The following is a 244,209-nucleotide window of genomic DNA, read 5'->3' on the forward strand; positions in this document are numbered from 1 at the left end:
TCTCTCTCTGCCTCTGTCTCTGTCTCTCTCTCTCTGCCTCTGTCTCTCTCTCTCTCTGCCTCTGTCTGTCTCTCTCTCTCTCTCTGCCTCTCTCTCTGCCTCTGTCTGTCTGTGTGTCTCTCTCTCTCTCTGCCTGTCTCTATATCACTCTCTATCTCTCTCTCTGCCTCTGTCTCTACCCTCTCTCTCTGCCTTTGTCTCTCTCTCTCTGCCCCTCTCTCTGCCTCTGTCTCTGTCTCTCTCTCTCTCTCTCTCTCTGCCTTTGTCTCTCTCTCTCTGCCCCTCTCTCTGCCTCTGTCTCTGCCCTTGTCTCTCTCTGCCCTTGTCTCTCTCTGCCTCTGTCTCTCTCTGCCCTTGTCTCTCTCTGCCTTTGTCTCTCTCTCTCTGCCCCTCTCTCTGCCTCTGTCTCTGCCCTTGTCTCTCTCTGCCCTTGTCTCTCTCTGCCTCTGTCTCTCTCTGCCCTTGTCTCTCTCTGCCTTTGTCTCTCTCTCTCTGCCCCTCTCTCTGCCTCTGTCTCTGCCCTTGTCTCTCTCTGCCCTTGTGTCTCTCTCTGCCTCTGTCTCTCTCTGCCCTTGTCTCTCTCTGCCTTTGTCTCTCTCTGTCTCTCTCTGCCTCTGTCTGTCTCTCTCTCTCTGCCTCTCTCTCTGCCTCTCTCTCTCTCTCTGCCTCTCTCTCTCTCTCTCTGCCTCTGTCTGTCTGTCTCTCTCTCTCTCTCTTCCTTTCTCTCTCTGACTGTCTCTATATCACTCTCTATCTCTCTCTGCCCTTGTCTCTCTCTGCCTCTGTCTCTCTCTGCCCTTGTCTCTCTCTGCCCTTGTCTCTCTCTGCCTCTGTCTCTCTCTGCCCTTGTCTCTCTCTACCTCTGTCTCTCTCTGCCTCTGTCTGTCTCTCTCTCTGCCTCTCTCTCTCTCTCTGCCTCTCTCTCTCTCTGCCTCTGTCTGTCTGTCTCTCTCTCTCTCTCTTCCTTTCTCTCTCTGACTGTCTCTATATCACTCTCTATCTCTCTCTGCCTCTGTCTCTCTCTGCCTCTGTCTCTCTCTCTCTCTCCCGCTCTCTTCTCTTGCTCTCTGCCTCTCCCCAGTCCATGTTCATGTTCCTACTCACCTGCTTGTCCTGCATCAGTCCGGAGGAGGGAGAGGAGGAGGAGAAGATGGCGGCAGCTTTTCATTACTGTTCTGGCCGCCATGTACAGTGTCCGGCACACTGTGATTGGGGGTATGGGGGTCACATGCAGAGGCGGGACTTCAGCCCCACGCCGTACATGACCCCCATACCTCCAATCACAGGGCGCCGAACACTGCACATGGCGGCCGGAGCGCCTGGGACACAGGAAATTAAATTTAGGAGGAGGCAGCCAGTAGTGACACTACTGGCACAAAATTGCCTCTGTCTCTCTCTCTCTCTCTGCCTCTGTCTCTCTCTGCCTCTGTCTCTCTCTCTCTCTGCCTCTGTCTCTCTCTGCCTCTGTCTCTCTCTGCCTCTGTCTCTGTCTCTCTCTCTCTCTGCCTCTGTCTCTTTCTCTCTCTCTGCCTCTGTCTGTCTCTCTCTCTCTCTGCCTCTCTCTCTGCCTCTGTCTGTCTGTCTCTCTCTCTCTCTCTGCCTGTCTCTATATCACTCTCTATCTCTCTCTCTGCCTCTGTGTCTCTGCCTCTGTCTCTACCCTCTCTCTCTGCCTTTGTCTCTCTCTCTCTGCCCCTCTCTCTGCCTCTGTCTCTACCCTCTCTCTCTGCCTTTGTCTCTCTCTCTCTGCCCCTCTCTCTGCCTCTGTCTCTGCCCTTGTCTCTCTCTGCCCTTGTCTCTCTCTGCCTCTGTCTCTCTCTGCCCTTGTCTCTCTCTGCCTCTGTCTCTCTCTGCCCTTGTCTCTCTCTGCCTCTGTCTCTCTCTGTCTCTCTCTGCCTCTGTCTGTCTCTCTCTCTGCCTCTCTCTCTCTGTCTCTCTCTCTCTCTCTCTGCCTCTGTCTGTCTGTCTCTCTCTCTCTCTCTTCCTTTCTCTCTCTGACTGTCTCTATATCACTCTCTATCTCTCTCTGCCCTTGTCTCTCTCTGCCTCTGTCTCTCTCTGCCCTTGTCTCTCTCTGCCCTTGTCTCTCTCTGCCTCTGTCTCTCTCTGCCCTTGTCTCTCTCTACCTCTGTCTCTCTCTGTCTCTCTCTGCCTCTGTCTGTCTCTCTCTCTGCCTCTCTCTCTCTCTCTGCCTCTCTCTCTCTCTCTGCCTCTCTCTATCTCTCTGCCTCTCTCTATCTCTCTGCCTCTGTCTGTCTGTCTCTCTCTCTCTCTCTTCCTTTCTCTCTCTGACTGTCTCTATATCACTCTCTATCTCTCTCTGCCTCTGTCTCTCTCTGCCTCTGTCTCTCTCTCTCTCTCCCGCTCTCTTCTCTTGCTCTCTGCCTCTCCCCAGTCCATGTTCATGTTCCTACTCACCTGCTTGTCCTGCATCAGTCCGGAGGAGGGAGAGGAGGAGGAGAAGATGGCGGCAGCTTTTCATTACTGTTCTGGCCGCCATGTACAGTGTCCGGCACACTGTGATTGGGGGTATGGGGGTCACATGCAGAGGCGGGACTTCAGCCCCACGCCATACATGACCCCCATACCTCCAATCACAGGGCGCCGAACACTGCACATGGCGGCCGGAGCGCCTGGGACACAGGAAATTAAATTTAGGAGGAGGCAGCCAGTAGTGACACTACTGGCACAAAATTGCGCCCCCCTAAATGTCGCGTCCGGGGGCCACGGCACCCCCCGCACCTCCCACGCTACGCCACTGGGCGAAAGTGCCCGGTATTGATGTGGTTAATATTGTTTTTTATTTTATTCCATTTTTTTTCAAAATGACAGCCGGGAATTGTTTTGTCTTACACAGAAGGAGTGGCTGTCGCAATGGGTAAAATGAAACTTGTCTACATTACAAGTATCAGTGAGCAAATACAATGTAACAATGTATTGTGCTTTGTTGTATTTACTATGTCATTCATATGGAGGTCAGAGAGGTGACCTTCAATCTGCATATCTCACCAATGAAAGAATCTACAGAAAAAATAAACTGCATTTTAACCCCTTATTGACCCTTAACTAACCCTAATCGACACTAATTAACTTCCTTTTCCCCTTCACCCCTTAGTTCTGATTTTATTTATTTATTATTTGTAGAGCCTTTAATATGTTTTTTTCCCTTTTTTTTAATGACAGCCGGGAATTGCTTTGTATTACACAGAAGGAGTGGCTGTCGCAATGGGTAAAATGCCACTTGAAGACAGTCTACATTATGCCGCGTACACACGATCAAACAATCGGGTGGAAAAGTCCGGCAAACTCAAGTCCGGCGAGAAGACCCCCGAAGACGGAAGACCCCCGGAGCTGTGCAATAAACTATTTTAACCCTTGTGTGTTGTGTTTTATTTTTACTTTTTTCCACAGGTGAATGGGTAGGGGTACATTGTACCCCATACACATTCACATAGGGTGGGGGGGCCAGTATCCGGGAGCCCCCTTATTAAAGGGGGCTCCCGAAATTCCGATAAGCCCCCCGCCCACAGACCCTGACAACCAACGGCCAGGGTTGTCGGGAAGAGGCCCTTGTCCTCATCAACATGGGGACAAGGTGCTTTGGGGTGGGGGGCCGTGCGGCCCCCCCTTCCCCAAGGCACCCCCCCATGTTGAGGGCACGCTGCCTGGTACGGCTCAGGAGGGGGGGCGCTCGCTCGTCCCCCCCCTTTCCTGGCCGGCCGGGTAGCATGCTCAGACAAGGGTCTGATGTGGACCTGGGGGACCCCCACGCCGATTTTTTCGGCGTTGGGGTTCCCCTTTAAGTCCATACCAGGTGGCGGGGCCAGCGACGTCTCCTTCGCGGGCCCCGCCTACCTGGAGACGCGCTCAAAATTAGCAGACTTTCCTCCGCGTGTGTGGGCGAGTCCGTTCATTTCAAAAGTACGGCGGATAGTCCGGCGGACTTAGTACGCCGTATTAGTCCGCTGAAAAAGTGCCATGTGTGGGCAAGTAGCCCGTTCGGAAAGTCCGGCGGACAGTCCGGCGGGAAGCCCGTCAGACTAAGTCTGCCGGATAGTCCGCTACGTGTGTACGTGGCATTACAAGTATCAGCGAGTAAATACAAAGTAACAACGTTATGCTTTGTTGTATTTACTATGTCATTCATATGGAGGTCAGAGATGGGAACTTCGATCTGCATATCTCATCAATTAAAGAAACTTTACAGAAAAAAAAAAAACTATTTTTAACCCCTAATTGACCCTTAATTAACCCTTAATCGGCTCTATTTAGCGCCTTCTTTACCTTCTGCCCTTAGTTATAATTTTTTTTATTTAAAAAAAAAAAACAATATTAAAGAATAAAAGGAAAAACAATTTTAAAGGATCAAAAAAAAAAATTATAACTAAGGGGAGAAGGGAAAGAAGATGTTACATAATGCCGACTAGGGTTAATTAAGGGTCAATTAGGGGTTAAAAATTAATTTATTTATTTTTGTAAAGTTTCTTTAATTGATGAGATATGCAGATCGAAGTTCCCATCTCTGACCTCCATATGAATGACATAGTAAATAAAACAAAGCAATACGTTGTTACTTTGTATTTACTCACTGATACTTGTAGACCAGTGATGGCGATTCTTGGCACCCCAGGTCTACAAGTATCAATGAGTAAATACAAAGTAACAATGTATTGCTTTGTTTTATTTACTATGTCATTCAAATGAAGGTCAAAGATGGGAACTTTGATCTACATATCTCATCAATTAAAGAAAATTATTTTTATTTTTAACCCCTAATTGACCCTTAATGAACCCTCATCGGCATTATTTAACGTCTTCTTTCCCTTCTCCCCTGGTTATAATTTATTTATTTGATTCTTTAACTGGTTGCCGACCCCCAGCTGTCAAATGACGGCCAGGCGGCGCAGCTCTTGTGGCGGGAGGGCGTCATATGATATCCTTAAACAGGGAATGCGCGTGATAATGTGTGCGCATCCCTGCTCCTTTGGTGGCGGCGTGTCACGGAGACACCACTCGCCACCGAGGGGGTGAACAGCCATTGGGTATGGCTGTTTACCACGTGATCGGCTGTGATGAAGTCACGGCGATCACAGATGGTTCCACCCCCACTGTGCACGGCGCATGCATGTCGGTGGTGGCGTGTGCCCGGGAACACTGATCGTCACCGGCGCTGGTAAACAGCCATTGGCCGGCTGTTTACCCACGTGATCGGCTGTGATCCTTTCACAGCCGATCTTTAAATGTAAACAAACTGCGGTAACGAGATGTTACCGGGTTCTCCTCCTCACACCGATCGTGTGTGAGGAGGAGATTGTGGTAACATCTCGTTACCGCTTACAGTGTACACAAATCGCACTGATTACCCCCCAATAAAGAGGACCTGTCACCCCCATCAAAGTACCTGTCACTCACAGTCCATCAGAGTACCTGTCACAGTCCATCAGAGTACCCGAGTACCTGTCACAGTCCATCAGAGTACCCGAGTACCCGTCACAGTCCATATGAGTACCCGAGTACCTGTCACAGTCCATCAGAGTACCCGAGTACCTGTCACAGTCCATCAGAGTACCCGAGTACCTGTCACAGTCCATCAGAGTACCTGCCACGGTCCATATGAGTATCTGAGTACCTGTCACAGTCCATATGAGTACCTGTCACAGTCCATCAGAGTACCCGTCACAGTCCATATGAGTACCCGAGTACCTGTCACAGTCCATCAGAGTACCCGAGTACCTGTCACAGTCCATCAGAGTACCCGTCACAGTCCATATGAGTACCTGAGTACCTGTCACAGTCCATCAGAGTACCCGAGTACCTGTCACAGTCCATCAGAGTACCCGTCACAGTCCATATGAGTACCCGAGTACCTGTCACAGTCCATATGAGTACCCGAGTACCTGTCACAGTCCCTATGAGTACCTATCACCACCCTTCAGAGTAACCGAATACCAGTCACCAGGCCATCAGAGTACCCGTGTACCTTTCAAAGTCCATCTGAGTACCTGCCACAGTTCATCTGAGTACCTGTCAGCCCATCTGAGTACCCTTCACAATCCATATGAGTACCCGAGTACCTGTCACAGTCCCTATGAGTACCTATCACCACCCTTCAGAGTAACTGAATACCAGTCACCAGGCCATCAGAGTACCTGTCACCAGGCCATCAGAGTACCTGTCACCAGGCCATCGGAGTACCCGAGTACCTGTCACCAGCCCATCAGAGTACCCGAGTACCTGTCACCAGCCCATCAGAGTACCCGAGTACCTGTCACCAGGCCATCTGAGTACCTGAGTACCTGTCTGCCCATCTGAGTACCTGTCACAATCCATATGAGTACCTGAGTACCTATCATCGCCCTTCAGAGTACCCGAATACCAGTCACCAGGCCATCGGAGTACCTGTCACCAGGCCATCAGAGTACCTGTCACCAGGCCATCAGAGTACCCAAGTACCTGTCACCAGCCCATCAGAGTACCCGAGTACCTGTCACCAGCCCATCAGAGTACCCGAGTACCTATTTGCCTCATAGAATATACGTTGGGGTGTTTGCGTTCCAAAATGGGGTCATTTTGTGGGTAATTCCATTGTCCTTGTGCTCCTGGACCTTCAAAAGTGTGACCTAATAATATACACTAATTTGGGTTATCTTTACCAAAGATATGTAGCCGTATAAATTTTGGCCAAAATGTATGAAGAAAAATTACTAATTAGCAAAATTTTATGACACAAACAAAGAAAAAGGCATTTTTTTTTTCACAAATTTTACATTATTTTTTTATTTATAGCACAAAAAATAAAAAACCCACTAGTGATTAAATACGACTAAAAGAAAGCTCTATTTGTGTGGAAAAAAGGACGCAAGTTACATATGGGTACAGTGTTGCATGACTGAGTAATTGTCATTCAAACTGTGAGAGCGCTGAAAGCTGAAAATTGGTCTGGTCAGGAAGGAGCAAGTGCCCAGTATTGAGGTGGTTAAAATTGTTTTTTCTTTTATTCTTTAATATTGATATTTATTTTTTTTTTTTAAAGGATCAAAAAAAAAAATTAAAAAATTGTTACTAAGGGCAGAAGGTAAATAAGACACTAAATAGAGCCGATTAGGGTTAATTAAGGGTCAATAAGGGGTTAAAAATACAGTTTTTTTTTTTTTTTTTAACTTGTAAAGTTTCTATAATTGATGAAATATACAGATAAAAGGTCACATCTCTGACCTCCTATATGAATGACATGAAGCAACACATTGTTACATTGTATTTACTCACTGATACTTGTAGACTGTCGTCAAGTATTAAGCAATTCCCGGCTGTCTTTCTTTTTAATTCTTTATTTATTTATTTTTTTTTTTTTTTAAAGACAGCCGGGAATTGCTTTATAATACATAATTACATAATTCTAATATTACACAGAAGGGGTTGTTGTCACAATGCAGGCACTCCTGGGTAAAATGTCACTTGAAGATAGTCTACAAGTATCAGTGTGTAAATACAATGTAACAATGTGTTGCTTCATTGTATGTTCTATGTCATGTATATACAGGTCACAGATGTGACCTTTGATCTGCATATTTCATCAATTAACCACTTGCCGCCCGCTCATTGTCAAATGACGGCAGCAAAGTGGTTTCAAAAACCTGACTGGACGTCATAGACCGTCTTCAGGATTTTGAGCCGCTGCGCGCCACCGGGGCCATGCATTGCGGCGATCGTTGTTGTGGGATGTCAGTCTGACCCCCCCGCAACTACGATCTCGGTAAAGAGCCTCCGACGGAGACTCTTTACCACGTGATCAGCCGTGTCCAATCACGGCTGATCACAGTGTAAATAGAAAGAGACGGTGATCAGCTTTTCCTCACTCGCGTCTGTCAGATGCAAGTAGAGGAGAGCCAATCGGCTGCTCTTCTGACAAGGGTGGGTCTGTGCTGATTGATTATCAGCGCAGCCCCCCCCCCAAGGATGCCCACACTGGACCACCATGGATGCCACCAGACCGCCAGGGATGCCCAGCAACAGGTATGCCACCCTAGACCACCAGGGATGCCAGTCAGTGCCCACAATGGATGCCAATCTGTGCCCACAATGGGCATCACTGATTGACATGCATTATTGTTTGGCACTGATTGACATCCATCAGTACAATACAATGCTACCTATCAGTGCCCATCCATGCCAACTATCAGTGCCCATCCATGCCGCCTATCAGTGCCCATCCATGCCCATCTGTGCAACCTAGCCATGCCCATCTGTGCCGCCCATCCATGCCCAGTCATGCCGCCTATCCATGCCAATCCGTGCCAGCTATCAGTGCCAATTTGTGCCACCTATCATTGTCCATCCGTGTCGCCCATCAGTGCCACCTATCAGTAACCATCAGTGCCGCCTATCAGTTCCACATATCAGTGCCCATCAATGCCACCTCATCAGTGCCACTTCATTGGTGCCACCTCATCAGTGCCGCCTTATCAGTGCCTATCAGTGAAGGAGAAAACTTACTTATTTACAACGTTTTGAAACCGAAACAAAAAAAACATTTTTTTTCTCCAAAATTTTTGGTCTTTTTTTATTTGTTTAGCAAAAAATAAAAACCGTAGAGGTGATCAAATACCACCAAAAGAAAGCTCTATTTGTGGGAAAAAAATGGTAAAAATTTCATTTGGGTACAGTGTAGCATGACCGCGCAATTGTCATTCAAAATGCGACAGCGCTGAAAGCTCAAAATTGGTCTGGGCAGGAAGGTGTATAAGTGCCCCCCCCCCCCCCTATTAAAGTGGTTAAAGAATCTTTACAAGTTAAAAAAACAAAACAAACAAACTGTATTTTTAACCCCTTATTGACTCTTACTTAGCCCTGATCAGCCCTAATTAACATCTTCTTCCCCTTCTCCCATTAGTTATGATTTATTTATTTAGGCCTTTAAAACAAGCTTTTTTTAAATCCCTTATTGACCTTAATCATCTGTAATTAACTTCTTCCCTGTCTAACCTTAGTCATGATTTTTTTTTAACCTTTATTATTTTTTTTTTCTTTTTCTTTAGGGCCCAATTCACATCATGTCATTTGGAATCGCAGTAAAGCACGTGACGCGGGTTTGTGTGCCATTATTCTTAGGCCGCGTACACACGCGAGGACTGTTCGCCCAACCTTGTTCGTCAAACAGTTTCGGCAAACAGTCCGCTCAAAATTAGCATGGACGGACATGGCCACACACGACGAACGAACAGTTTGCTGAAACCGTGCGCGATGACGTGAACGGCACGTACGACGGGACGAAAAATACGACGTCCTATACACTGCATTATAACTTTCGGTGTGTAAATCCTTTCTGAGCATGCGCGCAACTTAGTTTGACGAACAAGCCTACACACGGGCGGACTGTTCGCTGAAACAAGGTTTCAGCGGACAGTTTTTCGGAAATTCCGTAAAACCTTGTTCGTCAAACTGTCCGCTGAAACTGTCCGCTGAAAGCCCACACACGAGCGGACTGTCCGCCCAAACACTGTTCAGCGGACAAAGTTGGGCGAACAGTCCGCCCGTGTGTACGCGGCCTTAATGGCATCCCAAACTTAGATGCGATTCTGTCGCGATTGCCAAGCAACAACCAATGGCGAAATGCACGTTTAAAGATCGTGTCACCCAAAAAAGGAGCAGGAAAATTTGGCAACAGTCGCTCATTGCGGTGAAAGGGATACGGGTCAATGCAAAAAAAAAGTTTTAAAATCTGACATTTTTTCGGAAGCAGTGATTTTAATAATGCTTAAAGTGAAACAATAAAAGTGTAATATTCCTTTAACCGCTTCCCGACCGGCGCACGACGATGTACGTCGGCAGAATGGCACGGACAGGAAAATTGGCGTACAGGTACGTCCATTTAAAATTGCCATCATGCCATCGCGTGCGTGCCGCCTCCGACACACATGCGCCGGTCGGGACCCCCGTGAATCTGGTCACGGGTCCCGCGGACTCGATTGCCGTGGGGATACCCACGATCATCTCACGGGGCGGCTGAACGGGGAGATGAGGACGTAAACAGCATCTCCCTGTTCTGCCTAGCAACAAGTGACACTGATCTCTGCTCCCTGTGATTGGAGCAGAGATCAGTGTTCACTAACACACAGCCACTCCCCCCCAAAGTTGGTAACGCCCCTAAGACACACTTAACCCCTACACTGCCACCCCCTGGTTAACCCCTTCACTGCCAGTATCATTTACACAGGAATCAGTGGATTTGTATAGCACTGATTGCTGTATAAATGAAAATGATCACAAAAATGTGTCAAAAATGTCCGATGTGTCCGCCATAATGTCGCAGTCAAAATAAAAATCGCTGATCGCCGCCATTACTAGTAAAATAAAAATGATTAATAAAAATGCCATAAAACTATCCCCTATTTTGTAAACACTATAAATTTTGCACAAGCCAATCAATAATCGCTTATTGTGTTTTTTTTTAACCAAAAACATGTAGAAGAATACGTATCGGCCTAAACTGGAAAAAATAATTTTTTGGATATATTTTTGGGGGATATTTATTATAGCAAAAAGTAAAAAATAATGTTTTTTTTTTTTCAAAATTGTCGCTCTTTTTTTGTTTATAGAGCAAAAAAAACGCAGAGGTGATCAAATACCACCAAAAGAAAGCTCTATTTGTGGGAAAAAAGGACGTCAATTTTGTTTGGGAGCCACGTCGCATGACCGCGCAATTGTCAGTTAAAGCGACGCAGTGCCCGAATCGCAAAAAGTGGTCTGGTCTTAAGCCAGCAAAATGGTCCGGGGCTGAAAGTGATTACATTACGTACCTGGGGGGTGTCTATAGTATGCCTGTAAAGGGGCGCATGTTTCCCGTGTTTAGAACAGTATGACAGCAAAATGAATACACACCCCCCGGTAGGAAATTTAAAGGAATATTACACTTTTATTGTTTCACTTTAAGCATTATTAAAATATTAAAATCACATGCATTGATACATGTACCCTGGGGCAGGACCCGGCAGGACCCGGGTCCCCAAACACTTTTTTATGACAATACCATGCATATAAGCCTTTAAAATTAGCACTTTTGATTTCTCCCACAAACTTTTAAAGGGTGTTCCGTGGCTTTCGAATTTGCAGCGAACAATTTTCAGCGAACTGGCGAACAGCCAATGTTATTCAAACTTTTTTGACTCGAACATAAAGCTCATCCCTGCTCAGGAGGGATTTTGTCCCACTCCTCCTTGCAGTTCCTCTCCAAGTCATTAAGGTTTCCAGGCTGACGTTTGGTAACTCGAACCTTCAGCTCCCTCCACATATTTTCTATGGGATCAAGATTTGGAGACTGGCTAGGGCCACTCCAGGACCTTAATGTTGTTCTTCTTGAGCCACTCCTTTGTTGCCTTGACGGTGTGTTTTGGGTCATTGTCATGTTGGAATACCCATCCACGATCCCATTTTCAATGCCCTGGCTGAGGAAAGGAGGTTCCCACCCAAGATTTGATGGTACATGGCCCCGTCCATTGTCCCTTTGATGCAGTGAAGTTGTCCTGTCCCCTTAGCAGAAAAACACCCCCAAAGAATAATGTTTCCACCTCCATGTATGGCGGTGGGGGATGGTGTTCTTGGGGTCATAGGCAACATTCCTCCTCCTCCTCCAAACACCGCGAGTTGAGTTGATGCCAAAGAACTCGATTTTGGTCTCCTCTGACCACAACACTTTCCCCCAGTTCTCCTCTGAATCATTTAGATGTTCATTTGCAAACTTCAGACAGACCTGTACATCTGATTTCTTGAGTAGGTGGATGTTGCGGGGGCTGCAGGATTTCAGTCCTTCATGGCGTAGTGCGTTACCAATTGTTGTCTTGGTGCCTATGGTCCCAGCTGAGATCATTGACAAGATTCTCCCGTGTAGTTCTGGGCTGCTACTGTTTTTTAGGGGTTAAAAATAAAAAAAATTCTGTAAAGTTTATTTATTTAATTGATGAGATATGCAGATCGATGTTCCCATCTCTGACCTCCATATGAATGACATAGTAAATAAAACAAAGCAATACGTTGTTACTTTGTATTTACTCACTGATACTTGTAGACCAGTGATGGTGAACCTTGGCACCCCAGGTCTACAAGTATCAGTAAGTAAATACAAAGTAACAACGTATTGCTTTGTTTTATTTACTTTAGTTGCAATAAAAAGTATGTGAACCCTTTTGGAATGATATGGGTTTCTGCACACATTGGTCATAAAATGTGATCTGATCTTCATCTAAGTCACAACAACAGACAAGCACAGTCTGCTTAAACTGATAACACACAAAGAATTAAATGTTACCATGTTTTTATTGAACACATCATGTAAACATTCACAGTGCAGGTGGAAAAAGTATGTGAACCCCTAGACTAATGAGATCTCCAAGAGCTAATTGGAGTGAGGTGTCAGCCAACTGGAGTCCAATCAATGAGATGAGATTGGAGGTGTTGGTTACAGCTGCCCTGCCCTATATAAAACACACACCAGTTCTGGGTTTGCTTTTCACAAGAAGCATTGCCTGATGTGAATGATGCCTCACACAAAAGAGCTCTCAGAAGACCTACGATTAAGAATTGTTGACTTGCATAAAGCTGGAAAGGGTTATAAAAGTATCTCCAAAAGCCTTGCTGTTCATCAGTCCACGGTAAGACAAATTGTCTATAAATGGAGAAAGTTCAGCACTGCTGCTACTCTCCCTAGGAGTGGGCGTCCTGTAAAGATAACTGCAAGAACACAGTGCAGACTGCTCAATGAGGTGAAGAAGAATCCTAGAGTGTCAGCTAAAGACTTACAAAATTCTCTGGCATATGCTAACATCTCTGTTAGCGAATCTACGATACGTAAAACACTAAACAAGAATGGATTTCATGGGAGGATACCACAGAGGAAGCCACTGCTGTCCAAAAAAAAACATTGCTGCACGTTTACAGTTCGCACAAGAGCACCTGGATGTTCCACAGCAGCACTGGCAAAATATTCTGTGGACAGATGAAACCAAAAGTTGAGTTGTTTGGAAGAAACACACAACACTATGTGTGGAGAAAAGGAGGCACAGCACACCAACATCAAAACCTCATCCCAACTGTGAAGTATGGTGGTGGGGGCATCATGGTTTGGGGCTGCTTTGCTGCATCAGGGCCTGAACGGATTGCTATGATCGAAGGAAAAATGAATTCCCAAGTTTATCAAGACATTTTGCAGGAGAACTTAAGGCCATCTGTCCACCAGCTGAAGCTCAACAGAAGATAAGACATATGCATCCTGTTTCGTTCCGAATCGAAATTCGGACGAATTTTCATTATTCGGACATTCAGATGCATGCGAATTACCGAATTACAATGCTAACGAAAAATGACTCGAATTTGGGGCCACGTATCTCGGGGCCACTTGTAGCTAGAAACCCCAAATTTGGTATGCAAACAAAGTAGAACTAGCACTACAACATCTCTAAATTTGGGGTTTCTAGCAACAAGTGACCCCGAGATACGTGGCCCCAAATTCGGGTCACAAAATGTCAAACACTTTTCTGCACCAGAGAATTACATTTTGCGACCCGACTTTGGGGCCACATATCTCGGGGTCACTTATAGCTAGAAACACCAAATTTGGTATGCAAACACAATATAATTAGCACTACAAGGTCTCCAAATTTCTAGCACCAAGTGACCCCGAGATACATGGCCCTAAAGTCGGGTCGCAAAATATTTTCGAATCCGGTTGAAATAGTTTTGAATGCGGTTGAAATAATTTCGAATCGCGTTGAAATCATTTCGAATCTGGTACAAATATTTTCGAATTTCGTTGAAATATTTTCGAATGCGACCGATTTTTCTAATTCAGTAGAAAATGAAACGAAATCCGAAAACTAATTTAACGAATTTAACGAATATAACTAAACGAAATTAATTAATTAACTAATTAAAACGAAACGAAATTAAACAATTTTTTTCCTTTTGCATATGTCTACAGAAGATGGGTGTTACAACAGGACAACGACCCAAAGCATAGAAGTAAATCAGCAACAGAATGGCTTAAACAGAAGAAAATATGCCTTCTGGAGTGGCCGTTGTGCACATCTGATCTGCAACTACACGAAACGTTTTGGTTGAAGTTATTGCTGCCAAAGGAGGTTCAACCAGTTATTAAATCCAAGGGTTCACATACTTTTTCCACCTTCACTGTGAATGTTTACATGGTGTGTTCAATAAAAACACAGTAACATTTATTTCTTTGTGTTATTCGTTTTAAGAAGACTGTGATTGTCTATTGTTGTGGCTTAGATGAAGATCAGATCACATTTTATGACCAATTTGTGCAGAAATCCATATCATTCCAAAAGGGTTCACATACTTTTTATTGCAACTGTATGTCATTCATATGGAGATCAGAGATGGGAACTTCGATCTGCATATCTCATCAATTAAAGAAACTTTACAGAAAATTATTTTTATTTTTAACCCTTAATTGACCCTTAATGAACCCTCAGCGGCATTATTTAACGTCTTCTTTCCCTTCTCTCCTTAGTTACAATTTATTTATTTATTTTTATCCTTTAAAATAGTTTTTTCCTTTTTATTCTTTAATATTGTTTTTTTTTTTTAAGGATCAAATAAATTATAAGTAAGGGCAGAAGTTAAATAAGGCGCTAAATAGAGCCGATTAGGGTTAATTAAGGGTCAATAAGGGGTTAAAAATTAAGTTTGTTATTTTTAAAGTTTCTATAATTGATGAAATATACAGATAAAAGGTCACATCTCTGACCTCCTATAGGAATGACATAGTACATAAGATGAAGCAACACATCGTTACATTGTATTTACTCACTGATACTTGTAGATTTTCGTCAAGTATGACGCAATTCCCGGCTGTCTTTCCTTTTTATTCTTTTTTTTTTTTTTCAAAGATAGCCAGGAATTGTTTTATAATACATAATTACATAATTTTAATATTACACAGAAGGAATGGTTGTCACATTGCAGGCACTCGTGGGTAAAATGTCACTTGAAGATAGTCTACAAGTATCAGTGAGTAAATACAATGTAACAATGGGGGTTATTTACGAAAGGAAAATCCACTTTGCACTGCAAGTGCACTTAGAAGTGCAGTCGCTCTAAATCTAAAGGGTAGATCTGATATGAGTGGAAGCTCTGCTGACTGTATCATCCAATCATGTGCAAGCTAAAATCCTGTTTTTTTATTTTCCTTGCATGTCCCCCCTCGGATCTGCAGCGACTTTAGTTCCAAGTGCACTTGCAGTGCAAAGTAGATTTTTTTTCCTTTCGTAAATAACCCCCAATGTGTTGCTTCATTGTATGTACTATGTCATTCATATGGAGGTCAGAGATGTGACCTTCGATCTGCATATTTCATCACTTATAGAAACTTTACAAGTTAAAAAAACCAAACTGTATTTTTAACCCCTTATTGGCTCTTACTTAGCCCCGATCAGCCCTAATTAACTTCTTCTTCCCCTTCTCCCCTTAGTTATTATTTTTTTATTATTATTTTTTTTTAATATTGTTTTTCCTTTTATTGTTTATTTTTATTTTTTTTTTTTTCAAAATGACAGCCTGGGATTGCTTCATATTACACAGATTATTGGAAAGCAGTTTTATAATTAACACTGTGGATGCACAGGTAGTAGTGAGCCAACGTCCCGATATTAGGTTTATAAAGAAGACTGGAGACTAAATAGTTGGACTTTGGAGGTACACTGGTAATTCATCAAAAAATGTTTAAATATATTAATTGGGTACATAGATAAACTGCATAATTACATGTAAACATATATAAACAATTAGTAGATTTAATACTAGTACACCCTAAATACACAGATTCTGACACCACAGTACACAACCACATCCAAGAGTAAATGAACCAACAAGTTCTTAAATGTCACTCTCTGAATCAGGGTGTGGGTATTCAAAGAGCTGTGGGTCAGGGTGTGCCCAAGATTTCCCTTATGTCCTCATGATGTGACAAAAATTTGGAAATAAGTTTCACTGTTGTTGATGTAGATGGCATCTTAGTTTTGAATAGTAGTTTATTGCGTGTTTGGCGCGGAGCTTTGCTATATGCCTTGCGTCAAAGTGATCTACTATATCCTCTCGCAAGTAGGTGTAGTTTAAAGTAGTTGTAAGCCTAGATTAAGGCTTACCTGTAGGTCCAAGAAATATCTCCTAAACCTACATGGTTTACGAGATATTTGCCGAAAGACAGGCACCGCTGTCTATGCGCATGTGCTGTAGACAGCAGCGCGCAGACGCACTGAGCGCGCCGCCATCAACGGCGATATGCTGTGAGTGTCGGCTCCCGTGTGCATGTGCGGGAGTGACGTCATCGCGGCTTTGCCGAATGACAGCGGCAGAGCAGCGAGACCCACCGAGAAGATGGATGCGCCGGACTACAGGGGACAGCGGTGACTTCGCTGGCTTCTGTGTCAGGTAAGTGACACATAATGGGCTACTATGTGATGCAATGCGATGCATAGTAGTCCATTATGCTTTACCTTTGCAGGGAATGAAAGAGGAAGTAAACTCAACAGGGTTTACTTCCTCTTTAAGTAGCCTACTACTAGCATGTGAGATATACATAGAAAAAAATAGCGTAAGAATAACAAAATTATTAGCATAAAAATAGAAATAACAATAAAGTTTATTACAGACATCCTATATAGACAAAGACCACTGTTGAGATCAATTGCCGGCAGGCAAACCACCCAACAACTGCTACGCCTCCGGGGGCAAAAAGCAGAGTCGTCTAGCTGGAGCATAAAAAAATTGTTGTATATATATATATATATATATATATATATATATATATATATATATATATATATATATATATATATATAATATTATATAAAAATAAATATATATTATATTATATAAAAAATAAATATATATATATACATATAAATAAATATATAAAAAAAAAAAAATATATATATATATATATATATATATATATATATATATATATATATATTTTATATATATATTTTATATATATATATATATATATATATATATATATATAAATATATATATATAAATATATATATATATATATATATAAATATATATATATATATATATATATATATATAAATATATATATATATATATATATAAATATATATATATATATATATATATATAAATATATATATATATATATATAAATATATATATAAATATATATATAAATATATAAATATATATATATATATATAAATATATATATATAAATATATAAATATATATATATAAATATATATATATAAATATATATATATATATATATATATATATATATATATATATATATATATATATATATATATATATATATCGTAATTTTTTGTGTTCTACAAATAAATTTCCAAACAACCTGATAGACATTTAGAATCAGGGGTAGAGCTAGATAACTGAAGAGCTGAGCGATTATCAATATACTAAACCAGCCCTAAAGAGAAAGGGGAATAAGATGTAAATATACTAATATGTTACCCATGATGGTCACTAGGTTAAACATGGCCAGCAATAAATACAATTTAGAACACACCTTTCTTCTCTATCTATTCCTATTATGATTTTGAAGCTCTTTCCTACTTCAGAAGCCAATTCCTCGAATAAACCATACCATTAATATGCGTTATTGTTACAGTAGTAATTATAGGTGAATATATCATTTACATTGTATTGAATATATAACTCTGAGCTTCGTTACTTCTGTTGTATATTACGTACTTTAACCTATTGTCGAATACTCTATTGTATCTTCAATAAAATCTTTTTGACAAGGAAAATAGAACACAAACATAGAGCATATTATTATCTTAAAATGAACTAAATGTTATATAGACTATGGCCAGGAGGGCAAATATTAGTATGTTTTCACTATGTAGATCAAACGTTTTTATCTGAAGTTCACCTGGCGGGCATACAAATCAATAAGCACTTACCATAACATGAATAAACAGCAGAAATAGCAGCGTGCTATAATGCCGGTAAGCATACAGAAGCACTATGTTAAGAGTCCAGAGGCAAGGAGGACACCAACACTAGGGTCACCACCTTTTCTTCAAGTCAAACCCCAACACTTTAGCGGCGCACAGCAATTCTTTTTTTAAATAGTATAAACTATACATATATTTTGCTATTAAATAACATTCATATGAAGTTAATAACAAGAGTCCCCTTTACATCAGAGTCCACAGAGTTCCCCTATTACATCTGAATCCACAGAGTTCCCCTTTAACTGTAAGGAGGGACTCTGCAGACTCTGATGTAAGGGAGAACTCTGGGGACTCTAACATAAGGGATGCTCTGGGAAACCCAGATTTAAGGGGTAACACTGAGAACTCTGCTGTACGGAGAGGACCCTGATGTAAGGGGGAACACTGAGAACTCTGCTGTACGGAGAGGACCCTGATGTAAGGGAGAACACTGAGAACTCTGCTGTACGGAGAGGACCCTGATGTAAGGGAGAACACTGAGAACTCTGCTGTACGGAGAGGACCCTTATGTAAGGGAGAACACTGAGAACTCTACTGTACGGAGAGGACCCTGATGTAAGGGAGAACACTGAGAACTCTGCTGTACGGAGAGGACCCTGATGTAAGGGAGAACACTGAGAACTCTGCTGAACGGAGAGGACCCTGATGTCAGGGGGAACACTGAGAACTCTGCTGTATGGAGAGGACCCTGATGTAAGGGAGAACACTGAGAACTCTGCTGTACGGAGAGGACCCTGATGTAAGGGAGAACACTGAGAACTCTGCTGTACGGAGAGGACCCTGATGTAAGGGGGAACACTGAGAACTCTGCTGTACGGAGAGGACCCTGATGTAAGGGAGAACACTGAGAACTCTGCTGTACGGAGAGGACCCTGATTTAAGGGAGAACATTGAGAACTCTGCTGTACGGAGAGGACCCTGATGTAAGGGAGAACACTGAGAACTCTGCTGTATGGAGAGGACCCTGATGTAAGGGAGAACACTGAGAACTCTGCTGTACGGAGAGGACCCTGATGTAAGGGAGAACACTGAGAACTCTGCTGTATGGAGAGGACCCTGATGTAAGGGAGAACACTGAGAACTCTGCTGTACGGAGAGGACCCTGATGTAAGGGAGAACACTGAGAACTCTGCTGTACGGAGAGGACCCTGATGTAAGGGAGAACACTGAGAACTCTGCTGTACGGAGAGGACCCTGATTTAAGGGGGAACACTGAGAACTCTGCTGTACGGAGAGGACCCTGATGTAAGGGAGAACACTGAGAACTCTACTGTACGGAGAGGACCCTGATGTAAGGGAGAACACTGAGAACTCTGCTGTACGGAGAGGACCCTGATGTAAGGGAGAACACTGAGAACTCTGCTGTACGGAGAGGACCCTGATGTAAGGGAGAACACTGAGAACTCTGCTGTACGGAGAGGACCCTGATGTAAGGGGGAACACTGAGAACTCTGATGTACGGAGAGGACCCTGATGTAAGGGAGAACACTGAGAACTCTGCTGTATGGAAAGGACCCTGATGTAAGGGAGAACACTGAGAACTCTGCTGTATGGAAAGGACCCTGATGTAAGGGAGAACACTGAGAACTCTGCTGTATGGAGAGGACCCTGATTTAAGGGGGAACACTGAGAACTCTGATGTACGGAGAGGACCCTGATGTAAGGGAGAACACTGAGAACTCTGCTGTATGGAGAGGACCCTGATTTAAGGGGGAGCACTGAGAACTCTGATGTACAGAGAGGACTTTGATGTAAGGGAGAACACTGGGGCCTCTGGTATAAAGGGGAACTCTGATGTAAGGGGTGCTCTGAGAACCCTGAATTACCTTAGTGTACTCACTAAGAGGCAGGAGAGAGGAGGGAGACTTCAGTCACAGACAGGGATGGATGGTGAGCTCACTCACCCATTGAAAGTCAGCACCTCTCATTCAGATGCATCTGGAAGCCATAGTCTGGTCTGAATAATGTGTCCGGGTTTCAGGCAGTCTGAAACCTGGACGCATGATTCCAAACCTGAACTGTCCGGGTGAATCCCGGACAGGTGGCAACCCTAACCAACACACGGCTGAGAACCAAGCAACTATTAGCGAAATGATACCAGTATGTGTACATCCGTACACCTTGCCTGTATGTTGTAGAGAAAACAGGGCCAGGGATTTCACAAGGGTAAAATACCCAGTGTAATAAAACACATAATGCAGCACAGAGTACCAAAAATAGGCTGCTAGAGGAATCATTACACATAATATTATACCTTAGGAGTATTATTAAAGTGGTGTTGCCACCAAAAAATTAAAAATTGTTTAAAATTCTTAAGAAAAAAAAAAAATAATTGGAAAAAACATTTTTTTTACGCACCTCTAAATACCTGTTGCTAGGGGGTCCCTCGTAGTCTGCCTTTTTCCTTGCCCGGGCTTGTGACATCACTTCCCCTCACGCCGCACAGTCACCTGGGACCTGTCACGTGTCCCAGGTGACTGCGCGGCGTATCACGGCGCCCTGAGCCGCTCGCGCATGCGCAGTGGTTGCCCGGCTGTGAAGCCCCAGCCGGGTGCCCACAGTACGAATGACGGCACCGCGAGCGGAACAGGGAACGAGGGGGGGGGGGGTCCGTTTCCCTGCATCGCTGGACCCTGGGACAGGTAAGTGTCCAATTATTAAAAGTCAGCAGCTGCAGTATTTGTAGCTGCTGACTTTAAATTATTTTTTTTTTTAGGGGGTACCCCACTTTAAGCCCCGGTGTGCGGCGTCGGTATGTCTCCTTAAGTGCCAATTTAGCAGCTGCTGCTACGAGACTAGTCAGTGGGTGTGTATTAAATATGCTCACTCGGTATAGGTCACGCATACCGGCCCAGCCGACGGCTACCGCGCATGCGCCGAATGACGCTGTGGTAGCGGCGGGGATCGGCCAATGCGCTGGTAGCAGAGGCGGGGAGTAGGGAGACTTGGACAGTCGCCCCATCTACCTGACAATCGCCGCACATCCGGTCAAGAGGAGGAGAACGGAGAACTTAAACTTGAAGTTTAAAAATGGCGCCACCGAGATACAGAGTCCTGTGTATCTCGATGACTCTCGGGTCCTCTTGTCGGCTCTCAGCGGCTCTCCGGTCCTCTTGGCGGCTCTCGGGTCCTCACGCCGACTTTCAGTGGCTCTCGGGTCCTCTTGTCGGCTCTTGGTGGCTCTAGGGTCCTCTCGGTGGCTCTCAGGTCCTCTCGGTGGGTCTCGGCAGCTCTCGGTGGCTCTCAGGTCCTCTTGTTGGCTCTCGGCAGCTCTCGGGTCCTTTCCGCGGCTCTCGGGTCCTCTTGTTGGCTCTCGGCGGCTCTTGGGTCCTCTCACAGTCCCAAGCAAGAGTAGCCGAGTGTACTCGGCTCGGCTCACAGTCACACCCAGTCCCTGTGTTATGTCCATCATAGGGTGGGACTGGGCGTGACTGTGAGCAGAGCGGAGCCGAGTAGACTCAGCTATGTATCTTGACATGGCCCGCAGGGCCCCCTATTGTGTGGGGCCCATGGGCTTGAGCCCAGTCAAGCCCAATGGTAAGTCCGGCCCTGGTGGTCCCCCTCACAAACACTTGTATATATGTCAGCCACCCCCCCCACACACACACACCTGTATATATGTCAAACCCCCCACACACACCTGTATATATGTCAGCCCCCCCACACACCTGTATATATGTCAGCCCCCCCACACACCTGTATATATGTCAGCCCCCCCACACACCTGTATATATGTCAGCCCCCCCACACACCTGTAGATATGTCAGCCCCCCACACACATCTGTATATATGTCAGCCCCCCCCCCCACACCTGTATATATGTCAGCCACCCTCCCACACACACCTGTAGATAGGTCAGCGCCCCCACACACACCTGTATATATTTGTCAGCCATCCTCCCTACACACACCTGTATATATTTCAGCACCCTCCCCCACACACACACCTGTATATATGTCAGCCACCCTCCCACACACACACCTGTATATATGTCAGCCCCCCCACACACCTGTATATATGTCAGCCCCCCCACACACCTGTATATATGTCAGCCCCCACACACACCTGTATATATTTGTCAGCCACCCTCCCCACACACACACCTGTATATATTTCAGCGCCCTCCCCCCCCACACACACCTGTATATATGTCAGCACACCCCACACACACACCTGTATATATGTCAGCCCCCCCACACACCTGTATATATGTCAGCCCCCCCACGCACCTGTATATATGTCAGCCCCCAACACACCTGTATATATGTCAGCCCCCCCACGCACCTGTATATATGTCAGCCCCCCCACACACCTGTATATAGTGCCCCCCACACACACCTGTATATATGTCAGCATCCCCCACACACACCTGCATATATGTCAGCGCCCCCACACACACCTGTATATATGTCAGCCCCCCCACACACCTGTATATATGTCAGCATCCCCCACACTCACCTGCATATATGTCAGCGCCCCCACACACACCTGTATATATGTCAGCCCCCCCACACACCTGTATATATGTCAGCATCCCCCACACTCACCTGCATATATGTCAGCGCCCCCACACACACCTGTATATATGTCAGCCCCCCCACACACCTGTATATATGTCAGCCCCCCCACACACCTGTATATATGTCAGCCCCCCACACACACCTGCATATATGTCAGCCCCCCCACACACCTGTATATATGTCAGCCCCCCCACACACCTGTATATATGTCAGCCCCCCACACACACCTGTATATATGTCAGCCCTCCACACACACACCTGTGTAAATGTGAGCCCCCCCACACACATCTGTATATATGTCAGCCCCCCCCCCACACCTGTATATATGTCAGCCACCCTCCCACACACACCTGTAGATAGGTCAGCGCCCCCACACACACCTGTATATATTTGTCAGCCATCCTCCCTACACACACCTGTATATATTTCAGCCCCCCCACACACACACCTGTATATATGTCAGCCACCCTCCCACACACACACCTGTATATATGTCAGCCCCCCCACACACCTGTATATATGTCAGCCCCCCACACACACCTGTATATATGTCAGCACACCCCACACACACACCTGTATATATGTCAGCACACCCCACACACACACACCTGTATATATGTCAGCACACCCCACACACACACCTGTATATATGTCAGCACACCCCACACACACACCTGTATATATGTCAGCACCCTTCCCCACACACACCTGTATGTATGTCAGCCACCCTCCCACACACACACCTGTATATATGTCAGCCCCCCACACACCTGTATATATGTCAGCCCCCCACACACCTGTATATATGTCAGCCCCCCCACACACCTGTATATATGTCAGTGCCCCCATACACCTGTATATATGTCAGCCCCCCACACACACCTGTATATATGTCAGCCACCCCCACACACACACCTGTATATATGTCAGCGCCCCCACACACACCTGTATATATGTCAGCACACCCCACACACACACCTATATATATGTCAGCACCCTTCCCCACACACACCTGTATATATGTCAGCCACCCTCCCACACACACCTGTATATATGTCAGCCCCCCCACACACCTGTATATATGTCAGCCCCCCCACACACCTGTATATATGTCAGCCCCCCCACACACCTGTATATATGTCAGTGCCCCCCACACACACCTGTATATATGTCAGCGCCCCCCGCACACACCTGTATATATGTCAGCGCCCCCCGCACATACCTGTATATATGTCAGCCCCCACACACACCTGTATATATGTCAGTGTCCCCCGCACACACACACCTGCATATATGTCAGCGCCCCCCACACACACACCTGTATATATGTCAGCCCCCCCCCACACACACCTGTATATATGTCAGCCCCCCCCACACACACCTGTGTATATGTTAGCCACCCTCCCACACCTGTATATATGTAAGTCACCCCCCCACAGACACCTGTATATATGTAAATCACCCCCCACACACACACACCTGTATATATGTCAGCGCCCCACACACACCTGTATATTTGGCAGCCCCACATACACAAATCTGTACACACACAAGCCCCTGGCCCCTCCCTGTACACAAACAGCCCCCCTCCTTTATCCTCACAGCCCCTACTTATAACTTCCTCTCTGGTCTCAGCTCGTTTTTACAAAGCTGACATGTTGCTGAGAAGCATAGTACAGGCAGATCACTGTCACACGAGCGGTGCACATGCACATAGTAGTCAAAGGTGGCAGTAATGAGCTTGATGTCTAAAATCAATGACACACAGGGCTGGTGCAAGGATCTTTGTCACCCTAGGCAAAACCTAATTTTGCCCCCCCGGCTGCGCCCCTGACTCCACTTTACCCTACCCTTGCTACACATGTGACCTATCTGACCCCTGCACTGACCCCCTGACACACCTACCTGACACATGCACTGACCTACCTGACACATACACTGATCCACCTGACTTCTACTCCCTGCACTACTCACATTACACTGACCCCTACACTGACCTACCTGACCCCTACACTGAACTACCTGATAATTACAATGACCTACCTGACACCTACACTAACCCACCTGACCATTACACTGACCTACCTGACACCTACACTAACCCACCTGACACCTACACTGACCCACCTGACCATTACACTGACCTACCTGATCCACCTGACCATTACACTGACCTACCTGACACCTACACTGACCCACCTGATCATTACTCTGACCTGCCTGACACCTATGTTAACCTACCTGACACATACACTGATCCACCTGACTCCTACTTCCTGCACTACTCACATTACACTGACCCTTACACTGACCTACGTGACCCCTACACTGACCTACCTGATCATTATACTAACCTATCTGACTCCTACACTGACCATTACACTGACCCACCTACCGTACACCTACACTGACCTACCTGACACATACACAGACCCACCTGACTCCTACTTCTTGCACTATTCTTCTTGCACACACAAACCCCCTCCCCCCTCCATACAGCTCAGTGTAGATCAGGGAGGATCCATCCTCTCCCGCCAGGCCAGTGCCGTCCACCCACTCCATGATTTCCCCACCAGGGCCAGGCCAGCACCGTCCACCCGCTCCATGATGTCCCCGCCGGGGCCAGGCCAGCGCCATCCACCCGCTCCATGATGTCCCCGCTGGGGCCAGGCCAGCGCCGTCCACCCGCTCCATGATGTCCCCGCCGGGGCCAGGCCAGCGCCGTCCACCCACTCCATGATGTCCCCGCTGGGGCCACGCCAGTGCCGTCCACCCGCTCCATGATGTCCCCGCTGGGGCCAGGCCAGCGGCGTCCACTCGCTCCATGATGTCCTTGCCGGGGCCACACCAGCGTCGTCCACCCGCTCCATGATGTTCCCGTGGGGACCACGCCAGCGCCGTCCACCCGCTCCATGATGTCCCTGCCTGGGCACCTGCATCATCATGTTCCCACCGGGGCCAGGCCAGCGCCATCCACCCGCTCCTTGATGTCCCTGCCGGGGCCAGGCCAACGCCATCCACCCACTCCATAATATCCCCGCCGGGGCCAGGCCAGCGCCGTCCACCTGCTGAGGAGATGTGACAGCGCAGCGGGGCGCTCAGTGAGACACATGGGGGATTGTTGGTGGCGCACAACGGATGTGTACTCGACATTGAATGGGATGAGCAATCAGGAGAGGAGAGCTGAGCTCACACAGGACAGAGGCCATGGTTGCGCCCTAGGCGGTAGTGTGCCCTAGGCGGCTGTCTACTTCACCTAGTGGTAGTGCCGGCCCTGATGACACAAGATCTGCAGAACCTGTGATGCCGCGTACACACGATCGGAATTCCGGGCCAGAAAAAGACTGATGAGAGCTTTTCATCGGAAAATGTGACCATGTGTATGTTCCATCGGAAATTTAGCTGTCCGAATTTCCACCAGCCAAAAATTTATAGCACGTTCTCAATTTTCCCGACGGAAAAACGTTCTATCAGAAATTCCGGTCGTGTGTATGCAATTCCGACACGCCAAAACTCACGCATGCTCAGATTCAACTACGAGATGGAAGCTATTGCCTACTGACTACTGAACTTCCTTTTTCTAGTCCCGTCGTACGCGTTGTACGTCACCACGTTCTAAACGATCGGAATTTGGTGTGACCGTGTGTAGGCAAGACAGCTTTAGCCGAATTCCATCTGGAAAACCATCAGAGCTTTCGCCGACGAGAATTTCCGATCGTGTGTACACGGCATCAGATTGTTTGATGGATCCCCTTCACCCGTCCTACCTTCTTCTGGCCCGAGCGGGCCCCTCCGGCACCCGGGCTCCTTGAAGTTGTAATGGCTGTACCCCCCGTTGATGGCAGCCCTGGGCATTGTATCTGGCCGTGCCATTCCAGCATAGGCCAATTGTTGGGGGGCATCAGACTGGCAAAAACAAGACATCTGCCCCCTCAAAGCACTGAAAGGACAGCAAATGTCCCTCAACCAGGTGACACAGCGCCCTGAGGACAACACTCGTCCTTTGTCAGGGGGGCAGAGCTCAGGCTTCGCTAAACAACGCCAGGATCCAAACATGCACACAGGGTCCTAGCTAATGATTCATCACTAGCTAGCGCCGGAGCCAGGCGTGCAGGACCTGACCCCACTCACCCACAGCCCCTGCAAAACCTTAATACTGGCTTCACCTCCTATAATCTGTTTATATCCACGTGAGAGGGTCACCGGAAAACCTCGGGGCATGAGCACGGCCGGGCAAAGGATGGCGGTCCTCATCGCCAGCCTCCTTACCTCCGTCACGTCGACAGGCGAGTTATTTATTTATTTATTACAGGTATTAATACAGCGTCCTCACTTTACATAGCACTTTCAACTCTGCACATTGATGTCAGTCCCCGCACTCAAGGAGCTTACAATCTAAAGTCCCTATCTCACCTACATACACACACATACATACCAGTACAGGGGCCAGTAAACCCACCAACATGTCTTTGGAGTGTTGAAGGAAACTGGAGTATTTGGAGGAAAGCCCATGCAAGCAAGATGCAAACTCCATGCAGACAGTGTCCTTGGTGGGATTCAAACCAAGGACCCCGGTGCTGCAAGGCAGAAGCGCCAAGCCCCTGTGCTGCCCGTATTTTACTAGATACGGCCCCCTTTTTACAGTTCCATATATATCCTAAACAGAAGCACTTTACAAATGACCCCTAATGCCCCGTACACGCGGTCGGACTTTCCGACGGAAAATGTGCGATCGGATTGCGCGTTGTGGGAAATTCCGATTCCGTGTGTGGGCTCCATCTGACTTTTTTTCCCCATCTGATTTTCTGACACACAAAGTTGTAGATCTGGATATAAAAACATTTTTTCCGACAACAAAATCCGATCGCGTAAATTCCGATCGCGTGTTGACAAATTCCGAACCGCACAAAGTGCCGCGCGTGCTCGGAATAAATTACGAGACGGAAGCTATCGGCTACTGAACTTCCTCTTTATAGTCCCGTCGTACGCGTGGTGCGTCAACCGCGTTCTTGGCGGTCGGAATTTCCGAAACCACTTTGTGCGACCGTGTGTATGCAAGACAAGTTTGAGCCGACAACCGTCGGGAAAAATCCGATGGATTTTTTTTGTTATCGGAATGCCATATCGTGTGTACGGGGCATAATAGTCGTGTGACTTCCCCCCGGGGACCGGGGGTACATAGTTAATGCATAAATAACAAAACTCAGGGGGGGTCTAGATAAGGTACGTTTGAGGATTTTGATGTTATGGGATATGCAATCAGTGGACCTCCAGCTGTTGCAGAACTACAAGTCCCATAAGGCATAGCAAGACTGAGAGCCACAAGCATGACACCCAGAGGCAGAGGCATGATGGGACTTGTAGTTTTGCAACAGCTGGAGGTCCGCTAATTGCATATCCCTATTATATAGTAATACTGGAAGCAGAATGGATGCACAGAGCTGGTTGGACCCAGCCTGGACTTGGAGGAAAGGCTGAACGGGCTCCAGCCTAGGGGCTGAAAGGTTTCCGGGGCATATTGACTAGAGCAAAGTGCAAAGGGCAGTAAACCCAGGCCCCAGGGCACTACAGTCAGATAAGTGCAAAAGCTACATGTTCAGTTCAGAAAGATTTAACGCCAGCCGAAGGCGCTCGGTTATCATACATGCGACTGTCGTTTTCAGATTTCATGGGATGCGACTGAAAATAACTGTCACTTTTGTGTTTTTGTTTTTTTCCAAAATAAGGAAAATGTATCCTGATGGGTTTGCTTTGTAAAAATTGGGACTCAGTTGAGGTCACTATACTCTTAAAGATTTGCTAAATTGAATAATGAATTGAACAGAATTGGGCGAATCGCGCCTTTTTCTTTTTTTTATTTTTTTTTTTTTTTGGAGAATTGCAAAATTTTCGATAACCAGTATATGTGCGCAAAGATTCATCTGACGTTATTCATAATTCAAGGCGACAACGGATCATTCATTGAGTACAGGAGATGGTCAGAGACTGCAGACATACAGTATCTCACAAAAGTAAGTACACCCTGCACGTTATGTAAATATTTATTTTTATTGTACCTTTTCATGAGACAACACTGAAGAAATTAAAAGTGAATAGTGTTGCGCTATCTTAAAAAAAAAAAAAAAAAAAAACCCTGCCTGTACAGCTAAAAAAAAAGGGGCTAAGTGGCAAAATCGCAAATTAAGTTTTAATATATTACTAAAAAAAAAAAAAAAAAAAAAAAAAAAGGAAAAAATACACCTCCAATTAATTATAACATGTGAAAGTACAGAGAGAAAACACTGCACTACCACAATGAAAACAGCAGCTACCACTCTAAACAAAGTTAAAAAAAGAATGTGAAAACAACACAGTGTAGCGCTAAAGTTATATAAACAATTCATGTGCATGAAAAAAGGTAAAAAAAATAAATACTGGAGGGACTATTGTGCAATATAGTGAAAATTAAGCTTTATATCATGAATGCCAGAAAAGGACTTCTAATCAGTTCTTCCAACAAAACACTGTCCTCTTATCGTGTTGAAAATAGAAGTAGGGAGAGAAATCTTCTCATAAGAAATCCCGAAATGTGAAGAGGGGAAAACCAGCAACAGCAATCAATTTGACTGAAGCGAAGTCTGTGAACAATCTCCTATAAAAATAAGATGGGTGCTCTTACCATTGGCGTTGGATCCTTATTTCATCATCCTAGACCTCCGATGCAGATAGGCACTCCCGACAATCTAAACAAAGTTAAAAAAAGAATGTGAAAACAACACAGTGTAGCGCTTAAGTTATATAAACAATTCATGTGCATGAAAAAAGGTAAAAAAAATAAAATACTGGAGGGATATATAGTCCCACGACTATTGTGCAATATAGTGAAAATTAAGCTTTATATCATGAATGCTAGAAAAGAACTTCTAATCAGTTCTTCCAACAAAACACTGTCCTCTTATCGTGTTGAATATAGAAGTAGGGAGAGAAATAAGAAATCATAAGAAATCCCGAAATGTGAAGAGGGGAAAACCAGCAACAGCAATCAATTTGACTGAAGCGACGTCTGTGAACAATCTCCTATAAATATAAGATGGGTACTCTTACCATTGGTGTTGGATCCTTATTTCATCGTCCTAGACCTCCGATGGACATAGGCACTCCCGACAATCTAAACAAAGTTAAAAAAAGAATGTGAAAACAACACAGTGTAGCGCTTAAGTTATATAAACAATTCATGTGCATGAAAAAAGGTAAAAAAAATAAAATACTGGAGGGATATATAGTCCCACGACTATTGTGCAATATAGTGAAAATTAAGCTTTGTATCATGAATGCCAAAAAATAACTTCTATCAGTTCTTCCAACAAAACACTGTCCTCTTATCGTGTTGAATATAGAAGTAGGAAGAGAAATCTTCTCATAAGAAATCCCGAAATGTGAAGAGGGGAAAACCAGCAACAGCAATCAATTTGACTGAAGCGATGTCTGTGAACAATCTCCTATAAAAATAAGATGGGTACTCTTACCAGTAGCGTTGGACCCACCTTTCATACTACAGTGGGTCAGTAAGGCTTGTATAACAGTGTAAATTAAGATGGGTACTCTTACCAGTAGCGTTGGACCCACCTTTCATACTACAGTGGGTCAGTAAGGCTTGTATAACAGTGTAAATTAAGATGGGTACTCTTACCAGTAGCGTTGGACCCACCTTTCATACTACAGTGGGTCAGTAAGGCTTGTATAACAGTGTAAATTTGCTGTCCCCTCAAAATAACTCAACACACAGCCATTAATGTCTAAACCGCTGGCAACAAAAGTGAGTACACCCCTAAGTGAAAATTTCCAAATTGGGCCCAATTAGCCATTTTCCCTCCCCCCGGTGTCATGTGACTTGTTAGTGTTACAAGGTCTCAGGTGTGAATGGGGAGCAGGTGTGTTAAATTTGGTGTTATCGCTCTCACTCTCTCATACTGGTCACTGGAAGTTCAACATGACACCTCAGGGCAAAGAACTCTCTGAGGATCTGAAACAAGAAGAATTGTCGCTTTATATAAAAGATGGTCTAGGCCAGTGATGGCGAACCTCGGCACCCCAGATGTTTTGAAACTACATTTCCCATGATTCTCATGTACTCTGCAGTGTAGTTGAGCATCATGGGAAATGTAGTTCCAAAACATCTGGGGTGCCAAGGTTCACCATCACTGGTCTAGGCTATAAGAAGATTGCCAAGACCCTGAAACTGAGCTGCAGCACGGTGGCAAAGACCATACAGTGGTATAACAGGACAGGTTCCCCTCAGAACAGGCCTCGCCATGGTCCACCAAAGAAGTTGAGGTCACGTGCTCAGCGTCATTTCCAGAGGTTTGGAAAGAAAAAAGGGGGGATATGACCGGAGGAACCTCACAGTACACGGCACCTCATCCCTATTAATTAAACAAAAATAAATAGCCAGGGATAAAGCAGGGGCGGACTGACAACTCATGGGGCCCCCGGGCAATAGAAGCTCATGGGGCCCCTTGGGTGCCACACTCAAGCCACACACACCTGTACAGGGAGACTTGGGGTGGAGAAAGCACACGGGGACACGGCGGGGGGGGGGGAGCACACAGGGGGAAACTGGAGGGAGAATGCACACACACACACACACACAGGCGGACACACATGCACACAGGGGGACACTCACACAGGGACACACATGCACAAAGGGGGCACTGACATGGGGACACACATGCACACAGGGGGACACTCACACGGGGGGACACACGCACACAGGGGGACACTCACACGGGGACACACATGCACACAGGGGGACACTCACATGGGGACACACACACACAGGGGGACACTCACACAGGGGAAGACACACACACGGGGACACACACACAGAGACACACACACACAGGGACACAGACAGGGGGACACTCACACAGGGGGAGAAACACACACACAGGGACACACACACACAGGGGGAGAAAAACATACACAGAGGGACACACACACAGGGGGCGACACACACACAGGGGGAGACACACACACACAGGGGGACACTCACCCAGGGGGAGACACACACACAGAGACATTCACAGAGGGGGGCACTGTGGGGTGGGGGGAACCGGGGCCCCATGCATCTGTACCGCCGCCCCCCCCAATCCCCATCCCCCCATTACTTATCACTTGTGGCAGGCCCAGGCTTCAATTATCGGATGCCGATAATACTTATAACGGCGCAGCTCCCAGCTAGCCCCTCCACTCTTCTGCTGTGCCCATATCACATGCCGCAATCATGGCGATTACAATACTGCTAACGGCGCGCTGCTCCCCGCCGGCCCCTCCTTCCCTCCCGTCCATCCCAGGTGATATTACAACACATACAGTACAAGCACCTGGAAAGGACGGGAGGGAAGGAGGGGCCGGCGGGGAGCAGTGCGCCGTTAGCAGTATTATAATCGGTATGATCACGGCATGTATAACAGGCACAGCCGCTTCAAGTGGCCGAGACCGGGCCCCTAATGGCCTCGGGCCCTCGGGCGGCGCCCGAATGACCGACTGGTCAGTCCGCCCCTGGGATAAAGAGAGGGGGGGGATTATAATGATGCCAAAGAGTACCAAATTTCATCTTTAGAAGAAGCTTCCTTCTGGACAAACCATCCCCCCTCTATTAGTACAGAACACCCCCCCTCCATTAGTACAAACCCCCCAGAAAAAACCAACCCCCCTCCATTAGTACAGACCACCCCGGGACAAACCACCCCCTCCATTAGTTTAGACCCCCCGGGACAAACCACCCCCCTCCATTAGTTTAGACCCCCCCGGGACAAATCACCCCCCTCCATTAGTATAGACCCCCAGGACAAACCACTCCCCACATTAGTATATAGGCCCAGGACAACCCCCCCTACATTAGTATAGACCCCCCAGGACAAACCCCCCTACATTAGTATAGACCCCCCAGGACAAACCACCCCCCACATTAGTATAGACGCCCAGGACAACCCCCCCTACATTAGTATAGACCCCCCAGGACAAACCCCCCTACATTAGTATAGACCCCCAGGACAACCCCCCTACATTAGTATAGACCCCCCCAGGACAAATCACCCCCCTACATTAGTATAGACCCCCAGGACAAACCACCCCCACATTAGTATAGACCCCCAGGACAACCCCCCCTACATTAGTATAGACCCCCAGGACAAACCCCCCTACATTAGTATAGACCCCCAGGACAACCCCCCCTACATTAGTATAGACCCCAGGACAAACCACCCCCACCCCACATTAGTATAGACCCCCCAGGACAAACCCCCCTACATTAGTATAGACCCCCAGGACAAGCCCCCTACATTAGTATAGACCCCTCAGGACAAACTCCCTCAACATTAGTATAGACCCCCCAGGACAAACCCCCCTACGTTAGTATAGACCCCCCAGGACAACCCACCCCCCATATTAGTACAGACCCCCAGGACAAACCCCCCTACATTAGTATAGACCCCAGGACAAACCACCCCCCCACATTAGTATAGACCCCCCAGGAAAAAAAACCCCTACATTAGTATAGACCCCTCAGGACAACCCCCCCCCAACATTATTATAGGCACCCCAGGACCAACTCCCCCTATATTAGTATAGACCCCCCAGGACAACCCACCCCCCCACATTAGTACAGACCCCCAGGACAAACCCCCCCACATTAGTATAGACCCCCCAGGACAAACCCCCCTACATTAGTATTGACCCCCCAGGACAAACCCCCCTACATTAGTATAGACCCCCCAGGACAACACCCCCCCCCCACATTAGTACAGACCCCCAGGACAAACCCCTCTACATTAGTATAGACCCCCAGCACAAACCACCTCCCACATTAGTATAGACCCCCCCCCAGGACAACCCCCCTACATTAGTATAGCCCCCAGGACAAACCACCCCCTACATTAGTATAGACCCCCAGGACAAACCACCCCCCCCCACATTAGTATAGACCCCCCAGGACAAACCCCTCTACATTAGTAAAGACCCCCAGGACAAGCCCCCCCCACATTAGCATAGACCCCTCAGGACAACCCCCCCCAACATTAGTATAGACCCCCCAGGACAAACTCCCCCTACATTAGTATAGACCCCCCAGGACATCCCACCCCCCCCCCCGCATTAGTACAGACCCCCAGGACAAACCCCCCTACATTAGTATAGACCCCAGGACAACCCCCCCTACATTAGTATAGACCCCCAGGACAAACCACCCCCCACATTAGTATAGAACCCCCCTACATTAGTATAGACCCTCCCCTACATTAGTACAGACCCCCAGGACAAACCACCCCCACATTAGTACAGACCCCCCAGGACAACCCCCCCTACATTAGTATAGACCCCTAGGACAAACCCCCCCTATATTAGTATAGACCCGCCAGGACAAACCCCCCTACATTAGTATAGACCCCAGGACAAACCACCCCCCCCACATTAGTATAGACCCCCCAGGACAAACCCCCTACATTAGTATAGACCCCCCAGGACCAACTCCCCCTACATTAGTATAGACCCCCCAGGACAACCCACCCCCCCACCCACATTAGTACAGACCCCCAGGACAACCCCCCCCCCCTACATTAGTATAGACCCCCTAGGACAAACCCCCCTACATTAGTATAGACCCCCCAGGACCAACTCCCCCTACATTAGTATAGACCCCCCAGGACAACCCACCCCCCCACATTAGTACAGACCCCCAGGACAACCCCCCCTACATTAGTATAGACCCCCAGGACAAACCCTACCTATGTTAGTATAGACCCCCCAGGACAACCCACCCCCCCACATTAGTACAGACCCCCAGGACAAACCCCCCTACATTAGTATAGACCCCAGGACAAACCCCCCTACATTAGTATAGACCCCCAGGACAAACCATCTCCCACATTAGTATAGACCCCCCGGGACAACCCCCCTAAATTAGTATAGACCCTCCCCTACATTAGTATAGACCCCAGGACAAACCACCCCCCACATTTGTACAGACCCCCCAGAACAACCCCCCCTACATTAGTATAGACCCCCAGGACAAACCCCCCCTACATTAGTATAGACCCCAGGACAAACCACCCCCCCACATTAGTATAGACCCCCAGGACAAGCCCCCCAACATTAGTATGGACCCCCCAGGACAAACTCCCCCTACATTAGTATAGACCCCCCAGGACAACCCACCCCCCTACATTAGTACAGACCCCCAGGACAAACCCCCCTACATTAGTATAGACCCCAGGACAAACCCCCTACATTAGTATAGACCCCCAGGACAAACCACCCCCCCCATTAGTATAGACCCCCCAGGACAACCCCCCTACATTAGTATAGACCCTCCCCTACATTAGTATAGACCCCAGGACAAACCACCCCCCACATTAGTACAGACCCCCCAGGACAACCCCCCCTACATTAGTATAGACCCCCAGGACAAACCCCCCCTACATTAGTATAGACCCCCCCAGGACAAACCCCCCTACATTAGTATAGACCCCAGGACAAACCACCCCCCCACATTAGTATAGACCCCCCAGGACAAACCCCCTACATTAGTATAGACCCCCCAGGACAAGCCCCACTACAGTAGTATAGACCCCTCAGGACAACCCCCCCCCCCAACATTAGTATAGACCCCCCAGGACCATCTCCCCCTACATTAGTATAGACCCCCCAGGACAACCCACCCCCCACCCACATTAGTACAGACCCCCAGGACAACCCCCCTACATTAGTATAGACCTCCCAGGACAAACCCCCCTACATTAGTATAGACCCCCCAGGACCAACTCCCCCTACATTAGTATAGACCCCCCAGGACAACCCACCCCCCCCACATTAGTACAGACCCCCAGGACAAACCCCTCTACATTAGTATAGACCCCAGGACAAACCCCCCTACATTAGTATAGACCCCCAGGACAAACCACCTCCCACATTAGTATAGACCCCCCAGGACAACCCCCCCTAAATTAGTATAGACCCTCCCCTACATTAGTATAGACCCCAGGACAAACCACCCCCCACATTTGTACAGACCCCCCAGGACAACCCCCCCTACATTAGTATAGACCCCCAGGACAAACCCCCCTACATTAGTATAGACCCCCCAGGACAAACCCCCTACATTAGTATAGACCCCAGGACAAACCACCCCCCCACATTAGTATAGACCCCCAGGACAAGCCCCCCAACATTAGTATGGACCCCCCCAGGACAAACTCCCCCTACATTAGTATAGACCCCACAGGACAACCCACCCCCCTACATTAGTACAGACCCCCAGGACAAACCCCCCTACATTAGTATAGACCCCAGGACAAACCCCCTACATTAGTATAGACCCCCAGGACAAACCACCCCCCACATTAGTACAGACCCCCCAGGACAACCCCCCCTACATTAGTATAGACCCCCCAGGACAAACCCCCTACATTAGTATAGACCCCAGGACAAACCACCCCCCCCCCCCCCGCACATTTGTATAGACCCCGCATGACAACCCCCTACATTAGTATAGACCCCCAGGACAAACCCCCCCACATTACTATAGAGCCCCAAGACAACTCCCCACATTAGTATAGACCCCCAGGACAAACCCCCCTACATTAGTATAGACCCCCCCAGGACAAACCACCCACCCACATTAGTATAGACCCCCAGGACAACCCCCTTTATTAGTATAGACCCCCCAGGACAAATCACCCCCCACATTAGTATAGACCCCCCAGGACAACCCCCCTACATTAGTATAGACCCCCAGGACAAACCTCCCCACATTAGTATAGACCCCCCAGGACTAACCTCCCACATTAGTATAGACCCCAGGACAAACCACCTACCTTAGTATAGACCCCCAGGACAAACCACCCCCCCCCCCCACATTAGTAAAGACCCGCAGGACAAACCCCCCACATTAGTATAGAACCCCAGGACAACCCCCCTACATCAGTATAGACCCCCCCAGGACAAACCAGCCTCCTCCATTAGGCTAATTAAAAACACCTGGGTTGGCAGCTGGAGAGGAGAGCACAGTGTGCATCTGCACCAACTGGGTGGAGAACAGAGCATGTGAGGCTTGTGCTGCTGGGCAGCAGGCAGTAGTTACACACAGGAGGAGAACTGGAACCAGGGGCGGACTGACCATTCGGCCACTCGGGCACTGCCCGAGGGTCCTGGGACACTAGGGGGCACAATCAGGGTTGCCAGCCTCAGTAAAACCAGCGACAGTATGTAAAAATCTGTGTTTTATTACATCTGACTCCGAAATGTTCCTTACCGACATCCTTTTGGTCAAAAAATCCTGAGATTATAGCTGCCCCACCTCTCCAGTACCTTCTCAGCCAATAGAAACATGTCTGTGTATACTGTGTGTACATGTATGTGTATACTGTGTGATTGTATTCTGTGTGTGTATACTGTGTGGCCCCATAATCTCTGATTGCCTGGGGGCCCCCATAATCACCTATTGCCCGGGGGCCCCATGAGTTGTCAGTCTGCCCCTGACTGGAACATGTCAGGCTCGGCCACGGACTGCCCCCCCCAGTGACGTCACTGCGCAGCCGCGGGTGGTCTCTCTGCACACAGAGACAGCCGCTCCGATCTCCAGCTGTTTCGCTCTCCTCCGCTGACAGGAGGAGGGGGGGAATGGGCTTGGGGAGAAAACACAGCGGCGCTGGTGACAGGCGGAGAGAGCTGCCTACAGACAAGGAGAGGAGGAGGAGGGAGGTAGGGGAGCAATCTGGCGCTTCAGCGCCCCCACCTCTGTGGCGCCCGGGTGCACTGCACCCTGAGCACCTGCCTGGGATCGGCCCTGATGGCTTCCAATACAGGGCAGAATGAATGTTGCCATCCAAATCAAGACTTATTTGAAGATCTAAAAAGTTAACTTGTGACTGACTACACTCCATGGTGAATTTTAGGTTGTAACTGTTATCGGCCAAAGAATCAACAAACAAGGTAAGTTCGTCTCGAGTGCCGGACCAGAAGAAAAGCACGTCATCTATATATCTGTACCAAGAGGTGACCTTGGGCAACAGATTGGATGGCCCAGAGCCTGCAAAAAGTCCCCTTTCCTACCTCCCCAGGTACAGGTTGGCATAGGAGGGGGCACATTTGGTCCCCATAGCCACACCCTGTACCTGGAGGAAGTGGGGATGGGCCAAACATAAAATGATTTCATGTTAGAATGAATTTCAGTAAATCCAAAACGAAACGACCATATGGGTCAAATTTAGGACCTTTTTCTTGAAGTTGTTTACCAATGACTTCAATGCCTTTTTGGTGTGGAATGGTATTATACAAACTCTCCACATCAAGAGCAACTAGCCATGCATCTTGAGGTAGATGTTTACCTTCTAGAATACGTAAAAGGTGCATAGTATCCTTAACATAAGAAGACAAGGAGGTAACATGAGGTGCCAAATATTTGTCAACCAGGGCACTGGCGTTTTCAATGAGGCATTGACATCCGGACACGATGGGCCGGCCATGCAGATTACTTAGAGATTTATGGAGTTTTGGTAAAGCATAATGTGACGGAACCGATCCCACACTCCGATTGAGTGCTTCCGTCTATATACCGCTTCCTAAGTCCTGGAACACAAGTCCAATGGATCTGGCTATAGGAACCCCCAAGAACTAGACGACACCAGTCTTAGAGGACATCAGGAATGACCTTTATTTGAGATCTCACACAAAATATATACAGTGGGGTGACTAAAACCTAACCTAATTAGCATGAGCTAATTATCTAAATCAACACTCAGACTGGTTGACTGAGGGATAAGACTTTTCGGCTCCTAGCTCACTACCAATTCAATTGCAGGTTAATTAGCACAAACAACAAAACAATAGGTGAAATACTCTTTAGAATCTGTGTCAAGCCAGACTAGACTCATTTACATTATACAAGACAGTCAGGATGGCTGGAGGGGATGCTATTAGCATCTAAGAGTTTGTGTCCCAATAGTGTGATTTAGTCTATTGCTAACATGGCCTTTACATATCCAGAGTCTGTGTGTCTTGGGGGGGGGGGGGGGGGCACAGACCCAAGTAACACCACCTCAGGAGTCCCCAGGCACACAGCTCACAAAGAGCATCGTTCCCCCAAATGCGAGGGCCCATAATCACAAGGCAAGAGGCTGGCATTCAGTCCCCTCCAAGAGCCTCAGTCCCAGCTAGGTCTGTCACACATAAAATGTGGGAGTTTTAGGCTCCTTAACATTCAGAAACTTCCAAGTTTTGCAATCGATGATCCCCAAGTTGATAAGCTGAAAATATTATTTGATAATACTCAGAAGTAACATTATCAATGAGGGACTGAGATATAGGCCTATACCAGTCCGTGTTGTCCAGGATGTCGCGGCACATGCATTCATATGCCGTGACGTCCATGACCACGTTTCCCCCCCTTGTCCGCTGGTTCGATAACCAGTTGGGGATGGTTCTGAAAAGATTTGAGAGCTTTGCTACGAGCAGCGGACAAATTGGAAGGCTGGGGACTATCGAGGTCCATGTTCTTAAAGAGGAAGTAAACCCTGATGGGTTTACTTCCTCTTTCATTCCCTGCAAAGGTAAAGCATAATGGACTACTATGCATCGCATCGCATCGCATAGTAGTCCATTATGTGTCACTTACCTGACACAGGAGCCAGCGATGTCACCGCTGTCCCCTGTAGTCCGGCGCATCCATCTTCTCGGTGGGTCTCGCTGCTCCGCCGCTGTCATTCGGCGAAGCCGCGATGACGTCACTCCCGCGCATGCGCACGGGAGCCGCCACTCGCGGCATATCGCCGTTGACCGCGGCGCGCTCAGTGCGGTAGACAGCGGTGCCTGTCTTTCGGCAAATATCTTTTATTTCTTGGACCTACAGGTAAGCCTTAATCTAGGCTTACCTGTAGGTCAAAGTGTGTTGTAATGGTTTACAACTACTTTAATTGCAGTACTGATTTGTTGGACAAAAGCCCAAATGTTCGGATTGGTAGAAAGAGTGGGAAAATTCCATGATTATGGTTTAAGAGAAGTAGGAGGGAGGAAGGAGACACCAGGGGGGGCGACAATGCCAGGCTCAGCAAGCTCTAACATCTCGTCGTCATCGATGGCTCCCTCCTCCAAAAGCTGCATAAGTTCCTCAATAGCCTGAATCTCTGCAAGTGTGGGAACCGCATTGGAAGAGGCGGGACCGACACTGGAGGACGCAGGAACAGATTTGTCATAAATTACTTTGTATAGTAATTTCCGTGCAAAAAAAGATGAATGTCTTTAATAAATTGAAAGTTATTGAAATCCATAGATGGGCAAAAGGTTAAACCTAATTGGAGAAGCTCAATTTCGTCATTGGTCAAGGATATTGAGGACAAATTAACTACATCAAGACCGGGGGTTCCTTGTTGTCTACCATGGTTGAAGGGTTCGAAGTGGGAGTCTGGGGAGTATCCAGTGTTTTTTTTGTTTGTTTGTTTGTTTTTTTGTTTTGTTTTTCCTTTCAGCCATGGCCAAAACAATCTGGGCTACCAAGTTTTGTTATGATATATATTTTTTTTAAATAAATAAATATTCGTGGTGTTTTTGGAGTATGACAATATTATTGGATAAAGAACAGAAGAACTCTGGATAGCCGCACTCCAGATCAGATAAAGTGAATTGTGCCTTAAGACCCCTTTCACACCACACTGCCGATAGCGTGGGCGGTAAAACGCCGCTATTTTTAGCGGTGTTTTACCGCCAGATTTGCGGCGCATTTCGGGCGCTAGCGGGGCGCTTTTACGAAAGGGTTAAAACCGCCGGTATTACAGCACTGCCCCATTGATTTCAATGGGGAGCAGCGGTGGAGGAGCGGTAAACACACCGCTCCTTCACCGCTCCAAAGAAGCTGCTGGCAGGACATTTTTCTGACGTCCTGCCAGGGCACCGCTGTAGTGTGAAAGCCCTCGGGGGCTTTCACACTACACACAATGGTGCAGCTTCTTTAGGGCGGTTTTGCAGGCGCTATTTTTAACGCTATAGCACCTGCAAAACACCCTGGTGTGAAAGGGGTCTTATTGTTTCCACTAAAAATCTTCACATACCACAAATCACAACAGCAAAGGGAAAAAGAATATAGAACAAAAAATGTTGATGCATTTCACGCTAAAATTAGCGCTTACTCATAGCTATGAATAAGCGCTAATTTTAGCGTGAAACGCGTCAGAGTTTTTTGTTCTATATTAATTTTCCCTTTGCTGTTGTGATTTGTGTTATGTGAAGATTTTTAGTGGAAACAATAAAGGCACAATTCACTTTATCTGATCCGGAGTGCGGCTATCCAGAGTTCTTCTGTTCTTTATCCATTTGGCTAGTGCAATTAGCCTGCACCTGGGACCCCTATCTGTTTGGAGGAAGAGTAATCAGTTTTCTGGCAGACCAGCCTGGAGCAGTGGATTCCCTTCTTTCCCATTGATGACAATATTATTGTTGTAATTTAACATATTGACATGTAATGTATTTTCCTATTCCTTTATGTGTTTTTCTTTTGATGTTAACGATGCTGTAACTTAAAATATTTCAGGCCAGCGTGCTGGAAATTTATCGTCCCCACCTACAAATCGCACACTGCTCAGCGCTTGAGGATTTAGTTTTAAAAGAAAAATGTAGCAATCTTTAGACTAATCCTTATGATTACTAAATGATTCAATCAAATAAAAAATAAAATAATAAAAAAATAGTAGCTGCTGCTTGTTAAAAATTGCACTTCATATAAAATATATACATAAAAAAATAGATAAAACTTCAAAGAGTCCACAATTTAAATATATATATATAGCAGCGCTCAATATACAAAATCTTATTCAGATGTTTGTTCATATGTGCTCTTGAAAGACTGGTGATAGAGTCCAATGCGTGAAGAGAAGAAAAGAGATCAAAACCACTTTCCACCTGGCGTTTTTCCACCTTATGTGCTCTCAAATACGAACCCCCCAAGGGGATGCACTCACCAGAAAATCAAGGATGCATGAGCCTTCAATATACCAAACCACTGAATTCTTTAGTCGTGGGAAATCAAAGATATAGGAGCCTTCAAAACTTTAAATTCAATGGTCGCTTGATGTCACCATAATAGGATGGTCCAAAGCTCATAAAGGAGACAAGATCATACTGACATAGCGTGATACTGTTTAAAAACCTTTATTATAGACCCCCCATACAAAATAAGCGTACCAAATATATTCAAACAAATCGCATAGGATAAGTGTACTGTGCCTGAGTTACTCGTGGTGAGCCCCTTCGGTTACCGCGAACGACCGCTCTGTACGTTCGGCTTACTTCCTGGTACCTTGGTTGGTTCACGAACGAGTCACTGGAACGCACACGAAACTTCCGGTGTGTGTTACGCCCTGACGCGTTTCGTCATTTCCGACTTCGTCTCGAGGGAGTAACACACCACGCCGGAAGATGATAAATATACACACCGGGAATCAATGAAAGCAGGTATTCACTGAGAGTGGCAAGTGCCAAAACCCGCCCAGACTAACCTATTGTGATCTGGATTTCTCGTCACTCTGCAGTCACCATAAAACACAATCACTGGACCCGATGTGTAACTAAATAACATACAATTAATACGATCTCACAAATGTATATGTGTACACGAAGATCATAGTAGAACCAAGTTAACAGGACCATGCCTATCAGCATGCCTATAGAATAACAAATAAAACCATAATCCGTTATATGTAAAAATTCCTTAACATATAAATATATAATTTCTTAACATATACATATATAAAAACCAATAAGTAAAAACATCAATGCTTAATACCTGTATCGCAATATGTCTTATACCTACATATATAGATATATGTGCCAATTAGTGTCCTCTATCTAGCTCATGAGATGATCTAATTTTATTCGATATGGGGCATGCTTAATCAATGAGGTAAAAATTAACAAAACGTGAAATGAATGAAAATAAAAATAAAAATAAAAATAAAATTAAAAATAAAAATAAAATAAACATAAAACTAAAACTAAAAATAAAAATAACAAAAAAAATAAAAAAAATAAATAAAAATAAAATGTAAAATAAGAATAAAAATAAAAATGAAATAAACATAAAAATAAACATAAAAATAAAAATAAAGATAAAAATAAAAAATAAATAAAAATAAAAATAAAAATAAAATAAAATAAAAATGAAAATAAATAAATAAAATTAAGATAAAGATAAAATAAAAAAGGAGAAAGAAAAAGAAAAAAGAATAAATGAAAAAATGAAAAAATGAATAAATGAATGAAAAATAAATGAATAATAATACATGAAACTAATAATATCTACAAGAGACATTCAGTTAGAAGCTTAAGTATCACTGATGAAACAGTTTATATCCAATTCAATGTTTAAACCCTTTGGATTTAAAACGTCCGTTAAAAATATCCAATGGGTTTCTTGTTTTGACAATTCGCGAACTCTATTAATTCCCCTCCAATAGGGTTTAACCTGTTCAATCCCCCAAAAACGCAATTCCGTTGGATCTCTATCATGATGGAGATCAAAATGCAGGGATACATTATGATCTTTGTAACCTATCTTAATGTTATGTATGTGTTCTGCTATCCTAACTTTTAATTTTCTCTTTGTTCTCCCAATGTACATTAGGCCGCATGGGCACATAAGGGCATACACAACATGAGTGCTATTACATGTGATGAATTGCTTCAGGGTGAATTCCATGTTATTCGAGGTAGAAGTAAATTTAACAAGGTTTCTGGTAGGGTTCCTAATTTCCCGACATGCTTTGCACTTACGACAGGCAAAGAAACCATTTTTTTCCCAGAATGTACGAGGAGGAGCCGGTGGATCTATAACTTTTTTTTATTATTTTGTCACCGAAACTCGTCGCTTTCCGATAAATAAATTGTGGTCGAATCGGCAGTGCTGGATTCAACTTTTTATCTAGTAAAAGAACAGGCCAATGTTTTTTAAAAATATTTTCCACTTCTTTGTATTGTATGTGGAAATTAGAGATAAAACCCCATTCTTTATTGTTTATAGGGTTTATTCTCTTATTATCTACTGTTGATGGCAACCCTAGATGTTGTTCTTGTAGACATTCTGTTCTTGGGATCTGCCCCACATCCTCAATAATTTTTTGCATGTCTTGGGGATTATACCCTCTGGTAATAAATTTATTACTCAGAACAGTGGCCTGAGATACATAATTATCGAAATTGGTACAATTCCTGCGGACCCTCATTATTTGGCCTTTAGGAATATTCCGTAGCCAATTTGGATGGTGTCCACTAGATATGGGCAGATAGCTGTTCCGGTCAGTTTTCTTAAAGAAAACTTTTGTTTCAAGCTTGTCTCCCTTACGATATACAGTCACATCTAGGAAATTGATCTAATTTTTATTGGAATCTGAGGACAAAACAATATTATGACTATTATTATTCAAATTACTGAGAAAACCATCTAATTGGGCTTGGTTACCATTCCAGATAAAGAACAGGTCATCTATGTACCGTTTGTAAAAAAGTAATTCCACGGGTCTATTATTAAAAATAACCTTATCCTCCCACTCTGACATGAAAAGGTTAGCTATGCTCGGTGCAAACTTTGCCCCCATAGCTACACCTCTTTTTTGTAGATAAAATTCTCCATTATACCAAAAGTAATTGTGATTTAGACAAAAGTCTAAAGCATCTCTCAAAAAAACAGATCCCAAGAACAGAATGTCTACAAGAACAACATCTAGGGTTGCCATCAACAGTAGATAATAAGAGAATAAACCCTATAAACAATAAAGAATGGGGTTTTATCTCTAATTTCCACATACAATACAAAGAAGTGGAAAATATTTTTAAAAAACATTGGCCTGTTCTTTTACTAGATAAAAAGTTGAATCCAGCACTGCCGATTCGACCACAATTTATTTATCGGAAAGCGACGAGTTTCGGTGACAAAATAATAAAAAAAGTTATAGATCCACCGGCTCCTCCTCGTACATTCTGGGAAAAAATGGTTTCTTTGCCTGTCGTAAGTGCAAAGCATGTCGGGAAATTAGGAACCCTACCAGAGACCTTGTTAAATTTACTTCTACCTCGAATAACATGGAATTCACCCTGAAGCAATTCATCACATGTAATAGCACTCATGTTGTGTATGCCCTTATGTGCCCATGCGGCCTAATGTACATTGGGAGAACAAAGAGAAAATTAAAAGTTAGGATAGCAGAACACATACATAACATTAAGATAGGTTACAAAGATCATAATGTATCCCTGCATTTTGATCTCCATCATGATGGAGATCCAACGGAATTGCGTTTTTGGGGGATTGAACAGGTTAAACCCTATTGGAGGGGAATTAATAGAGTTCGCGAATTGTCAAAACAAGAAACCCATTGGATATTTTTAACGGACGTTTTAAATCCAAAGGGTTTAAACATTGAATTGGATATAAACTGTTTCATCAGTGATACTTAAGCTTCTAACTGAATGTCTCTTGTAGATATTATTAGTTTCATGTATTATTATTCATTTATTTTTCATTAATTTATTCATTTTTTCATTTTTTCATTTATTCTTTTTTCTTTTTCTTTCTCCTTTTTTATTTTATCTTTATCTTAATTTTATTTATTTATTTTCATTTTTATTTTATTTTATTTTTATTTTTATTTTTATTTATTTTTTATTTTTATCTTTGTTTTTATTTTTATGTTTATTTTTATGTTTATTTCATTTTTATTTTTATTCTTATTTTACATTTTATTTTTATTTTTTTTATTTTATTTTTTTTGTTATTTTTATTTTTAGTTTTAGTTTTATGTTTATTTTATTTTTATTTTTATTTTTATTTTCATTTTCATTCATTTCACGTTTTGTTAATTTTTACCTCATTGATTAAGCATGCCCCATATCGAATAAAATTAGATCATCTCATGAGCTAGATAGAGGACACTAATTGGCACATATATCTATATATGTAGGTATAAGACATATTGCGATACAGGTATTAAGCATTGATGTTTTTACTTATTGGTTTTTATATATGTATATGTTAAGAAATTATATATTTATATGTTAAGGAATTTTTACATATAACGGATTATGGTTTTATTTGTTATTCTATAGGCATGCTGATAGGCATGGTCCTGTTAACTTGGTTCTACTATGATCTTCGTGTACACATATACATTTGTGAGATCGTATTAATTGTATGTTATTTAGTTACACATCGGGTCCAGTGATTGTGTTTTATGGTGACTGCAGAGTGACGAGAAATCCAGATCACAATAGGTTAGTCTGGGCGGGTTTTGGCCCTTGCCACTCTCAGTGAATACCTGCTTTCATTGGTTCCCGGTGTGTATATTTATCATCTTCCGGCGTGGTGTGTTACTCCCTCGAGACGAAGTCGGAAATGACGAAACGCGTCAGGGCGTAACACACACCGGAAGTTTCGTGTGCGTTCCAGTGACTCGTTCGTGAACCAACCAAGGTACCAGGAAGTAAGCCGAACGTACAGAGCGGTCGTTCGCGGTAACCGAAGGGGCTCACCACGAGTAACTCAGGCACAGTACACTTATCCTATGCGATTTGTTTGAATATATTTGGTACGCTTATTTTGTATGGGGGGTCTATAATAAAGGTTTTTAAACAGTATCACGCTATGTCAGTATGATCTTGTCTCCTTTATGAGCTTTGGACCATCCTATTATGGTGACATCAAGCGACCATTGAATTTAAAGTTTTGAAGGATCCTATATCTTTGATTTCCCACGACTAAAGAATTCAGTGGTTTGGTATATTGAAGGCTCATGCATCCTTGATTTTCTGGTGAGTGCATCCCCTTGGGGGGTTCGTATTTGAGAGCACATAAGGTGGAAAAACGCCAGGTGGAAAGTGGTTTTGATCTCTTTTCTTCTCTTCACGCATTGGACTCTATCACCAGTCTTTCAAGAGCACATATGAACAAACATCTGAATAAGATTTTGTATATTGAGCGCTGCTATATATATATATTTAAATTGTGGACTCTTTGAAGTTTTATCTATTTTTTTATGTATATATTTTATATGAAGATGCTGTAACTTAATTGTTCTATTATCCCCCCCCCCCCCCCCTGGATTTTGTTATTTTTTCGTTTCAGAGTGCCCGTCATGTTCAGAAATTGTGGCAATGTTGCGGAGCCGTGCCCTCACTCCCTTTTGGTACTAGGTTGATGTTGGGGGGGCTTTATATGGCCCTCATTTTGTTACGTGGTCGACCTTTCCCCTGTCTGGACCCTTGATGTGCCCTGTTGCTGGCCCCCAAGCCGTGCACCTGGTTGGGAAGGCGCGGGTCCCCGATTTCGCTCGCTGTCCTCCGTGCCGCTGTTTGCTGCATGGACCCTCAAGGGCTGACGCTGATTTATCAGTATCGGCCCCGCTTTTAGCTTCTGCCCCATTGCTTGATTCCCTTTTTATAATCTGATTGCTCGCCATTTATGACCTGGCAGTGCGGACCCCCTCCTAGCTGTCACATTAGGTCAGTGATGGCGAACCTTGCTACCCCAGATGTTTTGGAACTACATTTCCCATGATGCTTATGCACTCTGCAGTGTAGTTGAGCATCATGGGAAATGTAGTTCCAAAACATCTGGAGTGCAAAGGTTCGCCATCACTGCATTAGGTGATTGTTGGTTAGCTGCCTGTGTGTTCCATAGCTGTCAGTCATGTGACGCGAACGTTGTACGCGCTTTGCATTCTGGGGATTGTAGGCCCGCCGCCGTATATATTGATGCCGATCAGGTGTGGGGGGGGGGGGCCCATAAAGCCAGCCAGATCATTTAAGGCTCTGTTGGACTCAGGGGGCGCCGCTACTTGTTGCCGCTGTTGGCAGGGTACTTTTTAACTTTTGATTTCATGTCACACTAGTGAGCTTCTACGAAAATTCGTTATAATTGATAGTTTTTTGTGTTTTTTTTCCAGGTTTTTGTATCACATCTATCACGTAGCCTAAATATTTTGCTGCGGCATACTGACACCCTGATTGCATACAGCCTGCTTTTGATACCCCATATTGGGGGTTTTTGGTTGTTTGTCAGTCTGTAAAAACTAGGTGAGCTTTTTTTCATTTTTTTAGTCACTAGTTTTCTCTTCTGGTACACTCTGTATGTTTGCTGTTTGGTAACTAATTGGCTTTTCTTTATTTTTTTCTTTAGCTACATATTTTCACTAACTTGTGACAATTGCTGCTCTTAGCCAATCCTTATTTAGTAAATGTTCCCTCTCGGCGCCTCTGCTTCAGCACTCTGTTTTAATCTATAATCGTAAGTGATTGAGGCTATGTTATCCCCATATATTTGGGATTTCGTTTATCCCAATATTTCTATAATATTAATTGACACCTTTAAATTTTTTGATTGCTAGGTCCTTGTTCCCCCCCCCCCCCTGTAGCAATAGACGTGGTATTGAGCCAGTGGTGTGTTTTGGGGTCCCCTTCTCCCATTCTGGTGCTCATTTTCGGCTTGGGGGGTACGTATTTGTGGCGCATTTTTGGACCTACCGGCCATGTGGGGGGGTCTATGACCATGCCGTGCATTGTGAATTTACAATAAAAACAAAATAATAATTAAATATATACAAACTTGGAATTGCATTGTGACCTTATGTTGTCTTTTTGTGTTTTTTAGAATTTTCATCTTTAGTACAGGCAGATCTCATCCCCCTGAGGAAGCCAATGGTTTGGCGAAACATGTAGGAGTTGATATTCTGAACTACCGGCCTTTATATGACCTAGGCCTGCGTTTTCCCCTATGTTTACTAATTCAAATCCATTTGTAATGTACCCGTCTACATTATTGTATGTCAAACCTTTGAAGTTTTTGTATAATAAAGTATATTGTTATAATTTTTATATAATTGTTATTTGGTACTCTTTGGCACCGTTATATATTCAGAGGTTGTCTTTGGGAAATAGACGTATGAGTGCTGCCAGCATTGCTGCAGAGGTTGTAGGGGTGGGGGGATCAGCCTGTCAGTGCTCAGACCATACGCCGCACACTGTATCAAATTGGTCTGCATGGCTGTCGTCCCAGAAGGAAGCCTCTTCTAAAGATGATGCACAAGAAAACCCACAAACAGTTTGCTGAAGACAAGCAGACTAAGGACATGGATTACTGGAACCATCTCCTGTGGTCTGATAAGACCAAGATAAACGTATTTGGTGTCAGATGGTGTCAGGCGTGTGTGGGGGCAACCAGGTGAGGAGGACAAAGACAAGTGTGTCTTGTCTACAGTCAAGCATGGTGGTGGGAGTGTCATGGTCTGGGGCTGAATGAGTGCTGCCGGCACTGGGGGGGGCTACAGATCATTGAGGGGACCATGAATGCCAACATGTACTGTGACATACTGAAGCAGAGCATGATCCCCTCCCTTCAGAGACTGGGCCGCAGGGCAGTATTCCAACATGATAACCACCCCAAACACACCTCCAAGACCACCACTGCCTTGCTAAAGAAGCTGAGGGTAATGGTGATGGACTGGCCAAGCATGTCTCCAGACCTAAACCCTATTGATCATCTGTGGGACATCCTCAAACGGAAGGTGGAGGAGCGCAAGGTCTCCAACATCCACCAGCTCCGTGATGTCATCATGGAGGAGGGGAAGAGGACTCCAGTGACAACCTGTGAAGCTCTTGTGACCTCCATGCCCAAGAGGGTTAAGGCAGTGCTGGAAAATAATGGTGGCCACACAAAATATTGACACTTTGGGCCTGACTTGGACATTTTCACTTAAGGGTGTACTCACTTTTATTGCCAGCAGTTTAGAAATGAATGGCTGTGTGTTGAGTTATTTTGAGGGGACGGCAAATTTACACTGTTATACAAGCTGTACACTCACTACTTTACATTGTAGACAAGTGTCATTTCTTCAGTGTTGTCACATGAAAAGATAGAAGAAAAGATTTATAGAAATGTGAGGGGTGTACTTACTTTTGTGAGATACTGTAGTACAGAAGATGATCAGAGACTGCATACATAGTACAGAAGATGATCAGAGACTGCAGACATAGTACAGAAGATGATCAGAGACTGCAGACATAGTACAGGAGATGATCAGAGACTGCAGACATAGTACAGGAGATGATCAGAGACTGCAGACATACTACAGGAGATGATCAGAGACTGCAGACATAGTACACGAGATGGTCAGAGACTGCAGACATACTATAGAGATGATCAGAGACTGCAGACATAGTACAGGAGATGGTCAGAGACTGCAGACATGGTACAGGAAATGGTCAGAGACTGCAGACATAGTACAGGAGATGGTCAGAGACTGCAGACATAGTACAGGAGATGGTCAGATACTGCAGACATACTACACGAGATGATCAGAGACTGCAGACATACTATAGAGATGATCAGAGACTGCAGACATAGTACATGAGATGGTCAGAGACTGCAGCAGACATATTAAATGAAAAAAATCATTACTGTAACAGGGAAATAGGAAAACACAGATTAGTTTCTGTAGGCGCCCAAGGGCCCTACAATTAGTGCCAATAGGGCCACAGACTGGGAACCAGGGATTTAATGGGACACAACAGTATTGTTCCTTGTGGGAAAATTCCCGGAATTATCGCTGCTCTTCCAATGAATCTACTAGGTAACAGCAGGGGCCTAAACGACTAGGACATAAATGGATGAGGTGGACCATGACACTGCATTGTGGTTGGTCTCCCTGTCTGAGCTCGCTCTAAGTCTCCTTAAAGATGTATTGCAGTCATATGAAAAGTGATCATAATACTTCTCTTCTCAGTGTTGGCGCAGCAGGTGGAGCCTACCACCCCCGCTCCCTGTGGCACTTTCCAGATGTCAGGATCTTTCCAGGACCATGAACTTGAAGTCCAGTTCCTGCTTTACACCCCCCACAACCCCACCTGCGCACAGGTCATCCATATCAACCAATCTGGAAGCATCGAGAGCTCCACGTTCAACGCCTCTCTGGATACCAAAATCATCATACACGGATTCAGGTGAGACCAGAGATCGAGACTCTACGGGGGGTCTATGTATAAAAAAATTCACAGCAGGGATGTCTTAAAGGTCACACTCAGACAACAAAGTTAACAACCCCCCCCCCCCAGAAAAAATGGACAGACTCGATGGACTACTCTGTCTTTTTCTGCCATCACTTTTTCTATGTTTGTAAAAGGCCAGAAGGGTTTCTTTTCTAGCTTTCTAACCTTGAAGGACCAAGCCTTGACCAGTTGATAGATTTATATACAAGTCCAAAGGGACCACCACTGGTTTTCTGATGGATCTCTTTCTCATGCATAGTAGCCGATATTGTCGATTGGTTAACAGAGGAATTTCATCCCTGGGTTCTATTTGTACTTGCACTTGTTCCCTTGTTAGCTGTGGGGAGGAAAGAGATCCATCAGAAAATCGGTGGTTGGTCCCTTCTTACCAGTTTATGAATCTATCAGCCGGCCAAGGCTTGGTCCTTCAAGGATAAAAGGCCAGAGGGACTTCCTTTCTGGCTTTCTACCCTTGAAGGACCAAGTCTTGGTCAGTTGAAAGATTTCTAAATAAGTCCAAAGAGGCCACCATTGGTTTTCTGATAGATCTCTTTCTCATGAAGTAGAAAAGATGTAGCTGGATAGCCGCACTCCGAATTATTCAACTTTATTTAAAAAATGTATCTAAAATCATAGCATCTAGGCTGGTAAACAGACTAACTGCACAGCCGCTAGCGGCTGTGCAGTTAGTCTGTTTACCAGCCTAGATGCTATGATTTTAATTACATTTTTGAAAAAAAGTTTAATAATTCGGAGTGCGGCTATCCAGCTACATCTTTTCTACTTTAGTTCGTGTTGCAAACAGAGCCAGCACCCTGTGGGATTGTGGAGACAGCTGTTTTGGGAGAAGTCATTACCTTAGAGCGGTAATTATTTGTATTTAGATCTCTTTCTCATGCATAGTCCCCAATATTGCCAATGGCTAGCAGAGGAATTCCATGCCTAGGTTTTTTTGGTACTTGCGCTTGTTCCCTTGTCAGCTGTGGTGGAGAATGAGATGCACCAGAAAACCAATGGTTGGTCCCTTCTTTCTTACCTGTTTATAAATCCATCAGCCGGTCAAGGCTTGGTCTTTCAAAGATAAAAGGCCAAAGGGTTTTTTTTCTGGTGTTTTAGTCTTGGAGGACCAAGCCTTGGCCAGTTGAAAGATTCATAAATACCGTATATACTCGAGGATAAGCCGAGTTTTTCAGCACATTTTTTTGTGCTGAAAATGCCCCCTTCGGCTTATACTTGAGTCAAACACTTTTCTGCAGCAGAGAATGACATTTTCCGAACCGATCTGGAGGCTCGGTATCTCAGGGCCACTTGGTGCTAGGAACCCCAAATTTGGTGTGCACACCCAGGGGAACAAGCACTATAACAAATAACAATAACAATAACAATAACAAATAATATAAAAAGCTGAGGTTCCTAACACCAAGTGGTCCCAAGATACGGGGGCCCCAAAGTCGGTTTGCTAAATGTCATTCTCTGCTGCAGAAAAGTGCTTGAAATTTTCCGACCCGATTTTGGAGCCCCATATCCTGGGGCCACTTGGTGCTAGGAACCCCAGCTTTGGATATGTTGTAGTGCTAGTTCCCCTGGGTGTGCACACTAAATTTGGGGCACCAAGTGGCCCCTGAGATACAGGGCCCCAAAGTCAGTCAACTGTGTCCATCTGCAGCAATGTCATTTTGGGACCCTTTGAATCCAGAGACCCCAAATTTTGGCTGCAGCTAGGGGGCAACCCTTAAGGCTGCTTTCACACTGGGGCGGTGCGGGCGTCGGCGGTAAAGCGCCGCTATTTTTAGCGGCGCTTTACCGTCGTTTTAGCGGCGGTCTGCGGGCGCTAGCGGGGTGGTTTTATCCCCCGCTAGCGGCCGAAAAAGGGTTAAACCCGCCGGCAAAGCGCCGCTTGCGGCGCTTTGCCGGCAGTATTGCCGCGCTGTCCCATTGATTTCAATGGGTAGGAGCGGTTTAGGAGCGGTGAATACACCGCTCCTTCACCGCTCCAAAGATGCGGCTAGCAGGACTTTTTTCACTGTCCTGCCAGCACACCGCCCCAGTGTGAAAGCCCTCTGGCTTTCACACTGGAGTGAAAGGGGCCGTTTTTTTTCAGGCGCTATTTTTAGCGCTGTAACGCCTGAATACCGCCCCAGTGTGAAAGCAGCCTAACTACCGAGTCTGAAGTCTGGGGGACCTATGACTGCAAATGGGCACAGTGAGGCTGCAAATGGGCATTGTTGACCCTCTTTTCCACTTACAGTAGCTGCGCATTTCTCACCCTAGGCTTATACCCGAGTCAAGACGTTTTCCCAGTTTTTTGTGCTAAAATTAAGTGCCTCGGCTTATATTTGGGTCGGCTTATACTCGAGTATATACATTCAAAAAGACCACCATTGGTTTTCTGATGGATCTCTTTCTCTTCTATAGTAGCCGATATTGCCGATGTTTAGCAAAGGAATTTTATCCATGGGTTCTTTTGGTACTTATGCTTGTTCCTTTGTCAACTGTGGAAGAGAATGATATAAATCAGAAAATCAGAGGGTGGTCTCTTCTTACCGCTTTATGAATCTATAACCTGGGCAAGGATTGTTTTTTCAAAGATAAATGGCCAAAGGGTTTTCTTTTCTGGCCTTTTAAGCTTGAAGGACCAAGCTTTGACCAGTTGATAGACTCATAAATAAGTCCAAAGAGACCATCATTGGTTTTCTGATAGATCTCTTTCTCCTCCTTAGTAGCCAATATTGCTGTTGGGTTCTTTTGGTACTTGTGCTTCTTCCCTCAAGACTATAAAGGTTTAAAAGACAAGGACCTGCCCAGCTAGGAATTCCATCCACCAGGCTTTAGTAGCTAGGGAGTGAGACCTGCTGAGTTTGTCAGGGCTTGGTCCCTCAAATTCATAATTCCAATAATATAATTGTGTCCTGGCTGGTTAAGGTCCCGAGGAGTCAAAACCTGCCAGACCAAAAGACTTATGCTGCGTACACACGATCGGAAATTTGGCCAGCAAAAGGCCGATGAGAGCTTTTGGTTGGAAAACACGACCGTGTGTACGCGCCATTGGACATTTGCTGGCCGAATTCCCGCCAGCAAAAGATTGAGAGCAGGTTCTCTATTTTTTGGTCGGAAAAAGTTCCTATCCGAAAATGGGATCGTCCGTATGTAATTCCGACACGCAAAAAAAAAAAAATCGAACATGCTCAGATTCAAGTACGAGAAAGAAGCGCTCGGTCCGGTAAAACTACCGTTCGTAATGGAGGTTGCACATTCGACACACTGAAATTTTTTAAAAAGTTTAATGCAGCGCATTCTCTTCTTCTTTATAATGCTAGAAGAATGAAGTTGTTTTTCACAAACGTATTTCTTTATTATTTCTCGCGATCTCCTGAATAATCTTTTTTATTTTTAAAGCCAGATCTCCATAATAATGTTTAGAATTTTTTTTTTATAGTAATTTTTTTTTTTTTTATTAAGATCTCCTGTTGCTTTTTTTTTTATTATTTTATAGTGATCTCCATTATTTTATTTTTTTTTCTTTGTATGTCACGTTTCCACAACAAAATTATTATCTTGTATTTGTAAACCTCAAGGAGGTTGCTTGGTGTTGGTGTCCATTGTTAATTTGACATTGTATTTTTGAAACGTAGCTGCCTACTCACAAAAAAAACTGTCCTGTGAACAAAAGAGGTATAGCACAGATGAACCTTTAGCACCACATCCCTTCATATATGAAAAAAAAATACAAGGACAGGGATAGGGGATCTGGCCCCTGGGACTTTAAAGGTGCTGCTATATTGTAATAGAAATAGTAGCTCAAAAAGATATCATAAAAAAACACACAAATTTTTATTTCATAATAAGTGCAAAATCACAGACATACAGCCAGAAATGTAAAAAAATATTAATATTATAATTTTAAAAAATATTCTAATATTATAATTAAAAAATATTATAATATTATAATTTTAAAAAATATTATAATATTATAATATTATTATTGTTTTACAGATTAGACACAAACAAGGTTGTATGTTAAAAAATGCTCTTAGAGTATACCACTCGACATGTTTCGCTCCAAACGAGCTTCCTCAGGAGTAGTCGGTATATCTAGTAATTGAACTGTAAACAAATATCGATATAAATATACAGTGAAAATACAGCTAATATTGAATACATTCATAGAATAATATTGAAAATAGATAGATAGAGTGCCTAAATTGTATATCAAATCATTATCAAGAGTATCAAATATATCTACATTATATCATGCATGATTAAATTATCAATGTAGGTCCAAATATGATCTCACCTAAAGACCAATGCTATGCAGCTCGCACCGCAAGATTTTAAACTCATAGGATAAGAAGTGTAAGGTTAAACCAAAAAACCGAGTCCCAGATCTGGTATTTAGGTAGTCCAGAAAGGAGGTCACAGGAAAGCCGTCAACAATAGGACCTGAATTACTAGTAGTAGTAATAAATAAGTATAATAGTATAATAATAAATAAGTAGTAATTCAGGTCCTATTTTTAATGGCTTTCCTGTGACCTCCTTTCTGGACTACCTAAATACCAGATCTGGGACTCGGTTTTTTGGTTTTACCTTACACTTCTTACCCTATGAGTTTAAAATCTTGCGGTGTGAGCTGCATAGCATTGGTCTTTAGGTGAGATCCTATTTGGACCTACATTGATCATTTAATCATGCATGATATAATGTAGATATATACTCTTGATAATGATTTGATATACAATTTAGGCACTCTAGCTATCTATTTTCAATATTATTCTATGAATGTATTCAATATTATCTGTATTTTCACTGTATATTTATATCTATATTTGTTTACAGTTCAATTACTAGATATACCGACTACTCCTGAGGAAGCTCGTTTGGAGCGAAACATGTCGAGTGGTATACTCTAAGAGCATTTTTTAACATACAACCTTGGTTGTGTCTAATCTGTAAAACAATAATGTGGATAATATTTTTTAAAATTTCTGGCTGTGTGTCTGTGATTTTGCACTTATTATGAAATAAAAATGTGTGTGTTTTTTATGATATCTTTTTGAGCTACTATTTCTATTACAATATACCAGCACCTTTAAAGTCCCAGGGGCCAGATCCCCTATCCCTGTCCTTGTATTTTTTTTTTTTAAAACTGTCCCATTTGAAGAAAACACATAGGCAAGTATTTTCATAGCACAAAATATCCATTTATTCTGGCTCATAATAACAAAATATAGAGGGAAGGCAACGCTGGAGAAACAGCTGGAATTTGCAAAGCCTTTAGCCCCCCCCCCAGGGCAGACATCAACTCTGTGGATAAAAAAAATGATAGCTTGAGAAGCCCATATATAAGGGAACATAATCTGGTCCAGGACTCCCAGAGATCAGGAACAGCAGCAGATGACATATGTCCCCAGACTGTGGTACTACAACAGGCTGCGTCTTCTGTCAGACCAGATTGAACCCAGGTAATCACTTTCTTGTCTTCCGTGCAGCCTTCCCTCCACGCTTCCCTGCAGCCTTCCCTGCAGGCTGTGGCTCTGGAGGTGGACTTGTGGCAGGAGGAGGAGGAGGAGGATGGCCGAGCGCACAAGAGTGGACATTATTGGTCAAGTGCCCCCTCATCCCCTTGTGAATGGCCTCAAAAATAATTTTTTCCCAGTTGAGTCGTTGGCCCTCCTCCATTTTCTGCAAATTTGAGGCTATATAGTAGCCATGGGCCTCTCCAGCGTCAAGGTGGGCTTTCAGGGCCTCATTAGCCTCTTTAATGAGGGCAAGTGCTGCCTCATCCACGTTCCTCCCCTTCCTGGGCCTTTTGGGTGGAAGGCGGAGGTGAGGGAGCTGAGATTCCTCCTCCTGTCTGCCGCATTCCAGAACCTCGTCCTGGCTGAGGTCTTCCTGTGTATGAAAAAGAGACATAGTTTTCGTTTTTGGTTCATCGATCACACACAATTTTCAGGCATGACTGTTGCAAATTGAATGTTAATTCTTCAATCTCCAATTCTTAAATCTTTGCATTGGCTCCCGGTTTCTGCTAGGATTGAGTATAAGGTCTCTCTTCTTGCCCATCAATGCATATATGGCCATGCTCCACCTTATCTTAAAGCGGAGGTCCACCCTAAAGTGGACCTTCCGCTCATCGGAACCTTCCCCCCCTCCGGTGCCACAATCGGCACCTTTCAGGGGGGAGGGGGGTGCAGTTACCTGGATAATCCAGGTAACTGCACCCACTTCCGGGACAGCTCTCTGCGGAAAGGGGCGTAACTTACGCCCCTTTCCGCAAGTGCCTGCCCCTTCCCGCAAGTGCCCCGCTGCCTGCTGGGAAACACACAGCTCCCAGAGGCAGCGGGGAGCGTCCTTATTGCGCAGCGCAATTCGCGCATGCGCAGTAGGGAACCGGGAAATGAAGCCGAAAGGCTCCATTTCCTGATTCCCATACCCAAGATGGCGGCGGCAGGACCCGACAGACGACCTAGCGATCGGCTTCGGCTGCCGACATCGCGGGCGCGCTGGACAGGTAAGTGTCACTATTTTAAGGCTAGGTTCACACTATTGCGATGCGGGAACGCCGCGAATCCGCGGCGTTTTCCCGCATCGCTCACCTCCCGCCGGCAGTTCACACTGCCCTATGCGGACGGCTGGGGGTGTCAATGTTATGTTAATGACACCCCCAGATCCGTCGGCATATCGCAGTGCGATCTGCCGACTCGCACAGGAATCGGATCGCATGGTGTGAACCCCCATGCGATCCGATTCCGTTGCGGACCCAAAAAAGGGTCCCGTGCGAGTTTGCTGCGGGACCGCTGCGAGTTCAGCCATACTATCTGTATGGCTGAACTCGCAGCGCTACGGAGATCGGATGTGATTTGCTGTGCGAATCACATCCGGTTCTCCCCCCGCAGCGGTGTGAACCCAGCCTAAAAGTCAGCAGCTGCAGTATTTGTAGCTGCTGGCTTTTAAAAAAAAAAAAAAACGCGGAGTCCCGGCGGACTCCCGCTTTAAGGAACTTCTAAGATTACAAAATTTACCTCGTTCCCTACGCTCAATTAATTTGAATTGTCTAGAGATTCCAAAAACTAGATTAAAAACAATGGGAGATGGGGCTTTTTGTGTTGCTGCCCCACGTTTGTGGAATGCTTTGCCTGATAGTTTGAGGATTTTTCAGTCTACTGAAATTTTTAAAAAGGGATTGAAGACTTTTCATTTTAGCAAATGTTTTTGAATTAAGTTATTTGTCTGTTTTTTTTTTTTTTTTATTATAACTGTGTAGCACTTTGAGGTCTTTTGATGGAAAGTGCATTATAAATAAAATGTATTATTATAATTATTATTATTAATAAATAGAAAAGACTATCATTCTGACCCCAGCATTTTTCATTCTTGTCACAATCATTTTTGGCCCCTATTGTCTATTGATATGTCAAACACTTTTTGCTAAAGCATTCATTTGTTAGCAATAATAACATCTAGTTAACAGCAATAATTTTCCTACAAAAAAATGTTTACATTTTTTTTTTTTTTAAATACTATACCTGGCTCCAACTGGGCTCCTCGATTTCTTCCTGGATGGAAGCAAAAAATGTTTTATGCATGTGCACGGAGCAAAAGGTTTTATACTCAACAATGCGTGGCTTCTTCTTTCAATGATCAATACCAGTTTTTGCGTTAAGTTGGTGTTTACAGTGACAATGGGTGTTATTTAACCACTAGAGATCCGCGCTATAGCCAAATGACGGCTACAGCGCGGACCTCCTTTGCCGGGACTATGTCTATTGATGTCGTCCCATGCACGAGTGGCCTGTGTGCCCCCTGAGAGGCGCGCGCGGCGCGCTCTGTGATCGGCGAGTCTATGAGACTCGCCTGATCACGGATCCGAGCAAGGGGTCGATCCCGACCCCTTACCACGTGATCAGCTGTCAGCCAATGACAGCTGATCATGTGATACAACGAAGCCGGTAATCGGCTATTTTTCCTCCTCGCGCTGACAGTGCGAGGAGAAAAAAAAAAGAGCCGATCACCGGCGGCCGTGATCGGGACATCAGTCCTGATCACGCCCAGCTTACCAGTGCCCACCTGCCCCCTGCCAGTGCCACCTCAGGAATAAATAAGTGCCCCCCGTCAGTGCCACCCATCAGTGCCCATATTGCCACCCAGCAGTGCCCACAGTGCCACACATCAGTGCCCACAGTGCCACCCATCAATGCCCACAATCTGCCTCAACAATGGTGCTGCACCCCAGTGCCACATATCCGTGCCCATCAGTGTCATCTACCAGTGCCAATCAGTGCCCATAAGTGCTGCCCATCAGTGCCCAGCAGTGCCACCTATCAGTGCCACCTATCAGTGCCCATCAGTCCCATCTATCAGTGGTACCTATCAGTGCTCCTTAGTGCCACCCATCTGTGCCACCCATCCGTGCCACCTTATCTGTGCCCATCTTTGCCCATCAGTGCCGCCTTATCTGTGCCCATCAGTACTGCCTTATCTGTGCCTATCGGTGCCACCTTATCTGTGCCTATTAGTGCCGCCTTAACTATGCCTATCAGTGCCCACCAGTGCAGCCTATCAGCGCACTTCAATGAAGGAGAAAAATGACCTGTTTGCAGAATTTTATAACAAACTATTAAACATGATTTTTTTTTGCATCTTTTTTTTGTTTGTTTAGCAAAAAATAAAACTCCCAGTTGTAATTAAATACCACCAAAAGAAAGCTCTATTTGTGGGAAAAAAATGATAAAAATTTCATTTGGGTACAGTGTTGTATGACCGCGCAATTGTCATTCAAAGTGCATCAGCGCTGAAAGCTGAAAATTGGTCTGGGCAGGAGGGGGGTTTAAGTGCCCAGTAAGCAAGTGGTTAATAAGGGAAAGTGCGATACTTTGGCCAGCCTCTGCTTACTTTCACTATTGGCAGCCCACTGGACAGGTAAGAAGTGTCATAATCCAAAAATAAAAATACACACTGGTACAAATGGAAGCATTTTTACATTCTGCAATTTACTATCAATTTACTATCAAGATAATAGAAGATCAAGATAATAGAAGAACCAAACTTTAAACAGTACAATTTGAAAGTATCTAGGCAGGCCCTTGCACTACATGCTTTGGGGAATTCATCCATAAATTTGACCACAAAAAGGGTAGTATTGTAGTATAGTGTGTATTGGGTTTGGCAAAGTCAGCAGATAGAGGATTGGTATTGGTTGACTTAGCGGTTGGGGGAGGGAGGGTTCCTAAAAAAAAAAAAGCCTCTGGCACTCTGCCTGAATTTAAGGACAACAATAACATTTGAAGGGGGTGTTTAGGGTAAAGTACTACTAGGGAGCTGACAAAATACATTGTTAAGTGACTAGGCTATAGGTGTATGGGCCCAGGATAGCATGCTGGGGAGGTTAGTGAAGGGAAATATGCATGAAGGACAAAAAAGGAACTTTAAAAACTTCCAGCATGCATGAGGATAAAGGGGACATTCACAGCATATTACAATCATGGAAATTAGGGAATGATAAAAAGAAATACAATATATTAGCAAACATTAAATACATACAATGTGATGTTAAAGGATGAAACTTACCCTAATATAGTCCTTCTGATAAGAAATATGCAAAGAATTACAGGTGATATTGACATTTGCCTTGTTCCTTATATGTACTTTGTGTAGCTAAAAGGGCGCTGGCTTATTGTTTATGCTACTTTCTTAAGTCCTGACCAAGGCCTGGGGCAATACTTAAAGAACTAGCAGATGTTACCATAATAGGAAACCTTGTAAAGACACTCTGGATTTGGCAATAAAGCTGACAATGCACCGTGAGTCACCAGTGTGGCTTAGCCATTGGCAGGTTGCCAAATACTACTATAAAGTAACTGCTTACAGGTTTATGTGTGTGATTTTGCTGTGGAACTTCTTGCTGGAAGAGTCCATTACCTGTTTGTACTGGTACATTTGTAATAAATCTGTCTTCTAATCAACATGACCGGAGTTGACTGATTAGTAAGAGAATGGAATTTTACTGACACCTTCTGCAGGACCTGAATGATGGCAGAACAGGTCTCTGCAATAATGATCCCCAGAGCCTGGGGGAGAGATGCCTGTTGAGAACTTGAGGTGCTGAAGACTTCTCCCTGTCGCCAAGTACCGCAACGTGGCGACTAGCCTCTGCTCGGGAGTGATGGCTTGCCGCATACAGGTATCCTGCCTGCTAATATAAGTGACCCTGATGATAAATCATCAGGATTATTCTCCTGGATCTCCTGCAGCAAAGGCATGTGCGAGAATTGGTCACGCTGGAGCAACCAATTCTTTGTCCATGAACTCCTCCCCGCCCTGTTCATGGACTGGGCTTGTGTCAAAGCAAGAAGCCCAACTCCAAGACCCCCCCCCCCACAGCACGAACTCTATGATGAGTACGTACCCACAACATGGCTTCAAAGGGGCCTGCTGGTCAGAACAAACTAAACAGAAAGCACTGAAAAACAGCAAGGCCTGAAAGAACGAGCTGAAAATCAGAAACAAGCGGACAAGAACCCACCAAGAATCAAATACGGTACTATAAATAGCACACACTGACAAACAAATGCAAACCGACCACACACACTGAAAACCGTATACGAACCCACAAGCACAAACTGAAGAGAAGCAAAGATCTGAAAAGCACGAGGCTGAAAAGCGCAAATCGTCTCTCACCAAACTTCTACTAACACAAGATAAACACGAGATTGGCAGAAGGAGCATAAAGGGTGGCGCACTGGCTATTAAACTTCCCTATTGTAGTCCTGTAATACGTGTTGTACGTCACCGCGTTCTTGGAGATCGGAATTTGGTGTGACCGTGTGTATGCAAGACAAGCTTGAGCGGAATTCCATCGGAAAAACCATCCAAGGCTTTTCTACACTGCATTAGGTAATAATTCCCAAGGGATTGCCTCTTGGTCAGGCAAGGTACTCCAGAAAAGTGCTGTACTATGGGACTTAAATGCATTGGTCAGTTAGTATTGTAAGATCTGAGAGAGACATGGTAAGCCATTTGTTCAGTTTATGAATTGAGAGATGGAGAAGGGCCAGGGTGGAGCTGGGGAAGAGGGCTACAGGCCTGAGCTTGAGAGATACACTGGTGAGTCCACTAGGTGGACCTCAAGATGGAGTTTGAAGGAGAACTGAGACAAGAACAGAGATACAGAATGAGCGGTCAACATATTTCCGTTACTGCAGAGCAGAATCCTATTAGGAACATTTAGAGGGGGCCATAGAGAAGATCCCAGCAAAGCACACGCTATAATCTAATTGGTGGGTCTCGGTTATGGTAAAGCCCAAATTCAACCAAAAATGTTTTATATTTTCATCTTCGGACAGCAGGCATGTACTGGCCATTGGGACTACCGGGAGTTTCCCGGTGGGCCGATGGCTCAGTGGGACAGTTTGAGTGATAGCCTGTCAAAGTAATGGCTGTGTCCCCCTGTGTCCTCCAACCCCCACTGTGTCCCCCTGTGTCCTCCACCCCCCATGGTGTCCAACTGTGTCCCCCTCCCCCATGGTGTCCCCCTGTGTCCTCCACCGCCCACACTGCCCCTCTGTGTCCTCCACCCCCCCCCCCCACTGTGTCCCCCTGTGTCCTCCACCCCGCATGGTGTCCAACTGTGCCCCCCCCCCACTGTGTCCCCCTGTGTCCTCCACCGCCCACACTGCCCCTCTGTGTCCTCCACCCCCCACTGTGTCCCCCAGTGTCCTCCACCCTCCCCCCCAACAGTATATATACTGTTTTTGTGCGTGTTTGCAAAATTAAAGTGGGCCGGGCTGGATGAAGTCCAGGGCCAACTTTTTGTCCCAGTCCAGCCCTGTCGGACAGCAGAGGCAAAGCTTTCATTTTGTCTGTTTCTTTTTAATGTTCTGTAAAAAAACATATAAAATAACAAAATGCCTTGTTTTGGCACAATAACAGGCCCAGGATTGATGAAAAGAGCTTAGGTAACCTTAGGGGCCCATTTAAAAGCCTCTGCGCCCCTAAACTCCCTCCCTCGCCTTCCAATGCAGTTTGGCGAAAATGGCAAGATATCGCCCAAATCTTCCAATCTTCCATGAAATTTCCAAAAAATGGAAAACGTTCTATTTCGCTTGTTTGTAACATTAATATGAGTAATGTGACTTATTAGATTAGTGTGTGTATTCTGCAGCCCTCTATATCAAAACAGGATGTGTTGTTGTTTGCCAATTTTTTTTTTTTTTTTAACAGGGTTATGGGCACAAAGCCCTCCTGGACTGAAAACTTGGTGGAGGCGCTGCTGTACGCTGGAGAGGCGAACGTGGTGGCGACAGACTGGATGACCGTCTCTAAGTATAAGCAGGCCGTCAAGAATGTGCCAAAGCTCACCATGCGGTTAGCGGCGCTTATAAACCGCTTTTTGGTGAGTAAAACTTAAGATGATGATGATAAAGTCCCATTGGTTTGAAAATGTTCACAAAGATAGAATTGCGGTGGAAATTGATACAATATCTCCCAAAAGTGAGTACACCCCTCACATTTTTGTAAATCTTTTCATGTGACAACACTGAAGAAATGACACTTGTCTACAATGTAAAGTAGTGAGTGTACAGCTTGTATAACAGTGTAAATTTCCTGTCCCCTCAAAATAACTCAACACACAGCCATTAATGTCTAAACCGCTGGCAACAAAAGTGAGTACACCCCCTAAGTGAAAATGTCCAAATTGAGCCCAATTAGCCATTTTCTCTCCCCGGTGTCATGTGACTCCTTAGTGTTACAAGGTCTCAGGTGTGAATGGGGAGCAGGTGTGTTAAATTTGGTGTTATCGCTCTCACTCTATCATAGTGGTCACTGGAAGTTCAACATGTCACCTCATGGCAAAAAAAAACTCTCTGAAGATCTGAAAAAAAAAACTGTTGCTCTACATAAAGATGGTCTAGGCCAGTGATGGCGAACCTTGGCACCCCAGATGTTTTGGAACTACATTTCCCATGATGCTCCACTACACTGCAGAGGGCATGAGCATCATGGGAAATGTAGTTCCAAAACATCTGGAGTGCCAAGGTTCGCCATCACTGGTCTAGGCTATATGAAGATTGCCTGAAACGGAGCCAAAGCACAGGGGCCAAGACCATACAGCGGTTTAACAGGACAGGTTCCACTCAGAACAGGCCTCACCAGGGTTGACCAAAGAAGTTGAGGTCACGTGCTCAGCGTCATATCCAGAGGTTGTCTTTGGGAAATAGATGTATGAGTGCTGCCAGCATTGCTGCAGAGGTTGTAGGGGTGGGGGGGGTCAGCCTGTCAGTGCTCAGACCATACGCCGCACACTGCATCGAATTGGTTTGCTTGGCTGTCATCCCAGAAGGAAGCCTCTTCTAAAGATGATGCACAAGAAAGCCCGCAAACAGTTTGCTGAAGACAAGAAGACTAAGGACATGGATTACTGGAACCATGTCCTGTGGTCTGATGAGACCAAGATAAACGTATTTGGTGTCAGATGGTGACAAGCGTGTGTGGGGGCAACCAGGTGAGGAGGACAAAGACAAATGTGTCTTGTCTACAGTCAAGCATGGTGGTGGGAGTGTCATGGTCTGGGGCTGCATGAGTGCTGCCGGCACTGGGGGGCTACAGATCATTGAGGGAACCATGAATGCCAACATGTACTGTGACATACTGAAGCAGAGCATGATCCCCTCCCTTCAGAGACTGGACTGCAGGGCAGTATTCCAACATGATAACCACCCCAAACACACCTCTAAGACCACCACTGCCTTGTTAAAGAAGCTGAGGGTATAGGTGATGGACTGGCCAAGCATGTCTCCAGACCTAAACCCTATTGATCATCTGTGGGACATCCTCAAACAGAAGGTGGAGGAGCGCAAGGTCTCCAACATCCACCAGCTCAGTGATGTCATCATGGAGGAGGGGAAGAGGACTCCAGTGCCAACCTGTGAAGCTCTGGTGACCTCCATGCCCAAGAGGGTTAAGGCAGTGCTGGAAAATAATGGCGACCACACAAAATATTGATACTTTGGGCCCAATTTGGACATTTTCACTTAGGGGTGTACTGACTTTTGTTGCCAGCGGTTTAGACATGAATGGCTGTGTGTTGAGTTATTTTGAGGGGACAGGAAATTTACACTGTTATACAAGCTGTACACTCACTACTTTACATTGTAGACAAGTGTCATTTCTTCAGTGTTGTCACATGAAAAGATAGAAGAAAAGATTTACAAAAACGTGAGGGGTGTACTCACTTTTGTGAAATACTGTATTTACTCATAATATTCAGCATTTTGTGTTGCCTCTACCCCACCAGTAAAGGGACAGGTTTTTCTAGTGCCCAGGGTACAGATGCAGAACTGCACCCCCACTGTTAACGTATGCTATATAATGGGCTTACTGCCCTGTGTCCATTCTCTGCCCCCTTGCTCAGCTGTGCCCAAGGCAGCTGACCCTCCTGTCCACCCCTTGTCCTGCCTCTTGCCCACCAGCTTTCACCTAATTGTGGCACTGTGCCTGTTTTGTAGGAGCTCGGATCCACCTTGGAGTCTCTCCACCTGATCGGGGCGTCTCTGGGGGCCCATGTGGCTGGATACATCGGCAGTCACTTTGGTGGCCGCATTGGATGGATCACAGGTAGGATAATATATAAAGCAATTCTGTGGAAAAATATGGCAGGGCGAAGAACTCAAGACAGGATGTGTCTGTTAAAAAATGCAGTCACAAACTGAAGGTGAAAAATCATAAGGAGCTCCTGATGAGATGACTAGGATGCTCTATGACTAGCTCTGACTTTTCGTCAGCAAAGGTCAGACGGAACGAATCCGTCTGACAATTAAACCGTGTGTGGGCTTCATCGGACCTTTGCTGTGGAAAAATCAGATGGACTTTAGATTTAAAACATGTACTCGAGTCCGGTGGAAAAATCCATTTGTCTGTATGCTAGTCCGATGGACGAAAACCAACGCTAGGCTAGGGCAACTTTTTTGCTACTGGCTATGAATTTCCTTATTCTAGTCACGATGGTCGAATCCGTCGGACTTTGGTGTAATTGTGTGTGGCCAAGTCCGCCGAAAGTTCGTTGGGAAGACCGTCGGACCTAGTATGCCGGAAAGTCCGGTTGTGTGTACACGGCTTAAGGAAATGGCATCCAATCAGAAATGACTGGCAATATCCACATGACAACCTGTCCAACCAAAATGGTTGCCTGTCTCAGTCCTGTGGAAGGCTTCCAAGGCCTAAATGTGTCAATATGGCCACATGACTTGGTCACTATGACGACAAACCTACCATTACCATACACTAACCAAGGTCACACATTTACCATGGTCACACATTTACCATGACTGTACATCCACTATGGCCAGACAACCATCATGACCAAACACTTATCCTGACGACCATCATGACCAAACACTTATCCTGACTACACACCTGCCACGACCATATTCCTACCATGACTACACATCAACCATGACCACACACCTGCCATGCCCATACTCCTGCCATGACTAAACACCTATCATGACTACACACCAAGCATGACCAAACACCTATCATGACTACACACCAACCATGACCACATACCTGCCATGACCATACTCCTTCCATGACCATACACCTACCATGACTACACACCCAGCATGGTCACACATCTACCATGACCACACACCAGCCATGACCATACTCCTGCCATGACTAAACACCTATCATGACTACACACCAAGCATGACCAAACACCTATCATGACTACACACCAAGCATGACCAAACACCTATCATGACTACACACCAACCATGACCACATACCTGCCATGACCATACTCCTTCCATGACCACACACCTACCATGACTACACACCCAGCATGGTCACACATCTACCATGACCACACACCAGCCATGACCATACTCCTGCCATGACTAAACACCTATCATGACTACACACCAAGCATGACCAAACACCTATCATGACTACACACCAACCATGACCACATACCTGCCATGACCATACTCCTTCCATGACCATACACCTACCATGACTACACGCCCAGCATGGTCACACATCTACCATGACCACACACCAGCCATGACCACACTCCCACCATAACCATCATGGTATCCACCACGCTCTTAAACAACTGACTGCATGCAAAGATCCTAAAAGCATCTAAAAAGTAAGCAATGCACTACTACACTACACCACACTACGTTACACTTCACTACGCTGCTCTACACTACACTATGCTACGCTACACTACACTACACTTCACTACGCTACACTACGCTACACTACGCTACACTACACTATACTACACTACACTACACTACGCTACACTACACTATACTACGCTACGCTACCCTTCGCTACGCTACGCTACACTACACTTCACTACGCTACACTTCACTACGCTACACTACACTACACTACACTTCACTACGCTACACTTCACTACACTACGCTACACTACGCTACACTACACTACACTAAACTTTACTACGCTACACTTCACTACACTACGCTACACTACACTACACTACACTACACTTCACTACGCTACACTTCACTACACTACACTGCTCTACACTACACTACGCTACACTACACTGCTCTACACTACACTACGCTACACTACACTACACTGCTCTACACTACACTACTTGTTAAGTATAAAATTGTGTACTTTTTGTGTGGCATCTTCTTTAGTTGCTTCATAATGAAAATACCCCAAAGACTTCTTAGATTGATAGAATGTTTCTCTCTCAGGTCTGGACCCAGCAGCATACAAGTTCACAAATACCCACCCGGAGGACAGGCTGGACCCTGGAGATGCTCTGTTTGTGGATGCCGTTCACACCGATACAGACAGTAATTTTCCATTCATTCACCTTTACAAGGACATACATACAGCATGAGGGGAGGCAAGAGCGAGCTGCTTACACTTTACTTTAGGCTCGGTTCACACAGGGGCAACACGACTTTCAACACGACTTTTGGACGCGACTTGGACGCTACTTGGACGCGACTTGGACGCGACTTGGACAGACTTGGACACGACTTACAACACTACTTTAAGTCGCCCCAGGCCAGGCGACTTGCCGTGGCCAATCAGAGAATGAGCTCTCAGGGGGGAACTCCTTTTGAGAGCTGATAATTCTCTGAGAGTCGCCTCCGTATAGACGGAGATCCGACTTGGAGGCCACCTCCATTGAAATCAATGGGTACCAGTTGCCTACAAGTCAGATTGAAGTAGTACAGGAACCTTTTCTGAAGTTCTGAGCGACTTCAGTAGTGTGCATTAAGACAGCTCTCATTTACTTACATTGATTTCTACATGTTGTGCGACCTGAGGTGATTTGGGGCGACTTGAAGTCGGATCTGAGTCGCCCCTGTGTGACCCGGCTCTAAGGAAAAAGTAAATTGAAGGTTTAGATAGATCAAAATATAGATAGCCAAGGGAAATCCTCATGAAGGTCTCCTGGAGATATCTAACTGCCATTCCCTACCTTACCAATGCAAAATTGCTACAACATCTAACCAGCACTGACATGAACCATGTATGCCTAAAACAGCCCTTCTCTGGCTTAAAGAAATCCCAGAGTGTATCCTCAACTAAGGCCTCTTTCACACAATCGACCCGCCCGCATCCGCCTGTCCGTTTTTCAGGCAGGTCCGAGCGGGCCGGCCATTGACTTGCATGGGCAGGCGGTCCGCTGACACCCGCCTGCCATCCGATCCGACAGGACCCGCTCAAAACTGACGAATGACGATACGTTTGCCATCCATCCATTGGGTGAAAACGGACAGGCGGTCCGTTTTCATCTGATCTCCGCATAGAGGACAGCGGGGCTCTGACAGGTCCGTCCCGGCACAATGAGAGAAGACGGATCTGTCATCCGCCGGATCAGCGGGGATCAATGGAGCGATCTCCCGCTGGGCTAGCGGAGTCCACCGAGTGCAGCCGCCCCCCTGTCTGAAAGGGGCCCCAGGCTCGGTTCACACCGGTGGGATGCGGGAAACCCTTGCGATTCCTGTGCCGGTTCCCTCACCTGAATCGCAGAGAGTGTCAATGTAAAGTTAATGACATCCCCAAATCGGTTCGCAGATCGCAGTGCGAACTGTGAATTGGTACAGAAATTGGATCGCACGGGTTATAGAGCAGCTATGCGCCCGTCCTTGAATTACGTTTTCTCTGGGGTGTATTTTAAAATTTTGCAGAGCGTCCTGTGAAGCTGCGTGTACAGGAATTTTGTTAGAATGCGGGCAAAATCTAATTTTCTCTTCAAGTCAAATCTTATTCATTCTTTTAAAAAGAGTGGTTTGGGAAAATATCACTTTATGACCACTATATGGAACAAATAAGTCTTTATTTCCTATGATAATTAGCCCCATCTAGTGGCCACCATGCAGTATTTGACCTCCTCCCTTCATTATGTAGTAATCTCCTTCTTTGGCTTTCAAACAAACCGTTTTCCTGTTGATTCTTCTTTTTAGAATTTGGTATTCACACACCTGTGGGTCACATTGATTACTTCATTAATGGAGGCCGAGACCAGCCAGGCTGTCCACATATCATGTCTAACCGTGAGTACTCCTCTACTCATCTAATCTGTACATTTATTACAGTATCTCCAGGGGCCCCGTCTGCAATATGTCATGCACTTGTGCCTGATCACGGCCTTATGACCTTGGTTATGATAACAGCTGGGCATGCGCATGTTGGTGTGTGCTCTGTTTCAAATGCAGCTTTATACATTGACATACGTCCTTGGAACCAACATGTCTGGACAGTGTGGTCACCTGCTGACTTGACACCATCCACAGGTAGCTTAACTCTTCATAAGAAGGCAAGGATAGTCAATTTTACTTCCCACAAGTGTAGTAAGAAGGATGTTTTTCCAGTCTTTTAAAGTGAAAGAAGACAATGACTTTCCTGACCCCTGTCTCTGAGAGTCTATCTAGCACTGAACTAACTAGCAGTAAACAGGAGGGAAGGACAGATGGAGATACCAAAACACATAAATAAACAAGTGTCAGAAACCATGAAATGAGACCGAGACAGAAGTACAGTTAAATCACACGTGTTTAATAATAAACGTAAATAGAACAAACGTAGTCAAAACATAGCCAGAGTTCAGGAACCGGAACGGATAGTCAGACAAGCCAAACGTCAGGGAGCCAGAGATGAGCGTAGTAAAACAGCAGCTGGAGTCAGAAGGGATGGCAGCCAAGCAAGTCTTTTAACAGGAATGCAGGAGATAGTCGCTGTGATGTTGACCAAAGCAAAGACAGAGATCCTCTGGACTGGACGGCTTAAGTAGGCAGGACTGGCGAGCAGGATATCATCAACAGCTGAGTAACCGTGGAGAGATAGGAGCTGGCAATTAGCCGACAGCTGAGCGGTCAGCTCAGAGAAGGAAGGGCTGAGCCCAGCCCTGACTGCACCCCCCTCCTCAACGACCCCTCCCCCTCAGAGGACCACCAGACTTGAGGGGAAAATGTCTATGGTAATCATAGGGGGGGACAGGGGCATGTACATCCGAGGATGAGACCTAAGTGCGTTCCTCCAGACCATACCATTTCCAATGCACCAGGCACTGTATGCGCCCACGGAACATACCGGAGTCAACAATGGACTGTACTTCATACTCCTCATGGTTCTCAACCTGTACAGGGTGAGGACGTGGCACAGAGGTGGTAAAGCAGTTGCAGACCAAAGGTTTTAATAAGGAGACATGAAATACATTCGAAATAAGCATATTAGAAGGAAGGTCTAATGCGTAAACCAAGGTGTGAACTTCAGAGAGGGAACACGAAGTCGGAGGTTGCGAGATGACAGCCAGACCCTGTCCCCAACCTGGTAGGAAGGTGCAGGCAGGCGTCTGCGGTCAGCATGGAGTCTGTACCTATCATGACGCAAAGCCTCCTGGACTGGTTCCCAAGTGGAACGAAGACCACAGAGATGTTCCTCTAATGCAGGAATATTCTGAGGAACAAACAAGGTCAGGCAACATGGAAGGTTGGAAACCATAATTTGCCATAAATAAAAACAATCGGGAAGCAGAATTCAAGGCACACTTGTGAGCAAACTCTGCCCACGGTAATAGGTCTGACCAGTTGTTATGATGGTCATAAATATAGCAACGTAGGAATTGCTCCAAGGACTGGTTGGCTTGTTCTGCTGCTCCATTAGACTGAAGGGTGACATAGCAGAGGAGAAAGAAAGCTGGATTCCCAACTGTGCACAAAAGGCTCGCCAGAACCTGGAGACAAACTGGCTACCCCAGTCCGAGACAATCACCTTGGGTAGCCCATTTAAGATCTCCCCAGCAAAAATGGAAGCCAGTTCCTTAGAGGTGGGCAATTTCTTAAGTGGGATACAATGACACATCTTTGAGAACCAGTCAACCACAATAAGGATAACAGTGTTGCCCTGGGAGTTGGGTAACTCCACAATGAAATCCATAGACAGGTGGGTCCAGGGCCTCTCTCCATTGGGTATGGGTTGTAGGAGGCCCACTGGAAGGTGTCCTGAAGTCTTACTCTGAGCACACACGGGACAGGCAGCTACAAAGGCAGTAACATCAGCCCGTAGACTAGGCCACCAGAATTGTTGGGAAATGGCCCAAAAGAGTTGATTCTTCCCAGGGTGGCCAGCAGCCTTGGGAGAATAGTAAGTCTGGAGCACAGCAGTACGGAGACTCTCTGGGACAAAGCAGTGGTCACAAGTTTTCTCAGGAGGAGCATGGACCCGAGCAGCAAGAATTTCGTCACCCAAAGGAGAAGTGAGACTGGTGCAAACCCTAGCCAAGATACGATCAGGAGGAATCATAGGAACTGGAACCGACTCCAACTTGGAAGTGGAGGAAAAATGTCGTGACAAGGCATCAGCCCTTACATTCTTAGTACCGGGTAAGAATGAGACAATGTAATTGAAACTTGACAAGAAAAGTGCCCATCGCACCCTTATGGGAGAGAGGCATTTAGTAACTGTGGAGAGATAGGAGCTGCCAATTAGCCGACAGCTGAGCAGCCAGCACGGAGAAGGAAGGGCTGAGCCCAGTCCTTGTAGTGGCCCTAAACCACCACTAAATGTCAGTGTACAACAAACCAATAGTAACTTGATCAAGATCAAGAAAACAACAAGAAAAATACCTATAAGTGGGACAGAACAGTTTTTGCCACCATGTATAAGAGCTTACTCGTGTTTCAAGGGGCAGCCATTGTTCTGACTTCTTGAATGCTACCTTGTTGTGAGAGTGCTTACCCTGACTTCTGCCATTTCTGTTGCTGACCAAGATTTCCTGACTCTTCCTGTGTTTCCTGTTCTCGTTGCCAACCCTGCTAATTTCTGACTATCCTTATCTACTGCCTGCCTTGACCCTTGTCTAGAAACTTAACTATCCTTATCTACTGCCTGTCTTGACCCCTGCCTAGAAACTTAACTATCCTTATCTACTCCCTGCCTTGACCCCTGTCTAGAAACTTGGCTATCCTTGTCTACTGCCTGCCCTGACCCCTGCCTAGAAACTTGACTATGCTTATCTACTGCCTGCCTCGACCCCTGCCTAGAAACTTGACTATCCTTGTCTACTGCCTGCCTTGACCCCTGTCTAGAAACTTGACTATCCTTATCTACTGTCTGCCTTGTCCCCTGCCTAGAAACTTGACTATCCTTATCTACTGCCTGCCTTGACCCCTGTCTAGAAACCTGACTATCTTTGTCTACTGCCTGCCTTGACCCCTGCCTAGGAACTTGACTATCCATGTCTACTGCCTGCCTTGACCCCTGTCTAGAAACTTGACTATCCTTATCTACTGTCTGCCTTGACCCCTGTCTAGAAACCTGACTATCTTTGTCTACTGCCTGCCTTGACTGATACCTAGAAACTTGACTATCCTTATCTACTGCCTACCTTGACCCCTGTCTAGACACCTGACTATCTTTGTCTACTGCCTGCCTTGACCCCTTGCCTAGAAACTTGACTATCCTTGTCTACTGCCTACCTTGACCCCTGTCTAGAAACCTGACTGTCTTTGTCTACCGCCTGCCTTGACCTCTGCCTAGAAACTTGGCAATCCTTGTCTACTGCCTGCCTTGACCCCTGCCTATAAACCTGACTATCCTTGTCTATTGCCTGCCTTGACCTCTGCCTAACAACTTGACTATCCTTGTCTGCTACCTGCCTCAAACTTTGCCTGAAAACTAAGCTTATCTGCTGCTCGTCTCGACCTCCATCTGAACCTAGCCAATCTGATTGCTGCCATTACGTTGCCTCCTTGTAGGCTCCCTATTGGTGCTAGACATTGGTGGGGCAACCCTGATTGCTATGACCTAGTGGCATCTCACAGCAAAGTAGAGAGGTGGCCACTTGGTTTACCAGCCTCTTTCCCCTTACAGAGCGGTGAATACTGAGGCTTCATGATTTGGGTGGGCCTGTGTCATCTACGTAATGTAAAAAAGATGGCGCTAAAAATTGATCTGCGAGACACAGACCATTATGAATTAAACCAATGCGCTCGCAACTAGTAAACGGTTGAAGTGCAAAAGAAGTGATGGGTAAAAGAATATGTGAAACAACTCAAAAATGGAAAATAATCAGTGAGCAAATAAAGCAGATACAACTAATTAAATTCACCAAAAAAAAAAAAACAGCGCATCTGCAAGAAAAGATTATTAAAACCCAATCATGTGATAATGTGAGTGATAGCAAATACTGGTAAACATATGTGACAATATTGAAAAACAGTCAAACAAGTGACAACGTCCTTTGTAGTGACGAAACACGTAGGAAGGAGCTGCGTACTGACGTCACCGCACGCTGCACAAGTCCCGGAAGGAACGGGCTGCTATTACTCGATCGTCCTTTTTGCTGTTTTTATTCAACTCAAATGTAGGAGTCCATTCGCCCTTTATTTTAAATAAATATTGACAATGTATATGTGGCTTGTTCGCGGTGACATAAATCCCAGACACCCCAGAAAACTGTGAGGAAATAGGAAAGTGCCTCCACCTAAGCACACACCGCCGCTTACCAGAGCAATAAGGTCCCCAATTATAGGGGACCCAGAAGTGCAGCCTGGGGTCTCAATGGCGTGCACCAAACTCCTCACACTCAGCAGTGATAATCCTCATCCGAATGGAACACGATGGTTAAATCCCCATGGAATAAGAAAAAGGGCCTGCATAGTATAAAAACCTTCAATATTTATTTAAAATAAAGGGCGAATGGACTCTTACAGTTGAGTTGAACAAAAACAGCAAAAAGGACGATCGAGCAATAGCAGCCCGTTCCTTCCGGGACTTGCGCAGCGGCGCGGTGACGTCAGCACGCCGCTCCTTCCTACGCGTTTCGTCACTACAAAGGACGTCGTCACTTGTTTGACTGTTTTTCATTATTGTCACATATGTTTACCAGTATTTGCGATCACACATTATCACATGTTTGGGTTTTAATAATCTTTTCTTGCAGACGCTCTGTGTTTTTTTTTTTTTTTCTGTGAATTTAATTAGTTGCATCTGCTTTATTTGCTCTCTGATTATTTTCAATTTTTGGAGTTGTTTTACATGTTGTTATCCTGGTTTTTACTAGTTCTTTTACCCATGCACTTCAACCGTTTAGTAGTTGTGAGCGCATTGGTTTAGTCATAATGGTTTGTGTCTCGCAGATCAATTTTTGGCGCAGCTTCATCTTTTTTTTTTTTTACATTTCTGTCCGGCGTCGTATAACGCCCTGAGTTGCAGCTTGATTTTTCTAGTTAATAGCGCCGTTTTTTTTTTCTTACCACTTGTGTCATCTACCAATGGTTAACGCATGTCAATATTGTACATTTTTATATAAGTTGGAGATATTTCCTGTAGGGACCAATCAGAATCCAGCCGTGTGGTTGGGAAATAACATCTGACGACTGTTGGGGACACCACACTTCTCCAGTTTTTCTAAACTATCTATATTATCTTTATCAGCATACCAATATCTCCTCTGTGACCACTTGAGGGCGGTTGCCGTGTACATCAATGCGTTGCGTGGAAGGTGCGCCTTCATTGGTTTTCCATGCTCCACCTACAAGGAGTTCCAGGAAGGTCTTTGCGTGGATTGTGAGACCACAAAACTTTCATCTTGTCCCCGTTTAGGTACGTCATTCACACCGCTGTGCTTCTCTAACCTTGTACCCTTTGTGCTGAAGGAAATCTGGATTAATTTGTAGATGAATATGGCAAGGGATGGCTGGAATTAGGAGCCTTCGTTCTGCCAAAATTTCAGTGAGAATCAGAAAATTTTGGTAAAATTTGCTGCTCGGTCAAATATGGTGATTGTTGTTGGCTTTGATACTGAACCCCACAGCAAAATACAAACAGATGAAATACATACTGTATATGGGAGCTCCGTTACCTGTCAATGGATTTGGATTTCTGTCCCTCCAGTCCTGAGATTTACACAGCTCTGCCACACAGCAAAGCCCTGTTTGGAACAGGGCCTGATCTTTCTCTGCTGCAGTTGGGCATCACCTACAGGTGTTGTAAGTGACCCTGTGACTGGACAGTCAAAGCAGAAGGAGCAGACAGATGGGTTAGTTTCTTTATCACTCTGCTCTCTCCTCCTATCAGCATGTACCTTATTAGCACATGAGCACTGCAGCTTAACCGATTGGCTCCTTCTACTGTTGGGAGTTTAGCTTGAAATGGCCCCTGAGGGTTAAGGTTACCTTTTTTTTCCGCTTATCTTGGACTTGTCCTTGTACCAGAAAAGCAAACTCTTACGGTAACCCTAAGCATGGTCCTAACTAGTAGCGTCTGGAGCTCAATTTTCTTGGGGGGTGGTGCAGGCCGTGCCACCCCCCCCCCAGCCAGCCAACCACCCCCTCCCCGGCAGCCAACCACATAATACATCCACCCCCCCCCCCATGGCACTCGATCTCCGCTCCCCCACGTCACTTGATCTATTGCCAGTCGCTCGCCAGGCCCCCTACCAGCTCCTGCACTTACCCCATCCAACTGGCGGCTTCCTCCTTGCATTTCCTCCTGAATCCCAGCGGTTGCATCCCCTCCCGGCCAATTAGGAGTTAGGACTTGTGGCCAATTGGGTCTTAGGACTCCCGGCCAATCAGGACTCAGGACCCGCTTCCTGATTGGCCGGGAGGAGCGGTCCCAGCGGTTACATTGAGCTCCAGCTCTGCTGCTTGCCGCTACTGCTGCTGATCCCTCCTTTCTCGGGTAGATGCTGTAGGAAGGAGCTGGGCCGTTGCTTCTCCTCCCCGAAGCAAGGGAATCAATGCGTCCAGCGCCCTGCTTAGGGGGCGCCACTGGTCCTAACAGTAACCCTGAACCTTACCGGATCCTTTAGCCTTTCTTTATTAACAAAGTCGTGTGATCACCACATGGGTCATGGGGTCTGCTGTGGCTCTGTTTATCATTATGAGCCAATGCTGCACGCTGAAAATAAAGGTTCATTTTAAGGGAAATTTGGGGTAGGAAAAATTTTGTAATTTCACTATGAAATCAAGCTCATCCCTGAAGTGGGATTTTGTAATTCTGCAATAGACACAATAATGCAAAGAAAGTCAACACAATACAAGTCATACCCCATGACTTCCAATGAGTACCACTCATATCTGTGTGACTTTAAAGTAGACCCTGAACTTTGATGCGACTCGAGGTCCACAGACCTCCAGAATAGGCATTGCTTCAAGTCACAGCAAAGTTGCACAAGTATGAAAGGGGCCTTAATAACATTTTGCTATATTTTATCAGAACCAGTGGTGGCTGGTGTTTTTTTTTGGGGGGGGCAAACAGTGCAGCAACCCCCCTCCCACCCGGGCTGGTCAGTTTAGGGTCCAGAGCACTTACCCCATCTATGGCAGGCAGCACTTCATCTGGGCGACAAACAGCGGGCATCATGACGGCTTCCCCTTCCCCTGCACTCCACCGGCATCATGGCGGCTTCCCCTTCCCCTGCACTCTACAGGCATCATGGCGGCTTCCCCTTCCCCTGCTCTCCACAGGCATTATGGCGGCTTCCCCTTCCCCTGCACTCCACAGGCATCATGATGGCTCCCCCTTCCCCTGCTCTCCACCGGCATCATGGCGGCTGCCCCTTCCCCTGCACTCCACAGGCATTATGGCAGCTTCCCTTTTCCCTGCTCTCCACGGGCATTATGACGGCTTCCCCTTCCCCTGCTCTCCACCGGCATCATGGCGGCTTCCCCTTCCCCTGCACTCCACAGGCATCATGACGGCTTCCCCTTCCCCTGCTCTCCACAGGCATTATGGCGGCTTCCCCTTCCCCTGCACTCCACAGGCATCATGGCGGCTTCCCCTTCCCCTGCACTCCACAGGCATCATGACGGCTTCCCCTTCCCCTGCACTCCACGGGCATCATGGCGGCTTCCCCTTCCCCTGCACTCCACAGGCATCATGACAGCTTCCCCTTCCCCTGCACTCCACAGGCATCATGACGGCTTCCCCTTCCCCTGCTCTCCACGGGCATCATGGTGGCTTCCCCTTCCCCTGCTCTCCACGGGCATCATGACAGCTTCCCCTTCCCCTGCTCTCCACGGGCATCGCATTGGCTTGCCCTGCAATCTGCAGGCATCACAGCGGCTTCCCCTTCCCCTGCACTCCACAGGCATCATGGTGGCTTCCCTTTTCCCTGCTCTAGTCTCCATGAGCACCACGGCTGCTTCCCCCGCACTCTGCGGGCATCGCGGTGGCTTCCCCTGCACTCTGCGGGCATCATGGCAGCTTCCCCTGCACTCTGCGGGCATCACGGCGGCTTCCCCTTCCTCTGCTTTCCACGCACATCATGGTGGCTTCCCGTTTCCTCCCTCCACCTCGGCAGCCGATTGGAACACTTCTCCCTTTGGCCAATCAGGAAACGGATCTCAGACCCACTTCCTGATTGGCCGGGAGGAGGATCAGTGTTTCAATAGAGAATATTCGCTATTGTAACACACCTGGGTGGGCTTGTAGCGCAGTGCTCTGCGCCCCAGGCCCACCCTATTTTGAAGCCTATTAGAGCCTCTGGCCCTAATCAGGTGATTAAAAAAAAAAACACCCCCAACCTCGTTGGAATTCATGCATCCGGCGTCCTGCATGGGGGCCGGACGCATTGATGGGGGGAGCGTCTGGATACCCCTAATGGGTGGGCCACCACCAATCAGAACCATCATTTTGGTGACATTTTAAAAAAGAGCAAATAATGACATGAAATATATATTTTTTTTACAGTAAGACAATTTTTTTGTAAGCTAACCACTGAACAAAGTTGAAATAAAGTGTGTTTCTTATTAGTTTTAATTACATTTTTTGCCTATATATTGCCTAAAAAAATGAAATCATACTTGCCAGACAATGACTGCTGGACAGAGTGGGGCGGGATCAAAACACCTATTAGGTTTGTATTGCTGTCTGAGCCCCCATTAGGGAGATCCCCCCCTCTCTATTTCTCCTGTTTACCATTATCATTGAAAGTGAAAGTAAAAGGAAATCCCAAATTTTGGGTTGTCGCCAGATCAGAAATAGAGGGGAAATCTTCCAATGGGGATGCCAGTCCTGGAGACCTTGAGGACTCCCAAGGGTTTCCCCTAATTTGCAGGAATTTCTTCTCACTTCCTGTTTTGGCTATGGGACAGGAAGTGAAGGTAAATCTCCTTAATGGAACACAGATGGACAAAAAAAAAAATGGACAGGGGTTATAACCCCCCCTTACTATATCCAAAATGAAAAAAAAAAATGTTTTGCCTTTAGTTATCACCAAATAAACAGGCCCACAGCACAAGTGTAATAATTGTTCTCTAAGTTAATGCTTTGCCGCGTACACACGACCGGACTTTCCATCAGAAAAGGTCCGACGGTCTTCCCGACGGAGTTACGGACTTCCGAACGAATGGACTTGCCCACTAAAGTCTGTTCGAAAGTCCATTCGCTTTGAACGTGATGACGTACGACTAGAAAAGGAAGTTCAATAGCCAGTAGCTGCCATTGCGTCGTATTTGGTCCGTCAGACCAGCACACAGATGATCGGTTTTCCCGATAGGAATTGAGTCCATCGGACAGATTTGAAATGTGTTCTACTTCTAGGTCCCTCTGAATTTTTTTAAAGAAAAACGATCGGACTATTACACACACGATCGGACTATCCCACACACGATCGGACTATCCCACACAGTCACACGATCGGACTATCCCACACACGATCGGACCTAGTCTGCCGGAAAGCCCGGTCCTGTGTACGCCGCATTTGAGTATATTTTTCATGTCAGGATTTCTCAGTGAATGTGATGTTGATCCATCTTGATAAAGATATTTTTATTTTCCGGGTGTAGGGAGGAAGGACGCTCTAATTATTCCAGGAGAATTTGTAATTCACGACACGACATCTGAATCACAAAACGACACCAGTACAGTCAGCTACAAGACCCAGCAACCTCCCAAAGATATTCTGCTTTTCCTGCTCACCACCCCGGCGGAGCCATACTGCGGTAAGTGTCGGTGACTACCAAACCCCAGGCCCATAAATACCTGAAGGATTAGTAGAGGGACTACTATAATGAGGATTACCCTTGACTGTCTATCTATTCAATCTATTGTTCTGTCTGTTTTCTATAAAGTCAATATTGTTTTTACTTTTTACAAAATATATTCTGGGTGAAAAAATATTGTTTTTTACTTTTTATATTACATTCTGGGTTAATGTGGGCTGAGGACTGTATGGGGAGATTATTGAGCTGTGGATGAAGTATGTGACACATAAAAGTTCTGCTGTGGATTATAATGACACATGTCTGTGTTGTCCCCTCTCTGCGTTGTTTACTAAATTATTATTATTATTATTATTATTATTATTATTATTATTATTATTAATAATTAAAAAAAATGCAATATGCTTTATATATGCTTCTTTTATACCCTGAGCTGAGATCATGCCTTGTCTTCTATCTATACAATGGATTGAGATCATGCCTTGTCTTCTATCTATACAATGGATTGAGATCATGGCTTGTCTTCAATCTATACATTGAGCTGAGATTATGGCTTGTCTTTTATCTATATTTTGAGCTAAGATCATGGCTTGTCTTCTGCCTATACATTGAACTGATATCATGGCTTATCTTCTCTCCATACATTGAGCTGAGATCATGGCTTATCTTCTATTTATGCACTGAGCTGAGATCATGGCTTGTCTTCTATTTATGCACTGAGCTGAGATCATGGCTTGCCTTCTATATATACAATGAGCAGTGATCATGGTTTGCCTCCTATCTATACATTAAGCAGAGATCATGGCTTATCTTCTATCTATACATTGAGTAAAAATCTTGTCTTGTCTTCTCTCCATAGATTGAGCTGAGATCATGGCTTGTCCGCTCTATACATTGAGCTTGGACCATGGTTTGCTTGTGTCTATACATTGAGATGAGATCATGCCTTGTCTTGTATCTATAGATTGAGTAGAAATCATGGGTTGTCTTCTCTCCATACATTGAGCTGATATCATGGCTTGTCTTCAATCTATACATTGAGTTGAGATTATGGCTTGCCTTTTATCTATATTTTGAGCTAAGATCATGGCTTGTCTTCTGCCTATATATTGAGCTGAGATCATGACTTATCTTCTATTTATGCACTGAGCTGAGATCATGGCTTGCCTCCTATCTATACAGTAAGCAGAGATCATGGCTTGTCTTCTATCTATACTTTGAGTAAAAATCGTGGCTTGTCTTCTCTCCATACATTGAGCTGAGATCATGGCTTCTCTTCTATCTATTCATTAAGTAGAAATTGTGTCTTGTCTTCTCTCCATAGATTGAGCTGAGATCATGCCTTGTCTTCTGTCTATACAATGGATTGAGATCATGCCTTGTCCTCTCTATACATTGAGCTTGGACCATGGTTTGCTTGTGTCTATACATTGAGCTGAGATCATGCCTCATGTTCTAGCTATACAATGAGCTGAGATCATGGCTTATCTTCTATCTATAGATAGAGTAGAAATCATGCCTTGTCTTCTCTCCATACATTGAGATGAGATCATGTCTTCTATCTATACAATGAATTGAGATCGTGGCTTCTCTGTCTTTTTCTGACAGCTCATCATATCTTGCTGGCGTTCACCTTGTCGGAGCTGAAAGACATCAGCATCACCTTGGAGGTCTTCCTGAAGAGCGCCAATTCCAGCAGCACCAAAACCAAAATCACCATGTGAGCATTCCACCTTTCTTTCTTTTCCATTCTTTCCTCTCTTTTCTTTCCTTTCCTCTCCTTTATTTTCTTTACTTTCCTCTCCTTCTTTTCTCTCTCCATTTTTGCCCTGTACACCCCCCAGACTTCTTATATCATCGACTCACCTGATTCATCTTTCCTACCTCCAGTCCAAAGCAGACACCGGAGGGCCGAGTCCTGGTTGCCCACGGGACCCATCTTTGCCTCTTATACCAGGTTGAGATTCGAGTGACCGGCGGAAGACTTTGGAGAAGAGGGCCGGAATTTAGCGGGGCGCTGTGTATGACTGAACTGCCCGTGAACAGAAGGTAAGGAGATGACGGTAGACCACTGGGCCTAGGCCACGACAACCAATCAGTACGTCCGATGACTTTCATTGAAAGAGAACAGATGCTGAAATGGCTTATCTGAGCTGCCATGTGTGACTCAGGAAAGCTGAGCTGTGGCATTGGACAGAATGTAGCCCCCCCCCCCCCCCCCCCCCCAAATATCTCTCGCTCCTCTGAACATTTGAAAGTTAAATACATTTGTCCAACTGGATTATTCAAGGAAAATTTTTGCAATTTTTCAGCAGCCCCACTGCATGGAGGGATTTTTACTTTCCCAGGAGTTGGGATTTAAGGAATCCCCCCTCATCTCCGGTTCTGTCTTATGCCATAAAAAATGGGTAATGGGCAGGCCCCACCCAGTACAGGATGCCTGTAGAAAGCTACAGGAGGGGGCGGAGACAAGACCAGTTACTGAGCGGTCTTTACATTAAAAATCATGGGCAGGGCCGGGACAAGGGGGTGGGCAGGAGGGACGGCTGCCCTGGGCACTGTGGTATCATGTGAGGTGGGGGGCACCGCAAGGTGATTGGTTGGGGGAGGGAATTTGTGTTGTGAAGGGAAATTTAGGGAGGGGGGGGCGTAAGAATTGTTCAAGGAGGAAAAATTTGGGCACCCAGCAGTCACAAAAACATGTGTAGCCCTGACCCCCGAAGGAGCGGCTGGTTTTGTTTGGGCTTACCGTTACCTTCTCCACCTCGTGCTCATCTAGGGGGTTTCTCGAGGTTGATGGCCCAATAAACTGTAGAGACCGACACTTAAATAGCTTTAGGAATTTTTATTCGCAAAGAAAAAACGTTGAACAGAACACAGTCTCTCAGTAGGGAATAGAGGGTATGGGTTGTAAATCTCAGGTACACTTGGAACTGCTGACAATTGAAATGTCTCTCTCTAGGCGATCCAGGGAATAGTCATTCGCAACTGGATATTTCAACTATCGGATAAATCCCTTTTTAGTGAATTTAGCAGCCGACAAGGGATTTAAGTTTAGCAAAGTCTCTGCCACAGACTTGGTTGTAGAACTTTAGAATAGAACAGAAAGTCTCTCATAGAACTTAGTTGTAACTGAAGGATGAAATTAGGAACTCTCTTACAGTACCAGTATCCTACAGCCGGTCCGGCGATACCGTAAGAATGTGGATTCACTTGGTGTCCTTTCAGCCAGGGGGGTACCTAGAGCATTTGTCACCCGGGGCGGAACCTATATCTGACACCCCCCCACCTTAAAATGTAAAAACACCCCACTGTGCCCCCTGCATACCTCTGCATCCTTCAATATCTTTTTGTCACTACTGTGTACCCCCCCCCTCTCCACAACTGCACCTCTGGACCCCTTTAAATTACACAGCACCCTGCACCTCTGGACCCCTTTACATTACACAGCACCCTGCACCTCTGGACCCCTTTACATTACACAGCACCCTGCACCTCTGGACCCCTTTACATTACACAGCATCCTGTACCTCTGGACACCTTTACATTACACAGCCCTTGTACCTCTGGACCCCTTTACATAACACAGTACCCCGAACCTCCTGACCCCTTTACATTACACAGCCCTTGTACCTCTGGACCCCTTTACATTACACAGCTCCCTGCACCTCTGCACAATTTTACATTACACAGACCCTCACAGCTCTGGACCCCCTGCATGTTACATAGACCCGCTACAGTGCAGACCTCCCTACCGTACAGGCCCCCCATCTACAGTGTAGAACCCCCTACAGTACAGACCCCCCTACAGTACAGAATCCTCACCTACAGTGCAGACCCTCCTACAGTACAGACCCCTCCACCCTACAGCGCAGACCCCCCCTACAGCGCAGACCCCCCTACAGTACAGACTTCCCTACAGTACAGACCTCTCCCCCCTACAGTACAGAATCCTCCCCTACAGTAAGAACTCCCCTACAGTACAGACCCCCTTACAGTGCAGGCCCCTCCCCTGCAGTACAGACCCCCCCTACAGTGCAGAATCCTCCCCTACAGTACACACCCCTTCCCCCTACACTGCAGACCCCCCTACAGTGCAGGACTCCCCTACAGTGCAGGACCCCCCCACAGTGCAGACCCCCCCCTACAGTAAAGAACCCCCCTACAGTGCCAAATCTTCCCCTACTGTACAGACCCCTCCCCCTATAGTGCAGACCCCCCTATAGTACAGGACCCCCCTACAGTACAGGACCCCCCTACAGTGCAGGACCCCCCCCCCACAGTGCAGACCCCCCCCACAGTGCACAGACCCCCCCTACAGTGCAGACCCCCCCCCCACAGTGCAGACACCCCCACAGTGCTCAGACCCCCCTAGGAATACAGCCCCCCCCACAGGCCCATAATGTACCTGAACACACATGAAGAGCCCAAGGCAGTGACATTGCAGGGGGGAGGTGCGAACAGCACCCGAGTGGAGTGACACCTGACGGCTCAGTGATCCGGGACCTGGCGCAATAATCCCCTTCTCTCTGTGGTCTCGTGACTCACGTCGCGCCGTTCTGATCAGTCTCAGCAGCGGCTGTCACTCACAGCCGAGCAGAGTGAAGCCGCCTCCCCTTCCTCCTTTACGTCTACACAGTGCTGTGCATGGAGGAGGAGGTGGAGGCGGCTTCACTCTGCTCAGCTGTGAGTGACAGCCGCTGCCGAGACTGATCAGAATGGCGCGACTTGACCACAGAGAGAAGGGGATTGTTGCGCCGGGTCCCAGATCACTAAGACGACAGGTGTCACTCCACTCGGGTGCTGCTCGCACCTCCCCCCTGCAATGCCGCCCACTGCCAGTGCCTCGGGCTCTCTCTGTGTGGGCTGCGAACCCACGGCGCTGTCTCCTCTTCAGTTGCGGAGGGGGAGGGCGCTGGCCTGACACCCCCCCCAATGTGTGGCACCCGGGGCGGCCCGCCCCCCCACTTAGTCCGCCTCTTCTTTCAGCTTAGCTTCCAGGCTCTTACAGAGCAGCCAGCCTCGTGTGTGGCCCTCTTCTGAAGAGTCCTCCCCTGGTTGCATTTTCAGTTGCTGGGCCTCTCCAAACCCGAGACGGCACCGGACCACCTTGGAACCCTCCTTCCAGTTACTGCGCCTCGGACTAGCCAGCCCCGAGACTCGGAAATGGATGGATCCGCACCCAGGCCATGAGGGTCTCTGGGGGCTGGTCAGGAGGACCAGGAACATGGAGTCAGAACATACTTCTGGACCTCAACCCAGAACCACGTGATCTCAGCACCTTAAGTACCCTCTCCCGGAATATACAGCGAGACAACGCACTCCTGATTGGGTACCAATCTCTCTCTCAGAGCCAATGCGTCCAACCAGACTGCGTGCCAATGCCTGCCAAAGGTGACACCTACACCTATGACCAGGCAGAACATAGTACAGTCCAGCCAAACTGATGCCAAAACCATAATTTACTGAAATTAACCCTAAAACCCAACTATGGTCTTAGGAAAAACTAAATTTACATAAAAAAGCGCATGCTCTTCAGGAGCCCGGCGCTACACATGTAAAAAAAAGTTTTTTTGTTTTTTTTTTAATTTAAAAAAATGTTTTTTAAGTGTATTGTGTTCAAGCGCCGGACACAGTGCACTATGGGAAGCGCCACATCAGTGCAATCATGGGATTGCACTGAGATGAGGCGCTTCATTTGCAGGCTTTTGACCTGCTTTGCGGCACAATATAAAGTGCCGAGCAGCTTCCGCCCGTAGTATTACTATGGGCAGGAGCTTTGTTGTTCAAGTTAAGAGGTTACATAATTAGTAAGGTTGAATAAAGGCACCAATCCATCCAGTTCAGCCTGAATGAGTGTCTACAATTGTCCCTATCCCTGTACATTGCACACTCACATCAGTCCCTACCCTCAAGGAGCCCACAATCCAAGATCCCCATTCATATACTAGGGACAATTTTGGACAGAAGCCAATTAACCTACCAGCATGTCTTTGGAGTGTGGGAGGAAACCCACACAGGCACAGGGAGAACATGTAAACTCCAGGCAGGTAGTGTAATGGTTGGGATTCCAACCAGTGACCTTTTTACTGCTAGGCGAGAGTGCTACCCACTACACCACTGTGCCGCCCAGGGAAACCAGAAGTGATGTTGGCAGCTCCATGGAATGCACGGCCCGAGCAGAGCTGCCTGTAAGGTAAGTGAGGCTGCATTTGATGGGACACAGTGAGGCTGCATTTGATGGGACACAGTGAGGCTGCATATGATGGGGCACAGTGAAGCTGCATATGATGGGGCACGATGAGGCTTCATATGATGGACACAGTGGCTGGATTTGATGCTGCACAGTGGCTGCGTTTGATGGTACAGTGGTGGCAATTGATGGACACAGTGGCTGCGTTGGATGGCCCAGTGGCTGCATTTGATGGGCACAGTGGCTGCGTTGGATGGCCCAGTGGCTGCATTTGATGGGCACAGTGGCTGCAATTGATGGTAGAGTGAGGCTGCTATTGATGGGGTTTTTTTCAGAATTTTTTGGTTTGTTTGCCCTCCCCCCCAAACAATTTTGAGCACCAGCCGCCACTGGTGCTAAGAGTGGTGACTCTGGGAATTTTTGTCCGGAAGGGGAATGGGAGAAGAGGATATTAAGGTAATATGGTGGAGGGGACTTTTTTTTGGGAGGGGGTGGGGGGATTTTTGCTAGTAGGGATGATTTGGGGGTATTTGTACAAGGAGGGGAAATTGGATGGGGATCAGAAAATTTGTGCTGGAGGGGGTGGGGTGGATAGGATTTGTGCTTGGAGGGGGAACATTTTTTGGGGGAGGGTTTAGAGGGGGAGATTTACCTTTTGGGGGGGGGGATTTGTGCTGGGGGCATATGGGGAGAGAGAGGGTTTGAGCCGGGTGGTTATGGGGTGAGCATGCAGAATATTGCTCAATTTTATTTTGGGGGGGGGGGTTGCATTTTCACTGACACATAATGCTCATATATCTTGGGGGGGGGGGGGTTGCAATTTGGCATGTTCCCCCCAGGCTCTAGGGGACCTTGTCCTGGTACTGATCATGGGGCCCTGTACAGCTTACCTGACCTATAGCTATCTGGTCAGAAGGGTCAGCCGAGAGTGAAAGTGTTGAGCTAATATAGCGCACAATGCGAACTGAATTGAGCTACACTTCTGTCTTTTGCTTGCAGAATTGTTTTTGACTTTATTGTGATATGCTGACTCCCACAGGCAGAGGCATGATGGGACTTGTAGTTTCGCAACAGCTGGAGGGACGCTAGTTTGAGTCCCCTGTGCTAAACCATTCTGTGTGGTCAGTGTGGGGGTGGGTATCTGTGCCAGGGGTAGCTGGACAGTCAGCATTACTTAAAGGGCAGACATCTGCTTTCATAACAGGAGGTGACCCCCAATATATCTTAAGTCCAGCTCAGCTGAACAGGAGGAGACCAGTGCCGGACTGGCCTACCGGGATACCGGGAGATTTCCCGGCAGGCCGCCTGCCCTGAGGCCGGTTTTAGTTGCGGCTGCATACATTGGTCCCCTCTCTTCCCCCAGTGCTCTCCCCCCCCCCAGTGCTTCTCCCCCCAGTGCTCTCCCCCCCCCCCCCGGTTCTTTCTCACCCCCCAGTGCTCTCCAGCTCTCCCCATTCTCCTCACCCCAGTTCTTTCTGGCCCACTGGTGCTCTCAAGCTCCACCCATTGCTCTCCAGCCCCCTCCCCCCCGTGCTCTCCACCCCCGTTCTTTTTGGCTCCCCCCAGCACTCTCCACTCCCCACCCCTTTACTCTCAACTCCCCCCTGAATTTTGCCCCCACCCATGTGCTCTCCAACCCTGCCAGTGCTCTCCACCCCCCATAGTGCTCTCCAGTCCCCCGTGCTTTCCACTCCTGTTCTTTCTGGCCCCCACTGGTGCTCTCAAGCTCCCCCCCCCATTGCTCTCCACTCCCCCCTGCTCTTTGTAACCCCCCAGTACTCTCCAGCCCCCGTGCTCTCCACCCCTGTTTTTCTGCAACCCCCAGTGCTCTTCGCCACCCCACACTCTTAGCCCCCCCCCCCCCACTGCTCTCAGCCTACCATGCTCTCCATCCCTGTTTTTTTTGGCTCCCCCAGTGCTCTCAAGTTCCCCCCCAGAGCTCCTGCTCTTTGCCCCCACCCATGTGTTCTCCAACCCTGCCAGTACTCTCTGCTCCCCCTTCTCTCCAGCTCCCACCCAGTGCTCTCCACTTCCCCAGGACCAGAGGACAGGCTGACTGGGGCCGGAAAAAATTAGGATGGCTGAAGGTGTAGGTGGCCAGGGACCACTCCATCTCACAGCAAACAGATCCTCTGGAAGGAGCACCGCCCCCATCCAAAAAGAGAACAGACCCTGCCTGCTGCTGGCCGTCATGGATATCCTGCTGGCATGCAAGGTACCCTACCAAGCATCAACAACACACCTTCCCACAGACAGGGACTGCAGACTGGGACATGGGGCACAGTAGCCGCTGCAATGATGGGCACAGTGAGACTGCATTCACGGCACAGTAAAGCTGCATTTGATGGGCACAGTGAGGCTGCATTGGTGGGCACATTGAGGCTGCAATGGTGGGCATGGTGAGGCCGCATTTGTGGGCACAGTGAGACTACATTCATGGGCAGAGTAAAGCTGCATTTGGTGGGTAAAGTGAGGCTGAATTGGTGGGCACAGTGAGGCTGCATTGATGGGGACAGTGAGGCTGCATTTGATGGGCACTGGTGAGGTTGCATTGAGCCCAAGTCCAGGGGCGGACTGAGAATTCGAGCACTGCCCTAGGGCCCCATGCCACTAAGGGGCCCCATCAGGGTTGCCAGCCTCAATAAAACCAGGGACAGTATGTAAAAATATGTGTTTTTTTTTTTAAATCCCAAGATTATAGCTGCCCCGCCTCACACCTTTTCAGTGTGTGTATGTGTATTCTGTGTGTGTATATTGTGTGTATGTATGTGTGTGTGTATACTGTATGTGTGTATACTGTGTGGCCCCATAATCTATTGCCCGGGGGCCCCATAATCTTCTATTGTCCGGGGGCCCCATAATCTCATATTGCCCGGGGGCCCCATGAGTTGTCAGTCCGCCTCTGATCAAGTCTGCAGTCTCTGACCATCTCCTGTAGCAGGTCTGCAGTCTCTGAGGGAGTCTGGAGAGGAGTCAAGAGTGGGAGTGCCGCCAGGATGGGGGGTCATGGGAGAAGTCAGACTTGTGTGGACTGTGGAGAGGAGACTATAGGATAAAACCAGAGCCACCGAGCTGGAGCCGACTGACTGATCCCTGCACAGTGCACCTGAGAGGAGGTCAGTGAAACCACCGCCAGGCCAGTCTGAAGGGGGAGGGGATTGACTGATGTAAGGGGGGAGTTAATATGATAATGTAAGGGGGCACTGATATAAAGGGTTTCCCCCTTATATTAGTAACCCACCCCCCCTTACCTTAGTGTATTCTTTCTGCGGAAGGTGCCCCCCCCCCCCCCACGTTCTGAGTTCCTGGGGTCCACCCAGGATGGAGGAGACCTCAATACATCCTGCGACCTGCTCAATCAGAGGGACAACAGAAGGCATAATAAAAAAAATGAATTATTTTTGCCCTTCGCCACCTGTGGGCATGATGTTCAGGGCTGAGGTCAGTCACAGTACTGCTGTTCCTGAGCATTGATCACACCCCCAGCATCCCATTAGACATGCATGATCCTCCCTGATAGCTACTGGGTAGTTCAGACTTTAGCTGTGCAATCTGTGCATCAGTTGCTTTATTACAGTCTGTTAGAGTGATCACCAGATTGCACAACTAAAGTCTGCCGCACCCAATGGCCAGCGGGGAGGAGCATGCACATCTAAAGGGATGCCTGGGATTTGTTCTCTCACATGATATGGCAATGTGATGTGTACAGGAGCCTGCCATCCCCTCCCACCAAACTTGATCTTATAATGCATCAAACGCCAGCAGATGATGAGGTCACTGGGTCTCAAAAATGGAATTATTTTATTTAAAAAAATGTAACTGCATATTGATGGGGAATGGGGAGGGGGGATGGCCGAAAGGGTATTTTATGTGCACATTAAACTTCAGCTTTAACCCTTTGCTGACTCGTCCTCCTGCGTTCTCCTTGCAGAAAACCTATGGCCTGTTTGCCCCAAATCATCTCTTTCTCGGGCAACAACCGCCAGACCTTCAACATATCCGAGGACAGAAGCTTCGCCTGCCCCTAGGAGGACCCCAGACTCTGCATTATGTAGCCGGACAGTGGCAGTATATATTTATCATCCATTAAAGGGGATTGCAGAAACATGAGCGCATATTTCCGGGTGTGTCCACGCCGTCTGATCCTCACACATCCTTTGTGCCGCTACCACAAAACCACCAGCGCTGCAAGACTGTATTAGTATTTAAAGTGGAACTCTTCCCAGCATTGCTAGCATCTCTCATAGCCACATAACACAAAGTCATTCTCATTTGTACATTAAAAAAAAAATGCTTTTCTATTAAAAGGAAAATGCTTTCGGTGTGCTTTTGCCAGATACGTGTGCGCAAGTTTTAATTTTAGCCCCTGTGTGCGACCACGCCTCCTTCCAAGCATGTCATAGCTGGCTATCGCAATAGTCTTCCCTTTTGCTTGTTTTTTTTACGTCCGCGCATTCTATGGTCGTCGTGCACTTTTCCAACATGACAATGATCCAAAACACAACTCTAAGCCCTCGTACACGCGGTCCAGCGGAAAATGACCGATCGGACCACGTTGTCGGATAATCCAACCGTGTGTGTGGGCTCCATCGGACTTTTTCCGTCGGAAATGTCTGACCAACAAAGTTTGAGAGCTGGATATAAAATTTTCCCACAACATGATCCGATCGTTTGTAGAGAATTTCCGATCGGACAAATTTCCACGCATGCTCAGGTCAAATTACGAGACCAAAGCTATTGGCTACTAGCCTGAACGTAGTCCCGTCGTATCGAACGTCATCATGTTCCGAACGATCGGATTCTCTGACAACTCTGTCCGACCGTGTGTATGCAACACCAGTTTCGGACAAAATCCGTCAGAAAAAAATCAGACGGATTTTGTGGTCGGAATGTCCGACCCGTGTATACGGGGGCTAAGGCCCCTGTTGCCTTTCTGAAGAAGAACCGGGTGAAAGTGATTTCAGTGGCCAAGTATGTCTCCCGATCTGAACCCAATCGGGGATCACCTATGGTGAATTCTGAAGAGACGAGCATCACTCTCCATCCAGCATCCAGGCTCTAAAAGAGGTCCTTCTTGAAGAATGGAAAAAAAAGATAAAATGTTGCAATATGTTGCCAACAATTCCACGCCTAGAAGACTTGGTGCTGTCCTTACAAATCACGGAGGTCATACAAAATACTAGATGGAGGAGTTTTTGTTGCAGAGTGTATTTATTTTTTGCATCGTCTAATTTGAGTAAAACTGAAGATTTAGTAATCTAACTTGTATCATTAACCTTACTAAACAAATGTTCTATAAAACTCAGTTTTAGTCAAAATGTTGGAAATTGTTCTCGTGTTCATTGAGATATTGAGTAAAAACTTACTTTTCAAATAAAGGATGTACTCTTTTATGCTGAGCGCTGTATAAGTCATTTATATAACCTGTCAATTAATTCCCAGTTACAGCAGAGACCTTCTAGGATGCCCTTTGTGTGTCTTCCACCTCCTGGGTGGTGGTGGACCCCATGGGAGAGATTAACGGTTCTTTTAGTACATATGCATTTGATAATCCTCATGTAAATGGTATGATACTTGTTAGGTAGGTAACATGTGAAAGCTTTATATAAAAATGCAAATAGCCTAGAAGTTTGTATATTCCAGATATCCAGTCTATCCCCCTGAGGAAGACTTTATTGAAACACGTCGGCGTATCTGCAAGATTAACATCACATACTTTACAAGTATCCATCTGTTATAAACTATATATATACAGTGGTGTGAAAAAGTGTTTGCCCCCTTCCTCATTTCCTGTTCCTTTGCATGTTTGTCACACTTAAGTGTTTCGGAACATCAAACCAATTTAAACAATAGTCAAGGACAACACAAGTAAACACAAAATGCAATTTGTAAATGAAGGTGTTTATTATTAAAGGTGAAAAAAAATCCAAACCATCATGGCCCTGTGTGAAAAAGTGATTGCCCCCCTTGTTAAAACATACTATAACTGTGGTTGTCCACACCTGAGTTCAATTTCTCTAGCCACACCCAGGCCTGATTATTGCCACACCTGTTCACAATCAAGGCATCACTTAAATAGGAGCTGCTTGACACAGTAAGGTCCACCAGAAGATCCTTAAAAGCTACACATCATGCCGAGACCCAAAGAAATTCAGGAACAATTGAGAAAGAAAGTAATTGAGATCTATCAGTCTGGAAAGGGTTATAAAGCCATTTCCAAAGCTTTGGGAATCCAGCGAACCACAGTGAGAGCCATTATCCACAAATGGCGAAGACATGGAACAGTGGTGAACCTTCCCAGGAGTGGCCGGCCGCCCAAAATTACCCCAAGAGCGCAGCGACGACTCATCCAAGAGGTCACAAAAGACCCCACAACAACGTCCAAGGAACTGCAGGCCTCACTTGCCTCAGTTAAGGTCAGCGTTCATGCCTCCACCATCAGGAAAAGACTGGGCAAAAATGGCCTGCATGGCAGAGTTCCAAGGAGAAAACCACTGCTGAGCAAAAAGAACATCAAAGCTCGTCTCAATTTCTCCACAACACATCTTGATGATCCCCAAGACTTTTGGGACAACATTCTGTGGACCGATGAGACAAAAGTGGAACTCTTTGGAAGGTGTGTGTCCAAGTATATCTGGCGTAGAAGGAACACTGCATTTCATAAAAAGAACATTATACCAAGAGTAAAATATGGTGGTGGTAGTGTGATGGTCTGGGGCTGTTTTGCTGCTTCAGGACCTGGAAGACTTGCCGTGATAAAAGGAACTATGAATTCTGCTGTCTACCAAGAGATCCTGAAGGAGAATGTCCGACCATCTGTTCGTGTACTCAAGCTGAAACGAACTTGGGTTCTGCAGCAGGACAATGATCCTAAACACACCAGCAAGTCCACCACCGAATGGCTGAAGAAAAACAAAATGAAGACTTTGGAGTGGCCTAGCCAAAGTCCTGACCTGAATCCTATTGAGATGTTGTGGTATGACCTTAAAAAGGCCGTTCATGCTCGAAAACCCTCTAATGTAACTGAATTAGGACAATTCTGCAAAGATGAGTGGGCCAAAATTCCTCCAGGACGCTGTAAAAGCCTCATTGCACGTTATCACAAACGCTTGGTTGCAGTTGTTGCTGCTAAGGGTGGCCCAACCAGTTATTAGGTTTAGGGGGCAATCACTTTTTCACACAGGGCCATGATGGTTTGCATTTTTTTTCACCTTTAATAATAAACACCTTCATTTACAAATTGCATTTTGTGTTTACTTGTGTTGTCCTTGACTATTGTTTAAATTGGTTGGATGTTCCGAAACACTTAAGTGTGACAAACATGCAAAGGAACAGGAAATTAGGAAGGGGGCAAACACTTTTTCACACCACTGTATATATATATATATATATATATATATATATATATATATATATATATATATATATAATATCTCTATATCTCTATATCGCTCCAAAAAAAATTATATATATATATATTTTTTTGAGATTATATATATATATACATATATATATATAGATAGATATAGATAATATCTATATCTATCTATATCTCAACATATAATAGATAGAGATTATCTATATCTCTATATCTCTCTATCTCAACATATAATATAGCTCTCAACATATAATATGTATCTATTATATGTTGAGAGAGACATTATATATCTATATCTCTCTCTATGTGTGTATGTCCATGTATTTTATATATGGTGTTATATGGACACATATGCAACAACAACATATATATATATATATATATTACAATACCATCTTGTGGAATTTACAGTGTGGAAATATGTACTTACTTTGTATGAGGACCGAGCACCTTGTGTGGGCCTTCTGTGTTGGTTGTTTTGCATCATTTATAAATTTGTTGTATAATAAAAAGTTTGAATTATTTTAAGAAATTGTGCAGTAGTGTGTATGATTTTTTTTTTTTTGGAACAATTTGTTAATTCAGAAATATCCAAATTAAACGAAAACCCGCATTCCCTATATTCGGAATCCGGAAATAAGAGCGAAAATCCAAAAACGCAAAAAAAAAAAAAAAATCTGAAATAATAACTAACTAATAATAACTTAACTATTACTAACTGATAAATGATAGGTATTGGCATTTCCTTAAAAAATGTGACTGTTAGTGAACATAACAAATACGAATTCATCAGTAGTTAAGGATTATCCAAAAAAAATGAATGCAGCATCTAAACGAATGTAATAGAATAAATGAATAATAATAAATAGCAATAAAAATAAAAACTCTTATTATCTATTATTAATTCGTTCCGTTCCATTTGATTAGATGGGGCATGCATTATTTGGATAATTCATAACTTTGGATAAATTTGTATTTGTTACGTTCACTAACAGCCAAATTTGAAAGGGAATTCCAATACCTAGAATTTATCAGTTAGTTATTATTAATTAGCTATGATTTCGAATTTTCTTATTTTTGGAGTTTCAAATTTACGAATTTCAATCATAACGAATGACCCGAGAAACAAAAAACAAATATAAAACTAAAATGGACACATTTATTGACAGTGCACATGCCTACCTCACGATTGTGTCCCGGGATTGCAGCATCGCCAAAAAAAAAAAAAAAAAAATGTATATTATATATATATATATTTTTTTTATTTTTTTATAATAAATTATATATAAAAAATATATATATATATTTTATAATAATAATAAATGAAATTATATTCTATATATATATAATTTATAATTATTATTAAAAAAAAAATATATATATATATATATATATATATATATATATATATATATATATATATATATATATATATATATATATATATATATATATATATATAATTTATTATAAAAAAAGAAAAAAAATTATATATATATATATATATATATATATATATATATATATATATATATATATATTATTTTTTTTATTTTTTTATAATAAATATATATATATATATATATATATATATATATATATATATATATATATATATTATTTTTTTATAATAATAATAATAATAATAAAAAATTATATATATATATAGAATATAATTTAATTTATTATTATTATAAAATATATATATATATATATATATATATATATATATATATATATATATATATATATATATATATATATATATATATATATATATATATATTTTTTTTTTACATACAAGAAAGAAATTAACGATTTGGTTTGGGTGGTAAGTAAAGTGCCATCTCCCCGAACTGAATAAAAAAAAATATATTTTTCGCTTTAGTACATTTTCCCCAGAGTGGTGTCTTGTCCCCGCCCCCAATTTGACAATCTCTTGCCAATTGGTCATGGAAATTCGGCTCCCATTGACTTTAACGAGGTTTCGGAGTCAGTAATGTCCAGAAAGCACCCCTCAAAAATGTATGTTTTATATTGTGTTTTTTTTGCATTAAAATTCATTAAAGTGTAAAAAAAAAAAAATGGTTTGAAAAATCGCTGCACAAATTCCGTGTGACATAAAAAAAATTGCAACACCCACCATTTTAATCTCTAGGGTCTCTGCTTAAAAATATAGAGGGAAATTTCCATACATAATACACAGGATTTTATACTATTAGGAATCCCTTCAGTAAAATTTCTGAATATTTCGGAAATAAGACGCCATCCTCCATCATGAAGAACATTTTATATTAGAGTTTTCAGAAAAATAAAATAACATAAAGGGAAGACCTTTGTACACGCCATACGTTGTAACAATGTTTCATTATCAGGTTGCTGTGTGGATAAGATTCGTCCCGGGCCGTTTTGTAGAAAATGCCCTTTACACCAATGTGCCCTCTTGCCATTGGTTCGGTATAGTGGGACTGTCCGGGGACACGGATCACACCTTGTCTGTGGTTTCTGTCCCGGGGCCGGTGCTCACACACACCACACGTGTCCTTGTTAGTGACTTCACACTAGTGAGCTGTGCTCGGGGGGAGAGAAGGGGGGTTTTGTCATTGTTCCCTAAAGTTCGGGGGTCTGAGTGGGGGCCAGCGGGGCCCGTCCGTATGATTGGAGTCGGGGGTGACCCTTGTGCAAGACGGTGGAGGCTGCAAGACAAAAAGGACAGAAATCTCATTATTATTGCAAGCGCTGAGAAAAGAAAAAGGTCAGTACATCGTTTGGGAAAGGGGGGGTAGGGGCCGAAAGGGGGGGGGGGGTCGGGTGATACCTAAAACTTTAGGAAATTTACAATAGGGGGTAGTTATAAAAGAAAGGCAAAAAGATTTCTATTGACATCTAAAATGGCAAAAAGTAGACAGATTGGTGAAAAATTGCAAGTGTCAGTGAATAAATACAGTGTAACAACGTTCAGTTTCATTGTATGTACTATGTCATTCATATGGAGGTCAGAGATGGGACCTTCGATCTGCAGAATTGTCTTTTTAACTCCTTATAGACCCTTAATTAACCCTAATCGGCTCTATTTAACTTCTTCTTCCCCTTCTCCCCTTAAAGCGGAGGTCCACCCTAAAGTGGACCTTCCGCTCATTGGATTCCTCCCCCCCTCCGGCGCCACAATTGGCACCTTTCAGGGGGGAGGGGGGTGCAGGTACCTGTACAGTACAGGTATCTGCACCCACTTCCGGGATGGCTCTCTGCGGAAAGGGGCGTAGATTACGCCCCTTTCCGAAAGTCCCCCGCTGCCTGCTGGGAAACACAAAGATCCCAGAGACAGCGGGGTCCATCCTTATTGCGCAGCGCGACTCGCGCATGCGCAGTAGGGAACCGGGAAATGAAGCCGAAAGGCTCCACTTCCTGATTCCCATACCCAAGATGGCGGCGGCAGCACCCGAGAGACGATCGAGAGATCGGCTTCGGGTGACGAAATCGCGGGCGCGCTGGACAGGTAAGTGTCACTATTTTAAAAGTCAGCAGCTGCAGTATTTGTAGCTGCTGGCTTTTTAAAAAAAAAAAAAAAACGCGGAGTCCCGGCGGACTCCCTCTTTAATTATAGGTTTCTTTACTTATTATTTTATTGATCCTTTAATATTGTTTTTTCTTTTATTCAGTTTATTTATTTTTTTCTCAAAATGACAGCCGGGAATTGCTTTGTATTACACAGAAGGAACGGCTGTCACAATGGGTAAAATGCTACTTGATGACAGTCTACAAGTATCAGTGAGTAAATACAATGTAACAATGTATTGTGCTTCCTTGTATTTACTATGTCATTCATGCGGAGGTCAGAGATGAGACCTTCGATCTGCATATCTCACCAATGAAAGAAACTACAGAATTTTTAACCCCTTATTGACCCTTAACTAACTCTAATCGACCCTAATTAACTCCCTCTTCGCCCCCATCATGCCTTAAATAATAAATAAATAAATTGTATATCTATTTGTTGAGCCTTTAAATGATTTTTCCTTTTATTGTTTTTTTTTTTTTTTTTAAATGACAGCCGGGAATTGCTTTGTATTACACAGAAGGAGTGGCTGTCACAATGGGTAAAATGCCACTTGACAACAGCTTACACTACAAGAATCAGCGAGTAAATACAATGCAACAATGTATTGTGCCTTGCTGTATATACTATGCCATGCATATGGAGGTCAGAGATGTGACCTTCAATCTGCATATCTCATAAATTAAAGAAACTTTACAGAAATTTATTTTTTATTTTTAACCCCTGATTGATCCTTAATTAACCCTAATCGGCTCTATTTAGCGTCTTCTTTACCTTCTGTCCTTAGTTATAATTTTTTTTTTATCCTTTTTTTTTTTTTTTTTTTCAAAAAAAGAATATTAAAGAGTAAAAGCAAAAACTATTTTAAAGGATCAAAAAAAATAATAAATAAATAAATTATAACTAAGGGGAGAAGGGAAAGAAGACATTAAATAATGCCAATCAGGGTTAATTAAGGGTCAATTAAGGGTTAAAAATACTTTTTTTTTTTCTTGTAATGTTCCTTTAATTGATGAGATATGCAGATCGAAGTTCCCATCTCTGACCTCCATATGAATGACACAGTAAATAAAACAAAAGGAATACGTTGTTACTTTGTATTTACTCACTGATACTGGTAGACCAGTGATGGCGAACCCCTTGAGCACCCCAGATGTTTTAGAACTACATTTCCCATGATGCTCGCCTACTCTGCAGAGTGCATGAGCAATCATGGGGAATGTAGTTCCAAAACATCCGGGGTGCCGAGGTTTGCCATCGCTGTTGTAGACCGTCTTCAAGTGGCATTTTACCCATTGCAAAAGCCACTCCTTCTGTGTAATACAAAGCAATTCCCGGCTGTCATTTTGAAGAAAAAAAAAAAAACTGAATAAAAAGGAAAAAACATTTAAAGGCTCAACAAATAAATAATAAATAAATAAATCATATAACTAAGGGATGATGGGGGCGAAGAGGGAGTTAATTAGGGTCGATTAGAGTCAGTTAAGGGTCAATAAGGGGTTAAAAAATTCTGTAGTTTCTTTAATTGGTGAGATATGCAGATTGAGAGCCCATTCACACAGGGGCAACACGACTTGTAGGCGACTTGAGTCAGGCAACTTGGACACGACTTGAGTTAAGATCACAGCGCGACTTGGGACGACTTCAAAACGACTTGTGATGACTTCAAGCCCGACTTGGGACGACTTACAAGTCGCCCCAGGCCAGGCGACTTTTGCCGAGGCCAAGCAGAGAATGAGCTCAAGGGGGAACTCCACGGCAAATTTCTGAAAAAAATTTGGCGTGGGTTCCCCCTCCGAGAGCATACCAGGCCCTTAGGTCTGGTATGGATTCCAAGGGGAACCCCCTACGCCGAAAAAACGGCGTGGGGGTCCCCCCCAGATCCACACCAGACCCTTATCCGAGCACGCTACCTGGCCGGCCAGGAAAGGGGGTGGGGACGAGCGGGCGCCCCCCCCCTCCTGAGCCGTACCAGGCCACGTGCCCTCAACATGGGGGGGTGCCTTGGGGGAGGGGGGGCGTGCGGCCCCCCCACCCCAAAGCACCTTGTCCCCATGTCGATGAGGACAAGGGCCTCTTCCCGACAACCCTGGCCGTTGGTTGTCGGGGTCTGCGGGCGGGGGGCTTATCGGAATCCGGGAGCCCCCTTTAATAAGGGGGCCCCCGGATACCGGCCCCCCACCCTATGTGAATGAGTATGGGGTACAATGTACCCCTACCCATTCACCTGTGGAAAAAAAGTACAAAAAAAAAACACAACACAGGGAAAAAATATTTTATTGCACAGCTCCGGGGGTCTTCCGTCTTCGGGGGTCTTCTCGCCGGACTCCTCCGCTATCTTCTTGTAGCTCTTTTACTAGCGGAGGAGTCCGGCTTTCTTCCTCCCCACCGCCGGCCTCTTCTCCCGACTTCGGGGGTCTTGTCCCCCTCTTTGGTTCTTCTGCCGGGCCACCGCGCCTTCTTATAGCTCTTTTACAGGCGGTGGCCCGGTCTTCTGTCGTCGCCGCCGCCGCCGCCTTCCGTTCTTCTTCTTCTTCTTCTCCAGGAGATGTTGACACAACGCTCTCTCCGGCCGGAATGCCAGAGCCGCCCTGCGCTGCCACTTATATAGGGACAATGGGGCGGTGTCACATGGGTTGATGTCACATGGGTTGGTCACATGGGTTGATGTCACATGGTGACCCCGCCCCCTTACCATGTGACATCAACCCATGTGACCAACCCATGTGACATCAACCCATGTGACACCGCCCCATTGTCCCTATATAAGTGGCAGCGCAGGGCGGCTCTGGCCTTCCGGCCGGAGAGAGCGTCGTGTCAACATCTCCTGGCGAAGAAGAAGAACGGAAGGCGGCGGCGGCGGCGACGACAGAAGACCGGGCCACCGCCTGTAAAAGAGCTATAAGAAGGCGCGGTGGCCCGGCAGAAGAACCGAAGAGGGGAACAAGACCCCCGAAGTCGGGAGAAGAGGCCGGCGGCGGGGAGGAAGAAAGCCGGACTCCTCCGCTAGTAAAAGAGCTACAAGAAGATAGCGGAGGAGTCCGGCGAGAAGACCCCCGAAGACAGGAGACCCCCGGAGCTGTGCAATAAAATATTTTTTCCCTGTGTTGTGTTTTTTTTTTGTACTTTTTTTCCACAGGTGAATGGGTAGGGGTACATTGTACCCCATACTCATTCACATAGGGTGGGGGGCCGGTATCCGGGGGCCCCCTTATTAAAGGGGGCTCCCGGATTCCGATAAGCCCCCCGCCCGCAGACCCCGACAACCAACGGCCAGGGTTGTCGGGAAGAGGCCCTTGTCCTCATCGACATGGGGACAAGGTGCTTTGGGGTGGGGGGGCCGCACGCCCCCCCTCCCCCAAGGCACCCCCCCATGTTGAGGGCACGCGGCCTGGTACGGCTCAGGAGGGGGGGGGCGCCCGCTCGTCCCCACCCCCTTTCCTGGCCGGCCAGGTAGCGTGCTCGGATAAGGGTCTGGTGTGGATCTGGGGGGGACCCCCACGCCTTTTTTTCGGCGTAGGGGGTTCCCCTTGGAATCCATACCAGACCTAAGGGCCTGGTATGCTCTCGGAGGGGGAACCCACGCCAAATTTTTTTCAGAAATTTGCCGTGGAGTTCCCTCTTGAGAGCTGATAATTCTGTCAAAGTCGCCTCCGTATAAACGGAGATCCGACTTGGAGGCGATCTCCATTGAAATCAATGGGTACCAGTCGCCTACAAGTCGGATAGAAGTAGTACAGGAACCTTTTCTGAAGTCGGAGCGACTTCAGTAGTGTGCATTAAGACGGCTCTCATTTACTTACATTGCTTTTTAAATGTTGTCCGACCTGAGGCGACCTGAGGCGACTAGGGGCGACCTGAAGTCGGATCAGGAGTTGCCCCTGTGTGAATGGGCTCTGAAGGTCTCATCTCTGACCTCTGCATGAATGACATAGTAAATACAAGGAAGCACAATACATTGTTACATTGTATTTACTCACTGATACTTGTAGACTGTCATCAAGTAGCATTTTACCCATTGTGACAGCCGTTCCTTCTGTGTAATACAAAGCAATTCCCGGCTGTCATTTTGGGGGGAAAAAAAAACTGAATAAAAAGGAAAACCCATATTAAATGCTTAAAAAAATATATAATAAAAAAATCATAACTAAGGGAAGAAGGGGAAAAAATAAGTTAATTAGGGCTGATCAGTGCTAAGAAAGAGTCAACAAGGGGTTAAAAATACAGTTTGTTTTGACCTTGTAAAGTTTCTTTAATAGATGATGCAGATCAAAGGTCACATCTCTTGACCTCCACATGAATGACATACAATGAATAAACACATTGTTACATTGTATTTACTCACCGATACTTCTAGACCAGTGATGGCGAACCTTGGCACCCCAGATGTTTTGGAACTACATTTCCCATGATGCTCTTGCACTCAGCGGTGTAGTTGAGCATCATGGGAAATGTAGTTCCAAAACATCTGGGGTGCCAAGGTTCGCCATCACTGTTCTAGACTATCGTCAAGTGGCATTTTACCCAGGAGTACCTGCATTGTGACAACAACCCCTTCTGTGTAATATTAGAATTATGTAATTATGTGTTATGAAGCAATTCCCGGTGTTCTGGCGTATAGAGTCCGGGCATCACATAGTGTCCACTCCGTACTGCGCATGCGCAGTACGGAGCAGACGAAGCTTCGGAAAATCTCCGAAGCTGAACGGCGCCTGAGCCGTGAGTGGAGGTGGTAGCCCCACCATCCAAGCGGACATAGGGTTGTGAATTTTAGAGGGCCCCTCGCGGGCGAGCTTCGCTCGCCACGCTTTGGGCTCGGCCTCGCTGCGCTCGGCTCTTTTTTATTCCTACTCTATGTCCACTTGGATAGAACCTGGACTCACAGTGCAGGCGCCGTTCATCCTCGACAATTTTTGGAATCTGTGTTCCTGTGTACTGCGCATGCGCAGTACGCAGGGGACACTATCTGATGGAGGATGCTATTTGACAAGACACCGGCTGTCTTTTAAAAAAAAAAACAAAAAAAAAAAAAAGGAAAGACAGCCGGGAATTGCTTCATACTTGACGACAGTCTACAAGTAGTGAGTAAATACAATGTAACAATGTGTTGCTATGTCATTCATATGGAGGTCAGAGATGTGACCTTTGATCTGCATATTTCATCAAATATAGAAACTTTACAAGTAAAAAAAAAAAAAAAAAAAAAAAAAAAAAACTGTATTTGTAACCCCTTATTGACTCTTGCTTAGACCTGATCAGCCCTAATTAACTTTCTTCCCCTTCTCCCCTTAGGGCCGGTTCACACTGCGAGGCGAGGCGAGGCGACACGGCTCGCCTCGCCTCGCTCCCGCAAGTCGCCCCCATTCAGTACTATGGAACCGTTCTGAGAGGAGCGACTCGAGTCGCTCCGACTCAGAAAAAAGGTTCCTGTACTACTTCGGGGCGACTTCGGGGGCGACTTGCATTGACTTCTATACAGAAGTCCTCTGCAAGTCGCCGCTGAGCTCCCCGCAAGTCGCGGCGAGGTAAGTCGGAGACGCCTCGCTGCGGCTCGCTGTGTGAACCGGCCCTTAGTTATGATTTGTTTTTTGTTTTTTTTGTTTTTTTTTAGCATTTAATATTGTTTTTCCTTTTTTTATGTATTTATTTATTTAAATGACAGACTGGGATTGCTTCATATTACACAGACTGTCATAATGCAGGCACTCCTGGGTAAAATGCCACTTGAAGATAGTCTACAAGTATCAGTGAGTAAATACAATGTAACAATTGCTTTGGTGTATTTACTATTTCATTCATATGGAGGTCAGAGATGTGATCTTTGATCTGCATATCTCACCAATTAAAGAAACATTAAATAAAAAATAAAAAAAATAAAAAAAACTGGCATTTTTAACCCCTTATTGACTGTAATCAGCCCTAATTAATGTCTTCTCCCCTTAGTTATGATTTTTTTTTTTTGTATATTGTCATTATCAAATTATTAAGTTATATTAAGTGTCACGTATGAATTTGTATTTATTTATATGGTAATTTCATTAGTTTAATCATTTCCATTTATGAATTTATATTTATACATTTTCACTTATGAATTTATATTTATTTATTAGAAAAAAAATGTTTACACTTTATGATAGGGTCAATATTAATCAAACATTTTTTGATCACAAAATAAATTTTTGATCATAGCTTTACACTTAAATTTTTTTTAGAGCAGCTCCTTATACTTGTTGATGATTTTTTTTTATTATTTTTTTTTTTACCCTTTAATATTGTTTTTCCTTTCAATATTTTTATTTCACTTTTCAAAATGACAGTTGGGAATTGCTTTGTATTACACAGAAGGGGTTTGTTATCACAATGCAGGTAAAATTCAGCTTGAAAATAGTCTAAATAAATATTAAAAATAAATTATTATTTACTGTTTGTACCCTGTTTTTAAATTCAAAACCCTTTGTAACAAGAAAATAGTCTACAAGTGTCAGTGAGTAAATACAATGTAACAAATGTGTTGCTTCATTGTATTTACAATGTATTTATAAGTATTTGTCAAGCATATGCATGTCAGAGATGTGACCTTTGATCTGCATATCTCATCAATTAAATAATCTTTATAAGTAAAAAACAAAAAAAACAAAACAAACTGTACTTTTAACCCCTTATTGACTCTTACTTAGCCCTGATCAGTCCTAATTAACTTCTTCTTCCCCTTCTCCCCTTAGTTATAATTTATTTATTATTTTTTGAGCATTTAATACAAGTTATTTTATTTATTTTTTAAACCCCTTATTGACCTTAATCATCTGTAATTAACGTCTTCCCTATCTAACCTTAGTTATGATTTTTTTTTTTATTTATTTATTTTAACCTTTATTATTTGTTTCTTTTTTATTTTATTTTATTTTTTTTATTTTTTTAGGGCCCAACTGACATCATGTCATTTGGAATCGCCGTAAAGCACATGACGCGGGTTTGTGTGCCATTATTCTTAACAGCATCCGAAATGGAGGCGCGATTCTGTCGCGATTGTCAAGCAACAACCAATGGCGAAATGCACGGTTAAAGATCGTGTCACCCAAAAAAGGAGCAGGAAATTTGGCAACAGTCGCGCATTGCGGTGAAGGGGCGGTCCCCGTGTGTGACAAGCGGAAAACGCATAAAAATCAAGCAACAAAAATCGGGATCGATCCCGCTACGCAATATGTGAACGGGGCCTCAAAGTTCATTTTGTGTTATTATTTAACCCCTTCGTTACCCCCTGATCGACTATACAGTGAGTGGAAAAAAGTATTTGACCCCCCCCCCCCCCCCCCGTCTGATTTTGTACATTTGCCAGCTGACAAAGAAATTATCAATCTATCATTTTAATGGTCGGTTAATTATACCAGCGAGAGACAGAATAACAGCAAAAAAATCCAGAAAAACACATTTCAGTAAAAGTTCATAAAATTTATAAATTGATTTGCATTTTAAATGAGTGAAATAAATATTTGACCCCTTCACAAAACAGGACTTGGCACTTGGTGGCAAAACCCTTGTTGGCGATCACAGAGGTCAGACGTTTCTTGTAGTCGGCCACCAGGTTTGAACACATCTCAGGAGGGATTTTGTCCTCCTTGCAGATCCTCTCCGAGTCATTAAGGTTTCCAGGCTGACGTTTGGCAACTCCAACCTTCAGCTCCCTCCACATATTTTCTATGGGATTAAGGTCTGGAGCCTGGCTAGGTCACTGCAGGACCTTAAAGTGGCTGTAAACCCTTACAAACCACTTTGACCTAGATTAAGGCTTACCTGTAGGTCCAAGAAAGATCTCCTAAACCTACACGGTTTAGGAGATATTTACAAAAGGCTATGAGTAAGCACTGATCACGGTGCGAAACGCGTCAGTATTTCCTTGTACCCTGTTATTCTTTCGCTGTGGATTATTTGATTCTGTTTTAATGTGACCCACGTTGTTTTAATTAAAGATGGGATTTCAAGTCTTTCTCCAATGTTCGGCTATCCAGAGTTTTGATGCTTACTTGCTCATATTTACAAAAAGACAGGCGCCGCTGTCTACGGGCGCACTGAGCATGTCGCTGCTAACTGTGATATGCCATTAGTGGTGGCTCCCGTGGACATGAGCGGGAGTGACGTCATCGCTGGTGCGGCACTGTGAGTGGCCAGAGCAGAGATACTCGGAAGAAGATGGACGATTCGTGCTACAGGGGACAGCGGTGACTTCGCTGGCTCCTGTGTCAGGTAAGTGACACATAATGGGCTACTATGCGATGCGATGCATAGTAGTCCATTATGCTTTACCTTTGCAGGGAGACGAAGAGGAAGTAAACCCATCAGGGTTTACTTGCTCTGTAATTTTCTTCTTCTTGAGCCACTCCTTTGTTGCCTTTGCTGTGTATTTTGGGTCATTGTCATGCTGGAATACCCATCCACAGGGCCGGGACAAGGGGTGGGCAGGAGGGGGCGGCTGCCCCTGGCGCAATGGTTTATTGCAGGGGTAGGGGGCACACTGACCCTAACCCTAAGGGAAAGGGGGGCGCAGTTTGGCATCTTTGCCCTGGGCGCTGGATGACCTTGTCCCGGCATTGCCCATCCACCACCCATTTCCAATGCCCTGGCTGAGGGAAGGAGGTTCTCACCCAAGGTTTGATGGTACATGGCCCCGTCCATCGTCCCTTTGATGCAGTGAAGTTGTCCCGTCCCCTTAGCAGAAAAACACCCCCAAAGCATAATGTTTCCACCTCCATGTATGACGGTGGAGATGGAGTTCTTGGGGTCATAGGCAGCATTCCTCCTCCTCCTCCAAACACGGTGAGTTGAGTTGATGTCAAAGAGCTCGATTTTGGTCTCCTCCGACCACAACACTTTCCCCCAGTTCTCCTCTGAACCATTTAAATGTTCGTTGGCAATCTTCAGATGGACCTGTACATGTGATTTCTTGAGTAGGGGGGACCTTGCGGGGGCTGCAAGATTTTAGTCCTTTGCGGTGTAGTGTGTTACCAATTGTTCTCTTGGTGACTATGGGTCCCAACTGAGATCATTGAGAAGGTTCTCCCGTGTAGTTCTGGGCTGATTCCTCACCGTTCTCCTCATCATTGAAACTCCACGAAGTGAGATCTTCCATGGAGCCCCAGACCGAGGGAGACTGACCGATATTTTGTGTTTCTTCCATTTGTGAATAATCGCACCAACTGTTGTCACCTTCTCACCAAGCTGCTTGGCGATGGTCTTGTAGCCCATTCCAGCCTTGTGTAGGTCTACAATCTTGTCCCCGACATCCTTGGACAGCTCTTTGGACTTGGCCATGGTGGAGAGATTGGAATCTGATTGCTTCTGTGGACAGGTGTCTTTTCTACGGGTAACAAGCTGAGATTAGGAGTACTCCCTTTAAGAGAGAGAGAGTGCTCCTAATCTCAGCTCATTACCTGTATAGAAGACACCTGGATGCCAGAAACCTTGATGATTGATAGGAGATCAAATACTTATTTCACTCATAAAGGGTACGTTCACACTGAACGCAGGTTTGAAACCATGGGAGTTCAGCTAAACTCGCACAACTTCAAACCCGCATCTCAGTGCGAGTTCAGTGGCGATTTGAAAAGACATGAATGAATGAAATACTTGTATAGCGCACAATGCGAACTGAAATCGCCATCTGTGCGGGTTCATGGACAGAGGTCTATTGAAATCTCCCCCCCCCCCCTGAAGTCACCAAAAGTAATGCCAGAACTACTTTTGGACATCACAAAGTTGGCATCGCACTGATTAGGACATGGCCGTCGCTGGCAATAGGCTGCGATCTGGAATGCGATTTTGATATGTGAATGGGGGGGGGGGGGGGGGGGCTAAAATGCTAAATCAATTTATAACTTTAAAAAAGAAAAAAAAAAATTCTGAATATTTTTGTCGTTATTCTGTCTCTCACTGGTAAAATAAACCGGTCATTAAAATGATAAAGACTGACCATTTCTTTGTCAGCGGGCAAATGTACAAAATCAGCAGGGGGGTCAAATACTTTTTCTCCTCACTGTAATTAACTCATTTCTTTTAACTGTTATTTTTTTTTTTTTCAGTGTCACCTAAAAGAAAATGAGGCTAAAAATTAAAGAATATATATATAATTTTTTTTTCACAAAAAAGAAAAAAAAAATGAAAGAAAATTTAAATTTGCAAATAACTTTGCCATACTTTATACCAGAAACATTATTTTCATTGTATTTTTAACTGGACAACATATAGAATAAATGTGGATTTTTTTAAATTTATAGTAAAACTAGCACTGGTCAAAATATTAAAAAAAAAAGAAAAAGAAAAAAAACATTTTGGTTTTCATTTTGTTGAATTTTTTCCCTATAAATTACATAGAAAATAATAATTAAAAAAATAATAATAAAAATAAAATAAAAAAACACAGATATGTATTACTTTGCTATCCTAATTAAATGACAAAGTTTTTAATGAATAAACAGCCCCATAGCAGACATATGGAAATTGCTCTTCTCAATGGGGGAGGGGTGTACAGGATGAGAGATAAAACGGGTTAATTACAATGTATACGTTTTATTTTCTCCTTAACTCACACACACACACACACCAGTCCTACATTATATGACACTGGAGACCACCCCCCCCTCCCCTCCCCCACTGTTGGAATGGGTCACAACAAACATGCTGTATGAAGGGTTAATGCACAAAAACATCGTTATCCTCGACCCGGCTCCATTTCACTTCCTCTTAGAGGTTCGGCTCTCGGCTCTCGGCTGCTGCCGCCACCATTCTAGGTGAGGGAAATCAGGAAGTGAAGCCAATCGGCTTCACTTCCCGGTTCCCTAGTGCGCATGCGCGAGCCGCGCCGCGCAATAGGAAATCTCCACGCTGTCACTGGGACCCGTGTGCGTCCCAGCAGACAGCGCGGCAGGGCAGGAAATGGCGTAGACTCCCACGGGAGTCTATGCCCGGAAGTGGGTGAAAATACCTGTCTTTTACAGGTATCTCCACCCCCCTCCCCCCTGAAAGGTGTCAATTGTGACACCGGAGGGGGGGGAGGAGGGATCCGATCAGCGGAGGTTTCACTTTAGGGTGGAATCCCGCTTTAGGGAGGTCTCGGGGATGCAGTGAGTGCGCCCCAAGTGGACATTCAGCAGCTTTGACCCAGTGGCAGTACTGAGTTTTGTTTGCTGTCTGTGTCGTGTTTTGGGGAGATTTTTTTCCACTTCCTGTCTCAGAGAAAAAAAAAAAAAAAAAAAAGGAAAACGAGAGGAGAAATCCCTCCTAGACATGTGCAGTTAGTTTCCTTCCGAAACTAAATGCGGACCGATTTTTTCGTTATTAAAGCGGAGGTCCACCCTAAAATGGACCTTCCGCTCATCGGATTCCTCCCCCCCCTCCGGCGCCACAATTGGCACCTTTCAGGGGGGAGGGGGGTGCAGTTACCTGGATAATCCAGGTATTCTGCACCCACTTCCGGGCTAGCTCTCTGCGGAAAGGGGCGTACATTACGCCCCTTTCCGCAAGTGCCCGCCCCCTTCCGCAAGTGCCCCGCTGCCTGCTGGGAAACACACAGATCCCAGAGGCAGCGGGGACCGTCCTCATTGCGCAGCGCGGCTCGCGCATGCGCAGTAGGGAACCGGGAAATGAAGCCGAAAGGCTCCACTTCCTGATTCCCATACCCAAGATGGCGGCGGCATCACTCGAGTGTCGATCTAGAGATCGGCTTCGGGTGCCGACATCGCGGGCGCGCTGGGCGGGTAAGTGTCACTATTTTAAAAGTCAGCAGCTGCAGTATTTGTAGCTGCTGACTTTAAAAAAAAAAAAAAAAAAACGCGGAGTCCCGGCGGACTCCTGCTTTAAGAAATTCATTTGTTTCTGAATCTCCAAAATTGCAATGAATTCGAATGCGTCTGAAATAAGAAAACAAAAATTTTGTACGAAATTCGAATCGTTTTCTAAACGAATTTGAATGTTTTTCAAATTTCAGGAGAGGATCACATAGAATAGAAAATAATAGAATATAATAGAGTAAAACAAAAAAATTGAATAAAATTAGAGAAGAATAGAATATGAAAGAATATAATACAATAGAGTAAAACAGAACAGAATAAAAAAATATATAAAAAATAGAATAAAATATGAAAGAATATAATGTAGTAAAACAGAATACAAATAAAATAGAGAAGAATAGAATATAATAGAGTAAAACAAAAAAAAAAAGAATAAAATAGAGAAGAAGAGAATATGAAATAATATAATACAATAGAGTAAAACAGAATAGAATAAAAAATAAAAAGAATATAAAAAAAATAGAATAAAATAGAGAAGAATATAATAGAGTAAAACAGAACAGAATAAAAAAGAATATAAAAAAATTGAATAAAATAGAGAAGAATAGAATATGAAATAATATAATACAATAGAGTAAAACAGAACAGAATAAAAAAATAAAGAATATAAAAAAATAGAATAAAATAGAGAAGAATAGAATATGAAAGAATAGAATATCATAGAGTAAAACAGAATAGAAATAAAATAGAATAAAATAGAGACGAATAGAAAAGAATAGAATATAATAGAGTAAAACAGAACAAAAAAATAAAAAGAATATAAAAAAATAGAATAAAATATAATAGAGTAAAACAGAATAGAAATAAAATAGAATAAAATAGAGACGAATAGAAAAGAATAGAATATAATAGAGTAAAACAGAACAAAAAAATAAAAAGAATATAAAAAATAGAATAAAATATAATATAATAGAGTAAAACAGAATACAAATAAAATAGAATAAAATAGAGACGAATAGAAAAGAATAGAATATAATAGAGTAAAACAGAACAGAATAAAAAAATCAAAGAATAGAAATTTTTTTCAAAAAATTGAGAAGAATACATTAGAAAATAAAAGAATACTAAAAACAGAAGAGAATGAAAAAAATAAGAGAATAGAAAATAAAAGGGGTCTATTTGTTGCACTGTGAATGTCTCAAGCATTCGCTCCTATAATCCTGAATTTTGACTAAATTGTTTATTTCCTGTGATTGTGAGCTCCATCTAGTGGCCATTCTGTGGCGTTTTCCTGAAATATGTGAACCAGGAAACAATACCACAGTTAGCCACTGGGTGGGGCACTGTTATGCCCTCTCAGGAGCTGGGGGAACATATGCCGGTCGGGAAGCAATTTAAATCTGACCTGGGAATACAAAGCTAAAGGGTCCGATACGAAATGAAAAATGCTGTCAACTGGGAGGCCATACAATTAAAAAAAAAAGAAAAAAAGAAAAAAAAGAAATGAATAACGAAAAAAAATTGCAATAAAAAGAGAAATTCAGAAGTGACTGGTTCTCTTTCATATTGCCGCAAACACTAAGCACAAAGCCACGAGTGGCACAACCGACATCTGTAAGGAGGGGGTTAGACAAGCCGACACCGGCAAGCACAAGCACACACTCTACAAGGATTTGCAGGCAGGGTGGTACTTACGGGGCCTCACCAGCTGCCCGGCCCCCTCTCACTTCAAATACTCCCCCTCGCTCCCATAATCCATAAAGGAGCCAGGCAGCTCCGCAAAATCGTCTAGAATGAGGCTGCTCGAGTCCTCACCCAGGTTGCCACTCTCCGGCCGCAGACCTCGGCTGCTAGGGGGTGGCGCCTTCCTCGGGGGCGGGTCGTCCTGCTGAAGGCGGGAGGCCAGGGGATCGGCGATAGGTCGTATGTCGCCCGCCAACTCTGGGGTCGGCCCCACCACGTGGTAGAGGCTGGGCAGGCGGATGTCGAAGCGGAGGCCGAACTTGGTGAACAGCTTGTCGTTGAGGGCGTAGAGCTTCTGGGAGATGTCAAAGCCGAGGAGCGAGGAGAAGAGGCGAGCTATGTACTTCTCCCTGGCCAGGAGAAGGTAAAGCTTTTTCCGGGGCCAGCTGATGTAGGTGCTGTCCATCTCCGCCGTCAGTGTGACCTGAGAGATTACAGATACAAAGAAAAAGTACAAATTACTGCATTTCACTTTGTTCCCGTTTTATTTTGTTGCAAAGTTCAGATTGACTTTAAATGTGACCTTTTAGTGACTTTACAAGAATGTATTCATACAGACATGACCTCCCGTCAGTGACTTTGTCTAGGCTGAGGTTAGGTCACCAGTGATTGACCTTTCCTGGGCTGAGGTGAGGTCACCAGTCATTGACCTTGTCTAGGCTGAGGTGAGGTCACCAGTCATTGACCTTGTCTAGGCTGAGGTGAGGTCACCAGTCAGTGACTTTGTCTAGGCTGAGTTGAGGTCACCAGTGATTGACCTTTCCTGGGCTGAGGTGAGGTCACCAGTCAGTGACTTTGTCTAGGCCAGTGTTTCTCAATTCCAGTCCTCATGGCCCACTAACAGGTCATGTTTTCAGGCTTTCCATTATTTTGCACAGGTGATTTGATCAGTTTCACTGCCTTAGTAATTACCCCAGCTGTTTCATCTGAGGGAAATCCTGAAAACATGACCTGTTAGTGGGCCATGAGGACTGGAATTGAGAAACACTGGTCTAGGCTGAGGTGAGGTCACCAGTCATTGACCTTTCCTAGGCTGAGGTGAGGTCACCAGTCAGTGACTTTGTCTAGGCTGAGGTGAGGTCACCAGTCATTGGTCTTTCCTAGGCTGAGGTGAGGTCACCAATCAGTGACCTTGTCTAGGCTGAGTTGAGGTCAACAGCCATTGGCCTTTCCTAGGCTGAGGTGAGGTCACCAATCATTGGTCTTTCCTAGGCTGAGGTGAGGTCACTAGTCATTGGTCTTTCCTAGGCTGAGGTGAGGTCACCAGTCAGTGACCTTGTCTAGGCTGAGGTGAGGTCACCAGTCAGTGACCTTGTCTAGGCTGAGGTGAGGTCACCAATCAGTGACCTTTCCTAGGCTGAGAGGAGGTCACCAGTCATTGACCTTTCCTAGGCTGAGTTGAGGTCACTAGTCATTGACCTTGTCTATGCTGAGGTGAGGTCACCAGTCATTGACCTTGTCTAGGCTGAGGTGAGGTCACCAGTCAGTGGCCTTGTCTAGGCTGAGGTGAGGTCACCAATCAGTGACCTTTCCTAGGCTGAGGTGAGGTCACCAGTCATTGACCTTTCCTAGGCTGAGTTGAGGTCACCAGTCATTGACCTTGTCTATGCTGAGGTGAGGTCACCAGTCATTGACCTTGTCTAGGCTGAGGTGAGGTCACCAGTCAGTGACCTTGTCTAGGCTGAGGTGAGGTCACCAGTCAGTGACCTTGTCTAGGCTGAGGTGAGGTCACCAGTCAGTGACCTTGTCTAGGCTGAGGTGAGGTCACCAGTCAGTGACCTTGTCTAGGCTGAGGTGAGGTCACCAGTCATTGACCTTGCCTAGGCTGAGTTGAGGTCACCAGTCATTGACCTTGTCTATGCTGAGGTGAGGTCCCCAGTCATTGACCTTTCCTAGGCTGAGTTGAGGTCACCAGTCATTGACCTTGTCTATGCTGAGGTGAGGTCACCAGTCAGTGACCTTGTCTAGGCTGAGGTGAGGTCACCAGTCATTGACCTTGCCTAGGCTAGGGTGAGGTCACAAGTCAATGATCGTTCCTAGGCTGAGCGGAGGTCACCAGTCATTTACCGTCCCCTAGGCAGAAGCGTATGTATGTATGTATGTATGCATACATACATACATACATACATACACACATACACACATATATATACATACACATATATACACACACACACACAGTAGTGGTTTGCAAGTGGGTTTACCGGAGTTATGGCTGAAGATATCACCCATAACCCCGGTATCGTTTTTTTGCATCTGATGGCTGGCTTTCTCATGAAACCGTACCAAGTGGCTCATGGGCCTCTCGGAACGATTTCCGCAGTGGCAGGAGGGTATGACCCCTCCCATCACTCGCCTGTGTTTCTCGGGCTTATCGTTTCCGCTAGGTACACCCGAGAAACGCTCCGACAGTGCAGCTAGCTACTCCCATAGGCAATCAAAGACTAGTAAACTCTTTGGTGGCCTCTTTGGCCTTGGGAGGACTGGAGTGAGGTCACAATGTTGGCAAGCGGTTAAATACAGGGGGATCCCATTGCTGGTCTCCATAATGTTAATTTCCTGGACTTCTGAAAACGTTAGTCGTCATAGAGAAGTCAGAACTCCTAATCTGCATTATTTGCTCCAATCAATTGACTCGGAAATCCATTGGATCACTATGGAACCCTGGGATTCTAAAAAAAGGGAGGAGAAGGTCAGCAATGAAAACCTTCATGGACTTTTCAATGTGGATTCCTTTAAGGAAGAAGTCTGGGTGGTCTCCTCACCTGGAACGTCCCCTCCTCCGAGGGACGCAGCGATTCCCACTCTGGCGAGTCCAGGAACTGATAGGGGAAGATGTAGTGCAAGAACTGCCCATCCAGGCTGACCTTCACCCTGCGGAGGAAAAAACACAAAGAGCCGGGTCATGGAGGACTCCATCGCCACGTCTGGAGCCATGTTGGGTCATTTATAGAGATGGGAGCAATCCCGACACAATCCAGAGTCTTCCACTGTTCATAGAACGGTCGATAAAAGGGGGACCTTCTAGTGTTTTTGAATAATTTGAGGTGTATATAAGAATATGATCACCTAGTAGAAATTAGAGAGAAATTGAGCGTTTTCCATTTTGAGAAATTTTTGTGAAAATCCTGTAAATTTCTGTGAAGTTTTAGACGATTGAAAGGTTTCTTTAAAATTATTTTGTATGCTGTACATATGAACATGACCACCTAGTAGAAATGAGAGGAATTTAACGGGTTTTTTTTGCGGAATTTATGAGTGAAATAAGTATTTGATCCCCTATCAATCAGCAAGATTTCTGGCTCCCAGGTATCTTCTATACAGGTAACGAGCCGAGATTTGGAGCACTCTCTTAAAGGGAGTGCTCCTAATCTCAGCTTGTTACCTGTATAAAGGACACCTGTCCACAGAAGCAACCAATCAATCAGATTCCAATCTCTCCACCATGGCCAAGTCCAAAGAGCTGTCCAAGGATGTCGGGGACAAGATTGTAGACCTACACAAGGCTGGAATGGGCTACAAGACCATCGCCAAGCAGCTTGGTGAGAGGTGACAACAAAAAAAAACAAAATGACAACCAAATATCGGTCAGTCTCCCTCGGTCTGGGGCTCCATGGAAGATCTCACCTCGTGGAGGTCCAATGATGATGAGAACGGTGAGGAATCCGCCCAGAACTACACGGGAGAATCTTGTCAATGATCTCAGTTGGGACCCTAGTCACCAAGAGAACCATTGGTAACACACTACACCGTGAAGGACTGAAATCCTGCAGCCCCTACAAGGTCCCCCTACTCAAGAAATCACATGTACAGGTCCATCTGAATTTTGCTAATGAATATCTGAAGGATTCAGAGAACTGGGGGAAAGAGTTGTGGTCAGAAGAGACCAAAATCGAGCTCTTTGGCATCAACTCAACACGTCATGTTTGGAGGAGGAGGAGGAGGAATGCTGCCTATGACCCCAAGAACACCATCCCCCACCGTCATACATGGAGGTGGAAACATTATGCTTTGGGGGTGTTTTCTGCTAAGGGGACAGAACAACTTCACCGTATTACCCTTCCATATCCTCAATATACACGATTATATAATAATAATAATAATGTGCTGCCAATTTCCGCATCCCTCCAAAGTCCGCAGGTCCCCAAGGAGTATCATCTCTATGAGCAATTTCACACCCAGACACCATCTCTTCCCTCATCTCAGCAACCCCCCAACAGCGAGATGACATCATAGAAGGCAAATCAAATCTCCTAGGAATGATCCCATTTTTAAATGTTATGCTGGTCTCCCCCGTCACCTCATCAGCTACCTCACACATTCTCCCCAACATCTCACCCCTTCCACCTCAACAGTCTCCGGACTCAACGCCTCGCACCTTAACGACCCCTTTAAAATAAGCTCCAGGTCATAATGCACGTCTTAATACCCTCCACTCACCACTTCTGCACAAACTGCCCTCCACACTCCTCTCCTGTACATACCGCCCCATGTCATCCCTCCACACTCCCCTCCTGTACATACCGCCCCATGTCATCCCTCCACACTCCCCTCCTGTACATACCGCCCCATGTCATCCCTCCACACTCCTCTCCTGTACATACCGCCCTATGTCATCCCTCCACACTCCTCTCCTGTACATACCACCCCATGTCATCCCTCCACACTCCTCTCCTGTACATACCACCCCATGTCATCCCTCCACACTCCTCTCCTGTACATACCACCCCATGTCATCCCTCCACACTCCTCTCCTGTACATACCACCCCAAGTTATCCCCTCCACACTCCTCTCCTGTACATACTGCCCCATGTCATCACCTCCACACTCCTCTCCTGTACATACCGCCCCATGTCATCCCTCCACACTCCTCTCCTGTACATACCGCCCTATGTCATCCCTCCACACTCCTCTCCTGTACATACCACCCCATGTCATCCCTCCACACTCCTCTCCTGTACATACCGCCCCATGTCATCCCTCCACACTCCCCTCCTGTACATACCGCCCCATTTCATCCCTCCACACTCCTCTCCTGTACATACCGCCCTATGTCATCCCTCCACACTCCTCTCCTGTACATACCACCCCATGTCATCCCTCCACACTCCTCTCCTGTACATACCGCCCCATGTCATCCCTCCACACTCCCCTCCTGTACATACCGCCCCATGTCATCCCTCCACACTCCTCTCCTGTACATACCGCCCTATGTCATCCCTCCACACTCCTCTCCTGTACATACCACCCCATGTCATCCCTCCACACTCCTCTCCTGTACATACCACCCCATGTCATCCATCCACACTCCTCTCCTGTACATACCACCCCAAGTTATCCCCTCCACACTTCTCTCCTGTACATACTGCCCCATGTCATCCCCTCCACACTCCTCTCCTGTACATACTGCCCCATGTCATCACCTCCACACTCCTCTCCTGTACATACCGCCCCATGTCATCCCTCCACACTCCTCTCCTGTACATACCGCCCCATGTCATCCCTCCACACTCCTCTCCTGTACATACCGCCCCATGTCATCCCCTCCACACTCCTCTCCTGTACATACCACCCCAAGTTATCCCCTCCACACTCCTCTCCTGTACATACCGCCCCATGTCATCCATCCACACTCCTCTCCTATACATACCGCCCCAAGTTATCCCCTCCACACTCCTCTCCTGTACATACCGCCCCATGTCATCCCTCCACACTCCTCTCCTGTACATACCACCCCATGTCATCCATCCACACTCCTCTCCTGTACATACCACCCCATGTCATCCATCCACACTCCTCTCCTGTACATACCGCCCCATGTCATCCCTCCACACTCCTCTCCTGTACATACCGCCCCATGTCATCCCCTCCACACTCCTCTCCTGTACATACCACCCCATGTCATCCCCTTCACACTCCTCTCCTGTACATACCACCCCATGTCATCCCCTTCACACTCCTCTCCTGTACATACCACCCCATGTCATCCCCTTCACACTCCTCTCCTGTACATACCACCCCATGTCATCCCCTCCACACTCCACTCCTGTACATACCACTCCATGTCATCCCCTCCACACTCCTCTCCTGTACATACCACCCCATGTCATCCATCCACACTCCTCTCCTGTACATACCGCCCCATGTCATGCCTCCACACTCCTCTCCTGTACATACCGCCCCATGTCATCCCTCCACACTCCTCTCCTGTACATACCGCCCCATGTCATCCTTCCACACTCCTCTCCTGTACATACCGCCCCATGTCATCCCCTCCACACTCCTCTCCTGTACATACCGCCCCATGTCATCCCTCCACACTCCTCTCCTGTACATACCGCCCCATGTCATCCTTCCACACTCCTCTCCTGTACATACCGCCCTATGTCATCCCTCCACACTCCTCTCCTGTACATACTGCCCCATGTCATCCCTCCACACTCCTCTCCTGTACATACCGCCCCATGTCATCCCTCCACACTCCTCTCCTGTACATACTGCCCCATGTCATCCCTCTCCACACTCCTCTCCTGTACATACCACCCACTGTCATACTCTCCAAACTCCTCTCCTGTGCATTACCCCCCCCCCCCCCATGTCATCCCCTCCACACTCCTCTCCTCCTGTCCTGTACATACCACCCACTGTTATACCCTCCAAACTCCTCTCCTGTACATACTGCCCACTAACTTTCTCTCCACACTCCTCTCCTGTGCATTACCCCCCCCCCCCACACCCCCCCCCCATATCATCCCCTCCTTGGATAGGTAAAATAAAAGATGTTGAATACAGCGGTCTTCATCACCCACCTTCCAGAGATGAGAAGGGACAGGCGGTCAATAGGCGTCTTCCCCTCCAGGGCGTAACTCTGGTCGGCATTCAGGGAATGGACCTCCATCCCGCTACAGTGAGCGATCTCCTTGAAGACATTCAATGAGACATGCATGGGCTTGTACAGGGTTTGGTATAGAGTGTCATAGTCTTCTCCGTAGGACTCCCTGTGTAACCTGTACATCAGATGTCCAATTTGCACCACGCAGAGCGCCATCAGGATGGCGTTCCAGGTCACAATGTCCACGCCACAGATGAACAGGCCGCCCCACAGCGCCATTAAACAGAACGAAGCCCCCATTAACAGAAGGATGTAAATGCAGCCAAGGATTCCGCTGCCACCCATGGAAGCCAACAGGAAGACGAGGCAGGCCAGGTGATAGATCGACCACTCCATGTAGGTTTTCCATCCCACACAATTCGGAGCATGGAAGAGCTGCTCCGCCACTGTGCGGTTCGTCTCCATATTTCTGTCCCCTCCGCCTGCTACACCTGCAAGACAAGAAGACAACATGGTCACTGGAGCAACCAAGACACGGGCAACGGATATGTAGGGAAATGTAAAGCATTACTCTACTCAAAGGGGAAACAATTTACATTTCAAAAAAGTCTTCCCTGCAAAGCCGACAGCTAACATTTCCTGGTCCCTCCAACTGCCATTGATCTTCATTTCCTGGTCCCTCCAACTGCCATTGACCTTCATTTGCTGGTCCCTCCAACTGCCATTGACCTTCATTTGCTGGTCCCTCCAACTGCCATTGACCTTCATTTGCTGGTCCCTCCAACTGCCATTGACCTTCATTTGCTGGTCCCTCTAACTGCCATTGATCTTCGTGGTTTGAGAGAAGTGACCTGCCACAGTACCAAGTAGCAATGGCATGCTTCCATCCCAGGTAAATTGTATAAAGAAAAAAGTGGGCATGTGGGACTTTAAATGAAGCATGAATTGAGAATAAAAATAATGAATACATGTGAGTAGATAAAATGATTTAGATTTAATATATAATCAATAACCCCTAGGGGTAGTCCATGATCTGAATGCATACAATAGTAATACAGTAATATAAATACAGATATAAAATTTCATAATAATAATAATAATCCGAAAATCTGGAGTAGGGACGAGCTTGGTGTTCGAGTCGAACGTATGTTCGACTCGAACGTATGTTCGACTCGAACATTGGCTGTTCGCATGTTTGGCGAATACCGAAATTTGTGTGGCGCTCATGGCCCACAATGCACTGCGCCATATCGCAGGGCATTGCTGGCTCATGATTGGCCAAGCATGCACTGTGACCCCTTGTCTCAATGTCATCATCAGTCACTCCTTCCCTAGACCCACCACGTCCTCCTGAGGAGTCCCCTGAACTCTTTGAGCACAGTGTTGGGTACATGCTCCAGGAGGATACCCAGTGTTTTGTGGGCTCTGATGATGATACTCAGCTAGAGGAAGGCAGTAGCGTGAGCGCAGAGAGAGGGGATGCTCAAGAAGGACAGCAATCTGGCAGTCATGTTCCACCAGCTGCAGCATACTGCCAGGTTTGCTCCAGTGATGAAGAGGGAGGGGATGATGAGGTCACCGACTCCACGTGGGTGCCTGATAGGAGAGAGGAGGAGGAGCCACATCTCCAACGAGGCAGGATGCCCTCCGGGGGGCGGCTTAGGGGCAGCACACTGACTGAATCACACCGCAGAGCTCTGCCTGTGCAGGGCGCTGCCTCTGCGCATTATTACAAAAGTTCTTTGGTGTGGGCCTTTTTTGAGACGAGTGCATCAGATCGCACTGCTGATATTTGCAACATATGTCTCAAGCGTATCTCGCGTGGCCAAAACTTGACCAGACATATGTTGACCTGCCATGCAGCTCGTTGGCAAGCGTACCTTAAAGACCCACACCAAAGAACAAAGCGGACCTCTCCTTGCTCCTCATCAGCTGGCATCTCCAACCCCACTAGACCTTCAGTCCTCTCTGAAACCTGATCTGAGAGGAATGAAGGTGTAGAATTAGGTGCGTCACAGCCAAGTGCTTCCGGGCACTCTGCTAGCAGTACACCCATGTCTGATTGTAGCAGGCAAATGTCCCTGCCCCAGCTGCTGCACCGCTGAAAGAAGTTTGCTCCCAGCCATCCACATGCCCAGCGGTTGAATGCTAGCTTGGCTAAATTGCTAGCACTTCAACTGCTGCCTTTTCAGTTGGTAGACTCGGCCCCCTTCCGTGAGTTTGTGCAATGTGCGGTTCCTCAGTGGCAGGTCCCCAAACTCATGGTCCAGCAGGCATGGACAGGGACGTTTCCTGTCTTTCACGGCCCTTTGGGTCACTCTTCTGGCAGCTAGGAAGGATGCAGGACAAGGTGCAGTAGTGTTGGAGGTTGTTCCGCCACCACGCCTCCAACATGCTACTACTGGTTGTGACACACCTCTCTCCTCCACCCCCTCCTCTTCTTCCTCCATGGCCTCTTCCAGTGCTCTGTCCTTGGAACCAGCGGTGCTCCATAGGTGTTCAAGGGGCTACGCAAGTACGCAGGCAAAACGATGCCATGCCGTGCTTGCGCTGGCTTGTTTGGGGGTCAGAAGCCACACTGGGGTGAATATTTTGTCAGCTCTGCAGGGGCAGGCCGAGAGGTGGTTGACTCCACGCCAGCTTAAGCCAGGAATGGTGGTTTGCGACAATGGCACCAACCTCCTCTCCGCCCTCCGACAGGGACAACTGACCCATGTGCCCTGTGTAGCTCACGTCCTTAACCTGGTGGTGCAGTGGTTCTTGGGCAGGTACCCAGGCTTACAGGATGTCCTGAAGCAGGCCAGGAAAGTCTGTGTGCATTTCCGCCGATCATTTAATGCCTGTGCTTGGCTGGCTGAGCTCCAAAAGGAGTTGAACTTGCCCAAGAACTGCCTTATATGTGACATGCCCACCAGGTGGAACTCAACGTTGGCCATGCTGCAGCGGCTGCACACGCAGCAGAGGGCCATCAATGAGTACCTGTGCGACTACGGCACCAGGATAGGGTCAGGGGAGCTCGGTTTTTTCTCACCACGCCAGTGGGGCATGATCAGGGATGCATGCACTGTCCTGTCACCGTTTGAGGAGGCCACAAGGATGGTGAGCAGTGACAGTGCATGCATCAGTGACACTGTACCTCTTGTCCACCTGTTGGAGCATACGCTGCGTGGAATAATGGACAGGGCACTTGAGGCAGAACAGAAGCTGGAAGAGGGGGACTTCCTTGCCTCTCAAGACCCCCTTTATCCAGACAGTGTTCCCGCTGTGCCACCCACCACACAGGAAGAGGACGAGGAGGAGGAAGAGGAGGAGGAGGATGATTGTGTCAGCATGGAGGGGGAGCCTGACACTCAGCATCAGCAGTCTTTTAGGGATGATTTACAGTCCCAAGAAACCCGTGGACTTCTACGTGGCTGGGAGGAGGTGGCTGCGGATTATGTTGTCCTTAGTGACCCAGAGGACTCCGGACCGAATGCCTCAGCTAACCTACGCTGCATGGCCTCCCTGATCCTGCAAAGCCTGCGGAAGGATCCTCGTATTCTTGGGATCAAGGAGAGGGACCATTACTGGCTGGCCACTCTCCTTGATCCACGGTACAAGTGTAAGGTTGCGGACCTTATCTTGCTGTCGCGAGGAAGCAGAGGATGAGACATCTCCAGGAGGACTTGCAGAAAGGTCTGTGCAATGCGTTCCCAGAGACTGGGAGGTTACAAACTCCTGGTCCTGGACAACGTGTTGCTGAGGCTTCGGTCAGAAGGAGCGATGGAGAAGGTGGCCATCTGACCGATGTGTTCAGACAATTTTTTAGTCCGCAGCCCCAAGGTATGATCGGTTCCAGAAAACATTGCCAGCGTCTGATTTACATGGTGCAGGAATACCCAGGGGCAAGGTCAGACTTGGACACCTTTCCCATGAAAATCCTCTGGCTTACTGGGTCTTGAGGATGGATCACTGGCCAGAGCTTGCACAGTATGCAATTGAGCTACTGGCCTGTCCTGCATCCAGCGTTCATTCAGAACGCACCTTCAGTGCTGCTGGTGGCTTTGTAACCGATCACAGGGTGCGTCTGTCCACCGACTCAGTTGATCGACTGACCTTCATAAAGATGAATCAGTCTTGGATCACCACCAGCTACCAAGCACCTGAAGCTGATGTAACCGAATTATTTTTTTGGAAATGTCACATCCCTTCAAGACTGCCTATGCTGATGCTGAGTGACTGTCCTGTTATGTTGACTGACTATCCTCTTCCTCCTCAATGATCCTGCTGATATCTTGGAAGAACATTTTTGGTTCTGGGTGATGCCACCAGTCCAATTTTTCAGCCCGTTTAACAGGGGCATGTAATTACAATTTTTGATGCAATGCTTTGTAGCAGGGCTCATTCCTGCACTCCAACTAGAGTATATGGGAGAGGTTGCAGTGTCGTGGCACCAGCACCAGTGCCTAAGGCCCAATTTTTCAGCCTGCATGCCGGCATGCAATTACAATTCTTGATATAATATTTCACAGCAGGGCCCGTTCCTGTGCCCACCCAGAGTAACTGTGAGGACTTATAGTGTTGTGGCACCAGCACCACAACCACCAAAGGCCCAATTTTTCTACCACTGTTCAACAATGGCATGTAATTACAATTCTTGATATAATCGTTCACAGCAGGGCGCTCCAGCGCCCACCAAGAGTCACTTTGAGGGCTTACAATGTTGTGGCAAAACCAACACCTTGTTCCGCCATTTCTGCCGAGCATATAGGGCAGGCCCCTACTTTCAAACATCCGACTTACAAATGTCTCCTACTTGCAAACGGAAGGAGACAACAGCAAGTGAGATGAAAAAAGATGGACGACAAAACAAATTATACAGGGGTGATAACCCTTCCCTATGTTTTCCAAAAATCTTAAAAATAGATTTTTTGACTGGAGCTACACTTTAAAAATGTACCAGTTGAAAATTACAAACAGATTCAACTTAACACAACAAACCTACACAGTCCCTGTCTTGTTTGCACCGCCTGTATACTGCTGTTCTGAGTATATAGGGCCTGGGGGCCACACGCATTTCCTTTTTTTAATATGGGTACGGGGTTCCCCTTAATATGCGTACAAGACCCAAAGGGGCTGGTAATGGGCAGGGAGGGCTACCCATGCCATTTTTCTCAATGATTTTCATCCATATTGCAGGAACCAGATATAACATTAAAACTGCAAGCAGTTTTAAATGATTTTTTTTCCGTTAGATGTCATTTTGTGCAGGGACTGTTCTAAACACGGGAAACACGTGGCACTTCACAGGCATACTACAGACACCCCCCAGGCACCATATTTAAAGGAATATTTCACTTTTTTTTTTTCACTTTAATCGTCATTAAAATCAGTGCTCCCGCCAAAACGGTCGTTTTTAAAAACATTTTAGGCATTGACCCATGTCCCCTGGGGCAGGAGCCAGGTCCCCAAACCCTTTTTAGGACAGTATCTTGCATATTAGCCATTAAAATTAGCACTTTTATTTTCGAACGTTCGAGTCCCATAGACTTCAATGGGGTTCTAACGTTCGCAAAAATATTTGGTCCATTCGAAAGTACCGGGGGGTGTTCGGCTCATCCCTAATCTGGAGTACAGACAAATCAAAAAAAAATAGATGTGTGTGACATTTTTCAGTAATTAGCTATATCCATTTAACACGTTGAATCCAACACTCAGTGTTTTTTTTGTTTTGTTTTTTGTTTTTTTGTGACACATCACACTTCTCCTCTTTTTTTCTTTTTCACAGATTTGTTTTAATACATATACATTCTGTACCTAGTGGACTAGTGTGTTGGGGGCGTCTGGGTCGGTCGGCTTCTGTTCCCCAAGGGCCCCGCCCCCTGACATTGTTGGGGGGGGGGGGGGATGGTCGGAACCCCGCCTCAACCCCGGATGAGACGGTTATATCTCAGATTAGAACAGATCCCATTGCTGGAAGTTTTGCCCAATTTTTGGGCTATATTGTAAGTAATTTTTTTCAATTAAGTGGATCAATTTGATACTCTCTCTATATAACAGAGGTTCCACATATATTAATATTTGTCATATTCATTTGCTTTTTTAGTAAAAACATGCATCCCACCCCTGATGACTGGCATGAAGCCAAGAAACGCGTCGGGTTCTCAAACTAAGGATGCCCAATTAAGCTTATTTTAATCCTTGATAATATCAATTTTATCCGATAGAGTTTGTACTCGTTCATGCGATTTTATGATTTTGATTGGTAATTTATGTGTTTCTGATATGAACCGCATCCATGTATGTCCATTGATTGGTCTATACTCCAGATTCTCTGATTATTATTATGAATTGTTATATCTGTATTTATATGACTGTATTACCATTGTATGCATTCCGATCATGGATTACCCCTAGGGGGTTATTGATTATAAGTTAAATCTAAAATCATTTGATCTACACACATGTATTATTTATTTTTATTTTCAATTGACATGCTTCATTTAAAATCCCACATGCCCACTTTTTTCTTTAGGCCATTGATCTTCCTTTACTGGTCCCTCCAACAGCCTGGGGGGCTCTGATGGGGACAGTTGATGTAAGGGGGGACTGATGCAGACAGTTGACATAAGGGGGGACTGATGCAGACAGTTGACATAAGGGGGGACTGATGCAGACAGTTGATGTAAGGGGGGCTCCGATGGGGCAATTGATGTAAGGGGGCACTTTGGTAGGGGCAATTGATATGTAAGGGGGGCTCTGATGGGGACAGTTGATGTAAGGGGGGCTCTGATGGGGACAGTTGATGTAAAGGGGGACTGATGCAGACAGTTGATGTAAGGGGGGACTGATGCAGACAGTTGACGTAAGGGGGGACTGATGCAGACAGTTAATGTAAGGGGGCTCCGATGGGGCAATTGATGTAAGGGGGCACTTTGGTAGGGGCAATTGATATGTAAGGGGGGCTCTGATGGGGACAGTTGATGTAAGGGGGGCTCTGATGGGGACAGTTGATGTAAGGGGGCTCTGATGGGGCAATTGATGTAAGGGGGCACTTTGGTAGGGGCAATTGATTTCTAAGGGGGGTTCTGATGGGGACAGTTGATGTAAGGGGGCTCTGATGGGGACAGTTGATCTAAGGGGGGCTCTGATAAGGACAAGTGATGTAAGGGGGGCTCTGATGAGGCAATTGATGTAAGGGGGCACTTTGGTAGGGGCAATTGATATGCAAGGGGAGCTCTGATGGGAACAGTTGATATAAGGGGGGCTCTCATGGGGGCAATTGATGTAAGGGGATACTCTGGTGGGGGCAATTGATGTAAGGGGAACTCTGATAAGGACAGGTGATATAAGGGGGGCTCTGATGGGGCAATTGATGTAAGGGGGGCTCTGATAAGGACAGGTGATGTAAGGGGGGCTCTGATGGGGACAGTTGATCTCCTCTGTCACACCGCTGACATTATGCCCCCTGTACCGGCTCCTCTCCTGGACTGAAATGGCTTATTCGGATTTCACTGCACACTGTGAGCTTCTCACCATTTGCATTAGAAGCTGCTACAAATTAGAGAGAGCTTGTCACATTTCCTGGCTGGAGGACGTCCAGCATCATCTAGTGCTTCCCCCCCCCCCCCCCCCCAATTCATCCATCTTCTTCCCTTTACAGTTCCTGTTTTTTCTATAGAAAAAAAAAAACTATTTCTATAACACACATATTTGCTATGAAAGCCATTGTATGATGGAAAGCTGGATTCCTTTATACACCATTGGAATATACGTATGGAAATCTGACCAGGCCGACAACACACCCAGGAGGGAGACACCATTCCTCCGGTAGATTTAGAAATACTGTGGTGTCACCTCCCCCCTGCAGCAGCAGGAAAGCTTTACTTCAGAATCCCTAGCCAGCGATCAGCCACTCAGACTGTGCATTGTAACTTTCTAGCACATCGGTAGCAGAGGCTGATCTGTGTCACACAATGTGTAAACACAGCAGCTACAGAAATGAAATAACTGAGTCAACATCTTAGATCAGGACGCTGAGGGTGGATGACGCCCGCACAGTGGCAGCTTTCCAGGGAGAGGAGACGCCATTGTCGGGGGAGGGGTGTGATCATAGACAGGTAATAATAATACCTGCAAGCGTTACATTTTACTTACACCAACACTCAGCATTACAAAAATCTCCCCGCCGAGGCTGGCTGTGTGTCCAGAATGGATTTATATATGAGGAGATCCCGGCAAAGCCCAGATCTTGGGAATCCACACAGAAAACATCCCCAACAACTGCGAAACCAACTCAGGAAACGGAAAAAGGAATACTAATCTATTCCTTACTAGTCACAAGGGATAAAAATCCACTTTGTGTGCGGCAAATGCCTTTGAAAACCCAGATATTACCTTGTAAAATGGCAATGCATAGCTATGGGAGGGGCCAGTCAGGCTCCACCCACTATAGGCTGCCCGCAGGGCTGGTGTTAGACTATTCTGTGCCCTACCCCCCCCCCTTTTACATCCCCCCAACAGCAATATCTACTGCCCACATTTTACTCCCCACCCGATGATGGTCTCCTTTACCCACCTTCACATTACAGCCCCCCTAAGCTCTGACCCCCCCCCCCAATTCACATTGCAGCCCCCCTAAGCTCTGACCCCTCCAATTCACATTGCAGCCCCCTTTAACTCTGCCCCCCATTCACATTAAAACGCCCCCTAAGCTCTGCCCCCGCATTCACATTGCAGCCCCCCTCAGCTATTCAGCTATTCTCCCCTCAGCTCTGCCCCCCCTATTTACATTACAGCCCCCCCTGATTCACATTACAACCCCCCCTCAGCTCTGCCCCCCCATTCAAATTACAACCCCCAGCTCTGCTCCCCCCATTCACATTACAACCCCCCCCCCCCTCAGCTCTGCCCCCCAATTCACATTACAACCCCCCCTCAGCTCTGCCCCCCAATTCACATTACAACCCCCCTCAGCTCTGCCCCCCCTTCACATTACAACCCCCCCTCATCTCTGCCCCCCATTCACATTACAACCCCCCTTCAGCTTTGCCCCCCCTTCACATTACACCCCCCCCCCTCAGCTCTGCTTCCCCCCCATTCAAATTACAATCCCCCAGCTCTGCTCTCCCCCCCATTCACATTACAACCCCCCCCCCCCCTCAGCTCTGTCCCTCCCCATTCACATTACAAACCCCCTCAGCTATTCTCCCTCTCAGCTCTTCTCCCCCATTTACATTGCAGACCCCCTACACTATGCCCCCCCACATTACAACCCCCCCCCCTCAGCTCTGTCCCTCCCCATTCACATTACAAACCCCCTCAGCTATTCTCCCTCTCAGCTCTTCTCCCCCATTTACATTGCAGACCCCCTACACTATGCCCCCCCACATTACAACCCCCCCAGCTCTGCTTCCCCCCCATTCACATTACAACCCCACAGCTCTTTTCTCCCCCCCCACATTCACATTACAACCCCCCAGCTCGATCCCCCATTCACATTACAACCCCCCTCAGCTCTGATCTCCCCCCATTCACATTACAAACCCCCTCAGCTATTCTCCCCCTCAGCTCTGCTCCCCCATTTACATTGCAGACCCCCTACACTATGCCCCCCCCCCCCCACATTACAACTCCCCCTCAGCTCTGCCCCCATTCACATTATAACCCACCCTCAGCTCTGCTCTCCCTATTCACATTGCAGCCCCCTATACTCTGCCCCCCACATTACAACCCCCCTCAACTCTGTCCCCCCCACATTACAACCCCCCTGAGCTCTGTCCCCCTCCATTCACATTACAACCCCCTCAGCTATTCTCCCCTCAGCTCTGCTCCCCCATTTACATTGCAGCCCCCCTACACTCTGCCCCCCCTACATTACAATCCCCCTCACCTCTGCTCCCCACATTCACATTACAACCCCCCCTCAGCTCTGTTCACCTCCCCAGTCACATTACAACCCTCCCTCAGCTCTGCTTCCCCCCAGTCACATTACAACCCCCCCCCTCAGCTCTGCTCGCCCCCCCCCTCCAGTCACATTACAACCCCCCCTCAGCTCTGCTCGCCCCCCCCCCCCCCTCCAGTCACATTACAACCCCCCCTCAGCTCTGCTCGCCCCCCCAGTCACATTACAACCCCCCCTCAGCTCTGTTCACCTCCCCAGTCACATTACAACCCTCCCTCAGCTCTGCTTCCCCCCCAGTCACATTACAACCCCCCCCCTCAGCTCTGCTCACCCCCCCCCTCCAGTCACATTACAACCCCCCCTCAGCTCTGCTCGCCCCCCCCCCCCCAGTCACATTACAACCCTCCCTCAGCTCTGCTTCCCCCCCAGTCACATTACAACCCCCCCCCTCAGCTCTGCTCGCCCCCCCCCCTCCAGTCACATTACAACCCCCCCTCAGCTCTGCTCGCCCCCCCAGTCACATTACAACCCCCCCTCAGCTCTGTTCACCTCCCCTGTCACATTACAACCCTCCCTCAGCTCTGCTTCCCCCCCAGTCACATTACAACCCCCCCCCTCAGCTCTGCTCGCCCCCCCCCCCCAGTCACATTACAACCCCCCTCAGCTCTGCTCGCCCCCCCCCCAGTCACATTACAACCCCCCCCTCAGCTCTGCTCGCCCCCCCCCCAGTCACATTACAACCCCCCTCAGCTCTGCTCGCCCCCCCCAGTCACATTACAACCCCCCCTCAGCTCTGCTCGCCCCCCCCAGTCACATTACAACCCCCCTCAGCTCTGCTCCCCCCCCAGTCACATTACAACCCCCCCCCCTCAGCTCTGCTCCTCACATCCACAGTGCAGCCCCCCATTCACATTATTGCCCCCTCAGCTCTGCCCCTTCATTCTCCTTCCTTCATTGGATACACAGAATGAAGAGCAGGAGGCAGGACAGCTCTAGACAGCGGGAGACACAGCAGCTTTGAATGGAGGGCGGGAGCTGCCGGAGTAAATGTTTTAAGTGTCCCAGCAGGCGATTGGTAGCTAGGACCACCTTACATCCTAACAACCAATCACCTGCTGGGACACTTAAAAAGTTAATTCCAGCAGCTCCGCCCTCCGTTCAAAGCTGCTTTGTTTCCCGCTCTCTGTCTAAAGTTGTCCCGTGGCCGCCTCCCGCTCTCCGCTCTTCAATGATATCAACAGCGGTGGCCGAGGGGAAGAACCGGCTCCTAAATGGCGGAACCGTGGTGGTCCAGATGGGACACTGACTCGCGGTCCGCACATTTATATGATGGCTGGAGTAGGGAAACCAGCCGCCCCGATGGCGCCCTAGGCGGCTGCCTAGTTCTCCTAGTGGTAGAACCAGCCCTGGACACGTGGGATGCTGAGCCTCCATGATTGGAAGTACTGCAATATGATTGGTCCAGGAATACTAATACCTCTGAGCAAAATTTATCCTTTACATCCCCCGAGGGTGACATGTCCGGGACCAGAGGGGTCCTCTCATACCAACCCCTACGATGGTAGGGGTGCCCACATTTGTAGAAGGGGCTACCGTCCCTAGCCCCTATTGATGGTTTGTCTCGGCGGAGGTCGGGGGGGCAGACCGTGAAGGTCCTCTCCCCTCCCCCTGTCCTCCTCTCCTTCCCTTTCTTAGGTTCCCCTCCTCTCCCTTCCCCCTGTCCCCCCCCCCATCCCTTACATTACCCCCCGACTGTTCCCACATACCTGAAGACCTGACACCAGACACATACCCCCCACGCCCTTACATTGAGGACCGTTGTAGACGAGACCTTTATTAACCACTTGGGATCCGCGCTATTGCAAAATGACGGCAATAGCGCGGACCCACATTTTCGGGACTACGTCTATTGACGTAGTCCCGGTTACGAGCGGCCTGCGCGCCCCCTGAGGGGCGCGCGCGGCGCGCTCTGTGATCGGCGAGTCCGTGAGACTCGCCTGATCACCGATCCGTGTAAGGGGTCGATCCCGACCCCTTATCACGTGATCAGCTGTCAGCCAATGACAGCTGATCATGTGATAAAACGGAGCCGGTAATCGGCTAGTATTCCTCCTCGCGCTGACAGCGCGAGGAGAAAAAAAAAAAGCCGATCGCCGGCGGCCGTGTTCGGGACATCAGTCCCGATCACGGCCAGCAATTTAAAAGGACACCTGCCCCCTGCCAGTGCCCACCTGCCACCCGCAGTGCCATCCTGAAATAAAGTAAGTGCCCCCCTGTCAGTGCCACCCAGCAGTGCCCATAGTGCCCACAGTGCCACCCAGCAGTGCCCACAGAGCCACCAAGCAGTGCCGACAGTGCCACCCACAGTGCCACCCAGCAGTGCCACCCACAGTGCCACCCAAAATCTGCCTCAGGTGCTGCACCCCAGTGCCGCCCATCAGTGCCCAGCAGTGCCGCCCATCAGTGCCCAGCAGTGCCGCCCATCAGTGCCCAGCAGTGCCACCTATCAGAGCCACCTATCAGTGCCACCTATCAGTGCCCATCAGTCCCATCTATCTGTGGTACCTATCAGTGCCCATCCGTGCCACCCATCCGTGCCACTTATCCGTGCCACCCATCCGTGCCATCTTATCTGTGCCCATCTTTGCCCATCAGTGCCGCCTTATCTGTGCCCATCGGTGCCGCCTTATCTGTGCCTATTAGTGCCGCCTTAACTATGCCTATCAGTGCCCACCAGTGCAGCCTATCAGTGCCCACCAATGCAGCCCATCAGTGCCCACCAATGCAGCCCATCAGTGCCCACCAATGCAGCCTATCAGTGCCGCCTAATCAGCGCACTTCAATGAAGGAGAAAAATGACCCGTTTGCAAAATTTTATAACAAACTATTAAAACATGATTTTTTTTTTTTTGCATCTTTTTTTGTTTGTTTAGCAAAAAATAAAACTCCGAGCTGTAACTAAATACCACCAAAAGAAAGCTCTATTTGTGGGAAAAAAATGATAAAAATTTCATTTGGGTACAGTGTTGTATGGCCGCGCAATTGTCACTCAAAGTGCATCAGCGCTGAAAGCTGAAAATTGGTCTGGGACTGAGGGGGGTTTAAGTGCCCAGTAAGCAAGTGGTTAAAGAAAAGTGACAACGACTTCTTGATGACACCATTCGTGCACGATGCCCAGGAGAGACCGCCCTGTGATACAGGATGGACAATGTGACCCTAATCAGGCTAAGCGCCACCGCGTTTTCTCCTTCCGCTAATGGAACAATTCAGTGATAACGCGAAGGCAGACACATAGGGCTTTTCCTCCCTACACCCTCCCCCTTGGAAATTTATATCCCTCATTTTTTCAGTTGTGTTCTTGGGATGAGGGGATTTTTTTCCAGTTAAGGTGTTCTAATTATTTAACAGATCACACATCCAGTAACATGTCTACAAAAAAATTTTGTATATTTTGTATTTCTTTCTTATTTTCAATGTTTTGGACGTCTGTACGTTACTTATCTGATTGTAACTCTGGCATACTCTGATATGCAGTTTGTATTTTCCCTTTTCCTTGAAGAAAAATAAAAACTTTTATGGGAAAAAAAAAAAAAAAAAAAAATGATTGGATAGCTTAGGTAGATCCTTATATTACATCGTCTTGGTAAAATGTATGGTGACCTTCATGTATTTAAAAAAATAAAAATAAATCACAGAGCGATTTTCCCAGGGAACGCACGCGCACATTTCTTCTCTGCGAATGGGTCAAAAAAATAAATAAAGTGAATATTATCAGGAAATTTCCTGAGCCGATTAAATGTTTTTCATTTTTCAAATGCCACATTCGGGCCACTAGATGGCGCTCAATATCATAGCAAAATCCTTAAGGGCCAGTTCACACCACATGCAGTCCAGTGCGTTTTTCTTTTTTTTTTTTTCTGCATCAAAAACGCATGGAAAATAGGTTATATGGTTTCCAAATGGAATAGTTCACACCAGTGCTTGCCGTTCCAGTAAAATAAAAATAAAAAAGTAGAACATTCTGATTTTTTTTTCTGCCCTGGAATGCTGTAAAATGCATCAAAAACGCACCAAAAACGCATTGCAATACACTTTTACTCATTTAAGGTTAAGAAAAAAAGGAGGGTGAAAAAAAACGCATTGGAACGCATCAAAAATGCACATGCAGAAAAGCTCCTGGAACGCACCCGCACTGCGTTTCTATGATGCGAACCGGCCCTGAAAGATTATGCTACTTGCAGTTTACAAAATCATTTAGATGTGGCCGCCGCATTACTTTTCTTTTTTTTTTTCTTTTTTTTAGGACCTTTTTTCCTTCTGTTTTCACCTGGTGATCTGGCCAGTAACGCCCCTCCGTTCATAGAGCACCCCCTCACTCTGGATGAAGGAGCACCTTTCTACAGCAGTCTGGGGGGAGGGGAGTGTTTGATATATCTAAATCTGCTAGTACATTTAACACATTGAAGCCAAATCCAGTTAATACTCTATCCCAAAAGGGGGGGGGCTGTAACTGTATATATAAAAGGTTTTTACATAAATAAAAAGCTGATCATTGTGAGCACCCCTGTCAGCGGTAAAAACGGTTGACTCCAGCCCTCTAATTGCTACATCTGTAAGGCTGGGCTAACACTTATGCGGCGTGGGAAAAGATTTTGCTGGAGTTTGGCTTTAGCGTGTTGGTAGATCTAAAATCTATACATCTAATGCCCCCCCCCCCCTGTACACGCGGTCGGATTCTCAGACGGAACAAAAAACGCGCGATCGGATCGCGTTGTCGGAAAATCCGACCGTGCGTGGGCTCCATCTAACTTTTTTTCCCCCCCCCGCCGGATTTTCCGACGCGCAAAAAAGTTTCGAGAGCGGGATCTAAAAAAAACAAAAAAAAAAAAAATTCCGACAACAAAAATCCGATCGTTTAAAAAATTTCCGATCGCGTGTAGACAATTCCGGGCGGACAATATGTGCCGCGCATGCTCAAAATATGCTAAAGAGACGAAAGCTGTTGGCTACTCGGCCTCTTTATAGTCCCGTCGTACGTTTTGTACGTCACCGCGTTCCGAACGATCGGATTTTCCCCCGGCGACTTTCTGCGACCGTGTGTACGCAAGGCAAGTTTGGGCCAACATCCGTCGGGAAAAAATAAATAATCTGATGGATTTTGTAGTCGGAAATGTCCGACCGCATGTACGGGGGATTACAATTTCTACCCCCCCCCCCCCCCGTGTGGAAGGGGGGGGGCGCTTTTATACAGGAGGTGTGTTTCTAGCCAGATCACCAAAACACAGGTATTTTATTCAAGCGAACAAAAAAGAAATAAAATAAAATTTCAATTGAAAACTAAAGAAACACAACGCATGTAAAAAAAAAATAAAAAAAAAAATAATAATAATAAATAAATAAATACATAAATAATAAATAAATAAATAAATAAAATAAAATAAAATAAAATAAAATAAATAAATAAAAAAAAACAAGCAACACAACGCAGTTCACAAAACACATGCCAACGCACTCATGGTGAACGCCCGCACTTTGTGGTGAACGGGCCGTTAAACTTTAAACTTTCCGCACCAATTGTTGGCGGTATTGTAATCAAATCACTTATAAAAAATGTAAATTTAAAAATCGACCACGTGCAACAAAAGAAAAATAAAAAAAAAAACAAAAAAAAATTAAAAAAAAAAAAAACGCGCATGCAGCCTACGCTGCGACCTGCGATACAACGCGGCGTCAGTGCCGAGCTGCAGAACTGGAAGGGAACTCGCAGGAAATCCGATACTTTTTTTTTTTTTTTTTTTTTGCAGCGCCGGAATGCGTCTTGTAGTAAGGGATGAGCGACAGGCTTGCAGGTGCATTGTGGGTAAGGCTACGATTAGGTAATACAAGTTAGAGGGTAACTTACCTGTAGTATATGGGGGGGGGGCTGTTGAGATATTTGGTCACCCCAGTTGTTTCCACCACGGATCAGGAACAGCAGAGCTGGGGGGGTCGTCGTTACTCCATGGGGTGGTCGGGAATTGCCAGTCCTAGGGTTCCATTGGTCTCCTCCAACCGCGTTGAGGGTTAGATCATACTACTGGTGGTGGTGCTGCTATGCCCCCCTTGTGCCCTGCGGGGATCTCATGGCATTGACTCCGGAGTTGTGTCCGCACTCCCTCCCTGGCCGGCGTACAACTGGCTGTACACGGGGGGGACAGGGGGAGACGGAGGCCTCTGGAATGTCTTGTGGTGACAGCTTGAAGTGAGAGCCCAGCTGGATGGCCATGTTTGGTGCTGAAATCCAAGCTGGGTTAACACAGCGAGAGAGAGATAGAGAGCAAGCTCCAGAGACATTGCACAGCTCCCCGTCATACCAACTACGCCGCACACTTTACACCCGGCTCACGTTTAAAAGGGTCCGCCAGCCCCAAAAACTCACGTTTTTTTTTTTTTCGGCTCTGGGTAGACCCTGGAGAAATAAACCACCTTACTTTATTTTTATCTGTGGGGGGAACCCCTGCATTGAGGGATTCCCACTCTCTCGGGGGGGAATCTACTCTGAACTGTGGAGGATCCCTCGTTGTCAGGGACTTTCGGTCCTTCGCTCCCCGAGTCTGTGACACCAGGGATTCCCACTCTCTTGGGAAAAACTTTTGCCCTTGGGGGCCCCCTGGGGCTTATTGCACCGGGGTGATTTCACTCTTTTAGGGAACTTCTGCCCTTGGATCCTCAGTTCTGTCACAGTGGGGGGAATCCCACTCTCTTAGAGAACCTCCGCCCTTGGGTCCCCAGGTATGTCACACCAAAGGGGTGTCCCACTCTCTCAAAGCCTCTGTCCATAGGTCCCCAGGTCCTTCACACCCAGGGGTGGGGGAGGGGGGGAAATCACACTTTCTCAGCATACCTCCGCCCTTGTGTCCCTAGATTTGTTGCACGGGGGGGGGGGTCCCACTCTCTCTCGAAGAACTTCTGCCCTTAGGTCCGGAGGTCCTTTACACCCGGGGGGGGGTTCCCACTTTCTAAGAGAACCTCTGCCTTGGGTGTCCAGGTCTGTCACACCGGGTTGATCCCGCTCTCTCAGGGAACCTCAGCTCTTGGCTCTCCAGGTCTGTCACACCAGGTTGATCCCACTCTCTCAGGGAACCCCAGCTCTTGGCTCTCCAGGTTTGTCACACCAAGGGGGATCCCACTTTTTCAGGAAACCTCTGCTCTTGGGTCCCCAGGTCTGTTGTACCAGGGGGAATCACACCTTCTTTGGTTACCTTTGCCCTTGAGTCCTCTGGTCTGGCACAATGGGGGTATCCCACGCTCTTGGGTCCCTAGGCCTGTCATACCAGGGGATCCTAATCTCTCAGGGACCCTTTGCCTTTTGGATCCCCGAGTCTATTGAACCAAGAGGATTCCATTCTCCATTGGGAACCTTTGCGTCCCTGGGTCTGTCGCATTGGGGGATCCCACTCTCTTGTGAAGCCTTTGCCCTTGGGTCCCCAGGTCTGTCACAACGGGAGAGAACACTTTTTTGGGGAATCTCTGCCCTTGGGTCCCCAGATCTGTTGCACCACGGGGATACCTCTCTCTTAGGGAACCTCTGCCCTTGGGTCCCCAGGTCTGTTGTACTGGAGGTTACCCTACTCTCTCACAGAACATCTGTCCTTGGATCCCCAGTTCTGTCATACCAGGGGGAACCTACTCTCTCAGGGAAACTTTGCCCTTGGGTCCCCATGTCTTTGACACTGGAGGGATCCCACTCTCTTGGGGAAACCTTTGTCCTTTGGGTTCCTAGGCCTGTCATACCAGGGGATCCTACTCTCTCAGGGAGCCTTTGCCTTTGGGTCCCCAGCAGGGCTGTCTCAATAGCATCACGGGCCCCTGGACAAAGTAATACAATGGAGCTGTACCAACCTGCGCCAATTTATGCATCTACTCTGAAGAATTAAAGTGTAAATAGTTGGTAGAATTAAACATATTTTTAATTAGTGAAAATAAATAAATAAATAAATAAATAAATTAATCAGGGGTGTAACTGTGCTGGTAAAGGGAAGAAAGGGAAGGAAACCACAAAAAAGCAGCAGCAATATAGTGCGACAACACAAAAATAAAAATAAAATCAAAAAAGCTACGCTATAAAATTAATAGAAAATAGTCCATAAACCCACAAATGTGCCAAGAAATTGTAGCCAAAAAAAAATAATAATAATTTGGTCGCGGGTAATATGAAGAATATATAAAAGTCTTTGGTTCATGACCACATGCATAAACTTCACCAAGTGCCCAATCACCGTAGATGTAGATTATGCTTACCAGACAGCAAGCATTTAAAGGCGATTGGCCAAACCCAGCCTCGGGCCTCCAAGCTTGCGGATGTCCACAACACAGATCGGGGGCCAGGTACATCTATATACTACGTCCGCCCAAAAATCCGCGCACTGTCATGAATGGCTCCGGAAAGAGAGGGGGACTACCATAGTGTAAAATGTTCAAACATCAAAATTTATTAAAAGTTACACTTGCGTAAAGAAAAAAAGTGCATGTAAACGAAAATGCCGGCTGGCATACACACGAAGCCTGTCCTCCTAGTCGGGTGGCGTGGTGACGTCACTACGTGCCTTACTCCAGGCGCGTTTCGTCATCAACCAGACGTTTTCGATGGGGGTATATTTATTAGTACTTTCAATAAAATTTATTTTAAAACAATAAGAAAACATGATATAATCCAAAGGCGAATCAACACAAAGGGCACAGTACAGGGGGAAGGCAGAAAGACACAGTACATGGAAGGTCAGGAGGGCACAGTGCAGGCTTAGGGACACTGCCATCCTGGGACAGCTTAGTAAAAAGTGTGACTATCCTAGCAAAGCCGAGACAGTTGGCAAGTCTGATGTGATGCAAGATTATCATGGGCCCCCCATGCACCTGGGGCCCCTGGGCAGTGCTCAGGGGTGTCCATGCATTAAGACAGCCCTGATCCCCAGGTCTGTCCAACCAGGGGGATTTCACTCTCCTGGGGAACCTCTGCTCTTGGGTCCCCAGGTCTGTTGCACCTGAAGGTTATCCCACTCTCTCACAGAACATCTGTTCAGGAAACCTTTACCATTGGGTCCCCCAGGTCTTTTACACTGGGGAGATCCCACTCTCTCAGGGAACCTCTGCCGTTGGGTCCTCCAGGTCTTTTACACCAGGGAGATCCCACTCTCTCAGGGAACCTTTTGCCATTGGGCCCCCCAGGTCTTTTACACCAGGGAGATCCCACTCTCTCAGGGAACTTTTGCCATTGGGTCCCCCAGGTCTTTTACACCGGGGAGATCCCACTCTCTCAGAGAACCTTTGCCATTGGGTCCCCCAGGTCTTTTACACCGGGGAGATCCTACTCTCTCAGAGAACCTTTGCCATTGGGTTCCTCAGGTCTTTTACACCGGGGAGATCCTACTCTCTCAGAGAACCTTTGCCATTGGGTTCCTCAGGTCTTTTACACCGGGGAGATCCCACTCTCTCAGGGAACCTTTGCCATTGGGTCCCCCAGGTCTTTTACACCGGGGAGATCCCACTCTCTCAGGGAACCTTTGCCATTGGGTCCCTCAGGTCTTTTACACCAGGGAGATCCCACTCTCTCAGGGAACCTTTGCCATTGGGTCCCTCAGGTCTTTTACACCAGGGAGATCCCACTCTCTCAGGGAACCTTTGCCATTGGGTCCCCCAGGTCTTTTACACCGAGGAGATCCCACTCTCTCAGGGAACCTTTGCCATTGGGTCCCTCAGGTCTTTTACACCAGGGAGATCCCACTCTCTCAGGGAACCTTTGCCATTGGGTCCCTCAGGTCTTTTACACCAGGGAGATCCCACTCTCTCAGGGAACCTTTGCCATTGGGTCCCCCAGGTCTTTTACACCGGGGAGATCCCACTCTCTCAGGGAACCTTTGCTTTTGGGTACCCAGGTCTGTCGCACTGGTGCAACTTCTGCCCTTGGGTCTGCAAGGTCTGTTGCACCGGGTGGGATCCCACTCTCTCAGGGAACTTCTGCCCTGCCCAGGTCTGTTGAAAAATTCAGCTGGTGGCACGGGTACACCTCAGGGCTGACAGTAACAGTCGTAGGCTTTGAAACTGTAGGAGCAGCCAGAAAAGCCAGTGGGGGAGACCTGGCTCCTGGACTCCCCCAAAAATCCAGCAAGTGCCCCATCCCATCAGACTCCATTTATTAAGAAATTGTTGGACGAATGCGACAAGCATTTCGCAAAGTCTTGATGAGTTCTGGGCAAATTTTACTTAATACAGCGATTTCCTATAATCGTCATCACCATCTAGTGGCCGAAATGCGGAAACTTCTCTGAAATAACTCAACTGGAAAAATAAAATATTGCATTTTGACCACTAGATGGAGCCGATGATCATAGGGTCACCATGGTATTAGGCAAAACACATCAAGGATTCCTCAAGGCTGAGTGAATGCTCGTCACATATAAATAGACCCCCGCCTGTTATTGAAGCATTTTTTTGGGTGGACTGAGCCTTTACAAGTGATATTTAATCTGCTTATATTTTGTCGTCCTTGGTTCCCCCCCCCCACCTTCTATGAACAAATCATTTATTGCCCCAACAGCTGAGAGGTTAAACAGCCATATAGATATGTGGAGGGCAGCCAATGAATTTCCTCCTGCCAGGCATACCCTGATGAGTGATCTCTTCCTATAGATCTATATTAGGCGCTGTGAGATGGGAACAGATGCCAGGCCCTGGGAAGTGGTATGCGATAGGAGGACGGGGGGGGGGGGTCTTTAGAAACCACGGCGGCCAAATAACAGCCAGCAGGGCATGCTGGGACTTGTAGTCCATTACGGATTGCTGATCTTCAAATGCTCGCTTATCTGAGCAGTCTCTCTGCCACAAACGTCAGCACTCATGCAAATCCATTTTCCTATTGATCCTCAGGGGGGTGGGAACGCATCAAGCAGGGAAGGTCGATCGATCGCTCCCGGCGCCAGGATTTCACTGCGCAGTTGTTGCCACTTGAACAGATAATTACCGAATAATGGCGGTGAACAGATAACAGCTCAGAACTGTCTGATTTCTGCCAAACGACACTTCAGCAGGTCTATTTCATATTAAATACATAACTTCTGCGAGAGAAAATCAATACGGGGCAGAGACCGGCGTGGCGCTGACTGTGCGTCATACAGAGAGCGCGATAGGAAAAAACGACCGCCAAGCCAAATTCCAACTGTGCGCTATATGCCGGAAAAGCGGCGATCTTAGGATGTCTGTTATATATGGAGGGTTAAAAAAAAAAAAATAAAAAATAAAAAGAAATCTTCTCAAGATTGGTAAATTGTAACGGGTGGTGTGGAGAAAATCAATTCAACGCGTTCCGCTTTTGTAAGGCTACGTGTTCATGGGGCTCGGCTTACAGTGCTTTGATAAAGTATTCATACGCCTTTAAATGTTCCACATTTTGTCCTGTTACAACCAAATACATAAATGTATTGTATTGGGATTTTATGTGATAGACCAACACAAAGAGTCGCATAATTGTGAACATTTTCTACCAAATAAATATCAAAAAAGTGTGTGTGGGGGGGGCGGCACATTTGTATTCAGCTCCCTTTACTCTGATACCCCCTAACTAAAATCTAGTGGAACCAATTTTAGAAGTCACATAATTAGTAAATAGAGTCCCACCTGTGTGTAATGTAATCTCAGTATAAATACAGCTGTTCTGTGAAGCCCTCAGGAGGTGTGTTAGAGAACCTTGGTGAACAAACAGCATCACGAAGGCCAAGGAACACACCAGACAGGTTTGTTTGCAGTTTTTAGCGAGACACACTTTTTTTTATAAATAAATATTATATATATATATATATATATATATATATATATATATATATATATCTCGACCGTCAAGAACGTGGTGACGTACAACACTACGACGAGCCGAGAAAATGAAGTTCAATGCTTCCGAGCATGCGTCAAATCGTTTCTGGGCATGCATAGGAATTTTGCGCGTTGTAAAAAAATAAATAAAAATGTGTATATATATATATATATATATATATATATATATATATATATATATATATATATATATATATATATATATATATATATATATATATATATATATATATATATATATATATTTATTTATTTATTTATTTTTATTTTTTTTAAAAGCTACACTTTCTATACTGTTCATTTGTTGTGTTTTCTCCACACCACAATATCCCGCTTTACGATGGATCAACCTGGAGTATTTAAAGCGGGAGTCCGCCGGGACTCCACGTTTTTTTTTTTTTTTTTTTAAAAGCCAGCAGCTACAAATACTGCAGCTGCTGACTTTTAAAATAGTGACACTTACCCGCCCAGTGCGCCCGCGATGTCGGCACCCGAAGCCGATCTCTAGATCGTCTGTTGTGTGCTGCCGCCGCCATCTTGGGTATGGGAATCAGGAAATGGAGCCATTCGGCTTCATTTCCCGGTTCCCTACTGCGCATGCGCGAATCGCGCTGCGCAATAAGGACGGTCCCCGCTGCCTCTGGGATCTGTGTGTTTCCCAGCAGGCAGCGGGGCACTTGCGGAAAGGGGCGTCCCGGAAGTGGGTGCAGATACCTGTACTGTACAGGTATCTGCACCCCCCTCCCCCCTGAAAGGTGCCAGCTGTGGCACCGGAGGGGGGGAGGGTTCCGATGAGCGGAGGTCCACTTTAGGGTGGACCTCCGCTTTAAACATTTTGGGGTGGTGATGGTCTAAACTAACCAGCACCAAAACGGAAGGAGGAGAGGACAGGGGAAGATACCAATATCACGTAGTAAACAAATTGCAGTGGCCCAAAACCACCACTAGATGTCAGCATGCTACAGAGAAGTGATAGCCTAATGCAGTTCAATAATACAAGACATGAATGTGAGGGCAGAACAACAAAAAAAAAATGTAAAAATTTTTTTTTCCAAGTTAACGGTCACTTCGGTTACATGTAGTTGCCAATTACGTCAACAGTTTCCTAGAATTGTTACATTGTTTGTCTTGTAACAAAGATGCAGATATTTCCTGCGCTCCTCAGCTCCATCTAGTAGACATAATGCTGTATTTTACTACTGTCCAAAATAAAAGAACAAGAAAAAAAAATTGTTATTATAATATATATATAAAAAAAATTTTTTTACACACACACACACATATACATTGTTGCCCAGTCTAAACAGAACATACAGATTTACTAGATGGTGATGCTACACTGTACCCAAATACAATTTTTATGATTTTTTTTCACAAAAATTGAGCTTTCTTTTGGCGGTATTTAATCACCACTAGAGTTTTTATTTTTTGCTATACAAATTTAAAAAAAAGACAGAAAAAAAAAAAAACACGTTTTATAGTTTGTCATAAAATTTTGCAATTGGGTGGATCTCCTGAGCTCATTCACTGTTAGCACTCAGTAGTATCTTCCTCAAGCCAGGGGCGTAACTATAGGGGGTGCAGCAGTTGCGACTGCAACTGGGCCCTGTGATGCAGGGGGCCCATGCAGCCCCCTCTACATATGGCCGGCAGCAGCATAGGCAGCTAGCACACACTATTACATACCCCCTCCATATCCCCCTGGGGACAGGGACCCCTTCTCACATGGGGACAGGGACCCACACCTCCCCTGGGGACAGGGACCCCTTCTCACCTGGGGGTAGTAACTTCATCTGCCCTGTAAAAAAGGACCTCATCTCTTCTAGGGACGGGGACCAAATCCTGCCTAGGGACAGTCCCCCCAATGGGGCACCTAAAAATGTAAAAAAATAAATAAATAATAACTACTGATACCAGTGGTGGAACTACAGGGCTCACAAAGGTCATACCTGTGACCACGCCCTGGAGTTCCACTGCCGGACTCGGAGGAAAGGGCCCTGGCTGGGGTTCAGGGGGGCCCTTCATGGTTTCTTGCATCGGGGCCCTGAAGATTCTAGTTACGCCACTGCCTCAAGCGTCACCCCCGCTTCACTGCTGGGTACCTGGCTTGGCACTCACAGATACTCCTCAAGTTTCACCTCCCCCCGCTGACACGTTAGGTCCCTGGCTTGGCACTCCGCAAGCATTCACCTCTGCTGTCCCGCTGGGTCCCTGACTTGGCACTTGCTGAAGTATTCCCGCTCCTTCACCGTCCCGGGCAGGGGAGAAGTCTTGCTTTGGTACTGGCCTCAGCTTACTCACATTGGTCTCCGGTAGCAAGGTAGATGGTCTCTTAGGCTGCTTTCACACTGGGGCGGTGCGGGCGTTGGCGGTAAAGTGCCGCTATTTTTAGCGGCGCTTTACCGTCGTTTTAGCGGCGGTCTGCGGGCGCTAGCGGGATGGTTTTAACCCCCGCTAGCGGCCGAAAAAGGGTTAAAACCGCCCGCATAGCGCCGCTGCAGCGGCGCTATGCCGGCGGTATTGCCGCGCTGTCCCATTGATTTCAATGGGTAGGAGCGGTTTAGGAGCGGTGAATACACCGCTCCTTCACCGCTCCAAAGATGCGGCTAGCAGGACTTTTTTCACTGTCCTGCCAGCGCACCGCTCCAGTGTGAAAGCCCTCCGGCTTTCACACTGGAGTTAAAGGGTCCGGTTTTTTTCAGGCGCTACACAGGCGCTATTTTTAGCGCTGTAACGCCTGAATACCGCCCCAGTGTGAAAGCAGCCTTAGTGGGGACAGCTTTCCCCTCTACCTCCGACCACGACTGGTTCCCCGGTCCAGCACAACCGGTACTCCTGGTTGGACTACAAGCCCCTAGTCCCAACCCTACGCTGCTTTTCCTGCTTCTGGATAGGCCCCCCCAGACAGCCTAGCAGCCAGATGTCCCCAGGATAAGCCTTCGGTTTTTCTGACGGAATTCGGCTCAAGCTCGGCTTGCATACACATGACAACACAAAAAAGTTCTCTGAACTTTCGACCGTCAAGAACGGGGTGACGTACAACACTACGACGAGCCGAGAAAATGAAGTTCAATGCTTCCAAGCATGCGTCGAATCGTTTCCGAGCATGCGTAGGAATTTTGCGCGTCGGAATTGCTAGAGGCAATCGAAATTTCCGATCTGAACTTTTTCAGAAATAGAGAACCTGCTCTCAATCTTTTGCTGATGGGAATTCCGCCAGCAAATGTCTGATGGAGCGTACATACGGTTGGAATTTCCGACCAAAAGCTCTCATCGGACTTTTGCTGGCGGAATTTCCGATCGTGTGTACAGAGCTTTAGGTTTTTGGCCTAGCAGCCTGGGGCAATACAACACACGTCCACCCAGACAGCGGTCCAGGTGGCACAGAACCCCGATCACCTCACTCCACCCAAATAAATAGGTTCTCCCAGCAGGCCAAGGGCCCATTGACTGAGACGCCTCATTCATTTCTAATCTGTCCTTTCAATGCCCTTGTTTTATCCAATGTCACCAGATATAAGGCCACCTAGCGACAGAAGAGAGAAGTGCAGCAATTCCAGAATTAGGGCAAAAATCAATTGATCTCCTAACAATTGGCCAAGGAAACTATCACTTGGCAACTAAATTTAATAGCAACCCTGCCTAAACATCAGGGTGCTCTCAAGTATTTTTCAGTATGATGCTACAAGCCTGGTACACCTATTTTTTGGCAGTTTCTCTAATCCTTCTTTGCAGAACGTCTCAAGCTCCATCAGGTTGGATGGGGAGGGTCGGTGCACAGCCATTTTCAGATCTCTCCAGAGATGTTCAATTAGGTTCAAGTCTGGGCTCCGACTGGGGCACCCAAGAACATTCACAGAGTTGTCCCGTAGCCACTCTTTTGTTATCTTGGCTGTGTGCTTAGGGTTGTTGTCCTGTTGGAAGATGAACCTTCACCCCAGTCTGATGTCCAGAGTGCTCTGGAGTAGGTTTTTTTTTTTTTTTTTTTAAATCAAGGCTGTCTCATTGCTGCATTCATCTTTCCCTCGACCCTGACTAGTCTCCCAGTCCCTGCTGCTGAAAAAAACATCCCCACAGCATGATGCTGCCACCACCGTGCTTCACTATAGGGATGATATTGGCCAAGTGATGAGCAGTGCCTGGTTTCCTCCAGACATAACTCTTGCCATTCAGGCCAAAGAGTTCAGTCTTTGTTTCATCAGACCAGAGAATTTTGTTTCTCATGGTCCGAGAATCCTTCAGGTGGCTTTTGAACTCCAAACTCCAGGCGGGGCTGTAATGTGCCTTTTACTAAGGAGTGGCTTCCGTATTGGCCACTTTACCATACAGGCCTGATTGGTGGAGTGCTGATGGTTGTTCTTCTGAAAGGTTCTCCTCTCTCCACAGAGAAACGCTGGAGCTCTGTCAGAGTGACCATCGGGGTTCTTGGTCACCTCCCCGACTAAGGCCCTTCTCCCCCGATCACTCAATTTGGCCGGACGGCCCGCTCTAGGAAGTCCTGGGGGCTACAAACGTCTTCCATTTACAGATGATGGAGACCACTGTGCTCATTGGGACCTTCAATGCCGCAGAAATGTTTCTGTACCCTTCCCCCGATCTGTGCCTCCATACAATCCTGTCTCCGAGGTCTACAGACAATTCCTTGGACTTCATGGCTTGGTTTGTGCTCTGACATGCACTGTTACCTGTGGGACCTTCTATAGACCAGTGTGTGCCTTTACACATCATGTTCAATCAACTGAATTTACCACAGGTGACCTCCAATCAAGTTGTAGAGACATCTCAAGGATGATCTGTGGAATCAGGAGGCACCTGAGCTCAATTTTGAGTGTCATGATAAAGGCTGTGATACTTATGTACATGTAATTTTTTTAGTTTTTAAATAAATTTGCAAAGATTTCAAACAAACGTTTTTCAGGTTGTCATTGTGGGGTATTGTTTGTAGCATATTGAGGAAAATAAAGAATTGAATCAATTTTGGAATAAGGCTGTAACATAACAAAATGTGGAAAAAGTGAAGCTCTGTGAATACTTTCTGGATGCACTGCATGCATTGCGGGAAAGTGTGTAAAATCGTGCAATTCCAAAAACACACAAAATTGTGCCGCCTTTTTGCAGATGCGCGGTGGAGTCAATAATTCTTAAAGGACCCCAATGCTTCTTGCTAATGCACGTGCCTCCGATACCATGCGTTTTGGAGCAGCGCCAGTTTTTTTTTTTTTTTTTTTTTTTTTTATGTGTCAGGTACTTTTCTGTGTGTTTCTCCCACACCGGGCAGCCCTTATCTCAGACACAGTCAGATTGGGGCCCTTCTCTTCTCTGAGGTGTGAGAGGACAGAGAACAGACCTCCTGGTCAAGTTGGAGCACACACATGAACCGTGAGGCTGAGATTCCTCTCTCATTACTCAACATGGAAATAAGAAGGCCATCGCCTGACACAGCGCTGAAAAATGGTCGGTGTTAACAGCAATATGGGGGCTTCCATGACTGACCTCCTCCCATCTTGGCTGTCATGCAGATGCCACCTTAGGGGCCCTGTGAGTGACTTCAAAACTCATGATATAAATACTTGTTCTCAATTATATGTGTGGTTGGGGAGCAGTAAAATGCATGCTTGAGACACTTTTTTGCTGCTCTCCTTAAGCTGCAATAGGCAGCAGACGGGGGATGTTTACATGCATGTTCACAATGCTTTGCTTTGTACCCTCAGCAAAATCTACCCAACATGTAGCGCCATGACAGATTTTAGGCGAATGGGGAAGCACTGCAAATGCCTCACAATTACGTGCAATGTGGGTGCACAAAAATATTTTAAACCGCCTTCTCTGCTCCCAATCCCATCCCTCTATTTCTAATTATTCCCAAAATAATCCAAAATATAGTTTTCAGGGATGTGTAAAAATCATCTGGCATCAGGAAAGTATGCAAGCAGTTGAATAGGACAGCAATAGAAAGAGACAAGGCACGTTTTATCTTGTGATAAATAATTATTGTGTATACCGATATCGCACAGTATGTAAGCAGCATAGTTAGACCACAGTTTAAGAGGGAGTGACAAGGCAGGTTTTATAGAAATGAGAGTGTGTGGTTATCTGAGAAACATTATCCTCAAATATTGTACAGTGGCTGAACAGTGTGTAAGCAGCTGAGAGAGAGAGAGAGAGAGAGAGAGAGAGAGAGAGAGAGAGAGGTTTATTTTATAATAAACATTAGAGTGTATTATCTGAGAGATAAGAGCCACCAATATTACTGAACAGTATGCAAGCATCTTGGTTAAGCCACTGTTGAAGAGGGAGTTAAAAGGGCGGGTTTTATTCTGAACTAGAAATGAGATTGTATTATTGGAGAACTAATATCCACAAATATTGTGCAGTAGCTGGACAGCATGTTGGCAGCCTGGTTAGGCCACAATATAAGGGGGAGAGACCAGGGAGGTTTCATCTTGAACTTAACAGCAGCCCTGGTGCCCAAGCTACAGCCTGAGGACCATATATGGCCCTTTGGTTTTTGCAGTGTGGCCTTCAGACCCAGCAGTGAGCGGTGGGAGTTTTGATTTTGAGCGCCAATAAAGGCAGGATTTATGCTCAAATGTAAGAGAGAGTGTATTATCTGAGAGACAATAGCCACAAATATTGTACAGTGGCTGGGCAGTATGCAAGCAGCTTGGTTACATAGCAATACAAAAGGGAGAGAAAAGGCAGGTTTTATCCTGAAAAAGAAGTGAGAGTATATTGTATGAGAGACAATAGCCACACATATTGTGGAGCGGCTGGACAGCATGTAAGCAGCATGGTTAGACTGAAATATAGGAGGGAAAAAACAGAGAGGTTTGAGCTAGAAATAAACATTAGAGTGTATTATATGAGAGACAATAGCCACAAATATAGCACAGTAGCTGGACAGTAGAGGGAGCTACAATCTAAAGGCCTGTACACTTGATCAGACTTTTTGACAAACATGCAAATTAGCTATTTTGAGGCAACATCCGACCGTGTCTACGCTCCATCAGACAAACTTTTCCAGTTTTCATCTGACTTTTATTGGCTGTGCGAACGGACAAACTTTTTGACAACACAAGTCCAATGGAGCAAAGTCCGATCATGTGTACACAAAACCATCGGACTTTTGTACAAAAGTACAAACACGCATGCTCAGAACCAATGCAAAAGATCAGACAATACAGAAGTTGACCAAAGGTGGCGCTGGAGTAATTGAACGTCCTCTTTTGAAGTGTCGTCAGTACATTGAAACGGCACTACGTTCGTGTTTGTTGCCTAAAAAGTCAGATCGTGTGTATGCAATACAAACTTACGGCCAACAACCTTTGTACAAAAGTCCACAGGAAAGAGTTTGTACAAAGTCCAATCGTGTGTATGGGGCTTTAGAGGGAGCAACAAAGCAGGGTTTTATTCTGAAATAGAAATGATATTGTATTATCTAAGAGATATTAGCTACCGACATTGCACAGTAGCTGGACAGTATGTAAGCAGCTTTGGTTAAGCCACAATCTTAGAGGCAGAGCCAAAGCAGGGTTTCATTCTTAACCACTTCCCACCCAGCCAATGCATATATACGGCCGGGTGGGAGCCGTCTACTCCTGATAGGACGTTCAGGAACGTCCTTCAGGAGTAGCGGGATCGCGCGCGCCCGCGCAGCGGCGCGATCCCGATGTGCTCGTGTCACCCGGACACGGCACATCTCAGATCGGCAGGAGGGCTCTGTGATTGGCCCTCCTGATCACATGACGGCCGTGTCCAATCACGGCCGTCATGTGATGTAAACAAACAGCCGGTTGCTAGGCAATCGGCTCTCCTCTCCTCACACGGAAGTCACCGCTGAGGAGAGGAGAGCAGAACGCTGCAGCCGGCTGATGATCAGTGAGTATGGGCTGCTTTTTACAGCTTTTTACTCACTGATCATCAGTGTAGTGTAAACACACAACACACCACACAGTACAAACACAGTCCCCACATATGTCCCCAAAACACACATGTCCCCAAAACATACATGTCCCCAAATAATAAAAACAAATGTCCCTAATAATAAAAACATGTCCCCCACATATGTTCCACTAAAATCACATGTCCCAATGATTATCTGCACACATATGTACGTGATCACCTGCACACATATGTACATGATCATTTGCGTACATATGTCCGTGATCACACAAACCAATTATTATACACTTAACGGAATTTTTTTTACCAAAAACATGTAGCAGAATACATTTTGGCTTAAATTTATGACAAAATTTGATTTTATTGGATTTCTTTTCAAATAGAAAAAAGAAAATATTGTTTTTTTTCCAAATTTCCGCTACTTTTGCGCTTATATCGCAAAAAAAAAAAACGGAGTCGTGAATAAATAACACCAAAATAAAGCTCTATTTGTGCGAACAAAATGATAACAATTTCATTTGGGTACAGTGTAGCACGACCGCGCAATTGTCACTGAAAGCGATAGAGCGCTGAAAGCTGAAAATTGGGCTGGGAAGGAAGGGGGTGAAAGTGCCCTGTATTGTAGTGGTTAAATAGAAATTATATTGTATTATCTGAAAAACAATAGCCACTAATATTGTGCAGTGGCTGAACAGTATGTAAACAGCTTGGTTAGACCAAAATAGCAGTTTGATTAAACCGAAATATAAGGGGGGAGAGACCAGAAAGGTTTATCCTGAAATAGAAATGAGAGTGTATTACCTGAGAAACAATAGCCACAAATATTTTACAGTGGCTGAACAGCATGTAAGCAGCTTGTTTAGGCTGCAATACAAGAGGGAGACACAAGGCAGGGTTTATCCTGAAATATAAATGAGTGTAAAAGCAGCTGAGGTCCATTCCATTTCTCAAGGTAGTGGTCTCTTAACATGTCTCCACCATAAACCATAGTGCAGGAGGAAGCCTGATGTGAAGGGGATGTTGTTTCTTTATGAAGAATTTTACAATAAGAACTCAAAATGTTCATATCTTAATAAGGGTTTGATTTTTTGGGGGCAAATTACGAACTTTGCCATTTATATGGAATGGACAGCCTTTATTTGGTTTTCCTCATTAGGGATGAGCTTCGTGTTCGAGTCGAACATACGTTCGACTTGAACATCGGCTGTTCGCCCGCTCGGCGAATTCCAAACGTTATGGGCCGTTCGCACCAAATTCGTGTGGCGCTCACGGCCCACAATGCACTGCGATGGTGCAGTGCATTGCTGGCTCATGATTGGCCAAGCATGCACTGTGACCCCCGCATGCTTGGCCAATCACAGCGCCGGCAGTGAGGAGAGCCATGATTGGCCACAGGCAGGATGCCTGTGGCCCATCATAGCTCAGGCTGTGTAGTACACGCCCCACACTATATAAGGCCGCCAGCGCGGCGGCCTTGTGTAGTGTGTTGGCATCTGTAGCAGTTAATGGGTGTTCTGTGTACCTTCAACACAGTACACACCGATCGCTATCGGCCGATTTTTCGTTCTTGCTCTTCTGTAGTGGTTGTTGTGTGCGTGCCCTGACCGCAGTATACACCGCTATATTCACCTATATATCTAGCGATATATCTATCTTTTATAATAGAGCTTTCAGTCAGTGTTAGGAGATTGTGCGTGCTCTGAACGCAGTATACACTGCTATATCCACCTATATAGCTAAATATCTTGCTCATTTTAAATAGAGCTTGCAGTCAGCGGTAGGAGATTGTGCGTGCTCTGAAAAAGACGGACGACAAAACAAATTATACAGGGGTGATAACCCTTCCCTATGTTTTCCAAAAAGCTTAAAAATAGTTTTTTTGACTGGAGCTACACTTTAAAAATGTACCAGTTGAAAATTACAAACAGATTCTACTTAACACAACAAACCTACACAGTCCCTGTCTTGTTTGCACCGCCTGTATACTGCTGTTCTGAGTATATAGGGCCTGGGGGCCACACGCATTTCCTTTTTTTTAATATGGGTACGGGGTTCCCCTTAATATCCGTACAAGACCCAAATAGGCTGGTAATGGGCAGGGAGGGCTACCCATGCCATTTTTCTCAATGATTTTCAACCATATTGCAGGAACCAGATATAACATTAAAACCGCAAGCAGTTTTAAATGACGTTATTTCCGTTAAATGTCATTTTGTGCAGGGACTGTTCTAAACACGGGAAACACGTGGCACTTCACAGGCATACTACAGACACCCCCCAGGCACCATATTTAAAGGAATATTTCACTTTTTTTTTTCATTTTAATCGTCATTAAAATCAGTGCTCCCGCCAAAACGGCCGTTTTTAAAAGTTTTTTTTGCATTGACCCACGTCCCCTGGGGCAGGAGCCAGGTCCCCAACCCCTTTTTAGGACAGTATCTTGCATATTAGCCTTTAAAATTAACACTTTTAATTTCGAACGTTCAAGTCCCATAGACTTCAATGGGGTTCTAATGTTCGTACGAATTTGGGGTCCGTTCGAAAGTTCTGGTGCGAACCGTACCGGGGGGTGTTCGGCTCATCCCTACTGGCCACCCTTTAAACAAGACTACAAACATTGGTGGTCACAGGTGCCAGCCCCTTCCACATACACCCTCCGCCAGCTGTGCAGTCCAGGAGGGCCACAGTGGGCTGCTGAATGATTCTGTTCCCGGGAGACATCTGCTGCTTATCAGTAATGAGACTTTCCTCGCTGGATGCCAGGATCCCGGGCACAGTGCCCACAGCTAATGGAGTCTCCGATTAACTCTTCCCTGCTGGGTACATTGGTTCAAGCGTAGAGAGTCAACCTGGCAAAAACTCACTGCTGGGATTAGATTGTAAGCTCAAGGATCTACGGGGCTAAAGGGAAAGAGGCTCATGGGACAAAGATTTGACTTTTTCAAGAGAAGAAAGCATTTAAAGGGGTTTTCCAAATACATTTCCCTTAAGAAAGCCCCCCTCCATGACAGAGTCCTCTCATCACAACAAATCCCCCGAATACAGAGCCCCCCCCCCCCCATCAGAGTCCACGTTCACTTAAGAGTCTACCATCATGTTAGATAAAGATTGCCCCCTTCATGGCAGAGTCCTCTCATCAAATACACTGTATATCAGAGGTCCCCCCACCACATCCAAGTCCACCTTCATATCAGAGGTCCCCCCACCACATCCAAGTCCACCTTCATATCAGAGGTCCACCCACCACATCCAAGTCCACCTTCATATCAGAGGTCCACCCACCACATCCAAGTCCACCTTCATATCAGAGGTGCACCCACCACATCCAAGTCCACCTTCATATCAGAGGTCCCCCCACCACATCCAAGTCCACCTTCATATCAGAGGTCCCCCCACCACATCCAAGTCCACCTTCATATCAGAGGTCCCCCCATCACATCCAAGTCCACCTTCATATCAGAGGTCCCCCCACCACATCCAAGTCCACCTTCATATCAGAGGTCCCCCCACCACATCCAAGACCACCTTCATATGTGAGGTCCCCCCACCACATCCAAGTCCACCTTCATATCAGAGGTCCACCCACCACATCCAAGTCCACCTTCATATCAGAGGTCCACCCACCACATCCAAGTCCACCTTCATATCAGAGGTCCACCCACCACATCCAAGTCCACCTTCATATCAGAGGTGCACCCACCACATCCAAGTCCACCTTCATATCAGAGGTCCACCCACCACATCCAAGTCCACCTTCATATCAGAGGTCCCCCCACCACATCCAAGTCCACCTTCATATCAGAGGTCCCCCCACCACATCCAAGTCCACCTTCATATCAGAGGTCCCCCCATCACATCCAAGTCCACCTTCATATCAGAGGTCCCCCCACCACATCCAAGTCCACCTTCATATCAGAGGTCCCCCCACCACATCCAAGACCACCTTCATATGTGAGGTCCCCCCACCACATCCAAGTCCACCTTCATATCAGAGGTCCCCCCACCACATCCAAGTCCACCTTCATATGTGAGGTCCCCCCACCACATCCAAGTCCACCTTCATATCAGAGGTCCCCCCACCACATCCAAGTCCACCTTCATATGTGAGGTCCCCCCACCACATCCAAGTCCACCTTCATATCAGAGGTCCCCCCACCACATCCAAGTCCACCTTCATATCAGAGGTCCCCCCACCACATTCAAGTCCACCTTCATATCAGAGGTCCCCCCACCACATTCAAGTCCACCTTCATATCAGAGGTCCCCTGATATGCAAAAAGCACTAAAAATGCCATAGGTGTGAATCCAGCCTAAGAGCCCCCCCACCTCATTACATCAGAGACCCCCTATATAGCAGAAGCCCCTCATCACCACAAAGTCCCTCCACCCCAGAGTGGTTGCCCGTTACATGAGCCCCCCCCCCCCCCCCATCAGAGTCCTCTCATCCATCCCTGATCCACAGCAAACTGGGCTTGTGGCACCCCGGGGGAACCCAAAAGGCCCACTAGTGTGCTGTGCCACCCTGATGGAGAAACATTACATAATGGGGGTAAAAGGCCCACTAGTGTGCTGTGCCACCCTGATAGAGAAAAAATACATAATGGGGGTAAAAGGCCCACTAGTGTGCTGTGCCACCCTGATAGAGAAAAAATACATAATGGGGGTAAAAGGCCCACTAGTGTGCTGTGCCACCCTGATAGAGAAACATTACATAATGGGGGTAAAAGGCCCACTAGTGTGCTGTGCCACCCTGATAGAGAAACATTACATAATGGGGGTAAAAGGCCCACTAGTGTGCTGTGCCACCCTGATAGAGAAACATTACATAATGGGGGTAATTAACAATGGCTGCGATCAGGGGCAGATTGACAACTCATGGCGCCCCTGGCAATAGGAGAAGATTATGGGGCCCCCGGGCAATAGGAGATTATGGGGCCCCCGGGCAATAGGAGATGATGGGGCCCCCGGGCAATAGGAGATGATGGGGCCACACAGTATACACACAATATACACACACACACACTGAAAAGGTACTGGAGAGGTGGGGCAGCTATAATCTTGGGATTTAAAAAAAAAAAACACAGATTTTTACATACTGTCCCTGGTTTTATTGAGGCTGGCAACCCTGAGGGGGCCCCTTAGTGGCATGGGGCCCTCGAGCAGTGCCCGAGTGGCAGAATGGTCAGTTCGCCCCTGGCTGCGATTCCTTTTATAGACCAACAAGATTCCAATTCCGGGGTTCAGCTTTAAAGTGAACTTGTCATTATGGCTCCTACCTGGGCTTACAACTGCACTGCCCTACTTCCAGAGGTGGTGCTAGTTCCCGGGCAGGCGGGTCGCTGTGTGATGCGATGGAACTAGCACCGCTTCCAGAAGTCGGGCGGTGACCTCCTTCTGCGTCTCGTCTGTGATAGACTGGTTCTCTTCCCAAAAAAACACATTACAAGATGGTGGTCTGGGCAATTTTGTTGTGACTGGGGGGTAATATACCTTTAAAGGTGTGCTCAGGCAGAGTCTTCTCTCTGCTCAGATTGTACAATAGATGATGACAGATTGAAACCGAGAAGTTCCGCCAGATACACGATACCAGCCGCCGGCTATTGTGCCCCGTCTGCTGAATGAGGGGAACCAACCAGACACCAAGTATCATCATACCATGAGAAGTTACATTGTGCCCGATAATATTCCATGCCCCCTCATCAGTCTTGCACAGGTATAACAGCTCCTCCCTCTGGACTGAAACGGCTTCCTCCGATTTCACCGCACACTGTGAGCGTCTCACCATGTGCACTAGACGCTACACCAAGTCAGAGAGAGCCCCGCCTCCTCTCCAGCGTGACTGTCCCTGACCCCGCCCTTTTCAGTCATTGGATTTCAGGTCTCCCAATCATGGAAGCTCTGTGTCACATGTGGGCGTTACCTAGCAAGGTCTTTATCCAAATGCAGTCTGTCTAGTGAATCCCACTTCCACCCATCATAGTATTTTGATATTTGCAGTGGCTGGTGCTCCATTTTTTTTTGGGGGGGAGGCGGCAAACAAACCCCCCCGACCCCTCCCCTTGCCAACCCCTTTCGCTCGCCAGCCCCGCCCCTTTTCCCATGAAGGTCGCGGGCAGCTTCCCTGGCTTCTCCTCCCAGCCAATCCGGTTGCTTCTCCTCCCGGCAAATCTGGTCTTAGGGCCTGCTTCCTTTCCCGATTGGCCCGGGAGGAGAAGTAGAAAGACAATAGTGAATGTTGGTTCACTAGTGTCACAACTGGGTGGGCTTTGGGCGCAGTGAACCCCCCGACCCCACCCAAGCCCAACCTTTTTGAAGCCAATTAGAGGCTCCGGCTCTAATCAGATGCTTAAAAAACAAAACAAAAAAAAAACTTGTAGAACTCTATGCGTCCGGCGCCCCGCATGTAGATTAGGGGGGCGATGCATGGAGATTAGTGGGGGGGGGTGGCCTCAGCTGATTTGCATAACTCCTCCCAAGGCACAGCCCACTACTCGCATCAGATCTTAGGCTCCATTCATACCTGAGCGACCTGAATTTGGGGGCGATTCTAAATAGCGGCAAATCGTGGGACGCAATGCCATTACTTCTTAACGGCGCCCCAATCGTGGTGCGATTTTGGCGTGGCAAATCGCAGCGGGCGATGCTGTCGCTCAAAAGAAGCTCCTGGTCCTTTCTGAGCGACAAGTGTTGCACGTTACCATTTGCCGCGATTGCAGCGCCACTGGGGTGCCAATAAGAATGGCATCTCGCAAGTGTCCCGCGATTCTGGCCGCTCAGGTGTGAATTGAGCTACGTACAGGAAGCCATGTACAGCACCCTGCTGGCTCCTCCCACCAGCCCTGATGTGCCTGCATTGCATAGAGAAGCTCAGAAACCCAGTGATGACATTAGAATAGTCTATAGCAAAGTTAATAATGAAAATAGAAAGGTGGATTGAGAAAAATGAGTGAAAGGGGCGGGGCTAGGGACAGTCGGTAGGAAAGGGGCGAGATGATGCTGGGTGTCCTCCAGCCAGGAAATGGGGTGGGGCTCTATATGACTTGCGGCAGCTTCTAATGCACATGGTAAGAAGCTCACAGTGTGCGGTGAAATCAGAGGAAGCAATTTCAGTCCAGGGGGGAGGAGCTAGTGAAACTGTGCAAGACTGAAGGTGAGGCCAGAGGGAGGATTTAAAATATGCCCAAACTTTGCTGCATGGATTAAACCACTGCCTGTGCCCCAATGGGGACCTTTCCCTTCACTTCCTGCCCTAGGGACACAACAGGAAGTGAGAGAAAGCCCCCATTTTAGTGGAATGGGTGTCCCCATCGGAGGATTTCACCTCATTTCCTGTTCTGGTGACAACTGTAAAATGTTGGATTTTTTTTCCCCTGACTTTGTGACAATTATTAGGATGCGGAATCTGATGCCGCTGCCACAGTAAAGGCCGGTCCTTGGAATCAGCACTTATTTTAAAAGATTTCAGTAGGCGCATGGTAATAATCCATTATAATGCAACAGACGCAGCGAAGGCTTTCCCACAATGCCGGTCTGATTCTTTGGCTTCAAGCAATGGCTTGGTTTTCCTTTAATGCATTGAGCAAAAGTGGAAGTGTGGTAACCAATCAGAAACCACCTTCCATTAACCCGACCACAAATGACCCCGTGAACCCGATTAGCTGATGGGATGAGCGGCGCATCCGCCGATTCTCCTTGGGGAATAATTTGGAGGACTCAGGGAGGCGACACCCTGACCCCCGTCATACAAATAACAGGACTTACCTGGACAGGTGTGGACCTCTGCCGCTTCCTTGGTGAAGATTCCTCCCTTCCCAGACACATTGCGCTTTTTCCGGAGAGAGAGACGAGCCGCGAGGCGTATCACATCCTCAACCACAGACTGCCTTCATCTACAATGTGTGATAAATAATTCAGGGGCCCCCCAGGGACACAGGCTGTGAGCGGAGGCGCTGAGAGAGGCAGGTGTGAGATCAGACAGGCGGGAGGGAAGTCAGCCAGGTGAGAATTTGCACAGATAAGTGCTATAGAGAGATGGAAGGTGAGAGGCAGCACAGGTGGGTGTTGTAGAGAGAGGATAGGTGAGAGGTTGCACAGGTAAGTGCTGTAGAGAGAGGATAGGTGAGAGGCTGCACAGGTAAGTGCTGTAGAGAGAGGATAGGTGAGAGGTTGCACAGGTGGGTGTTGTAGAGAGAGGATAGGTGAGAGGTTGCACAGGTAAGTGCTGTAGAGAGAGGATAGGTGAGAGGTTGCACAGGTAAGTGCTGTAGAGAGAGGATAGGTGAGAGGCTGTACAGGTAAGTGCTATAGAGAGAGGATAGGTGAGAGGTTGCACAGGTAAGTGCTGTAGAGAGAGGATAGGTGAGAGGTTGCACAGGTAAGTGCTATAGAGAGAGGATAGGTGAGAGGTTGCACAGGTAAGTGCTGTAGAGAGAGGATAGGTGAGATGCTGCACAGGTAAGTGCTATAGAGAGAGGAGAGGTGAGAGGCTGCACAGGTAAGTGCTGTAGAGAGAGGATAGGTGAGATGCTGCACAGGTAAGTGCTATAGAGAGAGGATAGGTGAGAGGCTGCACAGGTAAGTGCTGTAGAGAGAGGATAGGTGAGATGCTGCACAGGTAAGTGCTATAGAGAGAGGATAGGTGAGATGCTGCACAGGTAAGTGCTATAGAGAGAGGATAGGTGAGAGGCTGCACAGGTAAGTGCTGTAGAGAGAGGATAGGTGAGATGCTGCACAGGTAAGTGCTGTAGAGAGAGGATAGGTGAGAGGTTGCACAGGTAAGTGCTATAGAGAGAGGATAGGCGAGAGGTTGCACAGGTAAGTGCTATAGAGAGAGGATAGGTGAGAGGCTGCACAGGTAAGTGCTGTAGAGAGAGGATAGGTGAGATGCTGCACAGGTAAGTGCTATAGAGAGAGGATAGGTGAGAGGCTGCACAGGTAAGTGCTGTAGAGAGAGGATAGGTGAGAGGCTGCACAGGTAAGTGCTGTAGAGAGAGGATAGGTGAGAGGCTGCACAGGTAAGTGCTGTAGAGAGAGGATAGGTGAGAGGTTGCACAGGTAAGTGCTATAGAGAGAGGATAGGTGAGATGCTGCACAGGTAAGTATTATAGTGGTAGGATAGGTGAGAGGTTGCACAGGTGATAGGTACAAAAAAAAAGGAAAGGATTTCCCCGATGGGGCTTTTTGGCAGCGGAATAGCAAAGTCAAATATCTTTGTCATGGTTGTATATGAAGAAATTGATTTATTCAAAAAATGTCCAATGTCATAGTATAGTTCAGTACAGTACAGTATATCATCTGGTTCAGAGAGTACATGTTACATATACCACAATCCAATAAAAACAAACATGTATAGTTACACATTGTTATAGTATTATATAGTAGTTGAGCTCCGACGCGTTTCGACCAACATATGGTCTCTTCAGGGGGACAGGTGGATCTGGAAGAATATACATGAATTCAGAGTTAAAAAACATGTCAATGTAGATAACATTGGGTGAGCCAATGATGGTATATTTACCGCTCAAAAGTGGAATGGGTATTCCTATCACCCAGGATTCTAAGAGCCGCTTAAGGAATCCGAGAGGTCTCCGATGCTCACCCCGTCTACCCAGGAAGGAAGAAAGCCCACCCCGAAGGACTTACAAGGAGCCACACTGTTCACGCCCCTATACATGTTTGTTTTTATTGGATTGTGGTATATGTAATATGTACTCTCTGAACCAGATGATATACTGTACTGTATTGAACTATACTATGACATTGGACATTTTTTGAATAAATCAATTTCTTCATATACAACCATGACAAAGATATTTGACTATGCTATTCCACTGCCAAAAAGCCCCATCGGGGAAATCCTTTCTTTTCTTATTTTTGTACAATTTGTATTTAGGGGTGTGCAGCGCTTTCCACTTTCCCTCTAGGTGTCTTCTCTTTTCTGTTTTTGGCACAGGTGATAGGATACTCAGGTAGGTGCTATAGAGAAAAGACAGATGGGCTCTATAGACAGGTGAAAGGCTGCACAGGTAAGTGCTATAGGAGAGGACAGACGAGAGGTTGCACAGGTGGGATATATAGAGAGAGGACAGGTCATAGGCTGCTCAGGTGGCTTCTATAGAGAGGACAGGTGAGCGGCTGCACAGGTAAGTACTATAGAGAGAGGACAGGTGAGCGGCTGCACAGGTAAGTACTATAGAGAGAGGACAGGTGAGCGGCTGCACAGGTAAGTACTATAGAGTGAGGACAGGTGAGCGGCTGCACAGGTAAGTACTATAGAGAGAGGACAGGTGAGCGGCTGCACAGGTAAGTACTATAGAGAGAGGACAGGTAAAAAGCTGCACAGGTAAGTACTATAGAGAGAGGACAGGTAAAAAGCTGCACAGGTAAGTACTATAGAGAGAGGACGGCTGGGAGGCTGCACATGTAAGTACTATAGAGGCTGCACAGGTGAGTGATTATATGAGAGAGAGAAGGTAAGTGCTGTAGTGAGAGGCTACACAGTTAAGTGCTATATAGTGAGGACAGGTGACAATCAGAAAGGATAGGTGAGAGGCTGCACAGGTAAGCACTAGAGAGAGTGGACAGGTGAGAGGCTGCATAGGTGGGTGATATAGAGAGAGGCTGCATGGGAAAGTGCTATAGAGAAAGGAAAGGTTAGCAGCTTAATAGGTAAGTGCTGTAGTGAGAGGCTGCACGGGTAAGTGCTAAAGAGAGGACAGGTGAGAGGCTGCACAGGTAGGTGCTATAGAGAGAGGACAGGTGAGAGGGTGCAAAGGTAAGTACTATAGAGATAGGATAGGTGAGAGAATGCACGGTGGGCATTATAGAGAGAACAGGTGATAGGATACTCAGGTAGGTGCTATAGACAAAGGAGAGGTGGGCTCCATAGACAGAGGACAAGTGAAAGGCTGCACGGGTAAGTGCTATAGGGAGAGGACAGACAAGAGGTTGCACAGGTGGGCAATATAGAGAGAGGACAGTTGATAGGCTGCTCAGGTGGCTTTTATGAAGAAAGGACAAGTGAGAGGATGCACAGTTAAGTACTATATGGAGAGGAGAGGAGAGGAGCAGAGCGTAGCTGCACAGGTAAGTACTATAAAGAGGTGAGAGGCTGCACAGGTAAGTGCTATAGGGAGAGGACAGGCGAGAAGGTTGCACAAGGGGGCAATATAGAGAGAGGACAGTTGATAGACTGATAAGGTGGCTTCTATAGAGAAAGGACAGGTGAGAGGCTGCACAGGTAAGTACTATAGAGAGGACAGGTGAGAGGCTGCACAGGTAAGTACTATAGAGAGGACAGGTGAGAGGCTGCACAGGTAAGTACTATAGAGAGGACAGGTGAGAGGCTGCACAGGTAAGAACTATAGAGAGGACAGGTGAGAGGTTGCACAGGTAAGTACTATAGAGAGGACAGGTGAGAGGCTGCACAGGTAAGTACTATAGAGAGGACAGGTGAGAGGCTGCACAGGTAAGTACTATAGAGAGGACAGGTGAGAGGCTACACAGGTAAGTACTATAGAGAGGACAGGTGAGAGGACAGGGGAGAGGAGAGGGGCTGCACAGGTAAGTACTATAAAGAGGAGAGGTGAGAGTTTGCACACGTAAGTGCTATAGAGGAATTACAGGTGAAAGGCTGAACAGGTAAGTGTTGTAGTGAGAGGCTTCACAGGTAAGTGCTATAGGGAGAGGACAGGCGAGAAGGTTGCACAAGGGGGCAATATAGAGAGAGGACAGTTGATAGACTGATAAGGTGGCTTCTATAGAGAAAGGACATGTGAGAAGCTGCACAGGTAAGTACTATAGAGAGGACAGGTGAGAGGCTGCACAGGTAAGTACTATAGAGAGGACAGGTGAGAGGCTGCACAGGTAAGTGCTATATAGAGAGAGGACAGGTGTAAGGCTGCACGGGTAAGTGCTATATAGAGAGAGGACAGGTGAGAGGCTGCACGGGTAAGTGCTATAGAGAGAGGCAGATGAGAGGCTGCGCAGGTAAGTACTATAGTGGGAGGAAAGGTGAAAGGCTGCACAGGTAAGTGCTATATAAAGAGAGGACAGGTAAGAGGCTGCACAGGTAAGTGCTATATAGAGAGAGGACAGGTAAGAGGCTGCATGGGTAAGAACTATAGAGGGAGGAGAGGCTGACCAGGTAAGTGCTGTAGTGAGAGGCTGCACAGGTAAGTGTTATATAGAGAGGACAGGTGAGAGACTGCACAGGTAAGCACTATAGAACAGATGAGCATAGCGGGGGGGGGGGGGGGGGGGAATAGCTTTCCTACAGTAAATCTCATGAATGCCATGTCATTGTGGCAACGCATTTATTGCAACACACGAGGGTGCAATCGCATGCATTAATCCCCCACATATCACAATATGCACTGACAGTATCATATTTCAGCTCCACCTTTTATCCCGGAGCGCCAGTCAGTGACTATGCCTAGGCTGAGATGATGTCATTAGTCTGCTGCAGGAAGGAGGAAGCATTTCCTCAGTCTCCCCCACCCAGTCATCCGACTGTACATTGTAACTTTGTAGAAGGAGGAGGAGTAATGTCCTGTGCAAGGAAAGAGGAAGCATTTTCTTAGTCTCCCCTCCCCAGTGAGCAGACCGTACATTGTAGCTTTGTAGGAGGAGGAGTAATGTCCTTAGTCTCCCCTCCCCCAGTGATCAGACTGTACATTGTAACTTTGTACCAAGTCACGAGTTAGAGGCTGCAACAGGGGCCAAATGGGCACCCAACGCCTCACAAACTCTGGAAACCTGAAGAGTAGGGTGACCATATGTCCCCGGTTTCAGGGGACAGTCCCCGGATTGAGGACACTGTCCCCGGTTTTGTCCCCGGATTTGCCTTCAACAGGAGCTGGGGCAATTTTCACAGACAATCGGTGCAGAATAATAAAAAAAAAATCCTACTAGCTATATGGGGGTGTATTTTTTTTTTCCATTATCTGTGTCCCTTTCTGATGATGATGTGCTGGTCAGAGCCAATCGGCAGATCCGGCGGACTCGCCTAGTGGTCTGCCTATGTAAACAAGGCAGTTCGCCATTCTGTCAGTGTGGAAGACATTGATCCTGTGTTCCTGCAAAGCGGGTACAGGGACCCATGTCTTCCCTTAGTAAAAGCACCCCCCCCCCCCCCCACAGTGAGAAAACACTTGTTAGGCACACGTTTAACCCATTGATTGCCCTCGAGGTTATCCCCTTCTCAGCCAGTGTCATTAGTACAGTGACAGTACATATTTTTAGCACTGTGTTACTGTCACTGGTTCCCGCAAAGTGTCACTAATGGCGCGTACACTGAGCGGCACGTCCGACAGAAAAAGTCCAACAGAATCTTTTCATCGTAAAGATTCCGATGTAAGGGGTGCTCTGAGAACCCTGATTTACCTTTAGTGTACTCACTCAGAGGCAGGAGAGAGAAGGGGGGGAGACTTCAATCACAGACAGGGATGGATGGTGGGCTCACTCACCCCTTGGCAGTCATCGCCTCTCATCCAGATGTATCTGAGGCTACTGGAATTCAAATTCCCAGCCCCAACTTTCCTTTTCTGAGGCACAGCGCCGGGGATTGGAGTGTGGGCAGACACAAAGGGGTAGGGGCAAGTGGAAGAGGAGCAGATCGAGCCCTCTCTCTCCTCTCCCGTCTGTGTGTGTGGGGGGGGGGGGGATTGTTAGTGCTGGCTTTGGGCAGTGTGAAAAAGTATAACAGGCACTTTCAGCTTATCCGACTGCAGCCCGTAACCCTGCATGTGAAGCCATAGTCTGGTCTAAATATTGTGTCCGGGTTTCAGGTGGTCTGAAACCCGAATGCATGATTCCAAACCTGAACTTTTATTTCCTAGCTACGGCAGGCCAGGGGTGGCGTAATAGTATGGTACCATTGGTAAGTCAGCCATTGCAGCTCCTAGTGGCTCAGGGGTTTTTGGTGGATTCCGGGACCCTCGTGGTGCCAAGGCTGGTACCAGTAGGTAGGGTTGCCAACTGTCCGGGATTCACCCGGACAGTTGGCAACCCTACCTACTGGTACCAGCCTTGGCACCACGAGGGTCCCGGAATCCACCAAAAACCCCTGAGCCAGTAGGAGCTGCAATGGCTGACTTACCAATGGTACCATACTATTACGCCACCCCTGGCCTGCCGTAGCTAGGAAATAAAAGGTAGTGTGGATTTGGGACAGGGAAGAACAGTCAGCGGGGTAAACTGCTCCGCACTTGACGCGGAAAGGGAACAGTAACCTAATTAGCTTTACCGAGCCAAAGCCGTGGAAAGCGAAACCCCCCCCCCCCCCCTGCGTTGACATACCCCCAACAGAGCAAAAAGTTGAAGCTAGCTATGTGTTAACAATGAAGCCTTGGGATGGTCCGGGTTCTGAGAGAGGGTGAGCTATCGAGCTACGCCCGAGCTGGAGAAGGAGTGAAGGAAGCTAAATCCCCCCAATATGCGCTGCTTGAGACATGAGAAATGAGAGTAAAACGGGGAAACGAGAGAAACATGAAAACGTGAGACGGCATTGAGACAACAAAATGCATGAGAAACCTAAATTGCATGAGAAACCTAAATTGCATGAGAAACGTGAGACTGGTACGAAATATGTAAGCAGCGTAAGAACAGATGAGGAGACTCGCCACCGAACAAGCCAATTAAAAAACGATCACCTCAATCTGTTAAACCCATAGACGTGATGGGTAACCTGCAGCGGAAGAACATGGACAACTCAGCTGCGTGAAACAACCAGAGAACACAACAGACAACCAGCCCGTGACACAACAATCCCCCTGGAACCTAACAAGTATAAAGGAGGTGGGTGCAGAAATGACAGGACCAACAGCGTATGAATGTGAACCTAATGACAACAACCACCCTGGTGTATGCAGAAGTGAGCCCGAGCAACCTGCTGCGCCAAGACAGGAAATGAAAACGAACACTCGGGGCTAAGGTACCCACAGACCGTGGTGGGTAGTAGTAGTAAAGGTGTAATGGTGAACGTGTACGTATGGACCACAGGCGAGAAGATTGTGGGACGACAATCGATTAAAAACGAAACCTCAGCCTGTATGGATCTGAAGACGTGACAGATCCTGGATGTAAGCACTAGATAACGGAAATGCAGCGAGCGAAAGGCAATGACATGAAACGTGGGAAACCTGGGAAACATGGGAAACGTAAGAAACATGGGAAACGAAACATGAGACACGTAAGAAACATGGGAAACGTAACATGAGACACGTAAGAAACATGAGACACGTAAGAAACATGGGAAACGTGGGAAACGTAACATGAGACACGTAAGAAACATGAGAAACGTAAGAAACATGGGAAAAACATGAATTGGCATGAGAATTGAAAAAAAAATTGCATGAGAACCGTAAAATTGCATGAGAAACGTAAATTGCATCAGACATGTAAATGGCATGAGAACCATAATTGCCTAAGAACCGTAAATCGCATGAAAAACGTCAACTGCATGAGAAACGCAAATCGCATGAAAACCGTAAAATTGCATGAGAAACACAAATCGCATGAGAAACACAAATCGCATGAGAAACACAAATCGCATGTCATTTTGTACTCTCATGGGGAGTCCAATATGCGCTGCTTGAGACATGAGAAACAAGAGAAACCTGGGAAAACGAGAGAAACATGAAAACGTGAGATGGCATAGAGACAACAAGGAAATTAAAAGGAACACTCAGGGCTAAGGTACCCACAGACCGTGGTGGGTAGTAGTAGTAAAGGTGTAATGGTGAACGTATGGACTACAGGCGAGAAGATTGTGGGATGACAATCGATTAAAAACGAAACCTCAGCCTGTATGGATCTGAAGATGTAAGCACCAGCTAATGGAAATGCAGCAAACGAAAAGGCAATGACATGAAAAGACCTATGATATGAAACACGGGAAACGTAAGAAACATGGGAAACGTAACATGAGACAATGTAAGAAACAGGGGAAAAACATGAATTGGCATGAGAATTGAAAAAAAAAATTGCATGAGAAACGTAAATTGCATCAGACATGTAAATTGCATGAGAGCCATAATTGCCTAAGAACTGTAAATCGCATGAAAAACTTCAACTGCATGAGAAACACAAATCACATGAAAACTGTAAATTGCATGAAAACCGTAAATCGCATGAGAAACACATCTCATGGGGAGTCATCTGAAAAAAATATTTATATAAATTATTTTATTTTTTTCCAAAGAATCGGGAAGGGGGATGGTGCAATGGGTGGGGGGGGTCCCATGCCCAGAGTTGGGAATCCTGGTTTGTACCACCTGACCCCTAAACATAACCCTTATATCGCATGCCAGCCCTCACATGCCAACCATCATACAGGAAGAGGCATTATTCTTCCCCTTCCAATAATGACCTTGGCGGGTCTCTGCGTGCGGAGACGTTTGATTTTATTCCTGATAAGAGCCGCCACCACACAAAAGTCCGAGACGGGAGAGGACAGGAGGAGGAAGATGTGACACGGGAAGACACGGATAGGACGGGAAGACCCCGCTATATCATTGGGGGACCCCACTATAAACCTTGTGTGATCAGTCCCTGGATGCAGTGTGGAAAGTGAGGGGGGGAGTGGAAGAATTGTGGGGAAACCTTCCAATGGGGTCAACAGAACTTTCATTTTTGGAAGGATCTCCTCTCACTTCCTGCTGTGTCTCCAGAACAGGAAGTAAGGGGAAATATTCCAATGGGGACACATGACATATCCTGTTCTGGTCCTTGGTGACCCCAGATTTATTGTCATTAGGGAGTCCCCTTATAAAGAGAACCTGCCATGCTGACGTCACTACATAACAAGCATGCAGCCAGTGAAGTCTGACCTCCCAGCATGCACAGGGACCCCATAGGGGGGATTTCTGGTCAGTGACCCCGGAAATACAGAGCAGTCTCCATCCTCTGCACACTCCGGGCTCTGCTGAGAGCTGAACTCTGCACTGACATCACCTGGGAAAGGAGGAGGAGCCACCTCATCTCCCCTTGGCTCCTCCCCTCTCAGCAGGCCGCACAGGATGCCGGGAGATGTAGTCTTCTCTCCGCTCCGCCTCCCGTCCTCACGTGACTCCGTCTCCCTGGGAACCGTCGGCGGCGGCGGCCCGTCTCCATGGTGACGCTGTACGGAGAGATCCACGAAGGAGCATGAGCCGGACCCTGACCACCCAGACCCGGCCGGGCCCCGGGGGGTCCTACAGAGCCAGCCGGACCTATGACTTCCTCTACGGTACCGGGACACCGGGGGGGGGAACCGACTTCACATAACAACCCGACCGCCACCTTACCGCAAAAACCTGACCCCCCCCCGCCCCCAACACCTCTTTCCAGGGACCCCTCATATGTTACCCCCATAACTGGGGACCCCTCATATGTGACCCCCATAACCGGGGACCCCTCATGTGACCCCCATAACTGGAGACCCCTCATATGTGACCCCCATAACCGGGGACCCCTCATGTGACCCCCATAACTGGAGACCCCTCATATGTGACCCCCATAACCGGGGACCCCTCATATGTGACCCCCATAACCGGAGACCCCTCATATGTGACCCCCATAACCGGGGACCCCTCATGTGACCCCCATAACTGGAGACCCCTCATATGTGACCCCCATAACCGGGGACCCCTCATGTGACCCCCATAACCGGAGACCCCTCATATGTGACCCCCATAACCGGGGACCCCTCATGTGACCCCCATAACTGGAGACCCCTCATATGTGACCCCCATAACCGGGGACCCCTCATGTGACCCCCATAACCGGAGACCCCTCATATGTGACCCCCATAACCGGGGACCCCTCATGTGACCCCCATAACCAGAGACCCCTCATATGTGACCCCCATAACCAGAGACCTCTCATATGTGAACCCCATAACTGGGAACCCCTCATATGGGAACCCCTCTACTTGGGGACCCCTCATATCTGACCCCCATAAGCTGGGACCCCTCATATCTGACCCCCATAACTGGGGACCCCTCATATGTGACCCCCATAACCAGAGACCTCTCATATGTGAACCCCATAACCGGGAACCCCTCATATCTGCCCCCCTGTACCTGGAGACCCCTCATATCTGACCCCCCTGTACCTGGAGACCCCTCATATCTGACCCCCATAACTGGGGGCCCCTCATATCTGACCCCCCTGTACCTGGAGACCCCTCATATCTGACCCCCCTGTACCTGGAGACCCCTCATATCTGACCCCCATAACTGGGGGCCCCCAGCATCCTGACCTCAACCAAGGACCCAAAAAACCTGAACCTCAAAGGGACCTCCAGCTGGGGACCCCTCATATCTGACCCATCCCAACCTGACCCCCACTGTACCTGGGATACCAACATCCTGACTTTCACCTCACCTGGGGACCCCCAAACATCTGAACCCCAACAAAGTGACCACAACCTCGACTGGAGGTTCCTTGTATCTGACCCCTCCCAACCCCCTTGTGCCTTGGGACCCCAACATCCTGACCTTCACCTCACCTGGGGACCCCAAACATTTGAACCTCAACAAAGTGACCCGACCTCCACTGGAGACACCTCATTTCTGACCCCCCTGTACCTGGAGACCCCTCATATCTTACTCCCCTGTACCTGGAGACCCCTCATATCTGACCCCATCACTAGGGACCCCTCATATCTGACCCCCATAACTGGGGATCCCTCATATCTGAACCCCGTAACTGAGGACCCAAAAACCCTGAACCTTGATAAAGTGACCTCCAGCTGGGGACCCCTCATATCTGACCCTTCCCAACCTGACCACTGTACCTGGGATCCCAACATCATGACCTTCGTCTCACCTGGGGACCCCCAAACATCTGAACCCCAACAAAGGGACCCCAACCTTGACTGGAGATCCCTTGTATCTGATCCTTCCCAACCAGATCCCCTATACCTGAGCCCTCCTAACCCCCTTGTACCTTGGGACCCCAACATCCTGACCTTCACCTCACCTGGGGACCCCCAAACATCTGAACTTCATCAAAGTGACCCGACCTCCACTGGAGACCCCTCATTTTTGACCCCCGCTGTACCTGGGGACCCCTCATATCTGACCTTCATAACTGGGGACCCCCCCAGCATCCTGACCTCACCCAAGGACCCCTCATACCTGACCCTCCACTGTACCTGGGATCCCAACATCCTGACCTTCACCTCACCTAGGGACCCGAAAACATCTGAACCCCAACAAAGGGACTCCAACCTCGACTGGAGATCCCTTGTATATTATCCTTCCCAACCAGATCCCCCATACCTGACCCCTCCCAACTCCCTTGTACCTTGGTACTCCAACATCCTGACCTTCACCTCCCCTGGGGACCCCAAAACATCTGAACCGCAACAAAGTGACCTCATGTCTGATCCCTCCCAACCTGACTCCCCATACCTGATCCCTCCAACCTGACCCCTCATATCTGACCTATCCAAACCCAACCCCCCCCCCCCCCCTGTAATTGAGGACTCCAACATCCTGACCTTCACCTCACATGATCCCCAAAAATCTGACCCCCACCAAAGTGACCCCTACCTGGGTACCCCCCTCCATACATGATCTCGCCCAGCTTGACTCCCAGTGACCCAACCCTGTACCCAGTTACCCCAAAAACCTTAACCCTCCCAACCTGACACCCTGGAACTGGGAACCCCAACATACTGAACCTTTGCTTCTGGGAACCCCTCCCAATCTGACCCCTTCTGTACTTGGGAACCCAAACAACCTGATCTACACCTCACCTGGGGACCCCTCCTACCTGATACCTCCCAGCCTGACACCCGGTGACCCCAACAACCTAAACATTCCCAACCTGACCCCCATGGAACTGGAAACCCCAACATCCTGCAACTCTGTACCTGGGGACCCCTTCCAATTTGACCCCTCTTGTACCTGGAAACCATCACCAATCTAATCACCAACAATGTTACCCTTACATCAGTTGGGGACCCCCCTATACCTGGCTCCCTCAAACCAATACTTCCCAACCTGACCTCCCATGACCTAACTGCGAAGGTCCATTCGAAATCTGAGCATACTTGACCCCACAGCCATTCTGGTGACCCCAACCAACCTGACTTCTACCGTTCTTTACCTGACCCCCAACATATCTGATGACCCCCTCCCAATTTAACCCCCAACATCCTGACCCCCAATTTATCTGATGGACCCCCCCCCAAATACCTGATCACCATGTATCTGATGTACTCCACCTACCTGCCTCCAATTTATTTGGTGACCTCCCACTGCCTGTCCCCCAGTTTATCTGACCCTCATCAACCCGACCCACAATTTTTCTCCCTGCCACTATACTTGCTTATCTATGTAATCTCCGCCCACTACTCCGCCCCCTCCCTTTCCTCCGGACCCCATTGTTAGTATTGCAGTATAACCTACATAGAGAGTCTTCTGTTTCTGGTCGAGCGGAGCGGTCAGACTCTACAGCGGAGGATCAATAAAGCACAATCACTGAGCACAAAATGAGGGCTCCCCTCCCCCAGACTCCCCAGACTGATGGCTCCTCGGTGCTCCTGATGCCCAGGAGAAGGTTCTGAAGAGGAATAGAGTGGCTTGGATTGGGGGGAATCATTGGGGCCCATATGGGGTCCCCTTTCCTCCTCATTCCTCCCAGGCTCCTCTCTCTTCTTCCCCCCCCCCCCATGCTCTGCTGTCATCCTCACCCCCTGGGCTCCCTTCTCACTCCTCATCCACTGGGCTCCCTTCTCCTCCTCACCCCCTGGGCTCCCTTCTCCTCCTCACCCCCTGGGCTCCCTTCTCCTCCTCACCCCCTGGGCTCCCTTCTCACTCCTCATCCACTGGGCTCCCTTCTCCTCCTCATCCACTGGGCTCCCTTCTCCTCCTCACCCCTGGGCTCCCTTCTCACTCCTCATCCACTGGGCTCCCTTCTCACTCCTCATCCACTGGGCTCCCTTCTCACTCCTCATCCACTGGGCTCCCTTCTCCTCCTCATCCACTGGGCTCCCTTCTCCTCCTCATCCACTGGGCTCCCTTCTCCTCCTCACCCCCTGGGGCTCCCTTTTCCTCCTCACCCCCTGGGCTCCCTTTTCCTCCTCACCCCCTGGGCTCCCTTCTCACTCCTCACCCCCTGGGCTCCCTTCTCCTCCTCATCCACTGGGCTCCCTTTTCCTCCTCACCCCCTGGGCTCCCTTCTCACTCCTCACCCCCTGGGCTCCCTTCTCACTCCTCATCCACTGGGCTCCCTTCTCCTCCTCACCCCCTGGGCTCCCTTTTCCTCCTCACCCCCTGGGCTCCCTTCTCACTCCTCACCCCCTGGGCTCCCTTCTCCTCCTCATCCACTGGGCCTCCCTTTTCCTCCTCACCCCCTGGGCTCCCTTCTCACTCCTCACCCCCTGGGCTCCCTTCTCACTCCTCATCCACTGGGCTCCCTTCTCCTCCTCATCCACTGGGCTCCCTTCTCCTCCTCATCCACTGGGCTCCCTTCTCCTCCTCATCCACTGGGCTCCCTTCTCCTCCTCATCCACTGGGCTCCCTTTTCCTCCTCATCCACTGGGCTCCCTTTTCCTCCTCACCCCCTGGGCTCCCTTCTCCTCCTCATCCACTGGGCTCCCTTCTCCTCCTCACCCCCTGGGCTCCCTTTTCCTCCTCACCCCCTGGGCTCCCTTTTCCTCCTCACCCCCTGGGCTCCCTTCTCACTCCTCATCCACTGGGCTCCCTTCTCCTCCTCATCCACTGGGCTCCCTTTTCCTCCTCACCCCCTGGGCTCCCTTCTCACTCCTCACCCCCTGGGCTCCCTTCTCACTCCTCACCCCCTGGGCTCCCTTCTCACTCCTCATCCACTGGGCTCCCTTCTCCTCCTCATCCACTGGGCTCCCTTTTCCTCCTCACCCCCTGGGCTCCCTTCTCACTCCTCACCCCCTGGGCTCCCTTCTCACTCCTCACCCCCTGGGCTCCCTTCTCACTCCTCATCCACTGGGCTCCCTTCTCCTCCTCATCCACTGGGCTCCCTTCTCCTCCTCATCCACTGGGCTCCCTTCTCCTCCTCATCCACTGGGCTCCCTTCTCACTCCTCATCCACTGGGCTCCCTTCTCCTCCTCATCCACTGGGCTCCCTTCTCCTCCTCATCCACTGGGCTCCCTTCTCCTCCTCATCCACTGGGCTCCCTTCTCCTCCTCATCCACTGGGCTCCCTTCTCCTCCTCATCCACTGGGCTCCCTTTTCCTCCTCACCCCCTGGGCTCCCTTCTCACTCCTCATCCACTGGGCTCCCTTCTCACTCCTCATCCACTGGGCTCCCTTCTCCTCCTCATCCACTGGGCTCCCTTCTCCTCCTCATCCACTGGGCTCCCTTCTCCTCCTCATCCATAGTTTCATAGTAGTTTCATAGTTAGTAAGGTTGAATAAAGACACCAGTCCATCCAGTTCAACCTGAGTGAGTGTCTACAATAGACCCCATCCCTGTACATTACACACTCACATCGGTCCCTACCCTCAAGGAGCCCACAATCCAAGGTCCCCATTCATATACTAGGGCCAATTTTTGGACAGAAGCCAATTAACCTACCAGCATGTCTTTGGATTGTTACCCCAACAAGGGAGCCACTGGGCTTCCTTCTCCTCCTCACCCCCTGGGCTCCCTTCTCACTCCTCATCCACTGGGCTCCCTTCTCACTCCTCATCCACTGGGCTCCCTTCTCCTCCTCATCCACTGGGCTCCCTTCTCCTCCTCATCCACTGGGCTCCCTTCTCCTTCTCATCTACTGGGCTTCTCTGTCCTCATCCACTGGGCTTCTCTGTCCTCATCCACTGGGCTTCTCTCTCCTCACCCCCTGGGCTCCCTTTCTTCTCCTCATCCACTGGGCTCCCTTCTCCTCCTCATCCACTGGGCTCCCTTCTCCTCCTCATCCACTGGGCTCCCTTCTCCTCCTCATCCACTGGGCTTCTCTGTCGTCATCCACTGGGCTTCTCTGTCCTCATCCACTGGGCTTCTCTGTCCTCATCCACTGGGCTTCTCTGTCCTCATCCACTGGGCTTCTCTGTCCTCATCCACTGGGCTTCTCTGTCCTCATCCACTGGGCTTCTCTGTCCTCATCCACTGGGCTTCTCTCTCCTCATCCACTGGGCTTCTCTCTCCTCATCCACTGGGCTCCCTTTCTTCTCCTCATCCACTGGGCTCCCTTCTCCTCCTCATCCACTGGGCTCCCTTCTCCTCCTCATCCACTGGGCTCCCTTCTCCTCCTCATCCACTGGGCTCCCTTCTCCTCCTCATCCACTGGGCTCCCTTCTCCTCCTCATCCACTGGGCTCCCTTCTCCTCCTCATCCACTGGGCTCCCTTCTCCTCCTCATCCACTGGGCTCCCTTCTCCTCCTCATCCACTGGGCTCCCTTCTCCTCCTCATCTACTGGGCTTCTCTCTCCTCATCCACTGGGCTTCTCTCTCCTCATTCACTGGACCCCTTCTTTTCTCATCCACTTGGCCCCTTCTCTCCTCCTCATCCACTTGGCCCCTTCTCTCCTCCTCATCCACTTGGCCCCTTCTCTCCTCCTCATCCACTTGGCCCCTTCTCTCCTCCTCATCCACTTGGCCCCTTCTCTCCTCCTCATCCACTTGGCCCCTTCTCTCCTCCTCATCCACTGGGCTCCTCTCTCCTCCTCATCCACTGGGCTCCTCTCTCCTCCTCATCCCCTGGGCCCCTATCTCCTCCTCATCCCCTGGGCTCCTCTCTCCTCCTCATCCTCTGGGCTCCTCTCTCCTCCTCATCCCCTGGGCTCCTCTCTTCTCCTCATCACGCCTTGCTCTGTTCTCCTCTGCATCTCACAGGCTCCACTTTCCTCCTCATCCCCTGGACTCCTCCCCAGGCTTCCCTTCTCATCCTCCAGGCTCCTCCTCTCTCTAGGCTGTCCTTCTTGGACCAAGGACTCTTCTCCTCTTAAGGCTCTTCTCATCTCCAGGCTCAACTTCTCATACAGGCTCACCTTATTCCCTGGACTCCTCCTCTTATAGGCTTTCCTCCCCCCTCTCCTCTCCAGGCTTCTCTTCCCACTCCCAAAACTCCTCTGCTTTCTGGGCTTTCCTACTCAGCCCACAGACTCCTCTTCTATCCAGGCTCCCCTTCTCATCATCCTGGCTCCTCTCCACTCTAGACTTTTCTCCTTAGCCAATGGACTTCTCTCTAGGCTCACCTCACATTCCTGTGATCCTCTCTTTTAGTCACCCCCCCAGACTCCCTCCTCATCCCCCCCAAACTCCTCTGCTCTCCAGGGTATCTTCCTCATCCCCTATACTTGTCCTATTCAGGCTCTCCTTATAATCTCATGGAGTCCTCTCCTCTCCAGGCTGCTCTTCTCACTCCCGAGGCTCCTCTCCTTCCTAGCCCACAAACCCCTCTCTTTTGCAGGCTCCCCTTCTCATCACCCTGGCTTTTTTCCTCTCTAGACTTTACACTTTAACTAATGGACTTCTCTCCAGGCTCTCGTCCAGTTTCCCCTCTACTCTTCAACCCCCAGACTCCCTTCTCATCCCCCAGGTTATCCTCCTTATCCCCTGTAGTCATCCTCTTCATGCTCTCCTCCTCCTAATCCCCCAGAGTGCTCTCCAGGCTTCTTTTCTCCTCTTACGGCTCTCCTTTTTAGCCCACACTCCCCTTGTCATCACCCTGGTTCCTCTCCTTGTTTCCTGTGCTCCTGTCCAGTCTCTCATTCTCTAGGTTCCTCTTCTCTCTTGGCTCTCCTTCTTGGCCCATAGACTCCCCTCCTCGTTATCTTCTGGGCTCCTCCTCTTCTGGATTTCCTCCTCAACCCCTGGACCCTTCTCCTCTCCAGGCTTCTCTTCTCACTCCCCAGACTCCTCTCCTCTCTAGGCTCTCCTTCCTAGCCCACAGACCCCTCTACTTTCCAGGCTCCTCCTTATCTCTAGGCTTTCCTTGTTGGCCTCCACTCCATGCTCTCCTTATTCCCAGGCTTACCTTCTCATCCTTCGAGACTCCTCTCCTTTTCAGGCCCTCCTCCTTATCTCCTGGGCTCCTCTTTTTTCTTTATTCCTCTCCAGGCTTATTTTTTCACTCCCCAGACTCCTCTCCTCTTTAGGCTGTCCTTCCTAGCTCACAGACTTCTCTCCTTTTCAGGCTACTCCTTCTCATCACCCTGGCTCCTCTCCTCTCTTGACTTTCCTTCTTAGCCAATTGACTTCTTTCCAGGCTCTCCTCCACATTCCCTGAGGTCCCTTCTACCCTTCTACTCCTCATCGCTCAGACTCACTTCACCACCCCCCCCCCCCCAATCCAGGTTATCCCCCTCCCCCATCCAAGTTATCCCCCTCATGCCCTATGCTCATCCTCCTTAGTGTCACCTCCTCTTCTCTCCAGGCTCTTCCCCTCAGAATGTTGGAGGGAGCGTGGGACTTGCTTCCACTTACAGAGGAAATATCACTTTTGATTGGACTGACCCCCTTTTGTCTTTTTTTTGTCCATACGTTCTCTTTTCTGCATTCCACATATCCAGGATCCCCCCAAACATTACCATCTAGAGGGTCAATAGTCATAAGAATCACCCAGGGTGTTGGGTAGAATTCATCACCTAAATGACATAAATGTCAAACCGTATGCATGGCTTGGTCATGGTTTTGGTTGCAGTCATTTCACTTGTATTTATTCTTCATTTTCTCTGCGTTCTTTTGTAGATCCATTGTACACGTTATCCAGTGAGAAGGACCATGTACAGACCACATATAGGGCGCACATGTCCTATGACAGAGTGGTGAGTAATCCCGGGATCTCCATCAACTTTGGGTGCTCATCTGCTGGGGTTACCGCTTTGCTGAATCCAGATCTCATGATATCGAAAAATATTGTCCACATGTGTCACCTATTCAATGATTATCTATTGCATACTTACCAACATTATGATCCTGGACCCCATGATGCAGTAAACCCCACCCACGGTCCTCATTTTATGTGCACACTTTGTTGAGGTTCGGATGTTTGGGGGTCCCCAGTTGAGGTGAAGGTCAGGATGTTGGGGTCCCTAGTTACAGGGGGGTTGGGTTGGGAGGGGTCAGGTATGGGGGGGGCTGGTTGGGAAGGGTCAGGTATGGGGGGGGTCAGGTTAGGAGGGATCAGGTATGTGGGGGTCAGGTTAGGAGGGATCAGGTATGGGGGGGGTCAGGTTGGGAGGGATCATATATGAGGGGTCTCCAGTGGAGGTCGGGGTCACTTTGTTGGGGTTCAGATGTTTGGCGGTCCCCATGATACAGTTAACCCCACCCACGGTCCTCATTTCATCTGCACACTTTGTTGAGGTTCGGATGTTTGGGGGTCTCCAGTTGAGGTGAAGGTCAGGATGTTGGGGTCCCTAGTTACAGGGGAGTTGGGTTGGGAAGGATCAGGTATGGGGGGGGTCTGGTTGGGAAGGATCAGGTATGGGGGGGGTCTGGTTAGGAGGGATCAGGTATGGGGGGGGGTCAGGTTGTGAGGGATCATATATGAGGGGTCTCCAGTGGAGGTCGAGGTCACTTTGTTGGGGTTCAGATGTTTGGCGGTCCCCAGGTGAGGTGAAGGTCAGGATGTTGGGTTCCTCAGATACGGGGGAGGGTCAGGTGTGGGGGAATCAGGTATGGGGGGGGTCAGGTCTTGAGGGATCAAATATGAGGGGTCTCCAGTGGGGGTCGGGTCACTTTGTTGGGTTTCAGATGTTTGGTGGTCCCCAGGTGAGGTGAAGGTCAGGATGTTGGGGTCCCCAGATATGGGGGAGAGGCAGGTTGAGGAATCAGGTTAGGAGGGATCAGATATGAGGGGTTTCCAGTGGAGGTCAGAGTCACTTTGTTGAGCTCCAGATATTTTTGGGGTCATCAGGTGAGATGAAGGTCAGGATGTTGGGATCTCCATGTACCAAGGTGGCCAGGTTTGGAGGGTCCAGGTATGGGAGGTCCCAAGGCAGCAGTCTCTTTGGTGGGGGTCAGATTTTTCTGGGTTCACTAGGTTAACCCCACCCATGGTCCTCATTTCATCTGCCCACCTTCTGAGTGGGTGTGCCAATACGGTGCCCCACTTTATAGGTTGGTCTCACCCAAATCCCACCTCTAAAAAGAGGGGACCGCCCATTACATCCACTTTAGGGGTTTTCCTGCCCAAACCCCCCCTCTAATATGTGAGGTCACCCATCACACCCACTTTAGGGGTTGTCCTGCCCAAACCCCACCTCTAATATAAAGCAGCATTGGCAATGGGATGAAGGAATCCTGAATGAAGACCCTCTACATATTAGACATCTAGTGTCTGGTACCACATCCTGAGAAAAAATTATATGCAAACAAATACCCTAAATAAACAATGAAGGACTTTGAAGGTACCAAAAAAGATATATAAAAAAAGATCAACATTTTATTATACATATCTATGTTGAAAAACTTTTGTTAGGATATTTAAAAAGACAAGCATCAGTGTATATTGTCATACAGGTACATGGGTTGTTATATCATCAAATAGTTCATTCAACATCCCCACCAAACTTGGGTGATGAGTTGCTTGCTGTGACTTCGACGCGTTTCAGGGGTCGTTGCCCTCTTCATCAAGAAGATAAGTACAGTCAAGCTCTACAACAATGAAAAGTATATTTTTAAGAACAATTTCACAAAACTACATCTAATATGAGTTTGTCCACCACAATTTGTATGCCCCCGATACTGTCACGCCCAGACTCCCCCCCCCCCCCTCCCCAAAATATGTGGGGATCACCCATCATGCCCACTTTAGAGATTGTCCCTCCCAGACACCTCTTCTAAATATGTGGAGACTTATCATCCCTCCTGTTTTAGTGGTTGTCCTGCCCAAACCCCATCTCAAATATGTGGGGTCACCCATTACGCCCACTTCAGGGGTTACCCCACCAAGACCCCACCTCTAATATGTGGGGATCACCCATCACACCCATTTTACTTGTGGTCCTGCCAGGATCCTAACTTTAAATCTTTAAAGACCACCCAGAATTCCCACTTTGGGGGTTGTCCCGTCCAGACCCCACCTTAAAATATGTGGGGATCATGCCCACTTTAGGAACTAACCCTCCCAGACCTATCTTCTAAATATGTGGAAACTATACATCACACCAAATTTAGGGGTTGTCCTGCCCAAACCCCACCTCTAAATATGTCAGGACCAACCACCATGCCTACTTCAGGGGTTACCCCACGAAGACCCTACCTCTAATATGTGGAGACCACCCATCACATCCATTTTACTATTTGCCTGCCAAGACACCTAACTCTAAATCTGTAAAGACCAACCTGCATTCCCACTCTGGGGCTTGTCCCGTCCAGACCCCAACGTAAAATATGTGGGGATCACCCATCATGCCAATTTAGAGATTTTTCTTCCCAGACCACTCTTCTAGACACAAGGGGACCACCCATCGCACCCACTCTAGGGGTTGTCCTGCCCAAACCTCTAATACGTGTACTTACCTATCACGCCCACTTTAGGGGTTGTCTTGTCCAAGACTCCACCTGTAAATATGTGAGGTCCACCCATCACACCCACTTCAGGAGTTGCCCAGCCCAGACCTGACCTCTAATATGTGGGGACCACTCACTCATCATGCTCATTTTATGGGTTTTCCTGCCGAGACCCTAACTCTAAATCTGTAAAGACCACTAACCATTCCTACTTTGGGGGTTGTCCCATCCAGACCCCACCTTTAAAATATGTGGGGACCACCTACCACACCTACTTTAGGGATTGTCTCTCCCAGACCTCTCTTCTAATTTATGTGGAGACTATACATCACAGCCACTTTCAGGGTTGCCCTGCCCAAACGCCACCTCTATTATGTGTGGTCACCCATCATGCCCACTTTAGGGATTGGCCTGGCGGCCCACTCTAAGAAGTGTCCTGGTGGTTCCAAACATCTTCTATTTATGGATGATGGAGGCCACTGTGCTCCTTGGGACCTTCAATGCTGCAGATATTTTCCTGCGCCCTTCCCCAGACCTGTGCCTCCATACAATCCTGTCTCGGAGGTCTACAGACAATTCCTTGGTCTTCATGGCTTGGTTTGTGCTCTGACATGCACTGCTAACTGTAGGACCTTCTATAGAAAGGTGTGCGCCTTTCCACATCTTGTCCAATCAACTGAATTTACCACAGGTGGACTCCAATCAAGTTGTAGAGACATCTCAAGGGTGATCAGTGGAAACAGGAGGCACCTGAGCTCAATTTTAAGTGTCATGGCAAAGACTGTGATACTTCTCCCCGATTTATGTCTAGGGATGTCCCATGGTAGATGGCCCAGTAACTTTAGAGACTGACGACAGATCCACATTAAGGGATTTTTACTTGCAAAAACGTAGTTAACAAACAGTCTCTTAAAATAGGATCAGAGGGTTAAGAGGGAAGTTCAGGTACTCTTAGTGTCCAAGTCAATAATGAAGGACTTGCTTACTTTGACTAAATCCAGAGAATAGCCATTCACAGCTGGATGTTCACTCAAGTTGGACAGTCCCTCTCTCACAAGGCCTAGCAGCCAACAAGGTGCTTAACTTAGGAACAAGTCTCTGCCACAGACGTTGTTGTAGGAACAAGTCTCTGCCACAGAAGTTGTAGAACACCCGTGTGGTTCCTGGATCTTTCAGCCAGTTTGGCGACACCCACGAGATTGGATTTACTTTGGTACTTCAGCCCTACCAGGCTCTTGCTAAGAAGCCAACCCGTGCGCAGCCTTCTTCTGAAGAGTCCTCCCCTGGATAGCTTTGAAGTTACTGGTCCTCTCAACAACCGGAGACGGCACCGGACCACCTCGGAATCCTTTCTTTAGTTTCCTTGCCTCGGGCTAGCCAGCCCCGAGACATAAAGTTGGGTGGATCAGAACCCCAGGCCATAGCCTTCCTGGGGGCTGGTCAGGAGGACCAGGACCATGGAGTCAAAACATACTTCTGGACCGGAACCCCGAACTACATGAAATCCGAATCTTAAGTACCCTCTCCCAGAAAGCACAGCAAGAGTGACACCTCCCTCTGGGTGGGCTCTGAGAGAAAGTAACCTTAAAACACCCAACCAGACTGTGGTTCCATGCCTGCCAGAAGAGGCAGTGACCCCCGGTGGCCAGGCTGAATACCCTATAGCAGTGATGGCGAACCTTGGCACTCCAGATGTTTTGGAACTACATTTCCCATGATGCTCAACTACACTGCAGAGTGCATGAGCATCATGGGAAATGCAGTTCCAAAACATCTGGAGTGCCAAGGTTCACCATCACTGCCCTGTAGTCCAGTCAGACTGATGTTGAGGTCCAAATTTGGAACAATTATACCCAAACCAAACTGTAGTTCAGGTGTAACATTAACTTTCAAAACATATAGCGCGTGCTTTTCAGGAGCCGGCGCAACATTTACAAAAATTTTCAAACAAATTTCTTTCACGTTGTCATTATGAGGTATTGTTTGTAGGATTTTGAGGAGAATAATGAATTTAATCCATTTTGGAATAAGGCTGCAACATGACAAAATGTGGAAAAAGTGAAGCGCTGTGAATACTTTCCGGCTGCACTGTATATAAAACCTCTTTCCATAGGTCACTAGGGTGCCATCTTTGCACATGGCAGTCCAGGCTGACCCAGCACCAGGCAGTCCTATGTACTGGCACCTATAGAAGGGTCAGATATCACATACTATGTGGAGGTCTCCTTTAAAGCGGAGGTCCACCCTAAAATGGACCTTCCGCTCATCGGATTCCTCCCCCCCTCCGGCGCCACGATTGGCACCTTTCAGGGGGGAGGGGGGTGCAGTTACCTGGATAATCCAGGTAACTGCACCCACTTCCGGGCTAGCTCTCTGCGGAAAGGGGCGTACATTACGCCCCTTTCCGCAAGTGCCCGCCCCCTTCCGCAAGTGCCCCGCTGCCTGCTGGGAAACACACAGATCCCAGAGGCAGCGGCTCGCGCATGCGCAGTAGGGAACTGGGAAATGAAGCCGAAAGGCTCCATTTCCTGATTCCCATACCCAAGATGGCGGCGGCAGCACTCGAGTGTCGATCTAGAGATCGGCTTCGGTTGCCGACATCGCGGGCGCGCTGGACAGGTAAGTGTCACTATTTTAAAAGTCAGCAGCTGCAGTATTTGTAGCTGCTGACTTAAAAAAAAAAAAAAAAACGCGGAGTCCCGCTTTAATTTCAGATGAAATGTTTCGATCACAAATCCTCACTCACTGTTTTTTCTTTTTCTTTCCAGCAAAGAGTCCCAGAATACCCCACAATGTTCAGCGAACTGGTCCACCACCCCCGCCACACTCTGCGTCTGCAACTTAGAGATCCCGTCCCGTCGTTTATCGACCGCCAGTGGCGAGGAAGAGGAGAGAAAAGGATGCTGGCTCTCAAGCAGCTGGCAGGGTAAGTAATACATCTGAGTGACCAGCAGAGGGCAGTGCGGCAGCTCTAAACCTCCCCAGTGACATCTCAGACCTGAGATAAGCCCAGCTGTGCCCCCCCAATAATACAGATGGTCCATAGAGCTGGCAGCTGTGCCAGGAAATTATTGAGGTTTCTGCAGGATACACTTCTAATACTGAGCTCATCTGTATGGGTTCAGATGTCGTCACCATGACCATGACACTGCCGCCCTGTATTCCAGATCTCAGCCTATGTTCACTACTCCCTGGCAACATGCGGAGAACCAAGAAGTGTCTGGAAGCAACCGATGCAAATATTTTGAGAGGTGAGGTTATTCGCGGAGTCTGATCATCTGTGTTATCTAGAGTATAGATTGCTGTGTTGTGACCTCCTGCCCCATTTCCCTGCACAACTGTCCCTGGAGACAAACTGCAGGAGACGATCAGAGACTGCAGATTAACTACAGACGATTGTGAGAGACTAGGGACATGCTACAGAAGACTGTCAGAGACTGGGGGTATGATGCAGGAGATTGTTAGAGACCTGGGACGTGATGCAGGAGATTGTTAGAGACCTAGCATGGGATACAGGAGATTGTTGGGGACCTGGGACGTGATGCAGGAGATTGTTGGGGACCTGGGACGTGATACAGGAGATTGTTGGGGACCTGGGACAGGGTGCAGGAGATTTTTGGGGACCTGGGACGGGATGCAGGAGATTGTTGGGGACCTGGGACATGATGCAGGAGATTGTTGGGGACCTGGGGCGTGATACAGGAGATTGTTGGGGACCTGGGACAGGGTGCAGGAGATTGTTGGGGACCTGGGACGTGATACAGGAGATTGTTGGGGACCTGGGACAGGGTGCAGGAGATTTTTGGGGACCTGGGACGGGATGCAGGAGATTGTTGGGGACCTGGGACGTGATGCAGGAGATTGTTGGGGACCTGGGGCGTGATACAGGAGATTGTTGGGGACCTGGGACAGGGTGCAGGAGATTGTTGGGGACCTGGGACAGGATGCAGGAGATTGTTGGGGACCTGGGACGTGATGCAGGAGATTGTAGGGGACCTGGGACGTGATGCAGGAGATTGTTGGGGACCTGGGATGGGATGCAGGAGATTGTTGGGGACCTGGGACATGATGCAGGAGATTGTAGGGGACCTGGGACGTGATGCAGGAGATTGTAGGGGACCTGGGACGTGATGCGGGAGATTGTTGGGGACCTGGGACGGGATGCAGGAGATTGTTGGGGACCTGGGACGTGATGCAGGAGATTGTAGGGGACCTGGGACGGGATGCAGGAGATTGTTGGGGACCTGGGACATACTAGAAGACATTGCTGGAGACTGGAGACATACTAGAGGACATTGTTAGAGACTAGGGACATACTAGAGGACATTGCTAGAGACTGGGAAAAAAAACCAGAGGACATTGCTAGAGACTGGGGACATACTAGAGGACATTGCTAGAGACTGGGAAAAAAACCAGAGGACATTGTTAGAGACTGGGGACATACTAGAGGACATTGCTAGAGACTGGGGACATACTAGAGGACAATGCTAGAGACTGGGGACATACTAGAGGACAATGCTAGAGACTGGGGACATACTAGAGGACATTGCTAGAGACTGGAGACATACTAGAGGACATTGTTAGAGACTGGAGACATACTAGAGGACATTATTAGAGACTGGGGACATACTAGAGGACATTGCTAGAGACTGGGAAAAAAACTGGAGGACATTGCTAGAGACTGGAGACATACTAGAGGACATTGCTAGAGACTGGGAAAAAAACCAGAGGACATTGCTAGAGACTGGGGACATACTAGAGGACATTGTTAGAGACTGGGGACATACTAGAGGACATTGTTAGACTATGGACATACTAGAGGACATTGCTAGAGACTGGGGACATACTAGAGGACATTGCTAGAGACTGGGGACATACTATAGCCAGATACCCATCTGTATAAAGGGTGAATGTAGACCAATGCCTGCAGCGGGTCCCCTGATTCAGTTTTAGGTTAATGTCTTCCTCTGTTTTTTTCCTGAGTCTGACGTGGGTTTGTATTTCGATTCAGGCCTCTGATCCCGTTCTCCCAGCAAGCCCCAAGTAATGTTCTCCTCGATGTGTCCCGGTGAGTACACTCCAACATGTGAGGATGAAGATGCGGCTCCAGGCACTATCACTGTATTACCTCTACAGGGTTCAGTAGCTGTAACCTCTGACATGTAGAACTTAAAGTAATTGTAAAGTCTAGTTTTTAAAAAAAAAAAAAAAAAAAAAAAAAAAAAAACATGTTATACTTACCTCCTCTGTGCAGTTGGTTTTGTACAGAGCAGCCCGGATCCTCCTCTTCTCTGCTCCCTCTTTGCTGTTCCTTGCCCCTCTCTCTTGTCGAGTACCCCCACAGTCATCAGCTTGCTATGGGGGCACTCAAGCCGTGTCACAGCTCCCTGTGTCCATTCAAAAAAAAAAAAGAGCCCCGACCCTGCCCTGCAACCCCCCCTCCTCCCTGATTGGCTAACCGACTTTGACCGCTGCGGGAGCCAATGGTGCTGCTGCTGTGTCTCAGCCAATCAGGAGGAGAGTCCCGGATGGCTAACACACTGGTGGGCATCGCTGGAGAGAGATGGGGCTCAGGTAAGAAATTGGGGGGTGCTGGGATGGCTGCTACACACAGAAGGTCTTTCATCTTAATGCACAGAATTCACCTTCTGCCTTTATAACTCCTTTAAAGTAGAACTATAGGCAAAACTTTCTAACCCTAATCCTCTACCTTAACTCTAACCTTATACTCCTAAGCCTCTAACTTTAACCTACTAACCCTAATCCTTTACCTCTAACCCTAATCCTCTACCTCAAACTCTAACCTAATAACCCTAATCCTCTAATTTTACCCCTCTAACCCTAATCTATTACCTCTAACTCTAACCTACTAGCCATGATCCTCTAACTCTAACCTACTAATCATGATCCTCTAACTCTAACCTAATAACTCTAACCTACTAACCCTAATCCTCTAATCTTAATCCTCTAATCTATTACCTCTAACTGTAACCTACTAACCATAATCCTCTAACCCTAATCCTATCCCTCTAACCTAATAACCCTAATCCTCTAATTTTAACCCTCTAACCCTAATCTATTACCTCTAACTCTAACCTACTAATCATGATCCTCTAACTCTAACCTACTAACCCTAATCCTCTACCTCTAACCCTAATCCTCTAACCTACTAACCCTAATCTTCTACCTCTAACTCTAACCTACTAACCCTAATCCTCTACCTCTAACCCTAATCCTCTAACCTACTAACCCTAATCTTCTACCTCTAACTCTAACCTACTAACCCTAATCCTCTAATTTTAACCCTATTACCTCTAACTCTAACCTACTAATCATGATCCTCTAACATACTAACCATAATACGCTAACTCTAACCTACTAACCATAATCCTCTACCTCTAACTCTAACCTAATAACTCTAACCTACTAACCCTAATCCTCTAATTTATTACCTCTAACTGTAACCTACTAACCATAATCCTCTACTCCTAATCCTTTACCTCTAACCTAATAACCCTAATCCTCTAATCTTAACCCTCTAATCCTAATCTATTACCTCTAACTCTAACCTACTAACTCTAATCCTCTACCTCTAACTCTAACCTACTAACCCTAATCCTCTAATTTTAACCCTAATCTATTACCTCTAACTCTAACCTACTAATCATGATCCTCTAACCTACTAATCATAATACGCTAACTCTAACCTACTAACCATAATCCTCTACCTCTAACTCTAACCTAATAACTCTAACCTACTAACCCTAATCCTCTAACTCTAACCCTAATCCTCTAATCATAACCCTCTAACCCTAATCTATTACCTCTAACTCTAACCTACTAACCATAATCCTCTAACTCTACCCCTATCCCTCTGGCCCTAATGCTCCAACCCTAATCCTCTACGTCTAACCTACTAACCCTAATCTTCCAACTCTAACTCTAACCCTTTAATGCTAACGCTAACCTACTATCCCTAATCCTCTAACTCTACCCCTAATCTTCTGACCCGAACCCTCTAACCCCAAGCCCGGAGAGTAACAAAATTCATGGCTGCAGTGTCATCACAGACTTCATTTTGTGATTGGCCAAGCATAAGTGGTGGGTGGAGACTTGGCACCAGAGCTGGTCTTTCATACCTGTGCGTACAGCATGTGGGGCTTCCTACACAGACAATGAGATATCTCCAATATTATTATTATTATAAGGCCTCTTGCACACCGAGGCTTGAAATAACAGTATTTTGTTTTTTTACTGAGCTAAAATACATCCCATGAATTGGAATGAATTGGAATGTGCCTATGCACACAGGTGCGTAAACAAGCGCTGTGCATTCTTCAGTAAAGAAAAAAGAAAATTAGCAAAATCTGCATTTTTGGTCAGTAATTTACGCCTCGTGCACAAATGCACGCAAATGTCCATTTACATATTATACAGAACGAGAATGCGAGAATAAATTTGCGTGAAATTGCAAGAGCGCCGAGTCCCTTTTATTAGTAGACCAACCAACCCCACCCCCACTGAAACTTACCTCCTCTGAATTCCCCCTCTGCCCCGTTTTTGTCTGTGAGAGTGCTGACTCCACACCCTGTGTGAGCTCCGAGTGTTGGAGCTTACACAGAGTTATTGACGTTTTCCCCTCTCCCGCCTCAGTGTTCAAGCCTGTCTGTTGGCCAATTAGGCCCGAGCATTGCGATATGGAGGAAGGGGGAAAGGTCACATGCTCTCCCCATGCACGGAGGTACCAGATATTTATAAAGCTCCAACAGACAAACAGATTGGCGGGGGAGGGCAGAAAACGTATCCGGGGGTGTGGGGGGGCTATTAGGAGAACCCGTCGCTTTGCAGTAAATGAGCAACATGACTTATTTTCTTTGCTGGCATACTATTCTATACTATTTTATTCTATACAGTGTGGTGTTCTGATAATTGTATGTTGCTAATATGTGTATTGGGCTGATTTGTTTCATATTCTTCTATGAACAGGAGGGAGCACAGCCCGCGGCCGGAGAGGACCCCCACCCCCTTGGTGCGCACGGTGGCAATTCAGACGGATTACCGCGATAGCGAAGCCCAGACTGACCCCTACAGTCCAGAGTTTGTAGTGCAGTCTGGGTCTGTTCCAGAAATACTGATGCTGGCCAATCTTACCTGGGGTGAGCCTGACCTTATTCAGTGTGGTGCGGCACATAAGACAAGGAATCCTCTAATATACACAATTCTGGCCAAAATATATTTTTTTATACCTTCTATTAACTAATTCTGTCTTCTCCCTCCCGTCCTCTGCTCCGTCCTCTCCCTCCCGTCCTCTGCTCCGTCCTCTCCCTCCCGTCCTCTGCTCCGTCCTCTCCCTCCCGTCCTCTCCCTCCCGTCCTCTGCTCCGTCCTCTCCCTCCCGTCCTCTGCTCCATCCTCTCCCTCCCGTCCTCTGCTCCGTCCTCTCGCTCCCATTCTCTGCTCCGTCCTCTCGCTCCCATTCTCTGCTCCGTCCTCTGCTCCGTCCTCTGCTCCGTCCTCTGCTCCGTCCTCTCCCTCCCGTCCTCTGCTCCGTCCTCTCCTCCGTCCTCTGCTCCGTCCTCTCGCTCCCATTCTCTGCTCCGTCCTCTGCTCCGTCCTCTCGCTCCCATTCTCTGCTCCGTCCTCTCGCTCCCGTCCTCTGCTCCGTCCTCTCGCTCCCGTCCTCTGCTCCGTCCTCTCGCTCCCGTCCTCTGCTCCATCCTCTCGCTCCCGTCCTCTGATCCGTCCTCTCGCTCCCGTCCTCTGCTCCATCTTCTCACTCCCGTCCTCTGCTCCGTCCTCTCGCTCCCGTCCTCTCCCTCCCGTTCTCTGCTCCGTCCTCTCCCTCCCGTTCTCTGCTCCGTCCTCTCGCTCCCGTCCTCTGCTCCGTCCTCTCGCTCCCGTCCTCTGCTCTGGCCTCTCGCTCCCGTCCTCTGCTCCGGCCTCTCGCTCCCGTCCTCTGCTCCGGCCTCTCGCTCCCGTCCTCTGCTCTGGTCTCTCGCTCCCGTCCTCTGCTCTGTCCTCTCTGTCCTATCACTTCTGTGCTCTGTCCCTGTTCCCTAGATATGTCTTTATCTCTCTTACTTGGTCTGAATGTTGGCTCATTTTGGGTTTCCAGGCCGTGGTCTCCCTGCTAGGCTGGCAGAAGTGGAGATGATAGAGCGGGCGAGAGAGAAGAGAGCCTGGGAGGCCACACTGCCACCTCTGAGCGATGTGACCCAGCTGGAGAAGAGGAGGAAGATGATGGATGAGCAGGAGAGGAAGGAGTGGGCCTTCCGGGAGCAGGAAATAGAGAAGTAAGTGATGATTGTATTCTGTATGAGGTCCACACAGCTGGTTTTATTTAGGAGGTTGGCTGGATGAATATATTATTAAGAGAAACATTTCATCCTCAAACTGAAAATCTGATTACTATGGATTGCTGCAGATTTCACATTTTTACTGCTCTGCCTTATTAAAGAATCACTCCACTGAAATGGTTTCATTAGTTGGTGGATAACGGAATGTTAAACCACCTGTCAGTCTCTTCTACCTCTTAGAAACCTTATTGGTGGGATCCCTGTGGGGTTACCACCATGGAGCTCCTGGTCTGTACACCTGCTGTGCCCAATATGAGGGGTTCCACCATCCCTGTGCTGAGTTCCCGGGTCTGTACACCTGCTGTGCCCATTATGAGGGGTTCCCACCATCCCTGTGCTGAGTTCCCGGGTCTGTACACCTGCTGTGCCCATTATGAGGGGTTCCACCATCCCTGTGCTGAGTTCCCGGGTCTGTACACCTGCTGTGCCCATTATGAGGGGTTCCCACCATCCCTGTGCTGAGTTCCCGGGTCTGTACACCTGCTGTGCCCTTTATGAGGGGTTCCCACCATCCCTGTGCTGAGTTCCCGGGTCTGTACACCTGCTGTGCCCATTATGAGGGGTTCCCACCATCCCTGTGCTGAGTTCCTGGGTCTGTACACCTGCTGTGCCCTTTATGAGGGGTTCCCACCATCCCTGTGCTGAGTTCTTGGATAAAGTGACCCTATCAATAAATCTTTGCATTTTGTTCTTGATAAATTTCAGGCTGCAGGAGGCTCGTCTGGAGGCACTGAAGAAGCTTCTCCAACGACGTAAAGAGAGTCGGCATGAGGTGGACACAAAGCGGCTGGATAGAAAGTGGAGCAAACTACAAACCGAGAAAGAAGAGAGACTTAAGAAGATCCAGAAAGAGCACATCAAAGGTAAAAGAAATCACAGCCCGATAGCGATGTAATCCGTCTTCTCATCTATCCTTCCACTATTTAATACCACTTGAAGACCAGGCCTTTTATTTCACCTTTTGTTTACAAGTAAAAATCTGTATTTTTTGCTAGAACCTGCTTAGTGTGTATATATATATATATATATATATATATATATATATATATATATATATATATACCCGTATATACTCGAGTATAGGCCGACCCGAATATAAGCCGAGGCCCCCAATTTACCACAAAAAAACTGGGAAACTTATTGACTCGTGTATAAGCCGAGGGTGAGGCATGCCTGTCCATCCCTGTGTGTCCGTCCATCCCTGTGTGTCCGTCCATCCCTGTGTGTCCGTCCATCCCTGTGTGTGCAGCCTTGTGTGTCCAGCCTACCTGTGTCCCGAACCTGCGTCCCGAACCTGCGTCCCGAGCCTGTGTGCTTCTGCCATGCCAGGATCGCCGCTCTTCTCGTCTGACAGACAGCGTCGGCACCTCGGCGGCCATTCCACTGTTCAAAAGCCGCGCCTCCGTCTGTGATAGGCGGAACACTCAATTTCCCAGCAGTCTGTGTTCCGCCTATCACGGACATCCTCTCATCCTCGTCCGTAGTATGAGGATGAGCGGATGTCCGTGATAGGCGGACCACTGACTGCTGGGAAATTGAGTGTTCCGCCTATCACAGACAGGGAGGCGCGGCTTTTGAATAGTAGAATGGCTGCCGTCTGTCTGCTCGACACGCTGATCGGGCAGGCAGACGGCGATGACTCGAGTATAAGCCGAGGGGGGCACTTTCAGCCTCAAAAAAGAGGCTGAAAATCTCGGCTTATACTCGAGTATATACGGTATATATATATATCTATATATAGATATATATATATATATATATATAGATATATTGAGATACCGTATGGTGTAAAAAAAATGGCAAGGATCACTATTTTATTCTGTAGGGTCTCTGATTAAAAATAAATAAATAAATAATCTCTCTCTCTCTCTTTCTCCTCCTCTCTCTCTCTCTCTCTCTCTCTCTCTCTATATATATATATATATATCTATATATATATATATAATCGAGAGAGAGAGAGATATATAATAGAGAGAGAGAGATATATATACTTTTTTTTTAATCAGAGACCCTACAGAATAAAATAGCGATCCTTGCCATGTTTTACGCCATAGGGTATTTGCATAGCAGTTTTTCAAATGCATTTTTTTTTTTTCAAAAAAATTACACTTTATTGAATTTTATTGCAAAAATACACATAATATAACCAACTTTTTTGGTAAAATATAAAAGATGATGTTACATCGAGTAAATAGATACTTAAAATGTCACGCTTTAAAATTGCGCCTGCTCGTGGAACCGTGACAAACTACGATACATAAAGTTCTCTGTAGGCGACGGTTTAAAAATGTTTACAGGTTACCAATTTGGAGTTACAGAGGAGGTCTAGCGCTAGACTTATTGCTCTCGCTCTGACGTTTGTGGCGATACCTCACATGCGCGGTGCGATCACAGTTTACATATGTGTGCGTGACTTACCTATGCGTTCACTTTTGCGCGTGAGCACGGGTGGGGTGTTAATTTTATTTTTTATTATTTACACTGTCCCATTTTTTTAAATTTTTTTTTTATCACTTTTATTCCTATTACAAGCAATGTAAACATCCCTTGTAATAGAAATTAGCGATGACAGGTCCTATTTATGATAAAATGTCAATAAGACACAAAATCTCTCCTCTACTTTTTAAAAGCATTCGATTGGGGAAAAAAATAAAAAATAAATAAAAACTGTTTACTTCTGCCCTAGACAGGAAGTGATGTCATGACGTTGAGGAAAAAAATTATTCCTGGGTGGCCACACATCAAAAAAGGCATCTTTATTGGCAAACGATTAAAATCTAAGTACATTCACCTCATAAAAATAGGGAAAACAGGGCAAATAGCTAACGCGTTTCACGCTCCATCATGGCGCTTATTCATAGCTAAAGAACAGAAGCGTGTTCATGGGTGTGTGTGTGTGTGTGTATGCGTATATGTGTGTATGTATATATGTATATATGTATGTGTATGTGTGTATATATATATATATATATATATATATATATATATATATAAGCATTTAGACAACCCTATAGGCTAAACGACCAATCAAAACGAGCAGTCTCAATCCCATGAGCATGCTTCAAAATACTTCCCTTAGCAAAATGGAACACACCTGAGCAACAAAAGGGTGGCCAGCACTTGTACTTGTCAGCCATGCTCAGTGTGTGAATCCATAATCCCACCAGTAGAAAAACATGATAAATACTAAAACAATCCTGGATCGAGTACAAAATGACAGCTTCAATATCAAAAGTATCTTATCGGACAAAAAAAAAAATTTGAAAACATTTGCCACAACTATGCATTGCATTCTTCACTATTGTTTTTGGAACTATATAAAAATGAACAAATAATTATAAATAAATATATATATATATATATATATATATATATATATATATATATATATATATATATATATATATATATATATATATATATATATATATATATAATGAGATATATAATGCTTTCATGCATATTGTCATGACACCTGTAAATTTGAACAGATCCATAAAATCCAAAAAAATGGGCTAATGAAATCCATATAATAAATTGAATAAAAAATATGTAAGTATATATCATAATTTCCATATAAATACAAGCGCCCAAAGGAAAGACCGGTGTTCCTTTAAAAATAGCAAATTCATCAAGATTTCCAATTGCGTCATTTCCGGGTTACTGTAAAAGCATTAGATCGGGAAAAAAATAAATAAATAAAATTGTTTATTCCGCCCTAGACAGGAAGTGATGTCATGACGTCGTTTCCAGTGTTCTGTCAAAATAGCCAATTCATCAAGATCTCTGATTTCGTCACTTCCAGTTACTGTAAACCGTCATTAATTGGAGATTTAGATGACTTGCTGTTTTTGGCACAACACCGGCAAGCGCGCGCACTGTGGTACACGAAGACTTTGCTGTTTTGACACAACAGTGGGTGATGAGGAAAAAGTTGTCGCCGCCGCAGAGGCGGCCATTTTGTTGGTTGGTATCGGAGCAGACTAACAATATCCACTCCTAATACCGCGTATCGGAGTGTATACATTTGCCGGTGTTGTGTCAAAACAGCAAGTCGTCGAAAATCTCCAATTATCGATGGTTTACAGCAGTGATTCTCAACCAGGGTTCCTCCAGAGGCTGTAGGGGTTCCTTCAGCATTGGGCAGTTTCTGCCTCTCAGATAAGTTCCCACTCACACCATTGATCTTTTTAGCCATCTGTAAGGGGGTAATTCTTCCCAATGACCACAAGTGTAAGGACCATTCTTCTCACTGACCATCACACTAATGTATCCCGAGTTGTAGATTTCTCATTTTTAGCAGGGGGTTCCCCCGAGACCGGAGAACTATTTCAAGGGTTCCTCTGTGTTGAAAAGGTTGAGAAAGGCTGGTCTACAGTAACCGGAAGTGCCGTAATTGGAAATCTCGATGAATTGGCTATTTTGACAGAACACCGGAACGACGTCATGACATCACTTCCTGTCTAGGGCGGAATAAACAATTTTATTTATTTATTTTTTCCCCATCGAATGCTTTTACAGTAACCGGAAAAATAATAACCATAATTGGAAATCTTGATGAATTGGCTATTTTTGGCGGAACACCGGTCCTCCTAGATCAGTGACGGTGAACCTCGGCACCCAAGATGTTTTGAAACTACATTTCCCATGATGCTCATGAACTCTGCAGTGTAGTGGAGCATCATGGGAAATGTAGTTCCAAAACATCTGGGGTGCCAAGGTTCACCATCACTGGTCTAGATTATAGAGGTGGGGAGAGACGATCTGGTCTCTCTTCAGCTCTATGACCGTCAAATCTTTTCCCAGACTAGCTGCAAAATCTAGTGCAACTCTGAATACAAACCAATCAGTTTCTAGCTTTGTTTTTTTTGTCAAAGCTTAAAGTGGTTGTAAACCCTTACAACCAACTTTGACCTACAGGTAAGCCTAGATTAAGGCTTACCTGTAGGTCCAAGAAATATCTCCTAAACCTACACGGTTTAGGAGATATTTGCAGAAAGACAGGCACCGCTGTCTATGGCGTATGCGCCGTAGACAGCGGCGCGCAGGCGCACTGAGCGCGCCGCTGTCAACGGCGATATACCACAAGTGGCGGCTCCCGTGTGCATGCGCGGGAGTAACGCCATCGCGGCTTCACCGAATGACAGAGGCGGAGCAGCGAGACCCACCGAGAAGATGGATGCTTCGGACTACAGGGGACAGCAGTGACTTCGCTGGCTCCTATGTCAGGTAAGTGACACATAATGGACTACTATGCGATGCATAGTAGTCCATTGTGCTTTACCTTTGCAGGGAGTCAAAGAGGAAGTAAACCCATCAGGGTTTACTTCCTCTTTAATTGGACAAGCTGAAGTTAGAAGTGGATTGCTTCCTCTGCAGGGTTGCACCAGATTTTGCACTTGCCAGCTTTAGCAAATCAACATCACTGACTTTACTAAACCCAGCCTCTATGAGCTTGCTAAGGGTGAAACATGAAAGAGATGGGGAGGGTCTAGCTAGGACTGAACAAACTAGCACTATGTAGGAGGGGAGAACAGAGGGAAAAACCAAAATCACACAGTAAACCAGTTGTAGTGTCCCAAAATGTCCACTAGATGTTGCATAACTACCTAATAATAACCTAATGCGGTTCAATACAAGATCTAAAAATGGATATAAATGGTGGAGAACAAATTTTATGGGTTCCCCAGGTTAAGATTAAGCTGACCTGGCCTAAAATGTTTCTTAGGTAAGGCACTGAAGTACCTGTGTCTCTCTTCAATTGATCCTTCTCTTCCTGTAGCCCCTAGGAAGCTAAGACCAGACTGTGCTAATCTCCGCCTCCTAGTAAGCTCCACCTCCTAGTAAGCTCCACCTCATCCTGATAAGCCACACCCCCACCGGTATAAGTAGAGCTTCTACTGCATTGTGACAATTGATAGTTGAATGATGGGGCAGGACTTGGTGCTCCTAGGGGGCAGGACTTTATTCTGACTCCAGGCCTTATGTCCAACCTGGACCTAGGATCCAGTAGAGGGCCATGGAGGCACAAGGGCCAGTGGACGTCACCGCAGTGTCTTCTTCCATGCTGCCCGGTGCAGGAGTCATTTGGTAGGGATGCTCTTTGGTCTGTAAGGTCTAAGATTGGAGGTTCCTGCTGTGTGATTGGCTCGGGTTGGTCTCTAGCGGTTCTCTTACATCTCATATGTGTCTTCTCTGGAACTCCACAGCCATCAGGAAACTAACAAAGAAGATGGAAAACGTTGAAGGAAAGTTGGAGAAGCGTGACATCCTCCAGGACTACTCCAACTACGCCTCTCAGACTTACGCACCCCTCTCCCGGACCGGGTACTCCCTGGATCGCCTCTCTGCACAATACTCAGTGAAAAGCCCTTTCCTAGACTCCTACCAAGGTGAGACACCTCTTCTATAACCCTTCACAGATACCTACAGAGATTAGACGGGGACTGACCGAACGTGCACAACCCGGCCACCACATCATCTACTAACCTAACCTTACCTATATTGGGGGGACTAAGACATTTCTACATATGGAGGAGTGTTGCAGCAACTTACCTACCAACTTCCCCTCAGCCCTGACAATAGGGATCAACATTTTCCTTAAAGCGGAACCTTCAGCCATTTTTTCATCTTTCCATCTATTAAATCTTCTGCCCTTGTTGTTGTTTTAACTTTGAATAGTAAAACATTTTTTTTTCTGCCAGTAAATCCCTTATACAGCCCACTTCCTGTTTCTTGTCTGGTCATTAGCCTAGGATTATGACATCATGCACAGCTCTCTATCTCTCCTGAGAGTTTGCCAGAAAGGGAGGGGGGGGCGAGTCATAGGAGGGCCAATGAGAGCTGCAGAGCTGGAGGTGTCTGTGTAAATCCAGAAAGTGGACAGGCGGCAGCTTCAGCTGCCCACAGTTAAAATGGCTGCAGCCAGACTCAGTGGAGGGAGATTTCTGCAGCATATTTTGGCAAGTATGGAATCACAGTATATATAAAATAATATGCAAAGTGGTTGGAGGGAAGCTTCAGAATGGCAAAGATGTTTTTATTAAAAATGATGTGAGCAGACTGCAGTTCCTTTTCAAGTGAGCTCCATATTGTTTTTGTTATTTTTAAATTTTTATATTATGTTTTTATTATTTTTACTTTTAAATTATTATGATTTTTTTTTGTTTGCTATTTAATTGTGATTATTTTTTTCTTTTTATCATTCATTTTATAGTTTTTGTTATTTTTAGATATTTATATTATATTTGTAGTATTTTTACTTATTCTATAAAATGTAGAAACGTATTCTACTCTATAATTATTATTTTTTTCTTAATTATTTTACTTTAATTCTATTTATAGTTTATTTTTATTCAAAATTTTTGTTTCTTTTACATTTTTTTTTTTTTTTTAGATATTTTTTATTTGTATTTATTTTTGCTTTTTTTTATTTCATTTAGATTTTTTTTTTATATATTTTTACATTTTTTAAATTTCGTTTTATTATTTTTACTTTTATCATATTATTAATAACTACTTTTATAGTCTATTTTTATGTTATATTTTGTCATTTTACATTTTTATTTTAGATATTTATAATTTTTTTTAAATCTAATATTTATATTTGAATTATTGGGTTCATATATTATTGAAACAAGCATTTGTATGATTATTTAAATTGATCTGATTTAAAATGTAAATATTTATATAGAAATCTTTAAAAAAAAAATGGTGGGTTTCCTTTTAAAAAGCTGGTAAACCTTATATAGGAGAGTGAAAATGATGTGACATGCTTTTTTTGTTCATTTAGATTTTTTTTGTTTGTTTTTTATTTTATATATTTTGATATTTTTACATATTTATTACTTTTGCAATATTATTAGCTTTTTTTATAGTCTATTTTTATTTATTTATTTTTGTTTTTTTATTTTAGATATGTATATTTTTATTTAATGTCTTTATATTTTAATTCTTGGGGTTTACATATCCTTATAACAAGCGTTTGTGTGATTTATATTGATCGGATTTTAAATATTAGATATTTATGTAGAAATCCTTAAACAAACAGTTTCCCTTTTAAAAAGCTGGGAACCCTTATATAGAAGAGTAATGACCTGGCAGTGGTGATCCTTATATAGGGGAGTAATGACATGGTGGTGGTGATCCATTCCTCCCCATACATGGTGGACCTCCCCATACATGGTGGTGGTGATGATCCTCCCCATACATGGTGGTGGTGGTGGTGATCCTCCCCATACATGGTGGTGGTGGTGGTGATCCTCCCCATACATGGTGGTGGTGGTGGTGATCCTCCCCATACATGGTGGTGGTGGTGGTGGTGGTGGTGGTGGTGATCCTCCCCATACATGGTGGTGATCCTCCCCATACATGGTGGTGGTGGTGACCCTCCCCATACATGGTGGTGGTGGTGGTGACCCTCCCCATACATGGTGGTGGTGATCCTCCCCATACATGGTGGTGGTGATCCTCCCCATACATGGTGGTGGTGATCCTCCCCATACATGGTGGTGGTGATCCTTCCCATACATGGTGGTGGTGGTGGTGGTGGTGGTGGTGGTGATCCTCCCCATACATGGTGGTGGTGGTGATCCTCCCCATACATGGTGGTGGTGGTGATCCTCCCCATACATGGTGGTGGTGGTGATCCTCCCCATACATGGTGGTGGTGGTGGTGATCCTCCCCATACATGGTGGTGGTGATCCTCCCCATACATGGTGGTGGTGGTGATCCTCCCCATACATGGTGGTGGTGGTGGTGATCCTCCCCATACATGGTGGTGGTGGTGATCCTCCCCATACATGGTGGTGGTGGTGGTGGTGGTGATCCTCCCCATACATGGTGGTGGTGGTGGTGGTGATCCTCCCCATACATGGTGGTGGTGGTGGTGGTGGTGATCCTCCCCATACATGGTGGTGGTGGTGGTGGTGGTGGTGGTGGTCCTCCCCATACATGGTGGTGGTGGTGGTCCTCCCCATACATGGTGGTGGTGGTGGTCCTCCCCATACATGGTGGTGGTCCTCCCCATACATGGTGGTGGTGGTGATCCTCCCCATACATGGTGGTGGTGGTTCTTCTCCCCATACATGGTGGTGGTGGTGTTGGTGGTCCTCCCCATACATGGTGGTGGTGGTGGTCCTCCCCATACATGGTGGTGGTGGTGGTCCTCCCCATACATGGTGGTGGTGGTGATCCTCCCCATACATGGTGGTGGTGGTTCTTCTCCCCATACATGGTGGTGGTGGTGTTGGTGATCCTCCCCATACATGGTGGTGGTGGTGGTGGTTGTTCTCCCCATGCATAATGGTGGAGGTGATCCTCCCCATACATGGTGGTGGTGTTGGTGGTGGTGATCCTCCCCATACATGGTGGTGGTGTTGGTGGTGGTGATCCTCCCCATACATGGTGGTGGTGGTTCTTCCCATGCATGATGGTGGTGATCCTCCCCATACATGGTGGTGGTGGTGTTGGTGTTGGTGATCCTCCCCATACATGTGTGTTAGAGTTTCGATATCTCTGTAGAAACTGAGATAAGTGTCTTTCCTCTATATTGGCTGTGAAGACATTCTTTGTTATCAGCCAATAAGGATGGGTTGTCCAGAGCGACTTTATAAATAAACTCTCTGAATCGATAATTCCCATGAAAAATAACATTTAATACTTTTTTAGAACTTGTGATAAATCTGATTGTTGGTATGTTGCGTCTCGTTTTTCCTCCTAGGATTGCTGGACCTGGAGGCCAACCTTCCAGATTTTGTCACCCAACCTCGTGTCCGCTCCCCCAAACACAGGACCACCACCAGGGACGGCTTCTTGAAACATGAAGCTCTGCTGGACCGCGAGCTGAAGCAAGTCCACGAGGTGAGGGAGTGAGATTCCATCGGGAACGTTCTCTGTGTTGTTGTCAGTATTGTGCCGGGTGAACCGGAAGACGTTCGAGGAGAAGTCTTCTGCTGGCTGCCATAACCTGCCCAATGCAATGCCATGGGATCCGCTGTGCAGAGTGGCGGCAGGTGCCCGCTCCCTGCATTTCACACCCTGGCAATCTGTTACAGGAAATATTGGGTGGAGTGTATTGGGTGATGTCCGGTCCAGGGTCTGATCTAGTCCTATCTGATCTGGGGGGCAGTAAAAAAAATCGGGGGGCACAATGACAGCACACTCTGGCTGAATTACTGACTGTCTGTCACAACCTGGGAAATTCTGGTATGTATCTGGCTGTCATTAGATTGAGGAGATTAGACAGAACCTGATGGGGTGCCTGCTTACATCAAGTGTACCCATCAAAGCCCCTTTACGTTAGATTCCCCTATCAGTGTCCCCCACCCCCCCCTTACATAAACTGTCCCCATCAGAGTGCCCCTTGGTTCCTCACCAAAGTCCCCCTTACATCAGGGTTCCCCTCACAGTCTCGTCTACATTTGGGTCCCCATCAGAGTGCACCTTTTAATCAGGTGTCCCCCTAACATCAAGTGTCCCCACTTTACATCAGGGTTGCCCACTTACATCAGGTGTCCCCATTAATGTCTTCTCCTACATTAGGGTCCCCATCAAAGTTCCTCCTTTACATCAGGGTCCTCATCAGAGTGCCCCTTTACATACTGTTACCCACCTTAAGTCAGAGTCCCTGTCTACATTAAGGTCCCCATCTGCCCCCCCTTACATCAGGGTCCCCCTTATATTAGGTGACCCCCATCAGTCTCTGTCTACATTAGGGTCCCCATCAATCATCCCTTACTTCAGGGCCCCCATCAGAGTGCCCTTTAAATCAGATGTCCCCATCAAAGTCTCCTCCTACATTAAAGTCTCCATCAAATTTTCTCTTTTTAGGGTCCCCATCAGAGTGCACCTTTACATAAGGTTCCCACCAAAGACCCCCTTACATCAGGGTCCCCACCAGAGTCTCTGTCTACATTGGGATCCCCATCAATCTTACCATACATCAGATGTCCCCATCAGAGCCCACCTAATATTAGGTGTCCCCCATCAGAGCCCCCCTTATATAAGGTGTCCCCATCAGAACCCCCCTTAAATTAGGTGTCCCCATCAGAACCCCCCTTAAATTAGGTGTCCCCCATCAGAGCCCCCCTTAAATTAGGTGTCCCCCATCAGAACCACCCTTAAATTAGGTGTCCCCCATCAGAGCCCCCCTTAAATTAGGTGTCCCCCATCAGAGCCCCCCTTAAATTAGGTGTCCCCCATCAGAGCCCCCCTTAAATTAGGTGTCCCCCATCAGAGCCCCCCTATATTAGGTGTTCCCCCATCAGAGCCCCAATTATATTAGGTGTTCCCCATCAGAGCCCCCCTTATATTAGGTGTCCCCCATCAGAGCCCCCCCTTATATTAGGTGTCCCCCATCAGAGCCCCCCCTATATTAGGTGTCCCCCCATCAGAGCCCCCCCTATATTAGGTGTCCCCCATCAGAGCCCCCTTATATTAGGTGTCCCCCATCAGAGTCCCCCTTATATTAGGTGTCCCCCATCATCATATTACCCCAAAAGTATTGGGACGCCTGCATGACCTTTAATGGCATCCCAGTCTTAGTCCGTAGGGTTCAATAATGAGTTGGCTCCGCCCTTTGCCGCTATAACAGCTTCACCTCTTCTGGGAAGGCCGTCCACAAGGTTTAGGAGATGTGTCTATGGGAATGTCTGACCATTCTTCCAGAAGCGCATTTGTGAGGTCAGGCACTGATGTTGGATGAGAAGGCCTGGCTCGCAGTCTCCACTCTAATTCATCCCAAAAGTGTTCTGTCGGGTTGAGGTCAGGACTCTTTTTGGACCTTGCTTTGTGCACTGGTCCAAAATCATTTTGTGGAGGGGGGATTATGTGATGTCAATGTAATGACCCCTCCATGTAATGACCCCTCCATGGGATGCCCCCTCCATGTACTGTCCATGTGATGACCCCTCCATGTACTGTCCATGTGATGACCCCTCCATGTGAAGACCCCTCCATGTGATGACCCCTCCATGTGATGACCTCTCCATGTACTGTCCATGTGATGACCCCATCATGTGATGACCCCTCCATGTACTGTGTCCATGTGATGACCCCTCCATGTGATGACCTCTCCATGTGATGACCTCTCCATGTACTGCCCATGTGATGACCCCTCCATGTACTGCCCATGTGATGACCCCTCCATGTACTGTCCATGTGATGACCCCTCCATGTGATGACCCCTCCATGCGATGACCTCTCCATGTACTGCCAAGGGATGACCCCTCCATGTGATGACCCCTCCATGTACTGCCCATGTGATGACCCCTCCATGTGATGACCTCTCCATGTACTGCCAAGGGATGACCCCTCCATGTGATGACCTCTCCATGTACTGCCCATGTGATGACCCCTCCATGTACTGCCCATGTGATGACCCCTCCATGTACTGTCCATGTGATGACCCCTCCATGTGATGACCCCTCCATGCGATGACCTCTCCATGTACTGCCAAGGGATGACCCCTCCATGTGATGACCTCTCCATGTACTGCCCATGTGATGACCCCTCCATGTGATGACCTCTCCATGTACTGCCAAGGGATGACCCCTCCATGTGATGACCTCTCCATGTACTGCCCATGTGATGACCCCTCCATGTGATGACCCCTCCATGTACTGTCCATGTGATGACCCCTCCATGTGATGACCCCTCAAAGTACTGTCCATGTGATGACCCCCTCCATGTGATGACCCCTCCATGTGATGACCTCTCCATGTACTGTCCATGTGATGACCCCTCCATGTGATGACCTCTCCATGTACTGCCAGTGTAATGATCCCTTCATGTGATGACCCCTCCATGTAATGACCCCTCCATGTACTGTCCATGTGATGACCCCTCCATGTGATGACCCCTCCATGTAATGACCCCTCCATGGGATGCCCCCTCCATGTACTGTCCATGTGATGACCCCTCCATGTACTGTCCATGTGAAGACCCCTCCATGTGAAGACCCCTCCATGTGATGACCCCTCCATGTGATGACCTCTCCATGTACTGTCCATGTGATGACCCCATCATGTGATGACCTCTCCATGTACTGTGTCCATGTGATGACCCCTCCATGTGATGACCTCTCCATGTACTGCCCATGTGATGACCCCTCCATGTACTGCCCATGTGATGACCCCTCCATGTACTGTCCATGTGATGACCCCTCCATGTGATGACCCCTCCATGCGATGACCTCTCCATGTACTGCCAAGGGATGACCCCTCCATGTGATGACCTCTCCATGTACTGCCCATGTGATGACCCCTCCATGTGATGACCCCTCCATGTACTGTCCATGTGATGACCCCTCCATGTGATGACCCCTCCATGTGATGACCCCTCCAAGTACTGTCCATGTGATGACCCCTCCATGTGATGACCCCTCCATGTGATGACCCCTCCATGTACTGTCCATGTGATGACCCCTCCATGTGATGACCTCTCCATGTACTGCCCATGTAATGATCCCTTCATGTGATGACCCCTCCATGTAATGACCCCTCCATGTACTGTCCATGTGATGACCCCTCCATGTGATGATCTATCCATGTAATGACCCCTCCATGTAATGACCCCTCCATGTACTGTCCATGTGATGAGCCCATCATGTGAAGACCTCTCCATGTACTGCCCATGTAATGATCCCTTCATGTGATGACCCCTCCATGTAATGACCCCTCCATGTACTGTCCATGTGATGACCCCTCCATGTGATGACCTCTCCATGTACTGCCCATGTAATGATCCCTTCATGTGATGACCCCTCCATGTGATGACCCCTCCATGTACTGTCCATGTGATGACCCCTCCATATGATGACCTCTCCATGTACTGTCCATGTGATGACCGCATCATGTGATGACCTCTCCATGTACTGTCCATGTAATGACCCCTCCATGTGATGACCCCTCCATGTAATGACCCCTCCATGTACTATCCATGTGATGACCCCTCCATGTGATGACCCCTCCATGTGATGACCTCTCCATGTGATGACCCCTCCATGTGATGATCTCTCCATGTACTTGTCCATGTGATGACCTATCCATGTGATGATCTCTCCATGTACTTGTCCATGTGATGACCTATCCATGTGATGATCTCTCCATGTACTTGTCCATGTGATGACCTATCCATGTAATGTCCATGTAATGACCTCTCCATGTGATGTTCATGTGATGACCCCTCTATGTAATGACCTTTTTGTGTCCCCCAGGCTTTGCTAAAAAATAAGGATCGCTCTCCGCAGCCTGAGAAGCCTCTCCGCTTCTTACAGAAGATTGAGAAGCCGGCTCCCCGACCCACCACCCCCAGAGTCCCGGAGCCGCCGGAGGTGAGCCTCTTCTAATGCCGGCCTTCCACAAATCCATTATTTATTCACCTTGTCATTGTGTTTTGTTCTTCTTCTCTTTCCAGGGTGAGGAGAAAAAGGAGCTGGCTGTCATCTTCTTGCAGAAATTGATCCGGGGTCGGGCGGTACAGAATATGGTATGGCGTCGTGCCTCGCTGAGCCTCCTTTAGGCCTACGCAGTTTCCTCGCCATTTCTTTCTCGCAGAGTCCAATGCGTTTAGGCCCCTTCCACACCATGCAGATGACGGCACGCAACAGGTTTCCGCGTGTCGTGTGTAAGGCAACCAGTTCATTTTAATGGGCTGCCCCGCATGCGAGAAATGAGGAAAAGAAGTCCCTGACACATAAACGCCTCATAGAATCATGCGTTTTGGCGCACGTTAGCAGATACGCGTGGGTGCCGTTAACTGATGTTGTCGTACGTTTGCCCACAGACAAATAATCAGTCTATAATTTTATTGGTCGGTTTATTTTACCAGTGAGAGACAGAATAACAAGAAAAATATCCAGAAAAACACATCTCAAAAAAGTTATAAATTGATTTGCATTTTAATGAGTGAAATAAATATTTGATCTCCTATCAATCAGCAAGATTTCTGCCTCCCAGGTGTCTTCTGTACTGGTAATGAGCTGAGATTAGGAACACTCCCTTTAAAAGAGAGTGCTCCTAATCTCAGCTCATTACCAGTACAGGAGAATCTCAGCTTGTTACCTGTATATAAAAGACACCTGTCCACAGAAGCAACCAATCAGATTCCAATCTCTCCACCATGGCCAAGACCAAAGAGCTGCCCAAGGATGTCGGGGAGAAGATTGTAGACCTACACAAGGCTGGAATGGGCTACAAGACCATCGCCAAGAAGCTTGGTGAGAGGGTGACAACAGTTGGTGCGATTATTCACAAATGGAAGAAACACAAAATAACGGTCAGTCTCCCTCGGTCTGGGGCTCCATGGAAGATCTCACCTCGTGGAGGTTCAGTGATGATGAGAACGGTGAGGAATCCGCCAAGAACTACACGGGAGAATCTTGTCAATGATCTCAGCTGGGACCATAGTCACCAAGATGACAATCGGTAACGCACTACACTGTGAAGGACTGAAATCCTGCAGCCACCCCAAGGTCCCCCTACTCAAGAAATCACATGTATAGGCCCGTCTGAATTTTGCTAATGAACATCTGAATGATTCAGAGGAGAACTGGGGGAAAGAGTTGTGGTCAGAGGAGACCAAAATCGAGTTCTTTGGCATCAACTCAACTCGCCGTGTTTGGAGGAGGAGGAGGAATGCTGCCTATGACCCCAAGAACACCATCCCCCACCGTTGTACATGGAGGGGGAAACATTATGCTTCGGGGGTGTTTTCTGCTAAGGGGACAGGACAACTTCACCGCATCAAAGGGACGATGGACGGGGCCATGTACCATCAAATCTTGGGTGAGAACCTCCTTCCCTCAGCCAGGGCATTGAAAATGGGGACATGGATGGGTATTCCAGCATGACAATGACCCAAAACACACAGCCAAGGCAACAAAGGAGTAGCTCAAGAAGAAGCACATTGAGTTCCTGGAGTGGCCTAGCCAGTCTCCAGACCTTAATCCCTTAGAAAGTATGTGGAGGGAGCTGAAGGTTCGAGTTACCAAACGTCAGCCTGGAAACCTTACTGACTTGGAGAGGATCTGCAAAGAGGACAAAATCCCTCCTGAGATGTGTTCAAACCTGGAGGCCAAACTACAAGAGACGTCTGACCTCTGTGATCGCCAACAAGGGCTTTGCCACCAAGTCATCATTTGTGAAGGGGTCAAATACTTATTTCACTCATTATAATATAAATTAATTTTATAACTTTTTTTAAATGTGTTTTTCTGGATATTTTTGTTGTTGTTCCGTCTCTTACTGGTAAAATAAACCGACCAATAAAATTATAGACTGATCATTTCTTTGTCAGTGGGCAAACCTACGAAATCAGCAGAAAATCAAATACTTTTTTTCGCTTGCTGTGTGTGTATATATGTATAGATATAATGTGTGTGTCTGTGTGTGTGTGTATATATATATATATATATATATATATATATATATTTATATTAATATATTTTTTTTATTATTAATAATTATTATATATATATATATATATATATATATATATATACATAAATAAAATATAATAATTATTAATAATAAAAAAAATATATATATATTTTTTTTTATTATTAATAATTATTATTAAAAAAAAAAATATATATATATATATATATATATATATATATATATATATATATATATATATATATATATATATATATATATATATATATTTTTTTTTTTTTTTAATAATAATTATTAATAATAAAAAAATATATATATATATTATTGTTTTATTATTAATAATTATTATATATATATATATATATATATATATATATATATATATATATATATATATATATAATAATTATTAATAATAAAAAAATAATATATATATTTTTTTATTATTAATAATTATTATGAAAAAAAAAAAAATATATATATATATATATATATATATATATATATATATATATATATATATATATATATATATATATATATATATATATATATATATATATATATATTTATATATATATATATATATATATATATAATATGACCAATGTAAGTATACGTATTCCATACCTGTGAAATCACTTTGGAAGTAGAGAATCCCGGTAGTAGTTGGTGCTACTACAGTAATCGTCCACTGTTACAGGTCCTGTACCTTGCGGTTTCCCTCTATACTGACCACAAGGGGTCGCTCACTCGGTACTGCCGCCATTCACAGAACACCTTGAACACCTTACCCCAGCGAGCGCTGTGGTAGCTGACATTTACTGTAGTAGAACGCACTAGTATAGTGATCACCGCGATCGTACGGGTCCTGAGCAGGAAATGCCGGCCTGAGTGTGAATTAAATAGAAAATAAAAGAATTGAATAAAATAGCATAGAAAATAAAAGGAATGGAAAAGAATGAAATAGAACAGAAAAGAATAGAAAAAACAATAAAATAGAAAAAAAAATCTTCCCAAATTCGAATTTCAAATAGAATAAATTTGAATAGAATATAAAGGAATAGGAAAAAATAGAACAGATTAGAAAATAGAATAAAATGGCATAAAAAAATAAAGGAATAGAATAGAAAATGAAATAATAGAAAATAATAGAATAGAAAAAAACAATAGAATAAAATAGAAAATAACCATCTTCCCAAATTCGAATTTCAAATAGAATAAATTTGAATAGAATATAAAGGAATAGGAAAAAATAGAACAGATTAGAAAATAGAATAAAATAGCATAAAAAAATAAAAGAATAGAATAGAAAATGAAATAATAGAAAAGAATAGAATAGAAAAAAACAATAGAATAAAATAGAAAATAACCATCTTCCCAAATCCGAATTTCAAATAGAATAAATTTGAATTAGAAAAATAATAGAGTAGAATAAAATAGAAAATATTAGAATAGAAAATGAATAGAATAAAATAGAATATAACCATCTTCCGAAATTTGAATTTCAAATAGAATGAATTGGAATAGACTAGAATAAAAAAAACAATAGAATGGAAAGAATATAACCATCTTCCGAAATTCGACTTTCAAATTTGAATAAAATAGAATTTAAAAAAAAAATGGACTATAAAATAATATAATAGAGCAAAATAAAAATAGAACAGTCTTTCAAATAGAATAGAAAAGAATAGATTGAAAACAATAGAATAGAAAAGAATAGAAAAAACAATAGAATAGAAATATAACCATCTTCCGAAATTCAAATAGAATAAATTTGAATAAAATAGAAAATAATAGAAAAAAAACTATAATAGAATAGAAAATAAAAGAATGGAGTAGAATGGAAATAATAGAACAGACTTCTGAAATTGGAATTTCGAATAGAATATATTGGAATTTAATAAAATTTGAATAGAATAGAAAAGAATAGAGTAGAAAAAAAACAATAGAATAGAATTAGAATAGAATAAATTTGAATGCTGATCCAAATTTTCCAGATTTGGTTAAATTTAATTCAATTGGACCAAATTTGGAAAATTAGAATCAAATTTGAACAAAAATAATCAAAACACATTTATTACAAAAATTATTTACACAACGAATCGAAGCGAAGCGGCTGGCTCTGCACACGTCTTGTGGTTATCTACATTAGTAAAGTTCCCTTCCCCCGCTCCTTCATCTCTCACCAACAACACTCCATTTCTTTCTAGATGTTTGAGGGGAAGGAGAAGCGCGTGGAGCTGATCCGGGAACTGCGCACCACGCACGCTCTGCAGGAGGAGGGCCAACTGCTGAAGAAGGAGGACAGACGGGAGACCCTGGCCCTGCAGCGTCAGCGGGACCTCGATGAGCACAAAGTAAGCCTCCTCTGAAATTTTGATCACCTTTTTATTTTTTAGTAATGGAGAACGGTAGACAAATTCCCCCCCCCCAAAAAAATACCCCGGATCCATCTCAATTGAAGCAGAACTCAAAAATAAGGTAAAAGTAAAACCCAATAAAATAGATGAAGTAACAAAACCAGCTTTTGGTGCAAAATTTACCTTCAGTCCAGAAGGTACTTTTTTTTTTTTTTTTTTCTCCTTATTTTGGTGGCCGGCATCATTCCAACTACTTCCCGTGAGCCCAGTTCTTCTAGGACCTGCCCCTGCCCTATGCCTCTGCTCTCTCCTCCTATCAGAATGCTTTTTTGTCAGCACATGGCCTAAATGGCTCATTGTACTGCCATAGAGTCGGGAGATCTTGTGAGAGCTCACCACCCGTGGCCCTGCCGCCTTCTGGGATGCTTGACGTGTATCCCAAAAAGCTGCAGGGCCCCTCATATCCAAATATCTCTTTATTTATAACAAATAATAATAATAAAAACTGCCAAAAAAAACACATAAGAGAGTGTTTACGCGTTTCATGCTAATGGTGTGAAACGCGTTAACCATATCTCCCTCTTCCCTGTGGTGATTTTTTTGCTGTTTTTTTTTTTTTTTTTTTTTTTTTTTACATTTTTTATATTATCTGTTATGAATAAAGAGATATTTGGAAGATCCCCGATGTGCAGCCCCCAGATTTCTTTGTGCTGAGAACCAAGAAGACTTGGCCAATTCCCATTGAAGAAAAGATGGCGGCTTGGGATGGGCAGTGGAGGAAAACAAAAGGACCAACGCAGGATATCCTGAGCTTCTGAGTGGGTTCGTCCTCAATTAGACATGTGCGATTCGTTTCATTCCGAATTAAAATTCTGACAAATTTCTCATAATTACAATAGTAACGAATGTCAACGAATCCGAAAAATAGCAAAACAAAATTTCAGACAGAATTCTAATAGTTTTCAAACTCAAATAATTAAAAAAAAAAAATTATGAAATAGAATAGAAAAGAATAGAAAAAACAATAAAATAGAATAAAATAGAAAAAAAAAATATAACCATCTTCTGAAATTCGAAATTCTTTTTTTTTTTTTTTTTTTTTTTAATTTTTATATTCTTTATTTTCGTGTTTCATAAAGTTTTACAAATATTTAGTTATGATCAGTATACCTTTTTTCAGACATAATTAACATTACATTTGTTGTAACATTTTCCTAACCCTCCCTCCCCCAAAAAAACAAAAAAACTAAAAAATAATGAGCGAGGCGGGGGGGGGGGGGGATGAAATTCGAATTTCAAATAGAATAAATGTGAATAGAATAGAATAAAAAAATAGAAAAGATAAAAATAAAAAGAATAGAAAAGAATAGAATAGAAAAACAAGCACAGAATAGAAAGAATATAACCTTCTTCTGAAGTTCAAATTTTGAATAGAATAAATTCAAATTTTAATAGAATAGAATAGAAAATAATAGAATTAGACGCGTGCGATTCGTTTCATAACGAAGTGAAATTCAGACAAATTTCTCATTACAGTAGTAACGAATTTAAACAAAATCCGAAATAACGAAACTAAATTTCAGACAGAATTCGAATCGTTGTCGAATGGAATTCGAATTTTCAAAGAGAATGAAATAGAATAGAATAAAAGAAGAATATAATAGAACATAACAATAGAATATTCTGAAATTCGAATTTCAAATAGAATAAATTTGAATAGAATAGAAATAACGAAACCAAAATTTCAGACAGAATTCAAATAGTTTTCAAAATCAAATAATTTCCAAAGAGAATGGAATAGAATAGAAAAGAATATAATATAATAGCATAAAATAGAATATGACCATCTTCTTAAATTCGAATTTCAAATAGAATACATGTGACTAAAATAGAATAGAAAAATAGAATAGAAAAACAAGCATAGAATAGAAAGAATATAACCTTCTTCCAAAAATTCAAATTTCGAATAGAATAAATTCAAACTTGAATAGAAAAAAATAAAATAGAATAGAAAATAATAGAAAGAATTAGACCTGTGCAATTCGTTTCATTACAAAGTGAAATTCAGACAAATTTCTCATTACAGTGGTAACTAATTTAAACAAATCCGAAATAACGAAACAAAATTTCAGACGGAATTCGAATAGTTTTCAAAATCAAATAATTTCTGAAGAGAATGAAATAGAATAGAAAATAATAGAATAAGAAAGGAATAGAATAAGATAGACTATAACCATCTTCTGAAATTCAAATTTCAAATAGAATAAATTTGAATAGAATAAAAAAATAGAATAGAAAAGAATATAATAGAAGAACAAGCATAGAATAGAAAGAATATAACCTTCTTCCTAAATTCAAATTTTGAATAGAATACATTTAAATTTGAATAGAATAAAATAGAATAGAAAATAATAGAATATAACCATTTCCCAAAATTTGAATAGAATAAATTCAAATACGAATAAAATAGAAAAAAAAAACAATAAAATAGAAAGAATATAATAGAAGAACAAGCATAAAATAGAATATAACCTTCTTCCCAAATTCAAATTTTGAATAGAATAAATTTAAATTTGAATAGAATAAAATAGAATAGAAAATAATAGAATATAACCATTTCCTAAAATTTGAATAGAATAAATTCAAATACGAATAAAATAGAAAAAAAACAATAGAATAGAAAGAATATAATAGAAGAACAAGCATAGAATAGAAAGAATATAACCTTCTTCCCAAATTCAAATTTTGAATAGAATAAATTCAAATTTGAATAGAATAAAATAGAATAGAAAATAATACAATATAACCATTTCCTAAAATTTGAATAGAATAAATTCAAATACGAATAAAATAGAAAAAAAAAACAATAGAATAGAAAGAATATAATAGAAGAACAAGCATAAAATAGAATATAACCTTCTTCCCAAATTCAAATTTTGAATAGAATAAATTTGAATAGAATAAAATAGAATAGAAAATAATACAATATAACCATTTCCTAAAATTTGAATAGAATAAATTCAAATACGAATAAAATAGAAAAAAAACAATAGAATAGAAAGAATATAATAGAAGAACAAGCATAGAATAGAAAGAATATAACCTTCTTCCCAAATTCAAATTTTGAATAGAATAAATTCAAATTTGAATAGAATAAAATAGAATAGAAAATAATACAATATAACCATTTCCTAAAATTTGAATAGAATAAATTCAAATACGAATAAAATAGGAAAAAAAAACAATAGAATAGAAAGAATATAATAGAAGAACAAGCATAAAATAGAATATAACCTTCTTCCCAAATTCAAATTTTGAATAGAATAAATTTGAATAGAATAAAATAGAATAGAAAATAATAGAATATAACCATTTCCTAAAATTTGAATAGAATAAATTCAAATACGAATAAAATAGAAGAAAAAAATAGAATAAAAAGAATATAACCATCTCCTAAAATTTCAATAGAATAAATTTAAATATGAATAAAATAGAAGAAAAAAATAGAATAAAAAGAATATAACCATCTCCTAAAATTTGAATAGAATACATTCAAATAGAATAGAAAAGACTATATTAGAATATTAAAGAATAGACTAGAAAAAAACAATAGAATATAAAGAATATAACCATCTTCCACAACTAAAATTTTGAATAGAATAAATTTGAAATAGAATAGAAAATAGAAAACTAGAAAAGAATACAACAGAATATAACAATATAACCATTTTCTGAAATTCTAATTTGAAATAGAATACATTTGAATTTGCATGGAATAAAAAAGAATATAATATAATATGAAAGAATAGAAGAGAAAATAAAAGGATAGAATTGAAAAAAAAAACAATCGAATAGAATGGAATAGAAAGAAAATATAACCATCTTCCAAAATTCTAATTTTGAATGGAATAAATTTGAATTCGATTGGATTCAAATTTGCCGAGTTTGGATGAATTGGGTTTGACCGAATGCAGAAAATTTGAATAGTTTTGAATTAGAATAAACTAAACTAATTCTGAAAATAAATTAAACAAATTTATGTAAATAGCGAATCGAACGGAAACACATTTTTTTCATTCTGCACATGTCTATCCTCAGTAAATGAGGTCGTGAGGCTTTGTTTTGACAGACAAGGAGGAAGGTCCCCTTTAAACCCGTCGCCCTGAGCGATCGTTGGGTATTGATTGGTGTGTCCTCTCCACAGGCGGCGGTGCAGGAAGAGCACATGTCCCGGATGGAGGGGGAGGTCCTCTCGGAGATGTTCGACTTCCTCTCCAAAGAGCTCGTCCGCCTGCAAGAAGAACGCAGGATCCACGCCTTCGCCATGCTCGCTGAACGCCACCGACGCATCCGAGAGGCGGAAGAAAGTGGGAGGAGACAGGTGGAGGAGCGGCGGAGGCGGGAGGAGGACGAGATCTTCCGACAGGTACACGCGGGGGGGGGGGGGGGCGGGGTCAAGTTTTATCAGAGATTGGATACAAAGTAATAAAAACAGAAGATTGGAGGTTCTGATCCTTCTAGAAGAAAATAACGTGTCCGGAGCCGCGTCCGGAGCCGCGTCCGGAGCCGCGTCCGGAACCGGGCTTTACTAGACTCAGCTGCGGGAACTGAAGGCAAATGTGTTCAGTTTAAATATTTTAAGGGATTGTGATTAAAGTTGCTTCCACATGCCCCCCCCCCAGTAAATCCCCCCCCTTCCCCTGCATGCACCCCCAGACATGTTTCCTGGGGCTTCACACTCCCATCTGCAGACTTAGAACCGGCATTGTGGGAAGCCACTGGGAGGGAGACCAGCAACAGTCCATTCGCTGATCTTCCCCGCCCAATGAGAACCCGGAAGCATCCTACATCACATCCCTTCCGGGTTCAGCTGTCACTTCCCTCAGCCACCGCAGCCGGAACTAATGTATAAATAATTGTATTAATTTCTGCTCTCTCTCCTTCCTCCATTGAGCTCACAAATGTAAGCACCGCACTGTTTATGTCATGTGACCACTGTGATTGGTCACCGCAGTGATCACATGGTACAGAGCCCACGTGAGCGGCTCTGTACACTGTGCCTGAGAACAGTGTCAGGAACCGGCAGCAGAGATGGCCAGATCTGCATGGCTACGCTCAGGTAACGGAGATCAGACGGTGTGCTTTAACCACTTGCAGACCGGAACCATTTTGCTGGTCAAAGACCAGACCACTTTTTGCGATTCGGCACTGCGTCGCTTTAACTGACAATTGCGCGGTCGTGCGACGTGGCTCCCAAACAAAATTGACGTCCTTTTTTTCCCCACAAATAGAGCTTTCTTTTGGTGGTATTTGATCACCCCTGCGGTTTTTATTTTTTGCGCTATAAACAAAAATAGAGCGACAATTTTGAAAAAAACGCATTATTTTTTACTTTTTGTCCTAATAAATATCCCCCAAAAATATATAAAAAAACATTTTTTTCCCTCAGTTTAGGCCGATACGTATTCTTCTACATATTTTTGGTAAAAAAAATCGCAATAAGCAATTATTGATTGGTTTGCGCAAAAGTTATAGCGTTTACAAAATAGGGAATAGTTTTAATGGCATTTTTATTAATAATTTTTTTTTTTTTTTTTTTATTTTTTACTAGTAATGGCGGCGATCAGCGATTTTTATTGTGACTGCGACATTGTGGGGGACACATCGGACATTTTTGACACATTTTTGGGACCATTGTCATTTATACAGTAATCAGTGCTATATAAATGCAGTGATTCCTGTGTAAATGACACTGGCAGTGAAAGGGTTAACCAGTGGGTGGCAGTGTAGGGGTTAAGTGTTCCTAGGGGTGTGTTACTAACTGTGGGGGGGTTGGGCTTTCATTTAGTGTACACTGATCTCTGCTCCAATCACATGGAGCAGAGATCAGCGTCACTAGTTGCTAGGCAGAATGGAGAAATGTTGTTTACAACGGCATTTCCTCCATTCGGCCGCTCCGTGAGACGATGGCGGGGATGCCCGCAGCGATCGAGTCCGCGGGTCCCGCGACCGGACTCACGGGGGTCCCGACCAGCGCGGGAGCGCGCCGGCGGCGGCGCGCTCCCGATGGCAGAGCGGCATGGAATATTGGACCTACCTGTACGCCAATATGCCTGCCCGTGCCATTCTGTCGACGTACATCGTCGTGCGCTGGTCGGGAAGTGGTTAAGTGAGATTTATTTACAGTGAAACAAAATCCATCCAAACACCAGAGATCCGAAAACCCAAACAACAGAATACCCAACTAATCAACACAAACAGAAAGCCTAAGGCCCCTTTCACACTGCTGCGACTTTAAAAAAAAAAATTTACTGCAATTTTGCGGCTTAGATTTTGGCACGACTTTGCCGCGATTTCAGGGAATGCCTGTGTAAACTCTACGGACCTCAACTCGCATCAAAGTAGCACAGGGACTACTTTGAAGTCGGTGCGACTTTAAGTCGCAACAGTTGTGACTGGTGCTCATTGGAAATCATGGGGGGGGGTACGACTTCTCATGCCACTTTGCAGCCCCAAGTTGCACAAGTGTGAAAGGGGCCTAACAACTTCCTTTATACAAAATATTAAAAAAAAAATGGGGAACACAAAAAAGCAGGGGAAAACCAAGGGGAACCAAAGCTGAGGTCAGGAACAAGGGAGAGCAGGTACAAGGCAGCAGAGCAGGATACAGGGCAGGAGCAAAATCGTGATCGACGGCAATCAAAATCTAGCAGCAGCAAAACACTGGAGCAAGAGGCAGGGCTGGGACAAAGGGGTGGGCAGGGGGGGCGGTTGCCCCCCTCCACGGCACCCAGGGCAACCGCCCCTGGTCCCAGCCCTGCCTCTTGCTCCAGTGTTTTGCTGCTGCTAGATTTTGATTGCCTTTGATCACGATTTTGCTCCTGCCCTGTATCCTGCTCTGCTGCCTTGTACCTGCTCTCCCTTATTCCTGACCCCAAGTTTCTGTTTCTTGTGCATTGTGCTAGAATGGGGGGGTGGGGGGTATTTGTACTAGGAGAGTGGATTTCTGTTAGGAAGATCGATTTTGGAGGTAGTAGTGTGGGGGGGGGGGGGGTTATGCTCAGAGGAGAAATTTCAGTGCTAGGAGGGGGGAGTTGGGGAGGGAGAGGATTTGAGCTGGGAGGGGTGAATTGTACTGAAAGAGGGAGAATTATTTTAGGGGGAGAAGTTTGGCTTGCAAAGGGGGTAAGTGCTCACATTTGTTTAGGGAGGAGGGAGATGATTTTTACTGACACATAAAGCTCATACATTGGGGGGTTGATTGCACTTGGCTACTACATTGGGGGGGGGGGGGGGGGTTGATTGCATTTGGCTACTACATTGGGGGGGCTGGTTGCACTTGGCTACTACATGAGGGGGGGGGGGGTTGATTGCACTTGGCTACTTCACCTTGGGTGCTAGATGACCTTGCCCCGGCACTGGCAAGAGGCACCAGTAAAGGAGGGCCTAAATACCCTCCCAGCAGCCAGCATCAGGTGGAAACTGATTGCTGGGAGACACCGGAACTACAACCTTCCACTATAGGAAGCACGGTGCCACCAGCAGGTGATCCAGGTCCTGACACAGACTTTTAGGGGTGCACCTACCACCTGAGGGGTATAAGAGTGAAGCATTTCCATAGCATTGCCTTCTAGCACATTATACTCCTTGCAGTGTTTAAGGAGCCTCCAGTGTCCCAGTCCTGGAGATTTTCACTCTCCCCCCCCCCCCCCCCCCACCTGGGACCGTGGACTGTACGCTCCTGCGTCTAGCACCTGTATACTCAACCAATGCTCAGCCAGAAAACTCCAGTCCAACCTCAGTCCTCACAGACGCAACTTATCAGTTAACCACCATTCATCACGCACAGGAAGTCGGCCCTCTTTTGCAGCTATAACATGGTGCCCCATGGCAGAAGACATGGGCTCACCCAAGGGGAGAAGACCAAGTGGCTGTTGGTCTTCACCAAAGCTCCTCATGGTGGAGATGGTCCAGAAACCCTAGTGGCCCTTTTTTTGTTTGCTGCAGACTGGCACCAGGTCATGGCCCTTAGGATCGCTCCAACTGAGGAGGTGGCTGGAACAGAAAGGATAAGGTGCAAGGACTGGTCACAGGGCTGCAGACAAGAGTGGTCAGGTCAGAAAGAGGTCTCGACCAGCAGCAGGAGATTAGTCAAGTCAAGGCTGTTGTCTTGGTGGTCTGCAAGTGAGAGAACAGTCAGGTTGAGGCAGGGCGAGAGAGTAGTCAGGGTCAGGCAGGGCGAGAGAGTAGTCAGGGTCAGGCAGGGCGAGAGAGTCGTCAGGGTCAGGCAGGGCGAGAGAGTCGTCAGGGTCAGGCAGGGCGAGAGAGTCGTCAGGGTCAGGCAGGGCGAGAGAGTCGTCAGGGTCAGGCAGGGCGAGAGAGTAGTCAGGGTCAGGCAGGGCGAGAGAGTAGTCAGGGTCAGGCAGGAGTCAAGACAGGGCAAGAGAGCAGTCGGGGTCAGGCGGGGGTTGAGGCAGGTGAGAGAGTACTCGGGGACAAGCAGGGTTCAAGGCAAGTGAGAAAGTAGTCGGGTCAGGCAGGGGTCAAGGCAGGTTAGAGAGTGGTCAGGGTTAGACAGGGGTCAAGGCAGGTGAGAAAGTAGTCGGGTCAGGTAGGGGTCGAGGCAGGGCGAGAGTAGTCATGGTCAGGCAGGGGTCGAGGCGGGGCGAGAGAGCAGTCAGGGTCGGGCAGGGGTCAAGACAGGTGAGAAAGTGGTCAGGCAGGGTTCGAGGCAGGTGAGAAAGTTGTTGAATCAGGCAGGGGTCAAGGCAAGGCGAGAAAGTAGTCACGGTCAGGCAGGGGTTGAGGCTGGTGAAAGAGTAGTCAGGGTCAGGCAGGGTGAGAAAGTAGTCAGGGTCAGGCAGGGATCAAGGCAGGTGAGAGAGTAGTCAGGGACAAGCAGGGGTCAAGGCAGGTGAGAAAGTAGTCGGGTCAGGCAGGGGTCAAGGCAGGGCGAGAGAGTAGTCAGGGGTCGAGACAGGGGAAAGAGTAGTTAGGGTCAGGCACGATTCGAGGCAGGTCAGAGAGTAGTCTGGGTCAGGCAGGGGTCCAGGCAAGTCAGAAAGTAGTCAGGTCAGGCAGGGGTCAAGGCAGACGAGAGAGTAGTCAGGGACAAGCAGGGGTCAAGGCAGGTGAGAAAGTAGTCTGGTCAGGCAGGGGTCAAGGCAGGGCAAGAGAGTAGTCAGGGGTCGAGGCAGGTGAGAGAGTAGTCAGGGTCAGGCAGGGGGCGAGGCAGGTGAGAAAGTAGTCGGGGTCAGGCAGGGCAAGAGAGTAGTCAGGGTCAGGCAGGGGTCGAGGCAGGTGAGAGAGTAGTCAGGGTCAGGCAAGGGTCGAGGCAGGGCAAGAGAGTAGTCAGGGTCAGGCAGGGGTCGAGGCAGGTGAGAAAGTAGTCGGGGTCAGGCAGGGCAAGAGAGTAGTCAGGGTCAGGCAAGGGTCGAGGCAGGGCAAGAGAGTAGTCAGGGTCAGGCAGGGCTCGAGGCAGGTGAGAGAGTAGTCAGGGTCAGGCAGGGGTCGAGGCAGGTGAGAGAGTAGTCAGGATCACCTGATCTATGTGGGACGTCATCGCTGTTTAATAACGGATCTGGTTGTTGAGTTGAGCGGTCTGTGATTCCCATAATGCATTGCTGTGGTTGTGTGCCGGCAGGTAGTGAACATTCACCAGAGTACGGTGGACTCGTACCTGGAGGACGTCATCCTCAGCGCCACCCGGGACACGGCGGAGGAGCAGGCCCGGGAGGAGATCCAACGCCGAGCCCAGGAGATCAACGAGATCGCTTACCAAATGGAGAGCAGGTGAGAGCACCACCCATCCCCCGGGGGGGGGGGGGGGACACAACTTACCTCAACCATTCCCCCTCAGTCTCCTCTCCTGGACTGAAACGGCTTCCTCTGATTTCACCGCACACTGTGAGCTTCTCACCATGTGCATTAGAAGCAACAGCAAGTCCGATAGAGCCCCGCCCCAGTTCCTGGCTGGAGGACGTCCAGCATCATCTAGCTCTATGGGTGGCTCATACCTGCCCTCTGCAGGTCACTATAGTGTCTGCAGTAATTATTGGAGTAACATTTGTCCATCCTTTCCACAGCCGGAGCCGGTTGCAGTCGGAGGAGATCGTGGCGGAGTTGGTCTACAGCTTCCTCATCCCGGAAATCCAGAAGAGCGCCGTCCGGGGGAGAGGTAAGTGCGCCCGGTGCAGAGCGATCAGACTGTTCATTGTAACAAGGTCATCAAATCTTCATGATTTACCCCCTTAGTATCAATCCCCCCTCACTCAGGACAAATTGACTGCCCCACCCCCACCCTGAAATCTCCCCTCCCAGCACAAATCTCTGCACCCATCCCCCAGCACAAACACAACCCCCCCCCCCCCCCCAAAAAAAAAATCACCCCTTCTAGCACAAATCTTTTACCCCTCAAATTTACCCTCTGAGAACACATTCTCTCCCCCTCCACTCCAAATTCCCTCCCCCAATTCCCACTCCAGGCAGTAATACTCTAACCCCCCCAAAAAAGTCCCTCAATCAACTTTACACCATATCACATATTCTAGCACAAATCCCCCCTCCCAGCACAAATCCTCCCGCGATTCCCCCTCCAGGCACTAATACTCCAACCCCCCTCCAATGTATGACATTCTGTGTCAGCTAAAAAATAAAACACAAATCTGCATGCTTACCCCCTAAAGCATAAATCGCCCCCCCCCCCTCCCAGGACAACACTGCAACCCCCCCCCCCCACCAGCACAAATCCCACACCCTCATCCCTAATGCCGCCCCCCCCCCCCCAAAAAAAATCACACCTCCTAGCACAAACCTTCTTCCCCCTCACATACACCCCCCCCCCACACTCTAAATCCTCCCTCCCAATCCCCCCCTCCAAGCACTAATACCCCAACCCACCCCCCCAACAAAAACCAACCTTACTCGCACAAGGGGCACACACACACACATTTCACCTCTTCTAGCACAAACCTTCCAAATCCCCCCCTTCTAGTACAAATCCTCTTCTCCCATCCCCCATTCAACACATATCCCCCCTAAATCACCATTCCAAGCACTTTTACTAAAATGTCCCCTCCTAGAACAATTCTTACCCCCTGCCGCCCCCTCCAGATTCCCCCTTTCAACACAAATACACCCCCTCCCCCCATCTCCTCATAGCGCCCCACATGCTGCCACAGTGTCCAGAGCAGCCGCTCCTCCTGCCCCCAAAATTCCCCCTTTCAACACAAATACACCCCCCCCCCGATTCTCCTCATAGTGCCCCACATGCTGCCACAGTGTCCAGAGCAGCCGCCCCTCCTGCCCCCAAAATTCCCCCTTTCAACACAAATACACCCCCCCCCCCCGATTCTCCTCATAGTGCCCCACATGCTGCCACAGTGTCCAGAGCAGCTGCCCCTCCTGCCCACACCTTGTTCCGGCCCTGATTTTAGCTTTGTGGCAAGTTGATAAGTTGCAGCAGGGGCTGATCTGTGTCAGACATTTGTGAACACAGCCACCGAGATTTATATGACTGTGTCACCTCTGAGCCGACATCTCAGTCCAGGAAGTAGATGGTGACCCTGGATGATACCTGAACAAAGGTGGTGCCGTCCTTCTGGAGAGAAAAGCATTGTGGGGGGAGGAGTGCTGTGATCTCTTATTGACTTTCCTCTCCGTTGTCATGCAGTGAGGAGCTCCCAGCGGAGACATATTGCGGCCGCCCATCGGATCATTCATGGAAATACCGAGACCTTACTGAGCGCGGAGGAGAACCAATCACAGCTGACTACAGAGGCGGCGAGAGAAGAGGAGGATCCGCAGTGACGTAACACCGCCGCGCTCCGCCTCCGATCACCCGAGGAAGAGAGAACACAATCCAGAGATTCCAACCAAATACAACTCCGACCGTAACAGCCAATCAGAGGCTAGAAGACTTCCAAACTGGACTCACAAAAATAATTATGTGGGATTTGATTGGTTGCTATGGAGCTCAGGAAGTTTTACAGAAGAGGCCCAGAGTTTGTTCTTGTATGGAATTCAAATAAACTCCGCCCAGAACTGGGATTATAAATTGTATTTATTATTTCCCCATTGTGGGAGGGGCAGAGACACAAACTACTGGGGGAAATCTCCCCATTGTGGGAGGGGCAGAGACACAAACTACTGGGGCAAATCTCCTCATTGTGGGAGGGGCAGAGACACAAACTACTGCAGGAAATCTCACCATTGTGGGAGGGGCAGAGACACAAACTACTGCAGGAAATCTCACCATTGTGGGAGGGGCAGAGACACAAACTACTGCAGGAAATCTCACCATTGTGGGAGGGGCAGAGGCACAAACTACTGGGGGGGAATCTTATCATTGTGGGAGGGGCAGAGACACAAACTACTGGGGGAAATCTCACCATTGTGGGAGGGGCAGAGACACAAACTACTGCAGGAAATCTTATCATTGTGGGAGGGGCAGAGACACAAACTACTGGGGGAAATCTCATCATTGTGGGAGGGGCAGAGACACAAACTACTGCAGGAAATCTCACCATTGTGGGAGGGGCAGAGACACAAACTACTGGGGGAAATCTCATCATTGTGGGAGGGGCAGAGACACAAACTACTGCAGGAAATCTCATCATTGTGGGAGGGGCAGAGACACAAACTACTGCAGGAAATCTCACCATTGTGGGAGGGGCAGAGACACAAACTACTGGGGGAAATCTCATCATTGTGGGAGGGGCAGAGACACAAACTACTGGGGGAAATCTCATCATTGTGGGAGGGGCAGAGACACAAACTACTGCAGGAAATCTCATCATTGTGGGAGGGGCAGAGACACAAACTACTGGGGCAAATCTCCTCATTGTAGGAGGGGCAGAGACACAAACTACTGCAGGAAATCTCACCATTGTGGGAGGGGCAGAGGCACAAACTACTGGGGGGGAATCTTATCATTGTGGGAGGGGCAGAGACACAAATTACTGGGGGAAATCTCACCATTGTGGGAGGGGCAGAGACACAAACTACTGCAGGAAATCTCACCATTGTGGGAGGGGCAGAGACACAAACTACTGGGGGAAATCTCATCATTGTGGGAGGGGCAGAGACACAAACTACTGCAGGAAATCTCACCATTGTGGGAGGGGCAGAGACACAAACTACTGCAGGAAATCTCATCATTGTGGGAGGGGCAGAGACACAAACTACTGGGGGAAATCTCATCATTGTGGGAGGGGCAGAGACACAAACTACTGCAGGAAATCTCATCATTGTGGGAGGGGCAGAGACACAAACTACTGGGGCAAATCTCCTCATTGTAGGAGGGGCAGAGACACAAACTACTGCAGGAAATCTCACCATTGTGGGAGGGGCAGAGGCACAAACTACTGGGGGGGAATCTTATCATTGTGGGAGGGGCAGAGACACAAATTACTGGGGGAAATCTCACCATTGTGGGAGGGGCAGAGACACAAACTACTGCAGGAAATCTCCCCATTGTGGGAGGGGCAGAGACACAAACTACTGCAGGAAATCTCACCATTGTGGGAGGGGCAGAGACACAAACTACTGGGGGAAATCTCATCATTGTGGGAGGGGCAGAGACACAAACTACTGGGGGAAATCTCATCATTGTGGGAGGGGCAGAGACACAAACTACTGCAGGAAATCTCACCATTGTGGGAGGGGCAGAGACACAAACTACTGGGGGAAATCTCATCATTGTGGGAGGGGCAGAGACACAAACTACTGCAGGAAATCTCACCATTGTGGGAGGGGCAGAGACACAAACTACTGGGGGAAATCTCATCATTGTGGGAGGGGCAGAGACACAAACTACTGCAGGAAATCTCACCATTGTGGGAGGGGCAGAGACACAAACTACTGCAGGAAATCTCATCATTGTGGGAGGGGCAGAGACACAAACTACTGGGGGAAATCTCATCATTGTGGGAGGGGCAGAGACACAAACTACTGGGGGAAATCTCATCATTGTGGGAGGGGCAGAGACACAAACTACTGCAGGAAATCTCATCATTGTGGGAGGGGCAGAGACACAAACTACTGCAGGGAATCTCACCATTGTGGGAGGAGCAGAGACACAAACTACTGCAGGAAATCTCACCATTGTGGGAGGGGCAGAGACACAAACTACTGGGGGAAATCTCACCATTGTGGGAGGGGCAGAGACACAAACTACTGGGGGAAATCTCATCATTGTGGGAGGGGCAGAGACACAAACTACTGCAGGAAATCTCATCATTGTGGGAGGGGCAGAGACACAAACTACTGCAGGGAATCTCCCCATTGTGGGAGGAGCAGAGACACAAACTGTATCTAGATTAGGGGCCGGGTGTGGATGTACAGAGGGTGGGTATAGGGCTACAGAGGGTGGTAGTACTTCTGATATAAGACTGTACAGAGCTGTATTCCTGCTGCTGAAATTTAGAGGGTAGTACTCCCAGTGTAGGGTGGTACATCTGGTGCCAAAGGCAGTTGTTATCTTTGGACTCCTATCCCCGGTTAGTAGTTACAGCTGCTCACCCATTACACGGAGGAGAAGGGGGGTTATGACACACACAGTATACTGATAACCCCCTCCCCCGCTCTCTCTCTGTCATTACTCTCCATTAATTCCCAATGTTTCCACTTCACTCCAATGACTTCCATCATCTCTAACAGTCAGTAATGATCATCCACCATTATGGAGAGGAGATCCCGGCATCCTGTGATTGTGAGCTGCCATCAGCGTATAATATCTACAACTATATATATATACTGTATATTTTCTCTCATATTTTTGTATATATTTTGAATAGACTCTTTGATACTCCTTGTGCCCAGTAGGGGGGTGGCTGCAAGGCTTATGTATCACCTACCCCCCCCCCCCCCCACCTGTAGAACTCCAAAACTGGATTTTAGCACAAAACTGTGAAGAACGGGAACACCAACAATAGTTATAACAAAAATGGGACTACTGCTAATAAAAATCATCACAGCAATACTACTGCTACTACCACCTTTTACTACTACAGTACTACCAATAATAATAAAATGAATAACAACAATGACAATATTACTACTAATATTAATAAAATAAAAAAATCATAACGGCAATACTACTGCTAACAATAATAATAACAACAACAATCATACTAGTACTACTAATAATAAGAACAACATTACTATTACTAAAATTATTAATAATAATAGCATTAATGCTTCTAATCATAATAGCAACACTACTACTACTACTACTAATAATAATAACAACAACACTTCTACTACTGATAATAATAGTAACAACAATGCTACAACTAAAAAAAAAAAAAATAACAACAACACTTCTACTACTAAAAATAACAATACTAATAGCAACAATATTACTACTACTAATAATAACACTGCTAATAATAACAGCAAAACTTCTACTAATAATAATGATAAATTACAACAATACTACTAACTAATAATAATGATAAATTACAACAATACTACTACTTATAATAATAATAGCACTACTACTACTACTACTAATAATAATAATAGCAATACTACTACTAACCACAATACTTTATCTACTACCAATAACAACAACACTACTACTAATAATACTACTAGTACTAATTATATTAATAATAGCAACAATACTACTAATAATAATAACACTTCTACTAATAATAATAGTACTACTAACAATATTACTAATACTGTAATAATAACAGCAACAATACTACTAACTAATAATAATGATAAATTACAACAATATTACTACTACTACTAATAATAATAGCAATACTACTACTACTACTAATAATAATAATAATAGCAATACTACTACTAATAATAGCAATACTACTACTACTACCAACAATAATAATAGCAACAATACTACTACTACTACTACTAACCACAATACTTTATCTAAGACCAATAACAACAACACTACTACTAATAATACTACTACTACTAGTACTAATTTATATTAATAATAGCAACAATACTACTAATAATAATAACAACACTTCTACTAATAATAATAGTACTACTAACAATATTACTAATAATAATAACAGCAATACTTCTACTACTACTACTACTAATAATAATAACATCAACAATACTACTAACTAATAATAATGATAAATTACAACAATACTACTACTACTAATAATAATAGCAATACTACTACTAATAATAATAATAGCAATACTACTACCAATAATAATAATAGCAACAATACTACTACTACTACTACTAACCACAATACTTTATCTAAGACCAATAACAACAACACTACTACTAATAATACTACTACTACTAATACTAATTATATTAATAATAGCAACAATACTACTAATAATAATAACAACACTTCCACTAATAATAATAGTACTACTAACAATATTACTAATAATAATAACAGCAATACTTCTACTACTACTAATAATAATAATAATAATAATAGCAATTCTACTACTACTAATAATAGCAATACTACTACTACTAATAATAATAGCAATACTACTACTACTACCAATAATAATAATAGCAACAATACTACTACTACTACTAACCACAATACTTTATCTACTACCAATAACAACAACACTACTACTAATAATACTACTACTACTAGTACTAATTATATTAATAATAGCAACAATACTACTAATAATAATAACAACACTTCAACTAATAATAATAGTACTACTAACAATATTACTAATAATAATAATGCTTTTACTACTACTAATAATAAACAGCAATACTACTACTAACAACAACAACACTTCTACTACTAATAACAATAATTAATAATAGCAACGATATTACTACTAATAATAATAATAATAACACTGCTAATAACAACAACTAATAACTACTTCTACTAATAATAATAATAATAACAGCAACAATACTACTAACTAATAATAATAATAAATGACAACAATACTGCTACTACCACTAAGAATAAGAATAAGAGCAACAATACTACTAATAACAATACTTTATCTACTACTAATAACAACACTTCTACTAATAATAATAACAACAATACTACTAACAATATTACTGCTAATATTATTAAACAATACTACTACTAACAGTAACAACACTTCTACTACTAATAACAATAGTAATAACAGCAACAATATTACTACTAATAATAACACTGCTAATAATAACAACAATACTTCTACTACTACTACTAATAACAACAGCAACAATACTACTACTAATAATAATAGCAATACTATTACTACCACTTCTAATAATAATAATAACAAGAGCAACAATACTACTAATAACAAGAACACTACTAATGATAATAAGAATACTACTAGTATTAATAATGATAATAACAATTCTAGTATTGCTGCGACTAGTAATAATAATATTTTATTATTTTCATGTACAGTATATGTAAATGTGTAATAGTTTTCTTTCTGCTGAATTGTCACTTTTTCTGTGGATTTTTTCCTCCACATTTCCATGCATTCTCCTGCACAGCATTTCACACTGGAGGATGTTCACTTCCAGCATCATCTAGCCCTTTCCTCCCCAAGCTGGCTGTCTCTGGACCGCCACTGTCATCTTCTAGATTCCAGATCATTCCATCATGGGGGCCCGGCATGACATGGGGGCCCGGTGTCTTATCATATAAGGTCCTCCATCCAAAAGTGTCCGCTGCGTACTGCGCATGCGCAGTACACAGCACACACAGATTCCGAAAATTGCCGAGGATGAACGGCGCCTGCGCTGTGAGTCCAGGTTCTATCCCCCACCATCCAAGTGGACATAGAGTAGGAATAAAAAAGAGCCGAGCCCGAAGTGCGACGAGCGAAGCTCGCCCGCGAGGGGCCCTCTAATATTCACAACCCTATGTCCGCTGGGATGGTGGGGCTACTACCACCTCCACTCACGGCGCAGGCGCCGTTCAGCTTCGGAGATTTTCCGAAGCTTCGTCTGCTCCGTACTGCGCATGTGCAGTACAGCGCGGACACTATATGATGGCCGGACACTATATGGCACAACACCGGCATGACATGTGGGCGTTACCTAATGTGACCTGCCACTCCTCCAGACTAACATCCACCCATCCAGTTGTTTTGATATTTGCATAACTCCTCCCACTACTTACATCAGGGGCTGAGAGCTCTTGAGAGGAGTACTGAGGCCGGGGGATGGGACGTTTTCAGGAATCTATATATGTACAGCCCCCTGCTGGCCCCTCCCACCAGCCATGATCTTCCTGCACTGCATAGAGAAGCGCAGAGACCCGGTGATGACATCACGGGGTCTAAAATAAATACATAATGAAAACAGAATTTATTAAAAGATTTTCAGTATCATGATGATGGGGGCAGGAAGGGGGTGGGTGGGGGGGGGTTGATCGGGGAAATCGTTCTATAGGCAGATTAAACGTCACGTGTGATTGGACTCTGAAGCAAAGAGATAGAAAACAATCCGTCTGACGCAGATATAAGAGGTTCCTGGCCGAGTCATGCGATGGAATGCTGGGATGTATTTTTGAACACGAAGTCGCACGGCGGTCTGATTGCGAGGAATTTGTGGTGAGATAAGAGCCGCCCACGGCGCAGCTCCCAGGCGCCCATTATAGAGGGATGTGGGGGCTGGGTATGGCGGAGATACAGAACGCCGCTCTGAACTATTCCCGGAATAGACCTTTAATCTGCACTGCGTGTTATAAACGTATCTGAGGACGAACGATCGCAGGCTGCGAGGATCGCTCCAAAGAATGTCTGTTCTTCCCGACTCCTTCCTCTAACCCCCTCCCCCCTCCTCTGATGTATACCTACCTCCATCACAAGTCTACAGACATACTACAGGAGATGATCAGAGACTGCAGACATAGTACAGGAGATGATCAGAGACTGCAGACATAGTACAGGACATGGTCAGAGACTGCAGACATAGTACAGGAGATGATCAGAGACTGCAGACATAATACAGGAGATGGTCAGAGACTGCAGACATAGTACAGGAGATGATCAGAGACTGCAGACATAGTACAGGAGATGGACAGAGACTGCAGACATAATACAGGAGATGGTCAGAGACTGCAGACATAGTACAGGAGATGATCAGAGACTGCAGACATAGTACAGGAGATGATCAGAGACTGCAGACATAGTATAGGAGATGATCAGAGACTGCAGACATAGTACAGGAGATGATCAGAGACTGCAGACATAGTACAAGAGATGATCAGAGACTGCAGACATAGTACAGGAGATGGTCAGAGACTGCAGACATAGTACAGGAGATGATCAGAGACTGCAGACATAGTACAGGAGATGATCAGAGACTGCAGACATAATACAGGAGATGATCAGAGACTGCAGACATAGTACAGGAGATGATCAGAGACTGCAGACATAGTACAGGAGATGATCAGAGACTGCAGACACAGTACAGGAGATGATCAGAGACTGCAGACATAGTACAGGAGATGATCAGAGACTGCAGACATAGTACAAGAGATGATCAGAGACTGCAGACATACTACAGGAGGTGATCAGAGACTGCAGACATAGTACAGGAGATGGACAGAGACTGCAGACATAGTACAGGAGATGATCAGAGACTGCAGACATAGTATAGGAGATGATCAGAGACTGCAGACATAGTACAGGAGATGATCAGAGACTGCAGACATAGTACAAGAGATGATCAGAGACTGCAGACATAGTACAGGAGATGGTCAGAGACTGCAGACATACTACAGGAGATGATCAGAGACTGCAGACATAGTACAGGAGATGATCAGAGACTGCAGACATAGTACAGGAGATGATCAGAGACTGCAGACATAGTATAGGAGATGATCAGAGACTGCAGACATAGTACAGGAGATGATCAGAGACTGCAGACATAGTACAAGAGATGATCAGAGACTGCAGACATAGTACAGGAGATGGTCAGAGACTGCAGACATAGTACAGGAGATGATCAGAGACTGCAGACATAGTACAAGAAATGATCAGAGACTGCAGACATAGTACAGGAGATGATCAGAGACTGCAGACATAGTACAGGAGATGATCAGAGACTGCAGACATAGTACAGGAGATGATCAGAGACTGGAGACATGGTACAGGAGATGATCAGAGACTGCAGACATAGTACAGGAGATGGTCAGAGACTGCAGACATAGTACAGGTGATGATCAGAGACTGCAGACATAGTACAGGAGATGATCAGAGACTGCAGACATAGTACAGGTGATGATCAGAGACTGCAGACATAATACAGGAGATGATCAGAGACTGCAGACATAGTACAGGAGATGATCAGAGACTGCAGACATAGTACAGGAGATGATCAGAGACTGCAGACACAGTACAGGAGATGATCAGAGACTGCAGACATAGTACAGGAGATGATCAGAGACTGCAGACATAGTACAGGAGATGATCAGAGACTGCAGACATAGTACAGGAGATGATCAGAGACTGCAGACATAGTATAGGAGATGATCAGAGACTGCAGACATAGTACAGGAGATGATCAGAGACTGCAGACATAGTACAAGAGATGATCAGAGACTGCAGACATAGTACAGGAGATGGTCAGAGACTGCAGACATAGTACAGGAGATGATCAGAGACTGCAGACATAGTACAAGAAATGATCAGAGACTGCAGACATAGTACAGGAGATGATCAGAGACTGCAGACATAGTACAGGAGATGATCAGAGACTGCAGACATAGTACAGGAGATGATCAGAGACTGCAGACATAATACAGGAGATGATCAGAGACTGCAGACATAGTACAGGAGATGATCAGAGACTGCAGACATAGTACAGGAGATGATCAGAGACTGCAGACATAATACAGGAGATGATCAGAGACTGCAGACATAGTACAGGAGATGATCAGAGACTGCAGACATAGTACAGGAGATGATCAGAGACTGCAGACACAGTACAGGAGATGATCAGAGACTGCAGACATAGTACAGGAGATGATCAGAGACTGCAGACATAGTACAGGACATGGTCAGAGACTGCAGACATAGTACAGGAGATGATCAGAGACTGCAGACACAGTACAGGAGATGATCAGAGACTGCAGACATAGTACAGGAGATGATCAGAGACTGCAGACATAGTACAGGAGATGATCAGAATCGGCAGACACAGTACAGGAGATGATCAGAGACTGCAGGCATAATACAGGAGATGGTCAGAGACTGCAGACATAGTACAGGAGATGGTCAGAGACTGCAGACATACTACAGGAGATGATCAGAGACTGCAGACACAGTACAGGAGATGATCAGAGACTGCAGACATAGTACAGGAGATGATCAGAGACTGCAGACATAGTACAGGAGATGATCAGAGACTGCAGACACAGTACAGGAGATGATCAGAGACTGCAGACATAGTACAGGAGATGATCAGAGACTGCAGACATAGTACAGGAGATGATCAGAGACTGCAGACACAGTACAGGAGACGATCAGAGACTGCAGACATAGTACAGGAGATGATCAGAGACTGCAGACACAGTACAGGAGACGGTCAGAGACTGCAGACATAGTACAGGAGATGATCAGAGACTGCAGACATAGTACAGGAGATGATCAGAGACTGCAGACACAGTACAGGAGACGGTCAGAGACTGCAGACATACTACAGGAGATGATCAGAGACTGCAGACATAATACAGGAGATGATCAGAGACTGCAGACATAGTACAGGAGATGATCAGAGACTGCAGACACAGTACAGGAGATGATCAGAGACTGCAGACATAGTACAGGAGATGATCAGAGACTGCAGGCATAATACAGGAGATGGTCAGAGACTGCAGACATAATACAGGAGATGATCAGAGACTGCAGACATAGTACAGGAGATGATCAGAGACTGCAGACACAGTACAGGAGACGGTCAGAGACTGCAGACATACTACAGGAGATGATCAGAGACTGCAGACATAATACAGGAGATGATCAGAGACTGCAGACATAGTACAGGAGATGATCAGAGACTGCAGACACAGTACAGGAGATGATCAGAGACTGCAGACATAGTACAGGAGATGATCAGAGACTGCAGACATAGTACAGGAGATGATCAGAGACTGCAGACATAGTACAGGAGATGATCAGAGACTGCAGACATAGTACAGGAGATGATCAGAGACTGCAGACATAGTACAGGAGATGATCAGAGACTGCAGACACAGTACAGGAGATGATCAGAGACTGCAGACATAGTACAGGAGATGATCAGAGACTGCAGGCATAATACAGGAGATGGTCAGAGACTGCAGACATAATACAGGAGATGATCAGAGACTGCAGACATAGTACAGGAGATGATCAGAGACTGCAGACATACTACAGGAGATGATCAGAGACTGCAGACATACTACAGGAGATGATCAGAGACTGCAGACATAATACAGGAGATGATCAGAGACTGCAGACATAGTACAGGAGATGATCAGAGACTGCAGACATAATACAGGAGATGATCAGAGACTGCAGACATAGTACAGGAGATGATCAGAGACTGCAGACATACTACAGGAGATGATCAGAGACTGCAGACATAATACAGGAGATGATCAGAGACTGCAGACATAGTACAGGAGATGATCAGAGACTGCAGGCATAATACAGGAGATGGTCAGAGACTGCAGACATAGTACAGGAGATGATCAGAGACTGCAGGCATAATACAGGAGATGGTCAGAGACTGCAGACACAGTACAGGAGACGGTCAGAGACTGCAGACATACTACAGGAGATGATCAGAGACTGCAGACATAATACAGGAGATGATCAGAGACTGCAGACATAGTACAGGAGATGATCAGAGACTGCAGGCATAATACAGGAGATGGTCAGAGACTGCAGACATAGTACAGGAGATGATCAGAGACTGCAGACATGGTACAGGAGATGATCAGAGACTGCAGACATAGTACAGGAGATGATCAGAGACTGCAGGCATAATACAGGAGATGGTCAGAGACTGCAGACATAATACAGGAGATGATCAGAGACTGCAGACATAGTACAGGAGATGATCAGAGACTGCAGGCATAATACAGGAGATGGTCAGAGACTGCAGACATAGTACAGGAGATGATCAGAGACTGCAGACATGGTACAGGAGATGATCAGAGACTGCAGACATAGTACAGGAGATGATCAGAGACTGCAGACATAGTACAGGAGATGATCAGAGACTGCAGACATAGTACAGGAGATGATCAGAGACTGCAGACATAGTACAGGAGATGATCAGAGACTGCAGACATAGTACAGGAGATGATCAGAGACTGCAGACATAGTATAGGAGATGGTCAGAGACTGCAGACATTACACTACAGAGTCCTGACCTCAAGCCAATAGAGCACCTTTGGGATGAATAAGAGCGGAGACTGGGAGCCAGGCCTTCTCGTCCAACATCAGTGCCTGACCTCAGAAATGCGCTTCTGGAAGAATGGTCAAACATTCCCATAGACACACTCCTAAACCTTGTGGACGGCCTTCCCAGAAGAGTTGAAGCTGTTATAGCTGCAAAGGGCGGAGCCAACTCAATATTGAACCCTATGGACTAAGACTGGGAGGCCATTAAAGCTCATGTGTGTGTAAAGGCAGGTGTCCCAATACTTTTGACAATATAGTATATATACTGAAATATATCAGGGTCGGGGCTTTGAGCAGTGGCAGGGATCAGGCATCGGCCAGCGACTCTTCTCCTCCTTGATTCCGCCGTGCCTCTCCTCCCCTCCTCCTAGGCATCTAATAGGAGCGCCTGTCCTTTCAGCCAATAGGGTGATGGGTATCAGACCCACTTCTCGATTGGCCAGGAGGAGGATCAGTGTTTCAATAGTGAATATTCATTCGCTGTTGTAACACATGCAATGCTCTGCGCCACAATCCCACCTATATTTGAAGCCTATTCGAGCCTCTGGCTCCAATCAGGTGCCTCAAAATAAAAACACCCCACCGTAATTCACAGGCTCCGCGTCCTGAAGGGGCCGGAAACATGAATAGGGGGTGGCAGGGTCCTCTCAAAATAGCCTCTCCCAGTGATATGAATGATGGGGCACTATTCCTCCCACTGACACCAATGATCGAATGATGGGGCACTATTCCTCCCACTGACACGAATGATGGGGCACTATTCCTCCCACTGACACCAGTGATGGGGCACTATTCCTCCCACTAACACCAATGATCGAATGATGGGGCACTATTCCTCCCACTGACACGAATGATGGGGCACTATTCCTCCCACTGACACCAATGATCGAATGATGGGGCACTATTCCTCCCACTGACACGAATGATGGGGCACTATTCCTCCCACTGACACCAGTGATGGGGCACTATTCCTCCCACTGATACCAATGATGGGGCACTATTCCTCCCACTGATACCAATGATGGGGCACTATTCCTCCCACTGACACCAATGATGGGGCACTATTCCTCCCACTGACACTAATGATGGGCACTATTCCTCCCACTGACACTAATGATGGGCACTATTCCTCCCACTGACACTAATGATGGGCACTATTCCTCCCACTGACACAAATGATGGGGCACTATTCCTCCCACTGACACCAGTGATGGGGCACTATTCCTCCCACTGATACATATGATGGGCACTATTCCTCCCACTGATACATATGATGGGGCACTATTCCTCCCACTGATACTAATAATGGGGCACTATTCCTCCCACTGACACCAATGATGGGGCACTATTCCTCCCACTGATACAAATGATGGGGCACTATTCCTCCCACTGATACTAATAATGGGGCACTATTCCTCCCACTGACACCAATGATGGGGCACTATTCATCCCACTGACACCAATGATGGGGCACTATTCCTCCCACTGACACCAATGATGGGGCACTATTCCTCCCACTGACACCAATGATGGGGCACTATTCCTCCCACTGATACCAATGATGGGCACTATTCCTCCCACTGACACCAATGATGGGGCACTATTCCTCCCACTGATACCAATGATGGGGCACTATCTCCTCCCACTGATACCAATGATGGGGCACTATTCATCCCACTGACACCAATGATGGGGCACTATTCCTCCCACTGATACCAATGATGGGGCACTATTCATCCCACTGACACCAATGATGGGGCACTATTCCTCCCACTGACACCAATGATGGGGCACTATTCCTCCCACTGACACCAATGATGGGGCACTATTCCCCCCACTGATACCAATGATGGACACTATTCCTCCCACTGATACAAATGATGGGGCACTATTCCTCCCACTGATACCAATGATGGGGCACTATTCCTCCCACTGATACCAATGATGGGGCACTATTCCTCCCACTGATACAAATGATGGGGCACTATTCCTCCCACTGATACCAATGATGGGGCACTATTCCTCCCACTGATACCAATGATGGGGCACTATTCCTCCCACTGATACAAATGATGGGGCACTATTCCTCCCACTGATACCAATGATGGGGCACTATTCCTCCCACTGATACAAATGATGGGGCACTATTCCCCCCACTGATACCTATGATGGGGCACTATTCCTCCCACTGACACCAATGATGGGGCACTATTCATCCCACTGACACCAATGATGGGGCACTATTCCTCCCACTGACACCAATGATGGGGCACTATTCCTCCCACTGACACCAATGATGGGGCACTATTCCCCCCACTGATACCAATGATGGACACTATTCCTCCCACTGATACAAATGATGGGGCACTATTCCTCCCACTGATACCAATGATGGGGCACTATTCCTCCCACTGATACCAATGATGGGGCACTATTCCCCCCACTGATACCAATGATGGGGCACTATTCCTCCCACTGATACAAATGATGGGGCACTATTCCTCCCACTGATACCAATGATGGGGCACTATTCCTCCCACTGATACCAATGATGGGGCACTATTCCTCCCACTGATACAAATGATGGGGCACTATTCCTCCCACTGACACCAATGATGGGGCACTATTCCTCCCACTGACACCAATGATGGGGCACTATTCCTCTCACTGATACCAATGATGGGGCACTATTCCTCCCACTGACACCAATGATGGGGCACTATTCCTCCCACTGACACCAATGATGGGACACTATTCCTCCCACTGACACCAATGATGGGACACTATTCCTCCCACTGACACCAATGATGGGGCACTATTCCTCCCACTGACACCAATGATGGGACACTATTCCTCCCACTGACACCAATGATGGGGCACTATTCCTCCCACTGACACCAATGATGGGACACTATTCCTCCCACTGACACCAATGATGGGACACTATTCCTCCCACTGACACCAATGATGGGGCACTATTCCCCCCACTGATACCAATGATGGACACTATTCCTCCCACTGATACAAATGATGGGGCACTATTCCTCCCACTGATACCAATGATGGGGCACTATTCCTCCCACTGACACCAATGATGGGACACTATTCCTCCCACTGACACCAATGATGGGACACTATTCCTCCCACTGACACCAATGATGGGGCACTATTCCTCCCACTGACACCAATGATGGGGCACTATTCCTCTCACTGATACAAATGATGGGGCACTATTCCTCCCACTGATACAAATGATGGGGCACTATTCCTCCCACTGATACAAATGATGGGGCACTATTCCTCCCACTGATACCAATGATGGGGCACTATTCCTCCCACTGATACAAATGATGGGGCACTATTCCCCCCACTGATACCTATGATGGGGCACTATTCCTCCCACTGACACCAATGATGGGGCACTATTCCTCCCACTGACACCAATGATGGGGCACTATTCATCCCACTGACACCAATGATGGGGCACTATTCCTCCCACTGACACCAATGATGGGGCACTATTCCCCCCACTGATACCAATGATGGACACTATTCCTCCCACTGATACCAATGATGGGGCACTATTCCTCCCACTGATACCAATGATGGGGCACTATTCCTCCCACTGATACCAATGATGGGGCACTATTCCCCCCACTGATACCAATGATGGGGCACTATTCCTCCCACTGATACAAATGATGGGGCACTATTCCTCCCACTGATACCAATGATGGGGCACTATTCCTCCCACTGATACCAATGATGGGGCACTATTCCTCCCACTGATACAAATGATGGGGCACTATTCCTCCCACTGACACCAATGATGGGGCACTATTCCTCCCACTGACACCAATGATGGGGCACTATTCCTCCCACTGACACCAATGATGGGGCACTATTCCTCCCACTGATACAAATGATGGGGCACTATTCCTCCCACTGACACCAATGATGGGACACTATTCCTCCCACTGACACCAATGATGGGGCACTATTCCTCCCACTGACACCAATGATGGGGCACTATTCCTCCCACTGACACCAATGATGGGGCACTATTCCTCCCACTGACACCAATGATGGGGCACTATTCCTCCCACTGACACCAATGATGGGACACTATTCCTCCCACTGACACCAATGATGGGACACTATTCCTCCCACTGACACCAATGATGGGGCACTATTCCTCCCACTGACACCAATGATGGGGCACTATTCCTCCCACTGACACCAATGATGGGGCACTATTCATCCCACTGACACCAATGATGGGCACTATTCCTCTCACTGATACAAATGATGGGGCACTATTCCTCCCACTGATACCAATGATGGGGCATTTTCTACTACCAATGGCCACAGTCCGGCCCCCTGAAGCCCGAAGGACAGTAAACTGTCAATTTGTATAGAAAGTTTGGAGATCCCTGCTGTAGCCCATCCGTGATGATGACAGAAGAGTCCCTGGTGGTCAGTGTTGGTCAGTGTCCTGCATACTGCCCAGAGAAGATGTCTCCTTTATATTGTATGTAATACCCATCATTAGTACACTGACACACTGCCATCTACTGCCACCCCTGAGTACTGCCACTGACATAGTCAGGTGACAGCGGACATGTGCGGGTCAGGCGGAGACGTCTTGTGCTTCGTCCTGTGAGCTCACAATCTCGCCTTTGTTACTCGGAGTGATTGTAGCTGGCGATGACGTCTGCTGGAGACAACCAGCAAATTGTTATTTTATTATATTTTCCGGGAAATAGAGCGACAGACCAGACAGGACACAACGTGTGAGCCCTGAGGGGTGGAAGACAGGAAATCCCGCAGGGATCTAGTTATATTATACAGGAGTGACATCTCAGGGATTGATTATTTAGGGCTGCTCTGTGTTTCAATGTGTTTGAATGTCACATGTTTTTGGTTTATTTTCCCCTCCACCCTCCTTTTTAGCAAGAGTTACCCACACTTTTCTGTGCCTCTTTTTTACAAGGGGGGGGGGGGGGTGGGTGTAGCACGTTCCTAGTGTAGAGTGGGCTGCTAGGTACATTTAGTTAGCTCCACTGTAATCAGAGGTGCTGGGGTTAATTATTTAGGGCTGCTCAGTGTTTCACAGGCTTCTGCCCTGTTACTTTCCCCTACTCTCTAGAGGATTCTAGAACCATAGGGAGAGGAAGGACGGGCATGCAGCCTGGATATTTATGGGACTCCTGGGGAGGTGTGCCCAGTGGTTGGTGAGGGAGCCCATAAATAGTCTGAAGCCTTGGGCCCACTAGGTGTGGAGGGAACCCATAAATAGTCTGAAGCCTGGGGCCCAGTAGGTGGTGAGTGAGCCCATAAAGAGTCTGAAGCCTGGGGCCCAGTAGGTGGGGAGGGAGCCCATAAATAGTCTGATGCCTGGGGCCCAGTAGGTGGTGAGTGAGCCCATAAAGAGTCTGAAGCCTGGGGCCCAGTAGGTGGTGAGGGAGCCCATAAATAGTCTGAAGCCTGGGGCCCAGTAGGTGGTGAGGGAGCCCATAAATAGTCTGAAGCCTGGGGCCCAGTAGGTGGTGAGGGAGCCCATAAATAGTCTGAAGCCTGGGGCCCAGTAGGTGGTGAGGGAGCCCATAAATAGTCTGAAGCCTGGGGCCCAGTAGGTGGTGAGGGAGCCCGTAAATAGTCTGAAGCCTGGGTCCAGTAGGTGGGAAGGGAGCCCATAAATAGTCTGAAGCCTGGGGCCCAGTAGGTGGTGAGGGAGCCAGTAAATAGTCTGAAGCCTGGGGCCCAGTAGGTGGTGAGGGAGCCAGTAAATAGTCTGAAGCCTGGGGCCTAGTAGGTGGTGAGGGAGCACATAAATAGTCTGAAGCCTGGGCCCAGTAGATGGTGAAGGAGCCCATAAATAGTCTGAAGCCTGGGAAGTGGGTCCAGTCCTGCAGGAAGAGACCACGGTACAGGGGGGGCTCTACCCCAAAGTTCAGGATCCTAGAGGAAGTTTTTAGGAAAACAACGAGGTCCCGGGTAGGATTAGCTGCTGGGCCTATTTGCAAATTGGAGAAGCTGACTGGAGAGAGAGCCGGGAGGAAGTTGGTGGGAAAGAGTCCAGCTGTCCTATGGTGGTGTGAGTCTCCATCTCCATCACTGAGAAGAGCCTGGTGGGTGTCAGCAGGAGGCAACCGATGGTCCTGTAGATATGTGAGTAGATGACCCCAGTGCTGAAGAGCAGAGACTGTGTGCAGGGGCGGATCCAGAGTCCAGTCTCGGGAGGGGCACTGCTATAAAATATGTTTTTTTGGGGGCAATTTATATGGGAAATGGCTGGTATTTGCGCTTCAATCATTACGGCACCATGGCTGTTATGGTGTCAGGATGATTGAAGCGCATTATTTCTATTAATACATTGTAATATAAAATTAAATGGTTCAACTCACCATAATGCAGAATCAGTGGGAGCCCTGAGGATGTCATTTGCCATGTCGCCTGCTGCCAAATGCGGATTGTCACTTGCCACGTCACTTGTCACCAAATGCGGATTGTTACTTGCCACGTCACCTGCCACACATTGCGGATTGCCACTTGCCTTGTCGCCTGCCACACATTGCGGATTGCCACTTGCCACGTCACCTGCCACACATTGCGGATTGTCACTTGCCACGTCGTCTGCCACACATTGCGGATTGTCACTTGCCACGTCACCTGCCACACATTGCGGATTGTCACTTGCCACGTCACCTGCCACACATTGCGGATTGTCACTTGCCACATCACCTGCCACACATTGCGGATTGTCACTTGCCACGTCACCTGCCACACATTGTGGATTGCCACTTGCCACGTCACCTGCCACCAGATGGGGATTGCCACATAGCCTGCCACACATTGCGGATTGTCACTTGCCATGTCACCTGCCACACATTGCGGATTGCCACTTGCCACTTCACCTGCCACCAGATGGGGATTGCCACATAGCCTGCCACACATTGCGGATTGTCACTTGCCATGTCACCTGCCACACATTGCGGATTGTCACTTGCCATGTCACCTGCCACACATTGCGGATTGCCACTTGCCATGTCACCTGCCACACATTGCGGATTGTCACTTGCCACGTCACCTGCCACACATTGCGGATTGTCATTTGCCACGTCGCCTGCCACACATTGCGGATTGCCACTTACCACGTCACCTGCCACACATTGCGGATTATCACTTGCCACGTCACCTGCCACACATTGCGGATTGTCACTTTCCACGTCGCCTGCCGCACATTGCGGATTGCCACTTACCACATCACCTGCCACACATTGCGGATTATCACTTGCCACGTCACCTGCCACACATTGCGGATTGTCACTTGCCACGTCACCTGCCACACATTGCGGATTATCACTTGCCACGTAGCCTGCCACACATTGCGGATTGTCACTTGCCACGTCACCTGCCACACATTGCGGATGGCAGGGCAGTGAGAGATGATGTCATCTCCCTGCTCCCCTGATTGGCCAGCAGCCCTCCTAAGCCGCCCAGCTGCCCCCCCCTCACCCGTCCACTCAGCGCAGTCACCCATGGAACCGGGCCACGCTGTCATCCGCTGGCCGTATTCTTGGAGGGGGCAATTGCCCCGTTCCCCCCCCAGCCTGGATCTGCCCCTGACTGTGTGAAGCTTCTACCTCTGGAAGGAGTACAGGTCACCATCAGCATAGAGGTCCTGGGGGACATTAATTTCTGTGCAGCCAGAAGTTGAGGAGCCCTCAGATTGTTCCGTTTTACAGTTTATTGGGCTATCCCATGCCCTGCCCCCCTATCCAAGTTAATTTTTCCCAATAAATACAAACAAACAAGAAACCCCTACACTGTTCCTTGGAGCCAGTGCAAGAGTGCAGAAAATGCTGTGTGCCTGGCTATGTGTGCTCTGAGCGGAAATAGGATCAATTTCACCAGCGGCTCCTTAGGGGGTGCACTACATGAAATCTATTATACAGGAGTGACATCACTGCTCTTCAGATATAAGTTATATTATACAGGAGTGATATCACCGTTCTCCAGATATAAGTTATATTATACAGGAGTGACATCACCGTTCTCCAGATATAAGATATATTATACAGGAGTGACATCACCGCTCTCCAGATATAAGATATATTATACAGGAGTGACATCACCGCTCTCCAGATATAAGTTATATTATACAGGAGTGACATCACCGCTCTCCAGATATAAGATATATTATACGAGAGTGACATCACCACTCTTCAGATATAAGTTATATTATACATAAGTGACATCACCGCTCTACAGATATAAGTTATATTATACAGGAGTGACATCACCGCTCTCCAGATACAAGATCTATTATACGAGAGTGACATCACCGCTCTTCAGATATAAGTTATATTATAGGGGAGTGACATCACCGCTCTCCAGATATAAGATATATTATATGGGAGTGACATTACTGCTCTCCAGATATAAGTTATATCACAAAGGAGTGACATCATCAGTCTTCAGATATAAGATATATTATACAGGAGTGACATCACCGCTCTCCATAAATAAGATATATTATACAGGAGTGACATCACCACTCTCCAGATATAAGATATATTATACGGGAGTGAGATCACCGCTCTCCATATATAATGGCATGTATACACATCACATACAGTCATGTCTCCCGGGTATATATTGGTGGTCATGCCATGGCAGTGCCCCCCTGTGGGGCAGATTACAGCACAAGAAGTGAGTGGATTTTGTGAATGAGTGGAAGGATTTGAGTTTCCTTGGAAGCGAGATAAAGATTTCACGTCTCAGTCAGCTCTGAACATTGCCGGGGAAACCGGAGAGATTTTGGCCTTGGCCGGCAGTCCATGGCTACGCACTTATAAGACGTCAATAGATTGACATACGTGTTATATATTTAGGGACTTATATAGCGCCGTCAATTTACACAGTGCTTTACATATCCATTGTACATTGCCATCAGTCCCTGCCCTCAAGGAGCTCACAATCCAAGGTCCCCTCTCATATTCCTGTATACACATACTGGGGCCAATGTATTACATTGTATTATATCACACAGGATGTCGTCTGATACATTGTATTATATCACACAGGATGTCATCTGATACATTGTATTATATCACACAGGATGTCATCTGATACATTGTATTATATCACACAGGATGTCGTCTGATACATTGTATTATATCACACAGGATGTCGTCTGATACATTGTATTATATCACACAGGATGTCATCTGATACATTGTATTATATCACACAGGATGTCATCTGATACATTGTATTATATCACACAGGATGTCGTCTGATACATTGTATTATATCGCACAGGATGTCGTCTGATACATTGTATTATATCACACAGGATGTCGTCTGATACATTGTATTATATCACACAGGATGTCGTCTGATACATTGTATTATATCACACAGGATGTCACCTGATACATTGTATTATATCACACAGGATGTCGTCTGATATATTGTATTATATCACACAGGATGTCATCTGATACATTGTATTATATCACACAGGATGTCATCTGATACATTGTATTATATCACACAGGATGTCGTCTGATACATTGTATTATATCACACAGGATGTCGTCTGATACATTGTATTATATCACACAGGATGTCACCTGATACATTGTATTATATCACACAGGATGTCGTCTGATATATTGTATTATATCACACAGGATGTCGTCTGATACATTGTATTATATCACACAGGATGTCGTCTGATACATTGTATTATATCACACAGGATGTCGCCTGATACATTGTATTATATCACACAAGATGTCGTCTGATATATTGTATTATATCACACAGGATGTCGTCTGATACATTGTATTATATCACACAGGATGTCGTCTGATACATTGTATTATATCACACAGGATGTCGCCTGATACATTGTATTATATCACACAAGATGTCGTCTGATATATTGTATTATATCACACAGGATGTCGTCTGATACATTGTATTATATCACACAGGATGTCGTCTGATACATTGTATTATATCACACAGGATGTCACCTGATACATTGTATTATATCACACAAGATGTCGTCTGATATATTGTATTATATCACACAGGATGTCGTCTGATACATTGTATTATATCGCACAGGATGTCACCTGATACATTGTATTATATCACACAAGATGTCGTCTGATATATTGTATTATATCACACAGGATGTCGTCTGATACATTGTATTATATCACACAGGATGTCGTCATCTGATACATTGTATTATATCACACAGGATGTCATCTGATACATTGTATTATATCACACAGGATGTCATCTGATACATTGTATTATATCACACAGGATGTCGTCTGATACATTGTATTATATCGCACAGGATGTCGTCTGATACATTGTATTATATCACACAGGATGTCGTCTGATACATTGTATTATATCACACAAGATGTCGTCTGATACATTGTATTATATCACACAGGATGTCGTCTGATACATTGTATTATATCACACAGGATGTCGTCTGATACATTGTATTATATCGCACAGGATGTCGTCTGATACATTGTATTATATCACACAGGATGTCATCTGATACATTGTATTATATCACACAGGATGTCGTCTGATACATTGTATTATATCGCACAGGATGTCGTCTGATACATTGTATTATATCACACAGGATGTCGTCTGATACATTGTATTATATCACACAAGATGTCGTCTGATACATTGTATTATATCACACAGGATGTCGTCTGATACATTGTATTATATCACACAAGATGTCGTCTGATACATTGTATTATATCACACAGGATGTCGTCTGATACATTGTATTATATCACACAGGATGTCGTCTGATACATTGTATTATATCACACAGGATGTCTTCTGATACATTGTATTATATCACACAGGATGTCGTCTGATACATTGTATGAGTGGACCAATCGTGTCTCCGGGAGCTCAGCTGAGAATCCCTCATATATTTTACTTCCTTTTCCCATTTAGCTGATTGACGGGACCCTTCACATTCATCAGACAATAGGGCCCATCTCAGATAGATAGATAAAATAATAGATAAATAGATACAGTGCATTGAAAAGTATTCATACCCCTTGCAATTTTTCCACATGTTGTCATGTTAAAACCAAAAACGTAAATGTATTTTATTGGGATTTTATGTGATAGACCAATACATTGTGGCTCATATTTGTGAAGTGGAAGGAAAATTATAAATGGTTTTCAAAAATGTGTATAATTAAATATCTGAAAAGTGTGGGGGGGGGGGGGGCATTTGTATTCAGCCCCCTTTACTCTGATACCCCCTAACTAAAATCTAATGGAATCAATTGCCTTCAGAAGCCACCTAATTAGTAATAGAGTCCACCTGTGTGTAATTTAATCTCAGTATAAAATACAGCTGTTCTGTGAAGCCCTCAGAGTTTTTTTTAGAGAACCTTAGTGAACAAACAGCATCATGAAGGCCAAGGAACACACCAGACAGGTCAGGGATAAAGTTGTGGAGAAGTATAAAGCAGGGTTAGGTTATAAAAAAAATCTCCCAAGCTTTGAACATCTCACGGAGTTCTGTTCAATCCATCATCTGAAAATGGAAAGGAGTATGGGGCAACTGCAAACCTACCAAGACATGGCCGTCCACCTAAACTGACCGGGCCGGGCAAGGAGAGCATTCATCGGAGAAGCAGCCAAGAGGCCCATGGTAACTCTGGAGGAGCTGCAGAGATCCACAGCTCAGGGGGGAGAATCTGTCCACAGGACAACTATTAGTCGTCTCTCCACAAATCTGCCCTTTATGGAAGAGTGACAAGAAGAAAGACATTGGAGAAAGAAAGTCATAAGAAGTCCTGTTTGTAGTTTGTGAGAAGCCATGTGGGGGACACAGCAAACATGGGGAAGAAGGTGATCTGGTCAGATGAGACCAAAATTATACTTTTTGTCCTAAAAGGAAAACGCTATGTGTGGGGTAAACTAACACTGCCCATCACCCTGAACACACCATCCCCACCGTGAAACATGGTGGTGGCAGCATCATGTGGTGGGGATGGTTTTCTTCAGCAGGGACAGGGAAGCTGGTCAGAGTTGATAGGAAGATGGATGGAGACAAATACAGGACAATCTTAGAAGAAAACCTGTAATTCCGCGTACACTCGACCGTTTTCTTTGTCAGAATAAACTCTGATGGTTTTTCCGACGGCGTTCCGCTGAAACGGACTTGCCTACACACAATCACACCAAAGTCCAATCGTTTAGAACGGGGTGACGTACAACACGTACAAGGGGACTAGAAAAAGGAAAATCAATAGCCAGGAGCCGATAGCTGCCCTTGCGTCATTTTTGGTCCATCGGACCAGCATACAGAGGAACGGTTTTCCAAATAGAAATTGATTCCGTCGGAAAGATTTAAAACATGTTCTATTTCTAGGTCCCTCAGAATTTTCGAATCTGAATATCCGATGAAATTATTCCATCTGACTTTTTCTGCCGGAAAGTCCAACTGTGTGTACATGGCATCAGAGTCTTCAAAAGACTTGAGACCGGGGCGGAGGTTCACCTTCCAGCAGGACAACGACCCGAAACATCCAGCCAGAGCTACAATGGAATGGTTTACATCAAATCATATTCATGTGTTAGAATGGCCCAGTCACAGTCCAGACCTAAATCACATTGAGAATCTGTGGCAAGACTTGAAAATCGCTGTTCACAGACGTTCTCCATCCAATCTGACAGAGCTTGAGATATTTTGCAAAGAAGAAGAATGGGCAGAAATGTCCTCTCTAGATGTGCAAAGCTGGTAGAGACACCCCCAAAAAGACTTGCAGCTGTAATTGCAGAGAAACGGGATTCTTCAAATTATTGACTCCGGGGGGCGCCATGCAAATGCCCCCACCGCACTTTTCACATATTTATTTGTGTTGGTCTATCTACAGGGAAATGCAATTAGCGGACCTCCAGCTGTTGCAAAACTACAAGTCCCATCATGCCTCTGCCTCTGGGTTTCATGCTTGTGGCTGTCGGAGTCTTGCTATGCCTTATGGGAATTGTAGTTCTGCAACAGCTGGAGGTCCACTAATTGCATATCCCTCTATCACATAAAATCCCAATTATATACATTTACATTTTTGGTTGTAACATGACAAAATGTGGAACATTTCAAGGGGTATGAATACTTTTTCAAGGCACTGTAAATAGATAGATAGATAGAGAGATAGATAGATAGATAGATAGATAGATAGATAGATAGATAGATAGATAGATAGATAGATAGATAGATAAGATAGATAGATAAGATAGATAGATAAGATAGGATGGATAGATAGATAGATAGATAGATAGATAGATAGATAGATAGATAGATAGATAGATAGATAGATAGATAGATAGATAGATAAGATAAGATAAGATAGGATGGATAGAGAGATAGATGGATGGATGGATAGATAGATAGATAGATAGATAGATAGATAGATAGATAGATAGATAGATAGATAGATAGATAGATAGATAGATAGATAGATAGATAGATAAGATAAAATAAGATAAGATAAGATAAGATAGGATGGATGGATAGATAGATAAGATAAGATAAGATAAGATAAGATAAGATAAGATAAGATAAGATAAGATAGGATGGATGGATAGATAGATAGATAGATAGATAGATAGATAGATAGATAGATAGATAGATAGATAGATAGATAAGATAAGATAAGATAGGATGGATAGAGAGATAGATGGATGGATGGATAGATAGATAGATAGATAGATAGATAGATAGATAGATAGATAAGATAAGATAAGATAAGATAAGATAAGATAGGATGGATGGATAGATAGATAGATAGATAGATAGATAGATAGATAGATAGATAGATAGATAGATAGATAGATAGATAGATAGATAGATAGATAATATATTCCTATTGATGGGACCCTTCACATTCATCAGGCATGGAAGGCCCATCTGATATAGATATTCCATAGATAGATAGATAAAATAATAGATAGATAGATAGATAGATAGATAGATAGATAGATAGATAGATAGATAGATAGATAAGATAAGATAAGATAGGATGGATAGAGAGATAGATGGATGGATGGATAGATAGATAGATAGATAGATAGATAGATAGATAGATAGATAGATAGATAGATAGATAAGATAAGATAAGATAAGATAAGATAGGATGGATGGATAGATAGATAGATAGATAGATAAGATAAGATAAGATAAGATAAGATAAGATAAGATAGGATGGATGGATAGATAGATAGATAGATAGATAGATAGATAGATAGATAGATAGATAGATAAGATAAGATAAGATAGGATGGATAGAGAGATAGATAGATAGATAGATAGATAGATAGATAGATAGATAGATAGATAGATAGATAGATAAGATAAGATAAGATAAGATAAGATAAGATAGGATGGATGGATAGATAGATAGATAGATAGATAGATAGATAGATAGATAGATAGATAGATAATATATTCCTATTGATGGGACCCTTCACATTCATCAGGCATGGGAGGCCCATCTGATATAGATATTCCATAGATAGATAGATAAAATAATAGATAGATAGATAGATAGATAGATAGATAGATAGATAGATAGATAGATAGATAGAGAGATAGATAGATAGATAGATAAAATAATTGATAGATAATAGATCCCGATTGACAAGACCGTTCTCATTCATCAGGCATGGGAGCCCATGTGATATAGATATTCCATAGATAGATAGATAGATAGATAAATAGATAATAGACTCCTATTGACAGGACCCTTCACATTCATCAAGCACGGGGGCCCATCTGATATAGATATTCCATAGATAGATTGATAGATCGATAGATAATTAGACAATGAGGAGTGAACAGGTTGTCAATCAGACCAGTTGGTTGATAATGAATATATTAGCCCCTCCCCTGGATTATGGGGTATTAGGGGGCTCAGGGGGGTGCTAACATTGCATACAGGTACCTGAGGGTCCTAACTCTTCCTTCACCCGGGTGACAATCACTTCTCTTTACATGAATAATAACCCATCAAATCCTTCACTGACAGTTCCTGTATATGTGGAGGGCAGGATCTTCATGTACAGCCACCCCGGGGCCCCCCACAGATGGGGCCAACAAGCCCTCTTCATTAATTGCACTGATGAAACAATAAAGGTCACCATGGGAACGGATAGAATTCTCTGTATCCTTCATTCTGGGTACCACTTCCAGAACATTCTATGAATGGGATCTTCAGTAATGTCTTTGATGGAGGGATAATGAAGGCGGAATGGGGGTTGTAGAAACACAGTGAAGGCATCAATGTCTCACCAAATATCCCTATGATTATTGATGTTCTGATCGTTGTTGTCTGTAGTGATTCTCTTATTGGTAAACATGTTGCAAATGTTGTGTCTCTACTTGTGACATTGTTTCAATCTAAAGTCTAATTTGTATACATTCACCTTACTTTCTAATATCTTTATAAATGATATGGGGGAGGGGATTTCCGTCTTTGCAGATGACACCGAGCTATGGATTTAATAAGGTCCTTCCAGGATGTCTCCAATTTACAAGCCGACCTCAATGTACTAATCAAATCCAATTGGGCAACTAAGTGGCCAATGAGGTTTAATGTTGATAAATGTAAAGTTCTGCACTTGGGGGCTAAGAACATGCATCATACATACTAGGGGGATACAACTGGGGGGATCCATAGTGGAGAAGGATCTGGGGGGATCCGTAGTGGAGAAGGATCTGGGGGGATCCATAGTGGAGAAGGATCTGGGGGGATCCATAGTGGAGAAGGATCTGGGGGGATCCATAGTGGAGAAGGATCTGGGGGGATCCATAGTGGAGAAGGATCTGGGGGGATCCATAGTGGAGAAGGATCGGGGGGGATCCATAGTGGAGAAGGATCTGGGGGGATCCATAGTGGAGAAGGATCTGGGGGGATCCATAGTGGAGAAGGATCGGGGGGGATCCATAGTGGAGAAGGATCTGGGGGGGATCCATAGTGGAGAAGGATCTGGGGGGATCCATAGTGGAGAAGGATCTGGGGGGATCCATAGTGGAGAAGGATCTGGGGGATCCATAGTGGAGAAGGATCTGGGGGATCCATAGTGGAGAAGGATCTGGGGGGATCCATAGTGGAGAAGGATCGGGGGGGATCCATAGTGGAGAAGGATCTGGGGGGATCCATAGTGGAGAAGGATCTGGGTGGTTTGGTAGATCATAAGCTTAAAGTGAAAAGTAAAACAAAAAATAACAAACATGCTATACTCACCTCCTCTGTGCACAGAGTGGCCCCGATCCTCCTCTTCTGGGGTCCCCCGGTGCACTCCTGGCTCCTCCTCCTCATCGAGTGCCCCCCCACGGAGATCCGCAATCCATGGGAGAACTCGTTTCCATCTCATGTATAAATACATAAGGGGCAGGGCCGTCTTTAATATTGATTGGACCCGGAGCAAAATTTTTCTTGGGGCCCCCCCATCCAATTTCACTCTCCACCTTCTCTGAGACGTACAATAAATAGCAGCTAGACTTAAAATCAGTTTACTGTATCAGCTTAAGCAGCGATTGCGATTGGTTGCCAGAGGTTACAGCATATCATTACTGCTTACTGACTGGGCTCACTGATTAGTTGCTAAAGGTTATAGCACATGATTTCTGCTTGCTGATTGGTTGCTAGAGATTACTGTACAGTAATACTGCTCACTGGTTGCTATAGGTTACAGCACATCTTCTCCTCACTGCAGGGGGACATGATATATATGAATGCCACCTCTATTCACATATCAATGCTGCCGGACTCAGCTATTTACATATGAATGACGGTTATTTACACGTAAACACAGGGTCTGCAGGTGAGTCATCTGTACGCAACAATAGGGCAGAGCTAAGCAGCATTAGTAGCAGCATTTCACACTGAGATATCGGGACACAGCACAGGACTAAAACCTCAAGGGACAAGGAATTTAACTGAATGTTTGGCAAGTATGAGGCAGCTGCATTGGGCCCCACAACAATGACAGGCCCAGGGCAGCTGCCCCTTTTTCCCTGCCTTAAAAACGGCCCTGATAAGGGGGGATATGATCACCATGTATAAATACATAAGCGTGGATATAGGGGTATATGGGGATCCCACATCCAGGTGGGATCACACATCCAGGGGGATAGGGGATCACACATCCAGGGGGATCACACATCCAGGGGGATACAGGGATCACACATCCAGGGGGATACAGGGATCACACATCTAGGGGGATACTGGGGGGGGGGTTATGCAGAATGGAGGTGTATGGGGGGAAGAGGTTAAGGAATGGAGGTATATGGGGGGTTATGGAATGCAGGTATATGGGGGGTTATGGAATGGAGGTGTGTGGGGGAGGGGTCATGTAATGGAGGTGTATGGGGGAGGGGTTATGTAATGGAGGTGTATGGGGGAGGGTTATGGAATGGAGGTGTATGGGGGGTTATGGAATGGAGGTGTGTGGGGGAGGGGTTATGAAATAGAAGTGTGGGGGAGTGGTTATGGAATAGAGGTGTATGGGGGAGCGGTTATGGAATAGGGGTGTGTGGGGGGAGGGGTTATGGGAATGGAGGTGTATAGGGGGACAGGTTATGGAATGGAAGTGTATGGGGGAGGGGTTATGGAATGGAAGTGTATGGGGGAGAGGTCATGTAATGGGAGTGTATGGGGGAGCGGTTATGGAATAGGGGTGTGTGGGGGAGGGGTTATGGAATGGAGGTGTATAGGGGGACAGGTTATGGAATGGAAGTGTATGGGGGAGGGGTTATGGAATGGAAGTGTATGGGGGGAGAGGTCATGTAATGGAGGTGTATGGGGGAGGGGTTATGGAATAGGGGTGTGTGGGGGAGGGGTTATGGAATGGAGGTGTATAGGGGGACAGGTTATGGAATGGAAGTGTATGGGGAGGGGTTATGGAATGGAAGTGGGAAGAGGGGAGAGGTCATGTAATGGAGGAGTATGGGGGAGGGGTCATTGTAATGGAGGTGTATGGGGGGAGGGGTTATGGAATGG

The 244,209-nt window shown here is 46.1% G+C and overlaps 3 protein-coding genes across 5 annotated transcripts; 2 read left to right on the forward strand and 1 right to left on the reverse strand.

The window, feature by feature from the left end:
- The first annotated feature begins 50,334 nt into the window (after positions 1-50,334).
- PLA1A (phospholipase A1 member A) lies at positions 50,335-89,553 on the forward strand. Its single transcript, XM_077479589.1, has 10 exons — positions 50,335-50,548; positions 62,812-62,983; positions 65,097-65,205; positions 67,333-67,434; positions 69,061-69,150; positions 74,534-74,701; positions 78,892-79,047; positions 80,656-80,767; positions 80,938-81,096; positions 89,172-89,553. The coding sequence occupies exons 1-10, from the start codon at positions 50,385-50,387 to the stop codon at positions 89,266-89,268; spliced, it is 1,329 nt and encodes a 442-aa protein (XP_077335715.1). The 5' UTR covers positions 50,335-50,384; the 3' UTR covers positions 89,269-89,553.
- Positions 89,554-94,891: 5,338 nt separating this feature from the next.
- Positions 94,892-153,963, reverse strand: POPDC2 (popeye domain cAMP effector 2). 3 transcript variants are annotated; one of them, XM_077479591.1, is made up of 5 exons: positions 153,939-153,963; positions 116,508-117,021; positions 112,463-112,571; positions 109,650-110,121; positions 94,892-95,314 (listed from the first exon to the last, which is right to left on the reverse strand). In XM_077479591.1, the coding sequence occupies exons 2-4, from the start codon at positions 116,993-116,995 to the stop codon at positions 109,678-109,680; spliced, it is 1,041 nt and encodes a 346-aa protein (XP_077335717.1). In that variant the 5' UTR covers positions 116,996-117,021; positions 153,939-153,963; the 3' UTR covers positions 94,892-95,314; positions 109,650-109,677. The 3 variants fall into 3 exon arrangements, with proteins under 3 accessions (XP_077335717.1, XP_077335718.1, XP_077335716.1); XM_077479592.1 differs by lacking the exon at positions 153,939-153,963 and adding an exon at positions 132,316-132,607 and having other exon boundaries at positions 109,770-110,121; XM_077479590.1 differs by lacking the exon at positions 153,939-153,963 and adding an exon at positions 132,316-132,606.
- A 9,279-nt stretch (positions 153,964-163,242) lies between these two features.
- Positions 163,243-214,776, forward strand: CFAP91 (cilia and flagella associated protein 91). Its single transcript, XM_077479593.1, has 17 exons — positions 163,243-163,404; positions 171,837-171,913; positions 177,374-177,531; positions 177,773-177,856; positions 179,617-179,673; positions 182,592-182,761; positions 183,720-183,897; positions 184,666-184,823; positions 190,170-190,352; positions 193,683-193,822; positions 198,177-198,293; positions 198,377-198,448; positions 202,572-202,718; positions 206,926-207,147; positions 212,365-212,513; positions 212,807-212,898; positions 214,393-214,776. Exons 1-17 carry the CDS (start codon positions 163,323-163,325, stop codon positions 214,527-214,529), a joined length of 2,223 nt encoding a protein of 740 aa, XP_077335719.1. The 5' UTR covers positions 163,243-163,322; the 3' UTR covers positions 214,530-214,776.
- The last annotated feature ends 29,433 nt before the right edge of the window (positions 214,777-244,209 follow it).

Source organism: Lithobates pipiens, unplaced genomic scaffold, assembly GCF_037356315.1.
Source record: "Lithobates pipiens isolate NorthernLeopardFrog02 unplaced genomic scaffold, aLitPip1_a1.2 Scaffold_16, whole genome shotgun sequence".
NCBI classification, from domain to species: domain Eukaryota; kingdom Metazoa; phylum Chordata; class Amphibia; order Anura; family Ranidae; genus Lithobates; species Lithobates pipiens.

What these genes read in the sequence shown, in the direction of transcription:
- PLA1A (XM_077479589.1), top strand. Translation starts at nt 50,385, where the DNA reads ATGTCAGGATCTTTCCAGGACCATGAACTTGAAGTCCAGTTCCTGCTT. An exon ending in CCGCATTGGATGGATCACAG is followed by an intron (nt 65,206 to 67,332) that starts GTAGGATAATAT and finishes TTTCTCTCTCAG; the next exon opens with GTCTGGACCCAGCAGCATAC. An exon ending in TTCATCTTGTCCCCGTTTAG is followed by an intron (nt 74,702 to 78,891) that starts GTACGTCATTCA and finishes TTCCGGGTGTAG; the next exon opens with GGAGGAAGGACGCTCTAATT.
- POPDC2 (XM_077479591.1), bottom strand. Translation starts at nt 116,995, where the DNA reads ATGGAGACGAACCGCACAGTGGCGGAGCAGCTCTTCCATGCTCCGAAT. An exon ending in TCCCTTCTCATCTCTGGAAG is followed by an intron (nt 112,572 to 116,507) that starts GTGGGTGATGAA and finishes TTTCCTCCGCAG; the next exon opens with GGTGAAGGTCAGCCTGGATG. An exon ending in CGGAGGAGGGGACGTTCCAG is followed by an intron (nt 110,122 to 112,462) that starts GTGAGGAGACCA and finishes GTAATCTCTCAG; the next exon opens with GTCACACTGACGGCGGAGAT.
- CFAP91 (XM_077479593.1), top strand. Translation starts at nt 163,323, where the DNA reads ATGAGCCGGACCCTGACCACCCAGACCCGGCCGGGCCCCGGGGGGTCC. An exon ending in GACCTATGACTTCCTCTACG is followed by an intron (nt 163,405 to 171,836) that starts GTACCGGGACAC and finishes GTTCTTTTGTAG; the next exon opens with ATCCATTGTACACGTTATCC. An exon ending in CGGGAGCAGGAAATAGAGAA is followed by an intron (nt 183,898 to 184,665) that starts GTAAGTGATGAT and finishes GATAAATTTCAG; the next exon opens with GCTGCAGGAGGCTCGTCTGG.